The sequence below is a fragment of the Pelobates fuscus genome, chromosome 1, assembly GCF_036172605.1.
Source record: "Pelobates fuscus isolate aPelFus1 chromosome 1, aPelFus1.pri, whole genome shotgun sequence".
NCBI classification, from domain to species: Eukaryota; Metazoa; Chordata; class Amphibia; order Anura; family Pelobatidae; genus Pelobates; species Pelobates fuscus.
This window is the reverse complement of record NC_086317.1, coordinates 236,232,454-236,520,811: the sequence shown is the minus strand read 5'-3', so window position 1 is coordinate 236,520,811 and position 288,358 is coordinate 236,232,454. Positions and strand designations below refer to the sequence as shown.

The 288,358-nt window shown below is 42.8% G+C and overlaps 4 protein-coding genes across 7 annotated transcripts; 2 read left to right on the top strand and 2 right to left on the bottom strand.

The window, feature by feature from the left end:
- Positions 1–63,071: 63,071 nt before the first annotated feature.
- Positions 63,072–112,337, bottom strand: TUBD1 (tubulin delta 1). 3 transcript variants are annotated; one of them, XM_063444513.1, is made up of 9 exons: positions 112,249–112,337; positions 106,628–106,820; positions 106,389–106,536; positions 103,721–103,937; positions 98,657–98,888; positions 76,363–76,527; positions 71,630–71,764; positions 66,916–67,099; positions 63,072–63,357 (listed from the first exon to the last, which is right to left on the bottom strand). In XM_063444513.1, the coding sequence occupies exons 2-9, from the start codon at positions 106,800–106,802 to the stop codon at positions 63,255–63,257; spliced, it is 1,359 nt and encodes a 452-aa protein (XP_063300583.1). In that variant the 5' UTR covers positions 106,803–106,820; positions 112,249–112,337; the 3' UTR covers positions 63,072–63,254. The 3 variants fall into 3 exon arrangements, with proteins under 3 accessions (XP_063300583.1, XP_063300582.1, XP_063300584.1); XM_063444512.1 differs by lacking the exon at positions 112,249–112,337 and adding an exon at positions 112,142–112,219; XM_063444514.1 differs by lacking the exon at positions 112,249–112,337 and adding an exon at positions 112,148–112,175.
- Positions 112,338–112,540: 203 nt separating this feature from the next.
- RPS6KB1 (ribosomal protein S6 kinase B1) lies at positions 112,541–142,138 on the top strand. Its single transcript, XM_063455248.1, has 15 exons — positions 112,541–112,747; positions 122,515–122,561; positions 127,192–127,312; positions 127,724–127,792; positions 129,051–129,198; positions 132,323–132,380; positions 132,711–132,811; positions 133,066–133,156; positions 133,546–133,636; positions 134,372–134,479; positions 135,237–135,299; positions 136,330–136,407; positions 138,050–138,157; positions 139,277–139,389; positions 140,119–142,138. Exons 1-15 carry the CDS (start codon positions 112,616–112,618, stop codon positions 140,354–140,356), a joined length of 1,566 nt encoding a protein of 521 aa, XP_063311318.1. The 5' UTR covers positions 112,541–112,615; the 3' UTR covers positions 140,357–142,138.
- A 21,559-nt stretch (positions 142,139–163,697) lies between these two features.
- Positions 163,698–205,123, bottom strand: RNFT1 (ring finger protein, transmembrane 1). 2 transcript variants are annotated; one of them, XM_063455326.1, is made up of 9 exons: positions 204,901–205,123; positions 197,104–197,543; positions 189,274–189,350; positions 176,378–176,478; positions 176,085–176,238; positions 174,693–174,851; positions 174,251–174,316; positions 167,769–167,870; positions 163,698–164,204 (listed from the first exon to the last, which is right to left on the bottom strand). In XM_063455326.1, the coding sequence occupies exons 1-9, from the start codon at positions 204,924–204,926 to the stop codon at positions 164,070–164,072; spliced, it is 1,260 nt and encodes a 419-aa protein (XP_063311396.1). In that variant the 5' UTR covers positions 204,927–205,123; the 3' UTR covers positions 163,698–164,069. The 2 variants fall into 2 exon arrangements, with proteins under 2 accessions (XP_063311396.1, XP_063311405.1); XM_063455335.1 differs by having other exon boundaries at positions 204,952–205,123.
- Positions 205,124–205,251: 128 nt separating this feature from the next.
- LOC134612022 (uncharacterized) lies at positions 205,252–287,060 on the top strand. Its single transcript, XM_063456419.1, has 6 exons — positions 205,252–205,270; positions 221,307–221,410; positions 263,847–263,993; positions 265,695–265,806; positions 286,571–286,674; positions 286,911–287,060. The coding sequence occupies exons 2-6, from the start codon at positions 221,312–221,314 to the stop codon at positions 287,058–287,060; spliced, it is 612 nt and encodes a 203-aa protein (XP_063312489.1). The 5' UTR covers positions 205,252–205,270; positions 221,307–221,311.
- Positions 287,061–288,358: the final 1,298 nt, after the last annotated feature.

The following is a 288,358-nucleotide window of genomic DNA, read 5'->3' as shown; positions in this document are numbered from 1 at the left end:
ATGCTAACTTTTTGTTTTTTACTATTTTGGCTACATCTGTGGAGTACCACAGTGGTTTCTTGAATTTTTTGCTTTTACTGACAAGCCTAATGCAATTTTCTGTTGCCTTCAGTAGTGCAACTTTTAAATAATCCCATTTCTTTTGGACTCCATTTAAATTGCTCCAGTCTGATAATGACTCCTTTACACATATTCTAATTTTGGAAAAGTCTGTTTTTCTAAAGTCTAAAACTTTTGTTTTTGTGTGGTGTGACTCAGTCACTGTTCTTATATTAAACCACACTGACTGATGATCACTGGATCCTAAACTTTCACCTACAGTAATATCTGATACCAAATCTCCATTTGTTAACACTAAATCTAGTATGGCCTCTTTACGAGTTGGCTCCTCAACGACTTGTTTTAGAGACAATCCCAGTAGGGAGTTTAGAATATGTGTGCTCCTGGCACAAGTAGCTATTTTTGTTTTCCAATTTATATCAGGAAGATTAAAGTCACCCATGATGATAACTTCCCCCTTCATTGTCATTTTAGCTATTTCTTCAACTAGTAGATTATCTAACTCTTCAATTTGTCCTGGGGGCCTATAAATCACACCTACACGAGTTACTGTGTGATTACCAAATTCTAACGTAACCCAAACTGACTCTATGTTCGCCTCACTAACCTTTATTAGGCTAGATTTTATGCTATTCTTTACATACAGGGCCACCCCTCCCCCTTTCTTGCCTTCCCTGTCTTTTCTATATAAAGAGTACCCTGGTATTGCTATGTCCCAGTCATTTTTCTCATTATACCATGTCTCAGTAACAGCGACTAAATCTACACTATCAGTTGCCATTATTGCCACAAGTTCATGGATCTTATTCCCTAAACTGCGAGCATTTGTAGACATGACTCTAAGCTTATCATTTTTTAACACACTTGCTACAGGCACCTTCTGTCCTTGTTTTGGGGGACAATTGGATTGATGTTTTATCACCCTTTTGCCCCCCCCTCCTAGTTTAAATACATCCTAGCAAAACCTCTGAACTGCTCACTGAGAACATTTGTTCCCTTTTGAGAAAGATGCAAACCATCTTTTTTGTACAGTTTATTTCCATTCCAAACAGAGCTACCATGAGCAATAAAGCCAAATCCTTGCTCCCGACACCATTCACCAAGCCACAAGTTAAAGTCCCTAATACGCATCCGCCTGTCATTCTGAGTGTTATGCACAGGCAGAACTTCAGAGAATGACAATGTGGAAGCAACCTGCCGTATATCATTGGCAAAAACACTAAAAACTTCCTTAACCTCTGAAACCTCATTGCAAGCCAAGTCATTTGTCCCTAAATGGACAAGTACATCCAATTCCCCTTCCTGCTTTGCTTGCTTAACAATATTACCGATACGTCTCCTGTCTCTGTGAGCAGTAGCTCCGGGAAGACACCTCACAAGACCACCATTGTCCATCTCCACACCTCTTATGATGGAATCCCCCACCAACAACTGCTTTCTATTAGGCCTCACCAAGCCTCTCTGCACAACACCACTAGCCTCAGTGCCTCTCTGCACAACACCACTAGCCTCAGTGCCTCTCTGCACAACACCACTAGCCTCAATGCCTCTCTTCACAACACCACTAGCCTCAATGCCTCTCTTCACAACACCACTAGCCTCAGTGCCTCTCTTCACAACACCACTAGCCTCAGTGCCTCAACAAGAATAACTAAGTAGTCAGCCACAAACCTTTTATCTATACCCAATGTTTGTGTATAGGTATTTTGTAGAATAATTTAATAACAAAAATAAGTTTGTGAATAGTGAGATTATGAGGTTTATTAATGTTTGCCTTAAAATATATAATTTATACAGATAATTTTAATATCGGCTGCTTATTTTTAATTTTTAGCACGCGTGGTGGGGGGGGGGGGGGGGGCGGGCTCATATTTGATTTTCGCCTAAGGCCTCAAAAAGTCTAGAGCCGCCTCTGGAGAGCACTATTAATGTTTTTTATATCTTGGAGCACTGAATAAACCAGGCCGGACTGACGGACGCACCTCTCCAGTATATCCTTTAGCGGGGATTATACTGCTACACACACTCCATCCCAGAGCTGGTTAGAGCTCTCACAAATGTGAGTGGATTATCTCCCTTTTATTTATTTTACCATTGGGTAACTATATTACACTATCGGCTGCTTGTCGTGTTTTTATTTTGTCTTCACATATTTTAACAATCTGAACGGATCAACTCCTGAGGACTGTACACATACCCTACCCAGATATATCAGTGAGACTTTTATATGACTTTTTACCAACCTCCACATTCAATATATTATATTATCTGGATGGACTTTATTTTTATTCTGTTGTTTTTGGGGTTTTTTTTGTTTGTTTTTTTACATTCTTTATTTTGGGTGTGCACAGAATGAACAAATAGCCTGAGTGCGCCACAACAGCGACTTCAGGTAGAATAGGTAAACAATGGCATTACATGTCATGTTATTCGTTATACAGGCACATTTTTATATTAATAATATGATTTCTAGTACAATAGTTTAGATTCGCGCTTGGTTCCGTTATGTTAGCATAGAGCACGTGTCTGTAAGAAATAGATAGAGGAGAGACAAAAGAGGGGAACATGGCTTGTGCAGAGAAAATACGTTTAAGCTTATACTAGTGGGTTCCTGTTAGGCTGATTGACGAGGTGGTAATGCATCTCACTTGTCTGCCTAAGCGGTGATTAAATTATTGCTTGTTATGCTAGCTTTAAGATGTGGGTAGCTTAAAGACAAAGAGCAAGACATAAAAGCAGTGTTAACATTGAGAGTATGCTTTGCTGTGTAGAATGTCCACCCCATGTTGGGCCATGTTGAGTCTGCCCCGAGGGTGGCCTGTGCTGCTGCTTCACTGTGCTACAACAGCGTGTGTAGTCGGTTGTCCGTGGAGTCTCTCCACAGTCGCACCCATCGCTTGTCAGGAGGGGCTACATGGAGTTCTCGTATTCTCTGGAGGATGGTGGCTTGGTGATATTTTCGAACATCTGGCAGAGCCAGCCCTCACCAACTTCTCGGAAGGCAGAGCTTTTGGTAACTAATTCGTGCTCTGTCCCCTTTCCAGACATATTGTATGAGCGCCGTCTTTAGTGTCTTGAAGAACGCGGGAGGTGCCGTGTGGAAGAGGTATAGGATCCTGGGCAGGATGTTCATCTTAATTACCGCTATCCTCCCCAGCCACGATATGTGTGCATAATTCCATCTCTTCAGATCCCCAAGGATGGTGGTCAGTAGGGGTTGATGGTTGCATGCATAGAAGTCTTTTGCTTCATGTGTGATCCATAGTCCCAGGTATCTCATACGGTCCCAGCACCAGTGGAATTGGAATCTTCGTCTCAATTGTGTGCATTCGGTTTCGGGTACTGTGATGTTTAGGATATCGCACTTCGTTAAGTTGAGTTTTAGTCCCGAGATGCGTCCATACTCGTCAAATTCGTCAAGTAGCCATGGAATGGATTCCGTCGGGTTCCGGAGGAAAAACAGCATATCATCCGCGTATGCGGCGACTTTATGTTCGTGCGATTTGTAGTTGAGGCCCGCGATCCCTTGGTTTTTTCGAACGCGATCTAGAAGCGGCTCCAGGGTGAGGGCAAATATGAATGGGGAGAGCGGGCAACCTTGCCTTGTGCCGTTTCGAATGTCGAAGCTGTTCGTAAGGGCCACATTCAATCTGACTCTAGCGTTCGGTCCACTATACAATGCGGCGATCCACGTGAGCATACACTGTCCTATGCCCGTCTTGCGTAACGTCTCCGTCATAAAGTTCCAGTCTACCCTGTCAAAAGCCTTCTCGGCATCTGTGGAGAGTAGGAGTAGTTTCGTCTTCGTTAGTCTGGCCAAGTGTTGTACTGCGAAGAGACGGAGGGTGCAGTCCCTAGCCTCTCTACCCGGTATAAAGCCTGTCTGGTCAGGGTGTATGAGCCTCTGTAGGTACGTTTGAAGTCTCGTCGCTAGCACTTTGGAAAATAGTTTTATGTCAGTATTGAGAAGTGATATTGGGTGGTAGTTTCCCACTTGTTCCGGGCATTTGCCTGGTTTAGAGATGACTGTGACGGTGGCGGCCAGGGATTCCCTGCCGAATTTTGTTCCGTCCCGTAAGCTGTTGAGGGCCTTAGTTAGGTGGGGTATGAGGATGGATCCGAATTTCTTGAGGTATTCCATCGGGAAGCCATCTGGTCCTGAGCCTTTCCGGTTTTTGCCACTTTCAGCGCCAGTTTGATTTCTTCTTAGGGGATGGGCGCGTCTAGTGCTTCTGCTTCTTCCTGCGTAAGGGTGTCCGGTTGAAAGCCCCCTAGGTATTGTGTCGTATCCGCCTTCCTCTCGTTCCGGTCTGTGTCGTCCTCGTCTCCTCGTATGTTGTATAGCTGGGTGTAAAACACGTAGCATCCGTGCCAGTAGTTTACCACCCTTGTTGGCATGCCTGTAGAAAAATGCATGCGACCTTTGGGTGTTTCTGGCGTGTTTGCGCTCAAGGAGTTCGGAAAGTAGTCGCCTGTTTGCAATCAGATCCCTGTAGGTCTGGTCCTGCTGGTCCCGTTTGTGGGCCATTTCCAATTCAGAGATCTTCTGTGCTAGGACGGCAACCCGGTGTCCGACTTCCTGTTTCCTCCTGGTGGCCATGCGAATCAGGTGTCCTCTGATGACACTTTTGTGTGCCTCCTATATCGTCATATCGGAGATCCCCTCTGTTGCGTTGTCTGCGAAGTAGTGAGGTGTTCCGTGATTTGGGTCTTGAGAAGCGTGTCCATCAGGAGCTCGTCATTAAGCCTCCATGAGGTTCTGGCGGGTCGGTACAGGGGCGACATCATTGTTATCTGTGCCGCACCATGGTCTGACCATGGTGTGGTGTAGATGTCCGCTCTTTGCAGGTATGAGAGACCTTCTTGTTTTATGAAGATGTAATCTATTCAGGAGTACCTGTCGTGTATCGTGGAGTAATACGTGTAGTCCCTACCGTCTGGGTGTAGTGCTCTCCACGTGTCTACCAGTCTCAGGTCTCTGAGGGCTTTGTGGACAGTCCTAACAGCCGAGTGAGGTATGCTGCTGCGTCCCGTGGTGGTGTCAACGAGTTGGTCTAGTGGGATGTTGATGTCTCCGCCAAATATGAGTATCCCTTCCGTGAACCTTGATAGCTTCGACAGCGTTCGTCTAAGAAAGCTAGCTTGTCCTGTGTTGGGCGTATAGACCGTGGCTATTTTTTTAAAAAAATTTTTGTTAATCTTTTTATTTGGGTTTTGTCAAGATGATGGAGCACATTTTGGGCACGCAGGCCCTTCTCAGCATAGTTATATAAAACAGGTATAACAGAGAAACAGTGCAAATACATATGTTGGGCTTATTTATATACTTTGCTTAGTACCATGCAATGTCTGCTTACATCCGGTGATAATAAACATAAACCATAATTGTTTCCTTCAAGTTAAAGCTTTGTGTGAATATTGTAAGTATCCCTATGTATATATACATCTATTTAGTATACATGAAACTGCGGGCGTGGTAGGGTGTGTAAATCTTTGAAGAGTGTGAGTACAGATGTGATATTCTTTCACATTACTATTGTCTTGTGGTAGGTGCTTGAGGTGGTGAGTGGGGTTGTGTGGTGAGTCCTGCAGGGTAGTAGGTATGTATCATGGTGTGTTGTGACCCTAATGTTGTGTGGGGCTAGTGGGGGTGGGGGGGAGGGAGGGGAATTGGGTCTCTCATGGCCTGTGGAGGCCGTTATGAGTGGTTGATGCGGGTCATGGCCCTTCTTTGGCGGTAGTCTTAGTCCGGGTTCTATCATGTAGTGTAATGTCCGGGTCTAGTCCCCAGTGCAGAGTATTGTCAACATGGTCCCGTGTGTCTGGGTTAACGGGTATGAGATGCATTTATATGATCTGCCATGCTTGGTCAGGGAGGGGGTATTTTAGAGATAGATATGTTCGGGAGGGAAGTAGGAGGGTGTTGTATGCGTGTGTGGTAGAGGGGTGGGGGGGGGAGTCCACCTGCCACCGTACACGTTCTTATGTTAGACTTTGAGTTACCTAAGTTGGGTACGTCTTGTGACTTGTCGGTCCAGTGGTTAGCCCGATGTTCCTGATTGTTAAGTCGGGGTAAGTCCTGGATTGGGCATTAAATCATTCCCCGGGGCTTCCTCAGGTTGCTGCCTGTTGCGTAATAGCCGAGATCTGTTTGCCCGTCCACTGCAGATCCGCCGGGGTGGAGTGGTCTTGGGATCCCTTATGTAATGTGTAGATATACTGTACGTTGTCTACCTATTACGGGTGCGTAGGGCAGTGTCTCGGTCCCGGATTTTCCTATAGGTTTATCTATTTGTCCCGTCTAGGAGGTTTCCGTCCCCCCTCTATGTAACGAGTGTGGGGTGTGGGGCGTATTACCCGTGTCTGTTACCTCTAGAGGACTAGTCGTGGGTATGTCTCGTGCAGTAAGTATTCCGCGAGGTTAGTATTGTCGTTTAGCCCCGTCTCTCATCCGGCACCCCCCTATTGCCGCGCACGGAAAGTAATCCATGGGGCCCAAAGTTCCGCACATTTCATACCTCTGCCCGTCTGATCCGCCAGCAGGGCCTCAGCTGCCCTGATGTCTTCCACCCGATGGATCCATTCCTCCCGGGTTGGGATACCTGTTTTCTTCCAGTATACAGGCACAAGTGCTTTCGCTGCGTTTAGAAGATGACGTAGAATGGATTATTTTTTTTTATTTTTTTTTAATTCTTCATTTTTGTAGTGCGTGAGATTACAACAATTGCTCGTGAGGTACCCCAAAGGTGATCCTCGAGCACATTTCAAACATTATAACGTCAAGGTACAATACAATACTAGCACAATTTTTATATATATGTATACGGTTAAGTCTGGCAATAAACAGCCTGTGGAAAATTAGCTTAGCCTCTGCTGTGACATAGCGGTTACAGTGTATGATCTTATGATTAATTCGAGAGTTGGCAAACACCTACTGATGTGTATACTGTCCGTCTGGTGTACTGACGGGTAAGCCCTCGGTTCCTCCAAAGATTTTAAGCAGGTTGGGGCGCCATAGCATTCCCCATTGATTAGTAAAACAGTGCCTATCGATGTAGCCGTTACTCGGCAATAAATGACGAACTATATACATGTTAAACACAATTGGTAGACAGACAGGTCTAACTAGGCAGAAGAGTAAATACCGTAGTGTAGCGATTACATGACACCTCGTGGGGAGAGCCCCGTTGTAGTAATGGGCTTGCGGTGGGTGTATACAAACAAAACAAGCCTTTCGAGGATTACTGGCTACGTTGCCATGCTTGGCCTTCTGTTAATACAGCCGATACTACTTTTAGATTCTCAGGGGGGTCAACAAGGCTTAATAAAATAAAATAGTCAAACTGTGCTGGTACAATAAAGGAATATACAGTTGTGGGTGCAATCAAAACAAAGTGTAATTTTTACGAATCAGGTTAGGTATTATTAGCTCGATTGGAGCATACTAGAGAGTGGATTGGGCCCTGTGGCCCATGCCTGGTATACTATGGAGCCGACTAAAAAGAAACTAATTCCAAGCTAATGGGGTAGTGTAACTATAGAAAAATAAAATGGGAATGCAATACTTAGATATGAGTCCCCTTTTTTGTCGTGTGGTAATCGTCCGTAAGTATTCTGTGGCCAGGGTGCCGGTATCGGGTATAGGTGAGCTGAGTTGGCCGGTTCCGTACACCGTAAGTAAAAGTTCCCGTTAGTGGGGCAACAAGTGGTGGGAGAGCAGTTCCATGGTAAATGGTGGGTCAGAGCGTTGTCTCGGCTCCAGTGGCAGAGGCTTGAGTATTATACTTCCGTGTGCTCTGGGTATTGGGCGCACTGTCAGTTCGGGTCCAACATGAGGGACGGGGTCCAGGTGTGCTGGGGGCCAGGGGTTGTTAAGGTGCATCCCGGTTTTGCCGGGTTGGTCTTCTGTGTTCAGGACGCGGCTTCAGTCCGAGAGGTGTGGGCCTTGACCCTGGGTACAAAGTCCCGTGTGGCTTCGGGATTCCAGCCGTGTGGGTTCGTTGGACGTAACAAGTCCAGTGGCAGTCCCAACGCCTGCAGGTGATGTGCTGCTTCTGGCAGGTCATGAATGGTGAGGACCGTTTCCCCGTGCGGTATCATAAGTGCCCGGGCTTGGCTCCAGCGGTAGCTGATATTCTTCTCACGTAGTTGGGAGGTGAGGGGTCGGAGAGACCGCCTCCAAGCGAGGGTTCCCCCGGATAAATCCGCAAAGAAGGTTAGAGCCATTCCCTCGAAGTTGTATGGGGTATGTCCCCTGGTGGCCGCCAGCACGGCTGCTTTGTCCTTAATGCTTTGGAACTGGAGCACTATGTCGCCCGGTGCTGCAGGTGGTGCTTTGGCAGGTGTTGGGAGACGGAATATTCCCTCGATTTGTGTCGCTTTGGCTTGCTTCGGCACAAGTATGGCCGTCAGAAGTCGCCTGGCAAAATGTGGGAGTTCGTCTGGCGGTACCGACATCCCCACTCCCCTGATTTTTAGGTTTTTCTGCCGGCGTTTGTCTTCTAGCGTATCAAACTTTATCTCTTGGTTGCGGCTCTGTTGTGTGAGCTCTTCAACTTTCTGCCGCAGTTCTGAGATTGTGTTGTGTGGGTCTGAGTCGTAGTTTCCATCTCACCGAGACGGTCTGTCAGTCCCCGCAGGTCTTGTCGGAGCAAGGCCACATCCGCCGAGATTTTCGAGTGGAAGTCCGCCATGATCTCCCTGATGGCTGCCAGTGTCACTGGAGCGACATCGGGTGCCTTGAGTGGGGGCTCCGTCCTCGTTGTTGGCTGCCGCTTTGTTGCCTGTATGTGGTCTCCGTCCTCTTCATCCGAGACTCCGTCGGAGAAGTCGGAGCAGCCTCCATAATGGGACGCCATTGCGGCCTCCTGGGCGCCTCGTGCTTGCAGCCACAGGTCTCCGATACTTCGCCCCTGTTGGGGTCTGTCGGGTTTTAGTCTTTTCGTCTTCTTGCCCATTTAAGCTATATTAGGGTCTTTTGGGTGCCCTTAGTCTCGGTTTTTGGGGGTTTAATCTCGTCGTTTCGCCGGAGCTCTGAGGCCATGCGACTATCCGCTCCAGTGGTTAGGCCACGCCCCCACTCATATCTGTTTTAACCAGAATGGATTTTTTATATGCAGATAATGAGTGTGCTGAGATATGTAGTAGAATTAATTCTGGTGACCAGACTATGCCATCCCCCAGAATCTGTTGAATGTAGGATTTGATCTGGTCCCAATATGGGACGATATGCGAACACTCCCACCAGATGTGTATGAGGGTCCCTCTGTCCTCCTGGCATCTCCAGCACGTTGGTGAGGTATCGGGAAATATGCGGTGGAGCATTGCTGGGGTTCTATACCACATGGAAAGTAGCTTATAATTTACCTCTTGATAATGGGAGCTAGGTGAGCTTTTGTGTTGCCAGATCAAGGCTTTATCCCATTGCGTGGAGGTGAATGTCGTGCCCATAGCTCGTTCCCATCTATGTTTGAAGGCGTTGTTGTCCGAGGTCGGATCAGTTAGTAAGTACTGATAGAGGTGCGAGATGGTATTTACGAGTGATGCGCCATGAAGGCAGAGGGTCTCGAATCGTGTCAAGTCCCTGTGTAGCTTTTCCCGGTGAGGGAGTGAGTTATAGTAGTGTCGTAGTTGCATATATCTAAAGGTTGCCATCAAAGATCGTGGTCGCGTCTCCAGCAGTGCCTCCAGAGTCTTTAGATTGCCATCGTGTGTAACCTTGTATATCGGTATATAGTCTGCTTCGCCTAGGAATGCCCAAGTCTCCGTTGGCAATCCACCTCCGATTTTGGGGTTGTGCGGGATCGGGAGCAGGGGGCAGGGGGATGGAGAGACCTGTGGCAGTTCCCTGATGTTTTCCCAGAAGAGTAGCGTCTGTGCTACAGGTCCTTCCTCATGTCGTCTGCTGCCTCTAGTTGTTCGTCTCATCCAGACTGCCGCCTTGAGTTTCGCCGCGTCTCCCTCCTTGTCTAGTGTGACCCATTGTTTGGTGGTGTCCGATTCATGCCATTCCAGGATTCATTGTAACGTCGCAGCTTGGTGATATTTCCTAAAATCTGGTAGGACTAGACCTCCCCTGTGTCTAGGCATACAGAGTATATCGTGTCGCAGCCTGGATCGGTCCCCTCTCCAGACATATTTTATGACTGCCGATTTCAGAGTCGAAAAGAATACTGTCGGCAGGGCCGTTGGTATGGTTTGAAACAGGTAGAGAACTCTTGGGAGGATATTCATTTTCAGGACTGCGATGCGGCCATGCCAGGTGATGTGTGGGTAGGACCACCGTGTCAGGTCTGTCGCGATGTTACGTAGTAATGTCACAAAATTACGTTGGTAAATGTCCTGGGGGTTTGTGGTAATCCAGATGCCGAGGTATTTCATGGCTTCCATGCACCATCGGAACGGGAAGAGCGGACCGAGGGCTTCGTATTCCTTCGCTGGGATGGTGACGTTCAGTGTTTCACATTTCGCTAGATTTAGTTTAAACCCGGAGAGTCGACCAAATCTATCGATCTCGGACAGTAGGCATGGCAGAGTGGTCCGGGGCTGGGAAACAAAGAACAGGAGGTCGTCTGCATACGCAGCTACATTATGCTCAGTACCCTGCCACGTATAGCCTCGGATGTCACGGCTGTCCCGAATGGCCTGTAATAGCGGTTCTAGGGATAGCGGAAATAGGAGTGGTGACAGGGGGCAACCCTGTCTGGTGCCATTCGCAATTCTGAAGCTTGTGGTTAATGCTCCGTTAACGCGGACTGTTGTTTTCGGCGTGCTGTATAGAGCCGTAATCCAAGTCATAACTCTCTGCCCGAAGCCCATCCACCGGAGTGTTTGGAACATGTAATCCCAGTTGACCCGGTCGAATGCTTTCTCTGCATCCGTGGACAGCAGCATAAGGTATTTCTGGAATTTCCGCGCATGATGTTGTATGGAAAAAAGGCGTAGTGTGCTGTCTCGGGCTTCCCGGCCTGGGATTAATCCCGTTTGGTCAGCATGGACTAGGAACAGTAAAATCCGTTGGAGCCTGGTAGCTAGCACCTTAGTTAACAGCTTTGTGTCCACGTTCAGCAGAGAGATCGGGCGGTAGCTGCCGCATTGTTCTGGGTCCTTCCCAGGTTTGAGCAAAACCGTTATGGTTGCAGTCAGGTACTCCCCACCAAAGCGTCCTCCATCCGACACTGCGTTGATAGCCTTTGTCAGCCAAGGGAGCAGTATCAGGGCGAATTGTTTATAATATCCCGTGGAGAATCCGTCCGGTCCCGGAGCACGTCCCATTTTTGTGATTTTTAATGCCGCTGCAAGATCTTCTGTGGTTATCGGTTCGTCAAGTGCAGATGCCGTTGTCGGGTCTATATGTTTCCATGTATTGTCTTGAAGGTACATACGTATGGCGTGGGGTATATCTCCGTCCTGTATCGTGGCGTCCGGTTGAGGTAGATTATAGAGAGAGCGGTAGTAGGCCTGGAACTCTTCAGCTATGTCTTCTGGGTGAGATGATACTCTGCCAGACGATAGGCGTAATTTTCGCACTTGTGTGCGTGGCGTGTCGCCTTTTAAAAGGCGGGCTAGGAATTTTCCACCTTTGTTTGCATGTGTGTAAAATAAATTTTTTGATCTTTGAATGGAGCGGTGGTATCTCTTCGTGATGAGGGCCGTCAGATTACGGCGAGCCTCCATCAATGCGCCATATGTTTCAGTGAGTTGTGATCTTTTGTGTCGGAGTTCCAGGTTTTTAATAGTGGCATAAAGGTCTGCCATTGCGTGTGTTGTCTCCTTTCGTTTGCGTGTCGCGATATTAATGAGAACGCCGCGGAGGACACTCTTGTGTTCCTCCCATATTGTCATCGGTGCCATCCCTTCCGTTCCGTTTTCCAAGAAGTATGTTTCCAGTGCCTGGGTTATCTCCCCTTTCACCGTTGGGTCTTGGAGTAAGGACTCGTTCAGGCGCCACGACCATGTTGCCGGCTTGAATAGTGGGGATTCCTGTCAGGATCGGGACAGGGATCCAACACGCAGAGTACAAACAGTAGCCAGATACGTATACCGGACCTTAGAATGGCCGGACTAACGTAAGTAGTACCGTATAGAATGGTCAAAGACAAGCCGAGGTCGAGGGTAACGGAAGACAGGTAAGCGAGAGACAAGCCGAATCAAGGGTAACAGAGATAAGCAGAGTAAGGTAAACAAGCCGGGTCAAAACCAAAAGGGATAATAGAATACACAAGCACTGAGTGACTAGAACAAGCTAGAACCACGACAGGGCAATGAGCTAATGAAGGAAGCTCTGTTAAATACCCTGTTCAGAGCAGTAACCACACCTCCGAGACGTCCTGATTGGTCCTGCAGCAATTGACTGACAGGTCGATCCGGGGGAGTGTCCTGATGATGACTTCCTGCCTAGATGGTGTAAAAGGCAGTCACTCCCTCGCGGCCGGCCTTGCATGACCGGATAGACCGCGGGGAAGGGAGTCATCAGACCGTCTGGATGGTGGAACAGCTAAGTCTCTACCTCTTTTGGAGGTAGAGACCACAGGTACCCTGACAGTACCCCCCCTCTCAGATACGCCCACCGGGCGGAATGAACCGGGACGAGATGGGAAGCGAGAGTGATACGCCCTGCGGAGACGGGGAGCATGAACATCCTCCTGAGGTACCCAACTCCTCTCCTCAGGACCATATCCCTTCCAATCAACCAGATATTGTACTCTTCCCCGGGAGATTCGAGAATCAATAATAGAGTTGACCTCATACTCCTCCTGACCCTCCACCTGAACGGAGCGAGGAGGGGCTATTGTGGAGGAAAATCTGTTACATATGAGTGGTTTCAGCAATGAAACGTGAAACGAGTTCGGAATGCGTAAGGTATTAGGAAGAGCTAAACGATACGCAACCGGATTGATACGGGTCAGCACCCTGTAGGGTCCAATATACCGAGGAGCGAACTTCATGGAGGGCACTTTTAAACGGATGTTCCTCGTGCTCAGCCATACCCTATCACCTGGAACAAAGACCGGAGCCGCCCTTCTACGTTTATCAGCGTGTTTCTTGACCAACATAGAGTTGTGCACAAGGATTTGTCGAGTTTGATCCCACAACTTCCTCAAATTGGCAACATGAACATCAACCGACGGCACCCCCTGGGAAGGAGAATCCGAAGGAAGAATAGACGGATGAAAACCATAATTCATGAAGAAGGGGCTTGAATGAGTAGAATCGCAAACGAGATTGTTGTGTGCAAACTCCGCCCAAGGAATCAAACCGACCCAATCATCCTGGTGTTCAGAAACAAAGCATCGTAAATATTGTTCAATTTTCTGGTTGGTACGTTCAGCAGCTCCGTTAGACTGAGGATGATAGGCAGAAGAAAAGTTTAATTTAATACCAAGTTGAGAGCAGAAGGACCTCCAAAAGCGGGAAACAAATTGGGAGCCTCTGTCCGATACAATTTGAGAGGCTATCCCATGTAGGCGAAAAATCTCCTTGGCGAATATCTCTGCCAATTCGGGAGAAGACGGAAGTTTAGGCAGGGGAATGAAGTGTGCCATCCTAGTAAACCTGTCAACCACGGTGAGGATAACAGTCTGTCTTTTAGAGATAGGTAGATCGACAATAAAGTCCATGGCCAAACAGGACCATGGTTTCTCTGGAACCTCCAAGGGTTGCAGGAGTCCACATGCAAGCGTATGGGGTTGTTTGGTTTTAGTACAAACTTCACATGCAGCGATGAACTCCTCAACATCCCTCCGTAAAGTAGACCACCAGAAGTCCTTAGAGATCAAGGCGTAAGTTTTGCGAATACCAGGATGTCCCGCCATCTTGCTATTATGTAAACACTGTAAAAGTTCCAGTTGAAAAGCAGGAGGAACGAAATGACGACCCGCAGGGGTCTGTTTAGGTGCGAGATGTTGCAACTTAATGATCTCGGCCAGTAATGGAGAATGAATCCTGAGATTCGTATTAGCAATGATATTGCACTTCGGAACTATAGAAAAAAGAACTGGTTCAGGTACAGTAGAAGGTTCATATTGGCGAGATAATGCATCGGCTTTAGAGTTTTTAGAACCAGGTCTGTAAGTCAGTACATAATTGAAGTGAGTCAGGAATAAGGACCAACGAGCTTGTCTAGAGGATAAGCGCTTAGCCTCCCCAATATATGACAAGTTTTTGTGGTCTGTCAAAATCGTAATAGGGTGTAGGGTCCCCTCCAACAAATGTCTCCACTCCTTTAAGGCTTTAATGACTGCTAACAGTTCCCTGTCTCCGATGTCATATCTGCTCTCAGCCCCAGAAAGTTTCCTGGAAAAAAAACCACACGGGTGTAATGGTTTATCTACCGCTAATCTTTGTGACAGAACCGCACCTACTCCTGTCTCAGAGGCATCGACCTCGAGTAGAAACGGCAAAGTCGTATCAGGATGGACTAATATTGGAGCAGAAGCAAAAAGTTCTTTGAGCCTCTTGAAAGCAGCGAGAGCTTCAGGAGACCACGTCTTAGTTTCTGCCCCCTGTTTGGTCATATTGGTAATGGGCGCAATAATAGACGAGTAACCCTTAATGAAGCGCCTATAATAATTGGAGAAACCAATAAACCTCTGAATAGCCTTGAGTCCCTTAGGTAATGGCCAATCTAAATTAGACTGGAGTTTGTCAGGGTCCATCTTAAAACCTTCCCCAGAAATCACGTAACCAAGAAAATCTATCTGAGACTGATCAAAGCTGCATTTCTCCAATTTACAGTGTAGACCATGTTGCAGAAGTTTCTGTAATACCGCTCTGACCTGTCTATGGTGAGTTTCAATCTCCCTAGAGTGTATCAGTATGTCGTCTAGGTAGACAATGACACAATCATGTTGAAACTCCCTAAGTACCTCATTAATCAGATCCTGAAATACTGCAGGAGCATTGCAAAGTCCAAACGGCATAACTGTGTATTCATAGTGACCGTACCGAGTATTGAACGCCGTCATCCACTCGTGTCCCTGCTGGACTCTCACCAAATTATATGCCCCTCTGAGATCTAACTTGGTGAAGATTTTGGAGCCCTTAAGACGATCAAATAACTCGGTAATAAGTGGAATAGGATAGGCATTTCTGACAGTTATTTTATTCAAGCCTCGGTAATCGATACAAGGTCTCAGCGTGCCATCCTTTTTCTTAACGAAAAAGAACCCAGCCCCGGCAGGGGAAGAAGACCTCCTAATGAATCCCTTTTCTAAGTTCTCCCGAATATACTCCTCTAGAACCAAGTTTTCCTGAACAGACAAAGGATATACATGGCCCCTCGGAGGCATAGTCCCAGGTAGGAGCTTAATTTTACAATCAAATGGCCTGTGTGGCGGCAAAGAATCGGCATTCTTCTTGTCAAATACTGCCTTTAAGTCTAGGTAAAGGTCTGGTATCTGTCTTTCTGTGGACTGAATAGGAGTCTCAGGTATGTTAACATTAGCTAATGGAGAAACCTTGCATAAACACCTATCCTGGCAACCCTGGCCCCACGAGAGTATCTCCCCTAACTCCCAATCGATAATAGGGTTATGTTTCTTCAACCATGGGTACCCCAGAACTATGGGAACGGAAGGGGATGAAATGAGCAAAAGAGATAAATTCTCCACGTGTAGGATACCAACATTTAAACTAATGGGTATGGTTTCACGAAAGATAACAGGGTCTAGTAGTGGTCTACCATCTATGGCCTCAACGGCCAAGGGTGTCTCCCTTAGCTGGGATGGGAAATTGTTCTTAATAGCAAAGGCTTGGTCGATAAAATTCTCAGCAGCACCGGAATCTATCAATGCCATAGCCCTTACTACTTCCTTCTCCCAAGTTAAGGAAACTGGTAGCAGAAGCCTGTGATCTTTATAATTAGGAGTAGAGGACAAAATAGAAACACCCAAGGCTTGTCCTCTAGAGAGACTTAGGTGCGAGCGTTTCCCGGACGGTTAGGACAGTTCGAGAGTAAATGACCCTTGGCTCCACAATACATACACAAACCCTCTCTTCTCCTGTACTGTCTTTCCTCCTCAGAGAGGCGGGTATAACCTATCTGCATAGGTTCAGGAAGCAAAGATACCGTGGAGTCAGGACTTGGAAAAGCGGGGGCTAACCTAAAAGAAGGTCTCCGGTTCCTCTCTCGAGTGTTCTGTCTCTCTCTTAAACGTTCATCTATACGAGAGATGAACGAAATTACATCTTCTAAATTCTCAGGGAGTTCTCTGGTAGCAACCTCATCAAGGATTACTTCAGATAGGCCATTCAAAAATACATCCATATACGCCTGCTCATTCCACTTGACTTCTGACGCCAGAGACCTGAACTCTAGTGCATAATCCACCAGTGTTCGGTTCTCCTGTCTCAGGCGCAACAGTAATCTGGCTGCATTAACCTTTCTACCTGGAGGATTAAATGTTCTTCTAAAAGCAGCTACAAATGCGTTATAGTTATACACTAATGGGTTATCATTCTCCCATAGTGGGTTGGCCCATCTCAGAGCTTTCTCAATAAGTAGGGTGATAATAAATCCTACCTTTGCCCTATCTGTAGGATAAGAGCGGGGTTGCAATTCAAAGTGGATACTAATTTGGTTTAAAAAACCACGACACTTCTCAGGAGCCCCACCATAGCGTACTGGGGGGGTAATGCGAGAAGAAGCACCCACTGTGGCTACCTCTAGACCTAAACTGACAGGAGAAACAGGGGTATTACGTATCTCCTCTGGTGGGTTATTGGCATGAGATAATAGAGCCTGTAGCGCAAGCGACATCTGATCCATTCTGTGATCCATGGCTTCAAACCTAGGATCAGGAGAAGCCAGCTGACTGTTTGTACTTGCAGGATCCATTGGCCCTGTCGTAATGTCAGGATCGGGACAGGGATCCAACACGCAGAGTACAAACAGTAGCCAGATACGTATACCGGACCTTAGAATGGCCGGACTAACGTAAGTAGTACCGTATAGAATGGTCAAAGACAAGCCGAGGTCGAGGGTAACGGAAGACAGGTAAGCGAGAGACAAGCCGAATCAAGGGTAACAGAGATAAGCAGAGTAAGGTAAACAAGCCGGGTCAAAACCAAAAGGGATAATAGAATACACAAGCACTGAGTGACTAGAACAAGCTAGAACCACGACAGGGCAATGAGCTAATGAAGGAAGCTCTGTTAAATACCCTGTTCAGAGCAGTAACCACACCTCCGAGACGTCCTGATTGGTCCTGCAGCAATTGACTGACAGGTCGATCCGGGGGAGTGTCCTGATGATGACTTCCTGCCTAGATGGTGTAAAAGGCAGTCACTCCCTCGCGGCCGGCCTTGCATGACCGGATAGACCGCGGGGAAGGGAGTCATCAGACCGTCTGGATGGTGGAACAGCTAAGTCTCTACCTCTTTTGGAGGTAGAGACCACAGGTACCCTGACAATTCCAGGTCGATTCTAACCGGTCCGTGGTCTGACAAGGTGGCGGGTTCAATAATCGCCTTTCGCAATCGGGTCAGTCCATCTTGCTTAATGAATACATAATCTATTCAAGAGTAGCGGTCATGGAGTAATGAGTGAAGTCCTTGTCGGCTGGGTGCAGTGCCCTCCAGCAGTCCACCAGCGACAGGTCCCCTAGTGCTTTGCGGATAGATCTGATGTGATATTGGGGGATGCAACTGTGGACTGTGGAGGAGTCTAGGAGGGGGGCGTTGAAGTCTCCTCCAACGATCAGTGCACCCTCCGAAAATCCCCTCAGTTTGTTCAACATCCCCCGTAAGAATAGTGCCTGGTTGGAGTTGGGGGCGTATACGGACACTAGTGTGTATATCCTCTCCGCGATCATTCCCTTCAAGAAGAGAAAGCGACCCTGATCATCGGTCATTCGGTCTAGTTCCCGGAAACCCAGGTCCGCGGCGATCAAGATCGCTGTCCCCGCTCGACGTGCCGTCGGATGGTTGTTGCAGTAACTCAGCCGGAAGCGTGTATTCCGGAGTTTGGGGGCAGCACCTTCTTGAAAGTGGGTCTCCTGGAGCATTGCTATTTTTATGCGCCTGCTGTGAAGGTCCCTCAGTAGTTGTGAGCGGTGGACCGTGGCTATTGTGTACGTTTTCCGAGCTATTTCACCTTTGATGAAGAGATATCGTCCTCCTTCGTCAATCAGTGTATCCGTGAGAGCGAATTGTAGGTGCGTGGCTAGGAGTATCGCGGTTCCCCCTTTGCGTGACGTTGGGTGATTGCTATAGTAATTGATTGGGTATCTTTTGTCCTTGAGCAGGGTGTTTGAAGCCGCTCTGAGGTGCGTCTCTTGTAGGAGGGCAATGGAGACCTGCTGCCTCTTAAGGCTTTGTAGTTCTTTTTTCCGGGGTGTTTAGGCCCCTGCAGTTTTGAGTCCTAATCACCAGAGGTGCCGGGATATACGCCATATGTGGTCGGTCTTCGCCCGTCTGGGGGGCTGGTGATCCCAGCCCGACCCCAATCTAATGGTTTTGTCGTATTGTGCCTTAGCTGGGTGGGCCCGGGCGCGTCTCGGCAGGGAACCTCTTAGTTGAGCGAGGTGGGAGTTAGAGCGTGGGTGGGCTTGTTTGGGGGGGATGAGGGTAGTGATGTCGTGGTGTGGTAGTCTTCGATGAAGTATCTCCGCGGGAGGTACACTAGTGTGGTGTAGGTGTGGTGTTGTCTCCTCTATAGGTGTGGGTGATAAGGTTTTACCTCTAATCCCAGCCTTGGATGGTTCGCTTAGCGATAGGAAGTTGTGTAGTGTGTGGTACCCCGTTATGGGCGGTCAACCAGTGCCGTACCACCGGTCTACAGAGCCGGCTGGGCGTCGGCAGTGGCACCCCCAGTAGGTTTGTCTACACGGGTGTCGGTTCCGGTAGTGGCCTAGGGCCCAACGGTGTGTTCTGCCACTGCAGTGTTTGGGCGAGTGATATGTGGGTCAACCAAATCAGGAGTGCCATCTGTCCCACTGTTAAGGTCTCAACTGTAATGCACTGTGCTCTGGTATATGATGTGCTAGCGTAATTCCTTGGGAACGGGTCCGTAAGTTGGAGCACCCAGTATGTCCGGCGGGCCCCTGTACTTTACTGCCCGCTTTGGTCCCCGTATTGCCACTCATGGATGAAGCTACTTTCCCCCCCAATCCCCTGTCGGAAAGGCCATGTAAGCGATGTCCCGGTGGCCTGGTTATTGTAGAGTAAAGTGAGGTATGTGTCGTAGTCCGCAGTCAAGTTAAAGTTCAGGTGTTGCGTGTGTGTACTTCTCTGAATGTCCCGTGAATTCGATGCCCATCGTTGTACATCCGCAGGTCTTCTGTCGTCTCCTTGGGTTCTTTTGCCGTCTTGTCGGGGGTACCGCTACAGGGCGCGGTGGGTATTATTCTCCGGGTTGTGCTGGGTGTTGTGCTGGATTCGGGAGTCTGCGCGCCGGTCTTCCCTGCGTCTCCTTGGTGCTCTCTGGGCCAGTTGGTTAGGCCTCTGTTCCTGCTGGCCTAGGATCCAGTCGGGGACCTCCGTGCATGGCAGGCCCATGTGCTGGAGAAAAGCTGGGACCTCCTCAGGCCACTTAAGTGGTATCCACTCTTTGTTATATCTGGCGAGCAGGCAGAAGGGGAAGCCCCACTTATATGGTATGTTGTGAGTTCGCAACAGTTGCATCACTGGCCAGAGCGCCCTGCGGGCCTCAAGTGTAAGGGGGAGAGGTCTTGGAATAAAGCTACCTCCGCTCCCCGGAACCGCCATGTTGGTTGCGCTCTGGCCTTGTTCATGATCAGCTCCTTGACTCTGAAGTCGTGAAGGCAGCAGATAACATCTCTGTGTCCGTTGTCTGTGTTGCGAGGTCGCAGGGCTCTGTGTGCGCGGTCAAAGTCTATGCGCTGTGGCGAGTCTGGGCCCAATATGTCTCTGAATAGGGCTATCAGGGTGTCTGTAATATCTTCTCCCCCTGTTGATTCTGGCAGGTTGCGGATTCTGATATTCGCCCTGCGACCTCGATTGTCTGTCTCCTTAATTGTAGGAGCATGTTGCCCTGTCTGGCTACTGCCGCATCTGTTGCATTCAGTCTGCTTACCGAGGTGAGGTGCGTGGCTTCCAAGGCCTGTATTCGGCCATCTTGTGCCGTTATGTCTCTTTGGAGTGTGGCCACTTCTGACCTGATAGCCTCGTGTAGTGTGGCTGACAGCGCCTGCAGGTCGGCTTTCGTTACCATGGCTTCCGTGAGGGCCCTGATATCGGCTCGAATGTCCGCCAATGAGGGTTCCCGGGTGTCGGGTGGTGTCAGCGGGAGCTGGTCGTCGGCCATCTTGGGGCCGGATGTCTCACGCGGCTGCCTACCCAGAGTGCAGAGGTAGCCGTCTAGCGGCCCAGCCTGCAGTGTTCCTTGCGGTCCCTTCGGAGGTTGGTGGGAGTCAGACCTCTTGGTGCGACCCATTAGGTAGGATGTGGCGGCGAAAGTGCGCGGTTGTTTGCTCTGTGGGACGGAGCTCCTCAGTTATGCTGCCACCTCCGTCAGCAGTCTACCGAAAGTCCCCTTCACCACTTCTAGCTTGTGTTATTAAGGGTCTTTTTGGGTTGCTGCTTATTATTCTCCCCAGCCCCAGGCCTTGTGCTCTTGTAGACCTTGCACAAGGCCTGGGGCTGGGGAGAGGTGTCTCTTCACTCGCAAACCCATACACTCTCTGGCACCACTAAACACCTGCTACCCTGCGGCCCAGCATGGGAATTGGCTGACATCACGGCCCATGAACTTTGCTCAGAGCGGCAACTACAGAGAACTTTGCCAGTGGCGTAAAGCACCATCTCTCCTACACACGCTATCCTTATAGATTAACCCTTCTGTTTATTTGTTGGACAATAACTAGCAGTTTATGTTAATGCTCAGGCAGCTGTCCTACTCAAACACTCACTATGATTTGGCATTGAAACGTTAAATTATAAGGTTTATAAGGTTTAGGGAACTAAAGCGCTCACACTGTGCTTAGTATAATAATATGCAGGCCCTCAGTGAAACTTATAAACGAGGCACCATAACTCAATGTTATCACCATCTGCTGTGAGACTCCAACATTTACTAAGCGAGACATATTCTCTTATACATCTTTTCCATTATTTTTACTGTAAATATGTTCTTTTTGTCATTTTATTTTGTAGTCAACACAATCTCAGTTACCATGTATCCAAGGATGTGTGTGTCCTTTCAGGTGGATGTAAGCTAGCTGAACTAAGTAATCGATCCCCCATTATATATATTAAAAGGACACTATAGTCATCAACACAACTTTAGCTTAATGAAGCATTTTTTGTGTAAATGTTGCCTTTGAAGTTTCACTGCTCAATTCTCTGCCATTTAGTTCTGTTTATGCAGCCCTAGCAACACCTCCCCTGACTGTAAATGACACAACCAGCATGAAAACAAAAATGGTTTAAGATGTAACTTACTTTAAAAGTTTTTTATTAAAAAAAAAAATGTCTCCTCTGTAAATGTAACTTTAATCAGGCACAAGAGGCTCCTACAGGGTCTAGTAAGCTATTAACAGAGCGTGAGATAATACATTTTAAATTAAGCAGAATTTGCAATAAAAAAGTGTAAAATTTAGATGACTCTTTACAGGAAGTGTTTAGGAAGACTGAGTAAGTCACATACAGGGAGGTGTGACTAGAGCTGCATAAACAAATGATTTAACTTCTAAAAAGGATTGAGCAGTGAGACTGCAGGGGCATGATCTATACACCAAAACTGCTTCATGAAGCCAAAGTTGTTTTGGTGGCTATAGTGTCCCTTTAAGTTATATTTCAGCTATATCTATGTTTAGAAAATCTTACTCATAATTGCAATTAGTTGAACTTACTTTAGATATATGAGCCCAGCTTGAATATATTAAAACAAATATTACTGCTGTATTTACAAAATGCCACATGTATATCCTACTGTCATTGTTGTTGTGCCTGTCTTGACTGTTGGGGCATTGCATGCTTATTTGTAACTTTCATATGCACTGCAAAAAATAAAAAGTATATATATATAAAAAAAAAGAAATTACAACATGACTCTGAAAAACAAAAAAGGAAGAAAAATAGTGCATAATAGTGCAATAGTTTTGTTTTTAAAAAAAAAATTTTGTGTTCTGTTTTTTCCCCCTCTTTTGTGCTGCTGCTTGATTGATTGGGGGGAGTGTTCATTAATTGCACCTGTGTGGGATTTGTATCCCCATAAAGGCACACCCCTAACTCACTGAGCTTGCTCACATTACTTGGAAGCAGACTCTATTAAGTAGGAGTTAGAAAACCAGGAGTTAAAACTAACTAGGGGTTTAAACTATGAAGGTAATTTTTTGTATTTTATATATATATATATATATATATATATATATATATATATTTTTTAAATTCTTTATTTTTCATTTTCATAGCGCATATAAGGAATTCACACATTCCCGCATCGCCACAACAGCGATTGCGGGCGTAGTATTGTACATAGTTATATAATATTATGTTGCGCAGTTATGAGTGTTATTCAACTGAGTTGCATTCGTCTTGTCCGGAGACAGATCTATGCGTGCGATAACTTATAGCTATATATAGAAGCCATATATAGAAGTAGTTTTGGTAGAGTGGTGAGGGACCAATATTACTTTAAACAAGTGAACACAGGAAAAAATGAACAAACATTAAAAAACAAAAACAAAACAGTAAGTTATTCTCTAGGTGTGCTGTACCGGTATGCTCTGTATCTTGTTCAGTGGGCTGTTGGTCTGTGGTCATGGGGGTGCCACGGGCGGAGTAGTTACTTCGTCTGTCTCCCTCCTCTGCCATTGTGGACAGGGACGGTTGTAGAGTTACCATCGTGTTATTCGTGGTTGGTCGGCTGTCTGTCCGGTGTTGGCGGCTGGGGCAAATAACCTTATTTCGTCTTTCAATGAAGACCTGGATAATTAAATGTCGGGGCTGTAAGTTCTTGGGTGGATCTACGTGTGTGACTGGTGGGTGTGGTCTGCGTCGGTCCCTGTTCCCCCCCTTACTGTAAGTGTGTTGGTGAAACCCATCTGGTCCCCATGTTCTCTGCTTGTCCGTGAAGTTCAATCATGGTGGGGGTCTGAGTGGTAAAAAACATTCTGAGTCTAAGCATACGTAACGGTAGTTATGGCATTACATTCAAATAAACCAAAAGAAAGAAGGAGAAAAAAGGTAAAATAAACAACAATACGGAATAAAGTACATCAATGATCACATTGGGGCTTGCGCGAAGGCCCTCTATGGGGTTAGTGCGGGTAAGGGTTCGCCCTGTGGAAGTCCATCAAATCAGTCCCAGGTGTGCTATCATGGGTGGTAACTGTCCTCCCCTCCCTGCCATCATGGCTGGGTTACCTCTGGGTTTAAGAGTCCTATGGAGGGTCTTTCCGGTCTAGTGGTTGCACGTCCCTGGATGGCCTAGGCCAGTGTTTCTTTTTCCATGTAGGGTTCGCGGTCGACTGGGCTGCTACCGTTTGTTGTTCCGCAGGGAGCGGTGCTGGCAGATCAAGGGCTCTCAGAAATTCTGTCTGATCCTCGGAGGCCGATAGTACATGTACTGTGTCCCCGTGTGTCACCACCAGTGTTCCCGACAGTCCCCATCGGTATTTAATACCTTTGCCTCGAAGGATCCGGGTGGTGGGTGCGAACCTACGCCGTTCAAGCAAGACTGCAAAGGGTAGGTCGTCGTATACTGTGATTTTCGTGTTGGCTATTAAGAGTCTTGGTCTTTGTCTGGACCGCGCCATTATAGAGGACTTCACGTTGGTGTCTCTGGTGATGGCTATGATGTCCCGGGGAGCGTCCGCGGGTGCCGTGGGCGCCTTCCGGACCCTGAAGGTTGTCACGATTGGTGGTCGCTCTCCATCCGTCTGAACTCTGAGTTCTCTCAGGACCTCGTGGGTAAAACTCATCAGGGCATCTTGGCCTATTGACTCTGGTGCCCCACGGATCCTGATGTTTTTTCGACGGTGCCGTGTCTCTAGGGAGGTAACTGTGCGGGAGAGGCGCTGCACTTGTTGGGTGAATGTGTTTAGACGGGAGCTGGTATCGTCCAGCATCTGTCCCCTCTCCACTTCCCTGGACTCCACTTCTCCCATACGGCGGTTCAGGCCTCCGACCTCTGCCTGTACTCCAGCGAGGTCGGCCTTCCACACCTCTCTCAGGTCCCGCAGGAGGTTTTTAATATCTCCCTTGGTGGAGGGGGATTTGTCTGCGCCTGAGTCAGACCTATTGTAGATCCCACTGCTGGGTTGGGGTACTTGGGATGTCTCTTCCTCCAGTGATTGCTCCGAGTCGCTGGAGCTGCGTGTTTCCACGGGCGCCATATTTAGTCGGGCCTGTGGTGGTGGTCTGGTGAAGGACAGTCTGATATCTGTGTGACTGTTGCTCTCAGCTTGGTATTTTTATATTTTTTTATTTATATATTTTTATTTTATTTTTATTGTTCGGTATCTAGGGAAATGAGTGTTAGCAAGATTGCTGGTTTAACTCAATGCACATCTTGTTGCATTTATGGATGCCTGGATGTACCCGTCCAGGGTCCATACCTCTGTGATGGTTGTGTGCGAGTGGCTTCTCTGGAAGCTCAGATTGGAGATCTCGAGAAGCAAATCGCAACTTTGAGGGAGATCGACAATTTTGAGAGGAGTCTGCTGCTGACTGAGCAGAGTTTAGTGGGGACAGGTAGTGGAGAGGGAGGAGATAAGACAGATGGGGAACAGGCATGTAGCTGGGTGACTGTGGGGCGAGGAAGCAGGGGAGGAGGGAAGAGGAAAGGGCTAGCTAGTCCTGATTTGGTGCAACCTAGCAGATTTGCCCGTTTGAGGGAAGATGTTGGGAGCATCAGCTCAGGAGTAGCTGTATTAGAGGAAGCTGTTACTTCTAACAGCCAAGCTAACAGCCCCCCTAGTACGGGTGGGAATCAAAATGTAAAGAAGGCAAGACAGGTTGTGGTGGTAGGGGACTCTATCATTAGGAGAGCAGATAGGGCAATCTGCCGCTCTGATCGGCTCAACCGGACAGTTTGCTGTCTCCCGGGTGCTCGGGTCCGGCATGTTGCTGACAGAGTGGATGGATTATTAGGAGGGGCTGGGGATGACCCAGCGGTCATGGTCCATGTTGGTACCAATGACAAAGTAAGAGGAAGATGGAAGGTCCTAAAGAATGATTTCAGGGAATTAGGTATCAAACTTAAGAAAAGGACCTCCAAAGTGGTATTCTCTGAGATATTACCTGTGCCACGCACTACAGTGGAAAGGCAGCGGGAGATTAGAGAGGTTAATGCGTGGCTGAAGTCTTGGTGCAGGAAGGAGGGTTTGGGGTTTTTAGAGCACTGGGCCGACTTTGCGATTGGGTACAACCTTTATATTAGTGATGGATTGCACCTAAACTGGAGAGGGTCTGCAGTGCTGGGGGATAGGATGTCTAGAAGGGTGGAGGAGATTTTAAACTAGTAGTAGGGGGGGAAGGTCATAGCAACTTACAAAATGGAGGTAGGACAGAAAGGAGATGGGCTTTAGCACAGTATAAGGAGGGTGGAGACGGGGGAGGGGCAAGCTCAGAACAGAGAAGCTATGTAATGTTGATAATTCACAAAATATACAAGTGATGCATGATATTAAATGTATGCTTACTAATGCAAGGAGCCTAAATAACAAAATGGGGGAACTAGAGGCATTAGCATACACTAAACAATATGATATAATAGGCATAACTGAAACATGGGGGGATGAGACACATGACTGGGCAGTTAACTTAAATGGGTACATGTTATTTAGGAAGGATAGGAAAAACAAGAAGGGTGGTGGGGTATGTTTGTATGTCAACCATGATTTAAAGCCAAATCTTAAGCAAATAGAATGCGATGAGGAAAATGTGGAGGCTTTATGGGTAAATATCTGCTTGGGGGAAAATAAGGGAAACCAACTATTGGTTCGGATATGTTCTAAACCACCTAATGTTAATATTGACGAGGAACAACAGCTGTTTGAGCAAATTGAGAAAGCTGCAAATCTGGGTAACACTTTAATTATTGGAGATTTTAATTACCCGGACATAAATTGGGACAGAGGGACTAGTAACTCAGCAAAGGGAATTAGGTTTTTAAACTTGTTAAATGACACCTTCATGTCACAACTAGTACAAGCACCAACTAGAATGGACGCTTGTCTGGAAGTGGTTTTAACAAACAACGTTGATCTTTTGACCAACATTCAAATAGGTGAGCACTTGGGAAATAGTGATCACAATATAGTGTCCTTTTAAATAAACTCAAAAAAACAAAAGCACATGGGGTATACTAAAACATAATTTAAAAAAGGCCAATTTCAATAAGTTAAGGGAAGCTTTACAATATATTGACTGGCATAAACTCTTTAGTGAAAAGAACACTGAGGATAAATGGATCATCTTCCAACAAATATTAGAAAGGTACATTTCTCAGTATGTACCATTGGGAAATAAATATAAAAGAAACAAATTAAAACCAATGTGGCTTACTAGAAAAGTAAAACAAGAGATTAAAAATAAGAAAAGGGCATTTAAAGCATTTAAATCTGACAAATCAGATGCATCTTATAAAAGATATAAGGAAGCAAATAATGCGTGCAAAAAGGCAATTAGACTTGCTAAACTTCAAAATGAAAAAATGATAGCTAAAGAGAGCAAAACCAACCCCAAAGCATTTTTTAAGTACATAAATTCTAAAAAAAACAAAAATGAAAGTGTAGGTACACTAAAAACTGAAACGGGGGTGTTAGTCAATGAAGACCAGGAAAAGGCAGGAATTTTAAATAACTATTTCTCCTCTGTATATATTAAGGAATAACCCATGGCAATAGGTGTGCAAATGATTGCTACTAAAAACTTGCAGAATAATTGTAATTGGTTAACTCAAGACAAGGTGCTGCAGCAACTAAAGAAAGTTAATATAAACAAAGCTCCAGGGCCTGACGGTATCCATCCACGTGTACTTAAGGAACTAAGTGTAGAAATAAGTGAATCTCTGTTTTTAATCTTTCAAGATTATTTTCTTTCAGGAAGTGTTCCGGAGGATTGGAGGAAGGCAGATGTGGTTCCTATATTCAAAAAGGGTTCAAAATCCTTGCCTGGAAATTATAGACCTGTGAGCTTAACTTCTGTGGCTGGTAAAATATTTGAAAGGTTATTAAGGGATTATATTCAAGAATTCCTTGAGAAGATCATGGTTATCAGCAAAAATCAGCACGGTTTTATAAACCACAGGTCGTGTCAAACTAACTTGATTGCATTCTACGAAGAAGTAAGTAGAAGTATAGATCAGGGTGTTGCAGTGGATGTGATCTATTTGGACTTTGCCAAGGCATTTGATACAGTTCCACACAGAAGATTAGTGTTCAAACTCAAGGAAATCGGTCTAGATGAAAATGCTTGTTCTTGGGTAGAACATTGGCATAAAAACAGAGTACAAAGAGTTGTCGTTAATGGTAAATTTTCAAGCTGGACAGAGGTGGCAAGTGGTGTCCCTCAGGGGTCTGTTCTGGGACCCCTTCTATTTAACATGTTTATAAATGATCTTGAAGACAGCATTGAAAATCATGTTTCAGTGTTTGCAGATGACACAAAACTTTGTAAAATAATACAATGTGAGCAAGATATTACTTTGCTGCAGAGGGATTTAGATAGACTGCAGGACTGGGCACTCAAATGGCAGATGAAATTTAATGTTGAAAAATGCAAAGTTATGCACTTCGGCGTAAAGAATACACAAGCAACGTATACCCTTAATGGAAGCGAATTAGGGATAACAACACACGAAAAGGACTTGGGAATTGTTATAGACAACAAACTATGCAACAATGTGCAATGTCAATCAGCAGTGGCCAAGGCCAGTAGGGTATTGTCATGCATGAAAAAGGGCATTCATTCTCGGGACGAGAATATAATTTTGCCTCTTTATAAATCACTGGTAAGACCACACATTGAATATGCTGTGCAATTTTGGGCACCTGTTCTAAAGAAGGATATTATGGCACTAGAAAAAGTGCAGAGGCGTGCTACAAAATTAATAAAAGGAATGGAACATATCAGCTATGAAGAAAGGTTAACAAATTTAAACCTATTTAGTTTAGAAAAACGTCGCCTGAGAGGGGATATGATAACATTATACAAATATATTTGAGGCCAATACAAACCATTGTGTGGAAATCTATTCACAAACCGGACTTTACATAGGACACAAGGTCATGCGTTTAGACTAGAAGAAAGAAGATTTCGTCTAAGGCAAAGGAAAGGTTTTTTTACTGTAAGAACAATCAGGATGTGGAATTCTCTGCCTGAAGAAGTGGTTTTATCAGAGTCCATACAGATGTTCAAACAGCTACTAGATACATACTTGCAAAAACAGAATATTCAAGGATATAATCTTTCAATGTAGGGTAATAACTGCTTGATCCAAGGATAAATCTGACATTCTAGGGTCAAGAAGGAATTTTTTATCATAGCTTGTTGCAAAATTGGAAGTGCTTCAAACTGTTTTTTGTTTGCCTTCTTTTGGATCAACAGCAAAAAACATATGTGAGGAAGGCTGAACTTGATGGACGCAAGTCTCTTTTCAGCTATGTAACTATTTAACTATGTAACTATGTAACTCATCAACAGCATGCAAGGAATATAATGGGATCTTGTCCAAATGATCCTTTATTTAATTCAATAAAATAATAATTAAAAATATAAAAAAAACTGAATACCAGATAAACCAAGAGTATCCAAGAATGCCCAAAACATGTGTTGCCCCAAAACAAGGACATCCTCAGTTGGTAATGTCCCTGTTTCCGATCTTCCTCTCTTTAAAACGCCCGCTTGATGGCCTCTTCCAGTTTGTCCTTTCCCCCGTTGAGATGGAACCCATCTTGCATTCCAGTGCATGCTGGCAGGCCATGTGTGGCACTCTTGTAATTTTCTTTCTCTTGAAACGCATCTTACGTTAAAATGCTCACCATCGAACTACATGGAAATACAAGTTCAATATCAGTTGTAGCTAATTTACTTACAATCCATCAGTCAAAACAATCCTGCAGAAGGGAAAACTGCAGACATCAAGGGCCTAGAAAAACAAAATAGTGACATCCAGAGCAAGAAGCAAAAGATAAAAAAAACATAAATAAAGGCAAGTAGAAGGGGGGAGAGAGATTACAATCAAGATAAAAGGGCCATAAGGACAATAAAACTGGAAAAAATTAGTTACTTTTAAGGTAATAAAATACCTGGCCCAGATGCCAAACACATTGAGTCTTACAAACTTTATCTCAAGGCCACTGACTATACCTTTCATGTAACAATATGTGGTAGAAATGTGTGGCACTTTCCATCCCTCAACTTGTCCCTGTTTTTCATAACTATCCCCTAATTTTCCTTCTTGGCTCTTTCTTCCCCCTTTTATCTCTTTTCTCAAAATTAGGATATAATTCTTTCAAATGGTGTATTGACCGTAATACACATGAAAATGAATGTAGGTTGTTATCTAAAAAAATGGATATCTTTACACCAGTTTTTGCAACGTACCATCACTGCTTTTAATTTGTGCTTTTCTTTAACCCCTTAACCCCTTAAGGACACATGACATGTGTGACATGTCATGATTCCCTTTTATTCCAGAAGTTTGGTCCTTAAGGGGTTAAGGACCAAACTTCTGGAATAAAAGGGAATCATGCCATGTCACGCATGTCATGTGTCCTTAAGGGGTTAAAGCCTAATAAAAATTAAAAATTGTGGATCAGTAACCTCCATAGTTGAAAAAAATATTTCACAGGGTAATAATGGATAATATTCAAGAATATATTTAGAAAGCATTGTAATCTGCAAGACTGGTTTCACATATCATGTTACACACTGTGTCACATGAAATGATATACTTTCTATGGAAAAAATAAGTGGAAAGAAATTAAGATGAGGGTGTTGCCTTGAATGTGATCATTTTAGCTATTGATGCAGTGCCAAATATGTTGTTGTCTTGTTTCAAGTACATCTGTTGAGAAGAAACTTATTGTACTTGCATAGAAATCTGGCTATAAGAGTTGCTGAATTAAGCATTGTCCACATGGATATCATTTGTAAGCAGATCATTTTAAGGTTTAGTCCATTTAGTGCTGGTTTAACAATGACAAAGGATAGAAAAGGTATTCTAGAAAGATTTCCCGTAGTCACAAAGTCTGCCACGTTCAGCCAAATTGTGGAGATGTAAAACATATTTACCAATGTGTCTGTGGGTCCTGAGTGTCATGTTGTGGAGTTGCATGATAATATAACATTGGGACCACATCTTAGAATTAATTTTTTTTAAACTAACAAAAAACCTGCAAGCACAGATTTTATAAGATTCTGTTAGCTCTTTGAGCCCAGATACAGAACTTCACATGGTAGTGTGAGAATTCCTATATCCTTGCAGATACCAAAAGATTTAATAAGAACAATGAGAGGTAGTTTGTTTTTTGTTTTTTTAACCACATCAGAAATTTCTCTTTAATGCCTCTTTATCTCAAAAGTAGCTTCATCAAGTACCAAATCATCATTTGTTTTCTTTTTCTTTTCATTGCCTCACTTAAAAAATTTTAGATATAAAAAGAAGAAAACTCTATATGAATACTAAAGTGGAGAAAAAAATGAGCAGAATAAGATATAAAAACAAAAAAGAAGAAAGAAAGTAAAAAGAAAGGGGAAAGAAAAGGATAGGTGGGGGGGGGGGGGAATCTGCCTTTTGCCTATTAACAAATGTACAATAACCTCAATAAATGATAATCTATTTATTCGGATCCCATCCACTGGGTAAGCCAGGACTCCCATAACTTAACGTAATATTCTCTCTTCCCCTGAACTGCCCAGTTGATTTCCTCAATTTCCCTCATTTTTTGAACTCTCTGTATCTATTGCTCTTTGGTCGGAAGTTCATCACCGGTCACCATGGAAATACTTACCAGCCTCTTGACAGACCTCCGTCAAAACCTATCATCAGAGATCTCACAGGTCAGAGAATACCTCAAGGGGTTCAATGGGCACCTGGACACGGTCAGACAGACCACCATAATGCAAGCTGCACAAGTCCTGGAGCTGCAGAAACCGGTTGGCACCCTTACCAAAGCTCACATCACGCTGAGCCACTAGCTTGCAGCCCTGGAAGATAAAAGACAGTGGAAACAACTGAAAAGTAGGGGTCTAGCAGACAGCATCACCCAGGCACAACTGCCACACTTTTTGCGCAGGCTCTTTACAGCCCTTCTATCTCCCAAACAAGCAAAGGGCATCATGTTGGATGGGATGTTCCGTCTCCCCAAGCCTCCAATGGCCACGGCTTCAGCCACCAGCGACCTATTAATCAAATTCCAGAATGGCCAGGACAAGGCTGCCAGTATGAGTGCAGTTAGAGGAAAACCCCTATATCGGTTCGAAGAGACCCACACGACCCTACAGTGGAGGAAGACACTGCGTCCCCTCACGTCCATATTGTCATCTAAGGGTATCAAGTACTGCTGGGGTTCGCCACGCTTCCTCCTCATTCAACACCAAAACATGGAGCTCAGGGTGACAGAGGCATCAGAGATTGAAGCGGTCCTAACCAAACCACACTGCAACGCCTGCACCTACAACTTGGGACCCAGCTAACATCGTCCCATTCACCAAGGCAATCAAGAACTCAACCATGGTACCAGCCTTTTTCATATTCATATCTGACGGAGAATACGTTTAATGTTGAATTCTCTTTTGTTATGTACTAAGCTATGCACTACTCTGCAGGGAAGGGCTTTGCCCGCCCCTGTTACCCCTGAGGCCTAAGCAGGCCTTGACCCGCTTAAATTTGGACTATTACAATTCAGGCTAAACTGAATGCACAAGTCTAAATCTCAAAGGATATGGCAATACAAAGTGACTTAGCTGCAAGATGGGAGATTAGTGAACCACAAGAATCACCTTTCACATACGGCTGATTTTATCTGCATTGGAGGAACAATTTTACTAACACCTTGACCATAGCGACTCTGAATGATCATTGTAACACATCATTGTATAATGACCTTTAAATATGTGTGCTGAGCATCAGGTATAATGTACTGGATTCATTTGTAGATTTTATGTGGGACACATGATATATGGGCAATAAATGATCTGATACCTCTTAGTAGTGATGTCCCGAACGGTTAGCTTGCGAATAGTTCCTGGCGAACATAGCTTGTTCGCGTTCGCCACAGATGGCGAACATATGCGATGTTCGGTCCGCCCCCTATTCGTCATCATTGAGTAAACTTTGACCCTGTACCTCACATGTGTTGTCTTACTTTTCCAATGGGGAAAGTCCCTTATCTTAGGGGGTGTTTCTTCCGTCAATAAACTTATTATAGGTGGATCTGCATCTCCTATTATGCTTCTTTGTAAATTATTACCATGACCATTCTGAAACTCCAAGTTAAATGCTATAGGGAGGAATACAGATAATCCCGGGGCCAACCCCCAAATATCTTTAAGACGTCTCCATGTCTGCAAAGTGTGGTTTATAAATGGGTGTGAGGTAGGTAACAGTGCACTTAACTGGCAATTTTGCCAAGGTAGCGTCTGTAACCTAGCCTTTATAAAGCTCTGTTCCAAGGCACACCATGACTTTTTCTTATCTGTGGCCATCCACTCTCTTAATCATGTGAACAATACTGCCACGTAATATCTGTATATATGTGGGAGGCCCAGTCCCCCTCTATCGATAGGTAATGTAAGTATATTATAAGCTTTACGTGGGGTTTTATTACTCTAGATAAACAATATCAGCAGGGAGCACATCGTTCTAAAAAACTCTCTAGGCACTAATATAGGCAATGTCTGAAACAGATACAAAGCTGTGAGTATCATAATTTTTATGATGTTCACTATACCCATTAAGGAAAAGAAGGGCAAATCCCATTTTTAAAGATCTTTACTTATATTTTCTAGCAACCTTCCATAATTTAATGTAATTAGTTCTTTGTTGTACTGACAGCTGTGTCCCTAGATATGTTAAACCTGTATCTGTCAACTTATAGTTATATTTCCTCTGTATTTGCTCTTTCAGTCTTTTATCTATCCTGACCCCCAATATTTCGCACTTATCTATATTCACTTTAAAATTTGAAAAAGCACCAAATTTTTCCAATTCCATCTGAACATGAGATAGCATATGTAATGGTTCTGTAATCCTAAGTAACACATCGTCAGCAAAAGCAGCTACCTTTGCCTCTCGTCCAGTATATCTTTATCCTTTAATATTTGTATTCCTTCGTATAGCCTCAAGAAATGGTTCAAATGCCAAAACAAAAAGAAGCGGGGTCTATAATTGGCCATTAACTCGGATATTAGCTGTTGGGCCTCTAGATAGTGTCTGTATCCAATTGCATATTCTAGGCCCAAGCCCCCAAGCTTCCAGTATAGAAAGTAAATAGAACTGATTCACCCTGTCGAAGGCTTTTTCGACATCAATTGCCAATAAAACTGTGGGAATTTTATTTATTGTTGCTCCATGTATAACATTAAGGATCTTAGTGGTATTGTCTCTGGCCTCACAGCCAGGAACGAAACCTGCTTGATCAGGGTGGATCAGTCCAGACATAAGGGGCTTAAGCCTATTTGTAACTATTGTAACTATAATTTGGAAAATATTTTTAGATCAAGATTGATAAGTGAAATTGGTCTATAACTACTGCAAAGATCCGGATCTTTCCCCGTTTTATATATCACTGTAATCACTGCTCTAAGCATTGGGGGTGGGAGGGAAGTACTTGGGGTTAATCCGTTTAGTGCCCTAAGATGATATGGTCCAAGGATACTTTGAAATTGTTGGTAATAACGTGCAGTTAGACCATCTGGGCCTGGGCTTTTAGTAATAGGCAGCATTTTAATTACTGCAGATACTACTTCTAAAGTAAATTGAGCTTCTAACTGATCTTTTATCTCGGTAGGAATTTTCAAATAAAATATTCTTGGAGAGGTATTCTTCTAATTTAGGGGGTGTACTATCAAGGGCAGTTAAATTCTACAGGTCTTGATGATAATCTCTGGAAGAGGCCGCTAGGGTATCTGTGGTGTAACATTGACTCCCATCTTTATTTTTAATTTTAGATATATATGTTTTCTGTAATTTTTCTTTCAGTACCCTTGCCAGTAATTTCCCGCTTTTATTTCCATGTGTATAGAAAGAACTTTGCGTCATCTGGACTGCTCTCTGTGCTTCATCTGTCAGAAGCGATCAAAGTTTTAATCTATATGCCATTAAATGTTTAAAATTCTCTTCTAATGGTTTCTGTTTATGGCTGCTCTCTGCCTCATCTATTTTTCTTGTAATGTGGGGATATTTATGGGATAATAATAGTAAACAGTTGAGAATTGCCCACTATTTCAATTCTCAGATCCCAAAGATCGTTATCGTGTAAGTGAAATGTATTCCATATAAATAAAAATCGCAATTTGTTATAAAAATAGATACAATTTATTGTGACAATTTAAATAATAATAATAAGTAACATGCGTGACAATAATCAATGAATATTTAGTATAATGTAGTATGCAATACAATGGCAATACATTCCACTGGCTAACATAGCAATTGTCAAGACAATGATTAATGATGGGCTTCACAGAGAGAAAGTGAAAGTTTCACACAGAGAAAGCTTCCAGCGAATAGCCATAAAAACTTTAGCTAACAGTTAGAATAACCCTTTCAATGCTGGTTAGACCTCCTAGGTAATTAAGACCAATTCTCATGTAATTGGTCATGTAATTTTAAATAAAATAACATTTAAACCAGTTCATTAGTCATTTCCTGGAACCATCCAATAAGAGTAATCTACTATGTTCTATAAGCAGAATATTAACTTGCCTAAACAGATATTTTATCTTATTTTAGAGCAAATCAATACACCTGGATAAATATCACGATATGCTAACGTGATAAATCACATAAATACATAATTACAGAAAGTTTAATTATATATTCTTTAGTAACTAAGATTTCTAAATATTGAAATCTGATCGTGATTTATCCAGTCATATATCATGCTATTAGAAATTTTGAATTCATTTAAATTAATTAAATGAAATCAGTATAATTACCAGTTGAGTAGATATTTTCATCAGATTAGTAGGTAGCTAAGTGTCAAGAAATGTTTCATGGGTCTCTTTCTCTGCTTTTCTTTCTTAGCCTGCTTCCGACTGCCTTGCCCCCAACTGCTCACTCTCTTGCTTTCTCTGCGTACCTCTCTCTTCCCTTTGTCTTAACTTTTAAAGGGAAAATTCACAAGGTGATAGACCAATAGAAACACTGGAGGTGTGGTTACCTTCCAGATAGCAATTTAAGTATTTGGTCTATAGAGGGCAGTCTCGTCCCACTAAACATTCCTATCCAGGAAAGAGTTAACTTTTCCTGGTGGCTATTTTGACGTCATTTACGTTATCTTTATGGTTGTCTATAACTTAAGTTTTCTGTCAGTTCAAAGAGTTTTCTTTGGTTTTGTCCAGACTATGTGTCTGGCAAATTCTGCTATAATTTCTAATATGACAGTTATAACTAAATATGACCCCTAAACTTACAATGGGACGTTATACAATATCGAAAGTAAAATTAAATTATTTAATCTTCTCTGTCACAAATGTCTGGGTTTAGAATTGATTATATTCCATTAGCATTTTAAACAGTCTGTCCATCCCCCGTTCCCATTTCTTATCAACAGGTTTGTATATACTAAGCATTCCTAAGCTCCTGGCAAAGTGGTTAGTTTTACAGAAGGGATAGAAATCTTGTGTCTTGTGTTAGCTTGAAAATAACAACATGGAGTCTGTTCTGTTCAGAGTGACTCAGAATATAAACTTTTTTTAAAAATTCTTTATTTTTCTTGTGCAGAAGATTACAATATGCCTGCGGCGCCACAACGGCGTGTACAAGCTATTTCAGTGTCTCACAATGTCATGGCAGAGTAAACAGCACATTTACGTTTTGTGGGTAAAACTTTTATAACTAGGCTATACATGTGTGGTTATACGGTTATGTAGTTATTGAGTTACAGGCTATGCATATTAGCAGCAAGTACAGATTTATATACGCTTAGCAGAGTTTAGCCACCAAGGTACAGTAGAACGCCGGGTACACATGCAGGCTCAGGCATTTTAAATGCTTTCTGTGGGGAGCTGCAAGTGGAGAATCTGCTGTAGGAAGCACACAGTGGTATTATGAGTGGGGTGCTAAGTTAAGGGGTACACTCTCATCTATTATAACTTTAGGTTTACATGTTTAGCAGCTGTTTGATCATTCCTGCAGCTGTGCTAAGTCTGGAGTCCTTGCAGTATGAAAGTTCCTTGTGGTTTTTGCAGATTATGTCAGTGTTTGAGGCTTGTCATCCATGAGTGGAATGGAGCTTGTATGTTCACTGTTCCCCTATATGTTGGCAAGGTCATAGTCCTGATAGAGTCCCCACCTACCCACGGTGTGAGTGTTCTCATGGTGGTAAGCTGAGCTTGCGTGTGTAGTATGCCCTTGTTAAATTATCCGATGTGCGGAAGGAGCTCGCCGTTTGTCTCTTGGCTGCTGTCAGCTTACGGTGTTCTGGTGGTTCCTCCCCCCTTCTCCGTCTCTCAAGTAGCGCGGCAGCCATTTTAACTTTTGCCATGCGGTCCCCGGATGGTCTTTCTGCCACCTAGATGTCCCAAGTGACCACTGCATCCCCAGTGGGGTCCGGGATAACCCCCCCGGCCCACAGGAGGGGTAACGGGGGCCTCAGTTGGCTTGCGAGCGGTCCTGCCGGACTAAGCACGGGAGATCGGTCGCTTCTCCCGCTAGAGCCTCACGGCAGGCCGCAATCCCATCTGCCCTTCAGTCCGTGTCGCCGGTAGGACGGGGGCTGACTGTGGCACCGAGGGTTGTTGGTCAGGTCCCCTTGTCCCTCTCACAGTAGCTGAGGATTTTTGCAGGTGAGAAGGGGTAATTTTAAGCCCATTTTATGAAGGGTTCTTCAGGGAGCCGAGGTGCCCCACATCCATCCAGCTTGGCGGTCAGGCCCCACCCCCCAGAATATACACTTTTAATTTCTATCATAGCACAAAATGTCTGCCGATATAAATACCCTGACAGTAAGCAGATGTATTTCTTTTGTTCGTTCCTTTATACAACAAGATCCCCATTGAATTAGTATACCCTGGATCACTCCTTTATGAGCTTCCCATATCCATGGGTCTTTCGTATTACCTGTACAATTTTCTAAAAAATAATGAGTGTGTCCCTTTTAAATCCTCAAGCACCCTTGGATCGTCAAGGAGTGTCTCATTTAATCTCCAATTTATATGCTTCCTATAATCTCCTTTAACTTCAATATTTAAAAAAAATAGGGGCATGGTCCGACCATGTAATATTTCCAATTGAGGCTCCTTTAATCAAGTGCAAATATCTAAGATTTAGCGCCGAAACGCGCGTTGAGCAAGAATCCACCGTTAGGCATATTTGTTTTGATTTTATTTTATCAACAGGATCTCCTATGTAGCCAGTCAGTTATTACTTTAGAGCTGCCTTGAAGCAGCTAGTCAGTTATAGGGTAAGCAAGGTTATTTCATGCTTATTGTTACACTATTCTCTTGTTACGTTCGTGTTTTACGCATATGATTTTATGAACCCTACTGAGCTATGTTACTAGGATTATAACTCCAAGGTTTCTTATTTTCAACTTAAATTACACGTGTGCAGTGCTGTACACTTTGCATTACAACTTTTAGTCATGCTATGCCACCTACACAGGTAATGGATGAGATGAAGTAGGTTTGTAATATCGTATGCATATGCTCCTAGCTAATGTATATTCTCTTTTAACGCCTATGTCGGCCCTCTATTATTGTGTTATGTGATTCTACCAGATGTGGTCCTATACTGTTATGCATTACCTTCAACAATGTATGCCATATCGGACCTCTGCAACAATTACTTATCACTGTAATGCCCCATGTTGACTTATTGTGCCTCTGCTTAGGCGAACACAAGTCTTTTATCTCAGTCAGAAGCAATTATATATGTATGATCTCACTTTGCTCTTCAAAATAAAAACTATTTCAAACAATTTAGCAGAAGCTGAATATTTTCTTTTTATATAAAGTAACATTTCAAGCTAAGTTGTTAATTTATTACCTCTCCTACAGCCTGGCCCTGGGCTAAATACAATTTGGAGCCCATTAAGAACCATGTTGTTTTGTGTAAAAACAAAACCTTCCTCGGTCTCCAAAACATACATTTAATCTCACTTAAACATGAATAATGCTGCAAAAATCTCCCGTAATGGTTGCCTGAACAGATATTTCTTCATTAAATACATTATCAAAAACCTACCCCATGCCTCAACAGACTTGTACTGGGATAGAAAAACTGTTAGAGCTGTAGCTGGACACCTGAAGGGAAAAGTATTTTTCTCTACTCCAAGAGTTCCAATCATAGTGGCTCCCTCTAGTGGTGGTAACTCAGCAGTTCAACCTGGTACATTCCTTCATAGCAATAATATAATAATTGATGTTATAGGTGGCATGCTATCACAGGAATGTGTAAACCAAAAAGGGCGAAGTTCATTGAAATTTGAACCTGAAGAAAATTGGCAAAGTAAATCATATCTCAAACATGTAAACAATTAATAATGTTCAATGTTGTCTTCCAACTGCAAAAAAAAAAAAATATTCACATAGGGTTTAGGCGGTATATATTCTTTTTCTTTTCAATTTTTTTTTATTGTTTTAGATAATAATAATAAAAATAACAGTTGTACATTTTTGTCCACGTTTTAACAATCAATAATATTTAAAGGACCACTCTAGTGCCAGGAAAACACTCGTTTTCCTGGCACTAGAGTGCCCTGAGGGTGCCCCCACCCTCAGGGTCCCCCTCCCGCCCGGCTCTGGAAAGGGGAAAAGGGGTAAAACTTACCTTTTTCCAGCACTGGGCGGCGAGCTCTCCTCCTCCTCTCCGCCCCGTCGGCTGAATGCACACGCGCGGCAAGAGCTGCGCGCGCATTCAGCCGGTCGCATAGGAAAGCATTTACAATGCTTTCCTATGGACGCTTGCATGCTCTCACTGTGATTTTCACAGTGAGAATCACGCAAGCGCCTCTAGCGGCTGTCAATGAGACAGCCACTAGAGGATTAGGGGGAAGGCTTAACCAATTTATAAACATAGCAGTTTCTCTGAAACTGCTATGTTTATAAAAAAAAAATGGGTTAACCCTAGCTGGACCTGGCACCCAGACCACTTCATTAAGCTGAAGTGGTCTGGGTGCCTAGAGTGGTCCTTTAAACATAATAATAGGGATCTTTGTTATAGTTACCTTACCAATACAATGAGTAACAACACAAAGATCATAATGAAATAAAACATAAAAAATATATATTCTTTTTCTTGTGGTGGTGGAAGTCTTTGTAGAATCACAAATTGCAAATCTACAATGGTAATTTCAATACACAGTAGAAACTAGAGAATTATTACTCACTATAGAAAACGTGAACTTCCTCATTTTCTAACCTTATTATGTGCCACTTTCCATGTTTGATGCAGTGGACAGCATACTGCCTTTCTCTGGGGCAGTGGACGAATGCCTCTCCTTTTGTTATTGTCTTTGATGTTTGCCATGTGCCACAACACCCTACTTTACAATGGGGTGTCTCTATTCTGCTACCATTCCCAACTTGCAGTGTTAATTATTGGGAATTCAAAGTGAATTTCAAATTTAAGGTTATGATAACTGAATTGAAAAAAATTCTCCTAAGAGCTATGTTTTCTTTTTCGTCTACAATTTGAAATCTACTTTGATTTCACACTTTGGTTAATAACCCGGTTGCTGCTCAAGAACGTAGTGATTATGCTGGAGTAAACAAATGCCTACTGGACCATGAAATGGCATTACCGATTATTTCAGCATTCTCACAGATTGAAGAACACAAAAGGAGTCAAACAAGTGATTCAGAGCCTTTCAAGATGGATCAGTTTTGTTTATTATTAAAGGTAATCTCCAGTGCCAGGAAAACAATCCGTTTTCCTGGCACTGCAGGATTCCTCTCCCTCCCACCCCCCAATCCCCAGTTGCTGAAGGGGTGAAAACCCCTTCAGTGACTTACCTGAGGCAGCGACGATGTCCCTCGTCGCTGCTTCCTCCTCCGCTGCATTGCGTTGGCAGGTGGGCGAGACTGATCCCGCCCACCGGCCGAGGAGACCTAATGCGCATGCGCGGCAATGCCGCGCATGCGCATTAGCACACCCCATAGGAAAGCATTGAAAATGATTTTCAATGCTTTCCTATGGGAAATTGAGCGACGCTGGAGGTCCTCACACAGCGTGAGGACGTTCAGCGACGCTCTAGCACAGAAAACCTGTGCTATAGAGCAGGAAGTTCCCTCTAGTGGCTGTCTAATAGACAGCCACTAGGGGAGGACTTAACCCTGCAAGGTAATTATTGCAGTTTATAAAAAACTGCAATAATTACACTTGCAGGGTTAAGGGTAGTGGGAGTTGGCACCCAGACCACTCCAATGGGCAGAAGTGGTCTGGGTGCCTACAGTGTCCCTTTAAGTGTTCTTGCATAGCAAGACCACTTAATGTTATCTCACATATATATTATTATTCTTAATATAGCCAAATTTACCACCCTAACTCCTCCCACAGTTTTTACACTACATAGACAAAAATATACCAAAACGTGCGGATTGTTCCCGATTGGTGTGCTATTACTTTGTGGAACGTTTCGCCGAATGGTTCATGGAATATCGTCGTTCTCGAGGCAAAATTGGTCCCATAGGAATTAATGGCAAAATGTTCAAAGCTAGAGTGGGAGCTGGCAAAAACTGAAAAATCAGGACATGATTTCTAAACTGCCACCACTCCCTCATTTTCAAGCCCACCTACACAAATCTTATATCAAAATGTTCAGCTATTCCTACTGCCACTAGAATTGCCCACGGCTAAGCCATAGTCCTGATTGTTTTCACAATATGACCATTTGTTTGCAACTCACGCCGTCCATTGACATTCATTGAAACTCCACTCTAGCCAGCTCAAATTTGAAGGGCAATTTCTAAACTGCGACTGTGCCTTCATTGTTAATATTTCAGAGACATACTATGCATCAAAATGTAAGTCTTGGTCTTGTGATTCTCACAATATAAAGCTCTTCGCTGTAGGATTTATAGTTTTTAAAATACGACTGTTTGAAGATGGCAACCGCCAAAATACTCTGACCTGTGCCAGGCTGGAGCAGCAAGTGATGTCATAGACTGGGCCTTTTGTACACCTGCTAATGTTTTTATAAATGTATGTGTAACGGACCGTTTCAGCAGACAAGGGGTTAAAATCCGTTTAGGCGATATGCCCCTTTCTGAGAGACAGGCACAGCTACTGCAGAACACTAAATACCGAACTGGATACAAAATAGCACTCCAAACTGGAACCTCACGAATAGCTGCTAGCAGACGAACAGGAAAAGCATACATCAGCTTACACTCCTAGCAATCAGTCTCCAACAGCATACAGTGAATCCCCCCAAGAACGAGACAAGGCTCCGTGTTGAGGGTCAAGCAGTGGTCTCAGGTCTGGAACACCCAGCCTGCTTTTTATTACAGTTGTGCACATACAGGACACACCCAGGGGGAGGCATAAAACAACCAATCAAGTAACAGTACAACCCACACATCCCCTCCCCTCAGATAAGCAATTAACATAATTATTACATACAGTAAAAAGACAGTTTCCACACATACTTGGTAACTTTAAAACCATACATCACATTCACATAAAAATACATATCCACAATCAATCCATTCAGGGGAACAACATATTAAAATGGCATGAATCAGACCAGGGGTTCAAAAGTTAGTAAAGTATCTTTTAAAACCCCTGGCAGCATGGCAAAATCTGGCTCACACAGGTTTCACAGAGGCCTCTATCCTGGAGACAATGGGGGGAAGTAATCCAATTATCCAGGGATAGAGGCAGACTCCATTGAGCACATGGTTACGCAAAGACAGTAAAACACTTTAAAATACACAAAGTTACTTTTTATACATTAAACACAGACCAGTGGCGTACTAAGGGGGGGGCGGGGGTGGTCCGCCCCGGGTGCCATCCAGTAAGGGGGTGCCACACTCTGTACCTCCTGCTGGTCGTCCTCTCCCTCGCGGCTCAGGCGCTCAGTGAGTGAGTCAGAACACAGGGAGGGGATTCCCAGCCTGTGTTCTGAGTCATCACTGAGCACCAGGGACGCTGTTATGGAGTGTGCCAGCAGGGGGCGCAGAGCGTGTATTCTGCAAGGTTTCTCCCCTGCGGCCACTCTGCCTGAACCTGCTGCACTGCCTTAGCTGGGATGGAGAGAGACAGCCCCTGAATTAAGGTAAGATAATAATATTGTAAATTCACTCTCACCCCCTCCCTCAGTCACCCTGTCACCCCACTCAGTCACCCTGTCACCCCCACTCAGTCACCATGTCACCCCCACTCAGTCACCCTGTCACCCCCCCTCACCCTGTCACCCTGTCACCCCCTCCTTCAGTCACCCTGTCACCCCCTCCTTCAGTCACCCTGTCACCCCCTCCCTCAATCACCCTGTCACCCCCTCCCTCAGTCACCCTCTCACCCCCTCCCTCAGTCACCCTGTCACCCCCCCTCAGTCACCCTGTCACCCCCCCACCCTGTCACCCCCTCCTTCAGTCACCCTCTCACCCCCTCCCTCAGTCACCCTCTAACCCCTCCCTCAGTCACCCTGTCACCCCCCCTCAGTCACCCTGTCACCCCCCTCAGTCACCCTGTCACCCCCTTCCTCAGTCACTCTGTCACCCCCTCAGTCACCCTGTCACCCCCCTCACCCTGTCACCCCCCTCAGTCACCCTGTCACCAGTCACCCTGTCACCCCCTCAGTCGCCCTGTCACCAGTCACCCCCCCAGTCACTCTGTCACCAGTCACCCTGTCACCAGTCACCCTGTCACCCCCCTCAGTCACCCTGTCACCCCTCCCTCAGTCACTCTGTCACCCCCTCAGTCACCCTGTCACCCCCCCTCACCCTGTCACCCCCCTCAGTCACCCTGTCACCAGTCACCCCCCCAGTCACCCTGTCACCCCCCTCAGTCGTCCTGTCACCAGTCACCCCCCCAGTCACCCTGTCACCAGTCACCCTGTCACCCCCCTCAGTCACCCTGTAACCCCTGCTCAGTCACCCTGTCACCCCCTCCCTCAGTCACCAGTCAACCCCTCCCTCAGTCACCCTGTCACCCCCCTCACCCTGTCACCCCCTCACCTTGTCACCCTGTCACCCCCCTCAATCACCTTGTCACCCCCTCCCTCAGTCACCCTCTCACCCCCTCCCTCAGTCACCCTGTCACCCCCCTCAGTCACCCTGTCACCCCCTCCCTCAGTCACCCTCTCACCCCCTCCCTCAGTCACCCTGTCACCCCCCCTCTGTCACCCCCCCTCACCCTGTCACCCCCCTCAGTCACCCAGTCATCCCCCCCCGTCACCCTGTCACCCCCCTCAGTCACCCTGTCACCAGTCACCCCCCCAGTCACCCTGTCACCCCCCTCAGTCACCCTGTCACCCCCCCAGTCACCCTGTCACCCTCCTCAGTCACCCTGTCACCCCCCTCAGTCACCCTGTCACCAGTCACCCCCCCCCAGTCACCCTGTCACCAGTCACCCTGTCACCCCCCCTCAGTCACCCTGTCACCCCCCCTCAGTCACTCTGTCACCAGTCACCCTGTCACCCCCTCCCTCCGTCACCCTGTCATCCCCCCTCAGTCACTCTGTCACCAGTCACCCCCTCCCCAGTCACCCTGTCACCAGTCACCCCCTCCCTCAGTCACCCTGTCACCCCGTCACTCTGTCACCAGTCACCCCCCCAGTCACCCCCCCGTCACCAGTCACCCCCTCCCTCAGTCACCCCCCCTCAGTCACTGTCACCAGTCACCCCCTCCCTCAGTCACCCTGTCACCCCCTTCCTCAGTCACCCTGTCACCCCCTCCCTCAGTCACCAGTCAACCCCTCCCTCAGTCACCAGTCAACCCCTCCCTCAGTCACCCTGTCACCCCCTTCCTCAGTCACTCTGTCAACAGTCACCCCCTCCCTCAGTCACCCTGTCACCCCCCTCAGTCACCCTGTCACCCCCTCCCTCAGTCACCCTCTCACCCCCTCCCTCAGTCACCCTGTCACCCCCCCTCAGTCACCCTGTCACCCCCCCTCACCCTGTCACCCCCCTCAGTCACCCAGTCATCCCCCCTGTCACCCTGTCACCCCCCTCAGTCACCCTGTCACCAGTCACCCCCCCAGTCACCCTGTCACCCCCCCTCAGTCACCCTGTCACCCCCCCAGTCACCCTGTCACCCTCCTCAGTCACCCTGTCACCCCCCTCAGTCACCCTGTCACCAGTCACCCCCCCCCCCCAGTCACCCTGTCACCAGTCACCCTGTCACCCCCCCTCAGTCACCCTGTCACCCCCCCTCAGTCACTCTGTCACCAGTCACCCTGTCACCCCCTCCCTCCGTCACCCTGTCATCCCCCCTCAGTCACCCTGTCACCCCCCTCAGTCACTCTGTCACCAGTCACCCCCTCCCCAGTCACCCTGTCACCAGTCACCCCCTCCCTCAGTCACCCTGTCACCCCGTCACTCTGTCACCAGTCACCCCCCCAGTCACCCCCCCGTCACCAGTCACCCCCTCCCTCAGTCACCCCCCCTCAGTCACTGTCACCAGTCACCCCCTCCCTCAGTCACCCTGTCACCCCCTTCCTCAGTCACCCTGTCACCCCCTCCCTCAGTCACCAGTCAACCCCTCCCTCAGTCACCAGTCAACCCCTCCCTCAGTCACCCTGTCACCCCCTTCCTCAGTCACTCTGTCAACAGTCACCCCCTCCCTCAGTCACCCAGTCACCCCCTCCCTCAGTCACTCTGTTACCCCCTCACTCTGCCACCAGTCACCCCCTCACTCTGCCACCAGTCACCCCCTCCCTCAGTCACCAGTCACCCCCCCTCAGTCAATCTGTCCGTCACCCCCTCCCTCAGTCACCCTGTCACCCCCTCCCTCAGTCACTCTGCCACCTGTCATCCCCTCACTCTGCCACCCCCTCACTCTGCCACCTGTCACTCCCTCCTTCCCTCACTCTGCCACCTGTCACTCCCTCTTTCCCTCACTCTGCTACCTGTCACTCCCTCCCACGCTCTCAGCCCCTCCCTCCTACGCTCTGCCACCTGTCCCCTCCTCACTCTGCCAACCCTATCCCACAGCACACTATGTGCCTTACAATGCCCTACACACACTACATCCCACCCCCACACTATGTGTCTTACCCATACTACATCCCTATCACCCCTACACCAGGTCTGTCTCCTAAATTACTATCAATAAAGATTTGTATCAGGACAAGTAGATTGTCACGGCAGACAAGTAGATTGGGCAAACACTTTAGTCCCTGGACAAGTAGTTTTCTTTCTTTTTTAATTTCAACACCCCTGCCCTCTCTGCCATATACACCCCCGCCATATACACCCCTGCCTTGTCATAATATCCTCCCTGCTATAAACCCACTACCTGGTCATAATTCCCACCCTGGCATATACCCCTTTAACATGTCATAGAATACCCACACTGCCATAATCCCCTCCCTGCTATATACCTCCACCGTATCATAATACACACCCTGCCATACACCCTGGCCCTGCCTTGACATAATATCCTCTCTTCCATATAACACCCAACCCCATTGTTCCCACCTGTGACATAAAACACCATATACTCACCACCTCACCTGCAGTCGCCTCCTTCAATCCACTGTGTGCAATGGCACACACTGTCATAGTATCCACCACACTGTCCCACCCTGCCATATACCTTTCTCCTGATAGTAATACTCACCCACTTACATATACATCCACGTTGTCACATTCCCCAGACAGATAGGACAGATATATACTGGAAGGCAGTGAGATTAAACATTTTTATGGACCATATAGGAGTTTGTGTACGTCCTGCAGTAAGCCGGCAGCCGGGGTATGACGTCATCCTGGCATCGGCATCACTACTGGTCGTGCAGGTGAGCTGTGAAGGAAGAGCACAGAGATCCCAGCCCAGCAGCAACCGCTTGTCACTCCCAGAGTAAGGTAGGGAGGTTGGTTGGACCTCTTAATAACTAAATGCGTTTGTATATCTGTGGTTGTGTATATGTTTAGTAGATAGCTCCCTAATTTGGTGTCCTTAAATATGTAAATCCCACATAAGGATAACAAATAAGTGAGTTATCTACTAAACAACCTAAAGATTAAAATTAAGAAAAAGGCTTTTAAAATTTTGATCTTTTAGCTATTTAGTAGAGAATTCCCTAAATTGGTGCCCTTATGTGAGATTCCATATGTAAAGATACCAAATTAGGGTGCTGTTTAGCAGATAGCTCCCTTATTTGGTGTCCTTAAATATGGCAATCCCACATCTCAGCATCTTGCCAACACTACACACAAACACATCCCTGCATTCCAGTGCAAACACTACATACAAACACACCCATTCATTCACTCACACTTACTCCATACAAAAGCATGCTTACATTGAAACATGCAAGCACTGCTCAATGCTACATACATTAAAAAAAATGTGGGTGTTTTGTACATTTTAAAGTGGAGGGGGGGGGGGGTGCCAAAACTAGGACCCGCCCAGGGTGCCATATGCTCTAGGTACGCCCCTGACACAGACATGTAACATATCCCCAGATAGCTCAGGTCTGCGTGCACATTATTAGGTGAATGGCACGCAGACCACACAAATACAGTTTAATTGCCATGGAGCCAAAGTCTTTCCCATAGTCTTTCATTATATGAATAGGCTCCATGGCATAGCTATCTGGGGGTATCACTGCTCACACAGGGCAAGTACCGAATGGCCCCACTGTATTTTTAAAGGGCCAGAATGAGTGACATGCACTCTGTTAGGGCCGAATACTGTTTTTAAAGGGCCCAATCTCCCAGGGACCATAATCACATGGCAAGAGGCTGGCAAGCAGTCCTCTCCAGACCCAAGTGGCGAAGGGCACTTCGTCACAGTATGGTTTTATGTAACTGTGAAGCACTTTGGGCAACAACGCTGCAATTAAATGTGCTATATAAATAAATAAAAATTGAAATGCATTTCTCACTCTATCAAGCTTGCCATGTGCACTTTTTACATTTGATCAATCAATTGGTTAGTGTAATTTTTACTATCTTTACTCACTCCAAACACTCCACACAGTTACTCTGCCCACTCCATAAAGTTACTCTGCCCAGTCCAACCACACAACAGTTACTCAAGCCACTACACCCAGTTACTCCGCCCACTCCAGTTGTAGACTACTGGTGGAGGCAAGAACACTTCACACAATTTCCCTAGAAATTGTAGCTTTTCTAGTTTACATTGCAATCTTGAAGTATCAAACTTGTGTGATTAATGTTGTTGGCAAGAGTCATGCTCAGTTTTAAGATGATAAATGTTGTTAACGTCAGCAGTATTACCATCTGAACAATAACTGGACATTTCCTGATTGTAATGCTTTGAAAACACTCAGGCAATATTGACTAAAGTCAGAAATGTTAAAGATTGGATACTGACTCTGGATTGTAACTTACCCTTTAAAGCGGTTCTGTTACTTTTAGAGGTGTTTGCATATTTCACAATGACACCCGAAAGTGACAGATCCAGTGTGGGTCTGGTGACTGCTGGGATTTGACAAGTCCCATACTTGTCTTATGGTATCTTTGGATTGCTTTGGAATTAAAGTGAAATTACAATGCAGTCTTGATCAAAATTTTTGAAGAAAATTGCCCCAACCAGACAATTTGCTTTCTATGGGATGCTTGGGTCTGACATGTTGCTGACAGAGTAGATAGATCATTAGGAGGGGCTAGGAACGACCCGCCTGTCATAGTCAATTTTGGCAGCAATGACAAAGTTAGAGGAAGATGGAGGCCTCTATAGAATTAGTTGAGGTAAATAAGAAGAGGACCTCAAAGGTGGTATTTATTGAGATACTACCTGTGCCACGTGCTACAGTGCAAAGCCAGTGTGACTTTAGGGAGGTCAATGCGTGGCTGAAGTCTTGGTGTAGAAAGTAGGGTTTTGGGTTTCTAGAGCACTTGGCTCATTTTGGGTACAGTTTTTAGAGCCACGATGGATTGAACCAAAATGGAAGAGGGTTCAATCCATCGTGGCTCTAAAAACTGTCCCCAAAATGGACCAAGTGCTCTAGAAACCCAAAACCCTACTTTCTACACCAAGACTTCAGCCACGCATTGACCTCCCTAAAGTCACACTGGCTTTGCACTGTAGCACGTGGCACAAGTTGTGCTGGGGAAATGATGGCTAGAAGATTGGAGGAGACTAAACTAGGAGAATGGGGGAGGGACACAGAAGGATGTGTAGTACATAGTATAGAGAGTAGATGGAATTAAGCTAAAGTGCACAACGGTGGAGATGGAAAGAGTGGTAAGATTAGCATGCAGAGTAAGAAGGTATTAAATGCAGGTTGTTCAAATCAAGTTCAAGAAACAATTGGTAAATCTAAATGTCTGCTAATGCAAGAAGGTGTGGGAGCTTGAGATATTGACATACAAAGAACAGTATGACATAATTGGGATTACGGAGACTTGGTGGAATGAAACACTTGATTGGGCTATTCATTTAAATGGATATACATTGTTTAGGAAGGATAAAAAAGGGGGCAGGGTACATATTTGTATTAAACACAATTGGAAGTCAAGTGTTAAAGAAATTGTATGTAATGATACAGGTGAGGATGTCGAATCCTTAAGGGAAGAAACTGGGGAAATTCATTAAAAGGAACATGTTACAAGCCTCCATACATTAAATCTGATTAAGAAGAGCAACTGCTATGTCAAATTATTAAGGCCATTTGGATAGTTTGTTAATCATTGGAGATTTTAATTATACAGACATTGATTGGACCAGTGGGACTAGAAGTACAGTTAAGGGATGTTGGAACCTGATAAATTACACTTTTATGTCTCAATTAATAGAAGCACCAACTACAAAAGATTATTAACCCCTTCGTGACCAGACCACTTTTCAATTTTCTTACCGTTTGGGCTGTAATTTTCCTCTTACTCATTTACTGTACCCACACATATTATATACAGTTTTCTCACCATTAAATGGTCCTTCTAAAGATAAATTATATGATGAAAATAATGGTATTATAAAAAAATATATAAAATATGATGAAATTTTTTTTTTTTTTTAAAACACACTTTCTCTAATTTTAACCCCCAAAATCTGTTGCGCATCTACAACCGCCAAAAAACACACATGATAAATAGTTTCCTGAGTTTAGAAATACCCAATGTAGTGTATTAGATTTGGGGAGGCTGTGTATTAAATTAGAGAGGTGGGATTGGGGGCAGTGTTTTAAATTAAAGTGGACGGGGGACAGTGCATTAGATTGGGGGTAGGCACTGGAGGCTGCGTATTAGATTGGAGGGGGCATAGTAAGTAACTTGAAGTGAAGCTTTTAAGTTAATTATATATATATATATATATACACATACATATACATACCCATGATTATATATTGTTTGCATGAGAATGAGGAGAATGATACAAGTAATTTAGTTTGTGTTAGTCGAACTCTTTCTTTTTTTGTGGCCCACATAAACTTAAACCTTTTATTTGGCCCATATTAGCCTTTGAGTTTCACATGCTTACCCTAGATCAGTGATGGCGAACCTTTTTGAGCCCGAGTGCCCAAACCGCAATACATGCCAACTTTTTTCCCCTTAAAGTGCCAACATGGCAATTAAACCTGAATGCTGAGGTTTAAGTTTAGAAAAAACAACTCCTACAGTTGTCCGAACTAATCAACACCTTTTTTTTTTATAGAACAAGACGGGGCGGATCCTGACCTCGGAGCTGCAGAGACGTGCATGCCGCGAGCTCCTGCCGAGCGGGCGGAATTTGAGGCGAAATCAACGGCTACTGAACCCACAGCACAACCAGGGTGCTCTACCCACACTGAGGGAGCACCGCTGAACAAAATTATGCCTCACAGATGCCCATCGGAACCGGGTAGCCGGCACGCCACGTGCGGCCTAATGGCGATGGAGCTGGGGGGAGGCGGCCGCTCTCCCCAGGGCCAGACCCAACAATCGACGCTGATGGTCTCCTATCCCCCCCTTTGGACCGGTGGGGGTTATCCCGGTCCGCACTGGAAGCCCAGCTCCCACCCGACCGCCACCGCATCCCATGCATAGGGGACACATGGCAGAGCCCAGACCACACAAGATGGCGGAGGCCCCTATACAGACATCTCAAAACCCCAGCCAAACGCATGAGACAAACCTCGACTACTTTGACTCCAGGCTGGAGGCAATCTTCCAAGCCTTCTGGGACAAGCTGCAGGCAAGTACCACAATCACCCACCACACAGGAGGTATGAAGAGAGGCCCACTGGGGATGGCGGGAAAACTTCCCACGGGTGGGACACTCACCCAGGCGACACAATATGCTATCCACCGTACCCCCAGGCAGGGAACTCACCCGCCGCATAGACCGCAAAAGCAGAAGATTCCTCGGCGCAAGCGGCGCCAAACGCCCAGGAGACCCGGTCATACCACCTCTAGAAAGGATCCTGTCATAAGCCCTCAAGTCTGGAATTTCCTCAGGTGGGCCCAAAACGAGGCCTGGGGCTGGAAAGCGACCATACCAGGCGTACCAAGCCAAGTCTTGGCGTTGGCTAAGCAAGAGCTACTGGGACAAGGACTGACAACACGTTGCCTGCCATGGAGACACCCTATCGACAAGATCCTGACTTAATATTGAGACTCTCGTTTCCCATCCTCGGGCATAAGCTGAAGCAGGCTCACTACCTACGGCAGTGTCACCCTCATGGGACTAAACACGAACAGCAACTGTTAATGAGGGGACCTCTATACCTAACCCATACATATCAGCCTACTCGTACCTCCTATATGCATGCACACTGCGGCTGTTTGATCTTTATGTTTTATCGTTTTGTATTTTCTATGCTTTCTAGGTGCATCACTTATTCTAATGCTGTATAGATACAAAGCCAGTGGTCTTTACCTTCACAAAATTAATTCATGTCTAGAAAAAACCTTTAAATAACTATCCAAGGCTCAGGGTTTAGACATATATGCAATCTTGAGTAGATCTCTACATAATTCCATGCCCATCTCTATATATGCTTAGAACGTAAGCAGCTCATTAGTGTGAAGGATTTAATTCAAACACCATAACCGAGCTGAACGTTACTATGTACTGTACCTTAAAAGCGCCACTCTTGGGGGCGTGGTCTGACCGTCGATGAGACTAGACGTGTCTCACTAGAGCTCCCGACGAACGCGCCCAAATAGCATACAAAAGCGACCTTTTTTGATATAACCTACCCCAAGGAGGCTCCAAAATGGAGAAAAGAATTCCTAAGAAACAGTCCAAGAAGGGACCTGATTCAGGAGGCACTGTTCTGGACCTCATGTCGGCACAGAAACAGGGCCGTCCGGGGACCCAAGATGGCGCAGGTACTACCCCGCAGGCTTCTCCTCGTGCGGACAGGGAGGCATCCCCTGATAACCGGGACACGGTCCTGGCAAAGTTGGCGGAGGTGAGGACCTTCCTAGCTGGCGAAATTGCGAAATGTACAGCAGTCCTACAGGCTGAGATCGGAGCCCTGGGAGAACGGACCTCAAAACTCGAGGACCGCGCGGAGGCCTCAACACAGGCCCATAATGCCGTTGTGGAGCGAGTGAATGGCGTGTCTGCTCAGATGGTGGACATGGACCTCGCCCTTGAAGATATGGCTAACCAGTCCAGGAGAAACAATGTTCGCATGAGGGGCCTGCCAGAAAGCTCCGATGAAGACCTACAGGGGCTTCTACTTACCATCCTGAAGCCACTTCTCCCGCACTTACCGGAGGAACGCTGGCACATGGAAAGGGCCCATCGGGCGCTCAGGGGTCAACGGCACGACAACAATTCCCCACGAGATGTTATAATCCGCTTCTTATACTATAGCACTAAAGAAGCACTTATGAAAAAGAGCCGTGAGGGGCCCATACGATAAGCAGGGGAGATGGTTTCCCTGTACCACGACTTAGCCCCCTCCACGCTGCAACGGAGAAGGGACTGGCGACCCATCACGGAAGCCCTGCGAGGTGCCGGCGTTAAATATGCATGGGGATTCCCCTTCAAGTTGATGGTGTTTCGGGGAGACCGGGCGCACATCCTTACACCGGGAGGAGATCCCCACCGTCTACTAAGCGGCCTAGGCATTCAACCACCTTCTGATCTCCCTAGCGTGGCGATGTATCCTGCGGACCTTCCCCGGTTGCAACAGGAGTGGCGAGTAGCAGGACAGAGAGGTCACCGATAACTGCAGAGGGTATCGTACTATGCTGCCCCCTTTTTCACTTTTCTTTTTATGTTTTCCTCCCTTCTTTGTACTGATGGCACTGGGCCTGAGGGAGGCTGAGGTATCTGCCTTCCCTCTATTCTTGGGGTGGGGAACGGGTCGGGCCCCTAGTTACAGGTTTGGGACTTGGTTTTTCTGTATTCCCCTCCTGGACTCCCTGTTGGGCCTCTCGTTTACGGATCCAGGGGTTTACACATACAACGAGGGCGGCTGGGTGCCACTATTCCGCACATCCTATTGGGACCTGCCAGAGACATGAGGGCTTCGATTGGGCCATTTTTTCACTAGCTTGGGAGGGGACCGGGATTTTTTCTTCACTACACTCCCGATGTAAGGCACCTTGGCCTAGCACCCTGCATGATGCCCTTGGCGACGAACTTCCAACTCGGGTGGATCCGGGTGTGCCCCTTTGGGACTGGTTAATTTGTTTATGTTTTATTTTAGTTCTCTGTACTTGAAGCAGATGTTGCCCCGTGGGGGGTGCATCTCCCCTATGCCGCAGCAACGAGGGCCTTTAATGGTCCCTTCCACCCCTCGCCTAATAATGTGGCCGTGGATTTTGTCTTACAGTGCGGTGTGGTGGAGGTTGGCCTCCCCGGGAGGAATGGGGATAGTTGAAGGTATGAGGACGGAAGTACACACAAAAATAAGAAAAATAATTGAAAAATAAGAAAAAGAAAGAAAGAAAAAATACATAATTAATTGATAACTGAGTGAATATATTAAAAAAAAGGAAAAAATAGGGAAAAACTAATTAAATTCAAACATCCCCAAAAAGTAACGAAAACTGAAAGGAAAACAAAAATAACAGCAAATGTAACCCCGACAAACAAACTTAAGCTATAGAATTGAAAACGAAACTAAAATGTATATATTTTGTTGACCCTCCATACAGTTTACAGGGGGGGGGGGGAGAACTTGTTTCGTGTTCAATCTAAGGGGCGAGAGGGGGTTGGGTACCAGTAGTAGGGTAGAAGGATAAAATGGAAGGGTTACTTACCAGGCCGTGCTTCGCCGGTATTGAGGTGGGCGTCTTGTTGTCCCATGTGATTTTGCTACGTAACACCTCCACAACTACCCTAACGGCCCACCCCGCAGAGCCATCTTTACACGGGGGTTGGAAGGGGGAGACAAATGTTAACGGGCTACAAAAAAAAAAAAAAATACCATATATAAAATACAAAAAATAAAAAAAATATGATGAAAAACCATAAAATATAACAAGGGGGCCATGTCCAAAATAATAATATACGACGAAGAATGAACAATATATTAACATTACAATACCACCAGGTACACAGGCCAATTACTTGCTTGTAAAGTGCCCAATTGCTACTTGATTCCCTAACCAGGACGCAACATGTTAGGGTATTTCAGAACCAGACACCCCAAGTTGTATACCCAAACAGCTAAGGTCATAGTGGTATGTTTTCTAGTGCCCTTTGAGAGCTATGGGATCTCCTTAGCAGGAAGGGATAAGAGGTTAATGGTTGAGGAAATGTACTGCCTATCCTGGTTCTCGAGGTACTATGTATGGTTTGATTTGTTTTGTTTTTTATATTCTGTTTTTATGTATACAATTTGAGAGTAATGTTCCGACACAGCCTACGAAGGGCGGGGTGGCAACGGTGTACGCTAGGCAGCTCTGCTCGACTAAGGACCTTAAATTTTGCTTCTGTAGCCCCTGCCAGTACCGATAGGGGGAGAGCGGCGAAGCCCCAAGGTTTTGGAGGGGGGGATTAGTAGATGGCCTAAGGGGAGGTTGTACTGGGGCTTTTTACATAAATCCTTTGTACCTGACCCCCTCCTGTTACTACGACACTTGGATAGACTACCCTCACTTTTTTTACACCTGGGCCCAACTCCCTTTCGGGATTGGAGCAGGGATGACCACCGATTGACACAGAGGCACACCGCCCTTCTGAGCGCTGATAAGGAGGGAGGCGGGAGTGTTTTGATGGGTCCCCATTGATTTTGAGCTAGGTAGGGGTGTCGCCAGAGGCCCTTGGGGGGTGGGTAGGGCCTACACGGGGGACAGGATGTGAGTCTTCATTGATAGACGGGGGCGGGTAAAGGGAGGAGACTCTAAGTATGCATCCCTGGGACACGGTAGGGAGGATAATGGAGTGGTCTGCACCGGGACGAGGAACAGGGTTAGATATAGGGAAGTATCGCAATGGAATTGGAGGTCACTGTACGATTTGTAGGGCGCTTGGGAGGCGGGACTTTAGGGATCCTCAGTTCCCTCCACACGTTGATCGTGAGGGGGAAGTGGGCACACGCTACCCACAATTTTCTGGCGTTTTGTAAGACCAGTTTTTTGTTGTTATTTTCTCATCACATCAGACGGTGTCCGGATGACTTTTCTGTTTTTCTTTTCTCTTCTTTTTCTCTCTCCCTCTTCACCTCTACCTTCTGTATCCTCCTTCGATAGGGGTCAGGGGGGGGCGGGCGAGTTGCTAGTCCTGGGTAGTGATTCGGACGCTCGAATAGCGCATATTAGTACAGACAAGGGCGCAGCAGTTTTAGCGGAGTTCATTATGTTTCGGGATGAGATTAAGCTTACCACTCTGAATGTTAAGGGCCTTAACGCCCCTAAAAAGAGACGTCTCATGTTTCGGGCCTTGAAAAGGATGAACTCGGACATAGCGTACTTACAAGAGACCCACCTCCCCAAACAGGCTACTTTCCGCTTAAGAGATCATATATATACGGGTTCATTTGAAGCTAGATCACACCGTAAACGGAATGGGGTGGCCATAGTTATTCGACGTACATGTCCCTTCCAGGTGTTAGCCCAGGATGTGGACCTGGAGGGACGATACATTATCGTCTCAGGGACCTTACATTCTCACAACATCCATTTGATTAATATATATGCCCCGAATCAGCCAGATGCTGGATTTTGGACTATGCTGCGAGGTAAGATTGCCGCATTGCCACATGGTATGATCCTTATGGGGGGAGACTTTAATGCCGCCCAGTGTCCGGCGATTGATAGGATCTCAAGGGATGGAGGCCCGAGATCGCAGGGGAGGGGGGGGGGCAAGATCGCCTGCTGAAGGCATTTATGGCGGGCACAGGATTGATTGATGTTTGGAGGGCACAACATCCGCTGGAACAAGATTATACGTTTTACTCGGCCCCCCATAGAACCTACTCCAGGATCGACTTCTTCTTGGTTAACGCGACAGGCCTGCCCAGGATAGTGGGCTCAAAGGTTGGGAATATATCCTGGTCTGACCATGCGGATGTTTCTATCATACTGGGTAATTTATGCGTAACGAGCCCTTGGAACTGGAGGCTGAATGCGTCGTTGTTACGGGATACGATGATAATAGAAGACGTTCGAACGGCTATAACAAATTACTTTGAAGAGAACACTACCCCGGACGTAAGCATTAGCACAGTGTGGGCAGCACATAAGGCGGTCATACGGGGGAACTTGATCAAATTGGCCACGAGGAAGAAGAAACTGAAGCATCAACAACTGGAGACCTTGCTAAAACAACTGCAGAACCTTGAACAGAAACACCAATCTGCCCCGGACAATGAGATACTCGGCCGACTAGAGGCGGTTCGTAGGAACATACGTACCCTTCTGCTGGATGACACGGCTCGAGCCATGACGTGGTCCAGGCGTACATATTTTGATAAGGCCAACAAAATGGACACGCTCCTGGCTAGGACGTTGCGGCCCAGGCAAAGCAGACCCCACATTATGGCCATCAGGCATCCGGATGGCACAACGAAAACGAAGCCGGCTGATATTGCGCAGGTATTTGAGGATTTCTACAGGCAACTGTACAATCACACACCGGACGGGTCAGTTCAGGAGAGACAAGGGGAAGATGACATCTCGCGATACCTTGAAGGTCTAGGTATGAACAAACTGACGGGGGAGGCAGCGGACAGTCTAGCTGCAGAAATTAGCGTAGAAGAAGTTGACAAAGCAATATCGAGTCTAAAAGGTAACAAGGCACCAGGCCCAGCCGGATTCGATGGGATGTATTACAAAACTTTTCGGGAAGAGCTTACGCCCTGACTAGTGACACTATTCAACTACTTAAGGCAAGGGGGACGTTTGGATCCGGGGATGGCATTGGCTACGATAATACTGTTGCCCAAACCGGAGAAGGACGTACTCCAACCAGAAAACTACAGGCCTATCTCATTGATTAACCAGGACTTAAAGATATTGGCTAAAATACAGGCGGACAGACTGAACCCGCTCCTGACTTCACTCATCCATGCCGATCAAGTCGGGTTCATCCAAGGTCGGCAACTGTTCGAAAACACCAGAAGGACAGCCGATCTAATCTGGAAGCAAGTGGCGACTGGAACACCTTCCCTGGTGGTTTCTATTGATGCAGAGAAGGCCTTCGATATGGTTCGGTGGAACTTCTTGTTTTCGGTATTGAAACACCTAGGGATTCCGGAAGAGTTCATGCAAGTAACGAAGGCAATGTATCATGATGTCAGGGCACAGATACAAGTAACGGGTGCCCCCCTGACTCCTTTCAGACTGCGTAATGGAACCAGACAGCGGTGCCCTCTATCCCCCCTCCTCTTTGTCCTAGCTCTAGAACCCCTACTTCAGGCGATACTCAGACACCCAAACATTGGCGGAGTTAGGGTAGGGGGAGAAGAATTCACGGTCGCTGCTTATGCGGACGACGTCCTCCTCACCCTGACTAATCCAATCGAGTCACTGGCGGCATTACAGGGAGTCATACGAGAATACGGGGGCCTATCTGGTTACAAGGCGAATATACAGAAATCTAGTGCGATGCCCATAGGATTAACGGCGGCCGAGGAGGCTTTGATACGGGCAACACACCGTCTAAGGCTGGAACCGAACTCCTTCAAATATCTGGGAGTCCACCTGACAGCGGATCCGGGTCAACTATACTCTAGCAACTACGACCCCATGTTCAGGACCCTGATAGGAGACTTGGAAAAATGGTCGGACAAGCCGATCTCATGGCTGGGACGTATTCATTCGGTGAAAATGAATATTCTCCCACGCCTGCTGTTTTTATTCCAGGCTCTCCCTGTACGGGTCACGAGATCCCAATTGATACCGTTACAGAGGGCGATCTGCGACTTTGTATGGCACAATAAAAGGCATAGAATAGCCAGACAAGTCCTTTATAGGCGTAAGGATAGAGGAGGCTTGGGACTACCAAACCTCTATTATTACTATTTGGCAGCCCAACTGTCCCAGGTGGTCATGTGGCATTCCCCTGTTGGGGAACGGAGATGGGTTGAGATCGAATCATTACTGGTAGGTCTAGACGTCCCCCAATTTACGTTGTGGGTCCCAAAAGAACATAGGCCCATGATAAGGGCGACATGCCCGGCTATACTTAACTCTCTTCGGTTGTGGGATGCAAACTGCGATAAATTTAGACTCGCCTCCTCTCCCTCCCCTATGGTTCCGATACTCAGAAATAGAGAGTTTCCGCCTGGAATGGCCCATGGGAACTTCCGAAATATCGAAAAGGCTGGGCTACGACGCTTGTACCAGCTGTATAGAGACAGGGAAATCATACCATTTGAAGATCTCCAACGTAACAACCACCTGACCCCAGCTGACTTTTTCAGATATGTACAGATCAGGGACTTCGCTAGAAAACCCCGGATTAGAGCGGCAGCCCAGGGACCGTTTACTTTTTATGAGAAGCTCTGTAGAGATGGAACTACCCCTAAAGGAATGATTACACTTCTTTATGCTCACCTTAGCACGGAAACTAAGGAATGGGGTAGATTGAAGTACATTGATAGGTGGGAATTGGACCTGGGGGAGGAACTGGAGGGAATTGAGTGGCAGGAGATTTGGGAAGCAACCAAAAGTGCGTCCATCTGCGTCACGCAACAGGAGCAGGCATGGAAAACCATGCTCAGGTGGTATACCACTCCGGTAACTTTGCACAAAATGCGTAAAATAGATACAGATGATTGCTGGAGGGGATGCGGACTCCGAAGCACATACCTCCACATGTGGTGGGAATGCCCGAAAATACATGGATTTTGGAAGTCTGTTGAAGACCTAATCCAGCAGACGTTTGGCAAGCTACTAGTTATGGACCCATGGATTTATCTGTTAAACAGATCTATTGAGGGTTGGACGAGACGAGAACAGAAACTAATACGGGTAATAACTTTAAGCGCACGCAGAGTCGTCGCCGCGGCATGGCTTTCACCTGGAGGCCCAGAGATCCAGGGGGTGATTTCTAGGATAAGGGACAGCAGAATTATGGAAGACCTGACTGCTAGATTGAGAGGGACAACCGTCAATTTCCAGAGGACTTGGGAACCATGGGACTCTAGCATAATGGGCTCCAGTAGCGACTGAGGAGATAGACGTTTAGTGAGAGCCAGGATCTAGTACCGAGTGGTCCAGTATCGGTGGGGACCTCATTAGCTACGCTCGCCTCCCCATCCCTCGCCCTTCCACTCCTTGCTTTTCTCTCTTCTTCTCTTCTCCCTCGCTAACTCTCTTCTTCTTCTCTTCTTATACTCCTTCACTTTTCACATCTTGCTATTTTCCTTTTCTATATTTCTTATTGTCTAACTCTATGCGTTCGTTTTTTATTTTTTCTCACACAGGCACGAATGTACTGATGGAGATTTGAGGATGCCTAAAGTTAACTCTGGCTTTAATATGTGTAGGGCTCCTACTTAAGATATAGCGCCTGAATAAAATTACAAAATCCCCGGTAGGGAGCAAGAGAGGTAGAAATTATAGCGAGGCTTGGCAAGTGGGCTGAAGTCGAAATTTATGTTTCCGAACATGAGCTCTGGCATTTTGGCTTCTGCGTAAGCCTCACAGTTATATTGATTTGGCTATGCCTATTGAGTGTTAAGCGTAGAATTTTAAAGAAACATAGAATCCTCGATGGGGGATAAGTTTTCCAGAATTTATAAAGGGGCTTGTGCTATCTATCGTCTACTGTCAATGACTGTCTGTACGAGATTGAATTTTTGTCCATTGGCTTCTGCGCAAGCCTCCAAGTTGTACTATTCTTGCCTTACCTATCGTGTGCAAAAATAAAGAATTAAAAAAAAAAAAAAAAAAGCGCCACTCTTGATAAACGTGCGCAGTTAGGCTGATATGCCTACTATGTAAATCTTAGCTCGTTTTTAATCACCACTATGCACGTTGGAAGCATGGTATGATCCTAGTAAATTTTAAATAATGATATAAATAGATAAAATTAAGCTTATATTTATTAGTATCTCCAACAAATGCAATACATACACACACCGACTGCTAAATACACACACACACACACACACACCGCTAAATACACACACGCAGACTGCTGAGTGTACACACATGCAGACTGCTGAATACTTACACACACACACACAGACTGCTGAATACATACACACACACACACAGTCCACTGAATACACACACACAGTCCGCTGAATACACACACTGCTGAGTACACACACATACTGCATTGAGGGGTGCAATGTATGTGTTTGTGTGTAAGGGTGTGGAGTTCTGTGTGAGGGGTGCTGTGTGTGTGGGGGGGTAGGGGTGCTGTGTGTGTGTGTGGGGGGGGTAGGGGTGCTGTGCTGTGGGTGGTAGGGGCCCTGTGTGCTTGGAGGGGTAGGGGTGCTGTGTGTTTGGGGGGTAGGGGTGCTGTATGTGGAGGGTAGGGGTGCAGTATTTTGCTATTTTATTTTATTTTTTTTATCTATATGTAATCATTCATACAAAATCAGAAAACTGAATAAGGTTTTGTTTTTCTGTATAATTCTCGAGATTTCCAAATCTGAAATGGAGACCTGTGTGTCTCACTCCATAATTCATAATGTGGTTTTGAATGTTTTACGTTAACATGTTTACCTTCATTATGAGACCTGTGTCACAATTGATGCCATTTTCCACTGCTAAGTTCAATTGAAAGTCGAATAAAAAATAAAAAAAAAAAAAACAATTATAGCATACACACTAGGCAAAAGTATGCAATGCCGGCCTGCAATTTCAAAGGCTAGTTACGTGCTTTCATGTGTAAAAAGGGGTTTTGAATCATGTGAACAAGATATAATTTTACCTCTTTTGAAATCATTTGTAAAATCCCTCATGTGACTTTTGGACGTTTTGTTAGACAAAAGATAACTATACAGGGTTATTCAATAAAATCCAAATGGTCCAGTACCTAATGGGGCAAACCCATCCATTTCCATCAGGGAACCTAACAATATGCAGATTTCAGCCTGTCTAAATCCTAAATGTCCAAACTAAATAGTTAAGGCAGGCTGTGCATTGTGTGAATACATAGTTTAACCCCTTAAGGACTGGACTGTTTTTGCGATGTTGTACATTTGCGACCAGGCATCTTTTTACACTTTTGTGGTGTTTGTGTTTAGCTGTAATTTTCCGCTCTCTCATTTACTGTTCCCATACAAATTATATATTGTTTTTTTCAGGACAAAAGGGGCTTTCTTTACATACCATTATTTATATAATCTCATGTAATTTAATTTTTAAAAAATGAAAAAATATGATGAAAAATTGAAAAAAAATACATGTTTGACTTTTATGTGAAAAATCTTTTACTCATCTACAAAAGCGAATGAAAAAAACTGCTAAATAGATTCAAAATTTTGTCCTGAGTTTAAAAATACCCAGTGTTTACATGCTTTTTGCTATTTTTTTGCATGTTATAGGGCTATAAGTACAAGTAGGATATTGCGGTTTCAAAACATACATTTTTAAAATGTATCAATAGTGACATTGTAACACTATTATCTGTCATAAATCGCTGAATAACACCCCACATGTACATATTTTTTTTTAAAGTAGACAACCCAGGGTATTCAATATGGGGTATGTCCAGACTTTTTTAGTAGCCACTTAGTCGCAAACACTGGCCAAAGTTAGCGTTCATATTTGTTTGTGTGTGAAAAAAGTAAAAAACTAAATTGAACGCTAATTTTGGCCAGTGTTTGTGACTAAGTGGCTACTAAAAAAGACTGGACATACCCCACTTGCAATACCTTGGGTTGTCTTCTTTCGCAAATGGTATGCCATCATGGGGGTAATTCTCATTCCTGGGCTACCATACGCTCTCAAAGGCAACGTAACCAACGTGGCCATTTTCAATGTAAAAATATTTGACCCATATATTTGACCCTGTAACTTTCAAAAACACTATAAAACCTGTACATGGGGGGTACTGTTATACTCAGGAGACTTTGCTGAACACAAATATTAGGGTTTCAAAACTGGAAAATGTATCACAACAATTATATCATAAGTAAACGTGCTATTTGTGTGTGAAAAATGCAAAAAAAGTCACTTTCACTGACAATATCATCGCTGTGATATGTTTTACTGTTTTGAATCACTAATATTTGTGTTCAGCAAAGTCTCCCGAGTAAAACAGTACCCCCCATGTACAGGTTTTAGGGTGTCGTAGAACGTTACAGGGTAAAATACAGTGCTAGCAAATTAAATTCTCTGGACTTTCGGCCTGGGTTGGCAGGCAGGTCCCTTAAATTGCAATCAATAAAATAACTTAATTATGTAAAAATATTACATAAATACGCACGTAGAATTTAAATATATATGCATATTTATATATTTGAAGTCTACGTGTATATTTATATAATTATTTATGTAATTTTGTATATCGACATATGAATAGTTCGTATTCTTTTTATTTATTTATATATACATAGATATATATACAATTTCATTCTAAGTGTATTTTGATATAAATATATATATATTAATATCAAAATACAGTTGGAATAACATTTCGTATAGATATATAATTTTTTTAAAATTTTTATTATTATTTTTACATGTTTAATTTAATTTACTTATTATTTGTATTTTATAATAATATATATATACAATATATATAGTTATTATATATATTATATATATACGTGTGTAATTTAATTATAAGTGTATTTTTATATTAATATATGTACATATTAATATAAAAATACACTTAGCATGACATTATATATATGATATATAGACATATATTATATAGGTCATTTATTAACTATAACTTAATTTTTTTTTCTGATTTTACACTGATTTTACAGTTGCAGGGAGACTGCCTGTCAGCACAGACAGTCCCCCTGCAGGAAGACACATGGACACCTATTGTGACCATGTGGTCGCCCTGTTGGGCGATCACATGGCCACAGGGGTCCTAATCCGCCATGGGGAGACTGTCTGGGCTGCAGGCAGTCTCCCCACAACGGGAGCACCGCCGATCGCCGCCAGGGGAACGACGGCGATCGGGTAAGTACATTTTAAATTTAGGACGGTTCAGGACCGTCGTCGGTCGGCAACGCAAAAATGCCGATGACGGTCCTGAACCGTCTAGCGTCCTCAAGGGGCTAAAGTAAAAAACAAAAACATGAGGAGCAATAAATAAGCCCTACCAGGCTAATTTATTTGGAAGGAGGAGTAAAAAAAGGAGTCGAGTGAAGATTTCCCTTAAAGAAAGTAGCAATGGAATGCTTGCTTTATGTAATAACACAAAACAAATAGCTTATTGTAAAATATTTTTATTTGATGAAAATATTGAACTTACTATAAACAACATGTAGATATTAATTGATTATTTTAATTTGTCAAAGTGCTGCTGAATAGGCTCTTGCCTATGGTATTAGACAAATTCATAAAACATTATATTAAGATTCAAAGTATCAAATTTGAATAAATATTGAATAACCCTCAAAAAAAAAAAAAAAAAAGCAACAGGAAAAAACAAAACAATGTATAGCCGAAGAACACTCATAAATTTGAATAACTGGCAATAACCTGTTCAAGTGTTGTGAAACTTTCTAAGAATTCCTCTTCTTCTATGCCAAACTTTGTATATTGATGCACATACGCTCTGGAGAAGAAAAAAAACCAAACATTAACTGATACCTGAAAAACTGAGCATAGGCTCTGAAGAAGGTAAAATAAAATTAAATAAAGAACTAAGTATAATTGCCTGCATGTGTATTCTGCTGCTGATATTTAAATGATCAAGCATTCATTATCTGACCTGACAAAACTGAAATGTCTTCATATAAGAAAAACAATATAAATATGGTTTGATTATTCAAAATATAATGGATGACCTACTCGATAATTATTGGAGTGTTGTTTTCATTAAGAAATCTTTAACTCTCCTTAATTGAAACACTATAAAGTGATTAATAAATGGTACATGGTACCATCCGAATTAACAAGAATTTCAACTCGAAACGATGATACATGCTGGAGATGTGGAGAGAGTAAGTAAGTACATATATGGTGGAATTGCGGAACAGTGGCCCCTCTGTGGCATATGGCTAAATCCATAATAAGCAGAATGGGTAATATCAAAATAGTATTTAGACCGGAAGTCATGCTGCTTCACTTAGGTTGGCCCAATAAGAAAAAGTTGGAACAAGTGTTGATTATACATTGCCTTGTAGCTGTAAAAATTATAATAGCTAGAAACTGGAGAAAAAAACATGTATTTTCTATGTTACACCTTATTCAGCAGACCAAATACAGATTCAAATGGAAATGGGTGTCAAATCATAATCGAGAGATAGACATATGGTCTAATAAGCTAGAAATACTAGAATAAAAAGAAAAGGAATTATTGTTGGGAACACAACAAGTTGAAGTATGAAAAATAGGTAAAAATAAAGGTTTGATGATATATTTCCCCACAACTGAACGAACAAAATAAATCTGAAAAAAAAAAAAAAAAAAAGAGAGAAAACAAGAGTAAGAATAGAGGAAAGAGAGTAGGGGTGGAAAAGAAAAGGAAAAAAAATAAAGGAAAGAGAAGGGAAAAGGGAGGAAAAAAAATCTATATCTACTGTACTTAACTATTTAGTGTATGTTGGTATGAATGTGTATAGTTATGGAAGAGTTTCTGTATTTTTATTGGTTTTTCCCCTTTCTTTTTCTATTTAACCCCTTAAGGACACATGACGTGTGACATGTCATGATTCCCTTCTATTCCAGAAGTTTGGTCCTTAAGGGGTTAAACTGTTAATCAAACAAATAGTGATAGCTTCATAGATACTGTAATATTGACAAGTGGTTGAATTGTTACATCTTTCCAGTGTCTATGTATATGTTATATTGAACGAATAGAAACAACACAAGAGAGGAAAGGGAGAGAAAGGAAAGGAAAAGAACAGATATAATATTTATGATGACAAATATATCAGAGCCTTAAATAAAGAAGAACTCTAAACTTTTCTTAGGCTGGTATTGGTCTGAAATTAAGAAATAGAATAAATAAATAAATAAATCTTTAAAACAAACATATTCACAGTCCCTTTTAACCCCTTAAGGACACGACATGTGTGACATGTCATAATTCCCTTTTATTCCAGAAGTTTGGTCCTAAAGGGGTTAAAAGACGTATTCATGCTCTCCATGCAATACAAGCAGGGAATAAATAAATTAAATGTGGACTCCTGAAGGTGCATGGGATTTGCAGTACATATAATTAAAAAGCAAACTTCCTATTAAATCTGACATTTTGGGAAAAACAGCAGTTTAGAAAAAGCGCAAGAAAAAATGAAATAATGTATTTGTTTTGTGCAGAAGCATTAGCTGATTGCTCTATTACATACATTAGCATGTATTGGCAGGACATAACATATGACAGAAAGTGGGGAGGGGTGGAAATACTAGTGGTACAGATGTACAGTGAGCCCTTCAGGTGATAGGTCCAGGATGGGATGTCATATCTTGGCTGTGCTGAAAAGCATTAAACGGCAAGACAGGATTACTGAGGACAAGCGGGAGTAAAGAGAAATAGCAGGTTGGCACCCAAAGCAACATATGTATATTAATGGTGATATCTACAGCAATTTATGTGTGAATTTGTGTCTGTATGACTAGAAATCTGCATGACTGAATGTGTGTCTCTACATGTATGTTTGCAATTGTATTTCTAATTGTAGCTCTGTTTGTGTTCCTTTGTAAACGACTGAGTGCATCTCTATGTGACTGAGGGAAGTGTCTGTATAATTATGTGCCCTTATCGGTGAGTTTATTCTTTGTGATTGTGTTTCTGTATGTGTGTAGGGCAGAAGGAGGGGTTAGAATATTTACAGGAATGTATTACATGTAACATGCGTACTTGGGTTGGGTTAATTGCTTTCATTGTCAGAGAAATGTGAGGGTGTGAACTGGAGAGAAAGGGTAAATTAAAATGAATGTCAGGAGTTAATTGCGGGACAATGTAGAGATCTATATTGTGTTGGGAGTGGGATCATTTCCAAAGAACTATGGGGCTGTAAAGTGGTAAGGAAGGTCAGATTAACTGGCAACCAGCAGATTTATGTTGGAAGGGGGTGTGAGCATGTAAATTAGTGGTATATTTGTTTAGGATAGTCTAAGCACTATAACCACTGGTAGTGGTTATGGTGCTAGTAGTCCCTTAGTGCCATCTGAAAGTAAACTATTACAACATTTAAGAACAGTTTCACACTTACCATCTCAAAGCAGGTTGGAATTTCTTAACTGAGAGTTGTAAATGGTTTGAGAGTTTACAGTCAGACAGCACCAGGGGACTCCTAGCATCATAACTGCTAGTGGTTATGGTGCTTAGAGTATCCTTTAAAGTACACTTAATGGGAAACATTAAATAAATAGTTTGTTGCCCCCGGGAACTATTCATTAGTTCTGCCACTGGGCTAAGCCAAAATAAATAGTCCCCAGCAAAACAGTTTAAATAAGAGTCTTAAAGGGAAACTCCAGTGCCAGGTAAACACACAGTTTTCCTGGCACTGCAGGTTCCCTCTCCTTCCCACCCCCCAATCCCCGGTTGCTGAAGGGGTGAAAACCCCTTCAGTGACTTACCTGAGGCAGCGACGATGTTCCTCGTCGCTGCTTCCTCCTCCGCTGCCGCTCCTCCTCTGCATTGCGTCGGCCGGTGGGCGAGACTGATCCCGCCCACGGGCCGGGGAGACCTAATGCGCATGCGCGGCAATGCCGCGCATGCACATTAGCGCTCCCCATAGGAAAGCATTGAAAATGCATTGAAAATGCTTTCCTATGGGGAAATGAGCGACGCTGGAGGTCCTCCCATAGCGTGAGGACGTCCAGCGACGCTCTAGCGCTAGAAACTAGAAAGTGCCCTCTAGTGGCTGTCTAGTAGACAGCCACTAGAGGTGGAGTTAACCCTGCTAGGTAATTATTGCAGTTTATAAAAAACTGCAATAATTACACTTGCAGGGTTAAGAGTAGTGGGAGTTGGCACCCAGACCACTCCATTGGGCAGAAGTGGTCTGGGTGCCTGGAGTGTCCCTTTAAGGCTAGGGCTTATATTCAGCTTCCCAAGTGATTAAATATGTTTTCATACACATCAAATGATGACAACTCTTAGAATACATGTAAGCCTTTTCCACCTGTGCGGACACTTAAATAAAATTATCAGCAAACCACTTACTTTGAAGAAAACATGTTCCATGCCTTGCTAACAATTGTATCTAAGGGTTTCAGCAAACACTGACTATTGCTAACCAAAGCAGCAGACTTCTCATATTTGTTGAAAGATCTTGGTGTTTTCCATATATTGCAGGCATCATCTGAAGGTAACCAGGAGGTGTACAAAGATGGATCCTGGAATCCTTCTGAAAAGAATATGAAAAACATCACACTTAAAATATTGTCCGAAAGACAGATGGACAACATTATTATAGAGTTAGGCCAAATCCATTCACCATTACTTACCAACCATTCCATGGATTAAATAAAAAATGAAAAATAGCACTATAAATTGTACAAAAATGGTAAGTAATAGATTTGTCAAAAAGATTTATTTGAACCGGTTTATCTGAATCACATTCCTGGTAATTGTCAAACAAATCAAATCTGAATAGTTTACTTGAACACATCGAGTCTGAGATTCTTTCCGATAGATTAACATGACTTTTATTTGGATGAACAATGGATTTTTGCACAAGTCTACAAATAAAACCGGCTTTAGTATTTCAGATAGCATAGTTAAAATATATAGTAGCACAGTCAACATATATAAGTAGTTCTGAAGATTCTAATCCACATATTGTCCTTTACGTCGATCACAATTACATTTTAAATATTCATAACCATTTGGATAGAAAACTCTGATGATTGTGGGAATGTACAGTCATGGGGAAAAAAAGATTTTTTTTTAACAAATGCCTTTTAAATTTTGTTAAATAAATAATGACACAGTGTAATATGTCATGTGTTGTTCATCTGAGGTTGTATTTAACTAATTTTAAAGGGACACTACAGTGTCAGGAAAACCAATTGTTTTTTATGACACTATAGTACCCTGAGGGTACCCCCACCCTGAGGGTCCCCCTTCTGCGGCGCTGAAGGGGTTAAAACCCCTTCATCTACTCACCCTTTTGCCCCGCCGGCATCCCTTACCTCTGCTCCCCCGCTGACGTCAGCGGCGCTGAATGCACATGCGCAGCACTGCCGCACGCGCATACAAAGTGTCCATAGGAAAGCATTTTTCAATGCTTTCCTATAGACGCTCTGTGTGATTGAGGCATAATATGCCTCGATCACTGCCGATGCGCCTCTAGTGGCTGTCCGGAAGACAGCCACTAGAGGCTGGCTTAACCCCAAATGTAAACATAGCAGTTTCTCTGAAACTGCTAAGTTTACATCAGGCAGGGTTAACACTAGAGGGACCTAGCACCCAGACCACTTCATTGAGCTGAAGTGGTCTGGGTGACTATAGTGCCCCTTTAAGACCTGTTAAGGAACAGGTGATTGCATTTGTATCCTGATACATAAAACCACAGAAATCAAAAAAAGGTGTACTTTCTTCTTCCCATGACTGTATGTTTTATGCTAATCACCTAAACCACATGTACAATACATACAGAAACTGATCTCAGTTGGGATGTGTTAAAAATTGTCTCCTTTCTGTATCTCTTTATCTGTAACGATACCATTTGTTAAAACTCTTTTTAAATTGGGTAAACCCCTATGTATGATTTTGTTTTTTTTCTGGTAAAACCTCCAAAAGGATGGGATAATTAAAAAGTAAGTGCCAATATTGTCTAATGATCCTTCGTACCTGTTCATTCTGATTTCCTGATTATTGACATAAAAAAAAGGAATCAAAGGACTGGAGAGGAGGTAACTAACCAAAAAATGGGAAAGGCAGAGATGAAGAAAAAACATGAGTTCAACACACTAATTCCATATGGCATGAATAAAGATTTTGAACTGTGCCATTTTTTAAATTAGATTTGTAGATTATACCTTTTTTTTTTTTAAGTAAACGTCAGGTATTTAACAACATCTCTGCCTTTTCTGGTTATGCCATATATATGAATCTTATTTTAAGACCATATGAATATGCTTTTAATTGCCTTTTAAGTTATATATGTATATATGTACGTACGAACATATGTCTTATATACCTCTAGAAGGTTTCTTAAATAATGAGATTTTGACTTACAATGCATTGTTGAGTTAAGCATATACATGTATTTTTACTTATGTTTATTGATAAACTGTATTTATAATTTTATGTAATTTTATTCAAACATAATGATGATGATAACCAATTGTAAGCTTGCTCATCTAATTATAACTGCTTTGACTTGTAGTATAGGGTAGATGTGTGTGATCAAACTGATTTATATGCAAATGTTGGACTTGTACAATTGAGCCAATAGGAACTCTTATGGGCAGAAAGATTATTGCCCTTAAATTCTCCTTCGTTGAAAATGTCCGACACACTACTGAAGAAGCCAAAAGGCGAAACGCGTAAATGTAACCACGCACTGACGTCATTGAGGTGGGCGTCACCTGTAACCCCGTGAACTCCAAACCAACAGTGTGCTGGGACATTACTATGGTGAGCGGAAAATTGAAGGGCGGCCATCGGCAACACCACTACGGATCCCGGTTGGGGAGTAAAGGAGGAGACCGACAACACTGCTGCTGACTCCGCTAGATCCCATACCAACAAGCACTTGTAAGTAGCAGAGACTCTTTGCCCGCCTAAAGTTCACCTACTGCCATCTTGTAAGCAGTAAATATACCTTTTAGAGTTGTACATTCGCAATAAATACTCCTTTTTGAAATAATTTTCTATATACTGGATTGTTATATCAATATACTGCACGATTATTGTATATCTGTGCTTTTTTTTTTACATGTCATCAAGATCCATATCCATACATTAAGTATATTTTTATTTCTCTTCCTCACTAAGGGTTGTAATGGGAGGTTTTAGTTGTTTTTTGCGCTCCACTTATTTTTTTTGTTTATTTCTATTTCGTACTTTAAAGGACCACTATAGTGCCAGGAAAACAAACTCTTTTTCCTGGCCGGGCTGAAGTTGGAGGAAGGGGTTAAACACTTACCTTTCTCCAGTGCCGGGCTCCCTCGGCACTGGGGACTCTCCTCCTCCTTCCAACGTCATCGGCTGAATGCGCATGCGCACGCATTCAGTCCATAGGAAAGCATTCTCAATGCTTTCCTATGGACACTGGCGTGTTCTCACTGTGAAAATCACAATGAGAAGCGCGGAAGCGCCTCTAGCGGCTGTCAATGAGACAGCCACTAGAGGCTGGATTAACCCATATGTAAACATAGCAGTTTCTCTGAAACTGCTATGTTTACAGCAGGCAGGGTTAACCCTAGAAGGACCTGGCACCCAGACCACTTAATTGAGCTGAAGTGGTCTGGGTGCCTATAGTGGTCCTTTAAGTACGCTTGTACCTGGAATTACAGCACTTAAAGGATCATATAGGGTCAGTAAAACAAACATGTATTCCTGACCCTATAGTGTTAAAACCACCATCTAGCCCCCCTGGGCCCCTCATGCCTCCATAAAAAACGCAAAATCTTACTGTATTCAAGCCTGAAGCTGTACATCTGCATGCTGTTTGCCTCAGAAAAAAAGCTGTCTGCTGACATCATCAGAAGTGGTAGCCTGATCCAATCACAGTCCTTCTCCATAGGATTGGCTGAGACTGACAAAAAGGCAGATCAGGGGCAGAGCCAGCACAATTCAAACACGGCCCTGGCCAATCAGCATCTCCTCATAGAGATAAATTGAATCAATAAATCTCTATGAGGAAAGTTCAGTGTCTGCATGCAGAGGGATCAGATACTGAATGTTTGGATGCATTTTAGGTAGCCATGACCCAGGAAGGATCTCTAACAGCCATCTAAGGAGTGGCCAGTGAAGTTATATCTAGGCTGTAATGTAAACACTGCTTTTTCTCTGAAAAGACAGTGTTTACAGCAAAAAGCCTGAAGGTAATGATTCTACTCACCAGAAAAAAAATCAATAAGCTGTAGTTATTCTGGTGACTATAGTGTCCCTTTAAGTGTGTAGCAGCCTATTCATATATTGCACAGTGTTGCATTATTCTAACTGTTTGATTGCATGACCAGGGTAATTATCTGAGTGTTTTACCCATTTTTTTCTCTGTTCCCTGAATGCCCTTTTAGCACTTTTTATAATTCTCATTCTATAGAATAAGAAATAGGTTAGAATAAGAAAGTGGTAGCATAAAAAGTGTTAAGCATGTCTGAAATGCTGCACAAATTTTTAAATATATCATGTCAAGATGAAGTAATATTGCCTATTAAAACAGATTAACAGAAAACAAAGTATGGTGCTAATTGGCTACATACGCATAAAGCATATGCTAGAGGCATCAATATAGGCAAAGCGTAAATAAGTGTAGAGGCCCAACATGCTTGCCCAATTTTCCTATGCCCTCAGGATGTATAAAAAGTAGGGGGTGGGGGAGCTCAGCTGTTCAATTTGAGGGCGTAATTCGGCAATTATAGCTTTTAAAGAGGATTTCTTTGTGAAGCTCTCTGGTTGTGCAACTGGTTAGGCTCAGCCCCCTTTCACATTCATTTTAATTGCCAAGATCAATGCAGATCTTTGCTGTTTCAATCTCAAGTATCATAACTGCATATTGTGCTTGTTGTTGATTGGAATAAAGGTTGTACTTTTAAAAGCAGCGTTTTTTCCAAAACAGTTTCCAGATCAGTTTGTGCAGAACGTGGGTGGATGAGAGTTTTGTAGAATTGTTATAAAAGGGAGAAATCCGTAAAGTTGTACTGTTATCATGTTGTGTGCTCCGCTATCATATTGCCCTTTAATATCACTCAGTGGGACTTACCTAAAGAAGCACGCTGCACATCCTGTCCGCGGAGGATTATTAAGTTAGCGAGGGAAGTATTGAAAAGCAGTTCCCTTTTTGGTGACACGTTTTCTGCTGTAGGCTGAGACGGGGGTCGCACTTGCCAGTTAATCCCTAGTGAACAAAATATAATTGGATTTGTAAGTGATCATTCAAAAATGTGACTCCAGAATTCAAAACAACATAAAAATAGCAATTAATTTGTAGTATCAAGATCTATAGTAGTTGACAAAGTGACTCTACAGCTTTTTAAAAAACTATACAATGAATAATACTTGTTTATCAAGATGGTTGTAATTACTGATGGACTTCTAATATAAAGACCTTTAATGTTAAATGTCACCATTCCTAGCCTACTCTTTAGAAGACCTACAAATACATTTTAATGTAGAATTAATGCAAAGATTTTAACTCAAATACTTGCACTACTTTACAGTATTTACTATTTCTGTTAACAGGTTTCTTGTAAATATGCAGAATTTTAAATAATATGAAAATGCACTTTCCTGATGCAAGTCTTGTGTTCTTATCATTTACGCATAAGCAGGTGTAGATTTTTTCCATAGGAATACTCAAAACATAATATTTTTGTCAAATATCCTAGATTTTTGGTTTTCCATATAAGTATCTTTTGTAAATACAGTACTTAGTAATAAGCACACGGTAACCCACAAATCAAATGCCATTGCTGACTGGATGAAGGCCAAAATCTTTTTCATGCTTAAATTCCCTCAGTTCCATCTTTATTGAATAACCCTGCCTGTTTATTCTATAGTGTTTAATGTTTGGTGAAGACAGTGAAAAACCCTGTAATAGATTAGTGCCACTTTAAAGTTTAGTGCAAAAATAAATAAATAGTTTAAATCACTAAAGGATTAAAGTCGTTTTAACATATAACATTATTATTATTATGATATTTATAGAGCGCCGTCAAATTCCGCAGCGCTTTACAATGGGTGGACGAACAGACATGTAGTTGTAACCAGACAAGTTGGACACACAGGAACAGAGGGGTTGAGGGCCCTGCTCAATGAGCTTACATGCTAGAGGGGGTGGGGTAAAGTGACACAAAAAGGTAAGGATAGTATTAGACTAGTGACAGTTGCAGAAGAGGAATCAGTTGGGAGCTATTAACAGTTTAATTGATACGCTTTTATGAAGAAGTGGGTTTTTAACGATTTTTTGAAGGAGTGGAGACTGGGTGAGCATCTAACGGAGGAGGGAAGACAGTTCCACAGGAACGGTGCAGCCCTCGAGAAATCTTGAAGGCGAGCATCAGAGGTGGGAGTACGGACAGAAGATAGACGTAAGTCTTCAGCAGATCATAAGGGCCTAGACGGGACATACTTGTGTATAAGGGAGGATAGATAGGTGGGAGCAGCATTATGTAGAGATTTGAAAGCAAGAACCAGAATTTTAAATTGAGCTCTATATTTTATAGGAAGCCAATGTAGGGACTGACAGAAGGGTGAGGCATGGGAGGTGCGGGCGTACAGGAAGATGAGCCTCGCTGCCGCATTCATTATGTACTGTAACGGCGCAAGTTGGGAGCACGTAAGACCACTGAGAAGCGGATTACAGTAGTCAAGGCGAGAAAGGACAGTAGAATGGACCAACACCTTAGTCGCATCTGGCGTTAAGTATGGGCGGATGCGCGCAATGTTTTTGAGATGTAAAGGACAGGATTTGGCGATAGATTGAACATGAGGCTTGAAGGAGAGGTCGGAGTCAAAGAGAACACCTAGGCAGCGAGCCTGCATGGTGGAGCTGATGGTAGCACCATTGACTTGGAGGGAGACAGACACAGGAGTAACAACACTTGAGGGAGGAAAGACCAGAATTTCAGTTTTGGTCAAGTTTAGTTTAAGGAAGTGGGCAGCCATCCAGTTAGAAACAGCAGTTAGAGTTAGAGAGGCAGTCAGAGACACTAGTCAAGAGGGATGGAGAGAGATCAGGAGAGGACAGGTAGATTTGTGTGTCATCTGCATAGAAATTATATTGGAAGCCAAAGGAGCTAATGAGTTTACCGAGGGAGGCAGTATAGATGGAGAACAGTATGGGACCAAGGACTGAACCTTGGGGGACACCAACAGAGAGGAGTTGGGGAGAAGAAGCAGAGCCAGAGAAAGAAACACTGAAAGAGCGCTGGGAGAGGTAGGAGGAGCACCAGGAGAGAGCAATATCTTGTAGACCGATATTGCTGAGGATGAGAAGAAGCTGTTGATGATCAACAGTGTCAAAAGCCGCAGACAGGTCAAGGAGAATTAGGATAGAGTAGTGACCACGAGATTTTGCAGCGAGTAGATCATTGGATACTTTGGTCAGTGCCGTTTCCACAGAGTGCTTAGCGCGGAAACCAGACTGAAGCGGGTCTAGCAGAGAGTTGGACTCGAGGAAGTCTGTCAATCTCGCACACACAATTCTTTCAAGGATCTTGGATGCAAAAGGCAGTAGCGAGATAGGACGATAGTTGGATGGGGAGTTAGGGTCAAGATTGGGCTTCTTTAGCATTGGGGTTACAGTTGCATGTTTGAAGGGCGATGGAAATATACCAGAGGAGAGAGAGAGATTGAGAATTTTAGTGAGAGGTGGAGAAAGAGAAGAAGACAGAGTACGGATGAGATGCGAGGGAATTGGATCTAGGGAGGAGGTGGTGGGGCGGGAGGACTGGAGCAGAGCAGAAACCTCTTCCGATGTAGCAGGTGCGAATGAACATAGAACAGCAGAGGGAGTGAAGTTAGGGGAAGTATTGCAAGGGGGAGGAGAAAGATGAGAGATCTCTTCTCTGATTGTAGAGATCTTGTCAGTGAAGTGAGTTGCAAAGTCTGAGGCGGTCAAGTTAGTAGGTGGAGGAGGAACAGCAGGGCGAAGAAGAGGGTTAAATGTGTGAAATAGTCGTTTGGGTTTGCGGGAGAGTGTGGTTATGAGGGTATTGAAGTAATTAACTTTTGCAGAGGAAAGAGCCAAGCTGTATTAGCTCAGCATAAATTTATAGTGGAGAAAGTCAGATGCACAGTGAGACTTTCTCCAACAGCATTCAGCAGTTCTGGAGCATTTTTGGAGGTATCGAGTGAGCTTGGTGTGCCAGGGTTGTTGTTGGGGGGCCTACGGCGTGTAAATGTACAAGGTGCCATGATGTCTAGTTGAGAGGAGAGGGTGGAATTGTAGAAGGAGGTTGCAGAACTAGGACAGGTGAGGTTTGAGATAGGTAAAAGGAGAGTTTGGAGATTAGTGGAGAAATGCTCTAGGTTTTCTAAGACATTGGAGGTTTCTGTGAGAGTGATGTTCAGATGGTGGTGTCAATTGGGTCTTAGGTATGCCAATGTCAAAAGTCAGCAGATGGTGGTCAGATAGAGGAAAAGGAATATTGGATCTTCCAAGGCAGTAAATAAATCATTGTGATAAATTATAAATTGGCTTAGGAAGTGTTACTTACCTGATAAGCCATGCTCCAGCTCTGCTGTTCCGTGGATGTACACTGTTGCAATACCCACCCTCCACTGTTGCCTCCTTACTGCTGTGATTGGCTCTGCTTGTGAACATATCCCTAAAAAGGGCAATCTTCCTGATGATGCCAACATGCTGGCTTCAATGACAGCATATTGGTTTCAGAGCACAAAAAAACCTTTCTATAGGACTCACACAATGACAGGGTGCAAAGAACGGTCTTTAGGAGGGTTCACTTGCTTTCCCGGTCCCTCAATCCTATGCACCACCAGAATACAGGTCCAATATCGAGGACTGACTACCAGGTGGGATAGTGACCTAAACTTTAATGGTCATTAAATCTATATATTTGAAGGCATTACTGCTAGCCTAATGTTTAGATTAAATGTAATTTAATGTAATTTTTGTACAATTTTCTCTACTGTTCCGAAGTTTTATGTACCAGAACAATCAGGTAGCTTTAAGGAGACTAACTAAAAAGCCACAAGCATATTTAACCTTAAAAAGTACTGTTATTTATCAATGTAGAATAAGATATTCCAGTTTGAATGAATCCACACAAAAAAACTAAACATGGCAAGTCCTCATATTAACTACCATAACTATGGGTGAAAGTAGGACTTAACATTTCCACTCAATCACAAGCAATTGGCAAGTGAAGTGGGCTCTCAAAGCTTGCAGTGGCAATTAACTTTTAGGCCTTAATAGTAAGATAGAACTTGAAAATCTAAGTCCTGGTCAGAGGTTTCTATTCTATTTTTTTTTACCTCAAAGAAGCATTTACATTGAGAATTTCTTTATATGCATTTGACTATGTGTAATATAAAACTTGCATTTGTGTTACTTTTAAATAAATTATTTAAAGAACGACTATGTATTTAAAACATCTATGTACAATAGTTCTGCTTTACTATAAAATATGAACTGATGATTTTTAGGTCAGTCCAATTTTATTTATAAAGTGAGCTGTAAATGCATGCTTTGTTCAGCAGCATTGCCTATCTTTGTAAATATTGCTCAGACTTGGCTATAGCATGGGAGTTGGTTATGAGCAATTTGGTTAAGTGCAGCTATGGGAGCTCAAACTATTTATGCCAGGAAAGGCTCTTCTACAGCCTTTGTGAGAGGACATTTTTTGTTCCACTGGACTTTCCAAAATCATCAGTGGAATATCCAAGATAAATAAATTCTTTAAGTTTACAAGAATATTTATAGTGAAACGACATATACATTTAGTTTGTGTTCTACTACATTGCTCTGCTCACCTTCTTCCATTTTCGCATTAGCAATGAGCATTTGCCTCAAATGTTTGGTGAGCCCTTGCCAAGTGAATGTACTGTATGCCATAGAGTGTTCAGACATTTGAGGAATGTTACGGAGACCTAGCATCTTAAATTCAGGGTGTGGAACAAGGCACTCCATTAATTCTCCTGGAGAGAAAAGGAAAAACCATGAAATTAGTGTTTTTCAAGAAAAAGTAGATATTGTTTACGGTATTTATATTTATGATTTTAGAGGGTAATATGATGCTGTTTACTTCATTAACGTCCAATTCAGCTGATGGAAAAATTAGATAAAAATGATTTGGGTAAATCATGGATTCTTAAAGTAATATGTGCTTAGTCATTGAGTGCCTACTGTAAGCACATATTCAATAAGTTACAAAAAGAGCAATTCTTTCTAAGCATTAGAGGCAGTACTTTAAGGAACACATACAAAGCAAGACTATATTTATTGATCACTGCTCATTGTGCAGTATTATTTACAAATGGACCTCAGGAAAAAACACGCCAGTAAATTTGACTGCTTTGTTGCATGATTTCCATTAGGTAGATAAAAAGAAAAACTTTATGTTGCTTCTGACCACAAGTCTCCACTAGAAATAATATCCAAATAAATATAATAAAAACGAGGCTTAATTATTATTCTGTGGCTACGTATTAATGTTTCCTTTGGGTATGATACTTGAACACATGGCTAATGATCATTAACATATCAAGGAAATTAACTCATTAATTAAGAGGCAGAGGCCATTTGGCTGGTCAGCTAGTTTACATCGGGACTAGACATTCAGGCATCTCAAGTGTAGAATATCATACCCTGCAGAGCCTTTGATTAATCAAAGGATCCATCATAATGGTAAATCATCCGACCCCTTTTACATTCCTATGCAATTTACATCTGACCTTGCAACCAAGTGGTCAATTCATATTTGCACTACACAAATTACAGTAAATGGCAATATTCTATTGTGCAACCTTGAATTATGCACTCTTGGGTGACACAGAGTGTCTTGACAAAAAAAATGGAAATGTTCGAAAATGCAAACAGAAAGAAAAATCTCACAAAGTATGGCATTACTGCCTCCCAAGCAATCTAAAGCTCTTAGCTTTGATGGGATGCTCAAAGTCTCTATATCCCCGAAGGATCCTGTAGCTACTCCCAGTGGTGTATCCTGGTTTTGTGCTGCCCTAGGCAGGACAAAACTCAGGTGCCCCCCGCGCGCCACCCAACCCTTCCCTCCTGCCCCGCCTTCTAAAAACACACACACACATTCACTGACAAATACGCATGCACTAGCTGACACACACACAAACAGACACTCACATTAACACACTCACTTTTTTTTTTATTTAACCCCCCCAGCCTCCTTACCTTTGGGAATGCTCCCTCTCCCTGGGGGTCCAGTGGCTGCTGGGCGGTCAGGCTGTTGGTCAGGCGGTGCTGGCGAGGGAGCACTTTCCCCTGAGCTGTCAGGGGAAAGTGCTCCCTCGCCAGCGCCGCCTGCCGCCTTGTAAGTTAGCCGCGAGGCTAACAAGGCATTTGCCCTGGGCATTTGGGGGTGGCTTTTTTTGCCGCCCCCTGGAAAATGCTGCCCAAGGCAAATACCTTGTTTGCCTCGCGGCTAAAACGTCCCTGGCTACTCCCCATGATGTCTTGCTCCTGTTCCAGTCCTATGGTGATAAAGTGATATTGTTGGCACTGGCAGCTATGCGGGGTAAGTCTCTTTTGAAGATCCACATTACAAAGGAGACATTCCCTCCAAGCAGTCATAAAGACTTACAGCACTCTGTTATACCTTACCATGGGATCCGGCCAGAGCGCTAGTAGCAATCAAAGATTGGGTCAAATTCACTTGACACAGCCATGTTTCTCCAAAATGTAGGCCTTTCCTTACCACAGTGCCAAAGTAATGAAACTCCTACCTCCCCAACCTATAAAGTAGACAACATTGTTCCCATGGAGTGCCAGTTGAGAGTAGTAGCAGTTCATGTCTTATGGACATCTTCAACAGGTGCATTCAGTTGATTATTGATATTTTTAAATTTTCTGTTCACTTTATAACTGTTAATATAATAGTAATCTGATTCCTCTCCCGCCAAATCCCCTCCCCATGTGGTCACTGAGCTCAGGCCAGCACTTTAATGTTGGGGTCTATAAAACTCTATCCTACTGTTGGATAATTCTGATGCTATTGGCATTCTAAATATCTAGTATCTCAAGCTTTTTTTTTTTATATATGTTTGGGTATAGAGCACGGTTACCACTTTGTTGCTGGTATTGCCAGGTCTTCCTTATGCAGTCCATGTTTTTGGCCCAGATAATTTTTCTAATCTTTGACAGATGGTTTCTTAGTACCCTGTGGTTCCTTGTGTACTCTTACGCTCTCAGCCAGTGAATGGTACCTGGATTGGCAGCTCAGATACAGAAATTGCATCACCAACGCTAAGAAGAGACCAGGAGCCTGGTGGGGACCCAGGTAAGGAGGAAAACTATTAATAAGTGGTTTGCACTTGTGAAGGAATGTCCCATCACTTGGTTCGGTAATACTTGTTTTTTCCCTGTTCGTTAGCTCGTTCTAACTCACCTAGTTCAGTTCCCGAACGAGGACCACCCCAACATCTCACCAGAATGAGGAATACAAAGTATACAGTGCAGATCCACAACGGAAACTTAATAAAATGCTCCCTTGGGTGGCCGCCATTTCATGCAACTGAACACACGTGGTAAACAGAATGGATGGCGGCCATTTTGTCTCTCGAACTAAGGCAGCAGTACCTGGTCGTCGAGTGCCTGGAGCTTACTTCAGCAAGGCACTCCCGCGAACACCGGTGAAGATGGAACTGCTGCCCGTTCAAGTTTCCGACCATCTATACGAACGGCGCTCAAGAGATATGAACTGCCGATTGGGGGAAGCATTCGACACTTGAAAGCATTCGGATATTTTGTGTGGTTTTTGTATAGAATTCCTTAAATGGAGACCGGTTATTGCCATGATTTCTCTGGAACTATTTTGTGCTTCTACCGCGTGGCCGGGCGGTCAAAACTTTACCTCAATGGCAATTCCAAAACGATCTGAGTGTGTTTTGGACATGTTAGGTACTCAGATAAGGGCTCTTGAGGGGGCTTGTAAAAAATTTCATTTTTCTGTACCTGGGAGATAATTGAATTGTTAGTTTCCTGACTCAGTTATCTCTCAGGCACAAGGAGGAGTTTACTGTATGTATAAATTAGGAGTGCTTGCCTGAAATAAACAGATCTACTCCCAGCATTCAGTCTCGACTAATGTATGGTGTGGGAAAAGCTATACCAACGATATTTACTTTCATGGTTGATCAAACTACTTTACTTTGGGAAAGAGAGTCCGTAGCGGTGATATACTGGTGGTCCGACACAGCCCTATTATCGGGGAACTGGGCTAAGGAACTCATAACGATTACAGTGAGTTGCAGTGGTTATAATGCTTGGAGTAACCCTTTAAGAAGTCATAATAGTTGAATTGTGGTTCATGAAGGCTATTGGCTATTTTCGTAAAAAAGGTTATTTATAGTTAGCCTTATTAATTTTTAGGGGATACGTTGTAATTTAAAATTTTTGCCTCTTAACATTAAGTTAACCTGAGTTGAGGTTTGCTTGTGAACAGCTGGAGGCACGACCTAACTTTAGGATCTTTTAATATAACTAATTTGTTATGAAAGCATTTTGAACCCCAAAATATACAGAAAATCTACTTAAAATCATCAAATGCATGCACAGACTATGCATAAAAACAATCCAAAAAGCATCTAAAAAGATTCATGCCTAAAATCTTTATATAAGGTTTTTGCTGCTGTAGCACATGCGCCAAATACAGAATGCGATGAGAGAGCCTGCCAGAAGCAGCTGGCATTTGTATTGCATACATGATATTTGTGGTTTTTGCAGTCACAAGCAAGAGATTGAAGGGTGACAGGACATGGAAGTTTACTGCACCATAACTTATACAAGGAGACTAAGTGTGTTCTTTATTTTGCTTACAAGTTCCAGATGACCCATCACTGAGCATCAAATGCCCCGCTATCTTAAAATCAATTACTTTATGAGACAGGTAAGCTTCCAAGTGTAAATTTACCATTACCGTGTCTCCCTTAATGAGAAACAGGGATTCCCTCCATGGTATGAGCCCCTCTGGCTTTTTCTGTTTGGAGGATGCTGGCTTCCAGAGACTTTCTGACAAAGGATCCTTTATCTCCTTTGACATTAAGTCATAGGGTCTCTCACGGTCCTTCTGACTTTTCCAGTATGTCCAGCTATGCAATTATGCCCAACAAGATCCAGTGGTCTCTGCCATGCCCCACAACCTTAAATCCTTTGTTATGGGTTTGATCTACGTGCTTTATTCCACACTAACTTACTGACTGCAAGGATTTTCCATATATGGAAAAGTGGGAGTACGAACTTGAGGGATGACTAGTGACGATTGGTTGGAGATGTAAGAACATACTGCAAAATTACCCTTCAAGAACAAGGGATTAAAACTATGCTACTGTTTCTCTCCATCATATGAGGTGTCGCCCTTCAGATTTGTGTTGAAGACTGCATGTGCAGAAGGGTATGTACGTCCCTATATGTGACGGACCGACTTGTCCTTGTCTCACTTAATTTTGGGCTTGTGTTTGTCGTTCGTATGAAAGAGTTCTTTCCAGCATCCTTCTGTTAATCCCTGAAACTACCTGCTCTCCAGCCCTATTGATTCCCTTAAATCTTCTAGGAATGAACTATTAGTTAAAATCACTTGTTTCCTGTAGAGCACTTGAGGTGTGTTGACTACACATAACTCCCCCTAATCTAGCCAAAGATTAATGATAAGATCATGGATAAACTCACCACACCTCTATTTGCATTTACAAAGTGTGGATTCCCTGATTTAAATATGCAATTAAAAACGTACTTCTTTGTATGGTTTTCAGCCCCCAGCGTCTCCAGACTGGCAGCACCCCTTCTATCGATTTGTTCTCTCCCTTACTTGTTTGCTCATTTCCTAAATCTCAATCTCCCATTTCTTATCGAGTCTTTTTTTTGGTTACATATTTTTTTTTTTGTCAATAAATTTTTTTCTTTATTTCAAATGACATTACATGACAAATTCTGATAAAAAAACCTTGCAATTACTGTAATACATATACATCATTAACATCTTGAATATACAGACAAATTACACCTAGGTGTCCCTGAGAGATAAAGGTTGAAGCACTATCTTTCCATTGAAAAATCCTGTTTCTTACACAGAAATATAGAATGTGACGACAGACAAGAACCATTCGGCCCATCTAGTCTGCCCAATTTTCTTAATACTTTCATTAGTCCCTGGTCTTAGCTTATATTTAGGATAGTCTTATGGCTATCCCATGCATGCGTAAACTTCTTTACTGTGTTTATCCTCTACCACTTCAGCTGGTCGACTACCCTCTCAGTAAAGTTATACTTCCTGATATTATTTTGAAACCTTTGCCCCTCTAATTTAAGACTATGTCCTCTTGTTGTGGTAGTTTTTCTTCTTTTAAATATAGTCTCCTCCTTTACTGTGATGGTTCCCTTTATGTATTTAAATGTTTCTATCATATCTCCCCGTCTCGTCTTTTCCTCCAAGCTATACATGTTAAGATCCTTTAACCTTTCCTGGTAAGTTTTATCCTGCAATCCATGAACCAGTTGTGTAGCCCTTCTCTGTTTCATATATGCAAGTACATATTTGTATTTTATATTACTCTATGGTTTACTGTGGCACGACCTATCTTTATTTTTTTATTGTTAACTATTATTTTTGATGGTCTTTGAGGGAACCTCATACCCATAGGTTGCGACCCTACACTTATTTCAGCTTCTAGTCGATCACTTAGCGCTGATCCAGCATCTATCCTTTTGAGAGTGACCTTATTAAAATAAATAAAAATAATATTAAAAAAAATAAGAAAAGTTATATGGTAATATTCCTTGAATAATACACATAAAAATATATTGCAAACAGGCTGTTTTTAATATATTGTTATGTGTATTATTAAAGGAATATTGGCCTCTTAAACTTGTATATGCCATATACCTTTTCTTATTTTTTTAAATATTATTTTATTTTAATTTTATTTATTTTAACCTGGTCATTCACAACTTTGGAGTATTCATCCATCCAAGTATCCTAGGTGGGGATTGTACCACCCATGTTACTACACTGAGCAGTACATCCTGCTCACTCAAATGTGAGTACTTTACCTTCCAACTCTAACCTGTGTGGCAGGATGGCCAGGCTCTTCACAATAAACTTCAAGTGCAACAGTCAGGATAAAATAGTACTGCAGTTTATTGTCACTTTCCACAATTTATACAAGGTTGTGCTCTCCCACAAAATAAAACAAAAAGAAAATAAATCCTACTCCAACTTGGAGACTTACTAAACAACAGTTTTACTAACTATCCAACTGGCCAGCTAATCTAGTTCCCAGTTTTAAACAAAATGAAATACAGCACTTTTAGCAGGTTTCACACAGTACCTTTTTCTCAGAGTCTCAGGCTTAACTGCCTCCTCTCTCCCAGCTGTTAGACTCTCTGATGTCTTCAGAGGCTAACCTTTTAAAACCCTAGGGCTGGTTAATTACATTCACCTGGTTGATAACATTCAAGGGGTGACTCCCCCCAATTAACCCAATCATGCTGGGAATAGAGATCGCTCCAATCTATTACTCACATAGAAAGCCTCTCTGACCTTGCCACATATCCTCCCCCCCAGCTTAACACTGGTGTGTGAAGCGGCCTTAGCCGAAAAGTCATGCACTCTAGATAATGCATCCGCGTTAGCATGCAGTAGACCAGCCCTGTGCTTTACAAAGAATTTAAATGGTTGCAGAGAGAGGAACCAACGGGTGACCTTAGTATTCTTGTCTTTATTGTTCTGCATCCACCGTAGTGGAGCATGGTCCGTAATAAGGGTGAAAGATCTGCCCAACAGATAATATTTCAATGTTTCTGTTGCCCATTTAATGGCTAGACACTCTTTTTCTACTGTCGCATAGTTTTGCTCTCTTGGCAGTAACTTGCGACTTAGAAATAGCACTGGGTGTTCTTCATCACCAATCATCTGAGATAGTACCGCCCCCAGACCTACATCGGAAGCATCGGTTTACAAAAATAAATGCTTCTTAAAATCTGGGGCTACCAAAACGGGTTGCATGCATAGAGCTGTACGCAAATCTGTAAAAGACGTTTCTGCATTATCATTCCATTTTACTGTATCTGGTGCCTTTGCTTTAATCAAATCAGTGAGAGGGGCAGCTCGGGTTGCAAAGTGGGGAATGAAGCGTCTATAATAGCCAACTAATCCTAAGAAAGCTTTAACCTGTTTCTTTCTTAGAGGGCGTGGCCAATTTTCAATTGCCTCAACTTTAGTCATTTGCGGCTTTACCAGTCCTCTCCCTACAGTATAGCCAAGATATTTGGCTTCCATACAACCAATGGAACATTTGGAGGGATTAGCAGTAAGACCAGCTTTCCTTATGCTGTTTAATACTGCTTCTACCTTTTCCAAATGGGAGACCCAGTCTTGGCTATAGATGACTACATCATCTAAGTATGCTGAAGCATACCTGGAGTGAGGTCTTAGCAGTTTGTTCATTAACCTCTGAAAGGTTGCTGGGGCTCCATGAAGCCCGAATGGTAAGACCGTATACTGGTATAGACCCTCAGGGGTCACAAACGCAGTCTTCTCTTTAGCTGATTTTGTCAGCGGGATCTGCCAATATCCTTTTGTTAGGTCTAGAACACTTAGAAACCTGGCCTGTGCCAGTTTCTCAATAAGCTCGTCCACTCGGGGCATAGGATAGGCATCAAATTTAGAGTGTTCATTAAGTTTTCTAAAATCATTACAAAAACGCACTGACCCATCTGGTTTAGGTACTAAAACTATGGGGCTAGACCACTGGCTATGTGACTCCTCAATAACTCCTAGTTCAAGCATTTTTGCTACTTCCGTTTGTATCGCCCCCCTTGTGGCCTCAGGAATTCTATAGGGCTTTAATTTTACTGTAAATCCTGGTTCTGTGATAATGTCATGGCAGATTTCGCTAGTTCTGCCAGGAATGCTAGAAAATACATCTTTATTTCTGGATATCATTTCTTTGGCTTCCATCTGCTGTTCAGGGGTGAGATCAGCGCATATACTAACGTCAACAATTGGGGATTTGTCTACAGCAATCATACAGCTTTCCCTATCCTTCCAGGGCTTTAATAAGTTTATATGGTAAACTTGTTCAACTTTCCTACGATTAGGCTGTCTAATTTTATAGTTTACTGGCCCTACTTGTTCAATAACCTCGTACGGGCCTTGCCAATGAGACAGGAGTTTGCTCTCAGCTGTGGGGACAAGTACCATCACTCGGTCCCCAGGTTGGAAGGACCTTACTACTGCCTGACGGTTGTAGATAACCTGTTGGCTCCTTTGAGCTTCTTCCAGGTATTGCCTGACTATTGGAGAAATTTGTGTAATGCGCTCTTTGAGTTGATCTACATAGTGAATCACATTCTTTCTAGGTACTGTTTGTTCTTCCCATTCTTCCTTTGCTATATCCAATAGACCTCTTGGGTGTCTACCATAAAGGAGCTCAAAAGGGGAAAACCCTACAGAAGATTGGGGAACCTCCCGAATAGCAAAAAGCAAGTATGGTAAGAGAGTGTCCCAATTTTTCCCATCTCGACCTACAACCTTGCGCAACATGTGTTTTAGGGTTCTATTGAATCTTTCTACTAAGCCATCGGTTTGAGGATGGTACACTGATGTCCTCAAGGCTTTTATTTGCAATAATTGGCATAGCTCTTTCATTAGTCGGGACATAAAAGGGGTACCTTGGTCAGTTAAAATCTCTTTTGGTAACCCTACCCGAGAAAATACCTGGAGCAATTCCTTTGCTATGGTTTTGGAAGCAGTATTGCGAAGCGGAATAGCGTGTGGCATAATCCAATACAACCAGAATGTACTGATTACCCTTAGCTGACTTTTTCAATGGTCCCACCAAATCCATAGCAATTCGCTCAAAAGGGGTTTCAATTATAGGCAATGGGATTAGGGGTGCTCTTAAGTTAGGTTTTGGGGCTGCTAGTTGGCAGTCTGGGCATGAGGCACAGTACCTCTTGACCTCTTCATATACCCCAGGCCAGAAAAATCTCCTTAGAATCCTTTCCTGAGTTTTTTCAATCCCCAGGTGCCCCCCAAATAAGTGAGAATGAGCCAGATCTAACACCTTCCTTCTGAAAGATCTGGGTACCAAAAGCTGTTCAATCTCTAGCCCCTCATCTTTGATAACTCTATAAAGCAAGTCATTTCTAAGAATGAAACGGGGATACATCTCTCTGGATTTCCCATCAACCATAGTACCATTAATTTCTATAACTTGGTTACGGGCATTTTGCAATGTTAAGTCATTAACTTGTTCCCTTCCAAATTGACCTGAACCAATGCCCAAGTCCTCAATATCAACCTGTTGTAGGGTTTGGACATGGGGTTCAATCAATATTTCAGTTGAAGGTGTGGAATTAGTACTTGGACTAGGTAAGACCACACCTTCATTACTCTTCGCTTCATTAATCAAAGCCATTTGTAAATTCATAGTTCCCCTATGCTTATCTTCCCTTCGTTCACGCCTTGACTTGCGCCTTTTACATTGATCATAAAACAAGTCAGGGTGTGTAAATGGAAAAATACATAGAGGGCTCTCACTTATGGATTCACCCTGGGTCTGAATAAGGCTTTCAAAGCCTGGGAAATTGCGCCCGAGAATAAGAGCATGTGGCAATTTAGGCACAACTGCTGCCAATACTGGGTATGTTTGGCCAAGACAGCCTATTTTTATAGAGGTAGTAGGGTATGATACAGTACAGCCATGCACACAAAGTACCTTAACCTTCTTTTCTGGGATCAATTGAGAAGGCTGAATCAAACTGCTTGTCACTAGGGTAATGTCACTACCTGAATCCACAAGAGCCATGGTTGCCTTCCCATTTAACAAAACAGTTTTATCATATATGCATGTTTCAGTATGTTTCCCCACCAAACAGATCAGTCCACAAAAGTCCTCATTTACAGAATTATACCCACATTCCATAGGTTCTTGCAAATGTGGACACACAGCCTTTATGTGTCCTAGCTCCCCACACTCAAAGCAGGTAACTGGGGTTCTCCTGGTCTGTATCAAAGGCTTTTGAATTGTGCCATAGTTCAAGGTCTTTGAGCCTGGAATCAGTCCTTGGTTATGTTGTACTGCAGGTGGTGCTGTAGATTTTAACTCTCTCACTGCTGTATATCTTTCAACCAGGGCCACCATTGAATCATAAGTGGTAGGGCTACCCTGTCCTGCCCACTGTCGCAGACCATGGGGTAATCCTCGCAAGAACCGATCCAAAACTAATGTCTCAATTATTTGTGCAGGTGTTGAACTCTCTGGTTTTAACCATCTCCTTGCCAGATGAATCAAGTCAAACATTTGTGACCTGGGTGCCTTCTGTTCCTGGAATTTCCAATTGTAGAACCTTTGGGCCCGGATCACTGGAGTCACGCCAGTCCTTGCAAGAATCTCTGCTTTAAGAACCTCATAGCTTGCAGCCGCCTCTTCCTCTAGGTCAAAGTAAGCTTTTTGAGCATCACCAAGCAGAAAAGGTTCAACTATGCCAGCCCATTGAGCATGAGGCCATTGCTCTCTGATAGCAGTTCGCTCAAAAGCAATGAGATATGCTTCCACATCATCTTGCGGCGTCATCTTTTGCAGATACTGATTTGCACGTATTGGCTTTGAACCGCTGCTTTGCTCCTCTCTGGTAGTTTTTGAGAGTTGCTGCACAATCTCCTTCAGGACAGTCCTGTCCTCTTGCTGTGCCTGCAACACAGCCCCCATTTGAGCAGTTATCAGCCGGTTAGCTTCCTGTTGCACTGTGGTAGCATGCAGCAAGGCCTTTAACACATCCTCCATGTTAATACAGGGTTCAAACAGCTAACCCCACTTCTGTCACCACTTGTGGCAGGATGGCCAGGCTCTTCACAATAAACTTCAAGTGCAACAGTCAGGATAAAATAGTACTGCAGTTTATTGTCACTTTCCACAATTTATACAAGGTTGTGCTCTCCCACAAAATAAAACAAAAAGAAAATAAATCCTACTCCAACTTGGAGACTTACTAAACAACAGTTTTACTAACTATCCAACTGGCCAGCTAATCTAGTTCCCAGTTTTAAACAAAATGAAATACTGCACTTTTAGCAGGTTTCACACAGTACCTTTTTCTCAGAGTCTCAGGCTTAACTGCCTCCTCTCTCCCAGCTGTTAGACTCTCTAATGTCTTCAGAGGCTAACCTTTTAAAACCCATGGGCTGGTTAATTACATTCACCTGGTTGATAACATTCAAGGGGTGACTCCCCCCAATTAACCCAATCATGCTGGGAATAGAGATCGCTCCAATCTATTACTCACATAGAAAGCCTCTCTGACCTTGCCACACCTGCTAAATAATATATCCAGTGAGCACTATATTTGGTTTTATTTTTTTCTCCATACCGAGGACCTCGTCCGCCTACCAACACCTATATCCTACCAGTGGGGGATTGACGCCACTGAATGCCAGTTACACCCGAGCTAGTTCTAGCTCTATAATAGGTGAGTGAGAATACCACCCTGCTGTGAAGTTTTCCTTTCCGTTTTTGTTGCAGTCTCTTTATTTTTTATTCACATATTTTAACCTGAACCAAGAGCACTCGACTATATCAAGATCGGCAATACATATAGACCTACATCTAACTAAAGCTCCTGCAAGCCTACCTGGTTTTCTTCCTGCCCATTTTAACACCAAGGACTATTGTATATTTTGCTCTGTTTGATATATGTAAGTACATATTTGTATTTTATATTGCTCTACAGTTTACTGTGGCGCGACCTATCTTTATTTTTTATTGTTAACTTCTCTGAACTCTCTCTAAAGTATCAATGTCCTTCTGGAGATATGGTCTCCAGTACTGCATACAATGCCCCAAGTGAGGTTTCACGAGTGTTCTGTACAATGGCATGAGCACTTCCCTCTTTCTACTGCTAATACCTCTCCCTATATAACCAAGCATTCTGCTAGCATTTCCTGCTGCTCTATTACATTGTCTGGCTACCTTTAAGTCATCAGAAATAATAACCCCTAAATCCCTTTCCTCAGATGTTGAGGTTAGGACTCTATCAAATATTCTGTAATCTGCCCTTGGGTTTTTACATCCGAGATGCATTATCTTGCACTTATCCACATTAAATGTCAGTTGCCACAACGCTGACCATTTTTCTACTCCTGCCTGCTCTTTGTTTCATTCCTATTCGCTAGTTTCATTTCGTCAAATTTCTACCGAACTCCAGTCTATCTCAGTTACATGCTTCCATCTAGCGGCCACCACAATCATAGTACCAATTCGTTAGTTTTACACTGTCCCCTGATACATGAATGTCCAGGTTCTCTTTTTTTTTTTTAACCCCTTAAGGACCAAGCTTCTGGAATAAAATGGAATCATGACATGTCATGTGTCCTTAAGGGGTTAAGTATTTAGCCTGCTATTAGTTATCCTTACATGCCCCCTGTAGTTCGGTTATGTTTGCTATGTTTCTTATTATTTATGATTGTGCACGGATATTGTCAGTTTCCCATTACTAATTCAGCTCTCGTAAGTGTTTAATATTCACTACGTATATTGCATTACCATCATATATCGCATATGTCTTATTTTATCACTCATGGACTTGGTACTGTTCTGAGGCAGTCATCACGTTCATATTTGTTACCATGTGTTATGGCCAATCTATATACTGGCTCCCATGATCGGTATATTACTTATTTGGCGGACGACCACCTATTCGCTAATCCTTTTTGTAACACGCCACACTCCTATGTTCAGTATATGTATCGTCATGTTCCCTGGGACAAACCCTAGTGTACCAGGCTTTACCATACCATCATATGTTCCCCCTGACTCTACATCAAAATAATCACGTATTATGCAAAAGGTTATTTACTCATCGCTGCTATATTCTACTCAAGCAAGTTCATCATCCTAACCGACCCTTGCTATTCAGGCATAGTATCACCAAACCTACAGCAACTCCACTCTAACTGTTCTATGTTACATCAGCCAACGCTTGCATGCAATTCCTCTGCGTGGGCCGTACACAGGCCCACGCCCGGGGATCCTTAATTCCCCACACATACATCCCCCTTCCCATGCTGGCACAACCATAATTAAATATTCTAAGTCCTACCGGGATAGCTCAAAACTGCCCTCATAGCCTGGTATTCCATATCCCCCTATATGTATTTTAGCTACAGAAGTCACAGGACCAGATAGCGGTCACTCATGACTCTGCCTATGCCCCATTATTGGTTAAATACTCCCCATGGTCTCTGGTAGTGGCCTAGGATCCTCACCCTACTCACTTATAGGGATATTTGATTTTTGTCCTGTGAATCTTGTACCCACCATCGTAGGGTCAGGATTCTGACAACTATGTCCTCAGGTTACCTATTCATAGACCAACCTCAAGAACAACCACCCTGATTATACAGGCATATTTCGTTCACAGTAAGTCAAGCCCAGTTCCAACTTGCCTCCCACCATCATTTCCCTTTAGATTCTCCAATATATCATTCCAAGGTTATTTACTCATCGCTGCTATATTCTACTCAAGCAAGTTCATCATCCTAACCGACCCTTGCTATTCAGGCATAGTATCACCAAACCTACAGCAACTCCACTCTAACTGTTCTATGTTACATCAGCCAACGCTGGCATGCAATTCCTCTGCGTGGGCCGTACACAGGCCCACGCCCGGGGATCCTTAATTCCCCACACATACACCCCCCTTCCCATGCTGGCACAACCATAATTAAATATTCTAAGTCCTACCGGGATAGCTCAAAACTGCCCTCATAGCCTGGTATTCCATATCCCCCTATATGTATTTTAGCTACAGAAGTCACAGGACCAGATAGCGGTCACTCATGACTCTGCCTATGCCCCATTATTGGTTAAATACTCCCCATGGTCTCTGGTAGTGGCCTAGGATCCTCACCCTACTCACTTATAGGGATATTTGATTTTTGTCCTGTGAATCTTGTACCCACCATCGTAGGGTCAGGATTCTGACAACTATGTCCTCAGGTTACCTATTCATAGACCAACCTCAAGAACAACCACCCTGATTATACAGGCATATTTCGTTCACAGTAAGTCAAGCCCAGTTCCAACTTGCCTCCCACCATCATTTCCCTTTAGGTTCTCCAATAGATCATTCCAAGGTTATTTACTCATCGCTGCTATATTCTACTCAAGCAAGTTCATCATCCTAACCGACCCTTGCTATTCAGGCATAGTATCACCAAACCTACAGCAACTCCACTCTAACTGTTCTATGTTACATCAGCCAACGCTGGCATGCAATTCCTCTGCCAGGCCGTACACAGGCCCACGCCCGGGGATCCTTAATTCCCCACACATACACCCTCCTTCCCATGCTGGCACAACCATAATTAAATATTCTAAGTCCTACCGGGATAGCTCAAAACTGCCCTCATAGCCTGGTATTCCATATCCCCCTATATGTATTTTAGCTACAGAAGTCACAGGACCAGATAGCGGTCACTCATGACTCTGCCTATGCCCCATTATTGGTTAAATACTCCCCATGGTCTCTGGTAGTGGCCTAGGATCCTCACCCTACTCACTTATAGGGATATTTGATTTTTGTCCTATGAATCTTGTACCCACCATCGTAGGGTCAGGATTCTGACAACTATGTCCTCAGGTTACCTATTCATAGACCAACCACCCTGATTATACAGGCATATTTCGTTCACAGTAAGTCAAGCCCAGTTCCAACTTGCCTCCCACCATCATTTCCCTTTAGGGTCTCCAATATATCATTCCTCTGGCAAGGAAACCACATTCTACCCCAAGCAAGGTATGTTTACCCACCTCACTACTACCCATCACTCGTCCCATTCACGGATCCGTTATGTCAACTGGCGGCCTGGTTCCAAGCTATGCTAGTAACTAGCCTCATCATTATCAATTCCGTGAGGCCAACACCCATTTTCATCCGCATATGGAGGTATACCCCCCTCGGCCCAACACATAGCTAACGCCTCACATCAACCTCTCCAGGTTACGAGTTAGGGCCTCACCCAGAATGGCCTCTTATATTGACTCTTTTTACAGTCCCCGAGAGGCCAACGTTATTGCCACACCTTTCAATGGTCCCTGCCCACAAGACCAAATCACGTGAAGTCAAACAGTTGATATCCACTCTACTTGCCTCCATACATAACATCAACGATGGACTACAGAGACTGGAATCTCCACAGGTACTGACGCACATCCCAGCCACAGGACTCCCAAATCCCTCTCATGGTTATGTTATCCTTTCAAATCCCGCCCCTAGCACATCGGTTTACATTATTTCTCCCTCGTACTTTGTGTCCCTGACCATACGCAAAGACATCTGGAAAGGTTAATTTTAGTCTCCTTACTGATTGCCTCCCACAATGTCTTAGAGTACAAGTCTTACTACTACGATGATCTATACGTCTTTCTATACACCAGAATCCCAGACTCAATCAGAAACTCACTATCCCAGAATTAATACTAGCCTTCAGACTTTCGTGACGTAAGCGGCTGTACTTCTCCTCACCATAGAGAAGGTTTGCATCGACAACCTGGAGTTTTACCTCTAAGCACACCCTTTCCGTCACTCAATCGACTTCTACATCAAGGTTTCCACACACCAGTTACACACAGGTCTGGTCACACTCCTGTCCGGTATTCACGAGTGTCAGAACCTTCAGTCCGCATTAATAGACCCCGCAACACAATCATGTTGCTTAAGAAGGTATTTGACAACCATATTAATTACCCACCCCTAGCCTCAACTCATTGATTTCCTCTAAGGAATTCTCCCAGCACTATGCCAAAGGGGTTGACCGGAGCTTGGTGGGCAAGACAGACATTTCCCATGCCTCCAAGATTCTACCTATTCAGCCATCCCGAGGGCATGTTCATGGCATTTTATGGAGGGATTGTCATGACTTTCCCACACGTGTAACTTTTTAGAGCAAAGAGTAACCCCAAGCTGTTTGTCTTATTTGCTAACACACTATGTTGACTAACACTCAATATTAGCGAATGTCCTGCAGTCCCCCGTTATCTTAGATAACTTCCTCGCAATAGAACGCCCTCACTCCGCGCTGGTTAGTATTCACAAGACGATGGCACTTTTCCTCACTATGGGTTCCACTTTCACAAACTGACCTTCTTAGGCATTCATCTTGACACTAATACGCTACAGAACATGATACCTACAGAGAAGGTACAGCGCATCGGAGTCCTGGGAACCTTTCCTTCTGAAGAACACGTGGGGGAGGAGGGGGAGTATGGATCTACAGTCCTACTGGGCACATTGAAGTTCGCCATGAAAATTATTCTGCACATTTATTTCCCGACCGCTGAGTCTTCTTCCCACCGACAGTTGCATTCTGGCACTAGATATAAGAAGACCTACACATATGGCTCAGGTTCATACCACACTGGAATAGGAGGCCAGGTTATTCCCGCCATTTCTCATCATTTCCCAGTTACATGGACCAATGCGTCCGCACACTGATTTCACAGCCAATTTGGTGACTTTTGGTTCTCTTGGGAAAAAAAAAACAAAAAAACTTTCCATTCCTCATCAACATTTCTTTGGAATCTACCCCATAGTGGCTGCCTACAAGGCCTGGGGAGGTATGAGTGGATAGGGGAACCTGTCAAGTGCTTCTCTGACAATAAAGTAGCTGGCTATACCCACATTCCATGGTTTAACCCCTTAAGGACCAAACTTCTAGAATAAAAGGGAATCATGACATGTCACACATGTCATGTGTCCTTAAGGAGTTAATCATGCACTAACTCGCCTCATGGCATTTGGCAGATTTCTGGATTGAGCTGCCCTCTCTGATTATACATCACGAGCATACAATAGAGATTTCACCTTTACAACAAGTTTACCACCGATTACCATAATACAGATATTCGTTCACTAGTCGCCATTGCGACACTCCTAACCTTTTTGCCCACACAATTTAAAAAAAAAAAAAATCTCTCTTAACAATACAAAACGTACCTGGCTGGAATACAACACCATATCTTAAGTGCTTATCCTAGTTCCAAACAGTTCACATCCTCTTACCATATGTAATACCTAGGGACATAAGGACTATCCTACGGACAATAAGTTGCCGGTCAAAATGTCAGACCTTTACAGGTTATCACTCACTGGACCAAATCTCAATATGCCCCTTTGTAACTGCAGGGCAAACCACTCACTACAGCTAAAATCATAATGTACCTCAGAACCGCCTTAACTAGGCGGGGACTCAACCCCAATGCCTTTTCGGGACATTCCTCCAGAATCAGACAGCATCAGCTGCTTCCAGACAAATGTCCCTGCTCACACCATAAACATTAGGACGCTGGAAATCCACAGTATATTACTAGATACTTACCACAACCAGAGCTAGAGTTGAGTAGGACAAGCCTTTACGAATCTTGCAACGTAAAGATGTGTAATAAGGTATCTTATTCAACTTTTTGCCCTCTTTTATTACAGGCCTGCCCGATACGTCGGTTTCGGCACACCACAACCGACTTGCTCATATATCTAACTTATCATGTATACGGCTTTTGTCCCCGACTACAAATATATATATGGTGTATATGTATGTATATTCATTCAGACCCTCGAGTATTAGTCACTTAGCACTTTATTTATCAAATGTTTGCACTTTTGACATTGGCACATAACACTTTTTTGTCTTTGATATATTTGCACTTTATAAGTAACTATCTTGAGCAGGCACTTTGTCACTTTATTTGATTGTTTTTAAAACAAAGCAATGGTGGTTACCTTAACAGATTCAACACATTGAACTATATATTTCAATATGCACTTTATCCTCAAATAAGCACTTCATCCTCTTTCATTCACTCCCCCTATTCCTTAGAACGAGTCACATATTGCACTGTATTACTGCAACCGCAACCCTATTCCCATGGTGACAATGTTTGCACCACGTCACCATGGAAATGGACGCAATGACGTCACGGGGGCAGAGCTTCTTTGCACATGCGCACAGGGCAAAACAGAATGCCGATCGGGAATGCACTTCACCTGGGGGTAAGCCAATTTGTTTAATGTATTTTGCTATATATGTCTGTCATTTTGATTGTGTTATTGTAGTGATCCTGAGGAAAGTCCCGTTTGGTGGACTGAAACGTTGATCGTGATTATTTTTTTTTTTTATATGAACTAATAAAGACTAGAACTTTTAAAGTCCATGAGTGCTGCTACCTCTTTGGATACATATATATATATACTTGGATCATATATATTATATATGATCTAAGTATATATTTTATTTTAAACTGTATCTTAACTTTTATTTTATCTTTCTCAGGCAGCAGGGGGAGTACCTGTCATTACAGGCACTCCCCCTGCTGGCACTGACATTGCTATGCCGTCCATGAGATCACAAGGTCCTCGCAAGGACCTCGCGATCACATGGCCCAGGTGGAGGGGGATTCCCTGGGCTCCCAAGTGAGTCCCGACACCGCGATCGCAGGCGACCGGGTAAGTACATAGGACGGCTTGGGCGTTCTATGCCGCCCAGCGGCGTTTAGAGCCGGGTCACCAAGGACGGCATGGAACGCCCACTGTCCTTAAGGGGTTAAACCACACTGACTGATCATCACTGGATCCTAAACATTCACCTACAATAGTATCTGATACCAAATCTCCATTTGTTAACAAAAAATCTAGTATGGCCTCTTTACAAGTTGGCTCCTCAACGACTTGTTTTAGAGACAATCCCAGTAGGGAGTTTAGAATATGTGTGCTCCTGGCACAAGCAGCTATTTTGGTTTTCCAATTCACATCAGAAAGATTTAAGTCACCCATGATGATAATGTCCCCCTTCATTGTCATTTTAGCTATTTCCTCAACTAGTAGATTATCTAACTCTTCTATTTGTCCTGAGGGCCCTATAAATCACACCTACACAAGTTACTGTTACATAGTTACATAGCTAAAAAGAGACTTGCGTCCATCAAGTTCAGCCTTCCTCACATATTGCTGTTGATCCAAAAGAAGGCAAAAAAACTAGTCTGTAGTGCTACTGTGTGATTACCAAATTCTAACGTAATCCAAACGGACTCTACGTTCGCATTACTAACTTTTCTTAGGCTAGATTTTATGCTATCCTTCACATACAGGGCCACCCCTCCCCCTTTCTTGCATCCCCTGTCTTTTCTATATAAAGAGTATCCTGGAATTGCTATGTCCCAGTCAAGTTTCTCATTATACCATGTCTCAGTAACAGCGACTAAATATACATTATCAGCTGCCATTATTGCCACAAGTTCATGGATCTTATTCCCTAAACTGCGAGCATTTGTAGGCATGAATAGGAAACACAACTGCTAACTGTAATAGAAAACAGAAAAGAGGGAGTCAGCCTGTTGGGCAAAAGCTCTGAAACTGGAAAGGTATAGGGATTCACCAAAAAACCTAGAAGAAAATATAGACAGATGGTGGCTACTATACAAGATAGTAACCGTTTATCCAGGAGCTTACTTAGTAGTATGAATAAAAAATTAAATAAATAAGAATGAATAGAAAATTAGTCAAATTGGACTAAAGAATGAAAAAATAATAATCTAAAGTGCAGGTTACGTGACGTCCTTTGATATGCTTAGTATGGATTAACCCTTAATCGTCTGATTTAATCGTATGATTAGACCCAGTTATGTGGGACCTAAGTGAGTAGAGAAGGCAAAAAAAAAAGGAAATAAGATAGAATGTAACCTAAATACTCAGTTACAGAAAAAATAGGAATAAGTATCTATTTAGAGGATACAATAACCAAATGGTTAAAACGTGTTCACAAAGTATCCACTATTTTCTATTCAAACAAATGGTTTCTTAGATTCCCGGTGGGCCGCGGCACCTGGGGCTGGGAAGACAGCTGGTGCGGCTGCAATTAGGCTGCTGACGGCCGGAGGAAGACATGTGCTGTCTCTGCTCTGCTCCCCACCCTCACGCGCTACTTAATGAGACCGGGGCCGGAATATGGTGTCATATTCCGGCCCTGGTCTCATTAAGCTGCGCGCTGAGGAGCAGAGACAGCACAGCTCCCTATTCGCGCCTACTATTTGTGCAGCCAGCCGCCAGCCCTGCACGACCACCCAGCATGCCACCCGCATCCATAATCTTCCAACTTGCCGCCCGCCTGCACAATCCCCTGCCTGGTCGCCCACTGGACCCCACATGATTAGACCCAGTTATGTGGGACCTAAGTGAGTAGAGAAGGCAAAAAAAAAGGAAATAAGATAGAATGTAACCTAAATACTCAGTTACAGAAAAAATAGGAATAAGTATCTATTTAGAGGATACAATAACCAAATGGTTAAAATGTGTTCACAAAGTATCCACTATTTTCTATTCAAACAAATGGTTTCTTAGAGTGAATAGGCTTAGTGCAATAAAACTAGTTTATATTAGGCAATATAAATATATATCGCTAAAAACAACTGTAGGTATAAATGTATTATTTATTAAAAATATAATTAAAAAACAAATATTCAAAAAATAAAGTTCATAACACATCCACAATATTGGTGCCAGTCTGTTATGGGTAAAAAATGCAAGACCACCTTATTAAAAAGTGGATGGATCCGGATGCTGTGTGTGATCCTCTTGCCCAGATCCTAGTTGCCGGTGAGGACGGCGTGCGTTCCACAGTGCGTTCCACCTCGAGCCTCACTTCGGGGGAACAGCACTGCTCTCGCGGCGGTGTCAGTAATGCGCCTGGGATCCGGGATAGGTAGGTTCTTCTGCAGAGGTACCCTGGCTGGATAAAACTTGTGGATGTTTCTACAAAGACAGCTAGAACAGCAAGAAGAAACATCCACAAGTTTTATCCAGCCAGGGTACCTCTGCAGAAGAACCTACCTATCCCGGATCCCAGGCGCCTTACTGACACCGCCGCGAGAGCAGTGCTGTTCCCCCGAAGTGAGGCTTGAGGTGGAACGCACTGTGGAACGCACGCCGTCCTCACCGGCAACTAGGATCACACACAGCATCCGGATCCATCGATACTTTTTAATAAGGTGGTCTTGCATTTTTTACCCATAATAGACTGGCACCAATATTGTGGATGTGTTATGAACTTTATTTTTTGAATATTTGTTTTTTAATTATATTTTTAATAAATAATACATTTATACCTACAGTTGTTTTTAGCGATATATATTTATATTGCCTAATATAAACTAGTTTTATTGCACTAAGCCTATTCACTCTAAGAAACCATTTGTTTGAATAGAAAATAGTGGATACTTTGTGAACACATTTTAACCATTTGGTTATTGTATCCTCTAAATAGATACTTATTCCTATTTTTTCTGTAACTGAGTATTTAGGTTACATTCTATCTTATTTCCTTTTTTTTTGCCTTCTCTACTCACTTAGGTCCCACATAACTGGGTCTAATCATGTGGGGTCCAGTGGGCGACCAGGCAGGGGATTGTGCAGGCGGGCGGCAAGTTGGAAGATTATGGATGCGGGTGGCATGCTGGGTGGTCGTGCAGGGCTGGCGGCTGGCTGCACAAATAGTAGGCGCGAATAGGGAGCTGTGCTGTCTCTGCTCCTCAGCGCGCAGCTTAATGAGACCAGGGCCGGAATATGACACCATATTCCGGCCCCGGTCTCATTAAGTAGCGCGTGAGGGTGGGGAGCAGAGCAGAGACAGCACATGTCTTCCTCCGGCCGTCAGCAGCCTAATTGCAGCCGCACCAGCTGTCTTCCCAGCCCCAGGTGCCGCGGCCCACCGGGAATTTTCCCAGTATCCCAGTGGGCCAGTCCGGCCCTGTATACAACTGCTGATAATTGTTCTTAAGTCCATCATGTTTTTAAGCTTAATTCACGATTATTTTACTACAATAATATCTGGAATCTGAGGTTTGTATGTTTTCCACTTGTTCATGTGCTATATCAAATGTTTAGGCAATGTTTGATTCACATTACTGTTTGTCTGCTATGCTTTCTTATCTATTTGCCTTTTTCCCCTGAAAATAACAAATAAGAAATAAATATAATTAACACAAAATAGTCAATTTAAAATAAGCATAAAAGTGAACGGTGAAACCATACCTAAAGGATTCCTGCTGTAATGTGAGGCTCCTTCTGAAGTGTATGCTGGTTGAAATACACTGCCCAGCTGGTGAGCAATGATTTTATTTACATCTCTAAAGGATATCTGTTTTATATTCATCAGCTGAGAGCAAATTTTGTGGATTACATCATTCTCATGTACTAGTAATGCGTCAGAGGACTGGTAGAGGCGAGAGAGAGTCAGTATAGAATTGTAGTTTTGAACAATAACCTAAGAGAAATATTTAGAAATGTATCAATACTTTTTTTCATATAAAGATGATACATATAATACATACATACATACATGAAATAGTCGTTGTTCTTCCATAATTTTTAAATAATAATATGGAGGTAATATATAAATGCAGAGTTTGGTAAACAATCAGTTGCAATCATAGGACAATATGCAGAATGATGCTGAGAGTAATCAGTGCTATATGTACTCACTTCACACTGTGCAACACTGCCGTTCAGCATCTCCTCCCTCTGCATGCAGATGCTGAACTTTCCTCATAGAGATGCATTGATTTAATGCATCTCTATGAAGTGATGCGAATTGGCCAGGGTGGTGTTTATCCCTGCTCCCTACTTGGCGATTTCAGCCAATCCAAGGTATTGGCTTGGCTGAGATCATCAATTCTGATGATGTTAGCCAAAGAGGCGGATCGGGGGCGGGCCAGTACCTGCAGACCTGTGGAGAGCAGAATATAAGTTAACGTTAAACACTTTCTAAGTGGAGAAGGGGGCAGGGCAAGCCTCCTAAATGGTGATTTTAACACTATAGGGTCAGGAATACATGTTTCTGTTCCTGACCCTACAGTGTTCCTTTAAGAAAATGCCCTATATTTGCTTTATACATAATCCCAATGTTACACTACTGAAAATATCAGACTGGTACAATGACAGCAGAAGGCATTAAAGTGGCGCTTCATGCAGGATATGGACAAGGCAAAATGCACCTGCATGAAATAGCATTCTATCAACTTGAGAGTGAAAGAGAAACTCTCCCTGGAAGTGACAGTTCCTCATTCTAACCAGTTAATGTGAACATACTTCTGTTGCCCTTTCGTGTTCGTGGCGACTTCACTGCCCCCTGCTGCCAGGTATGCCAAGTAAATAGAAATTAAAAAAATAAAACAAAAGACCACCACTGAGAGTTTTAGTACAATAGAAACACAAACCAGAGCTAAATTTTTAGTTAGCTATTGAGGTGCACTAACATATCAGTACAGACAATTCTCATTCAAACATAGCCAGGGTAATGTTAACTAGCATACAGCTCTATTATCCTTTCTCATCCCTGTTTTTTTTTTATGTACAGCTTTACTTAAAAAATACTGTGAAGGGGAGCTTGCCAGCACACGGGAGCAGACACCATCTCTCTCAGCTCCTGGCAGCTTCAGGACAATCTCATACAAATCTCCCGATACGGGGCCATCCGACCAGGGCAGATATAATACCTGGCGCAGTGAGTGCTGCTGCATTCACCAATGTCCTTCTTTCAGCCTCTGAAAGCCGCAAGATCGAAGCTGCTGACAAACACAGCAGACACAGCAGCTACAACACCTGCAGACATCCCCTACCATGGGGTGCAAAATCCAAAAGCCGACACCGGGAGCGGTGCCAGAGTCTCAGGACATCGCGGACATGCCGGACTCCTTGAACTTGCCAGAATGCAGTGGGACACTTACTCCCCAAGAATTGGGCCAGGCAGTTGCTACTCACTTGGATGCCCTCACTGGGAACCTAGCTACCAAACAGGACATTCAAACTCTCCTGCTTGACATACAGATGTTATTAGCTACAGACATGTCAGTGATTAAAACAGGTCCAACATGTCACAGAGAGGGTCAAGGCTATAGAAGATGATATAATGGACATTTGCACAGAGGTATCCAACATAAAGGACTCCCTCCATACTCTCCAGTCCAACCACCAGTTATTTGCCTCATAGCTGGCATCGCTTGAAGACTGCCAAAGGCGCAACCACGTTGAGATCTGTGGCGTGACGGATACAATCATGGCTGAGGAGCTACCTCATTACTTACAGCGTCTTGTGGCCTCTGTATTACCCTCTCAGGTGGCTAGGAAATCCACGAGATGTCGTCCTACGCTGCACAACCTCCCAGGACAAGGGACACCTCATGGCAGCCCTGAGGGGAAAACACCATATACGTTTGAAGACTCCCAGCTGTCTTTCTACCAAGACCTCACCTGAGCTACCCTGCAATGGCGCAGGTCCCTCCGTCACATCATGCACCAGCTGCACTCCGCAGGCATCACTTATCGATGGGTATACCTAGAGCTCTACTGGTAACACACAACAAAACTATGCATAGACTAAGCTCTGTTCCCGAAGCCCCTGCACTACTAACAGCACTCTCTGCAACAACCTCTTCCACGTCACCCCCAGCAACTTCTGACACGTGAGACCCTGCCAACTTAATGCCTTTTGTGCCATGGGCTAGAGAAGCCACAGCATCTACCACCTGACTACGCTGGCTGTCTTTGTTTTTTCTGTCTGTACAGGAATGTACTTCAGGTTTTGTTTTGGCTTCAGTTGATACGCCTGATATAGTCATTGAGCTATGTGTTACCCAAGTTTATTAAGCTGTTCCGATTCATTCCGTTATAGGCTAAAGCCTCCACCTACTCCCTCTCCCCCGCCACCCCTTTGGTTAGGGGAAACCTAAAACAATAGAGGCTCCCACTTAGTGTTGTCATGACAAAAGCTAACCGTCGACATAGCTGCTTCAAATGACTCACTAGCTTAGCATGAGCTCAAATACCACTTGTAAGTCATATGCCCAGAATTCTTACTAATGTTTAGACCAGCCAGGCCAGTTACCAATCCATGTACAGAGCACTCAATGGTTACCATAGGGACATGTCTATTTTGTAAGCAGTAAGTTATTTGGTTAGATATGCCAGCATGTTATCCCTGTATGCCATTGCATAACCTTCGATCTAACAAGTTAGACAGTATCAATGACCGAACATAAACTAGAGTATGTCATCCTCTCCTGATATACTGCCCAGTGTCTAACGCACATCAACCACAGTTATTCTGTGTTCTTACTAACACTACTCCATATCTTAAACATCTCAGCAGGCATAATGACTAACATGAGCTTATTGTTAATTTTCTTGTCTCTCTCTTTTTTATTTTAATATCACCCACGTATAAACATGCAATGTTTCATGTGAATGTTTATTATAAAATTGTGCAGAATTATCCCAGGCCACACTATTGTCTACTCGGTATCGCCAGTATCTGTTGTTGTGGCACTTCTAGCAGGTCTGTACTATCTCTGCACACCAAAATAGAGAATAAAAAAAATGAATTAAAATAAACACACTGTGAAAGGTTTGCTTCATATACTGAAAAAGAGAACGGCTTGTCTACATTACCTTTTAACGCTAATGAAGTGTTGTAGTTTATGTACTACAGACTAATAAAAGTTTTATCAAGGCATAATAATAAGCAACATTTTTTATTTTACGATCTCAATATGCCAGACTATTTATTTCTATGAAATTTCTCCCCCTCTATTTTAGAGATCTATGTATTAGGTGTTCTTAAAATGGGACTGTTATTGGACATAAATATGACTTACTTATGTGTTGACTGTTTTAAATATGTTTAGCATTTCTGTTTTAGGTGAACAGACCATTCATTGGCAGAGCAGGCACTCACAGTGGAAAGCAGGGAGCAGCTCAGTAAATAGCAGTTTCTAGATGCTGTCTGCTGATATCATATGCTTTTGCCAAGCTCTAAATGGGTAATTAGAGCTACACTGGTGAAAAGAGTGGCAAATTAGATATTGCCAAGCTAAAAATTACAGCTAATTTATATATAGGATAATTTTTCAAAGTAGCTATATAGCACTTGTGGTATGCAATTTTAACTACATTCTGTGATACTTATTTATATTTTTGTATGTGCCCCGATTACTGTTAAATAAAGAAAATACAATTTGCAATTAAAATGTAATTTGCTAAATTTGGAATTTAGTAAATAACTATTGCCTCGATTTAATTTGCTTGAATTAGCATCAGAAATTATAATGCCATAAATGTTATAGGCTCTGTGCTTTACACCTGGCACTAAGTATTTGGAAAGCATACAGAGAAGTATTAAAAAACATGGTTATGTATAAAAAGTGTTGTGTCTACTTTTTATGACAGCTTTTGGAGCGTTGCCCTACTATTATTACTTATTTGTCTTTTTAATCTATGAACTTTATCAATGGTAAAATCATCAGGGAAAAATAAACAAAAATCTAAGAGGCATACATGTATTCCAAATGTATTAAGGGTGGAGTAATGGTTTTATATGTACAAAAATGGCACATACGCACAAAACCCGTGTTTCTCCTCCTCATTTGGGAAACATCTCCTGTTTGTGCCTAGATTGAACTGGGATGTGTGGTTATTTGCTAAATCTTTAATGCAAATTTAAAATAAATTAAACAGCATCACATGAAAAGTTAAAACAAGTTGCAGGTGATTTGCAACGGTTATATTTTAAATGCTTTGATAATGTAATTCCAGATACATTATTGTCAATGTAAATCATTTCAGTGACTTGCAACTTAATTAAGAGATTACTAGCAGGAAAAAAAAATGTCAGGTGTGGGGCTGCAATAAATTTAAAGTGCTTTTACTCTACTGTGGTGCTCTGGACCTTTCTTTTAAACTACAGCTGGGTAATTGAATGGTGGACAAACGTGTCAATGTGCACTCGTAAAATCATGAGTGCAACAATAGTGAACGCGATGGCTGCTTACCTCCTCCCTATAGGTTATACAACAGATGCGGTAGAAGTGTGATGGATTTCTGGATTTAGAGTTTAAAACTATATGCCAATTTCCAAAAATAGTTTATTATTTACAACTAAACATTTGTATAGTAACAGAGACTGGCTTTTGATCTTATGAGTAAGGATCTGTATCTAAAATATTTTGTAGCATGAAGAGAAAAAATGAAAACACAGAATTAACAATATCAGCATTACACAACAAACAAATGTGTGCTAGTGCCAAATGGTCAGATATTTACCTCTCCAGTGCCATAAGGCCAAATTACTTGATTGAGTAGAAATGAGTTAGGATATGTATCACGTAAACACCGGGTGACATATGTTCCCATGCCAGATCCTGTCCCTCCAGCCATACTCATTATCGTGAAGAAACCAGCCAAACGATCACATTTTTCCACCTGCTTTCGAACTAGGTCCATAACGAGGTCTTTGTGTTTTGGACCATGTATACAGTAACTGTATAAACAGAATAAACCAGACACTTCAAATAAACAATGATTAGAAAGGAGACAAAATACAGAACAAGCAGCATATCTGAAGTAAAAACACAATTCAGTCATCATGTGTATTATATGCACAACCTATTAGACTTTAAAGGGACACTATAGTCACCAGCTTATTGAATTTGTTCTGGTGAGTAGAATCATTACCTTCAGGCTTTTTGCTGTAAGCACTGTCTTTTCAGAAAAAATGCAGTGTTTTCATTACAGCCTAGTGATAACTTCACTGGCCACTCCTGAGATGACTGTTAGAGATCCTTCCTGGGTCATGGCTGCCTAAAATGCATCCAAACATTCAGTATCTCCTCCCTCTGCATGCAGACACAGAACTTTCCTCATAGAGATTCATTGATTCAATTCATCTCTATGAGGAGATGCTGATTGGCCAGGGCTGTGTTTGACAAAGAGGCAGAGCCAGCATTATTGAGTCTCAGTCAATCCTATGGGGAAGCACTGTGATTGGATCAGGCTACCACTTCTGATGATGTCAGCAGACTGCTTGTTTTTCTGAGGCAAACAGCATGCAGATGTACAGCTTCAGGCTTGAATACAGTAAGATTTTGCTATATTTATGGAGGCATGAGGGGCCCAGGGGGGCTAGATGGTGGTGTTAACACTATAGGGTCAGGAATACATGTTTGTGTTCCTGACCCTATAGTGATCCTTTAACAGTGACTTCTTGAAATAAATAATTTGAAAAAAAAATAGTTATTTGAAAATCTTATCCAAAAATATTTAATCAAGGCCTATGTTTGAATTTTAATTAAATTCCAACGCAATTACTATATATCATAAAACAAAGTATGTTGTAGTAACTTGGTTCCATAGTTCACTTCACTTTAACAAAGGTGAGAGGAGATGAAGTGCCATGAGCTGGAAAAACAAGATGACAGTGCTCAGTATCGAGCCAAGGTGTTGCACACAGGGTCCCAAAGATGACAGGAGTGATTTCAAAACCATAGTAAATATAAAGTGTGAACTTTAGTTGTAAGCAATGAAATTAATTTAGATATCATTACTTCTCTAGTATATATTTATCCAACTGGTGGTTAAAATAATATTACAAATAATGCTTGGACAACAGATTTTTCATTTTTTTCTATCAATTAGAACACCTTGCTATCTTTCCATTTAAACAACGCTTCTTGTTCCATTTAGTTTGCAACATTTGCAAGATGTCATTCCAGTACTTAGCAGAGATTTATTTTATGCAGTTTTACTATTTATGTTTGCATAAGCTTGGAATGTATGTTCAAAATGTATTAAACTAGTTGTAGCTCCCTTTCACAGATAAATGTGTATTTATATTATTTTTGCTTTAATAAATATGTAAGCAAGCACAGGAGTTAATGGTGTATTTTTCGGTTAATGAGCATTTTACAGGTTAGCTTGTATTCGTTCACTCAGAGCATTCCTCCACAATATAGATGCTTGCAAGGTGATATGAGAAGTCGATAAACATTTGCAGAATTTTGGATATAGACAAATATATTTCAGGAGCTATTCAAAATGTACATAAACACAATTTTATACAATAAGATACCAACAGCAAACTTTTATGAATCAATATTTTCTGGGTTCTGGGATTTCTTAAGTCATGTGTGAACTAACACTTGCAATTATGAACTCAGATTAACTTGGGCATATGACTTTTGTGTACACAGCTAATGGCATTTACAGATAATGAAGACCCACTCCCTTTTTGCCCTGCACTTACTTTCGTATTAGCGATGGCCACTGTCTAATCAAAGTTTCTAACAGAGAAGCACTGAAGAAAATATTCTGTTCCCAGGCTCCTCAATAAATAAAACAAATATTACATTTATATATCAATCTCACTCTCTAATGCTGTATCCGATGGTGTACAAATCCATTTTGAAAGAACATTCTTATCAGGTTCAGCCAACAACTGGATGAGGCTGACTAGAGTTTTATTCCACATAAGCCAAATGGCTGCCTCAACATGCTATTACAGTAGATGGATATTTTAAATCTAACTAGCCTCAGTCAGAAACTCACTGAGCATGATTTGGCTGTCAATGAGCTACTCAAATAAAATACAACCTCCCCCCCAAAATCAATAGAACACTTGAAGCACCATAACCATTGCAGCAGATAGTGGTGATTACGGTGTTATGGTGTCAGAGATGCCCAGGAGCTGTCCAATAGTATGCTGTTAAACCGATTTAGTACTGGTTTGACAACCTACCCTGATTCCAAGGTGCCCGCTCTGTACACGGTCCACTCCTGCAGGAGAAGTGAAATGTCTCTGTAGCGCTAAGCATGGCTGATACACGACAAACAACAACATAGTGTGACAAATACTTCCTTGAAAAGTACAGCTGTCAAATAAGTCATAAAATGCAGTGCAGGGGTTAAAGAAATCATTAAATATTTAATGCCATACCCATTTGCCCAGTTGTTTCCTGATCCCTGTTTTTGAGAAAATTGTGACTTGTGATCATATTTCCATTTTCCAGATCGAGCTGCCATTGATAGAGTTTGAGAAATTACTTTAGGCTCCATGTCAACTAGAACAGAACGAGTTACATAATCTGAAATTAGAGAAAACAAGAGCACAAATAGTGATATAATTAAATATCAAATGAAAAAAAGAAAGAAAAAAATAAGAAAAAAATGTAGCACCTCCAGATTCCTCCTCCTCACTGAAAAACCTTTCCTTGCAAACTGCCTGGTAGTTATCATTTTCTCTCTTAGAGCAGATCCCGGTCTTATTGTGAAGATCGCTGTGGATAACGTCAAATAACTCATAGCCAATTTGGTTTCCGCACTGTCCAAGTTGCACTGTAACTATTGACATGTTTTATAACAATTTGATCTGAAAAATATTAGAATCATTTAAGATTAATACATTTTATCCCATGTCCATGATAAAGTGGTAGTATGAGGTCAAATAAACTCAAAAAATGCTGAAGCAATTAATTCAGATTCCAAAAAGCAAACACTAGATCAGTGATGGCGAACATTTTTGAGCCCGAGGGCCCAAACCGCAATACAAACCAACACGGCAATTATATACACTAACACTCTCCCTTCCCCTCCTGTCCTTAGTGCTCTCCCATCCCCTACTGTCCCTAAGTTCTCTCCCCTGCCCAACGGTCCCTTAGTGTTTTCCCATACCCCTCTGTCCCTTAGTGCTCTCCCTCCTCCCATCCCTTAGAGCTGTCCCCTCCATCCTTAGAGCTCTACCCTGCCCCTTTAGTGGTTCTCTCCCCCACCTCCCCTTAGTGGTTCTCTTCTCTCCCCCCTTTAGTGGTCACTCCTCACTCCCCCTTTAGTGAGCACTCCACTCCCACACCCCCTTAGTGGTCACTCCTCTCCCCCGACCCTCTTAGTAGTCACTCCTCTCCCCCGCTCCCTTTAGTGGTCACTATTCTCCCCCCACTGCTTAGTGGTCTCTTCCCTCCCCTTGGTGCTAACCCCCCTCACTATTGTGCCTCCTACCTCCCTATGTAGCGAGCAGTGAGCACTTCCCTTCAGTCCGGCCGGGTACAGGAAACTGAAGCTGTGCACTTCCCTCCTACCGGGTCACTCAAATCTGGCGCCCCCCAGGCCGGTGTGCCTTAGGCGACTGCCTAAGTAGCATATCGGAAGCGCCGGCCCTGGTCCCAGGTGATCCGGGACATGTAGGCACCCTACCGGCGACCTATAGCTGTGTGCCCACAGAAAGGGCTCTGCGTGCCATAGGTTCGCCATCGCTGCACTAGATGGACAAGTTAAATTTAATCTCAACATACACACTACATGTTTAAAAGTAGAAATATACCCCCGCTTTCTAGGTTCTGCTTCTGTATATTATCAACCATATTAGTGCAATGTCTCCATACTATCAGTAGTTGACTGTACTATAGAGAGCCCAGTGACTTCCAATTGTCATAAGCACAGGCATAGTTAGAAATCACCAGGCCCAGGTGCAGAAATTGCCCTGGGGCCCCCCATGTGTCTCATTCCCCCCACCCCCCAACAGTCAGTGGTGTATTTTGGATTTGTGCTGCCCTAGGCACAACCAAATACGGGCACCCCCAAAATCTAAATTTGCCCCCCTAATTAGTGTCAAGGCCATTTTTTTGACTGACAGACACATGCCCTCATTGATACATGCACTGATATACACTCACTGACAGATACACAGTCATTGACACACACATACAGTCATTGACACGCACTGTTTAACCAACACACACTTTCACTGACACACACACTCACTGACAGGCACACACTCTCAGATACACATAAAATGACATACACACACTCACAGGCACACCCATTCTAAATCACAGACACACACTGACAGCTACACTCACTCACAGTAAAGTGGACAGCCCCAGAACACAGGCAAATAAGGCATTTGTTTGGGAGCTTGGGGTGGCATTTTTTTGCTCCGCCCTAGGCAAATGCCTTGTGAAAAATACATCCCTGCCAACAGTACCATTTGCCTCAACTCCCCCCTCCCCCCCAACCTCTCCATGCAGCTCTCACCTCCCCCCCCCCAACCTCTCCATGCAGCTCTCACCTCCCCCCCTCTCAGTCCCTCCATGTCTCTCTCCCCTATCCCCCCTTTACTTGCTCACCTCATTGTAGTGTGGCCGAGCAAACCTAAGTACCTGGTCTGACAGAAAGTGCTCTCTCAGTAAGTACTTCCTGTCAGACCAGGCCACGCTACATAATGTGACTGGCAGGAAGGGAGCACTGTGCTGCAGGGACCGACTATCCTACATCCACGCTCTGCATTAAGGTGCTGAATGTTCAACATTTGATTCACTGCATAACTATGATGAGATGCTGATTGGCGCTGCGTTTTGCAGCGCATGCTGATTGAATTGGCTGATATCATGAAGACTGATTATGTCAGCCATGGAGATGAGGCCAGCAGTTGGGTGAGTAAAAACACCTTTCCAATGCGATTGGAAGAGGACCGTTCACGTAAACAGACACACACTACTCACTGATTTGACACACACACACACACGCACACACACTGACACATATTTCAGCAGCCACACAGGCCCACTGTGAAAGGATCCACTCCAGCTCTCCCAAAGGTTTGGATGGATTTAAATTAAAATATATACGAGTGTGACAGAATGTATGTGTGTGAATCTGTCATTGAGTGAGTGTGTTTGTCAGTGTGCATCAAATCAGTGAGTGTGTCTGTTTAGTTGACCGTCTCCCTCAGATCTGTTTTTACTCACCTTTTTTTTTCCCCACGCAATGCTGGTTTCGCATCCTGGCCCCGCCTCCATGACTGAGATAATTAATCTACCCATAGGAAAACACTGGAAGGATATTGAGCATGCACAGCAAACGACAGCACTGTACACTCCCTATAAAGATGCACTGAATCAATGCATCTCTATGGGGAACATTTACACTGTGCAGTACTAGACTAGGAAGGTCGGCCACTAGAGGTGTTACCAGGCAGCAATGTAAACACTGCATTTTCAATTAAAAGGCGGTGTCTACATTGAAAAGCCTGCAAGGACAGGTTATAGACACTAGAACCGCTATATTATGTTGTAGTGGTTCTGGTGACTATAGTGCGACTTTATGAATTGTATTTTTGTTGCTGAAAATAAACGTGCTAAAAATAAAAAAAAAACTGGCTCCTACTTTTTTATAGCTGGCTCCTAGATTTCAAGCAAATGTGTCAAGCCCTGCATTACTGTTGGTTTTATGGCTGTGGGGTTATGTTATAAACATTGCCCATGACTGTGCCACAGTTTCTATATCCACTCTGCTGCCAGGGCACCTGCAGAGATTATGCCAATAAGGCAACGGGGCAATTTCCCCCCTCCCGAGATCCGATGCTCTCTCCAGCAGGGCTGGTGCTATCCAAGCGCCGGCCCTGCTAAGTGCCTTCACGGACCGGAGGGGAGATCAAAGATCAAAGATGAGTTCCGCCGGGTCTCCTCTCGCGAGCATGGAGCGTTGCCGCGGTTACCCAGGCAACGCTCCGTTCTCGCGAGAGTGAACTCTAGCCTGAGCTGCAGGTTAGAGTTCACTCCCACTAGAACCGCAAGGGATTCACCACGAGGACCACCAGGGATTTGAAATGATATCCCCCCTCCCTGGGCAAAGGTAAGAAGGGAGGGGGGATATAAAAAATATAAAATAATGTAATTTTAATTTAAAAAAAAAATACATTTGTTTTGCTCTGCCCTCTTCAACTACACACACACACTTCCCCACAGCCCCCCATACACACAGACTTATCCTCCACAAACACTGCACCCGCCCACACACACACTGCACCCCCATACACACAGTGCACCCCCATACACACAGTGCACCCCACACACACACACACACTTGTCCTCCATACACACTGCCCCCCACACAACACTGCTCCCCATACACACACTGCACCCCCCATACAGTGCTCCCCATACAAACACTTCACCCCCACACACACACTGCACCCCACACACACAGTGTATGGGGAGCACTGTGTGTATGGGGGAGCAGCGTGTCTATGGGTGCAGTGTGTGGGGGGGTGCAAACACTGCACCAACACACACACAGTGCTCCCCACACACACTGCTCCCCAAACAAACACTGCACCTCCCCACACTTATCCCCCTCACACAAACGCTGCACCCCCCCCACACACACACACACTGCAACCCCATACACACAGTGCTCCCCCACACAAACACTGCACCCCCATAAACACACTTCCCCAACTGCACTCCCATACACACACTGCCCCCACTACACCCTCATACAAACACTGGGCCCACACACACACAGTCCTCCCACAGCACCCCACATATACACACTGCACTCCCATGCACACACTGCCTCCTACACACAGTGCTCCCACTGCACTCCCATCCACACACACACACTCTGCACCCCTCACACACTGCCTCCCATACCCACCCTGCAACCCTCACACACTCACTGCCTCCCATACAGACACAAACACACACACACACATTACTAGAGGCCCTATCCCCTACTACAGACCCTATCCTAGCAGACCCCAGGTAAATTGTCAAACTGTTCTTAAACAGTTTGACTATTTACTCTGGGAGGGCACCACGGCACTCCTGGCACCAAAACCACTACAGAGAGCTGTAGTGGTTATTGTGCCTGGATTGTTTCTTTAAATAATCTATGAGTGCCCCTCCCGAGATAAGACTCTGGATCCGCCAGTGAAGTGACATGTGCTAGGAAAACAGAGTGGATTTGGCAACCCTAAGCAGATGTGTGCAAAAACATTTGTAAGAGTCATGTACCTTACTGCACAAAGTTACTTATAAAGTAACTTATTCATTAAACTATAAATGTGCAGAAAATGACAAAAATGTAGTTTTATGGCCAATATAGCTGATATCAATTTCTTCAACTACCTTGGCTGAAAGGTTGACATTCTAGCAGGGTTATTTATTAAAGTGAGACTTCAAAATCTATTTAAAGGACCACTATAGGCACCCAGACCACTTCAGCTTAATGAAGTGGTCTGGGTGCCAGATCCATCTAGGGTTAACTCTACTGCTGTAAACATAGCAATTTCAGAGAAACTGCTATGTTTACTTTAGGGTTAATCCAGCCTCTAGTGGCTGTCTCATTGACAGCCGCTAGAGGCACTTCGCACTGGACGCTGGACGTCCATAGGAAAGCATTGAGAAATGCTTTCCTATGGGCGGTTTGAATACACGCGCGGCTCTTGCCAAACATGCGAATTCGGTGCTGACGTCGGCAGAGGGAGGAGAGTCCCCAGGGCCGAGGGAGCGCGGCGCTGGATAAAGGTAAGGGATTAACCCCTTCCTCCCCCTTCAGCCTGGCGGGAGGGGGGCCCTGAGGGTGGGGGGGGGGGGCCCAAAGACCCTATAGAGCCAGGGAAACAAACAGTTTGTTTTCCTGGCACGATAGTGGTCCTTTAACGTTAAATTTAAAAATAACAGAACTTGAAACAGTTTCTAAGACAACCAATGCTTCCAGTTTCGCTTTTTGGCCTTTGAAAGTTTCTCTGCAGGGACTTGCCCTGTTAGTTCACCAATTATAATAGATAGATATATATATATATATATATATATATAAACCTCCCCCCCTCTACATACAAGGAGCAGTGTTTCTATCCGCAGTCGGTCCGTTGCATTGTACATGTGACAGTTTAACAACTGCAACCCTCACCTCTACCTGTTGGGCTTCCACCAGCTCTGCCTGGGCTAGTGACGTCACACGCATGCGCCATACACTCAGTAGCCGACACATTCTTCCTTCTTATCTAATGCACTCACACTGGAAACCGAGAGAAACACACAATGCGGACTGCCTTCAATAACACAATAACTGCAGTGTCTTGCAGAAAGTGAGCGCGGTGCCCGGAGTTGGGCGGAGTCATTGTAGTTACACAAGCTCAGTGCCCGCAGTTGGGCGGAGCCTTAAACGTGCAGAGCGCGTGCGCAGTGCCCACAGTTGGGCGGGGCCCGGCACGTGCAGAGCGTGCGCAGTGTGTTTAGAGCGTGCGCAGTGCTCTGCGGCTGCCCTCGGTTGTTCGCTCTGCGCATGCGTGCGATGCGTCGCAGGGTGGAGGGTGCAGTGGTGACGTCCAGCGGGCGCCGTCGCGTTCCAGCGTCTTGTGATGGCGGCCGTGTATTCGAGCCCATGAGGCGGGGGAACGGGGTGCCGAGCCGCGCTGCGGTGAAGCAGAGAACGTCCGAGGCCATGGCGGGGGTGTTTGACATCGACCTGGACCAGCCCGAGGACGCCGTTTCGGATGATGAGCTGGAGGATGCGGTGAGAGCAGCCGGACACTCACTAGGGAGGCCGCCCTGGGTAGAGCAAGGCCTCCGTGCCCATAGCCGGCCGGTCAGAGCACACTGCGTGCGGTGAGAGAGAGAGAGAGAGAGAGAGCTCCCATATACAGGAGCGGCCGGCTGGGAGCTCCGATACTAATTATTATTATTATAGAGCAATGTGGGGAGCCGTGCTGGGCTGCCGGCTGTGCGGTGTGTGGGTCTCTCCAGCAGCCCTTTATAGAGAGAGACTATATGAGCAAATGTGGGTTTAGAATGTCCCTGTCTATATAGGGTTCGCTCTATACCAGGCTGCATTTAAAGTCAAATTGCAGATGTATTTATTTTTATTACAAAAATAGCAGGGCTGTGTGGTAAGTATGGAAAATATTTTCAATTGGTCTTTTTTTTTTTTTTTTTTTTTTAAACCTGAAAGGTGACCAAATAAGATCACTGATCACCTAGTTTTTTGAGCAGGTGGTATCTTTCAGTAAGTGTTTTGACGCCGTATTTGTTGTGAGGATGTGAAATAGTTCTGTATTCTCGTAAGACATATGTCAGCCCTCTGTTGTTGTTGTTCTCTGATATAAGGGATTTAATTGTTTGTGTTGTGTGTCAGTATGTCTGATTTACAGGTCAGACATATGTATGCATGTCTCGGTAGACCTACCCATGTAATGGCTGAAAAAAATATATATCCATATAGTTCTTTTAACGGAACAATTAACACATTATGACCACTACACCACACTGTTTAGTGGGGGTATGCTACCAAGAGGTTCTGACTGTGTCCTAAGTTTTGGAGACAGGGAGCAGAGCCTGGCAGACCCCTGGCTAAGTCGTAGTTCTCAAACAGTTTGGTTCCACAGGGGATTTGCAAGGGTGTTCTGGAGTGGTTATGGTGCTTGGCCTGATGCTTTAGTTGTGAAGAGGAGCTGAACCACTGATTCCTTGGAGGAATGCTGCCATGGGTGAAACTGTAAACCATTTTTTGCATGAGTTCTAGCTATGGTATTCAAAGAGGCACTTTAAATTCACGCCACGTTAGTAAAGTTTGTTACAGTTTTTTGTAAAGTTTGATTGTCTGTGTTGAAGGCCATGTCAGTCGTATGTGTTTTTAATATAAAGTTGGCACAAGTAACAGATGCCAGTTTTACAGATCACTCTAGTACTCAACACAATACTGCCCTGTAAAGAGTTTGAAATGTGATTCATTGTGGTAAACAGAATCCCCCCAAAATTACACATTGCCATAAAGCTAAATTATGTGGCGTAAAGTGGCTGTCACTGCAATAAAACAAATATCTTTATGAAATACCCATCCAGTTTTGTTGTGGAATTTAATAAAAAAAAACGATAAAGTAGTCAAAAGATATGACAATGGGGGCACATAATGATTACCCATGAGTTATTGTGATATGATTTAACATTTATCCCATTGTCTGCACCAAAATTCTTACATAGCTGAAAAGAGACTTGCGTCCATCAAGTTCAGCCTTCCTCACATATGTTGTTGCTTCTTACATAGTTCATGGTTATATTGTGTATTTAACTTTTCTAATAGTTAATGCAATTGTCATCTAGATGTTTTCCAAGGGCCAGAATTTCTTGATTTAGTTAATTAGTTGAGATCAGTTCATCAATGGTGAGATCCTCAAATCATGGCCCATGGTGATCATTTTGTACTTTCTTTACAGAGCTATTTGCCTTTTCATATAACACTAATTTTCAGATACCAATTCTAATATGATCACCAATGATGGAGGTGTCTGAAGTAGAACAGGCGCGCTAAGGGCTGTCTACTGTAAACACATTAAAAGAAAAAGGTTTGGCAAGGGAGAGATGGATTTCGAATGTTTCTTCCTTTATCTTTTTTCTTGGGAGAGAGCTGTTAATGGCTTATGAAATGGACATGGCAAACACTTATATTGTCAGACGTATTGATGCACAATTGTATTTGAGCTTCCAGTGACTAACAAATTGGTATTGTTTTCCAACATGTTCCCCTAGTTTCCACCTAGCTGTGACACATGTTTGTTTGGTACAAATAACTTGCTGAGCATGAAGGCAAGAGAGAAGTGTTTTGTTGGTTTTGTTTTTTGCTGTTCTTTGTAATTCAACAGGAGTAGGTCATACACATTAAAGATAGCAGTAAGTACGTGAGTATATTCAATAGACAGGCAATCATTCTAAGAGAAGTATGGGGAATGAGGTTTTATAAAAAAGTAACATTAACTCAAATAAAATAAAGGTTAACATGCTTATCCCTTGTGGGCATGAGGTTGCAGCAGGAAGTAACGATATTCAACTAATGGTACAATATCCTTACAATACAATTGCATATATATCCCTGGAGCTTCATATGTTATCTAATGGTTCATCAGGCAGCCTGGCATGTGGGGTTGGATCGGGGGGTGGGGGTTGCTGGGTCCCATTGGAGGGAGAAGGCAAGAGACGTATTTGTGAAGAAGTTATTCTGGGTTGCCATAAGCATTTCTAAAAAGATGGGTTTTGAAGGACTTCATAAGATTGAAGAATAGGTGCGAGTCTGGTGGGCGTAGGCAGGCAATTCCAAATGAAAGGAGCCTTTTGCGAGACGTCCTGCAAGTGGGTTTTGGAAATCATGGCTTGTCGGGCCTTTTTATTTTTCATTCCCATATCCTCTTCCACAACAAGTGAGAGCTTTTTTTGATCGGGTGGGGCCCCGTTTTCCACTTTAAAACCTATTTTTGTGTGGTAAGGTACAAAGCCCAAGAGAATGCGTCTTCTGTTAAACAGCTAGCTCTGCTGTTATATCATGTTTTTAAAGCTGGATTTTACTTGTTCTTAATTATAAATTAGGTTAGCACGTTCCCTGTCAAACCCTTGATTGAAGTCTACTATTCAGTTGTGTTTTTTTAATTCTCAATCTTCTATTTGAGTGAATAAATCCCAGTCTACATTCTAAAATACACACAATTTCCTGTTGCTCTGAAACCCACGTACACCTTGTCATAAGTTCACCTAGGATGAAGCATAACTGCTATATAAACAGGTAGTAGCCAAATGCCATGAGTTTGCACATAGACTTGTTCTCAGTTTGTGTAGGTGGGTCTTTGGAATTTAGCTGGGAACTTCCTACTGCTACATGCAGAGATTGAACAAGTTGACGCAGTAAAGCAAATTAAAACTTTTAGATCCTGTTCATTTACAGATAACTTATTGATTTTGAATTCTGTGAATTTTCAAATGTTTATTGAAAAAGAGACAGCCTTAAGTAAACAGACATGCAAATGTTCAAGGAACTCTGCAAGGTTTGCAACATGTAGAAGGAAGAATGAGTAGGGAGTGAAAATGTGTTTTAGTTACACTTGGCATGATTGCCAGAGCACCAAATGATTTTTAACCCCTTAAGGACCAAACTTCTGGAATAAAAGGGAATCATGACATGTCACACATGTCATGTGTCCTTAAGGAGTTAAAGGACCACTATAGGCACCCAGACCACTTCAGCTTAATGAAGTGGTATGGGTGCCAGGTCCATCTAGGGTTAACTGCCTGCTGTAAACATAGCAGTTTCAAAAAAGAATATGTTTACATTTGGGTTAAACCAGCCTCTAGTGGCTCTCAATGACAGCCGCTAGAGGCGCTTCCGCGCTTTTCACTGTGATTTTTCACAGTGAGAAGACGCCAGCGTCCATAGGAAAGCATTGTGTAATGCTTTCCTATGGACTGAATGCGCGCACATTGTTGTTGGCTAATAAGTGGGCTAACTAGCTCAGCCTTACTTTTGTACATTGATATAAGGAAAGTAAAAGAAAAGCATAAAAAAAGGATAAAAAGGAAGAAAAATAGAAAAGGGGGATAAAATAAAGGAGTACTTGTAAAAAAAAAAAGGGAGCCGAGTACTTGTAGAATAGGAGAGAGAAGGAGCCGAGTACTTGTAGAATAGGAGAGAGAAGGAGCCGAGTACTTGTAGAATAGGAGAGAGAAGGAGCCGAGTACTTGTAGAATAGGAGAGAGAAGGAGCCGAGTACTTGTAGAATAGGAGAGAGAAGGAGCCGAGTACTTGTAGAATAGGAGAGAGAAGGAGCCGAGTACTTGTAGAATAGGAGAGAGAAGGAGCCGAGTACTTGTAGAATAGGAGAGAGAAGGAGCCGAGTACTTGTAGAATAGGAGAGAGAAGGAGCCGAGTACTTGTAGAATAGGAGAGAGAAGGAGCCGAGTACTTGTAGAATAGGAGAGAGAAGGAGCCGAGTACTTGTAGAATAGGAGAGAGAAGGAGCCGAGTACTTGTAGAATAGGAGAGAGAAGGAGCCGAGTACTTGTAGAATAGGAGAGAGAAGGAGCCGAGTACTTGTAGAATAGGAGAGAGAAGGAGCCGAGTACTTGTAGAATAGGAGAGAGAAGGAGCCGAGTACTTGTAGAATAGGAGAGAGAAGGAGCCGAGTACTTGTAGAATAGGAGAGAGAAGGAGCCGAGTACTTGTAGAATAGGAGAGAGAAGGAGCCGAGTACTTGTAGAATAGGAGAGAGAAGGAGCCGAGTACTTGTAGAATAGGAGAGAGAAGGAGCCGAGTACTTGTAGAATAGGAGAGAGAAGGAGCCGAGTACTTGTAGAATAGGAGAGAGAAGGAGCCGAGTACTTGTAGAATAGGAGAGAGAAGGAGCCGAGTACTTGTAGAATAGGAGAGAGAAGGAGCCGAGTACTTGTAGAATAGGAGAGAGAAGGAGCCGAGTACTTGTAGAATAGGAGAGAGAAGGAGCCGAGTACTTGTAGAATAGGAGAGAGAAGGAGCCGAGTACTTATATAAACTTATAAATATAAAAAGGAGAAAATTGTTGTGGGCTACCTAGCTCAGCCTTCCTGCTGGGCATTGCTATAGGGAAGGTTAAAAAATAGAAAAGGGGGGAGGAGGGATTGAGGAAGGAGAGGACGGGAGCTGATGCACAGATGAGAAATCATATTATCAGCAAACGGAGAAGTTGTCTGAATATCACCGAAAGAGGAGACCTTAATTTGTTCCTTACGAAAATCGAACCAGATCTCAAATATTTAGTCTCTCAGCATCAGCCTCAAGGATCTCATTAATCACTAGTAAAGGTAATTTCAATTTACTTTATTGTTTTCTCATTAAACAACATTATAAACATGCATTAAGTAGAAATAAAAAGATAAATGTACCTACATTTTTGTAAAACACCCTCCTTTCTAAAAAATATTCCGCACTTGCACAAAAACTGGTGGGCGGTATGGACATTTTTCCATCAAGAAAGAGGCATTAGTGGGAGGTAGGTAGAAAAAGTTTGACTACCCCTGCTCTAGTCCATTTTAACCCCTTAAGGACACATGACGTGTGTGACACGTCATGATTCCCTTTTATTCCAGAAGTTTGGTCCTTAAGGGGTTAAAGAACATTGACTTTGTCATTTTAATATGTTGAAATTGAAGCTCTCATTGCAATAAGTTGATTTGCAGAAGTGTAAGGAACTGTCCACTTAAGAGCGTGATTTGTCAGGTTTGTAAGATTATTGCAGACGTAGTTAAATGATCAAGCTCTCTGTTTATTATAGGAGTATCAGGGTGGCTGAAACTTGCAGCAATTATGAATCATTCTATTTGTAATGCGTGTGGCAACCCTCACGTGACCTATGAATTAAAGGAACACTCACAGATTAATGGAGTAATTGTACTCCATGGGTGCAGTTTCCTCTGTTTTTGTTAAATTATTTTTAAGCTGTTTAACCAAAAGAATTTGGCAGCACCCATCATTATCACATGTTGTATTTATCCTAAAACCATCCCCACCCCTGTCTCAAGGCTGTGTTTGGGTTGTTTTATTCAACTCTTCACATAACAGTAGTTTGCCAGGGCTTGACAAACTTGCTTAAATCTTGGAGCCAACTAAAAAAAGTTAGGGTTTGTTTGTTTGTTTTTTGTTTTTTTTAACAAAGCATTGTTAGTTTAGAAAAATCATTGGAATCGACTGAGATCATAAAGATTGAAAAACTTTCACATGCGTTCAGGGGCAGTCACCTAAATAGTTGGATACTATATTGTCAGAAATACAGGTTTGTATTCCTGACACTAGTGTTTATTTACATTCACACATAAAGAAGATTAGAACCATACATCATGGACAATTAACATTTGCTGATAATGAATATATTGTGATGTGATATACATATATATGCATCAGTTTTTTTCACTTGGCTTTTTGTGGCCATAAATATGCCTCTTATTTTTAGAATTAAAGGAACACTATAGGGTCAGGAATACAAACACGTATGCCTGACCCTGTAGTGTTAAAACCACGATCTTTCCCCCCTAATTATAGTAAATCTTTTATTGCAGTCTGCTGCTGCTGGCTCTGCCTCCTTAGCTGACAGAAATGTTGAACAAAAGCCAATCACAATGCTTTCCAATAGGATTGGCTGAGACTGCCAAGGAGGCAGATCAGGGGCAGAGCCAACACAAGACAAACACAGCAATGGCCAATCAGCATCTCCTCATAGAGCTACATTGAAATTAAGTTTGTCAGCTGGCCAGCTCTTGAGGTCCCCCATGACAGGCAGAAGGCCCAGTCACACTTGTGACTTTAGCAACGCCTGTAGTTCTGCACTTTGGTGCAGTGTGACATTACATTCTGTATAGTTTGGGTGCATAAAGTAAAAATGTCTCCCTATTGTACTAGTAACTCATTGAAATTTTCTAATTCCTTGTCGTTCATCCTCCTTTGTTGTACTTCTGTCTCTACCAGCTGCAAAATTTCTCAGTGTAAGTCATACAAAGTAGACTCTTCCATACCTTCTAGCGTATTAAGTTCAGGGAGTTCATCAGGTCTAGAGTCATTATTGCTGAGGCTCTCTTCTACTTTCTTCAGATGTACCTGTATCAGCCATATTTCATTAGTACATTTTCAGCATAGTGTTCTACAGACGTTTAAAATAAATGAGTTCCAGCATGTAAAAGGGTTTTGGGCAAATGATTGGAATCCCTAAAGGCATAGTGTGAATATTTGCTATATATTTAAATACATAGTTTTACAGCTATTGCTATACTTGAAGCAGGCACACACTAATGTTGATGAATCTGGTAGATATAATTGAATGGAAGCTGGTGTCTTTAATGGAATTTAAGAAGAAAGTCAGGTAGAAGTCCTTGCTCCTTTTCTTTTAAATCTTCATCCTTCACCACTAGGGATGCACCGAAATTTCAGCAGGCAAATATTTTGGCCGAAAATGGGTTATATCTGCTGAAAATTACACCTCCCCCTGGCCCCGTCCACCCCCTTCACCTGCGTACGGTACTGCGATAGCCCCCTATAGCTATCTCTCTATATAAACACGTTGTTACTATGGATATTATAAAACCCACCTTACTGGGTGTGCCAGCCCTTTATCTACTCCCTTTCCTTGCTTCGGTGTCCTCAGTGAAGCCACTTCGGGTATGTCTCTGGAGCACAATGCTGGCACTCACTGCAAATGCGAACTCCTTCACTATTACAGAACACGGATATGATGTTACCGGGCAGCCATTTTTGATGAGTGCAGGAATAATGTTAAACTCTACAGAGTATGGCAGAGTGTGAGATCTGTTTGGCAGTGTTATTGGTTAAATAAAGCTGCAGAGTCAATGTGTAACATGAAGACCTGCTTTGTAACACATGGACTGAGTGGTAAGTGAGACTGGATAGGTTCATTATCGACAGGAGACTGAATTCTACACCCACTTCTACATTATAAACTGGCTGCAATACACAGATTTTTTTTTTATTTTATTCTGTTGCATAAAACTAAATGAATGTATATTGATATTAAATTAATATCAACAATATATTATTCTTAAGTCCTATATAGCAAACAGATTTTTATTTATATATTTTTTTTAAAGTTATTTTCTGTCCAATTTTGATGTTACTTTCAATGAAAGTGTGGTTATTTTATTTGCTTGTAGTTTTTTCATATTAGATTCATTAAATTCATTAAGTCTAATATTAATAAAATCAAAGAAAATACCATTTTAAAATAATTGGGGGGGGGGGGGGCAGTCCGTTTCGGTTTTCGGCCAAGGGCATCATGAATTTTCTGTTTCGGCCCAGAATTTTCATTTCGGTGCATCCCTATTCACCATTGACTTCAGCATTTCTCGACCGATTTTCAGTCTGTTAGTAAGAACCATGTAAAGGTGTAGTTAAAGGGACACTATAGTCACCAGAACTACAGCTTATTGCATTTGTTTTGGTGAGTAGAATAATTTCCTTCAGGCTTTTTGCTGTAAACACTGTCTTTTCAGAGAAAATGCAGTGTTTACATTGCAGCCTAGTGATAACTTCACTGGCCACTCTTCAGATGGCTGTTAGAGATTCTTCCTGGGTCATGGCTGCCTAAAATGCATCCAAACATTCAGTATCTCCACCCTCTGCATGCAGACACTGAACTTTCCTCATCGAGATTCATTGATTCAATTCATCTCTATGAGGAGATGCTGATTGGCCAGGGCTGTTTGAATCATGCTGGCTCTGCCCCTGATCTGCCTCTTTGTCAGTCTCAGCCAATCCTATGGGGAAGCACTGTGATTGGATCAGGCTACCACTTCTGATGATGTGATCTGATGTGTCAGCAGACTGCTTGTTTTTCTGAGTCAAACAGCATGCAGCTACAGCTTCAGGCTTGAATACAGTAAGATTTTACTATATTTATGGAGGCATGAGGGGCCCAATGGGGCTAGATGGTGGTTTTAACCCTATAGGGTCAGGAATACATGTTTGTGTTCCTGACCCTATAGTGATCATTTAAAGCCTACACTAAAGGAATACTCCAGGCACTAATGCATTTGTTAGCTTTTGACCTCATTAATATGCTGTTTTTTGCACGCTCGCCTCTTTACAGATTTTGCACACACAAATGTTTTGCAGAATGCTGCACTATAAGCCTGCCTCCTTAGCCATGCCCCTCATGCTTGAAACACTTCCTCAGTACAAGCACATAGCACAGCCCCTAACCGTACTGAATGAGCTGATTTTCTCTTAGACAGTCAGAGAAGCTACAAAACAGGTAGTGATATCTTGACGGGTGTCCTCTACTTTGGATGTAGTTTGCTTTAAAGTGCAGGTCATGCAATGTGGTCCCTGTCCCTTTTAAGAACCACTAAAGTCACCCAAATCACATCTCAATGAAGTGATCTGTGTGCTGTGGTCCTGTCACTTTAACACTTCAGTGTAAAACATTGCCCCTTTATTTCATCAGTAATGTTTACATTGGTTAAAATACACCTCCAGTAGCTATCTTCCTGACAGTCACAGGGTGCTTTCTCGTCCAGAACAGAGTCAAACTCTGTGTTGCAATCAAAATTCTAAGTATGGCATTTGCCAGTCTACAGGTGGTCTGCACTTTAGTACCCACCTGTTTTACGACGACTCGCACTTACAACCAGCTCTCTAGCGTGGGAATTCTAGGGATTCCCCACATTAGAGAGTTGGTCTATGTTCGGGGAATTTGTCTACGTTCGGGTAAATTTCCTCGAACATAGAAAAACACACCAGAGCAGGTAATCCATCCTTGAGCACTGTTTTTTGTCGGACATACCTAATACGTCAATGTTCCTTAAGGGGTTAAACTCTTCTCAAGGTATCTCCATTGCAATACAGTGGGGATTGAAAATTGGGTCCTTATCCAGGAATTTAAAACTACTGTATGGATATGGAACTAGGGACATAAATGTATGTTTTGTTCTGATAACCAGTGTCTTGCTAAATGTATCTTAAATATTTTTTAATTGTATTTTCAGAGTGCAATCAGTGAATTCATGGATCATGGAGGCATTTCATATGACCTGTAAGTAAAGTCTGTGTTTATTCAATTCACATTACAGATAATGCATAAACTACCGTATATACTCGAGTATAAGCCGACCCGAATATAAGCCGAGGCCCCTAATTTTATCCCAAAAAACTGGGAAAACTTATTGACTCGAGTATAAGACTAGGGTGGGAAATGCAGCAGCTACTGGTAAATTTCTAAATAAAATTAGATCCTAAAAAAATTATATTAATTGAATATTTATTTACAGTGTGTGTATAATGAATGCAGTGTGTGCGTGTGTGTGTGTGTATGAGTGCAGCGTGTGTGTATGAGTGCAGCGTGTGTGTGTGTATGAGGGCAGCGTGTGTGTGTATGAGGGCAGCGTGTGTGTGTATGAGGGCAGCGTGTGTGTGTATGAGGGCAGCGTGTGTGTGTATGAGGGCAGCGTGTGTGTATGAGGGCAGCGTGTGTGTATGAGGGCAGCGTGTGTGTATGAGGGCAGCGTGTGTGTATGAGGGCAGCGTGTGTGTATGAGGGCAGCGTGTGTGTATGAGGGCAGCGTGTGTGTGCATGAGGGCAGCGTGTGTGTGCATGAGGGCAGCGTGTGTGTGCATGAGGGCAGCGTGTGTGTGCATGAGGGCAGCGTGTGTGTGCATGAGGGCAGCGTGTGTGTGCATGAGGGCAGCGTGTGTGTGCATGAGGGCAGCGTGTGTGTGCATGAGGGCAGCGTGTGTGTGCATGAGGGCAGCGTGTGTGTGCATGAGGGCAGCGTGTGTGTGCATGAGGGCAGCGTGTGTGTGCATGAGGGCAGCGTGTGTGTGCATGAGGGCAGCGTGTGTGTGCATGAGGGCAGCGTGTGTGTGCATGAGGGCAGCGTGTGTGTGCATGAGGGCAGCGTGTGTGTGCATGAGGGCAGCGTGTGTGTGCATGAGGGCAGCGTGTGTGTGCATGAGGGCAGCGTGTGTGTGCATGAGGGCAGCGTGTGTGTGCATGAGGGCAGCGTGTGTGTGCATGAGGGCAGCGTGTGTGTGCATGAGGGCAGCGTGTGTGTGCATGAGGGCAGCGTGTGTGTGCATGAATGCAGTGTGTGAGTGCATGAATGCAGTGTGTGAATGCAGTGTGTGCAGGGCCGGTGCAAGGATATTTGCCGCCGTAGGCAAAAAACATTTTGCCGCCCCCTCCCCCCCCCCCATATGTCCTGACTTCCCCTCCTCCTCCCTCAGTGGTCCTTACCTCCCCACCCCAGTGTTCCTTCACCCCCCTCCCCTAGTGGTCCTGACTCACCCCTCCCCTAGTGGTCCTGACTCACCCCTCCCCTAGTGGTCCTGACTCACCCCTCCCCTAGTGGTCCTGACTCACCCCTCCCCTAGTGGTCCTGACTCACCCCTCCCCTAGTGGTCCTGACTCACCCCTCCCCTAGTGGTCCTGACTCACCCCTCCCCTAGTGGTCCTGACTCACCCCTCCCCTAGTGGTCCTGACTCACCCCTCCCCTAGTGGTCCTGACTCACCCCTCCCCTAGTGGTCCTGACTCACCCCTCCCCTAGTGGTCCTGACTCACCCCTCCCCTAGTGGTCCTGACTCACCCCTCCCCTAGTGGTCCTGACTCACCCCTCCCCTAGTGGTCCTGACTCACCCCTCCCCTAGTGGTCCTGACTCACCCCTCCCCTAGTGGTCCTGACTCACCCCTCCCCTAGTGGTCCTTATCCCACCCCCTCCCTCTCATAGTGGTCCTTATCCCCCTTCTCCCACCCATAGTGTTCCTTATCCCCCCCCCCTCCCTCCCATAGTGGTCCATATACCCCCCCCTCCCTCCCATAGTGGTCCATATACCCCCCCCTCCCTCCCATAGTGGTCCTTATACCCCCCTCCCTCTCATAGTGGTCCTTATCCCACCCCCTCTCATAGTGGTCCTTATCCCACCCCCTCTCATAGTGGTCCTTATCCCCCCCCTCCCTCCCATAGTGGTCCATATACCCCCCCCTCCCTCCCATAGTGGTCCTTATACCCCCCCTCCCTCTCATAGTGGTCCTTATCCCACCCCCTCTCATAGTGGTCCTTATCCCACCCCCTCTCATAGTGGTCCTTATACCCCCCTCCCTCCAATAGTGGTCCTTATCCCCCCCCCCTCCCTCCCATAGTGGTCCTTATCCCCCCCCCTCCCTCCCATAGTGGTCCTTATACCCCCTCCCTCCCATAGTGGTCCTTATACCCCCTCCCTCCCATAGTGGTCCTTATACCCCCTCCCTCCCATAGTGGTCCTTATACCCCCTCCCTCCCATAGTGGTCCTTATACCCCCTCCCTCCCATAGTGGTCCTTATACCCCCTCCCTCCCATAGTGGTCCTTATACCCCCTCCCTCCCATAGTGGTCCTTATACCCCCTCCCTCCCATAGTGGTCCTTATACCCCCTCCCTCCCATAGTGGTCCTTATACCCCCTCCCTCCCATAGTGGTCCTTATACCCCCTCCCTCCCATAGTGGTCCTTATACCCCCTCCCTCCCATAGTGGTCCTTATCCCCCTCCCTCCCATAGCGGTCCTTATCCCCCCCCCCTCCCTCCCATAGTGGTCCTTATACCCCCCCCCCCCCCTCTCCCATAGTGGTCCTTATACCCCTTTTTTTTGTTATTATTAATTTTTTTTTTATTATTATTATTTTTTTATTATTATTTGTTATTTTATTTATATATTTTTTTTTCGTCCCCCCTCCCTGCTTGATATATGGCAGGGAGGGGGGGCTCTCCTTCCCTGGTGGTCCAGTGGTAGTTCAGTGGGGGGGAGAGGGGGGCTGGCAGAGCTGTAACTTACCTGTTCTGCAGCTCCTGTCAGCTCTTTCCTCCTCTGCGCCGTCCGTTCTGCTCTTCTGTCAGCTTACACTGTAAGTCTCGCGAGAGCCGCGGCTCTCGCGAGATTTACACTGGGAGCTGACCGAGGTGCTGACCGGACGGCGCAGAGGAGGAGAGAGCTGACAGGAGCTGCAGAACAGGTAAGTACAGCTCTACCAGCCCCCCTCTCCCCCCAGTCTGTATTATGGCAATGCAAATTGCCATAATACAGACCTTGACTCGAGTATAAGCCGAGTTGGGGTTTTTCAGCCCAAAAAATGGGCTGAAAAACTCTGCTTATACTCGAGTATATACGGTATCTATAAATTATATGAATTTGCAGTATTCTCTGTCAAGACTAGTTTCCTTTTGTGACATCTATTGGTGAGGGGCATATTTATAACTGCAATATTTCTTGCAAATTGATCCACTTATAAACCTCTACATGGGTTATTTAGTAAAGTTCCCTTAAATTTGAATTAACTTAAAATTCTTAAACACATATCTAGAAGCATTCCTGAATTAGAGAATGCTTCCAGTTCAACTATTTTGACCTTAAAGGACCACTATAGGCACCCAGACCACTTAAGCTCAATGGGTGCCATGTCCCTCTAGGATTAACCCTGCCTTCTGTAAACATAGCAGTTTCAGAGAAACTGCTGTTTACAAATGGGTCAATCCAGCCTCTAGTGGCTGTCTCATTCTAAGTGTATTTTAATATTTATATAATGATTGGGCAGTCAGTTTGCCTGAGCTCCCAGGCCAACTACAGAATTGTGATCGGCGGGGACCCGGTAAGTATGAAGGACAGCGCGGACGTTCTATGCTGCCCTTCGGCATTTAGGAGCACCCCAAAAAGGCTGGCATAGAACGCCCACCGTCCTTAAGGGGTTAAGATTAGAGATGTCCCGAACAGTTCGCCAGGAACCGTGCGCCGGCGAACATAGCGCGTTCGTGGTTGCGAACGCGCGTGATGTTCGGTCCGCCCCTATTCGTCATTATTGAGTAAACTTTGACCCTGTACCTCAGTCAGCAGACACATTCCAGCCAATCAGCAGCAGACCCTCCCACCTCCATGATGAATAGGGTGAACTGTTCGGGACATCAACTAGTTAAGATATGTTGTGCTTTGTATAGGTTTTTCTTGAGTTATGTTCTGTAATTCAGTGTTGCTTCTGATGTGAATAGAGGGAACTGTTGAACATTAGCAAATACAAAAATGCATTGTATGCTCTAACATACTGTACATTTTTCTCAATATATGGGTTGTGTAAAAAAACAGACTTTTTTTCGTTTTTCTTTTTTTAAGAACACTTTAACATGTTTTACCCTGGAGTAAATATCTGGGCTTACCCACTAAAATACATCAGTTTGGTAAATTGTACACAATTGCAAAATTTAGGTCTTGATAATGAAGTTGTAAAAACTCTCTACTGTACCTTTTTCCAACTTGGATAATTAAAGCCTATTGTTAGATTACCAAATGGTTTAGTGAGTCTCCTATTAAAACTAAAGGGACTAAAAGTTTGGTCTCACACATATGCAGTACTTCAAAGAATGAATTGGAAGGCAGCTGAATGGAATCTTCAACACTTTACTGTGAAAACAGGTTTGTTGCACTGTAGTGACTGGTTCTCCCCTTCTGACAAAACTAAACTAATATCTTGGTGGGAGGAAGAGTGAAGGTAGGTAGCCCCCACCCCACAGTTGGTTACAATTTAAAGAATATAAAAAATCTTGTATACTGTGTTTTGTATGCTGCTAAATATAATGCACAGAATTACATATTCATAAGTATATATTTTGCTTTAGTAGCTTTTGTTATCTGTGTCCCTGTAGTGGTATGGAGCATTGTGAAAAGTTTGAAATCTCAGAGACAAGTGTAAATAAAGGTCCAGAAAAGATCAGACCAGAGTGCTTTGAACTTCTCCGTGTCCTTGGAAAAGGTGGCTATGGCAAGGTAAGAGTTTGTAGTTGCTAATTTGTTTTTAGGTTAAGGATTTTGTCTTGGTGTAAATATTTGCATTACAAGTGTGATTAATTTTTTTGGGGGGAAACTGTTGCACATGATTTCTTTCATCAAAAAGACACTATAATCACCTGAATAACATATTGTGTAGGCAAGGTACAGGAATGTCTCCTCTAACAGTTGACTGTAACTGCAATGATTTCAGCTGTGATGCTGCACCTTCTCCTTTGAATGTCTTTTCATGACAGAAAGGTCAGATCCCGGAGGCTGGAATGAGACTTCTGGTGGATATTCTTACCCAATTTGGGAGCTAGCAAATGCAGGGTTTTTGGTTTTTTTTCTTGTAAAGAATTGATTCAAGAACAAAGACTAAATGGTTAACGTCTGTTTTATGGTCTTCAGGTTTTTCAAGTACGCAAAGTGATTGGAGCCCATACAGGAAACATATTTGCAATGAAAGTGCTTAAAAAGGTAAGCTGTTAGAATTGTCTTGAAACTGTTTTTGGTAATGCATCATCAACTTGGGATTACATAGAACATCAGTTGTGGAATTAGGAACAGCTTTATGTAGTGGTTCTATGGCAAAAAGACTGCTTCTACATTTGTCATTTGTAAAAAATGTATTTTCTGAGAAAAGGCAGTGTTTGCATTGCTGCCTTATGCCATCTCTAGTGGTTGTCAGTCGGACAGCCTCTAGAGCGTTTGTGGTCTTGCAGTCTTTGCATAGTACTTGTTTGACAGAGATACCAAATGCTCCCCATAGAGATGTATTGAGTTGTGATTGTTGCACATGCACACTGGGCACCCAATGCTTCCTTATGGGGAAGCATTGGAATGGCTGAGATCATCAGTATTGATTATCTCCTCAGCCAGCAGAGGAATAGCTGCATCGCACTGGGGGACAAAAGGATTTAAAAATGTATTTATTTTTTTAATATTTCTAAATGGGCACTTAATCTAAATCACCCTAATAATTCTAATGGAATGTTCCTTCAATAGGCATAGTCATGCTTCCTTTTGTATGTTGAAGATGGGTTTTATGTAGCATGCCAAGTTTTTACATGCAAAGCTGAGTGCAGTTTCATTCATGAACCTGCCCAGCAAGCTAATTGCAGTTGCTCTGCAACTGCTGTTAGATATTTTTAGTAGTTTGTTTGTGGTTTTGGGACACACAGGGCTTTCAAAAGCAAATGAGGCAACAAAATTGAGAAAACCCATCAATTCCGTAATTTCCTTGTTGTTGAAGCTGTAGACTTGCAATACAGAGGGAAGAAAATGAGTGTCACCTGACTTTTTCCTTAAGTTATAAAGTATCCTCAATTATCTGTTTAAAAATTAAAAGTGCACCCCTTCCCCTTTGAAAGTCAGCATAATGCATTTATTTATGATTTTAAAATTAAATGAACACTTCAAGCACCTTAGCTACTACAGCATGTCCCCTCCCCTCAATGTTATTGTAAGCGTGCAATCGGCTAATACTCTCGGGCAGTGATCTGGCCGTGCTCTGGCAAACGTTTTGACGACTTTCATTGTGCAGAGCCAGAAAAAAAGGATACCATAATCACTACATCACGCTATTTTGGTGCTTGGAATGTTCCTTTAAAAGGTAGTGTGAGCTTGTTTCTCTTGCACAGTGATGGACTGCAAATTACTACTTCCCATATGTAGAGGGATTTATTTATTTTTTATCTGCCAATGAACATCTTCATAAATATCCTTGTTTTTTTAGGCCATGATTGTTCGGAATGCAAAAGACACAGCTCACACAAAAGCGGAGCGAAATATCTTGGAGGAAGTGAAGCACCCTTTCATCGTAGATTTAATTTACGCCTTTCAGACTGGTGGAAAACTCTACCTCATTTTAGAGTATCTCAGTGGTCAGTTTGTATGGTGTCTTGCTAGATAGATGGTTTAATTTGTATTTCCAAGTGTGTATCATTATGACTGCATACATTTTCACTTGGTAACTTCAAATAGTTTAAACTTGTGAGAGAGCATAAATTCTGTATTTCAGATTTTATCATCCAGTATATAATTTTTATATATATATATATATATATGTATATATGTGTATGTATATATGTGTATGTATGTGTGTATATGTGTGTATATGTATGTATGTGTATATATATGTATATATGTATGTATATATATGTATGTATATGTATGTATATATATATGTAGAAGAGATGCACTCTCAGGTCTTGTAGAAAAAGTCACTATTATTTAATATCAAATAACATAAATCCGATCGACGTTTCGACTTCTTCAGGTCTTCCTCAAGATGTGATCTTGAAGACCTGAAGAGGTCGAAACGTCGATCTGATTTGTTATTTGATATTAAATAATAGTGACTTTTTCTACAAGACCTGAGAGTGCATCTCTTTTCTATACTGTCATTGAAAGGGTGAGTGCCACTACATTTGTGTGTGTGTGTATGTATGTGTATGTATGTATGTGTGTGTGTGTGTGTATGTATGTATGTATGTATGTATGTATATGTATATGTATATATATATATATATATATATATATATATATATATATATATATATATATATATATATATATATATATATATATATATATATATATATATATATATATATATATATTTTTCTGTTGGAGCAATAAACTGCTAGCACACTTGGCAGCACGTTAACATGAAAGGCATATGTTATGTGCATAGCAATATAGAAGGCATGCCTTGTGTGCATTTTAGATGAGGAATTGTCACTAAAGTTAAGTGGAAATAAAAGATAGGAAAAGAGGTGATTGGAAGAATGGCAGTTTGGCAAGCGGATAGCGGGTTAAGAAATATCAAGTCAGATAGTATGTGGAAAGAGTGGAGCCACAGAGGGGTTGTGTATAAAAGATAATTCTGGGGTAAGGTTTGAAAAGTAAAGTAATTGCCATGTGGATCTCATAGAAGAACAAAATGTGCAGTGTTTTAGTTAAACTCCACTCTTTTCATTACACATCTCAATGTACAAATCATTTAGGAAGTATTCAAACCCCTTAAATTTTTTTTAATGTTGCAGGCTCATGCTACAGTTGTTTCCTTTTTTTATCTTTCCCCTCAACAATCTCAAGATTGTAAGCTTGTTGAAGCAGGATCATTATCAACCCATTGTTCCGGTCAACATTTGTAATAGTTTCTTTGCTAAATTCCCCAATAATAATAATAAAGTACAGCACTGTGGAACAAGTTGCCGCTATACAATTGTCAATAAGTACCCCATATTGACAAAGAAAACATATTTTTGAAACTTTACAAACATGTTAAACAGGAAGAAAAAAAACTAATATCACACTGTCCTAAATAATCAAACCCTTAATACTTGGGTGAAGCGCATTTTGGCAGCAATTACTGCTTCAAGACTTTGGGTATGATGCAACAAGCTTTGCACCCCTAGATTTGGTAATTTTTTGCCATTCAGGTCTTCTCAGACTTGGACAGGTTGGATGGAGATTGTCAAGTTACTCCAGACCTATTCGATTGGTTTGAAGTCCAGGCTCATACTAGAACACTCAAGGACATTCAGAGTTGTACATAAGCCACGTCTACATTGTCTTTGCTGTGTTCTTAGGGTCATGGCCCTGACTGCTCTGGATCAGGTTTTTCATCGTTGTAATATGTTGCATTCAGCTTTCCTTCAACCTTGACCAGTTTCCTAGTCACTTCTCTTGCCATGACTCTTCTCCCCCAATTGCTAATTTTAGCTGGATGGCAACTCTAGGAAGAGTCCCAATTGTGCCAGACTTCTCCATTTTTAGCATTATGGACCTTCAGGGCAGCGGATATATTTGTAGCCTTCCCCAGATCTGTGCCTCAACACATTCCTGACTTTGAGCTCTGCAGGCAGTTCCTTTGACCTCATGGCTTGGTTGCTATCCTGAGATATATTTATAGCTCTGAGACTTTGTATAGCCAGGTGTGTGCCTATCTAAATCATACCCATCAAATTTGCCACAGGTGAATTCATGTAATTTAGCATTAACCTTTAAAAATCGTTTAAAACTGGATGGAAGGGCGGGAATTCCTGGCACTAACCATCTCAATGAAGGGGAAACGATCACCGTGCCTACAGTGTCTTTTAATTATTTGGTAGAAAATTGGATCAAACCTCACAAAATAACAACTAAACATAACAGATTATTCTGTCTCAAGGTTAATCTTGAGGCTAATCTCCGAATATTCTGTGTGTATAAACATAGTGTAAAGATGAATACAAATTTAAATATGAGAATTTGTTTCCAAATGACTGCAAATTCCTCATCCGTTATGTTCGATTAAAATGCGCCAAATTCCTTGGTGGCAATTTGAAAAGCATATACATGGAAATTATCTTAACATTGAAATCTCTCAAGACACTGTTTTTAGCAGTTGTGCAGGAAATGATGCATTGCTGTGTCTGGTATATAAACCCACCTATTCTGTCACTTAACCTTGTTTTCCATACATCTTTTTATTTTGCTGGTATATCTGCTAAAAGCTTCCATACATAGAAGGCTGATACAACTAACTCCTGCTCAAAATGAAATTTAGGCTGTAAAGCTTTAAATTACTTACCCGGTGTCATGTTCATAGTATTTTCTCACCACTTGTTCTGTAGTTACTAAATGCAAGTATAGGAAAGGTTGATGAGAAATTGCCTACACTGCGATCCCTACAGTATGGCCTATGACATGACTTTCCACTAGCCTACTTACTAAAGACAAGCAAATAAAACGTTCTTATCTCCATAACTTTAGATAGGTTGGCAACTCTTTATAGCTGAAAAACTAAGTGAGGATTGAGAATGTAATCTTCATATGTACTGGAATGAACCATCCGACTAGTTTTTTGTTGGCATTCATGCAGCACTGGTATATTCTGTGGTGCTTTATATTTTTTGTGAGAACCAAACTTGATTCTGTATGCTTGTAATGTAAAAGTAGGAGAAGCCGTTTTGTCAGGGTATAAAATCGTTTTGGTTTTTTTGTATGTATTAAACACAGGAGGAGAACTCTTCATGCAGTTGGAAAGAGAGGGGATTTTTATGGAGGATACGGCTTGGTAAGTGAAATCCTAGTTACTTAGAGTCCCCTTATTTTAGGGGCACCTGATTTACATACATTAGAAGGATGAGTTTAGAGGAGCTACCAAAATACAGAATAGACACTTTGTTAATGTAATCTCATCCGATTATTTAATGTAATTCCTTATTACCCCTGATGCTCTTTAAATCGCTGAAGTGCCTTGCGTGAAGCGTGTCCCCCTTTTTTTTTTTTTTTTTTTTTTTTTTACAAAGTTCATATTTCACTCCAAATTGTCACTTTTATACAAATAATCTCGTCACACCACCCTGGCTGTCAAACAAGGTCCTGTTTTTTTCTTTTTTTTCAGTTTTTACTTGGCAGAAATCTCAATGGCATTGGGGCATTTGCATCAAAAAGGAATAATTTATCGTGACTTGAAACCAGAGAACATCATGCTCAATCACCAAGGTAGAAATAATTTTGTACTGCGAATTGTGTAAATTAAATTTTGCTTGATTTTACCTGTTTCGATTAATCTGTTGTCCTATTCTAATTAATATATTCAGTATCAAATACCACATTGTACATTACACTATCTTCTGTTGGAGTTTGTAATACCTTTTTTTTTTTTTAAATCCACATTTTTTTAGGTTTGACGTCGTGTTAATATACTTTCTGTATTTCAGTTGTAGTTTATGCAATGTTTCTTCCTCCGTTTGCAGGACACGTGAAACTGACTGATTTTGGCCTTTGCAAAGAATCTATTCATGATGGCACAGTAACACACACCTTCTGTGGAACAATAGAATACATGTAAGCAATTTTAGCAGTGTGTTTTCTGCAACACCCGTATTTTTTTTTTTGCTTTGGACTAACCCGTATCATTGCAAATTTTACATTGCTGAACTTGGCACACACGATCTTACCTTAATTGAGATTTGTTTATATTTTGCCGATGCATGTACTGTATTAATACATGCATGATATTGTAACATGCCACTTACTTGCATTATGTAACAGCAGTTACTCAAATGGTATTTTAGTTTATATTAACCATGTTAGTACATCAGAATGAGGATGTGTGTAGTTCTTCCTGCCAGGGCATGTCAAGTCCTTGCATTTCAGTGTTCCAAGATAAACAATGAATAATGTTGATTTCGTGGCATACCATGGGGCTATTGATTTATTGTTTTTTCTTTTAGGGCCCCTGAAATTTTAATGCGGAGTGGTCATAACCGTGCTGTAGACTGGTGGAGTCTTGGGGCGTTAATGTATGACATGCTGACTGGAGCAGTAGGTGCACTGTTTTTTACATGCATGCCTTCATCTCAACCATCTCACTTGCAAATATTACATTGTCAAGATTTATATGCATCACAGAACTATGTCATCCGGATATATATATATTTTTAACTGCGAATGACACCGTAATAAAAAAATTTAGTCTGGGTTAATATATGCTGTAATAACAGTGGAGTTATTTAATAAGGCTTTAGTGGGTCTAACAGTTAATGGCTTGGGTAAGAAAATCACCTGTATTTCAAATATATTTTGTTTGCAGCAGTTTTAGATTTGGTGACTACTCTTAAAATTCTAGTCGCAGTATACAAACAGTGGTTCCCTCCTTTTACAAAGCATGTAACTCCTTAAAATGGTTTAGGAATCCTATGAGACAGACATATGATATCATCCTCAAATATGGGAGAATTGAGTCTTCTTATCAACGATTTTATTTTTCTTTTGCTGATCATTTCTACAGTACTTGCGAAGCTTAAGTCTGAAATTAAATTTCTTCAGTTTTCCCCATTTATTTAATATATTATTCATACTTGTCCTTTATACTAATATGTATGTCCAGTAGACACACTGTATGTCCCTTAAAACAATATTAATGTATATATGGCTGCATTTCAAAATATCAGGGAACAAATTATAAATATCTTAAGAATAATTAATTTTAAAAACTTGTCACAATTACACAGAAATCTCATTTATAACAGGGTTAATAGATTTGCGTTTATGTTTCAGCCGCCATTTACTGGTGAAAATCGAAAAAAGACCATTGATAAAATTCTTAAATGTAAACTAAACCTGCCTCCCTACCTCACACAAGAAGCCAGGGATCTCCTCAAAAAGGTATGATTTATCTTATTTGATGATATCAGTCATTCCATGTTCACTAATTTGTGTTATGTGCACAAGAAAAACTTTGAAGAAAAGTGATGGGGGGTGTAAGGTCATTGAGCAGGGCCCTCAACCCCTCTGTTCCTGTGCGTCAATTTGTCTAGTTGCAAATTACGTTTGTTACTCCACCCATTGTACAGCGCTACGGAACCTGCTGGCGCTATATAAATAATATAATAGAGGTGGGCTAGATAAATAATTGTATATTGGTGTTAATTACAGGATACACAACATCGAACATTCAAGACATGGCTGATAAAATATAAAGTTCTCTCCTTGTAATCTTTCCTGGGAATAGACAAATTTTAAGACCTTTTGTGTATCTGTATTCATTTTGACTGTCTTGTATGCAGGATCTTGCACATAACTTGGGTTCAACTCTCTCCTCCCTGAAAAGATCATACATGAGTATGGGAACAGTGCTATGTGTAAACTGATAGCAGCCGCAGTACAGCTACTATTGGATTACAGAGCAGTTCAACCCTTCCCACTTCTTATACTATGCGGTGATTAAGGAGGTTAAGTGAATTCATCATGTTGGGAGCGTTTTGCTTCTAGCTTCAGCAGACTTCGTAAACAATGCATTTCGTGACTTTTTAAACTCTTATCATTTTATATTTTTCAATGCACTTTATCCCATAGATTCCCTTTTAATTGAATGTTATTTAAACAAACAGTTTTCAACATGTGACTTTATCTTTTATTAAAGCTGCTAAAGAGAAACGCTGCATCACGTCTTGGAGCAGGAGTTGGTGATGCTGGAGATGTTCAGGTAAAGTGGCACCCCTTTTTTAATCCTCTCCTTTTCAACCCCTTAAAGAAAGAGGTAATTGTCAAAGTTTGTGTTTGTGTTCCACAATAATGTAGGGTTTCTCTTTAAAAAAGAAAAACTTAGATGAAATAAAAAAATATTCTTCAGTATATAGGAAGTACTCTCAGGACTTCTCCAGCAGATTAGTTAAAACTTAGATTGTATTTGCTCCAAAATAAATATATATATATATAATATTTTTAAAAGACAGGGCTTTCTTTTAATCTTTTTTTTCCCCCTTCACACTTTTGCTTATAATTTTTACACATCCAGTGCAATTAAAAAAATCAGTTCTAATATGTCTGAGCTAAAGTCTTGGCAGATAATGCTAACCCTATACCAACTCTCTCCTCCTCCCCGTACGCTATACCAACTATTCCCTTTATCCTATGCTTTCACTAACCATATACCTACCCTAAAACCGCATTAACAGTACAATACAACTAACCCTAAGAAAACAAAATGCTATTATTAGTAGGGATATCAACAGATGGATTTCCTTGTTAAAAACAGAGCAGTATGTTGCCATCTACTTGGCCTAGATGTCAATTGGTGACTCCCAAAGCTGCAGAACATTAAATGCCATCCTGACTGCTTTAAAATCCACTCTGAAGGATGGCATGGAACATCCTAATGTCTGGAAGAGGTTAATTGCCTGGCCTTGGTTAAAATCCTGTGTTTTTACTGAACACGTTCTACAGTCACTTTTTTTGATAACCTTTGGGGGTCTGGATGCAATTTTCATTGTAATGTGGACAGACTTCTAAAGCAGACTTTATCGTGAATGTGGCAAACCTTTTCAGCCTATGTTACTGTTGTAGCACAAGACAAATATGACTAATTGGGCAGTAAAATTCTTAAAACTATGCCTTACTTGAAAGTTAACAATTTTTCTTCAACTGTTAGTCTAAAATAAAATTTGCCTGGGATAACAATTGACTCTTGTATGCAAGTATTGTTTTATTTGATTTTCATGTTATCACATTTTTAGGCTCACCCATTTTTCAGACACATCAACTGGGAAGACCTCCTGGCTCGTAAAGTGGAGCCTCCCTTTAAACCTCTTTTGGTATGTGTGTGTGTATATATTGAAAAAAAACATACTCTTTGCAGTCACACGTCATGTAGTTTGGTAATGTTTGCAAGCTTCTATTATAGTGCGTCAGAGCATTAATTCAGGATTATTACTGAGTGTGAGAATTGTGATGAATTCAAGGTGAATTTCAAATTTAAGCCCAAACAGGGAAGCACTGCACTGCTTCCAGTTTGACTGATTTGGCCTTAAATTTTACATTTACCTAGATTTTCCAGCGATTCTCCCTTTTTTGAATAACCCTGCATATTCAAGTTGTGATTTAACACCTACAGGGTTAATTACTAAAGTGAAAAGTAAAAGTGAATTTAAAATTTAAGAAGCTGAATTTGGAGCAAAATCTTAAGCTATGTTTTCACGTTTGCTACTTTGATTTTAAATTTTGAAATTCACTTTTTCTGTAATTTCTTAATTTAGTAAATAACTCTTTTAGTGTTCTAACCAATATCTGTAGTTCTATCTATAGATACATCACATATATCCAGGGCATTTTATCGTTTATCCTTTGCTAGGTGTCTCATAGTGTTTTGAATAAATATATAAGGGTACTATCAAAGGTGCTGATGGAAAAACAAAATGTCTTTTGAAAGTCAGGATCTGATTTAATATTCCTTAAGCTGGTTGATAGTTGAAAACCTGAATCTGTTTTTCCATCCATGATGAAATCTCTGATTACAATTTAATAGCTGGAATAAAAAGGATTTGCAAAAGCAATTACTGTTTTGGCAGTTGCCGTTTTCTTCCCACAATTCCTTGCCATGAATTGCCCATCAATGTAATTTTGCTAGTGAGAATGCAGAATAGACATTTCTAGAATTCTTGAATGTGCATCTGTATTTGTACAAATCAAGAAATAACTCCACTAGTTATCGGAAATCCCAAGCACAGACAATCTTATCACTAATAAGATGAATGTCAAGGGGAGATGTGTCAAACCATATGTCATGTAGCTTTGTTAGATTACATTTGTATACCTTAATAAAACTTTACGGCAATACGATCATTCACAAATTAGATCAACACTTTTTGACTGTGGCCTTTATCTTGTATGCCCAGATGGTGGGTCTAAATTTTAGTCAAAATTTTAGCCATTGCCTAACACTGATAAATGTTGATTGGATAATTGCTCTCTGCAGTCCCCAACATGGACAATATCTTGTTTATTAACTTAAAAGTGGTGAGTTGAATACAGAATTGCAAAATTTATTAAAATAACAAACTTGGAAAAAAATATCTCAACCTAGCTATAGTTACTACTTACCGTAACTTAATTTCCAGGGTGCTACCGTTGGCAAATATAGCAAAGGGGCCATAGTGGAAGTATTCCTTGAGAGCCCTGATTTTTTGTTTTTTTTTTGTTAAACCACTCAAATAATTAAAAATTAACCAGGTCGATGGCTTCCACTTGCTTTTTAAGCACGCTCATTGTAGTGGTTAGAGTAGAGTGTCCATTTTAGCTAGCGGTGCAAAGTTTACAGTTGCTATCTCTAAATGTGGTTGGCTTTACGTACCTCTTATTCTTGCCAGTGAAATTTTTGCTCTCTTAGGACAAAAGTCTGACTCATTGCTTGGTCGTATGTAAAATATATGTGTTATCTGCCTCTATTGTCTTTTTAAGCAATCTGAAGAGGATGTGAGCCAGTTTGACTCAAAGTTTACACGTCAAACACCTGTGGACAGTCCGGATGATGCCACACTCAGTGAAAGTGCCAACCAAGTGTTTGTGGTAAGTAAAACATTTAAATTGTGCCAAGGTTTTTTTTACAAATCCAGTTAAACATTAGTGTCATACATTTGTTCGGTAACAAATCACGTGAGTAAGAAAATATGATAATGTAAACCAGTTGGAATGATGAGTATGCAACTGCAGACACTGCACATTTTTGTCCCCGCATAAGTTATAAAAGTATTACAGTAATATACAATATACAATATTAAAATTTCTATTCAAGGCTCTCATCCTTTGTGAATGCAGTATTTACCTTATTGGTGATATCCTAAGGTGTTGCCCATGTGTTTTCCTTTATGACTGGCTGTATCTCCATTTGTTTACTTCGGTGTCCCTTTAATGTTAGAAGTGACTTAGAATTTTGTGAATTGCGTTTCCTGTGATACTTCGCCAGTTTGGGTATTTTGCAAACAGCTTGTGAACTTGTGTGGCAGTTTTAACCATCATTTGTGTAAGTTTGTGTTACTGCAGACGCCCAAACCTTTCCAAGCGTTTCTACTGCGATACATACTTTAAACACATAGTATATGCAAAAATCTGGTGACTCACCCACTTTCTGTAGTAGCATGATATATAAAGAGCCTTACAATACTGAACATACAGCGGTGCATGTGTGGGATTACGTGGGTTTATGAAGATCTGAATAGGGTTAATGAGCATTGGTATACAGCAAAATAGCACATATGAAAATGTAGTAACTTGTTTGCATCCCTCTATTCCACCTTTACATTTTAAGTACTGTGACCCACAGCTTTTTAACACATTAACACCAATGCCATCATATTATATCTGTTCAGAGAGTAAGCAACTGGAGATCTGTGGACTGATGCACAATGTGTATTTTTCTCATGGTCTCTAAGAACCTCGGTTCATCTCAGAGCTGAGAATTCTAAACAGAGGGGGTGGTCGGTGGCTAACATAACTGAAATGTCATGTACATTTTTACAGTTTTGAATTTACATATGAAACTTGCCCAGGGTTTTTTTTTTTAATCCATAAATGTGTCAAAAAATAAATAAAAAGAAATTAAAAACACCATGAAAAAACATGAGCCTAAAGGTGGTAAAAAGAAATAGGGTCTCTGGTTTTAAAACTCACAAACATTTTCTCTTTCAGGGCTTTACTTATGTGGCTCCCTCTGTACTTGAAAGCGTGAAAGAAAAGTTTTCATTTGAACCAAAAATTCGCTCACCTCGCAGATTCATCGGTAGCCCTCGGACACCTGTGAGGTAATGGCACATATTCACCAAGTATAATACTTGGCAAATACAGCTGAATGTTCACGAATTTACACAAGTCTAGTGTAGCCGCACAGTGGGGTTTCTTTACCAAATTCAACATTATAACGAATATCTGAATAGCAAAATTTATGGAAACCTAGTTGATCTGCAGAACCAGTTTTTCTATCTTTGGCCTATACTTGCCATTTAGATTTCTTTTTTTATTTGCTACAATTATTAACAAATATTATCTATCCACTACATAAAGTGTGTGTATTTTCTAAAGAAAGTTGTTTTGTGATTTAAAATAGACAACCTCCTCTAATCTGCAGCAAAGCTGTCACATTGCTGCAGCACCACTTCACCACCTGGGAGATCCTCCCAAAGGGGATCGCATGTCACTGGCCAATCCAGTACTTCTCATAGAGATACTTTGAAACATTGCTTTCTACTTTGAGCAAATGCTTAAGGAAGTGTACCCTGCTGGCTGTATGACAGCCTAGGAATTTTATAAAAGCAGTGCTTTTGTAAAGTAAGACATATAGGACAATGTTGGCCCATAAAGCAAGTCAGCAAATTGAAGTATTTTAGCGGTTTGGAGTGTTCCTTTATAATTTGACTGGACATGAAGTTGCTGTATGATCTCAATCTCAACGTTCCATAAATGCCAATCTCTGGTTTTTATTGGACATCATTAAGAGGAAAAGTAAACTAATATTGTAAAATTTACTTTTATAGCCCTGTAAAGTTTTCTGCTGGTGATTTTTGGGGAAGAGGAACTGCGGTTGGGACCACAAATTCACAAGCGTCAACTGAATATCGAGTGGAAGCAGGCGGAATAGAACAAATGGATGTGACTGTAAGCGGAGAAGCATCAGCACCACTTCCAATCAGACAATCCAATGCTGGACCCTATAAAAAACAAGCTTACCCAATGATGTCTAAGAGACCAGAGCATCTACGCATGAATCTATGACAGTGCAGTGTTTCCACATGTATTCTGACTTGTACAGGTGGTAAAGCAAATGGAACAATAATCCAGCTTATGACAGAGCAAAAAATTAATTGGTTGGGACAGTCATGAGTCCCTGTAAGTGAAAGCGAAAAAAAATGTGGAACCAGTTGCTGCACAGGACAGTATGGAAAGACTAACCATTTTTTAAAAAAAATATAAATAATATATATGTATACACAAATATATGTATATATTAATCAATGGTGCAACAAAACAAACACGAGTTAGGATAAACACATTATTGAGGTGGAGATGTGTTCCTTCCCTATCAAATTTGGAAATCAACAGTATTAGTTCATTGGTAAATTGAGTCAGATAAATTCCTGAACGATTTGGAGTGGGGAAAACCCCCCCAGATCCTTACCCACCCAAAAATGAAAAACAGAACTGGAATTCATTATATAATGGCACAATATATATACTCAATAAAGATTCTGGCATGACATGGGTTTAAATCTAAACTATTGCCAAAACAAAATACTTGTTCTGCTTTGAGGTTTGATTACACTTAATTACATGTGTGTAATCTAAAGTTTTCTGTCCATGAATGTGAATGAAAACTGTCCTTTTCTTAAAGTTGGGCTATTTAAACCCAGAAACTAGTCTTCCAGTGTTTTGGCAGACTTGCATGCATCTGGGTAACTCCTAAATCATTGTGATTGATTTTTGAAAATGCCCATCAATTTCTAGCATACAAATGTGCTATAAGACTGTTCAAGTGCTTTAGGCGGAAACTAAATTTGAGCATCTAAAGCCAATTTAGACTTGAAATGTAATCAGGGCACTCGTAGTACCTTGAATGTTTTGGAAGGTCGGAAGCTGCCTGGAATGTGTCCTCTACTCTTGCCTTTATTTTCTTCATATCCAACAAAACCTTGATCTTGTCCTCCAAATAGGGACTTTAAATACTGGGACTTCTCATCATTCTGATTTGTTAAAGTATTACATGGCCTTTATACTCATGTCTTCCATTGTGAGGAAAAAAGTCTGAGGCTGAACGCTAGGGTTGTAATCACAGTGCTGGTGTGGTCATGGACTCTGTATCAGTGGCTTAAAGGTACAAAGAAAGGAAGAAATAAAGGTATCTTTACCTTGCCTTAAAAGCATTTTCATCAACATAATTTGGTGTATTAAATCCTCATCACTGTAAGTTGTGTGCATTACAAACACAAGTCGGTCCCCTCAAGTTTTTAAATATCCTATGGTGCATTTCACACTTGTTTCTATGATCTGTGCCAATGTTTTAAAGTGTAAGAAGGGATAGCAAAAAAGGATATTTAAAAACCTGTCTGTTAAGTCTGAAATAGTTGAGAAGTAGGATCCAAGCCATAGAAAAAAAAATCCCTTAAATCAGGGAAACCAATTAACGAACTGTCACATCATTGGGTTTTAATGAGGGACTGATTATGGCGAATTGATTGTGCATTTTCTTAGCAGCAGATCTTAAGGACTTGTTTTGCATTCTATAATGTGAGTCAGACATTTTCATTTGTGACTTGAAATTTTAATAATCTCTAATATCACAGCATAACTAACTGTGGTCTTTGCCACCTGCTTACATAAAAGTCAGAATTCTGTAAATTGCATCTTTATCCAAGATGGATGTCAGCGTTACAGCATCATTTCTAGCGGTTCCTATGACGATTCATTACCAATATGTTGGGGATTTGAAAAGCAAAGCCTTAAAAGAAGTTTCAGTAATAACAAATATTTCATTTGATTAAATATATATGAAAACATTAATGTTTGTTCATTTTCTTTTTCTGTGTGAAATGCTAAGCAGCCTGCTTTTCAATTTATGGCTGCAACTTGGTAACTGAATAGTGCAACAAATCTTCCAGTAACATCTATACCAGGGCTAGATACTTCAGATTTCAGGTATTGTGGAAGACATCTCCCATAATGCTGGCAAGCACACAGGGGGGATGTAGTCCACAACACAAGTGCTAAAGGTTCCCTACCTCTGTTCTCTAAAGTGAACCAATTTATTGTAATTGGACTGGGATCCGTGGTGCAAGCCAAAAAGTTAGATGTTTACTCATACACAGGGTATGCCGCAGGGGCCGAATGGAGGGTTTGCAGTGATAGTTCTGTTTAACTGGCAATGGTAAGCTTTACAGTGATATTCTCTATTTAAACATGGGGGGGTTCTGGTGGGCATCAGTATCCCAATATTTGCATTAGATATTAATTTTTGTAATCTGCAATATACACTGTTCTCTGCACTAAGTTTATTTGGATTTGTATTTGGGTCATTTTGAGTCTTGAGAAACCTCTCCAATACAAATTTAATGGCAATCTGTAGTGCCTAGAAGAAATATCTAGGTAGTTGGATCAGGATTGTCGGAAACAAATACAAGAGAATTGTGTAGGACCCGAGGACTTTAGTTAAGCAAGTCAGTATTGCCAGGACATTTTGTCTACAGATCAGTCACATCTCAAGTCAGCCACACCCACAGATAGCTAATTTGGAATATGCACCAGCGAAATGGGAATCTGTCTCTTATAGTCCGTGATTGAGAAACTGGCAGAGATCTATCCCGGGTCTCTAATTTGTGTATATTCTGTTTCAAGTTTGAATTGCATCCTCCATATCATTGTAGAAAAGTCATCAACACTGGGAGTGTCACAGCCAGGCTTGAAAGGAAGAACTGCATGTTATCAGCCTAAGCTAGTGATGGCTAACCTTGACACCATAAATTGTTTCTGGACTAAATTTCCTATGATGCTCGGCAAGCTTTTAGAGTCTAAAAGCCAGCTGAGCATCATGGGAAATGTAACCCAGAAACCATCTATGGTGACGTTAGCCATCACTGGCCTAAGCCGAGATCTTATGCTTCCCACAATCCTGTATTTACTTTATGCAGGATGTCAGAAGCGGCTCTAAGGGCAGAACAAATAGAGTTGACAACAGGCAGCCCTGTCTTGTTACAGTTAAAATTCGGATCTCTTCTGTCAGGGCACCGTTTATGCAAACCCTAGCAGTGAACTAAAATCTGCTCTGAAAGAAGATCCCCTTCACCTTTCCCCCTTTGCTTACCAAAGATTCCCTGCATTCCCTTAGATGTACCTGCCCCTTTCTTCCTCTGTGCAGGCATTAGATGCACCCTATTGGTACTCTGCCATACCCTTACCTGCTCCCATTACCTCCATCACCCTGCCCCTTCCAGCTGTGGCTGGGCCAAGGGGCAATTAAGTAGAACCCCTCTCCTAATCTTTCTAGTGTGTCACACTGTAGAAAGCTGGGCCTTTCCATGCCATAGAAACTGCAGATAATTTCAGTTGTGTGGCATCCATGTTCTAAATACAACTTTTCTGAATACAAATTACCCATAAAAATGCTAACCACATTTGAAAACTTTGAGCATATATCATGGTATAGATCAGGGGTTCCCAATGAATTTTTCCCATGAAACCCTTTGACATAGTGTATCAACATCGTGGAACGGTGTGTGTGTATATGTATCTGACACACACACGCAAACAGATACATCTTGACTCACAAATATACACACTCACTCGGATCCACACAGTGACATACACACACACTTGCACCTACAGATACACACTGACACACTCAGATACACACAGGCATATACAAACCTACTGATACATACTGGCGCATACACACACAGTGACACATACACAAACCTACTCTTTGACACACACACACACACTCTCTCTCACTGTCACTGACAAACACATACAATTTTTTAAAAACATTTTACTCCACCCAACCCCCTTACCTTTAGGAGTACTGGCATGGAGTCCCTGGGGTCCAGTGGGGCTGCTGAGCGGCTGGCGTGCGGGTGGCGAGGGAGCAGTGATCTTCCTGCTCAGCTCCCTCGTGCGTCTTAGTAATGCCGGAGCCGAAGTGACGTCCTATTCCAGGATCCAGCATCACAGCGTCCCATTTTATTTTCACATTTTTTGGTGAAACCCCAATTAGTGTTCCGCGGAACACCAATTGGGAAACGCTGGTATAGATAAACCTGTACATTAAAATGAATCTGTGATGATAGGTTAATTTTAAATCAAATTGCCCTCATAGGCATTGAAAGTATCATTTATCAAAAGGATAATTGATGGCAATGGCATATGCACTGTGGTAGTTATGCATGCAGAGCAGGAGGACCAGTTGTATGAGGATTCTGCTCAGTCTGTTGGCTTTTGTGTTGGTTTTGTTTTTGGGTACAGCGGACAAGCGATTCTGGTGAAGTCTATACACTTCCAAGAGCACTAGCACGAACTTGTATATACCATAATAGGTTTAATTTAATAAGTTGAAATTTAAATACACAATAAGACTTGAAATATACAGATGACAATGTAAATGTAATTTGGTTGCCACACCGTCTGTGGATTACCAAATATCAGAAAGGAAATGTGTAATATATAATTGTTAAATGCCCTGCAGTTATTGGAATATGTTATTTGGTCGAGCCTGAGTGGTGTCTGGGATACACTTTTGCTGCAAAAGTTCTATTGCTGTACATCCAATATGATTACTGCCCCGCTCCTATAGACTGTAAGCTCGTTTGAGCAGGGTCCTCTTCAACCTTTTGTTCCTGTAAGTTTTCTTGCAATTGTCCTATTTATAGTTAAATCCCCCCTCTTGTAACCGCTGGCGGTTCCCTTATTTACCACTATAATGTCTTAAAGCATAGAACTTAGTAGGGCTAACCATACAGATATCTTAGCCATAATTTTATATAGTTAGTAAGAGATCCTCTATTTACATATATAAATAATTGAGAATACAATATAAAATAAGGATTGTCTTGGAAGCAATAGATTTTGTCTTTTAGATATTTATTATATAAAAATATAAATATAGACATATCAAATCCATTATAGCAGAGTTTATAATATGAAATTAAATGCTTGCAAATATCATTAATAGGTTAACATACCCTCCTGAACGTGTCATCATGTCAGCCTCTCAGTCATTTTAAGATGGAGCAGCGTCTGTCTCCAAGTCTCTCCTCTGTTTCTTAAGTTTTAAAAGTACACTTATTTATACCTTAAGTGTCGTCATTTTAGAGTCACCATAGTTCATATATGAAAAAGTAACTTGTTTACTTTAAATCAATTTAGGACCTCCCTTAATTTGGCAAAGATACAAGGCAATAACTAAAGGGTGCATACGACATGGAAATTTTCCTGACTTAGTTCAAGATGGCATCTTAAAGTCTGAATAGCTTATCTGTTGTTTATACTAAATCGTAAGTGCACAGTCGTGGGAGATTCCCGGATTTGGGGAAGTTCCATTAACTTGGGGTTACCACAGTATATTGTGTACTGAAAGAGTCGTAGTATAGCCTTGAAGCTTGTTTATGCATTATTGTTATTGTAATTCGTCTGGGACAAAATGGCGCAAACATATTATGCACTGAGGTTATTGTTTAAAGAAACATCTATGAAAAACAATATGTTCCATTTCTAACACCTTGTCAACTTGCAATATCTCTTAAAGACAAAGTACACAGTTTAAGTTTCATTCTAAAACTTGTAATATTTGCATTTGCCCATAACACCCTCTCCATTAAACTGTGGGCATTGTAGACAATTTCTTCCTTAAATTAGTGAACCAAAGTTCTCCAACAGTCTAGGTTTTTTTTTTTTGTGCTCCCAGCATCTTTGATCATTGTTGTAACAGTAAAACATTCGTAGTGTGATCTTTGCCTGTAAAGGTGGTTGATTAAAATGAGCAAAGCTTTTGTCTAGGAAAGAATTGAAAAGAACACCAAGTTCCAGAGTAAGATATTCTTGGATGGATCCAGATACGAATTGCAATCCAAAGTTAAAAGTAGTAATTGTATTTGTAATCCAAAGTCTGTAAAGGCCTGTAGAAGTTTACATTCCTTACATACATTGCTGGAGGTTGTGTTTGTAGAATACCCGGGTATTTGTTGTAGAGTATAGATTGTAGAGTCCAGCTTTCCAAATATTTGGCTAGAATTGGTTGCAGATATTGAATCAGCATCATCTGTTATCACCGTGGTGATGGTGTTGGTATTTTTATTTTGTTTTTTTTCATGAAACATTTTTACACCGTTTATGATGTGTATAGATTGGATACTCTCCGATATTCTTTTACGGAATAAATTAATTGACCGCATTTCCAAGACATTGTCTTAAGTGACATGGATCCCATTATAGTAAATGTTATGTTGATACAGCAATCAAAGTGGATTCTCAAGAATGCCTCTTTTTGCTGTATTGGAATCTTTGTAACATCTCAGTGATAGACATCTCAATGACATCAGGTGATGTTGTGCTAAAAATGTTAACAGGTAAAATCTGTGGGAAAATCTTTACATTTGTTATACTTTGTATAATAATGATAGATGAAATAGTAACATAGTTAATCTTCCTAGTGTTTTGTTTTAAAGATAAAAACCATTGTAAATGATTTAGAGATATAAGGATAATTTGAAGCAGCAAAGTATTTACCACCTTTGTTCACAATGATATGTAAAATTACATTCTCTTTAAATGTTAAAAATACTCCTTTATTCAAAATATCTCAATATATTTAGAATAGTTGCTAATTGGAAATATGACATTATTCATCTTTCTTTGTCCTGTTAGGGAGAAGACAACTTATTCCCTAAGTTACAATTAGATAATATAATTTATTAGTGGCTTAAAATACCAGAAACACCCAAAAATTGAATTAAAAAACTTTTTTTTACCAAGATCTGACAGCCATTGTGGAAAGTTACATTCGTGAGATTGGATGCTTAACAATGAGAATCTTAATTGTTTAAGTATATTTTTCAGTGGCTGTACACGTATTACAATGCCAGGCTTTCAATTTGTTACCACAAAGCAAAATGCAGTTGTGGATATAAACACACGCCGTATCGTAAGAAAAACTGTTTGAACACCAGACTGAGATTCGAGATCAGTGAACAGTGGACCAAAATAGATAAATTAAATCTTATCAATTAATATACTTTCTTTAAATTACTTTATCCTCTGTATTAACTATGAAATATTAAAGTTAAAACAATTAAATTTAAAAGCCAACTTTTAGTGTGGATAGGAATTACAAGGCCGTTCGTAGTGTGAGATAAAGAACAGCTTTTTAAAAATCCGAATAGTCTGTGAACACAAAATGACCTTGCGCTGAAATTCACTTGCAGGGAAAAAAACAACTTTTTTTTTCCTTTAGTAAATTAATTAATTAAATGTAGTTAGAACCTCCCTTAAAGTCCCGATGACTTTGCAAGAAACATGTCGTCCCTAAATACTGGGTAAGTCTATTAAACAGTGAAATAGCATTTTTACCCTGTATATTATTTTGTCACAGCTATACTGTGCAGTATAACAAACTATTTTATGAGTATTGTGCAAACTGTTCATTAAAAGCCAGTGGTCTAGCAAGCTATAGAACATTTATTTATTTATTCTTTAACCCCTTAAGGACCAAACTTCTGGAATAAAAGGGAATCATGACGTGTCAGACATGTCATGTGTCCTTAAGGGGTTAAAGCTCTGACCTCAATCGGCAAAGCAATATTGTATTGGTGTCCATTGCAATCTGCTATCTGTACTTGCTGCTATCAAAAATTCTGAATATGTTCAGAGATTTCTCGGGCAATAATAAATCCCCCACTTTTCATTTATGCTAAACCTGCCTGTTGTAAACTGATTCGGTATATTTCTTAACATAAGTACTTATACTTAAATCTGTTTAACAAAGCTGTTTATATTGTGGTAAAAAAAAAAAATATATATATATTTTATTATGATTTATTTATCTATTTTAACATTGCTTAATTTTTAAAGATACCTGAATATTTAATTAAATATCCTTTATATGTCTTTAAGGTATAAAATATCTGCAAATTAGAAGCCACAAAGCGGAGAGGTCGCATGCAGCTGAAGCTCCTGCGAAAAAAGCGAATATTTGGCGTTTTCAGCCCTTTATATTACCCCCAAAATATCAAAAGACACGGGAAAAGAGGGCGCAACCGATATGGGGCGCAAAACAAAGAAAGTGAAGCCTGACCAACCGAGACAGGGCCAAGACATTGGGGCCCTATGGAGACAGGCTCGGGAGGCAGCAAGGCCCAAAATGGCCGACAACGCGGACACATACTCCGACTATTCTGACGACTTCTACCTAGAAGAAGACATGCCGACTACTGCACGCTTACCTAATCCGGTGACCAAGCCTCTGGACCCGGACAACGCTCCGGTGACCACCTCCGTGCTTAAATCTCTGCTAGCAGGCCTCCAGACCACCTTACAGGCGGATATGGCCGCCCTACGCACCGAGCTACAGGGCATAACTGGGAGGCTGGGAACCCTGGAGGACGCCTCTGCGGCACGAGACGCGCACATCACGGCTATGCAGGCAGAGATCACCGCCTTACAGCGCAAAACCGAAGAACAAGACAGGCGATCCATCGCTGCCGAAGAAGAGCGCAGAGCCACGAATATAAAGGTACGAGGGCTGCCGGAAGATGTACCGGAGGAGGAGCTGCCGCACTATGTCCGCAGACTCCTGACGGCGCTACTCACGCCAAAACAGGCCAAGGCTATCCCCATCGAGTCTGTGTTCAGGGTCCCAAAACCGGCTAAGGCCCCGACCACCGCCACTCGTGACCTTATAGTCCGCTTCACCCACCGCAAAGATAAGGCCGCACTCCAAGCAGCACTCAAAAACAGACCCCAGGTCGATTTCGAAGGCCACTCTCTAACCTTCTTTGCTGACCTCACAGGCGGCACGCTAGCATGGCGGGGATCGCTGAAACCCTTCACTGCCCTCCTCAGGCAAAAGGACATTAAATATAGATGGCGCCTTGACAGATCGCTCATTGTCCTGAAGGGCGAAGACAAGTTTGTGGTCCACTCGCTCCAGAACGCAAAAGACTTACAGCACGTCCTAGGAATACCCCGAGAGACCATACTTGGACCGACACCCCGGGAGCATCCGACCCAGCCACTCAGATGGGACCCCGAGCGCACCAAGACATTTGTGCCACGAAGACCTAGGCAGGCTCCCTCTGAGGATACCGGAGCTTGAGAGGGCTCGAGAGACCCATCCCACACAACCCACATTAACCGGGACTGTATGACACTCAGCTACGGCAGAGGGGCAAAATGATCAGCTGAGAATCACCCCTGCCTCCTGGAAGAACTTTCTCAAGAACTTTCTCAAGATTTTTCCCTTTCTTTTCCTTTCTTTTGATGTGACTGCTCTCTAAATGTCAATATTATTGTTCTTAAGGTTACAACGTACTAAGATGTGTTACAAGCGACCTATACGCCAAATTATTGCAAGCAACGTTCGCTTCACCGACAGGCTCGCTAGCACTTAGACGACGGCCCATAGGCCTGCTAACCCCCATTTCTGGGAAAAGCCCACAGGCTGCCTGATTAATCTCCTGAATATATATCCTCTATATGTGGCCTTTACACAGCCTATCTCTGAACCTACCCTAGGGAACTGGGGGTAGCTATTAGACATTAGAACCTCACAGGCCCGCTCGCGAGCACCTTAGCATACCAACTAGACCACAAACAGACAGCCCCCCCTCCCCCTTCCTTTCCTCCCTTTACCTAAAATCTAAGAACATAACTGCCTAGATAAGACTCACCATTAACTGGGTAACACAGCATCTCCCTCTAAACTGAAGAGCACCTATATTGAACATACCACGGCAACACAGACTACTCTACCCCGACCCATAGCCTTTAAGTATCGCTAGCACTTTCAGCGTGTCGTACAGAGGGGATGTGTTATAATAGCTAGATCAACACCAGTTAAAATCGTATGTTTTAGCTAAGAAAGAAATGTATGTCCCATTAGTTTAACAGCTTAAAGACTGAGCTATGTAACTTCGCATGCGCAAACTAAATTTTAGTGCTTGTAACTCGTATGTCTTGACTCTCAAAATTTAAAAATGTGCACTGTCTTTGATGCCATACTAATGTTTTATGATGTTTATGTATCTGCTTGCACCAGCTGTTGTGGCAGTGCAAACGGGTGTTACCACTATGCACAAAGAAAATAAAGAATTTAAAAAAAAAAAAAAAAATATCTGCAAATTAAGATTATATACAAAAATGCATGTTCTGGATGTTCCCACAATACCTCTTCTATTATCATAATTTTTTTTATTTTATTTTTTTTTAAGTGTGAAATCTGATTCCTTTTAGGATGAGCACCCCAGTTTCAGAGGCTTCTTTGGAGGTGACCACAGAAAAGTATAGATTCTATAAAATATATGTGAGGGGGCTTTGGACAGTAAAGTTGCCTTAATTATACTTTTCATATAGCAGATATGTGATATGCAATGTGATTTACTATATCAGATCATTATCACTTTAATTGACACTGCATTTTTTTTATGCATTATTCTTTATGCATTATTCTTTTTCTTTTTTTCTTAATTGTTAATGTCTGTTTAGAATATTGCAGGCTTTGCAATATCAAATTAATTTTGCAGTATATATATTCACAATGCTCTTACAACATATTAAAATTAGCCTCTTTCAGACTTGTAGAATATGTGGTGGAACTGAATCCCCATATATGAGATTTGAAACTGTATTTTTATTTCTACACTGTGCCCTAATCTGTATTTATATACATAATTGCGGCAGCATATAGCTTTTAAAGAAGCAATTATTTCACCCATCATGTGTGGTTGACTGTGGACTTTTTAAAATGTTATAAATCCGTTTCTGGCTCTGAGAGAGCAGGTTGCTGAATGCATGTAAATGCTCTTATTGCCTAGTCTATATACATTTATTTATAAACAACATTGATATTTAATCTTATTTTATGTTTTATGAAAACCTAGTTTATGAAATTCACTGAGATTACATGTGTCTGATCTGATTACAGTCAGTAGTACAATATCATTGTTCTAATTTCCTTACTGCTAGCACTACAGGTACAGTGGGATAGTACCACTTATTTAAGTAAGCTTTCCCTTTTAAAATTGGTGGATTTTAATCCTGCCATTGCAATAGACTAAAGACTGTACCTGAGTAAGCAAAGTCATTATGTGCAGGAATTGTGCACTTTAAATAGTAGAATACTTATGCTATTCTAGTGAATTGGGCTGGCTGCTTAACACATCATTTAGTATCTTTTGGTCACATTTAAAGCTGTAAATGTATTTAACATTTTATTTAAATAATCCTTTAATAATTTCAGTTTAAAAGCTATCAGAGATCCTGTATAGTTACAATTTTATTTTGCCCTGATTTATTTTACATATATATTATTTTATTTTTTTTAATTCTTTATTTTTCTTGTGCAAAGATTGACAACAAGCGTGCAGAGCCACAACAGCATCCGCATGCGTCTTTCATAACATTTCAAAGTGTGGCAGACTAGACAGCACATTTTTTATATAACATAACATGAGGAGAACATGCAGTTTGACATCAGTATTTTATATTTTTCAGCTTGTTAGTCTAAACATGCATGTAGCAGGGTCAGTTGCGTTTAGGCTTAGAGGTATATAGAGTTGCATAGTTATAGATGTAGATGGACGCTTTTATGTTTAAAGTGTGGTGTACGCGTTGTTAACTACAAAGATATAACAGCAGCGTTAGCGTTAATTTTTGGACACGCTTAAGTAGTCCCATTAAATAGGACTAGTTAGTAGTTTGAGAGTAAGTTGAGATTTAAACCGGTTTAAACTTAAACTTGCGTTGCTTTAGGTTCCCCATAGTAAACAGTATAAAAAACATTAATCCGCGCCAATGCATATATTGTCGCTTAACAAGAAAAACCTTAGGGCAGCCTAAGACAGTCTGTATGCTTTGATCTTTAGTCGATTATGGAGGTACAAAATAATTTAAAGCAACACACTGAACTGTGAGCAATATTTCGGCAGAGCAGCCACTGTGTCCTGAGATCGGTGTGGGCGCAAGAGGGGCTAACAGGGCATTAACTAGTGGTTGAACTATTATGCCCATCATTGCTGGGTGCATCTACTGCAGTAGAGAGGGTGTCGTTTAAATAGGCAGGTATGTCCTCAGAAGTATGCCTATATCATTGTGCATGCTGGAGTACCACTACTGTTGTATAGAGGGTGTCTGTTAAATAGGCAGGTAGGTGTGCCCTCTGAAGTATGCCTATGCTATAGTATATGCTGGACAGAGTGTGAGTGTAACATTCCTAACTATGTGCAATCTTAGCTAGTATATCATTATAGAGCAGTTTAGGCACTGTAGTAGTGGTTAAGTAGCATGGGAGTTCGTTTGAGGGCATAAAGGGCTGAGTGCCAGTGGCTACCATGCCTCACAGTAAGTCCAAGTCCCCATCTCGTCAGCCGATGCCTCTTTGTGGCTGAGCGTGTGCCCTTCGTGATGGTCGTTGCAGCTGTTCAAAGGGTCCTGGCGAGGTGTAGTGAGGTAGGCTCTGCTCTATGTACTTTTGGGACGAGGTACTCCTCCATGTGGGTCGCTGTGGGGCTTTCCGCCCGTTTCTCTTTCTGGCATTCAACTTCCCTGTCTCTCGATCTGCTGCGCGGCCGGAACTGTGAGTGTTCAAGCGTGGGGTTGTTCCTTGCTGGGTAATGGCCATTAGGGCCGCCGGTGCACTGGCGGGTCTCACATGTTGGTGAGGTCCCCTCCGGGGTGTGTGGGCTCTAGTGCTGGTGCCCAGGGTACCTGGTTTGGTTTCCCTCTGTGTTGGTCTCCTGCTCCGCTGGGGGGCCTCACTGGAAAGCTGAGGGGGGTACCCGCCTAATTGGATCCACGCCGCCACCTCTGTGATCGCCATCTTGTAGGACCGTCTCTGGGCCTGAAGCCTCTTCCACAGGCTGGCGCAGATCTGATCGTAGAAGTCTTGTGTGTGCATGGGAGGCTTGATTATAGTACGTTTAGTGGTAGGCTGTGTTAGTGCCACCATCCTGTGTGGGCCTGTGCATGCCCATGTTGCTTTGGGTGTTGTCGTTTGGTCAGACGGTGGCTTGGGGGTGATCGTCCCCAGCGAGGACCGGGATATCCCCCGCCGGTCCAGAGGGGGGGGGCAGCAGGGTCGTGTCCAGTTCACGCTTGTGAGCGGCTCCCGTGCCGGGGGATCGGCCGTCTCCCCCAGGCCTCAGGCTCCGCTCCATTATAGGCCGCATGGTCGGAGTGAGTCGTTCCGCCTCGCTTCGGTGCCGGATCGGTATCATTCTGCTCCGCGTGTCGTCGTGAGTAGATCTCTGGTCACCATGAATTGCTAGCGTTAAGGGATCGATCTGTGGTAGCATGTTTGTATTCTTTACTGCAGGAGCTCTTAAAGTGTGCGACCGGCCATCTTGGCTGTCAGGCCCCGCCCCCCCATATATATTATTTTTAATCATTTTATAAATATTTATTTTTGCAGAGCATTTAGAGAAGCAAAGGGTGTATAACCACCTGTTGCCCTTTTTTCTAGGAGGGTAGTATAATTTCAACTCTGTTATGAGCCAGTTATCAAATATTATATAAAATATATGCTGCAGTGTACTGCATTGTACTGCACTGAATGTATTTAAAAGCCATGTCTTACTCTTTATGGCTGTATGTAATAATGTTGTTCATAATTTGAAATATAAAACAACGACTTCTCAATTCCTTGGAATGTTTACATGTCTCCTATCTCCGCAACCTTGGCTGGAAACTCCAGACTCCAATAATAGTTATACTCTTATAATTCCTGATTTTTTAATGAACAGCTAGCGTAACTGACAATATGGAAATTTTCACTGTTTTATAAAACCTTTCTTATATAGTGGACTGTCTGTCTGTCGCTTCTGTGTCATGAATGTTTTCATTAAGCCATAATGCAATTTTCTTTGCATTCTTGGAATTAGACTTCAAATTTCATCGCTCTGTCTTATCACTTTTCTTTTGACATTTTGCATTAATCTTTATTCTGTGCATGCATACTAAGCAGCTACAAAGAGAACATATCCCTCTGTCTGCAATGCACTGTCCTGGAACTAATGGAACATGCTGTTGTATTAGGAATATCAGGGAGTTTACCAAATATGTATATTTGCTCTCTTATGATATTAAGATCCACAATTTCAGCATTGTATGCTAATTACAATGTACCTGTCACCTGAACTTAAAGTGCCTTGTACAAGTTCACATTAAAATCATCTCTCCATGATGAAGATCTCTCTCTGAGTCTGGGCTACAAATAGCTCATTAGATTCTTGATATTTCAAGACTTGTGCCATGACAAAGTATTGTCTTCTCTTACGTGTAAGAGGTTACCTAGGTATTTATTATTTTTTATTTAAAGCTTCCAAGTACAAGTCCCTTCGTGGTCGCCAATTGTAACCGCTGGCGGTTCCCTTATTTACCACTATAATGTCTTAAAGCATAGAACTTAGTAGGGCTAACCATACAGATATCTTAGCCATAATTTTATATAGTTAGTAAGAGATCCTCTATTTACATATATAAATAATTGAGAATACAATATAAAATAAGGATTGTCTTGGAAGCAATAGATTTTGTCTTTTAGATATTTATTATATAAAAATATAAATATAGACATATCAAATCCATTATAGCAGAGTTTATAAGATGAAATTAAATGCTTGCAAATATCATTAATAGGTTAACATACCCTCCTGAACGTGTCATCATGTCAGCCTCTCAGTCATTTTAAGATGGAGCAGCGTCTGTCTCCAAGTCTCTCCTCTGTTTCTTAACTTTTAAAAGTACACTTATTTATACCTTAAGTGTCGTCATTTTAGAGTCACCATAGTTCATATATGAAAAAGTAACTTGTCTACTTTAAATCAATTTAGGACCTCCCTTAATTTGGCAAAGATACAAGGCAATAACTAAAGGGTGCATACAACATGGAAATTTTCCTGACTTAGTTCAAGATGGCATCTTAAAGTCTGAATAGCTTATCTGTTGTTTATACTAAGTCGTAAGTGCACAGTCGTTTGGGGAAGTTCCATTAACTTGGGGTTACCACAGTATATTGTGTACTGAAAGAGTCGTAGTATAGCCTTGAAGCTTGTTTATGCATTATTGTTATTGTAATTTGTCTGGGACAAAATGGCGCAAACATATTATGCACTGAGGTTATTGCTTAAAGAAACATCTATGAAAAACAATATGTTCCATTTCTAACACCTTGTCAACTTGCAATATCTCTTAAAGACAAAGTACACAGTTTAAGTTTCATTCTAAAACTTGTAATATTTGCATTTGCCCATAACACTCTCATAATATTGTAAAGCGCTATGGAATTGGTTGGCGCTATGTAAATGGAGATAATACACACAAAGCACAAATGATTTGCCAATGTTTCTCTCATGTGACCTTTTGCATAAACAAATTTAACGTCAAGTGTAGAAACCCCAATAAAGAGCGTAAAGAAACCACTAAAACAAGTTTAATTTGTATACACACTGACCATAAATGAGTTAAAGGGACACTATAGCCACCCAGGGCACTTTAGCTAATTGTAGTGGTCAGGGTGCAATGTAAATATTGCAGTTTCTCTGGAACTGCAATGTTTTACATTTCAACACTGTCTGCCTCCAGTGGCTGTCTACTAGACAGCTACTGGAGGCCCTTCCTGGATTGAAACGCACATTTGGTCCTGTAAATGACGCTGAACGTCTTCATGCTCTGCGTTGCAAGTGTGTTCTTACCTGCCTTTAATGCACTTTGAGGCCATTAAGGTAAGACTTTTTGCTTTAATCTTATGGTTTCTAGCCTGATTTTGACCTAGATTAGTAATACATTTTTTTTATTCTTTTTTCAGTATGTCAAATCTGGAGTCCACGGAGAGATCTACAGAAAAAGGAAAATGCACTTCCAAATCTAAACATTTAATCTGTGCTTCATGCGTGCAACCTATGCCAGATGGATATAAAAGGAAAAACTGTACCCTTTGTTCAAAAGAAGCTTTGGATGAAGCAAATAAGTTGGAAATGTCCTCATTTTTAAGCTGGTTCAAGCAGAACTTACACCAGCCCTTTTTGGATATTAGATCAGCAGGTGTTTAGTCTGCACAGGCGTCTATTAGTTCTCACTTGCCTATCAGAACTTATTCAAAGGCTTATAATGTGGGAATACTCTGATTCCAGTTCTGATTTCTGCTATTTTAAATCTTTTGAGGAAGACTCCAGTGGTTCCTTTGAGAAAGGGTGTTTTCCAGAAGAAAGCACAAGCTTATTAAAGAAGTTCAGGCTCTAATGGAAAATAAAGAATAACTTAAGAGTAAAGGGAAAAAATCCAGATCCTTCCCTTTTCATCTTCAATTAAAATAATAAATTTTGAGTGAATGTAACTATCTAGCGAAAAAGCCTTTCATATCTAAACACTTCAAAATGGTCTTTTCTATTAAAAAGGAACCAAAGTGTAAATTGGAGGATTTACCGGTAGTAGACAACCCATTTCCCAACTAGGCAAGAAAACTACTTTGCCTATCGGAAATTCCAGAAGCCTGATAGATGCCATAGAAAAACATATTGACTCTTCCTTAAAATAATTTTTGTCTCCTCAAAGCAAAGCCCTTTTAGTAGTAAATATACAACACAGAATGGTGCAGGTTATGCAAAACGTGAAATTTAAACATTCGAGTAGCTATAGATAAGATAAACTAACAATTATCACCAGGCACAAGTTAAAACCCCTTCAGCCACTTTCCTTAATCCAGCGCCGGGTTTCCTCGGCGCTGGTGACCTCTCCTTCCCCTGCCGACGTCAGCTCCAAATGCCAGATCTGCACGCGCATTTAAACCGCCCATAGGAAAGCATTACACAATGCTTTCGTATGGATGTCAGCGTCATCTCAGTGTGATTTTTTTACACTGAGAATCGCGGAAGTGGCCTCTAGTGGCTGTCAGGTAGACAGCCACTAGAGGCTGGATTAACCCTCAATGTAAACATAGCAGTTTCTCTGAAACTGCTATGTTATCAGCTGCAGGGTTAACCCTAGATGGACCTGGCACCCAGACCACTTCGTTGAGCTGAGGTGGTCTGGGTGCCTATAGTGGTCCTTTAAGATAATTACGTATATAAGATATTAAAATAACGTGTCACGTTGGATAACACTAGATAGAAAGGGAGAGGAGGAAAGAAAGGAAATAAAGATAAAGAATGGTCAAGCAATTAAAAGTTATAGATAATGATAGATCAATAATGTTTACTATGTGTATGAACTTCCACTAATTATGTGGGTAATAACTTTTACGGAAACTTGGTAAAAATATATATATAATATATATATTTTCATTATCACCCACATTTCCCTCTACCCCTCTTTATGTGGAACTTCCACATTGATTCCTTAACTGCCCTATGAGACATTTAGGAAACCATGGACTTATGTTCCATGAAAATGTAATAATGTTTAATGTGAGTGGAGTTATGTGTATCTCCACTTTTGTTTATTGTTGTTTTTAAGTGTGTATTATGTTATGTTATGATCAGTCAATGACTAATTTCTCGCTGTTAATAATGAAAGAGAGAAACAAAACAGGAAAGGAAAGGGAAACAATAATTCTATCTACTGATGCTTAAATTAATATCAATGAATGCACAAGGCTTAAACACCCAGAGTAATATGATTACTTTATTAGAGAAAAAAATCCAGATAGGTTCAAAATTCAAAAACATTGTAAACGATTGGTACGAGGAAAAAAGTTCAAACCTATTTATCAGGCATCCCTAGAAAATAAAAAAGGGGGTGGTCTTGTTTCATGATTCTGACCAGTCAGGTAGATTTTTAATATTGGTCTGTAAGATAGAGGAGAAAATTTACACTCTTGTAAATGTCTACTTACCTAACATAAATCCAATGTCAACATTTTCAAAAATTATGAGCAGAGTGAATAATAAATCAAAAGGTGTATACTAATTATTGCAGGTGATTTCAGTTGTGTTTTTGATTTAACAATAGATAAAAAAAATCCAATTCCCAGCTTAAGTCTGATAAATCAGTCTTGCAACAATCCAAGAGATTAAATAGCATTTGCAATACGCATGGTTTATATGATGCCTGGAGAACTATTCATCCGGAAGGTAGAGACAACACACACCTGTCTAAAGTACACAATTCTTATTCTAGAATCGATATCTGTTTAGTCAAAGCCGGCACAATTGAAAATGTTAATAAAATACAACTTAAAGAAAATACTTGGTCTAACCATAGTTTTGTAATATTAGAACTAGGTAAACCCACGACCCAGTGATTAAATACTTGGAGGTTAGATGATTCCATTTTGAAATCAAAAGAATTTGATGGAGTTATCAGGCTTCTTTTGGAATGAAAATGCCTCTCCAGATATTTTAAAATCTACATTATGGACTACGTACAAAGTAGCAATGAGCGGATACATTATTAAAATTGCTAAACATCAGAAAAAATTAAAGGGCAAAGAACTTCCTGCTTTATACATTGCATTTTTCAAACTTTCTAATCTAAATAAAATTCAACCCCAACAGAATATGATAGGGCTAACTGAACTAAAAATAGAAGATCAAAATAACCTTAAATAAGTTACGATCAAATAAGTATTATCAAGGCAATAGGTCAGGCTTCCCCAAACTCTGGCCCTCTAGATGTTGCTGAACTACAACTCCCATGATTCTCAGCCCATTTCATTCATAGAATCATGGGAGTTGTAGTTCAGCAACATCTGGAGGGCTGTAGTTTGGGGAAGCCTGCAATAGAGCAAACAAGAATTTAACTAAAAAAAAAACTTAAGAAGCGAATTGCGAAAAATAGGATAAATAAACTGACCATGACCATAATATATATATATATATACTTCTCCTGAGGAAATTGATCAAAAATTTTACGAATATTACAACAACTTATAAAATATTGGATTAAATCATGACAGGGATAAAATAAAGGGATATTTAGCAAATACGAATATTCCTAAATTATCAAACTTTGAGTTAACCGCTCTTAACACTATGTTTAATGTAGAAGAAGTAAAAGAGAAATAGATGGATTGGAAGCATTTTAAACCCCTGACCCTGATGGGTACAGTAACCTTTATTATAAAACTATGAAGAAAGAATTATATTTTCCATTAACCGCTTTGTTTAATGAGATGGAAGGCAGTTCCAAGGTTCCCAAAGAGCTATTGCAAGCCAATCTCTTACATATACTGAAACCTAATAAGAATTAAACTGATGTGAGTAATTATAGACCCATCTACAGGAAACACTGTGAATGTTTACCTGGTGTGTTCAATAAAAACATGGCAACATTTCATTCTTTGTGTGTTATTAGTTTAAGCAGACTGTGATTGTCTATTGTTGTGACTTAGATGATGATCAGATCACATTTTATGACCAATTTGTGCAGAAATCCATATCATTCCAAAGGGTTCACATACTTTTTCTTGCAACTGTAGTCTTAAATTAGAGGGGCAAAGGTTTAAAAATAATATCAGGAAGTATTAGTTTACCGAGAGGGTAGTGGATGCATGGAATAGTCTTCCAACTGAAGTGGTAGAGGTTAACACAGTAAAGGAGTTTAACCCCTTAAGGACCAAACTTCTGGAATAAAAGGGAATCATGACATGTCACACACGTCATGTGTCCTTAAGGGGTTAAGCATGCATGGGATAGGCATAATGCTATCCTAACTATAAGATAAGGCCAGGTACTAATTAAAGTATCTAGAAAATTGGGCAGATGAGATGGGCCGAATGGTTCTTATCTGCCGTCACATTCTATGTTTCTATGCAGGCTTCTCTACTCCAGTGTGGATTCCCATTCACAAGTGCTGCAATGCATACATTGAGGATTGTCCTTTATCACCTTTTCGTATAGGGGAAGCTTCAGGGAGTCCTGATAGGACAGAACCTGTTTGGCTCTAGCAGCCTTGAGTGCCGTGCACGGCACACATGCCATATGTTGCCTGCCCTAAGAACATGCACGGTGAGCGCGTTGGCCCAGCCCATAGGAAAGCATTGCAGAGCATGAGGACGTCCAGCGTCACTTTGGTGACCAAAAGTCAGTTAGCCACCAGGAAGTGGTGACCCCAGATGCGGTCTTAGTTCTGCAATGTAATTATAGAAGTTAAAAAAATAAAATAAAATTGCAATGATTTATAGTGCAGGACCAAGTGGGACAGGGACACTTCAGCCAGACCACTTCAATGAGGTTTTGTGTCCCTTTAACCCCTTAAGGACCAAACTTCTAGAATAAAATGGAATCATGACATGTCACACATGTCATGTGTCCTTAAGGGGTTAAGGCTGATTTTGAATGTGCATTCATAGCAAGAATAGGTTTGACCAGTTTTTATAGATCTTGTACTATTAATCATGTGTACATATAAATAAAAAATCAACACCATTTATTTGCAAAAATATTACCTTTTATTTCAATATTTTTTTATACTGCATGATTATGAAAAAATGTAAAGTACATAGAATAAGGAAACATCTGTATCTCTGACTAGAAACATGAACATATTCAGTATATGAAAAAGTAGTTAAGATTTTATAAACTCCATCATTCTCCATGTTGTTGCATAATGGATAAACACAAAGTTTTTTTTCACTGAACAGCTGTCCATCTTAAAAATTATTCAATTAAGTCAGTACTTGCGTTACCACAATTCACCATTTACTGAATAGACCGCCTTAATTCTAATATGCATAAAATCTGCGGTATGAATCCCTAAACCACTGCATGTCAATGTGGTAATTATGGTGCTATGATGCTGCAGCCACCATTTGATTCATAAAATCGGGGATCCCTGATGGAATAGCTAAGGCAGAAATTCCACTTTATTAGTTAGAAATATTATTTTCATCCTTATTTGGACACCTTATCTGCTCAGCTAGTCAATGCCAAATATGGATAAACCTGATATTGCAACCAGGCTACCTGCCTGTAGACCACACTAAAACATGGGGAACCCCAGGTTTTTCTCAAACAGTATGACCTAGAACTGGGGGTGGGGGGGGTGAAGCCCAAAGTATAACAGCACCTTAACCACTACATCAGCACATACTGGTTATGGAGCCAAGACTGTCCATTTGATTTGTCAGCTACTGAATGAGAAGAATATATATATATATATATATATATATATATATATATATAAAGTAATCTGCTTGACAAGTCATCTTTTGATTATTACCCATTTTCTCTTAAAATTCATATATTACTTTAAAATGTAGGGTGTTCTATGTATGCAGTGTCTGTGAATGCAGGGTACTATTTGTGCATAGATCACCAGTTCAAATTAAGTATATTACATCAGTGTGTGAGTGTGAATGCAGGAGTATTATATACATGGAGTGTTGGCATGTGAACGCGGTGTGTTTTTCTAGAGGATTACAAAAAATTAGTTTTGCATACTTGCAATGTACAAATACATTTAAATTTTTTTTTTATTGATTTCATAGTCTTCCTTCGAATTCCCTAGTCATCCTTGGGTGTGTAAAAACAACCCTGACCCTTGTTCTGCTGCAGAATGGCTTAAGTAGGATGGTGACAGCAATGCTGGCACTACTGATCAATCTTTGGGGTTGAGGAGCAGTCATCCATATGTTAATTTGAAATATGGACAAAGCATGTGCCCACTTAAAAAAAAAAAATACATGTATACAGCAGGAGGATCTGAGGAACAGAGAATTTACTCTCCCTTTTCCTAGGTCAGGGCAGACATGACTGACCAGTAATAGAGCCACCACTGTGAACAGTATGCTATAACCAGTGCAAATACAAAATGGAACCCCTAAACAGGTTTGTTTTACCAACATCAAAAAACTCTGATGGTAAATACTAGCAGATAATCTAACCCTACATTTACGCTGACATGACAATTTGAAAATAAACGGTTTTAAATTCTTCAGGATACCCTTTTGAAGTAACACTGTTTGCACCATAAACACAGCAGTTCGCTGTAATTATGGTGCCAAGAGTGCCCAAGGTTCCTTCCAAGGGTCAATAGTAAAATTCCTTTGTGAATGTATTGGTTATGGCTTGTTTCTTTAGGAGTTTGTTTACAATTACCAATTGGAACCATTTTAAATAAAATCAATCCCTTTTATGTAGGCTTTTAAAATCATGGCCAAAGTCTCTGTAGAATCTTCAATTTGCAATGTAAAATATTGAAAACTTGCTACATGCTATAATAATATATCTTTTTGTTTTAGAAAAATTTCACTTTTCCATCTGGCTAAGCAACAATGTTAGGTCAAATTCTACTGTTACCTGACCAACTGTAGCTTACCCCAATTTGCTTGCTGATGTAATTTCGTAAAATTCTTTCCTATGGGGTTTTGGGTGACGCTGGACGTCCCCATGCAAAGTGTGAGGACATCCAGCGTCCATTGACCCCGGAAGTCTCTCTAGTAGTGGCTGCCTGGTAGACAGCCACTAGAGATGGAGTTAACCCTAGCAGAGTTAAAAACTGCAATAATTACCTTTCCAGTGTTAGGTGGCTTGGGACACTGCACCAAGAACTCTTCAATGAGCTGAAGTAGTCTGGGTGCCTATAATGTCCTTTTAAGAAAATACTAGCAGAGTTATTCATGTACATTGTTAACACCTGAATGTGAATAAAGCCCAGATGCATACAAGAATCCAGTATCTAGTGAGGTCTATGGCCCAGAAATCTAACGTTCCCTTTGCAAGCAAAATACAAAATGATTATTTTAATTTGTCAAATGACATTCCCTGAAATCTCAAGCAAACTATCAAAATATCTTGTTTAAATAGAAATACATTTCACAACTAGCACTGTTTGAATCCCATCCATGCAAATTAACTCTTACTGCTTAAATCAGAGCTGTAGCAATTAACTAAATTGTTTAAGTGCCTTGGTTTCGGAAAAACAGAAAAACCCCTCCCACCCGCACCAAAACTACAAATAGTTGCAGGTATGAAGAGATAGTCATTGGGCTTTAAAACCATACACAATAACCATGATTTACCAACCAACACAGTGAGAAAATAACTAATTACTGTAAAAGCAACCCTGGCATAGAGGGATACATATTGATTTGTGACAAAATACACAAATGCTCCTTATATAAAACTTTAGTTCCATATTTAGGAAACCCACATCACAGCTATATGAATATGGACCCTCTCTCTAGGGGTCATTAGATGCGGGTTAATAAATACATAGTTTTCTTGTGGACATATGAGCAAGGATGCTTAAATTACAATGTATGCAATTTAAAACGATACAGACTTTATTAACGAATAAGTTTAAGTTTTCAAGATGTGTCAGATAGGAATTGTGTTCAATGAATAATATTTGATATTTATCAACCGACCCATTTTGTTTTATTCTTATAGTGTACATGTATTTATATGCACTTTAATTGTATGCAAATACTATTCTTAACATACTGACTTGTTTTTGTAAGAATATAATTTTAAACTGTGGTTTCTCTTTTCAAAATTGATGTGCAAAGAAAAATATTCACAGACCATGAATAATTTTTAAAAAGTAATAAATATACACGTTCATATGTTGCACTACATGAAACATTTTCTAAATATTCATATATTTTTTCCCTCCAGGGATGCCAAGAAACACCCTGTACACAAGCATTAAACCTTTGTTAGATCACCAAAACATGTATTTCCTGAAAGTTTATAAAAATTCTGAAATAGATAAATATATATAAAATCTATCTTGGTAAAATAAGATTTTCTTTGTGCTTTTTGCGTGGTTATATTGCAAGACAGCTCGGGGGAGCCTAAAAGAGCTGAAGCTGAAGAGAAGAAGCTCCATCTTTCCACTTGTGATGGTGGTTGGAAATCACAGTCCGGCAGAGAGGGCATGTTTTCTCTCTATTGAGCCATGAGGAAATGCATTCTTCACAAAACACATGCTACAAGAAATGAAACATATATCATTACTTATGGTGTAAGGCAAAAGTTAATAAACAGAAGCAAGCTTTTACATACATCACACAATAACAAATAAATCCTTGCAAAAGATTCTGCAAAGTCCATGGGAAAGCAAAATGAGTGGAAAAAAAAATAAGGCACACTGTTAAAACTGGTCACATAGAACTGTACGTGATTGTGTATAGTTCTGTTTAAGAGGAAAAAAAGTGTCATATTTAGAGAGCCTATTGAGCACTACAGATATACCGTATATACTCGAGTATAAGCAGAGTTTTTTCAGCCCATTTTTTGGGCTGAAAAACCCCAACTCGGCTTATACTCGAGTCAAGGTCTGTATTATGGCAATTTACATTGCCATAATACAGACTGGGGGAGAGGGGGGCTGGCAGAGCTGTACTTACCTGTTCTGCAGCTCCTGTCAGCTCTCTCCTCCTCCGCGCCGTCTGTTCAGCACCTCGGTCAGCTCCCAGTGTAAATCTCGCGAGAGCCGCGGCTCTCGACTTACAGTGTGAGCTGATAGAAGGAGCTGCACGGACGGCGCAGAGGAGGAGAGAGCTGACAGGAGCTGCAGAACAGGTAAGTTACAGCTCTGCCAGCCCCCCTCTCCCCCCCACTGAACTGCCACTGGACCACCAGGGAAGGAGAGCCCCCCTCCCTGCCATGTATCAAGCAGGGAGGGGGGACGAAAAATAAATAAAAATATAAATAAAATAAGAAATAATAATAAAAAAAAATAATAATAATAAAAAAAATAATAAAAAAAAAGGGGGTATAAGGACCACTGTGGGGGGGGGGGGGGGTATAAGGACCACTGTGGGGGGGGGGGGGTATAAGGACCACTATGGGAGGGAGGGGGTGGGATAAGGACCACTATGGGAGGGAGGGGGGTATAAGGACCGCTATGGGAGGGAGGGGGGGTATAAGGACCGCTATGGGAGGGAGGGGGGGGATAAGGACCACTATGGGAGGGAGGGGGGAGGGATAAGGACCACTATGGGAGGGAGGGGGGAGAAAAGGACCACTATGGGAGGGAGGGGGGAGAAAAGGACCACTATGGGAGGGAGGGGGGAGAAAAGGACCACTATGGGAGGGAGGGGGGAGAAAAGGACCACTATGGGAGGGAGGGGGGAGAAAAGGACCACTATGGGAGGGAGGGGGGAGAAAAGGACCACTATGGGAGGGAGGGGGGAGAAAAGGACCACTATGGGAGGGAGGGGGGAGAAAAGGACCACTATGGGAGGGAGGGGGGAGAAAAGGACCACTATGGGAGGGAGGGGGGAGAAAAGGACCACTATGGGAGGGAGGGGGGAGAAAAGGACCACTATGGGAGGGAGGGGGGAGAAAAGGACCACTATGGGAGGGAGGGGGGAGAAAAGGACCACTATGGGAGGGAGGGGGGGAGAAAAGGACCACTATGGGAGGGAGGGGGGAGAAAAGGACCACTATGGGAGGGAGGGGGGAGAAAAGGACCACTATGGGAGGGAGGGGGGAGAAAAGGACCACTATGGGAGGGAGGGGGGAGAAAAGGACCACTATGGGAGGGAGGGGGGAGAAAAGGACCACTATGGGAGGGAGGGGGGAGAAAAGGACCACTATGGGAGGGAGGGAGGGGGGGGGGATAAGGACCACTATGGGAGGGAGGGGGATAAGGACCACTATGGGAGGGAGGGGGATAAGGACCACTATGGGAGGGAGGGGGGGATAAGGACCACTATGGGACGGAGGGGGAAGTAAGGACCACTAGGGGAGGGGAGGGGGAAGTAAGGACCACTAGGGGAGGGGAGGGGTGAGTCAGGACCACTAGGGGAGGGGTGAGTCAGGACCACTAGGGGAGGGGTGAGTCAGGACCACTAGGGGAGGGGTGAGTCAGGACCACTAGGGGAGGGGTGAGTCAGGACCACTAGGGGAGGGGTGAGTCAGGACCACTAGGGGAGGGGTGAGTCAGGACCACTAGGGGAGGGGTGAGTCAGGACCACTAGGGGAGGGGTGAGTCAGGACCACTAGGGGAGGGGTGAGTCAGGACCACTAGGGGAGGGGTGAGTCAGGACCACTAGGGGAGGGGTGAGTCAGGACCACTAGGGGAGGGGTGAGTCAGGACCACTGGGGGAGGGGTGAGTCAGGACCACTGGGGGAGGGGTGAGTCAGGACCACTGGGGGAGGGGGGTGAAGGAACACGGGGGTGGGGAGGTAAGGACCACTGAGGGAGGAGGAGGGGAGGTCAGGACATATGGGGAGCAAATATCCTTGCACCGGCCCTGCACACACTGCATTCATACACACACACACACACACACACTGCATTCATACACACACACACACACACACACACACTGCATTCATACACACACTGCATTCATACACACACACACACACGCTGCACTCATACGCACACACGCTGCACTCATACGCACACACGCTGCACTCATACGCACACACGCTGCACTCATACGCACACACTGCATTCATTATACACACACTGTAAATAAATATTCAATTAATATATTTTTTTTAGGATCTAATTTTATTTAGAAATTTACCAGTAGCTGCTGCATTTCCCACCCTAGTCTTATACTCGAGTCAATACGTTTTCCCAGTTTTTTGGGGAAAAATTAGGGGCCTCGGCTTATATTCGGGTCGGCTTATACTCTAGTATATACGGTAAATAAATAAAAATCCAGTTTTCAATAAAACAAATTAGGAAAAGCCAGAAAACATATTTCCCCCCCTGGCTTGATGTGGACGTACCATCAATGAAATGAAGATGTTAAAAAGCAAAACAACTAGGGCTCCTCAAATAGCTTGCCTAAATTGAGATAGCTCCTTCTTTAACCCCTTAAGGACCAAACTTCTGGAATAAAAGGGAATCATGACATGTCACACATGTCATGTGTCCTTAAGGGGTTAATATACAAAAAAAAAAAACTCAACTCACTGGCAATAATGTCTGTTTGATAGCAGATACAATCATACAATGTATATTTAATTTTGTGTCACCTTCTGTTCTACTTGAATTCAGCCTCTCACACCAGTAGCTGGATACAAAAAAAAAAAATGGCGTTTGGGATTCTTCTACACTTACATATAGGAATTAAATGGATATAAAACTGGATTGTGAAAATCAAACCTTATTTTGTATAGCGGGGTAGGCAACATTCGGCAAAACTGATATTATAGACTACATCTCCCATAATACTTTTACAGCCATAATGTTGGCAAAACATCAGGAGAGGTGTAGTCCACAACCTCTAGAGGGCTGAATGTTGACGCCTACCCCCTGTTTAGCATCCATCAACAGGCTAACTAGTTGTTGAACACTTAAATCCCACAGCCCTCAGAAAAGACCACTGGGAGCCAGATGGATGAGCACCATGGAAGTTGTAGTTTAAAAAAAAAATAGCTCTACCACAAAATTCTGGCAATCTCTGCAAGTAAAAGAAAAAAGAGCTTGGTAAAATCTTACACTTTTCTTATAGCAATTTCATAATATTGATATGCATCTAAGCATTTAATAATAAATCTCTATCACACAACTGATCTGGCCATACCTGGCATACAAGTACAGTGGGTTTTGTGAATTCTGCCTGACAGATTGCACAGATATCATCAGCTTCTGAACACTGCCTCTTGGTTGCAGGCGTTCCGTACGTCTGGAAGAGACAGGAAAAAAAAAAAAAAAAAAGGCTTGTAAATTGTCGAGATGATTTGGACTTTTAAACAATAGGCTTCTTATGCAGGCTGCAGAGATCCTGCATGCTGCTTTGATTTACATTCAGGCATATTGTGTGAGTAAAATGCCAGTGACAGCAGGCAAACCTTCCCGATTCAAGAGAAATGTTTAACTTCTAAAGCACTAACATTGCATTCATCATTGCATAATAAAAGAGGCTTACCAGTAAAATTATGTACATTTCCTGACAACATTGTATGTAGTAGTATAACATACGATAATATACAAATAAGTGCAACATAAACAATTACTTGGTTCCAGCCATAAAATTCTGTATATTATGCTACCAGAAATAGAATGTATTTTTTTAACCTTCTGTTCTGCATCTGTATGTACCATCATATGGATGTAATTTCTCCAGATATCATTTGAATTACTGTTATGCAGATCACAGTCTCTGCATTAAAGGGTGCCTTTATTTTTTACTTAAAATACCCTTCACATGCATTGAAGAAGCATTCCTGGTACCAATGTGTTTAGTGCATGCAATGTGTTGGAGTTATTCTGGGATTTGTTATTTCTATTTATTTATTTTTTTAAATCGAAGCCTATTTAAATAATTAGTTTTGCTGCATAAGGCCACCCTTTCTGCTCCTTCCTCTGAACCTACAACATTTCACTTTTTGTTTTCTATAGCTGAATGTTAAAATGTACTGTCTAGATAATCTTTAACTCGCTATATAAGGCATTAATGAAAAGTAAAAAAAAAAAATAAATATATAGTAATTTTATTTTGGAGTATGGTAAAAAAATTTACCCCCGTAAGTCCCTGACAAGCAGGATGTTATAAGTAGTTTATCCTCAAAGACTGCATTATTTCAAACACCCAGAAACCACTGTGGTGCACATAAGCACTTCTAATGAGATCCATACAGCAGAGCTATAGATTGTTTATGGAATATCATGACTGACTGAGCTCATTACAGATGATATACAGCATGAGAATTTGCAGCTGATGAAGAAAAATTGAATCAGGTATCTCAGGTATTGGCTTAATTCTTCCAATTAAACATATTAAATGTTTTAAGAGAAATATGGTCTCAAAAGTGGTAGATGCCAAATAGAAATTAGAAAAGCTACAATTTCTGGGGAAATTGTGTGAAGTGTTCTTGCCTCCACCAGTAGTCTACAACTGGAGTGTGCGGAGTAACTGGGTGGAGTGGCTTGAGTAACTGTTGTGTGGTTGGAGTGGCTGGAGTAACTGTGGAAAGGTTGGACTGGGCAGAGTAACTTTATCAAAAGTTGATTAGCTGTATTGTTGTAACATTGTAGGTTACTGTTACAGGTATAACGAATTGATTAACACGGAAATCTATTTATTAAATGTGATAGTGCTCATTTTTGTGTTATCAAAACTAGAGGAATGACAGCAGTTTAGAGAATGTGTTTCATCTAGCAGCCTCTGTGTTCTGGAACACTCTGCTGGCTGCTCACACACTCGGGTTCCTTCCTATGGCAACTCACTCTACAGCAAGGGCAGAGAAGAGCGGTTAAAAACCAACTGCTCCGGGGGGTCGGGGCCCGACTGCCATGCTGTCCGGTTGCAGGCTGGAGAGGCTCCTGAAGGAATTGGCCTACTATGCGGGAAAATACCAAGCTTAAAGCTTGTCTCAGAGCCAAGAGGCCACCTCTCATGTCCGGGTGGTTGCCGGTTCCACTGCGGTCCCCGAGATCGGGAGTTTTGCAGCCCCAGGGGGAAATGCGAGGCTTTGGGGCCTGCGGCCTAAGTGGGTGAAGAGTGGGGCGGACGGCCGCCGTCCCGCGTCAGAATCTGGCTGCCGAGCAATAGCCCAGTGATGTGTCTCACGGGTCCCTGCTCCCCCCCCCCCATGGACTAGAGTGACCTCATATTCCAGCTCCCGACACCATTAGACAGCGCGAGGGAGCAGAAAGGAGCTACAGGCAGAGTGCTGCTCCCTCGCACGTTGCCTACAATGCTCCCATGGGCAGCCGGCTCCATACTGCCTCACCTGCCTGCCTCCATGCTTCTCAGGGCGGCCAGCCGCCTCCAAATTCCACACGACAGCCACCTTCAAAGCTCCGGCAGCCACATTAACTAAATAGCTGGCAAATCCCAGACGCCAGGGCGAAATTTCTAGTGTCCATGGCGACCTGGGATTTGGCCTTCATGCATGCAACCTACCTGTTTATTATTCTACTATCTCAATACTAGCACTAGTTTTATTAGATCAAAAATGTGAGATATATATATATATATATATCTCACATTTTTATATATATACACACACACACACACACACACACACACATTTTACTACAACCGTGCATGTAATAAAATTACGATGGATGGAAATATGCAAGAATCAGTAATAGATTACATTCTCATAGCATTCTAACTATGTAGGGAGTTGGGGGGGGGGGGGGGGAACAGGGGGACAATAGAAACACTATTTTGGCAATGCCAAGCAATTCATTTCTAACATCCTTTGTCTTTGTAGGGAGAGTGGAGCATGTGCTGCGATCCAATTTCTGAATATGCATTCCAGTGCGAGATTAGCATCTGTAAAGGCAGTGCTTGATATCCTGCTTAATGGAACCACTGCTTACAATGCAGAATCCACACAGAGACAAAGGCAACACTTCAGAGATAATTAGCATCAAACTAGCAGTCAGACTCTCAGCAACAATAGACTGGCAGAGAATTCCACTAAACCCTTCTGTCACTGCATCATAACCGCTCTTATGTTGTACTATTTTAGTTCATTTGGTATATTTTTTACAATTCTCTGTTACAAACTGCATTGGAGTATCTCAGTATCTGTTCTAGATTAAAGGGTTACTCCAACCACAACGACCACTTCGGTGATCTAAAGTGGTCATGGTGGTAGGAGTCAGTACGTGGCACATCCAGAGATATTCATAATTGTGTGTCGGGGGGGCTAGTTGCACCCTCAGAAATGTCTAATTGGAATCCCAGAACTCTGTTCCAAGCTGCAAATGTCAGTGTATATTTTGCGTCTGTCGTTGGCAAGCATAGCGTGCTGGTGGCAGACCTGATCATCTTCTACCTTGCAGGCATAGTGCCCCCAAGGAAAATATCACAATCCCTTTCCACCCACATTGTGCGCCACTCATATCATACACATGTATGATATGCACTTCACCTCTGTCACAGATTCCTATGAAGTAGCATGCACGGTGGCTTTAGCACCATTCATGAAAAGGGAAAAAAGAAAAATAAGAATATTTTAACCCCTCATCTGCCTTGTCCAATCAAATGTTTCTTATAGAGAAACATTGTGGACTTACACTGATCAGCCACAACATTAAAACCACCTGCCCAACATCGTGCAAGTCCCCCTTGTGCTGCCAAAACAGGGGTGAAGATTCAAGGCATGGACTCCACAAGACTTCTGAATGTGTCCTGTGGTATCTGGAACAAATACGTTAGCACCAGATTTTTTAGGTCCTGCAATTTGCTGGATTAGGGCCTCCATGGATCAGATTTGTTGTTCCAGCATATCCCAGAGATACTCAAATGGACTGAAATCTGGGAAACTTGGAGAGCAAGGCAACACCTTGAACTCTTTTTCATACTCCTCAAACCATTCCTGAACAATTTTTGCAGTGTGGCAGGGTGCTATATTCTGCTAAAAGAGGACAATGCCGAGAGGACAACATTCCAAGAGGACAACATTCCGATAAAGGGTTGTACATGGTTTGCAATAATCTCTAGGTAGGTGGTACATGTCAAAGTAACATCCACATGAATACCAGAACACAAGGTTACCCAGCAGAACACTGCCCAGAGCACAACACTGCATCCGCTGGGCTGCCCTTTTCCCCAAAGTGCTTCCAACTTCAAGAACAGAGTCTGACGTGGTTCTCATTATAGAAGCACAATCTAGTGGCTGTCATATTGACAGCCACTGGAGATGTGTTTAGGCCTGCAATAAACATGAACATATCTCAGAACCACTGGTGTACATATCGCGGTCGCAGCTGCGCCGTGGCCGGGTATGTTTGCCAGCCTCTTCTTTTGGGGGGCCCGGGAGCTGGCCTCCTCAGGGCCCCCCGAGGCTGGCAGTGCAGTCACCGAGTGGGCGAGAGCAGGAGCATTCTCCCCTCAGCACTCTCTGCCCAGCTCCCTCGCACGCATCGCACTGATGCCGGAATATGAGGTCATTCTGTCTCCATCAGTAAGTGGCGCGCGAGGAACAGAAGTATCAGTGCTCCCTCGCCGCCTGCAGGACCGGCTGCCGGGCAGCCCCACTGGACCACAGGGACTCCCCTCAGCACTCCTAAATGTAGGGAGGCTGGGGCATTAAATGTAAAAAAAATAAAATAAAAAAAAATTGTGTGCGTGTGTGTCTCTTATTGAGTGTGTGTCTGCTTGTGTGTTCGTTTGGGTGTGTGTGTTATTCAGTGTGTGTCAGTGAGTGTGTTACTGTGTGTGTCTGTTACTAAGTGTGTTAGTTTGTCTGTGTGTCAGTGAGAGTGTAAATGTCTGTCTGTCAGTGAGTGTGTATGTGTGTCTGTGTGGTTAAAACCCCTTTAGCACCTTTCTCCAGCGCCGGGCCCCCTTGGCAAGAGCCGCGCGCGCACATTCAAACTGCCCAAAGGAAAGCATTACTCAATGCTTTCCGATGGACGTCCAGTGTCTTCTCACTGTGATTTTCACAGTGAGAATCGCGGAAGTGCCTCTAGCGGCTGTCAGTGAGACAGCTACTAGAAGCTGGATTAACCCTCACTGAAACATAGCAGTTTCTCTGAACCTGCTATGTTTTCAGCTGCAGGGTTAAAACTAGAGGGACCTGACACCCAGACCACTTCATTGAGCTGAAGTGATCTGAGTGCCTATAGTGGTCCTTTAAGTGTATGTATCTGCATGCAGTGGCGTACATACCGCGGTCGCAGGGGTCAATTTTCGCACCTGGGCCCCAAGGATCGTGTGTACGCCACTGCTCAGAACCTTAATGTTTTACATTGCAGGAGCAAACACGCCAGGGGCACTGGACACGGACAACATCATTGAGGTGAAGTGATCTAGGTCAGGGTTGTCCAAACTTTTTTCAAAGAGAGCCAGATTTGATTAAGTGAACACGCATGAGGGCAGACCATTTTGCCTGACATTCTTTGAACCATTAAAATGAAATGCAAATTAACTATTTTATGCAAAGTTTATTGCAAACGGCATACTTTTCATTTCGTCACATGGATGACAAATCTAAACAGGTGTTAAGTCACTCTGCCTTTCATATCTGAAGGCCAGATGAAAAGAAAAATTCAGGAAGGTGAAATATATGTCAGGAACATTGTAAAGTGCATTACATATTATTGCTAATAAAGTATACATGTTGTGTCCGAATATATTTATAACTGATTTAGACAAACTGACATTTTACGATGTAGTCATCTCAATTGGGGGGAAAAAACAAAAACTTGCCTGCACTAATGTGAAGGGTGAAACTGAGATCTGGACTGCAGCATATAGGCTAGGTCTGGTTCAAAGGCAGTGGTTTTGATGCGCAAAATGTCACGCAGGTGAGAGTCACTTAGTCTTGTCCTCATGTGGTTCTTGTTAAAGTTCATAGCAGAGAATGTCTTCTAACACAAACATGTTGAGCCAAAGAAGCTCAACATTTTCTTAGCCAATGTTCGAATCTCTTGAAACGGGCTCTCATCCAGTTGGCGGTAAAAGTTCACAAGAGAGAGCTGTTCGCCCAAGCCCTAATTATACTAAGTGTGTTCACCCGAGCACTAATACACTGCTAAACAAGAATTCGCCAGAGATCTCTTCCAAACGAAGTTACGCTGTAATGTACAGTGCTAAATGCTGGCGGGTCACAAGTGAGGGGTAGTGTCTGGAGACGGTGTCTTGTAGCCTCATGTAATAAACTTTGATTTTTTTACTTTTAGCCCTTTTGGACTATTGTCTATTGTCCCCTGTCCTGAATAAAAATGGCAAGTTCTCTTCAGTTGCAGCAAAGATGAATTGCCTGCACTTGTGGCTGTGTGTGGTGAAGATACAGCGCAGGAAGAAGGAACACATCAAATACCGCGACGTTCGAGAGATCGCAAGAATGCAGATTGAGGACGTGCAGTCCCGCAGCGGTGAAAGACCCAGAGATCCCAGGGGTTCTGAGCGGCGCTCAGTGATTCACTGGCGGCCACAACAGAGATTTTGACAAATTACCTGTGGGGCCATATGAAACTGGAACACGAGCCGGACTTTGGACGTGACTGGTCTAGGTCCCCACCACCACCCTCCCCCCCATTAAAAAATAAATAAAAAAAACATTCTAGATGGGAAAAACAAAAATTTTAAACATTCCTTACCGGCTGAGTGAAAAACAGTAGTAAGTTATTTGCAGATTTTTTCCACTGTCCAAAAAGGATGAAAAGCTGTAAAAGAAAATAAATGTTTAATTTGACAATTTAAGCTGTCCACTAAGTTAATTTTAAATAGTTCTGGTTTGATAATTGTGGGTGGTCAGGAGGATCAAAAATCATAACCGTTTGAACTTCAACCAGACTATTGAAGGCTTAAAGTATTAGAACAATTCTACATCTTTGTAAAGGATATGGTAAAGGTTACCTAACACTCGCTCTTCCTGCTGAGAGTGGTCTTTAACTGTTCTCTTAATTTAAATTGCTTAGACTAACATAGCAAATTATTAGTCTATCAGTAACTTGAACTTCATGGCCTGGACAAGTTGTGTCAGGAGTCAATTACAACCCATGCAAGTCGTATGTAAAATATCATGCGTCCTGTACTTACTTTTAAGATGAGGTAGAGCAAAGCCAACAAAACCCCAACATGCCACTCAGCTCCACTGGTTTCAGCACCATAATCAGTTAAGTAACGGAACCAAACTGGTGTAGAAACAAACATGCAGAAATACTGAGCTATTTCCTCTAAAGCCATGTACCAGTAGCCCTGAAAGAAAGTAATATATTTAAATTTTAAAAAAGTTTACAGTATAATTGGAAAAGGAAAAATATATATATATTAAGAAAAAATATATATATTAAGAAAAATAAAAAATTAAATTAAAAAGTAAAATCAGCACAAACCACAATTAATATTACTGGGAATTCTTAACAGGAAGTAGTGTAAGAATACTATTTCTTAGCAGTTATGCCAAAAATGCAAACTTCTTTCTATGAATGTATGATATGCTCAATCAAGGAATGTCTCAAGAGTCAGATAATAATTGTTGAAATAACTATGCTTTATGCTTTCCAGTTTTACCTGATTTTCATGTGTACTGTACTTGGTTAGCTAGTGCGACAATAGTTTGTACCCAAGACCATTTATTACGTGGACTATTATCATCAATTAGGGTAAGAAATATTGGCAATTCTGCAATTTTAGTAGATATATAGGTCTTTGCACAATGTTTAGAGCTCGCTCTTCCATACAGATTTTTGTTTTTATTTTGGATTCTATTGCAATGTTAATAACCCTTAGAGGGTTGACCCATTTGTAATACTTGGTCTGGCTTCATTTTATTATAAAACTGAAAGAAACCTTTCATGATTGGATTCACACCACACTACTGATACCAACATGTTTTTTTTTGTAATTCTTTATTTTTCAAGTGGCAGAATTGACAAGCACATGAGTGTTGTGGATACCAAAATGTTTTATTGCCAAATTAGTACTAGTTTAATTACAAATCACCAAAATATTAAAGTCTGTGTGAAAAAATAAAATAAAAAATATAATACTCCTGGTACACGTGGCTTTAAAATAGACATATGTAGTCTGCAGGTTTCAGGATGGTTAATTTTTAACATTCACTTATTAATAGTAATTAAATATAACATGCATAACATTATCCTGTAACAAAATTACTATACGAATTGCAAGATAAAATAATAGCTTGAAATCATCTCTGGAAAGATTTGATAGCTTTTCGCATAGCTAGAGAAGTTTGTGGTGTGGATTCCTCAAGTTATTGACCATAAGTTCAGCAAGACTAACATTTTATATTTTGTAAATAAAGTTAAGGGCTTACAGATGACCAAAAGCTGGACCACAAACATCTTTAGATCATTCCACTTTGCAGATCTTTAGGATATAAATAGTGTAAAGGAAGATTTTTCCATCCGTTTATGTATGAGAATAGAATGGTGTTTTTTGAAGTAAGTTTGATTGTCCTCTTACCTTGCTTTTATAGGATAGCACAAAAGAAGGCACCAGTAGAACCAAACACTTAAGGCCCATGAAGAAAAACTTTACAATGAAATCTGTGATCCCCACAACCCACAAAGCATCCCAGAACTGTAGAGGTCCAAGAGAAGGGTTCATGAAGATCAAGCTGTTGACAATAGAACAAGAGGAAATATAACTCAGAGGACAAGGTTGTGTTTTAAAATGTACATGAGGAAACCAACCGAGTCTCGAAATCCCCTTTACAACATGTAGAATTAAAGACATTTTTTTTTACAGTCACATACCTGTAATAAAGAGCCTGAGTGTAGAAAGTGTAATACAAAAGGACCGAGGAGCAGGTTAAAAATGCAATGACCCAAATACACTGCAATCTTGAACATTTTTCCTGTAAAAAAATAAATACATCAGTCCCATTCACAGGATACACAACTACTTTATACTTCAATTTCTGTGCATTACTACATTCAAATAATCCTCTTCCCTTAACCAAAACATATTTGTAATCAATATTTAAATATGCTTGTTCCATGCTTTCTAAGGACTGCCCCCTAGCACTGACATTTCCACTTGTTTCTTTACCTTCTTACCAGCAGACAGAAGCTCATGGTATGCAGTCTGGGACAGAGAAAATGTGGATGTAGTGAGTGTAGAAGAAAGGGAACATGCCACAAACACAGAGAGACCAAGGCCACAGAGAGACCAAAGTCAGCATTACCTTAACTAATTTAATTTCAGCAAGTCCACACAAGTTTTGTTTTCATATATTCCTCTTAAGTTTCCATATTTAAGCAAGAGTATGTGAAGAGTATGTGAAGAGTAGTTAGGGTTGCTACCTTTCTTGGGGAAAAAAAAAACAAAAAATACAGGACTTACTAATTTGCATAACTAATTATGCATGTATGACATGATGTAAATCACAAGGAGTGACACAAGAGAAAATTCTGTAAAATCATCAGAAAACTACTTACAGTATGATTCTGCTGTAAAGATGGATCGCTCCCAATGTCTGTGTCCCCATGTCACTAGGGGACGCAGACTATGTATCACAGTGTCTCAGTGCCTCATGTCTCCCAGTGTCCCCATGTTACTAGGGGACACAGAGACAAGGAGACACAGACACATGGGGACACAGACGTCCCCAGCGTCTCCTAGTGTGTCTGTGCTCCCAAGTTTCTGTGTCCCCATGTCATCCAGCGCCCCCTAGTGTCTCAGTGCCCTCAAGTCTCAGTGCCCTCAAGTGTGTGTGTCCCAGTGTATTCAAGTGTCCCAGCATCCCCAGAGGTTTCCCTGTGTCCACATATCTTACAGAGTTCCCTAGTGTCTCAGTGTCCCCATGTCTCCCTGCAGCCTTTACCCCATCCCTCACTTCCCTGAGCTGTAGGCCGTCCCTGCAGGCTGGGAGCTGCTGTCTGGACTCTGTGCTGTGTAGCTGTACCCCCGCGGATCAGCGAGTCAAGAGATGCAGGTATATGCTGTAACTTCCTATCCCTGCCTCTCTCCACACACATAGCGACCCCTACTGGTCGGTGCCGGTAATGCAGAGTAATCTGTTTAAACAGACAAGAATACCGGCATTTGTATTGCCGGTATTACTGCAATATCAGCACCGGCTAGGCAGCCACAAATAAATACCGACCAGGTGGCAACCCTAAGATTAGTGTGTAAATTTTTTTACATTATTTTTAAAGTAATTTATTTTATGAGCATGGGCCTGGAGCTGCAGCTCCATCAGCCCCTATGTTAATCCGGCCTTGATTAGGGATACATGAACACTACTGACCTGTAGTGGGGGTATGATGGGGTATGAGTGGAAAACAAATTTACACTTATGGACTAGAAAGAAGAGAATGTTGTATGGACAATGATCAACTTCAAAAGGCTAACATGAGAGGGGGGGGGGGGGGGGCGGGGCCTTACTACCATGCAGACGTGTCTCGTAAGAGCTCCTGAACATTAAGCACTAAACTGAGGATTTCTGCCCAAATCCCGACAGGACAACTAGTCAAGAAGGCAGCTCACCCTCTTAAGCAGTACCAGAGCTCAAACAAATCGGACAAACCGAACCAGAAGCGGTAAAAAACCCCGTAGAGCAGGATGATTGACCTGCGGCCTAGTGAGCCCTGGGGAAGAGGCCGACCTCAAATTGAGGATCTCCCAGACAGCAGCGGGTAAACACCGCACCGAGCCCTGTAATCCCCCCCCACCCCATGGACCGCTGGGAGATATCCGGTCCAAGAGACAAACCAGCAGAGATCAGCATAAACGCAAAATGGCCTCCATAAGCGGGAAACACGACGACAGCACCAATATGGCGGACGCCATGTGTGCAGCACCTACCAGCACCCATACTTTGCAAGCAACCTCACTTGATAGAATTTTTGAGGACTTCTCGCAAAACTCAGCCAAGTGATGCAGGCACCCTCCTCGTACAAGCCGAGTGGTAGCTTCACACACAAGCTGCCCCCAAGCCCTCGGCTCCCGCCAGCAACCGGGGCTTCAAGCCAACGGCACCCTAACAAACACACTCCTGCTGCAAAAAACAAGAAAGCCCCAGCGGGAATACCGACACACAAGCGCAAAGGAGGACGGAAAAAAGCACCAAGATATCGACCACAGACAGCCCGAGCATGCACCAACATACCTGCACGAAGAGTAGCCACCAGACGGCAAGCAACGGTGCGCACCACTACTGTGACATCCCCTCGCTACTTCTCCACCAGCACAGGGACACTGCGACAGCACGGAAAGCGCCTGAAGGATCACCCAGCGAGCTACGGTCCAAACACCACTGTGGCCCAGACCAGGTCAGCTGTACAGCAGTAACGGCAGCGAGATCACACTGGGAGGCACACTCTCATCGAGGTACCGAGAGGAACTGACTAAACCGAGAGGCCTACCTCACCGATCCGTTGTACAACGGGACAGCCAGCAGCGCTTGACACGGGACTCTGTCTGCCCCCTAGAGGGCATAGGCTAAGCAGGGGTCCACTAGTCATACCCTGACCCTCGGAGGAGATAACATGCAAGTTTTTACACATGAGGGACGCTATCCTGCCATTTCTACATTGTTAGATTTTTCTTATTTAGTTCTCTCACCTTAACTTTTTAAGGGTAGCAGATACAAGTCTATTTTATTCATGTCACACACCATGTTCTCTAATGCATACGCTCTCTCACCTAGCATCTACACACACGAGCTGATGGATAGGATGTTATACCAACAGTAAAGTTGTAAACCATGTTATATGAGCAGCACTTTTTCCATATGTCTAGGTCTATCTGCCAAATCAATAACCAAGGCAGTGTCTCACACTGATCTTGTGAAATAAAATAAAGCCTTAGCACTACTCACAAGACGCTCAGCCAGTCTATAGCATGCTACTCAACATGTCTAGCATACCAAGTTTATTATTCTCTTTATCCTTTTACTGCTGAAACCTTCTCGCAGACGTGTGCAAATAGCCTGTTTAACTCTACTTGTTCTTTAAAAAAAAAAAAAAAAAAGTGCTTTCACTTTAATGCCATATATGTGAAACTTTGTGCTTTCAATGTACTTGCATACGCCGTTGTGGCTTTGTAAGAATTTTTGTTACCTCATGCACAACAAAAATAAAGAATTAAAAAAATAAAAATAAAAAGGCTAACATGAGATAGTTTAACAGATTTTAATTTGTGATAGTATGAAATACAGTGCCCCATGACCAAAATGTTTTGACAGAAAAAAGACCAAACATGGCACCATAACTGCTACAATGAGTTGTATTGTTTGTAGTGCTTAGAGCTCATTTAAAGTTCCAGGTCTACTTTACATTTAAGCAGATTTGCTCACATTAAAACATCACACAAGAACATGCAAATTCCAGAATACAAATAACAATTATCAAAATATCAATCTTTTTCCACCCACACATGGTCTTTAAAGGCAAGAAAAGCATTTAGCTTAATTCAGAGAACATTAGTGCAGTGTCATTATTTCTTATATCTATAAGTGACAGGGTGTATATGTTATATTCTGAATATCTATGCACACACATTTCATAAAATCTAAAAATAAACCCCGGAATAGCAAAAAATAGCAGGGAGAGATGAGAAGTTTATGACAGAGGGAGAAGCCTAATATGGGGGTAGTTTGTGCAATATTCTTGCATGTGAAGGACTCAAGTCAATGTGTATCAGAAAGTGTGCATAGTCCGTGAATGTCTGGGTTAGTGGTGTGTGCGTGTTTTGTTTTTTTTTGTTTGTTTTTTTTAATGGGCAGATGCAGAGGCTCAATGCAAACGTCTGCTTTTACAGAAGAACTACATATTGCAAGTCCAATGGGTTTTGAACAAGAACTTGCATATGCACCTACATTGCCCTACTTTGGAAAGTGTGCCAAAGCAGGGTAAATCAATCATAGATCTGCAGTTATTGCAAACAGAGATTTCACATATCCACAAAGAAAACATGCACAAAGAATTGCATGCTTATTTTTTCTTTGGGGGTACATCTGCTAAATTGTTAGAAACAATAAATGGCTAGTTCCTTTAAAGGGACACTATAGTCACAGAACAACTACAACTACAGCTTTGGTGAGTATAATAATTTCCTTCAGACATTTTCATGCAAACACTGCCGTTTACCTTGGCCCCTAGGGACACCTCCAAGTGGCCACAAGTGGGTGCTTCCTGAGGCAGTGCTGCACAGTAGGCAGCACTGCCATTTTCTCCACGCTCTGCATGAAGACGTAGAAATTTTCTAGTGGAGATGCATTGATTCAATGTATGTCTATGAGGAGGTGCCAATTGGCCAAAACTGTGTTTGGCCTCACCTCTTTGCCAACTTTAACCAATCCAATGCTTTCTTTGGGAAAGTTGCAAATTTGCACTATTCATAAAACTATATGACCAGGGAGGGGCGTGGTGAAGATTTTTCACACAGGGCGCCTAGAGGCCCAAGGCAGGCACTGCCTGGACCATTATTTATTTTACACATCTAGAAGGGGGGCTTGGCCATCCCTGGTTCCAGAGCACCTGGGCTGCTAGAGGAGTGCGGTATCTGTGGTGGAACCATAGGCGTGCGCACGGGGTGTGCCGGGTGTGCCTGGGCACACCCTAATCCCCGCGGCACGCCTATATATTGAGACCGGCAGGGGAGATCTCAGGATCCCCCCTGTCGGCTCATGCAGAGCCGGCGCTATCCAAACGACGGCTCTGCTCTCAGCCTCCCTCCCCACCGACAGTGAGGGAGGCAGGAGAGGACCGGCGGAGCTCTTGCCAGCAGCTCCGCCAGGTTCCTCACGCGAGATCTGAGCGTTGCCGTGGCAACGCTCAGATCTCGCGAGAGTGAACTCTAGCCCTGCAGGCTAGAGTTCACTCACCACTGGACCACCAGGGAAGGATGACAGAACAAGGATCCCCCTCCTAGGCATAAGGTAACAAGGGAGGGGGGATATTAACTGATCTGCCCCCACCTCCACTGGACCACCAGGGAATGTAGCAAGGAACAGGAATCCCCCCTCCCCACATAAAGTAAGAAGGGAGGGGGGATATTGAGTAATGTACCCCCACCTCCCACAATCACCCACAAACACATACAGCATCCACAAACACATACAGCATCCACAAACACATACAGCAAACACAGACACACAGCACCCACACACACATACAGGACCTCCACACACATACAGGACCTCCACACACATACAGGACCTCCACACACATACAGGACCTCCACACACATACAGGACCTCCACACACATACAGGACCTCCACACACATACAGGACCTCCACACACATACAGGACCTCCACACACATACAGGACCTCCACACACATACAGGACCTCCACACACATACAGGACCTCCACACACACACACACACAGCACCCACAGCACACAAACAGGACCCTAACAAACACAAACAGTACACTACCAGTACCCTCACACACAGTACATTAACAGCACCCTCTCAAGTGCACACACACAAACAGCACCCTCACACACAGTACATTAACAGCACCCTCACAAGCGCGCACACACAAACACCCTCACGGTACACTACCAGCACCCTTACACACACACACACACACACACACACACACACACACACTAACAGCACACACACAGCAGTGTGTGTGTATATACACACACACATATATATTATATATTTATATATATATATATATATATATATATATATATACACACACACACACACACACACACACACACACACACATACATATATATACGCGGCGTGTGCTTGTGCTTTAGGGTGCACACCCCAATGCAATAGGCTGCGCACGCCTATGGGTGGAACAATCCGCTAATTTCATGTAATTTACTTTTTATCTGTTTGGGAGTTATGGGATCTGAACACTATGCATTCGACTCCCGAACGAGGACCACCCCGGTACCCCATTAAGATGTTCTCACCTTGCAACTTAAGTGCGAAACCGCAAAGGAAGTAAATAATATATGCTTCCCATGGGTTGCCACCATTTTGTGTAACCGAATACACGTGGTCAGCAAAAAAGTGGCTGACATTTTCCACCCGAACGTGGGCAGCGGTACTTGGTCGTTGAGTGCCTGAAAAACTATTTTCGGCTAGGCACTTGCACGAACCCCAGTAAAGGTTAAACTGCTGCTGTCCTACTTCCCGACCAACTATGCAAACAATGTTCAGGAGATGGGAACTACCAACTGGGGAGAGGGGGGGGGGGGGGGGGGGGGGGGCAGAAACCAGCAGGGGCATTTAATTCCCTGAAATTGTTTTGGGCCATCACCTTGTGTACGGCCGGTCAAAACTTTACCCCGGTGGCAATTCAATTCTGCTGAACGTATCTGAGTGATACTTGGCCAAATTGTACACTACAATCAGAGCTATCCGGGGATGTAACTTCTGTGGGGTTCCTGGTTATGATGGAGTATTTTTGGAGACCTCGCTGATGAGGCCCAAAGAAGGCCAAAATAATAGTTGGGGTTGCTGTATCTCGTACAGAGAGAACTTGTTGCATTTCTGTTCTGAACTGCCCTTATAGGTGGGATCAGTCTGATATGCAAATAGTAGGGATGAACCTAAATGAAAATTCTGGGCCAAAAGTGAAAATTCAGGATGCCCTTGCCTGAAAACCGAAACATAAAATGACTTATCCAAATGATTTTAAAATAGTAAGTATTTATGTCACATCAAGCTGTGACTTTAAACAAGCTTGATTGACAGCTCAGTGAGTCCTGCTGGGTTGATTAACATCAACCCAGCAGGACCATCCACCCAGCCAATCCATCCACCCAGCCAGAGAGATGTGACCCCCATTGGACTGTGCTCCACAACCAGCCAGAGAGCTGTGCCCAGGCTGTCAGTGGCTCTCAGTCAATACATGCCAGTTTAGCCCTGTCTTGCCAGGCGCAGCCGTGCTCTGGAGGCGGATCTTACTTTTTTGGGGGTTTGCAGACTGTGCGGCCGAGCACACTGTCCGGTTGCAGAGTTTGTGGCTGCGGATCCTGCCCAGATCGGTGTGGCCGCCGTCCCTCCTGCAGCTGCCGCCATGGCCCCGTTCTCCAGCTCGTCTCCGCTGCTGTTCGCCCTCTTGTTCTTACTCCCCTTGCTGTTCTTTACTTTCAGCATGGCGGGCGGGATCCTCACTGGGTGCGATCACTCCGGCGGCCTCCATGGTGGCGAGCTCAGCACATACAGGGCGGTCCACGGGCCAGTCACCATGTTATGTGGCCCCTGCAGCCGCAGAGTCATGCTAGCGGGGTCCCAGCCAGGGTAGAAGGCGGACGTGCTCACAGGTAACATCAGCCTCCACATGCATCAAGACACATTGCAGGACAGCACGTCTAATTTTCGGCGGATTTGACCCATTTTCGTCCGAAATGGGATAGGTCCATTTTCATCCGGAATCTCGGTGCATCCCTAGCAAATCGTATAGAATCTCTTTTTTTTTTTTTTATTCTTTATTTTTATTGTGCAGGTGATTACACAGCAGTTTCAAAACGCCACAACAGCGTACATATTTATAAACAATCAGTACATTGGCAAGAAAAAAGTATGCACATTTTAAAGTTATGAACAAGTCCAGTTTTTCTAACGTGTGTCAAAGTTAAAGTGGTTGGATGTCGTGTTTAAAGAGTTGTACAATCATTGAGCCATAAGTAGTTACGCGTACTGTATACTTAGAGAACTCTATAATAGCTGCGTAGTGTATGTTAAGATTTGCGTAGCTTGTACATCGTGGGCAACCAAGGTGTGTTGCCTAGTTACGTGTGCTTGGGGCTCGAGATTCGCATAATGATACTACGGCGTATAAGGTATAAGTCGTGGGTTACCCGTCTCGGTTAGCCTGGGTGCCGCTCGTTAGTAGTGTAATATGGAGCTCATGGTGCATTATGGTAAGATTTGGTTTACATCGGAGGGTATGGAGGCAGAAAACAGTGAATGATAAACTATATACACTAGAGATCCTGCCGAAAAGTCGTTAGCCCTGGAATGGGGTTGATGGGCAGGATTATGTTATATAAAGGCTTGAACGTTGCCTATGCGTTTCGTTATGTTAGTCTGGTTACGTCAGGGAGGTCGAGTTATATGTAACAGCTTACAAGCTTATGCTAATGCTTTAGTCGCTAGGAGGCGATACAGAGTGGTATCCCGGACTTGGGGTTCTATACTATTGGTGCACCGTATCTGTAAAGGTATGGTGTGTCGCCCTATGATCTAAGGGGAGTGCCGTGGGCGTAACGTCAGTTCCTGGTTGAGGGTGACCTAGTGGTGGTAAGACCTATAACCTAAAGTAGAATAAAAAGTAAAGTAATGTGAGTTCGTATTATTGCAGCAGGAGGTAGGTATGGGGTTCCCCACAAAGTCCAGCAGCTGGAGATCAGGTAGTGGCTGCCCTGTAGGCATCTGCCGAAGGTCCTCGCGGTACAAATGGGACTGTGCCGGCCGGGTCCCAGACATGTGTCGCGGTCACTGTCCTTTGCTCTCTGCCGGTTAGGGAGTCTCGCGGGAGACCCAGAGTCTCTAAGATGGCCGCTGCCTCATCAAAGTTCTGGACAAGGTGGGTGGTGGTACCGTGGAGGACAGCTAAGGTACGCAATCCTTTCCACCTGTAGGTTATGCCTCGTTCCCTAAGGAGCAGTGTAAATGGCTGAAGTGTTTTGCGCCATGCCAAAGTGCTCCCTGATAAGTCCATGAAAAAAAAAATTGTGCTAGGCTCTCAAAGTTGTAGGGGGTTTTTCCCCTGAGAGCTCCCAGAACCGCAGCTTTGTCTTGTCCTGATTGAAATCGGACGATCAGATCCCGCGGGGCTGTGGCAGGTGCCTTTGTTGGTTTCGGGATCTGGTATAGATCCACTGGTGTTACCACTTTCGCCTGTTTAGAGGGCAGAATTGCAGCAATTAGCCGTCTTATGAGGTGCGGCAGCTCCGCGTCGGGGACCGATTCCGCTACACCCCTGATCTTCAGGTTATTGTTACGCCTGGAATCCTCCAGTGCTGCAAACCGGTGCTCTGTCGCGGTTTGTTGTCTCTGCAGCTTGTGAACCTCTTGTTGCAGTTGGATAATGTGTGCCTTCGCATTGTGTGAGTCACTTTCCACTGTGCTTATTCGGCCAGTCAGCCCCTGTAAATCTTTACGGAACGTTGCCATATCCGATTGGATATCTTTCCGCAGGCCCGCCAGCAGTTCCTGCATGTCGGCCTTGGTGACCGGTGTTGAGTCCTGTTTCGGGGTTGCAGGTGTCAGGTTCCGGTTCGGTTCATGAGGAGCAGGTGGGTGGAGGTCCACGGGTTCCAAACTTTGGTCGTCCGAGAAGTCGGAACTTTCTCCCATATAGGCGGCCATCTTAGGCATCGATGCGCCATGTGCCTGCCGCCATAGGTCACCGATGCTGGTACCTGGTTTCAGCTTGTCTGGCCTCTGTTTTTTAATTTTTCGCCCCATGCCTGTGTGTGTCGTCGGGGGGTCCGGTTAGGGTCGATTTGGTTGGGGCTGGGGTCGGTAAAAGTTCGATTAATAGACCTCTGGCTACGGAGCACATCCAGCTTGCAACCGTTCAGTTCCGTAGCGTAGCTCCGCCCCATAGATTCTCTTTTTAATTGCACAAGTGAGCAAAAACATTGAGACCGCAGTGGGTACTGAGAGTTGGCAAAAGCTTAAGGAAACTTAGTAGCTTGACTTTGGTTACAGTTCTCATATTCTCTGGTTTTGTTGCAACTTAAAGCATTAGCCCTTTATTTAAAAGGTGAAAAACTGTGTAAACAAAACTATAGAACCATTTAAAAATGGACTGCAGTATCCATAACTACCACAGCTTTTCTAAAAGTAGTTATGGTGCAAGGAAACTAGGAGTATAGTGCTTTTTTTGCCAAGCTATTTTCAAGCAGTATAAAAACAAAAGTGGTTTCCTTATTACTCTAAAACTAGCTCTTCTACAACCATAATAGGATATCCCCCAATTATCATGACCTGTTTTAGCATGGCATGCATTAAACAACAGCAGTTTGCTATTGCAGAAACGGCTGCAGTAATTCAGCAAAGCCAAATCCTGCTGTGCCCCAGCCCTTCATTACACTGGGTAAGCATTAAAAGTGTACTTACATCATTCAAATATTTGTACAGATAATAAGGTGGCATTCCTTGTCATTGCAGCCAAAACATGGTTATGGTGACTGGAAATTCCCTGTTTTATGGCATACAGCTCAAATTTTTTTGATAAACTGACTGCACCCATAGCCTCCTTATTCAATAACCACTATAATAAACTGTATTTAGTCAGCATCAGCTTACTTAATTTATGACTGATTTCTACAACACTACCACTTGTAGCCCAGATAAACAGACCAGAGGAAATATACGGACACCAGCCAATTACAGGTGTGAGAAACTGTTGAAAGGCTGCCAAGTACTAAATAGAATGTTTCGCCAACTGAGTATCTGCAAGGACAAGTGTTGTACTGCCTAGTTTCTCAACCCATGGTATGGGATGATCTCAGCCAATCCAATGCTTTCCTATTGGCATGCACGGCAAAACATGGTGTGTCAATCAGAATCTCCTCATGTAGAGCATGGAGATGCTGAACATCAGTGCTGCACATTGCAAATTGTTCAGCACTGCCCGAGGAAGCACCTCTAGTGGCCATCTGAGTGACTGCCACTAGAGGTGTTCCTAGCCAGTAATGTAAACACTGCCTTTTCTATGAAAAAAGGCAGAGTCTACATGAAAAAGCCTGCAAGGACAGACAATAGACACCAGAACAGCTAAATTAGCCTGTACCTGTTCAAGTAACTATAGTGTCCCTTTAACATTAAATGGTAGAAACAATATGCTGTAAAGCAAACTATATATTTAAAAATATGACCTAGTTGTACATAAAGTGCAAAAAAGGAGATTAATGCTTTTTTCTAATGAATGTAAATAAAGGTTAATTTTAACTCATTTTTTACTTGAAATTCATGGTGAATAAATGTAAACATTACATGGAAAATGCTACTTGTGTAAAAATATAACATCACAATAATAAAATTAATCCGTGCCAAAACAAATAAAATTGATCGGTAGGAAATAGGAATGAATTATTTAAAAAGGTCAAAAAACAAAAATACAAAAAACAAAACCATGAACACAACTTTGCAAACATATCCTCAGTAGTATTGGCATCTTCTATATAAACAAAATAAAAAATTTCAAACATGATGCATGTATAGTGAAACCACTTAAATTTTCAAAAGCTAGTAATAACTGATTAATTCTGGTTTTGGCTACATCTGGGAGTCCACAACGTGCTGATCTACCTACCAAGAAAATTATAGATTTTTTTTTCTCTTTGTGAGTTTACAGATAAATTAAAATTCTAAATTTCTTATGCAGGATTAATTAATTCTGGGTGTTCTGGTAGTTCTTTTGGTTCTAACAGTTTTAAAGGATCACTATATTCCTAACCCTATACTGTTAAAACCACCACCTAGCCCCCCTGGGTCCCTCATGCCTTCATAAATATAGCAAAATCTTACTGTATTCAAGCCTGAAGCTGTAACTCTGCATGATGTTAGACTCAGAAAAACAAGCAGTCTGTTGACATCAGAAGTGGTAGCCTGATCCAAACACAGTGCTTCCCCATAGGATTGGCTGAGACTGACAAAGAGGCAGATCAGGGGCAGAGCCAGCATGATTCAAACACAGCCCTGCCAATCAGCATCTCCTCATAGAGATGAATTGAATCAATGAATCTCTATGAGGAAATGAAGGATCTTGAACAGCTGAGGAGTGGCCAGTAAAGTTATCATTAGGCTGTAATGTAAACACTGCATTTTCTCTGAAAAAAAACAACGTGTTTACAGCAAAAAGCCTGAAGGTAATGATTCTATTCACCAGAACAAATTCAATAAGCTGTAGTTGTTCTGGTGAATATAGGGTCCCTTTAAATCTGCAAATAACTCCAGCTGTATCCAGGCAGCTAATTAGCAAACATCACAGCTCGGAAGACATAAAAAGTCACATCCAGTTTCAGGATGGATGCATTAAGTTAGTAAATAAAAGGCAATGGGTGCCTCCACTCTCTGAGCTAAAAAAAATCATCCAACATAGCAGAACAACTAGTTATGTGTAATTTAAACCTTACCATTTAAATTATACATCAGAAAAAGTAAGGATTTGTTTTTCTTACCTGGGGCATAATCTTTGGCAATGGGCAGAGGTAGTAAGTGAAAGTAACTTGTGAGCAATCATTTTATTTTACGTGGGGTGTTTAAAACAAAGGGAGAAGACAGATTTTTTTTATTTTTGTGGTTTCTACCCAACTTCTCTATACAAGTAGAGATTTATTTATTTATGTTTTTTGTGTACGTTTATTTAACTTATTTCATTTTGGAGTAGGTTTTATACTGTATGCAAGCATCTGCTTTGACCTTGTTTATTTTGAAGGTATACCAAAACTATGTCCTATGAGGTGTAATCATTTCTCCTGTGCTGATGGTATGTACTAATGGATATATGTCATGTATAGATATGACCCAATGGAGAAACGTATGGATAAGTAGGATCATACACACAAGAAAACTACTAAAATCATTTGACAATGGCAATTAAACAATTCATTTGCTCTAAATAAAAGGTACACTAATCTGCTGTAAATACGAATGTGTGTGTGACTTGTCTACAATTGGTAGAATGATTTTCAAACATAAGCTTACTTACTCTTAGAAAAACCTGATTTACAATGCATTTGTTTGCATACAGAAAAGTTGTTAGCAGACCAATTCCAACAGAAATGCCTATTAGAAAACAAAATAATTAAGTGTTAAAATAGCAAAATAAGTATCAAAAGCAACAAAGGCAAGAAAAAAAAAGAAAAACTAAATTATATTTTTTATAATGAACAAAAAAAAAACAAAAAACTTTTTAAATAAAAATAAATAATTAAATATAAAACAATACAGAAAATAAACAAAAGGCAATAATGTTAACATATTGGGCCATATTGTTTTAGAGAGAATTTTTTTCTCAATTCATTTAGTATAATTATATTAAAAAAAAGTGGCTGTGGTAATTGAAGATGTTCATGTTTTGGTATGGTCTGCAGGACAAGTCTGTCCAAGTAGGTCCCACTGACTATGTCCTTCACAATCACTAAATGAATAATGCCAGTCTATGCCTATAAAGGATTAACTAATGCTGCAGCTCTATTTGCCTAAAGAACACACATTTGCCATTTGTTTTGACGGTCCTAGCCATGAACAGCTGTACATATGTAATGATTTCCTCTGCAACTGCAAAAAAAAAAAAAAACTATAGAAGATCAAGAAAATGAAGAGCAGCTTTGGGTTCTGTGAATATGTTATTTAGAACTTAAACATTTTTTTATGCTAATCTCTTTTGACCATTACGTGCTACTTTCTAGTTCAACCTCAGTCAACCAAATGTTTGTTTGATAATCCATGAATTTATGACACACCATTGGATGGCAGAATAGAATGTGCAACAAACATGCAAAATGTCCTGTAAAGTGAAGGATTATTAACACGATCTACATAAACTGAATAAACACTAAGCTGTTACTGATGAACTACTTGATGTTACTGTTTGTGTGTTATCGTTGACCAATCTAGTCATTGCTGAAAAATTATGTGGGTCACATTGATAAAGCATACCTGAAGAGGAGAAATAATGATTTTGCACTCTAAATTTACTTTGTTAGACAATAAAATGTGTATTTTTTTTTGCTCAGAGCAAGAAACATCCAGTACCGATGGAAAGGATCCCATGCCCTAACAGTCCTACAGGGGGCCAATACATACCCGATCTGGGACCTCGAGGGAGTGACGGCTATTCTAGAGACCCTGGGCCTCCCAAAGGACGCTCTCACCACCAGAGGTACGGGGACAGCAGCCAAGATGCACACTTGGGACCCAGCGGGCTCTGCCACATTCGTGCCGTGGAGAACCCACGAAGATACCTACAAAGCGGCCACCACCTTATGACCGGTTATGTACTCCTTCGGGGTGCCTTACGCCAACTTCTTAACCCTGCCCTTACAGGACCTGGTTAGCCGTGTTTAATTGTTTACTGCTATCAATGTTTAAAAAGAAATGCAAGACAGTACTGTACTGTCCAAGGACATGACTAGATTTAATAACGGTTTACCCCTTGAATTAACCGTTACAGTAGTTGTAAGCTCATAAGAAATAGCCAAGCCTTAGCTCAGCCTATGACTTTCCATCCACATGCCGTCAGTAGGTGCATAGCCCCTCATTAACTCTACCCGACACACGACGGTAAGATCTTAAACTTAACGTCCCACTCTGCAGCACATGTCCACACACAGACCGAATGCCACAGACATGGGGCGGGAGGACCCACACTAGACACACTGCGATTCAGTACCTAACATCCTCACTCGGTGGAGCTCCCACACCCAGCCAAGCACCAGTGGCGACAGAGAACGAGACGCACTCGGGCACTTAACCGGGACTGTGATATACCGCTGGCGGGAGTTGGCTGACCGGGACACTGTGGTATAACCTCCCTGCACCTCATACTGCCCCTATCAGAGACTGGTACTGGTCTATTGTTTCTGTATGATTTTCAACTAATTTTACACCAACGTGTTTGCGCTAGCTATAGTGGTTTATACATCTTCGTAGCTCATACATCAGGCTCTACAGCATGACAACAATACCACTAAGTTTCCCTTCCAGCCTCACACACACCTGATGGCTAACGAGGAGAAGCACCCACACACTAAAGGGCTAGATGATGCAGCATATGTTAACCTTTGTTATGTTTAGTATTTTGCCGGTTAACACATAGCAACGCAAAGACCTAACATACTTTTTAAGCCTGTCAACGACACACCTGTTTAAGTCTATAAATCTGCCACACTCATTAAAATGCTCTTACACTATAAAATTGTTCCGGACCACATCTCTGACGAGAGTATAGTCTAGACTAAGCGAATATATATCTAACTCACATCGCATTGCTAAGCTACTGTTATTTTAATATTATAGAGAAACTCCGGTTTTACGCATTATTATCTCACCATATAAAAAAGTGCAATGTCTATGTAGCCACATGTACATCTGTGATGAAAAATGTTGGCACCAGCTATTGTGGCCGTGCTACTATTCTGTTTAATGAATGCACAAATAATATATATATATATATATATATATATATATATATATATATATATATATATATATAACAATAAAGGGAGCACACTAGGTCTTAGTTATAGTGCAAAATTATTTACTGCATTCCAAAGAATACATAGCTGTGGTATACAAAAAAAAAAAAAAATCAACGTTTCGACCCTGCTGGGTCTTTATCAAGATCTTGCTTACTTTACACAAAAATAAATTACCCTTCCAGTGCTGATCACAGCTTTCTATACTGCAATAAATCATCATCATGGCTCGTTCATATTTAGTTAAAGAGGCTTACATCATTCTAAAATGATCAAAGAGTGACACATTTAACATTGTGGACAGAGACACTTATATCCTCCGCTATGCAAGGCTTCATCTGATTGTGCTTCCAGCAAACCACCATCTACAAGGAGGTGATCAGAATGCCCCTCCGTGGCAGATGAAAATTGGGTACCCTCCAAAATTTCACCACCTCTTCAATTTATGGCAACTCCTTGCATCACAAACAGCATTGAAGTTTGTGAGTCATTAAATTATTTGAAAGGGACACTATAGTCACCAGAAAAACTACAGCTTAAAGGATCACTATAGGTTCAGGAAAACAAACTAGTTTTCGTGACACTATATCATCCTTAGGTGTCCTCCCGCCCCCCTTCAGCCACTTACCTTTATCCAGCTTCCGGGCTCCGTCGGCGCTGGTGACCTCTCCTCCCCAGTCAACGTCAGCTCCCGGGTGGAACGGAATGCGCGGCAAGAGAATCCGTGCGCGCATTCAAACAGTCCATAGGAAAACATTTCTCAATGCTTTCTCTGAAACTGCTATGTTTACATCTGAAGGGTAAAACCTGAGGGACCTGGCACCCAGACCACTTAGTTGACCTTTAATGTAGTTGTTCTGGTGAGCATAGTAACCCCCTGCAGGCTTTTTAATTGCTTGCAGACCCAGGGAGAACTGGAAATAATTAAGTTTTAACCCTTTTAAGTGGGGCAAGCCACCTAAATGGTGGTTTTAACACCAGTGTCAGGAATACGTTTGTTTTTAAAGGATCACTATAGTGTCAGGAAAACATAGCGGTTTTCCTAACACTATAGTGCCCTGAGGGGGCCCCCACCCTCAGGGTCCCCCTCCCGTGGTGCTGAAGGGGTTAAAACCCCTTCAGCAGCTTACCTTATTCCAGCGCTGGGCCCCCTTGGTGCTGATGACCTCTCCTCCCCCGCCGACGTCAGCAGAGCCGAATGCGCATGCTCGGCAAGTGCCGCGCGCACATTCAAGCTGTCAATAGGAAAGCATTTTTCAATGCTTTCCTATGGACGCTCTGCGCGACGGAGGCATAATATGCCTCCAGCGTCGCAGATGTGCCTTTAGTGGCTGTCCAGAAGACCGCCACTAGAGGCTGGCTTAACCCCAAATGTAAACATAGCAGTTTCTCTGAAACTGCTATGTTTGCATCTGAAGGTTTAAAACCTGAGGGACACTGCACCCAGACCACTTCATTGAGCTGAACTGGTCTGGGTGACTATGGTGTCCCTTTAAGTGTTTTTAAGTCAGCTGATATATTTCTGCATATTCCTGAGCAAACCACTTTGTTTTCCAGACAATATCTCTTTGCAAATCACGAGACACCAAAACAAAAAACACCCACGTGGCATTCAATTAAAGAAATAACAAATATTGAAAGGCACTGACCCTAGTAATTGGTAGAGGAAAAATTATAACGGAATCCCACTAACCCCCCCCCAAAAAAACCTCCAGCGTAATGTCCCACTGGCACAAGTATCCCATCTTGGTTTCTTTTATCTTAAGTTATGAAGAGGGATTCATTTGACAAAAATGCAGCAATTCTCCTACACTGTAACAATTACAGCGCTCCCTAGAGATGACACATTGTATGACAGGCTACACAAGATACAGTCCTTTACGCAACACTGGTCTCATAAGTTTTCCGAAAATTACACACCTCAACAAAAACATATGTATAATGAATCCCTGATGACAAGGAAGATTTTTAAGCAATATATTCCATTAAAGCTAAAAAAAATAAAATCCTATAAGTCAATACATGAGATTAAAAAGAAACTGTAACAGACCAGAAGATGTATAAAGTGAATGGAAGATTCTTACATGTAGATTTTTAGAGAACTATTATGATCCACAGTCATTAAATAATACACTAATAGAAGTAAGAAATATGGAGTAGAGAATCTCTTTTGCAGAAGGATTCAGGGATGCCAAAAAATGATACAATTTTGAGAAGGAACCATTTTTTGCACTACGTATAAGTCAAGAGCAAGCCACATCAAGAAAATCACAGAGAAGCATTGGAGTGTCCTACAACAGGATACCTTTCTGAAATGAGTGATCGAATGCCAAGAGTGGTACATAGACAAAACACCACAATTAAAAATGCTTTGGCCCCAGTAAATTAAGAATTTTAATAGAATAAATAAACAAAGAATTTTTATTATGTAAAAGGCATGTATCCATGTGGGAGGAAAGGATGTAAAATGCGCGAGCATGTATCTCAAACAAACATGGGATTATGGTTTATATTTTTTAACAAGTCAAAATAGTGATAAAGTATAAGGTTTATAGTATATAGTTTGAAGTTAGTATAGTATAAGGTTGAAAAAAAAATCCCACCTATAGACAGAGGAGGAGACAGGTTGCTTATACTCAGGCAGAGAGAAACATAGAATGTGATGGCAGATAAGAACCATTCGGCCCATCTAGTCTGCCCAGTTTTCTAAATACTTTCATTAGTCCCTGGCCCTATCTTATAGTTAGGATAGCCTTATGCCTATCCCACGCATTTCTTATTTTAAATATAGTCTCTTTTAAATATAGTCTCCTATCTCATATGTTTTTATCATATCCCCCCTGTCTCGTCTTTCCTCCAAGCTATACATGTTAAGATCCTTTAACCTTTCCTGGTAAGTTTTATCCTGCAATCCATGAACCAGTTTACTAGCCCTTCTCTGAACTCTCTCTAAAGTATCAATATCCTTCTGAAGATACGGTCTCCAGTACTGCGTACAGTACTCCAAGTGAGGTCTCACCAGTGTTCTGTACAATGGCATGAGCACTTCCCTCTTTCTACTGCTAATACCTCTCCCTATATAACCAAGCGTTCTTCTAGCATTTCTTGCTGCTCTATTACATTGTCTGCCTACCTTTAAGTCATCAGAAATAATCACCCCTAAATCCCTTTCCTCAGATGTTGAGGTTAAGACTATCAAATATTCTGTACTCTGCCCCTGGGTTTTTACGTCCAAGATGCATTATCTTGCACTTATCCACATTAAATGTCAGTTGCCACAACTCTGACCATTTTTCTAGTTTACCTAAATCATTTGCCATTTGGCTTATCCCTCCTGGAACATCAACCCTGTTACATATCTTAGTATCATCCGCAAAAAGACACACCTTACCATCAAGACCTTCTGCAATATCACTAATAAAAATATTAAAGAGAATGGGTCCAAGTACAGATCCCTGAGGTACCCCACTGGTGACAAGCCCAAGCTTCAAATATACTCCATTGACTACAACCCTCTGTTGCCTGTCACTCAGCCACTGCCTTACCAATTCAACAATATTGGAATCCAAACTCAAAGATTGCAGTTTATTGATAAGCCTTCTATGTGCAACAGTGTCAAAAGCCTTACTGAAATCTAGGTAAGCAATGTCTACTGCACCACCCTGATCTATAATTTTAGTTACCCAATCAAAAAAAATCAATAAGATTAGTTTGGCATGATCTCCTTGAAGTAAACCCATGTTGTCTCTGATCTTGAAATCCATGTGTTTTTAGATGTTCAACAATCCTATTCTTTAACATTGTTTCCATCACTTTCCCCATTACTGAAGTAAGGCTTACTGGCCTATAGTTGCCCGACTCCTCCCTATTACCTTTCTTGTGAATGGGCACAACATTCGCCAACTTCCAATCTTCTGGGACTACTCCTGTTATCAATGATTGGTTAAATAAATCTGTTAATGGTTTTGTTAGTACACCACTAAGCTCTTTTAATAGCTTTGCGTGTATTCCATCAGGTCCCATTGACTTATTTGTCTTTACTTTTGACAGTTGAAATAGAACCTCTTCCTCTGTAAACTCACGTGTAATAAATGACTCATTTATCTTTTTTTTTTTTAACGGAGGTCCCTTTCCTTCATTTTCATCTGTAAATACCGAACAAAAATATTCATTGAGGCAGTCAGCTGGACCTTTATCTTCATCTACATACCTTCCTTCTTTTGTTTTTAATCTAACTAATCCTTGGATCTACCAATTAGACACTTAAAAAGTAGAGTGGTCTAAAAAAAACATTTGGATTTAGCAGTATGTACCACTTGAATTATAATTAAATGTATTTTATGGTCAAATTATTCTATAAAAATATTTATAGAATTTCATATTTTGTTGCTCAGTATTACATTTCGTATGTACTTTATTATATTATTTTTTTCAGTGATTGGTTTTCAGTTATCCATCACTGCATATATGGATTAATATTATGGGTTTACTTTTCGAAATCTAAATATAATAAGATCAAAATAAATATATAAAAATGGTCTACATATGTCTAAAAATTCAAACATACATATACATACACACACTTTTATTATATCTTGTATGTATGTTCAGATGTTCAGACATTCAGACATATGTAGACCATTTTTAATTTCCACATATATTCATCACTAGTTACATGAATTATAGTGTTGATATGTTGTTCATACACATAAGCACATATATGGTTTATCATATTTATCAGTCTGTCTTGCTATGTGAGGCATAGCTATTTCCCAAATAGCACTTACAGTGGCTAATTTTGCAGCTACACTGTATTCTGTTGGATAATAGATATTATAATAATCTCCTTAATGTTGTTTGAAGATACTGTAGGTACAATATGTGGCAAGTGCATATAAAGAGGAGGATTTGAGTCCCCCCTTGCTTTTGCTTGCCTTTTAGATATTGCATTTTAAGGGTATACACATAGCCTAATTCCAGAGCCAGGACAGACTCCTCTTCAAAATTTCTAATACAGAAGCAATGAGGATGCATGGCATGTGAGCAGCAATTGTTGCAATCTGAAAATCCAATGCTTCTCTAAGTAGAAACACAGAATCCAATGCTTCTCATAGGAAGCATTTGACACAGGCATGATCCAGTGTCAGCATACTTTGCATGGTGATGACATCAAACACATTCAATAACGGAATCTATTGCAGCCTGGATTTCCTAGCGGTTGTTGATCAAATTAGGAATTGTGGAATTTGCGAAATATAAACAATGCCATTTATTAGAAACAGCACTGTTTTCATTTGCAAGGCTCCGCGTCGGTGCTTTACACAGAGATAAAGAAGTACCTGTTATGTGCTGTACAATAAGTTTGGCACCGAAGATTAAGATATATGGAAAGCTTTTTTCCAACCACGGATAGAAGTGCAGGGCCTCTGAGATACTGCTGCTGTTTTCTCTTGAGTCTGTATTATTCTGAGCCTCTGTCCCACCTGTTTCATGAGAATGAGTATGCACATGGCTGTGTCTATTCTGAAAACGTCCATGAGGGTTTGCTCTAGCTTGTCTGGAACCAGATCTTGGTCCACTGTCAGAATCTGTGGAGTTCATCTCTACAGCCACATCTCCTGTTATACTTGACCCTTCAGCAGGGTGTCTGATAGGAGGAAGGGTCAGGCAGACTGAAGAACTTTCGCCATTGCCATTTTGATGAAGGGGATGCCCAGAGTGTGTTTGCATGGTGAGTGAATTTTTCTCTTTGAAGTTGCTGGCCTCACTGCTACATTTCCTAAACAATAAAAGAGAATGAATCAATAAATGCAACAAAGGACAATAGGGAAATGTTAAAACAGACACTATAGGCATCAAAAAAAACTTTAGCTTAATTAAGCAGTTTGTGTGTGTAGATTAAGCCCCTGCAGTCTCACTGCTCAATTATTTGTCATTTAGGGGTTACATTACTTTTGTTTCCGTTTATTTTAATTTTCATTAAGATGTTAAAAGGGACACTATAGGGGGGCGGGGCCTGACCGCCGAGCTGGCTGGACGTGGGGCACCTCTGCTCCTCAAAGAATCCCCAATATCCAGCGCAAAACACCCTAATCTCTCCTGAATACCCGAACAGCTGCTACAAGAAGGCGAGGGGGGACCCGAGCACAACTTAAGGGGTGAATACTGACCCCCGTCCTGCCGGCAAGGATGATCGCTGGATGGCTGGGATTGTGGCCTGTCGTGAGGCTCTGGCGGGAGATGCGGCCGGTCTCCCGTGCTTAGTCCGGCGGGACCTCCCATGCACTTAACGAGGGCCCCGTTCACCCCCCCCTGTGGGCCGGGGGGGTTATCCCGGACCCCACCGGGGAAGCAGCAATCTCCTATGTAGCCTCAGTGACAAACGGCGCAAATAGGGACCGCATGGCGAAAAACAAAATGGCCGCCGCATCAATCACCAGCGGCAGAACAGGAGACCCACAGGCACAGACACACTCTTGCTGCACACCAAATAACTCTAAGGAGGAAACGCTCAGAAAGTAAGGAAGGCTCACACCTGCATAACATGAGGCAATCTCTCACCATGGTCACCGGAGGATCAGAGGGAACTCAATCGGGACTCTAACCCTGCTGTGTCACAAGCTCCCTCTCTCAAACACCAGAAGCTGCAGCTAGCACAACAAGAGATTAACCCCTCCCTGGCAAGAGACCTGACTACATCAAGGACACTGACCGATCCAGCACAGAGGCAGGGAGGATCAAGCGGAGGCTAATTATATATTATATGTGCCATGTGTATATGTATGTATAAGGTTGTGGACTATGGCAAACCCTGTGTTTCAGCACCTTACCTTTACAAAAATCCCGAGTGTAAACTGCAGCTGAATCTCCTTCTGTAATTCCCCATAGAGAGCAAATATGAAGCGAGACCATGTGGAAAACCTAGCGCTCTGCTGCCCCCTGGTGGTTAAATTTATTTAAGCATACAGAAATACACTCTTGATGTTTACTTTTATAGCCTGTACTAACAATCTAATGTTCACACTACTTAAAAAAAAACCAAAATGTGCATTGTTACACATGCCTCACTAACACTGATCTATGTTAAACGATCTCTCGGCAACAGCTGTTGGGGCATTGCCAGATTATTTGTACTGTTTATCCTATGCACCAAAAATAAAGAATTTAAAAAAAAAAAAAAAAGGGACACTATATTCACCAGAACAACTACAGCTTATGGTATTTGTTCTGGTGAGTAGACTCATTCCCTTCAGGCTTTTTGCAGTAAACACTGTATTTTCAGCAAAAACGCAGTGTTTACATAAAAACCTAGGGATAACTCCACTGGCCACTCCTCAGATGGCTACTAGAGGTGCTTCCTAAGGCAGTGCTGCACACTGTGCAGTACTGCCATTCAGTGTCTCCACCCTCTGCATGCAGACACTGAACTTTCCTAATAGAGATGCGTTGATTCAATTAATCTATATGAGGAGATGCTGATTCGCTAGGGCTGTGTTTGACTTGGGCTTGCTCTGTCCACAATCTGCCTCCTTGACAGTCTCAGCCATTCCTTTGGGTGGCTCACATAATCACTTCTGATGAGGTCAGGCATGCAGGCGGGTAAAGGGCAGAGGCAGCAGCTGCAGACTGGAATACAAGTAAAATGTTACTATATTTAGGGAGGCAAGGGGGAGGGGTGTGGCGCTAGATGGTGGTTTTAGAACTACAGGGTCAGGAATACAGGTTTGTGTTCCTGACCCTATAGTGCTCCTTTAACTTGGTCTAGAAGTTATCTCCTGCTATGTAAACTGAACATTACTCACACACAGGGGGCTCCTGCAGCAGGTTATTAACAGAGCAGCAGATCAGAAATTATAAACTAAACCGAATTTGCAATAAAGGACATATAAGCAGTAGGTGACTCTTTACATGAAGTTTTTAGGAAGGCTGTTTAAGTCACATGCAGAAAGTGTGACTAGGGCTTTATAAACAAAGTGATTCAACTCCTAAATGGCAGAAAATAGGGCAGGATCTGTAAATCAAAACTGCTAAAGTTGTTTTTGTGACTAAAAAGTGTCCCTTTAAAGTTTGCTAGGGCACACTCATTGGCTAAGAGCATCAACTAGGATCCATCAGCTATAAGTATGGTCCAGCATTTTGCCTTCTTAGCTCACTTAAGCCATCCAGCTAGAGAAAAAGGATATAGCACCCAAGGTAAGTTGTCAAACTGTTAAAAAAAAAAAAAAAAAAAAAAAAAAGGGTTAAACAAATTACCCTGTGAGGGCTCCAGGGCACTCCTGGCATTATAACCACTACAGCAATCTGTAGTGGCTATGGTGCTTGGAGTGTTACCTTGATAATAGCATCTTTTTATGTAACTTGCATAAAAAATAAAAATAAACATGTCCACAAGAAATAGAGTCATGTTAATAAAACTTCTGTATACTGATCAGCCACAACACTAAATCTACACACCTATTTGGGAAGCAGCTTCCAAAATATCCACATGTATATTCTCACAGTCGCAGGAGTTTAAAATATTGTTCTAGTGGCCTGTAACCCCCTGTCCTGTTGAGTAGAATAGGAAAGAATCGGACTGACCTCTGCTGCCAGCTATGCGGCCATAGAGGCACATATTAAAGGGACACTCCAGGCACCCAGACCACTTCTGCTCATTGGAGTGGTCTGGGTGCCAACTCCCACTACCCTTAACCCTGCAAGTGTAATTATTGCAGTTTTTTTATAAACTGCAATAATTACCTTGCAGGGTTAAGCCCTCCCCTAGTGGCTGTCTACTAGACAGCCACTAGAGGGAACTTCCTGGTCCCTAGCACAGATTATCTGTGCTAGAGCGTCGCTGGACGTCCTCACGCTGTGTGAGGACCTCCAGCGTCGCTCTATTCCCCATAGGGAAGCATTGAAATTCATTTTCAATGCTTTCCTATGGTGTGCGCCAATGCGCATGCGCGGCATTGCCGCGCATGCGCATTGGGACTCCTCGACCGGTGGGCGGGATCAGTCTCGCCCACCGGCCGACGGAATCAGAAGGTGGAGCGGCGGGGGAGGAGCAGGCAGCGACGTGGGACATGTCAATGCCTGAGGTAAGTGACTGAAGGGGTTTTCACCCCTTCAGTAACCGGGGATTGGGAGGGAGAGGGACCCTCCAGTGCCAGGAAAACGGATTGTTTTCCTGGCACTGGAGTTTCCCTTTAACATATGTTAATAATGTGGGTTCTGAAAGAGTTAAAAAGGCAAAGTGGTGGGGGGCGGAGCCTGGGACTGTTCCCGACAAGACGCACACTCAGCTAGCTCCCGCTGAAAACTATCTTTAACCGACAAAAAGGCGAAATTGCACTAAAAATACCAAATTAAAAAGAGCACCGATCGAACTAGGGCGCCAGGAGGAACAAGCTGATGCCCTTCTTCCAGCCCACGAGGACCGGTAAGGCCAAACGTAAAATTCAGGCCTACCGCCAGCCCACACTTCACACCCTGGAGACTTACCTCGACGGCTTCTGGGGACATAACGAGCCAAGAGAGGAAGGGAGGAATCCTGCGACACCCGCGGACACCCAAACAACAATGTCACGCCGCTCCCAGAAAGGCCGGCAGAGGTCCCCAGCAGAACAACCCGGCATCGGGGAATTGCTGCAACGCAAGGCTCCACCTAAGATGGCGGCGGAGGAGTCCTCCACGGCACTAATGCGGCCCACGCTGTCAGCCTCACTTCAGGCAACCCCTGTACCAACGACGCAGCCTCAACCCACTGACCAGCCAGCACAAACACATAAGATGCAGCCTGCACCTTCACCCCAACCACAGGCGGCCCCAACAGAAGGGACACAACGGGTTAAACTCCCAACCCTTCAAGAATCCGCCGCGGACACTGGGGAACACACCCTGGCCACGAAACAGGATCTTCAACTATGGATGCAGGCACTCCAGGATTTCATAACCGCGGACATAAGCACCATAAAGACAGAGGTACGGCAAAACACAACCAGGATAAACACATTGGAGGAGAACGTAGCTCAAGTTACAGGTGACATGTCACACCTCCAAAAAACCTTGCATGATCTCCAAACGACCCAACAGGCGCTGGCAGCGCAGATATCCGCCCAGGGGGACCACCTGCGCCGCACCCATATCAAACTCAGGGGGGTACCCGCTACAATCTCCCAAGCCGAAATTCCTCACTACATTAGGAGGCTCCTGAACACGATCCTATCACCCCAAGCTGCCCGAAAAATCACCCTACAGGGCACTTACCGCCTACCACCTGGGCCCAACTCGCCTTCCGCAGGAGTAAGAGACGTCATCATCTGCTGCACCACGACACAAGATAAAATAACCATACTAACGGCAGTAAAAGGCAAGACACCCTTGAGCTTTGAAAATGCCCAATTACTTTTTTTCCAGGACCTGACAAGGGCAACCCTGCAATGGAGGAAAACGATGGCCATGTCGGAGGCGGACATACCTGCTATACTGGCTACGCTAGGACTCACGGAGACACATGGGAGTGTGGGCGGCTCGTCTCGGATGGGGGACCCAGCCGCGGCGTCCTCTTTTGTGCCTCGACCCTCGGGGAGCTCACACACAACTCCCTGACGCAAACCTGTACCCCATAGCCGGATCAATGAGAACTCAGCCGCCTACACCAAGGACATGGTCCAATAGGTCCTAACGGACTCTTGATTTGCAACTGTTTTTTGCAACTGTATCGTGTGCAATTTTTCCTTTGTATTTGATTTGTTTTCCCGTACACTCACTTGTTTATGTCGGTTTATACCTTTTAGAATGTAGCCGGGCCCACCAGCCCACATATAGCCTCAGAGGGGACATGCAGAATACAACACAACTCACCCTTCCCCCCCCGCCACCCCCTTGGTTAGGGGTACCTACCAACGCGCAACACAACGCCATAACGAACATCACATAGCAACCCGTGGGAACCAGACATGCTGAACTATGGCGCCTACCCCGCTCGTCACAAACCTGCAATATGCCAGAATAACCAAGAGATGAGCTAGGGCACATAACAGAACTGAACTTAAACGCAGCTAGGCAAACGACATGGGTGCACAGTTCTACACTAGGGACCACACCAGTAACGTAACCTGTTTGAAAAAATTGAAAATGTGTGCAGACTCATATGATGAACCACTAACCCGTTTTTTCTTTCTGTATGTAACACCATCTTCATCACTGTAATGCAAGTAATATTACCATGCACCTTTAAAATAAAGAATTAAAAAAAAAAAAAAAAAAAGGGAAAGTGGTGGTGGTTCTTCAGAGGCCAATTGACTTCTCTGCTTTCATGGCCTATTGAAGGGTTGCTCGGACATACTCTGAAATTAATCTAATAACGCTTGTACTGCTCTTGCAGCCGGATGGCTTAAAATTGACCAACCTCCATTGCAAGAGGTTATTTCATATATTCAAGAAAATGTAGTTATGGACGTATGGACCTCGAAAGTTAGACACTCCTACATCTTTTCCAAAGTCTGAGATCCTTGGTAGGAATATATAAGTAATGGGAATTAGGTATGTAGAGTACTTCTAGGACAGGGACCACACACACTGCGGACCTCCCTGTAAATTTTCCCTCTAAGTTTTCTTTGTTAAAAACCAAAAACACTTTCTGCTTAATATCATGTTGGTACCCCCCGTGCTGCAAAAACAGGTCTGATGTGTCAAGGCATGGACTCCACAAGACCTCTGAATGTGTCCTGTGGTATCTGGAACTAAGATATGAACACCATATGCTTTAGGTTCTGCAAGTAGCAAGGTGAAGCCTCCATGGATCAGATTTGTTGTTTCAGATGATCAACACCTTGAACTTTTTGTCATGTCCCTCAAACCATTCCTGAACATTTTTTGCAGTGTGATAATGTACATTATACCTATCAAAGAGGCTGCCAACATCAGGGAAAACTATTGCCATGAAGGAGAGTATATGGTCCGCAACAATCTCTACGTAGGTGGTACATGTCAAAGTAACATCCACATGAATGCCAGGATCCAAGGTTTCCCAGAGCATAACACTGCCTTTGCCAGCCTGCTTTCTTCCCAGGTTATCAATGCACATGCACCCAGTCATCCACCTAATCTAAAAGAAAACCTGATTCACCAGCATAGGCAAGCTTCTTCCATCGATCCATGGTCCTGTTCTGACACACATGTCCCAACTGAAGGCTCTTTCAGTAGTGGATGGGGGGAGGGGGGTCATCATTGGCTCTCTGTGCAGCCCCAAACGCAGCAAACTCTGATGCGCGAAGGTTTACAACATTATGAGCTACAGTAGCTTCTGTGTAATCGGACCTGAGGGGCTAGCTTTTGCTACCCATCCCTTGGGCGCCTGTGACTGACTCAGTCATCACTATTTGGTCCTAGTCAAAGTCATTCCGATCTTTTCGCTTGCCATTGTCTTCTGCTTCCAAAACGCATGAATTCAAGAACTCACTGTTCACTTGTTGCCTAACATATCTTACCCCTTGACAGGTGCCATTGTAACGATATATAATCAATGTTAACCATTTCAGAGGTTTTAATGTTATGGCTGAGCAGTGTATAAAAAGTCACTACCTCCCGACAGGCCTGCCAACCTAGATGCTAGTGATATGCTGTACCATAACTGTGCACTACCTAGCTGTACCTGTACATTACCCAATGTGAAACTTGTTAAACCCCCATACCTGTGATAACTTGCTGTCATCCAATGCATGTTATACCTATTACTTGTCTTATCCTCTGCAAATGTAACTTGATATACATGAACCGATAAAGAATAAAAAATGGTTGGCGGTGGAGGCACACTTCGGGGTACTGTGTAGAGTGTACCCCGGGGCCTCCTGGCACCATAACTTAATTTAGATGAATTTGTCATGGTGCCTACACTGTCCCTTTAAGCCGTAGTGTTTCTGATGACTATTGTCCCATTATAGCACAATCACACATTCTATCTTAAGGTTATTGAATATAACTGAACACAGAGGATTTTCTCCAAATAAAACAATCTCTCTGCACGCCGTGCCCAGCTCCTGGTAACACACAGCCCATGAATGTACTACTGCTGCAGCCAGGACAGGTCTGTGTGAATGTGAGAGAGCCGCAGAGTGTATAGACACTGATAGGTAAACACAGAGACCCCTCACCTCTCATAGCTTGGCCGGAGCTGCATGGTGCCCCCTGCCCATCCCGCTCACCTGGGCTCAGCACACTAAGCGGTAAACGGCTGGGCCAGGCCAGGTAGCCCCAGGTCATAGGTCACGGGATCCACGGAGCGCACTCAGCTTGTTCCGGGTGAACACGTCCTGTCTGAGCGGACGGCGGTGACGTCAGTGCACAAGAATGCGGGGGGGGGGGAGGACTAGGTGCATTCAAATTCCTGATCGGGACTAGCACGAAGGCAGCGCTGGGACACGTCACCGGGTGGGCGGGGCGCCGGCACGCCGTGCGTGGTTGCTAACGGGAAGCTAGATGGCGTCTGTCGGCCATAGCAACGTAGGAGCTGGAAGCAAGCAGGTGAATGGAAGCACTAAGTGTATGGGAGGGCTTTATAATGACATACCGGGGAGTGGGGGGCAATCAGCGGGGGGCATTGCATTGTACCCATAGTGACTGCTTCACTTTGAGAGATATGCCCCAGGATTACACTTCATGCATAGCGTTTATAATCACTCCTTAGTGACAGCTCGTCACCGAGCACCAGCTGCCATATTCTGGCAAACTTTAGGCTGAGACCCAATGATATCGAATATAATCAGAGCAGGATTAGCCATATGGTGACCCCAGGCTCTGGGAATCAGACAGAGGCTCAGCCCCAGAACCATGAGCTCGAAATACTCATACTGACTGTGTTGGAATTTCACTGAAATATCAACCCAGCAAAGAGATATACTGAGACAAACCAGCCACTATTTGTATTTCTCCTCCAACTGGCTTTCTTAGACTCAGGGCGGAGTCTAAGTGTCCATCCCCACTGCAGGGAATTGGCTGTGTCAATGGAGGGCCCCAGAAGAGTAAAGCAGTGACATTGGCTCCTGGCGCTGAAGCGCTTGGAGTTTAACCCCTTAAGGACACGTCATGTGTGACATGTCATGATTCCCCTTTTATTCCAGAAGTTTGGTCCTTAAGGGGTTAAGAAGAGCAGGTCAAGAAAGATGGCGGCGCCCGTGAGGGGCCGGTTCATGTATATAAAATTCACGTGACCGGCCCCTGGCCACCAGAACCCTTTGCAAATCCAGATGCTGACAGTGCCACTTTAACCATTCCTATGTGAAGAATGAAAATCTGGTAACCGTTCTAGGGTCCTGTGGGATCCTAATCCTTTTTCTGAATATATTGCATAATGTATTATTTTTTTTATTTTCAGTTTTACAGAGAGTTTCACCATGCTTTACAGTTTCCATTCCATTTTTATATACATTTTTCATTCAGGATTTCTTATTATTTTGCATATTATGTTATGCAATGTTATTTTTTTAAAAATAAATGTCTATGTCAAGTCTTTGTCTCATCTTATTTTACACAGAACTAAGTATATCAGAAAACTAACAGGGCTATTTATTAAAATGTGAATCAACACAAATTGACCAGGGATTTCAAATTTTAAGCTTAAATAGCTGAATTGGTAAAATTCTCCAATCACCTATGTTTCCACTTGGCAATTTTGGAATAAGAATCACAGCTCCCTGTTAAATTCCCAACAGTTAATGGATTAGTGAATAGCCATGCAAACTAAACTTCCACTTAACCAGCAAGAATATACTAAGCAGGGGCATAATCTTTATAGCACCCAATAAATTTTTTGTTACTAGTCTGTTCAAGTGCAGCAGTGCTAGAAGGAATGCCATTTTCAATTCCACAGCCAACAAATTAAAAATCTATCACAGTTACATTTCTGAATAGAATGCTGTAAAGTGTAAAGGAATACAATACTAAAATGATTGTCTATGCATTTTTGTTTTACCTACACTAAGCCATGGTAATTTTGAGTCAAAAGTCAAAACAAAATTTTTATGTGTGTACTAAAAATTATCATGTTTCTGGGTCGCAGGATTGGTGGACAATTATTTGTCCTGTTATTGTGATGTAATTCCAGTAAAATACAAGTTTAGCAGGCTAAGATTGCCACAAGGCATATGTATGTATATGTGTTTGTAGTATCAGTTAGTTAATTACACGTAGCTAAGATACTGTTATCACTGTACTGACCAGGTGCAGGAATGTAAGAACTGGAATTACGCGTCCCTCTCCTTTGTATCAGATGAGCCACGTGGTTAGACCGGATGGAGGAGTTTAGACTCTATTTATTAAATAGGTTAAGGGTATGTGTGGGTGTAGTTAATTGTGGGAGGAGCTACAGTGCTATATAAGGAATGTACTCTATGTATTCAGTACTCAGACTTTGCTGTATTTTGGTGACGCTAGTCCCTCTGAGTCCCGATCGGTGATCCAATAAAGAATCTCTTCCTTCCTGAAGAAACCTGTGTCCATCTCTCTGTGCTTGGCTTCCGTCAGTTTCTCCGGTATCATTTGGTGCGTTGGCCGGGAAGCTCATCGTTCAACGGTAGCTGAGAGGCAGAGGCGTGAGACGGTCTATCTTTGCCCACGTTCTCTACGGCTGCACCCCTGAACTTCTGCGTGGACCTCCCTTCGTCTCGGCGCCACTGGTCTGTTGTCCAGGAGATCATCGGCCTCTACGTGAGAAGTGCTGGGGTGTCCCCGTCGATGAGTGTGAACTCAGGTTCAGGAACGAGGAGGTAAGACAACTGCTGTTTTAGACGGCAGGACCCACTAGGGGTATACCGATTGTGCGGTAGGCCCAAAGGGGTTTTGAATCTGTGTATCTGCCCCCTCTGTCGGAGGGAAGGAGCGAAGGCGCACCGCTCGATCGAACGCTCTTTAGTCAGACCGTTTGATTTGGTTAGTCAGGCGGGGTCCTGGTGTAAATAGCCCTAGCCGGACACCGGTGTCTTGTCTAGACTAGCGTTCTAGGGTGTATATTACGTTCGCTAGGTCGGAGGGACCGGGAGACTAAGCGGCGCCTGTGTAAATTCGGTTCGCTAGTTCTCATCCTATCTGGGCTAAGTGGGAAGGCGTGTAAATTTGGAACCCACTAGACTTTTGATAGTGCGACTAAGAGGCGCCTGTGTAAATTCGGTTCTCTAGCTCGCTATATATGTGGTGATTGGGCAGTGTGGCTAACCAAAACGGGTGTATATAGTTTTAGGTAGTCCATTCAAGGTACTGGCCAATAGTTTAGTTGGGAATTGTAAATGTGTTAACGATTGTTTTAGTAAAGTGTATATCTTGTTAGATAGCGCGAGCTCAGCCGTCTAGCGAGAGTGTTAATAGTGTGTTGCTGTATTATAGTGCACGGTACCATAACCCTGTATATTTACTGACATTATATAATAAGTACTAATCATTGTCGTCCATTGCATGTTTAACACCATAACCACTAATAATTGTATTGTGACCTTAACTTGTGCTTTGACCTATGCTAACCGTACTGTAACCGCTATTTGTAAAAGACGATGTTACTGGGGTGTGTTATAGACGGGTAATTCGTATATAGAGAATTATAGCGTGGGTGACTGTATAGTTACGCCAAAGGGCATAATATTGATTATATAGTGACTGGTGTAACAGCTGTGTGTGTACGGGAATTCCCTGAGTGTTTATTGTTATTGTGTACGTTTCACTTGGTAACCGTACCACGTGGTGCTGTTGCCAGAGGAAACGGGTGTGACTGTTGAATAGTACGCGTGTATAGTATTCGTTGTCGACGACGTTCCATTGTTAAGTATGGGTGCGTCGCAGTCAACGATTCCGGATCCCTTAGGATGTATGGTTAAGAATTTTAAAAAGGGATTCAAAGTTTGTGATTTTGGGGTAAAGATGTCTCCTGTACGTTTGGTCACTTTGTGTACTAGGGAGTGGCCTACTTTGGTTGCGGCATGGCCGCCACGTGGCAGTTTGGATCCAACTCTGGTACAGCGCTTACACGTGGCTGTATCGGGTAGGCCTGAACTTTACGGCCAGTTTCCTTATATTGACTGTTGGAGACAGGCCGTAAATGACTCGCCAAAATGGCTCCAGACATGCCACGAGGAGCAGTGTCGCCTCATGGTAGCTAGGACTTGCTCGTCCACTAGGACTGGTGTTAGGCCCATTTTGGACACGCCCCCTGAGTCCGAGATCCCTTTGCCGCCCCCTTACTTTCCGTTAAGAAGAAGTGACGCAAACGCAGGAAGTCCTGCACCCCTCCCCTCATTACCCTCATCCACTTCCGCTTCCTCCTCCAGTACAGGATCCACCCCCCCTCGTACTAAATCTCCCCTTCCGGAACCAGAATCCACCCCCATTAGAAACGAATATCCTGATTTGGCGCCACTTCAGACTTCCGGTCAAGCTTCATCTAGCTCGGCTCGAAGTGTTTTATTTACGACCTTTTCCCAAAACCGACCTCCCACATCCCCATACCCTATCTCTCCCCGACCGGAACCCATGACTGACGCCTCTCTACGTAGCCCCATCCAAACCCGACAGTTGACTGGTGCCCAACAATTAAAGCACTATCAGATGCCTCTTCGTCTGAATCCCGGGTCAGCTTATATCGATGCCGCAGGTCAAATGGCACACGCTGACCCAGTCTTCGTATATGTCCCATTTACCACAACCGATCTTTTAAACTGGAAGACCCATAATTCCTCGTATACTGAGAAACCACAAGCTATGACTGATCTGTTCACCTCAATAGTACAGACGCATAATCCGACATGGGCTGATTGCCAGCAGTTACTAATGACTTTATTTAACAATGAGGAAAGGACAAGAATAAATCAAGCAGCCATTAAAGCATTAGAGGATAGAGCCCGTGCTTTGAACCAAGCCAATCCAGCAGCATGGGCCGCGACACACTATCCCAACACCGATCCCGATTGGAACGTAAATGGTGCTGATATGGTTCAACTCAGAGCCTATAGAGACGCTATAATTGCTGGCATGAAAGCCGGAGGAAAGAAAGCCATTAACATGTCGAAGACAGTTGAGGTGATCCAGAAAAGCGATGAAGCGCCCAGTGTCTTTTATGACCGATTATTGGAGGCATACCGCTTGTATACCCCCTTTAATCCGGAAGACGCAGACAATTCCCGAATGGTTAACTCCGCCTTTGTCAGCCAAGCATACGGAGATATTAAGCGCAAGCTACAAAAGTTAGAAGGGTTTGCAGGTATGTCCATCACCCAACTAATGGAGGTAGCAAATAAGGTCTATATGAACAGGGATACAGAAAGTAAGAAAGAGGAAGAGCGCAAGATGCGTAAAAAGGCTGATATGCTAGCGGTAGCGATCGCAGGCGTAGATAAACGGGGCCCAGATAGAGGCAATAATAGATGGAGTAGGGAGCCTTTGAGTAGGGATCAATGCGCGTATTGCAAGGAAGAAGGGCATTGGAGGAACGAATGTCCGCAAAGAGAGCAGTACGAGAGAGACCAACCCAGGGCAGGCTACGGAAACTTTAGAGGTAGAGCGAGAGGTAGAGGAGGCCCCGGAGGGAGTAATGGTTATAGAGGGAGTAATGGGAACAGAGGAAGTGTTAGGGAAGACAGGTATATTCCAGCAGCGCAAAGGTCCCGCGATAGAGAAGGTAGGGACTTTGTAGGATTGGCTGACACTGTCATGGAGGACTATTGATACCGACCGGGCTCCATCCCCCTTGGTCGAGCGGAGCCTATGGTCGATGTATCAATAGGGGGGAAAAGGAGTGCGTTCATGATCGACACTGGTGCTGAACATTCAGTGGTGACTAATCTAGTTGCTCCTCCATCTGGAAGGACTATTACTGTGATAGGAGCAACTGGAAGAAGTGCTGAAAAACCGGTTCTTAAAAGTCGACTCTGTACATTGGGAGGCCACGTAGTAAAACACCAATTCCTTTATATGCCTGAATGTCCAGTCCAATTGCTGGGACGTGATATGCTATCAAAATTACAAGCGCAGATTACGTTCCTACCAAATGGAACAACATCCTTAAAGTTTAATGGACCTTCAGGTATTATGACTTTATCCGTACCAAAGGAAGAAGAGTGGCGACTTTATACAGTGTTGACTAGCCAAAACCCTAGGAGTGATGAGACATTGTTTAACATACCAGGAGTTTGGGCAGAGAACAACCCACCAGGACTGGCCCGCAATATTCCACCAATAAAAATTGAACTGAAACATGGGGTTTATCCAGTGAGCCTAAGACAATATCACATTCCGCAGAAGGCTAAGAAGAACATCCAATCCTATCTGGATAAGTTCATACGGTATGGTATCCTAAAATTCTGTACTTCCCCCTGGAACACCCCATTGCTGCCTGTTCAAAAGCCCGGTACAGATGAGTATCGACCTGTACAGGACTTAAGAGCAGTCAATGATGCGGTTGTTAGCATACATCCAGTTGTACCCAATCCATATAACCTGCTTGCTTTAATTCCGGGCGGGGCTACTTACTTCACAGTCTTAGATCTCAAAGATGCCTTCTTTTGCCTCCGAATTGCCGCAGAAAGCCAATGTATTTTCGCTTTCCAATGGGAGAACGCTGTAACGGGCTCAAAACGCCAAATGACTTGGACAAGACTGCCCCAAGGGTTTAAAAATTCACCTACCCTATTTGGTTCAGCTCTAAGTCAAGATCTACTGGATTTCGAGTCTATCCCAGGAGAATGTGTATTGTTACAATATGTAGATGACTTGTTGATAGCAGCAGTTACAAAAGAAAAATGTCAGCAAGCAACGCACGATCTACTACATATTCTCTGGAAGGCAGGATACAAGGTGTCCAGGAAGAAGGCTCAGTTGTGTTTGCCAACTGTCAAGTATCTGGGATTCCATATCTCTGAAGGTCAAAGGATTATGGGGCCAGAGAGAAAAGAAGCTGTCTGCCAAATACCAATACCCAAGAATAGAAGACAAGTGCGAGAATTCTTGGGGGCAGCAGGCTTCTGTAGGATATGGATTCCCAGCTATGCGATACTGGCAAAACCTCTGTACGCAGCCATCAAAGGTACAGAGCACGACCCCTTCTTATGGACCCAAGAACAGCAAACGGCATTTGAAGATGTGAAGAAGGCTTTGATGAGTGCCCCAGCATTAGGTCTACCTGATCACACACGACCATTCTACTTATATGTACACGAGCAAAGAAGAATGGCTGTGGGAGTATTGACACAGTACTTGGGATCATGGCAAAGACCTGTTGCCTACATGTCTAAGCAACTGGATGCAGTGGCCAGCGGACTTCCACCTTGTCTAAGAGCCGTAGCTGCAGCCGCCCTGCTAGTAGCTGAAGCCGATAAACTCACTCTGGGTCAAGAACTTTATGTACGAGTCCCACATGCAGTACAGACGTTGTTGGATTACAAAGGAAATCATTGGTTTAGTAACAGCCGTATGACCAAGTATCAAGCAATGTTGTGTGAAAACCCAAGAGTGCATTTAGAGACTGTAAACACCTTAAATCCAGCTACCCTTTTGCCGCAACCTACTGAAAGTCAACATGATTGTTTGGAAGTAATGGATGAAGTATTTTCAAGTAGACCAGATCTTCGTGATTTTCCCATCCAGAACCCCGATGTTCAATATTACACCGACGGCAGTAGTTATGTGAAAGAAGGGATCCGCTATGCAGGATATGCAGTGACAACAATAGACAAGGTGATAGAAGCTCGGCCACTGGCGAAAGGAACATCAGCACAAAAGGCAGAATTAATAGCACTAACACGAGCGTTACAATTGGCTGAAGGTTTAAGAGTAAATATCTATACGGACTCTAAGTATGCGTTTTTAACCACTCATGCCCACGGAGCTTTGTATAAAGAAAGAGGACTACTGAATTCAGAAGGCAAAGAAATCAAGTACGCAGCTGAAATCCTACAACTATTGGAAGCAGTGTGGGAGCCGAAAGAAGTCGGTATCATACATTGTCGAGCGCATCTGAGAGGAGATGGTGATGTAACTAAGGGAAATCGGATGGCAGATAGTGCAGCTAAGCGTGCTGCTGAATCAGGAAGACAGGAGTATGTGGGGCATATAGCTGCTCTTATACCAACTCCACTGTCCCAATGGACTCCAGTTTATACAGCTCAAGAAGAGGAGTGGTTAAAGACTGAACCGGGAAAGTATTTGGAGAACAAGTGGTATCAGCTAGAAGATGGAAGAATAGTCATACCAGCATCACTAGCGGTAGAAATTGTCCAAAATTATCACAACGGGACACATTCTGGGAGAGACAGTACTGAAGAATCTCTCAGGAAACATTTCTACATACCAAGATTGTCCAACTTGACTCAGGCCATTGTACGCAGATGTGTAACGTGTGCTAAGAATAATGCAAGACAAGGACCAGTAAAGCCACCAGGAGTCCAGTTTATGGGGGGACTCCCCATGTCCGATCTACAAATAGACTTTACAGTAATGCCTAAATCGGGTGGACATCGTTACCTGTTGGTAATTGTGTGCACCTATTCAGGCTGGGTAGAAGCATGTCCTACTCGTACAGAGAAAGCAGGAGAAGTTGTAAGATTCCTGCTACGAGAAATAATACCCCGATATGGACTACCCTGTTCTATAGGATCGGACAATGGTCCAGCTTTTGTTCATCAGTGCCTACAACAACTGACTCATATGCTTGGTATAAAGTGGAGGCTTCATACTGCATATAGACCCCAGAGTTCTGGTAAGGTAGAGAGAATGAATAGAACTATAAAGAACCAGTTGGCTAAAATGTGTCAGGAAACCCAACTTAAGTGGAACGTTCTCTTACCCATAGCTTTATTGCGAATCCGCAGTACCCCTACCAGAAGGATGGGCCTCTCTCCTTTTGAAATCATGTATGGGCGACCACCTCCCGTACTTGGTAACTTAAGGGGGGACTTGAGTCAGTTGGGAGAAGGAATTACCCGGCAGCAGGTTGTAGAGTTGGGTAAGACTATGGAGGAGGTACAGAAATGGGTACAAGATAGATTACCTGTGAATATTTATCCCCCTGTTCATAGTTATCATCCAGGAGACCAAGTGTGGATTAAAGAGTGGAATAATGTACCGTTAGGGCCCAAGTGGAGAGGTCCTTATGTTGTTCTTTTGTCTACCCCTACAGCGATAAAAGTAGCCGAAGTAACTCCGTGGATACATCACTCCAGGGTTAAACCAGCAGCAGTCGATTCTTGGCAAATTACAGCAGATCCAGAGAATCCCTGCAAGATCCGGTTGAAACGCACTACTCAGTCGGAGTAACGAGGAATTATTGTGGATTACAAATTTTATTGTTACAGGTGTGAGTGAGAAGGCCATAATAAAGCCTGTCCGCTTACCAACACATAGTGTATAAGCCAGGAAAGTCTCGAAGGGACACCTGTGAAGACGAGCAGAACTCCATTCCCTGCAGCCCTCACATCCTGGAAGCTGAGGTTCCATCGCACGGACGAAGACTGAGGATGACGGCGAAAGATGTGCTTTTGATTGTGTTTATTTATATGTGTTTTTATATTCAGGAAGGTAGAGGTACCGACACTCCTAGCTGTGAGGTATGCATTAAGACTACGAGAACAGGTAACCATATTTCCCAAACCCTAATTTGGCATTCACAATACGAATGTAAAGGAGAGGTATCAAGATGTAGATACCTAAATATAGACTATAGTGTGTGCCATTTAGGAGTAGGAGAACCTAAGTGCTTCAGTCCAGAGTATCAACCTCGTACAATTTGGTTGACTCTCAGGAATGGAGATCCTCAGGGGACCCTAATTAATAAGACGGTGTTAGAATCCGTACATTCTTCGGGTGTTCTGCTATTTGATGCATGTAAGGCGATATCAAGTGGTAGAAAACCGTGGAATGTATGTGGGGATCTTAGATGGGAGAGGACGTATGGGTCTAATGATAAATATATTTGTCCCAGTAGTAAAAATAAATATGTGAGTCCTAGATGCCCAAATAAAGACTATAACTTTTGTCCATATTGGTCTTGTGTGGGGTGGGCGACTTGGGGACAGACAGTAGATAAAGACATGATAGTGACTAAGTTGCCGACTAGCCCTTATTGTAAGTCTATGGAATGCAACCCAGTCCATATACTTATTAATAACCCCGACAAGTTCCTAGATAAGTATGGAAATTTATTTGGGTTTCAGATATACGGGACGGGTTTAGATCCTGGGACATTATTGTTTATAGGAATAGAGACTGATACGGTATCCTCCCAGACTCATCAAGTATACCATTCCTTTTATGAAGAGATGAGTATAGATAATAAGATCCCCCATAACGCTAAAAACCTGTTCATTGACCTAGCTGAAAGTATTGCCGGTAGTCTTAATGTTACCAACTGCTATGTGTGTGGAGGTACTAACATGGGAGACCAATGGCCTTGGGAAGCAAAGGAGGTAATGTCCGGTTCTGAGGCAGTTGACCAACTAATATCTACACAAGCCGATTATCATTTGAGTGTTAGAGGTAAATCTGAGTGGAGATTAAAGACCTCCATCATAGGTTATGTTTGCATAGCAAGGAAAGGAATAATGTATAATACTTCTGTAGGAGAATTAACTTGTCTAGGGCAAAAAGCTTATGATGATGATACTAAAAATACAACTTGGTGGTCGGCTTCAAATGTCTCAGAACCATCTAACCCGTTTGCTAGATATGCCAGTTTAAAGGATGTGTGGTTTGATTTATCCATCACATCTACCTGGAGAGCCCCAGCAAATTTGTACTGGATCTGTGGTAAGAAAGCCTATTCGGAGTTGCCACAGGACTGGGAAGGGGCATGTGTGTTGGGTATGCTCAAACCATCCTTCTTCTTGTTACCAATTGAAACAGGTGAGACTTTAGGTGTTAAAGTGTATGATGTGAATCATAGGAAGAAAAGGGGACCCTTAGAGATAGGCACCTGGGAAGATAATGAATGGCCTCCCCAGCGTATCATAGATTATTATGGGCCAGCCACGTGGGCAGAAGATGGTACCTTTGGTTATAGAACCCCAATTTATATGCTCAACCGTATTATAAGATTACAGGCGGTGGTTGAGATTATTACTAATGAGACCTCACAAGCACTCAATCTTCTAGCGAAGCATAATACCAGGATGAGGACAGCAGTGTACCAAAATAGATTAGCCTTGGATTACCTTTTGGCAGTAGAGGGAGGTGTATGTGGGAAGTTTAACCTGAGCAATTGCTGTCTTCAAATAGATGACGAAGGGCAAGCAATAGCTGAGCTTACTAGCCATATGGTTAAACTAGTGCATGTGCCTATTCAGGTATGGAAAGGGTACAATCCAAGTAGTTGGTTTGGTAGCTGGTATGAGTGGTTTGGAGGGCTTAAGGCAGTGGTAGGTGGAGTCCTACTGATTTTACTGTTGTGTCTACTCCTACCGTGTCTTATACCCTTAGTAGTTAGGTCTGTGCAAAGCCTGATAGGAAGTATAGCAGAGAGGAAGGCTGCTGCACAGATAATGGCGATATATAAGTATAAGGCTCTAGATCAAGGAGAACCAATGCAGGAAGATGAGTGTTAAAAGATTCACATCATAAGATAAGTCTGGTCTGGTTCATGGTAACCTGAGGTATATGCAAACCAAGGTTAAGTGATGCCTCAAGTAATTGTGAAATATCAGAGGCATCAAAGGGGGGAATGTGATGTAATTCCAGTAAAATACAAGTTTAGCAGGCTAAGATTGCCACAAGGCATATGTATGTATATGTGTTTGTAGTATCAGTTAGTTAATTACACGTAGCTAAGATACTGTTATCACTGTACTGACCAGGTGCAGGAATGTAAGAACTGGAATTACGCGTCCCTCTCCTTTGTATCAGATGAGCCACGTGGTTAGACCGGATGGATGAGTTTAGACTCTATTTATTAAATAGGTTAAGGGTATGTGTGGGTGTAGTTAATTGTGGGAGGAGCTACAGTGCTATATAAGGAATGTACTCTATGTATTCAGTACTCAGACTTTGCTGTATTTTGGTGACGCTAGTCCCTCTGAGTCCCGATCGGTGATCCAATAAAGAATCTCTTCCTTCCTGAAGAAACCTGTGTCCATCTCTCTGTGCTTGGCTTCCGTCAGTTTCTCCGGTATCATTATCTATTTATGTATTTATTTGTTAAAGGCATATTTTGTAAAACACAGCAGACCAGCATTAAAGCTATAACAAGTTGAAGTGCTTATTGGCTGCCGATATCAGTGGACTATTGGCAGTCTGCAGACCAAGCATATAGAGTACCCACTTTTTGCCACAGTTATTCTTGGTTATTGATAAGGAACTCAGTTGCAGCAGAACAGCACTCCCTTACAATTACAACTTTCAGGGGAACCTGAAGGTGAGAACAGGGGCTTTTAATAAGAAAAAGCATACCAGGCAGTGGAATCGCAGAGGGAGAAGATATGAGCTTAAGTCAGCTGATCCAAGGATCAAGGCAGGCAGCAGGAGAAAGTGGTCAGGAGGGAAGCTGGAGTTGGGAACCAGGAAATCATTTAGAGGAGAAGCATGTCAGGAAACAGGAAAATCACAAGGCATTATGAATAGGGAGGATGCTTAGGACCATAGATATAGAATACCTAGATGCCGCATTCTCTGCTGAGCGGCGAGAAATGCGGCAGCCATCTTGGACCGGTCGCCGCTCTAATGAAGCTATTGACGAACACTTGGAAAGCCCATCTCACTAAAGGTAAGTGAAGGACTTGGGGGCACTTATAGCCCTTAATGCCCATACCCCTTAGTACCCTTACCCCATGTAATTAATGACCCTACCCCTAATCCTTAATACCCCTACACACACAGTGTTAATACCCCTATCCCAGCACACATAGTCCTTAATACCCCTATCCCAGCACAGGGGTATTAATAATACTGTAGGGGTAGGGGTATTAACACCATAGGGGTAGGGGTATTAAGGACTAGGGATAGGGGTATTAACACTGTGTAGGGGTATTAAGGATTAGGGGTAGGGGCATTAATGACATGGGTAGGGGTACAAAGGGGTAGGGGCATTAAGGGCTATAAGTGCCCCAAGTCCTTCACTTACCTTTATTGAGATGGGCTTTCCAAGGGTTCTTCAATGGCTTCATTAGAGCGGCGACCGGTCCAAGATGGCTGCCGCATTTCTCGCCGCTCAGCAGAGAATTCCATAGACGTGCGGCATCTAGAAATTTTATATCTATGCTTAGGACAACCAAGCACCAATTTGAGGTGCTCTTGGATTAAATAGGCTAACAGTCACATGATCAGCCACCTCCCACCTGTAGGTGAAGCACTCTGGGGCAGCATTGTCCCTGGACTGTTTCTAGGACACCGCAGGTGCACAGGAGCGTGTGTTTTTAAAAAAATAGTGTTTTTACTCACCTTTTTTCCCCCCCACGTTGTGCTGGTCTTCCCTCAACTGGCCCTGCCTCTATGGCTAAGATCATCAAGCTTGATGATCTCAGCCAATCCGCAACTGACACAGGAAGCACCTCTGGTGACCATCTGAGTGTGTGTCACTACGAAGAAATGTAAACACTGCCTTTTCACTGCAGGGACAGGCTATAGACACCAGAACCACTACATTAAGCTGTGTGTGTGTGTGCGTGTGCCTGCTAGTAAGTGAGCTTGCTTGCGTGTGTGTGCATGTATGTGCCTGCTAGTGAGTGAGCTTGTGTTTTTATGTCAATGAGCTTATGTATATCAGTGAGACTGTTTGTCTATGAGGCTGTGTATCAATGTGTCAGGGTGGCGGTCCGGTGCCCGGGACCCAGACAGTGTCCGGGCGGCGGTGCAGGATCGGGACCCAGTATGCCTGATGTTCAGAGTAGGAGTCACAGTGTGGAGGTGGATTAGCAGGGTCTGGTGCAGGGTAACCGCACGCCCCCTGGTGTTGAGCACCAGCGTTTGAGCAGCCACATACCAGAACCCTGAATCAGCTTCAGCGGATACCAGGAACTAGGAGCTTGGAAAGTAAGCAGACCTCCCAGGAGCTGAATAGGGAGGCTCTGTAGCAAGATTGTATCCAGTACTAGAAACAAGGCTAGACTAGAGGTAGGCACCAAACATGAAGACAAGACAGAACTAGTAGAACCCAGAACCAGAGAAGGATAGTAAGCTAAACCCAGAACATACACACAAGACATGAGGAAAAACATGAACATAACATGGGCATGACTGGACAGGACTGTACATGGACTGGGTATACAAACTAAAACAAGACAAGATAACATAGGCAAAACAAGAGTAGAACTAACTAAGTACTACAACTGGAAATCATGGGGATTTAGTCACACTATATGATAATACATTGCATAAGCCTGCCAACAACGCCAATGTACCCCATATCTGGCAGGTCCTACACTGCCTAATGTATACTAAAACATCCTAAGTAGACATATGTGGCGGAAACCGCCTCGCCACGGGACATTGGAGGGGCCTGGCTGCCTGCCTCCTACCTGCTGACTATGGCCCCTGGAAAATTGGTACGTTTGAACTATATTTGGGCATGTTTTAGTTTATATTGCTGCTGCTGGCCCTTTTAGAATCATCCGTGGACATATTGGGACGTTTGGGAATAATGTCCCTTTAAGACTTTGTAACATATCACAGTAATACTGTCTTAAATATTATGTAGGTATTTATGTGTTCGGTTAAACTGGGGATATGTAGAAATATGTGTTTTATGTGTTAAATGTATCAGTATGTAATTTTGTCTTTTACTGTCTTTTTGTCTGCCATGTGGGTAATGGAGTTTTGCCTCAGTCCTTGGAGATAATTAGATTCCTTCCCCAATTATCTCCAGGCCAGAGGGGAGGGATTGTGAGGCATTGTGGGAGGTAACCGGTCTGAGCTGGAAAGTCATGCTGACAGGGGTTTTAAAAGATACTATTACTAACTTTTGAACCCCTGGTCTGATTCATGCCATTTTTTAATATGTTGTTCCCCTGAATGGATTGATTGTGGATATGTATTTTTATGTGAATGTGATGTATGGTTTTGAAGTTATAACTATTGGGTAAAAAGTATATTTTAAACTGTATGAATAATGGGATTATGTGTCACACTAAGGGGAGGGGATGTGTGGGTTGCACCCGTGATGCTATTGGTTATTTTAGGCCTCCCCCTGGGTGTGGCCTGTATGTGTACAGTTGTAATAAAAGCCAGGCTGGATGTGCCAGTCCAGAGTTCCTGTTTAACCCTCAAAGTGAAGTGTCGTCTCATTATTGGGGGAGGATTTATTGCATGCTGTTCCAGTTTGACTGCTAGGAGTGCAAACCTATTCGTATGGTTCCCATTCAACTGTCTACAGCATTCAGAGGCTTGAGAGGATTTATATGCTTCTCAGATTCGGTGATTGTGGTGTCTGCCAGAGTGCTTGGAGTCCTCAGGAAACGCTAGGAGCATCCTTTAACGGAGGTACCCAGTCGGGGTGCCAGGCGATCCGTTACAATATATATAGCACTTACCTGCAAGAAAGGGCAGAAGCTTTGAGCAGCTGCCTGCAGGACTCTGAAACAGAGTGAATGGTGGAAAACAAACGGGTGTGGCAACATAAAACAAACATTTAAAGGAAACCTGGAGACTGGGAATCCCAGGGATGGATTACAGGAATGAACCCAGAAATCCCAGCATAAAGAAAACCAGACATAGAATAGAAGACCAAAAACCAAGAAAAACTAAGCAAGAATTGTAACAAGAGTACTGGACACCAGAAGCCATTGCCAGACATCTCCACAGAACAGAGCAGGACGTGACACAATGAGCTTGTGTGTGTCAGTGAGATTGTCTGTGTCTGCATGTGAGTATGCTTACTGTATAATTAAACGTTTTACTCTGAAAGGACCAATATTTTATATTAGAAAAAGCTATATATATATATATATATATATATTACTCAATCATATGGGGTGCCAAGACATAGCCTTACATATTACATGCAACAATATATGGCGCAATGACTTATGGGGCTGGCATAGATTTTTTTTCCAAGGCTGCTTTGTATCCCCAGTCCGGCCCTGCTCTAAACTACAATAAATGTGGAAAAATATACAAAAAATTGAAAATGCAGAACATAATATTGGAATATAACAAAATACACATACAAAATGCCATTAATAACTGCTCAAAAAGTGCACAATAGAACAAATAAACCAAAATGTTTCGAAATCAGTCTGTGTAAATAAGTTCTTGTTCTAAATTACATTTAAGTTGCAGAAATTGTTTTTAGTAAGTCACCTAAATTTATTATAAGTAGTTCACCTGCTCCTGGCCACACCCCGCTCACACCCCTTATATTAAAGTGTTCCCCATTGTCCATTTGTAATATTGGGAGGTACAGTGCATACCTTATCCAGGCAAGACATCACTACAATTGTCATTTTTAATTAGTAATTGTCATTAGTAATCCAGAATGTGCTAGAATGTACAAACACAACATTGTATTTGTATTTCAAATAGCTCAAAATAAGAAAAAGTAATATGCAAATAATTGTTTATCAGAAGAATTCTAAGCCATGTGCTAATACGATCTATATATTAGTAGGTATGGAGACAGTTCAGAATCATAGTCAAAGTCGTTTTAACGAACCGTGGCTGGACTCTTGCTTTAATGCAACCTTGTTTCCTGGAAGTCCATGGCAAAAGGTAAGGAACATCATTCATAATTTCAGATTTTTAGGTAGTTTGCTATATTTTATTATATTGGTGTAGTCTATTACAATACTACTGCTTATATTTAATGGAGGATGGCTATAAATTATGCATATCCTTTTGGAATACAATATGTCATGGGATATACTTTGGTCTGTGCCACAACATATGTACATTTGAAATTACATTCAATGGACTGGTAAATTTAAAATATATATATATATATATATTTATATTTCTTATTGTAATTTATGGAGTTCTGTGCTCTAATATTATTATTATTATTGCAATTTATATAGCGCCAACAGATTCCGTAGCGCTTTACAATATTAAGAAGGGGATTTAACTATAAATAGGACAATTACAAATAAACTTACAGGAACAATAGGTTGAAGAGGAACCTGCTCGATCGAGCTTACATTCTATAGGAGGTGGGGTGTAAAACACATTAGGACAGGAATTTGCAATCAAATAAGGTGGACTGCCCTTTAGGAGAGGGCAAGAGACAGGTATGTGAGGTATTGGTTAGTCTTGGAGGCCATAAGCTTTCCTAAAGAGATGGGTTTTAAGGCACTTCTTAAAAGATGCAAGACTAGGGGAGAGTCTGATGGCGGTAGGCAGGCTATTCCATAGGAAGGGAGCCGCCCGCGAGAAGTACTGCAAGCCGAGTTGGCCGTACGAGTGCGGACAACGGACAGGAGGTGGATTGATTACACAATGCCTATTGCCTATATTTGCTAAACTCAACATATAAACATAATGGATCCTTTATTTGTAGCTATTGTATCTTATAGATTTAATATGAAAGTCGTGTATTTCAAATAGATTTTTTTCCCCAGGCCAATTTCACTTAATTGTGTTAATGCATGTTACTATTTTTTTTTTTTTTCAATCTTTGGTTTTATTGAGGCATAGTTTTAACACGTCGTGACAATTGCAGATCAAGCTATAATGTAACTTCATGTGAGCAATAACTTGCGCAATAAGGTAATGTTAAGTAACAGTGAATACATGTTCACTAAAAGATTGGACGAGCATCTTATTTGGTAAAATGAAACAAACAAGAATTAAGAAGAGCATGGTGCTGAGTAAGTAAGTCATGCAAATAGATAAAGAGACAAGCTATGAGCACTAATGATGATCTTCATAGAGTAAGGAATATTAAAACAGAAATAGCATGAGATATAGGCTCAGGCATATAGAATGATATGCCACACTATACCACAGTAATATTAAGTAGTTTGATGTTAAACATCAAGAAATACAGAAAACGAGTTTATTGACTTATGTTGTAAATAAAGTAACATCCTCTGTTGTTGAGTGTCAAAATGGCTTAGGTGGCAGCCCTACAATCGAAATCAGCCAACTCCCATTTGTATAAAAGTTGCTTCACAGCCAATTGAGATTTGTACCTGGAATCGGGAGCACCTTCAGCCCCAGGCATGAGTGAGGGCCAGCATCAATGGTGAGCTCCTTCAGCCCCAGGCATGAGTGAGGGCCAGCATCAATGGGGAGCACCTTCAGCCCCAGGCATGAGTGAGGGCCAGCATCAATGGGGAGCACCTTCAGCCCCAGGCATGAGTGAGGGCCAGCATCAATGGGGAGCACCTTCATCCCCAGTTATGAGGGAGGGCCAGCATCAGTGTACCACAGACTTGGTTACTACTAGGATCACGTCTATCTCCTTCTGAGGGCAGTTGATGACAGTTGCCGACAGCATGTTGCCTTGGGTAGGCCCCTTCATCTCTGGCTGCTCCCGTCTTTTCACCCTACTTTTTATGTAAACATAAAAAAGTACATATTAACCCTTTATGAGCCACTGACAGAATTACTCCATCATTGCTGTCCATGCCTAGAGGACCACTGATGGAATAATTCCATCATGTACTAAGCTTAATGCCAGATTGTTGCTGTTGTGGCAACTTGCTGGGTGCTCTTGCTGGGTGCTTCAATGTCCAAGACATATCCGATCACAGTTCTGCTGGGAAATCTGATCTACCTCTCTCCACCTCTGTGTGACTAGTGAAGTGGAGAGAGAGGGATTGGAGTGATACTTTGTATGATACTATATATAAAATTGTGTCAGTTAAATAAAGACTAATTTCAGCCCTGTATAACCAATTTTAACACTTTCCCTGTCCTTTGAACACTGCTTGCAGTGATGAGAATTCAGATGACAGATCACTATTTTTTTAACCCTCAGGCGTTACATTTTTTTTTTTCAAATTTTATAAATTTTAATTTGGAGGGTAAGATAGTTGGGATGAGTCGAAGTTAGTGGGAAATTGGGAATTTTAGTGTTAGGTTAGTTAGTATTTAAAAGAAAAAAGTTTTTTTTTTTTTTTTTTTTTAAAAGCAAAAATTGTTTAAAAAAAGCAAAAACAAAATACAAAAAAAAGGTAGTTGTAGTTAGAGTTCAGTATGAAAATGCTTAGAAAGTTTACTGCCGAGGAGGCTTATACAGTTTTAACTGCTGATTCAGAGGTGACTGATAGAGTGTTACGCAGGTGACAGCAATTATGTGCCTGAGCTGATTCCCCTTATGCTGCTCAAGATGCAGATAAATGGGTAACCCTCAATGGTTTTACCCATGACATTCCTATCTTTACTGCAACCCCTGGAATACAGGATGACATGTCCAGCTATGGCCCAGTGGAGTTTATGCAGCTGTACCTGGGGGTGATATTTTAGAGAAATTGCAACGCAAACTAAAGTCTATGCTCTGCCAAAAACTCTGCATCATTTATTGCCAGGAAATCAGCATGGTACTCCACCACTCCTACAGTAATCCATCTGCCATTCCTAGTATGTCTCTGCGGTAGTGGCTTTGCAGCAGTTCCAGCCTGAGTTTGTTTACCAGATAATTTACAAATCTCAGACTTCAAAAATACAATCTCCTGCCGCAATATAGAGAACTGTCTACAGATTAAACAGCATCCAAATCTCCAAAAAGTTGAACGTGAAACAAATGCATAACTATTACAATGAACTAAGTCTGCCATTTTAATGAGGTGAATTATTTAAATCAAACAAATCTTATTTTTTTTATTTTTTTTCCTCCTGAATACCTCAGATTACCTAAGATTACCTATAGAATATCTCCAGATTATCTCCAATCACAAACTTAGAAGCAGCACTTAGATGTAGAAGCCAAGCTAATGACCACAACCCTTATATAACTCTTAAAATCACCACCCACTAGGAATGTTTAACACCTGGGTAGGCCTATGCTTATTTGCAAACAATAGGTAATTAACCAACAATCAATAGCAAGTACCTAGCTAATCAAATCAAATGCCTTACCAATTACCAACAAGCTCTATCCAAGGGAAAAGATCCCGGTGAGGCCTCAAAGTGGTACTCAATTTGATTCAGAAATCCCTGGCATTCTTGATTATTACCATCAAAATGTGGGGGAGGAGATAGGGAGATAGTAGGTGCCTTATGTACTATAGGTGGAGGTACTTTAGGCAGAGGTGACATAGTTGGAGAAACCTCAGGCTGACTATGCGCTGTTCGAGTAAGAAGCGTACTGAAAGCCTGGGCAAATTGATCCATACGGTGACCATTCTCCTTTAGCTTTCTTTCACAAGCTATATTGACACAGTTCTGCAGGATCTATGGCCATATCGTAATGTCAGGGTACTAGTTGATCCAGCCCGCAGACCTGTATAACACCTAGGACTAAAGGTAACGTCTTACCGGGCCTTAGAATGGCAGGACTTAACGTACCAGAGAATAGTCAGAATACTTGCCGAGGTCGGGGACACAGAATGAGACACAACGATGAGGGAAAGCCAAAAGCCAAGGGTACCAGAATACAGGGAAGTCAAACAAAGCCAAAGTCAATAACCAGACAAACTCTTAGGAACACACTCTCAGACAACCAATAAGGAAAACCTCGACAGGGCAATGAGTCATGGCAAGAAAGGAGTTTAAATAAGTCTCCTTTAAATCCGATTGGCCGTACCCAGCCTCTGACCCCAGAACTTGCGTGCGCATCCTTTGCGTGATGTCATACGCGCATTGACGTTATTAACACAGTGGGTGGACATGGGGCTACAAATTGGCATGGGTCCACAGCGGCCGGCGTCTTTCAATATGCCGCAGGATTCAGGTACCACGGTACAGGGCTGCCGACCAGCATTTTCACCAATGCCCGGAAGGTAGTTATCCCCAGAGACACCAGAAGGTGAGGATGAACATGTGACACAGGCCTGTCGGAAAGGTCCACCTATATCTCTTTTTCTGTGCAACCACAGCGCGTAAGGGGTAAGGGGTTTAAGTGCTCTGCGGTAGCCCAGCGTGGCCTGGCATAGGTCCGGGAATAGTTGTATGTGTTGTATAATTCCCAAGCACATCAATGATTTTAGTACGAAGATAATTTTATTTCTTTAGATGTATATTTAATAAAGAAATGCAACTGTGCAAAACAGATGTACACATAATACTATCAAATGTATAGTACTGCATTCAGATTTAATCAAGTGCCTAAGACATAAAGTGCTTTTGCCAAAAACCCATAAAATACAAACAATGTTTACTGACCTAGAGCTCGGAGACACCTGAGAATCCAGCAAAATTTGCCCTCAGCCTATCACCCCCAGTCGAATGGTAAAACTGAAAGAACTAACTAATCCCTCACAAAGATGACTAAGGTTATCCCCATATGTTTAGCATATATTGCTTTTTACCACAAGTAAAAGTGAAATAAAAGTGAAAATACAATCAATAAGTGAAGTAAAGTAACCTAACTTGCACTGTGTACTTCAGCCTCCCAAGGTTACCTCCCAGGTGGGAACCTTTAACACTCCAATATATACATGTAAAAGAAAAAATTGGAAAAGGAAAAACAAGGGGGATATTACCTAAACAGTCACATTTAGTCATGCGATACAATTATGCATGTAATGTCCATATTACAATCCCCAATGCTTTTATCATGTCTAAATGGATTGCCTGGGATGACTAAATTCTAAACACCAGCGTATATCATCTAAATGAGCTGACACCAGGACAGTTAACGTTCTCTTTTCTCTTCATTGTACTGATCAATAGGGTTACCCCCTTGTTTCTGTACTGGATCTTTTATATGTATATTCACCTTCCAATGTTCTCTCTTATAAGTTTACACCAGTCTATATGTATTATAATTATTTTTAGATCATTTGATTTTTGTGTATTATATGATTTTATGATAGCTTATATATTCGTAAATTAATCCAAAATTCTTCCAAATTAATTTTTGGTTATTTGTAATTGCAAATGTATGTTATTTAATATATGAAGTACCATCTTAAATATATATGTTCCTATATAATTATGTAAATTCATTATGTAAAGTGACAATACAATTAAAGTGCTATAATAATAACATGGTTTAATTCCCTGTAATATCTCATTATTTAAATCCTTATTTTATAGTTGCCAAAAAGAAAGTACATATCCCTATCTCTATTTTATTGAGATCTCATATGGCTCCATTCAGTTTATGTCTCCTGTCACAGAAAACAAACTAGATCTAAATCCACGTTTAGACCATTTGGTTCCAATGTGTTTAGTTTATATATCCAAAAAGTTTCACTTTGGGCCTCCTAGTTCTATCGCCTCCTCGCCAGTGGGCTAGAATTCTTTCTATGCCTGTACATGTGAACTTTCTGAAACTAAAAAAAGGGCATGCATTACAATGTAAAGGGATTGAATCGGTCTGTAGACCCTTTTTGATATTTATTTATATGTTCCAATATTTTGACACTGCATGCTTCCTCCAGAGTTGGTCCACAGCCCAGTTATTCCCCCCCCCTTTTGGACCGGTCCCCAATGGGATACAGCAACTCTTCAACAAAGCCCTGCAAGCATAGTACCTCAAAGAAGGATTGAGATAGTACCTTGAAGAACCTGTGGCGTGTCCAAGATGGCCGATGCATTGGACATTGGCACTGCAGAGAGAGCAAGGAGGTTCAGAGTTGGAGAGACCGTTTCAATGTCAAATTGAGGCTGCCGGGAATTCTGGTGGGATGTTAATAGCCGTTCTGCTGCCTCGAGCCGTGGAATCATTAACCCGCTCCTCATCTGGGCCAGGGGCCTGTCCGGAGTCACTTCCAGGCTGTTGACGATACTCCCAAGGGACCATTCGTGATACAGAAAAACTACAGGCTCAAGATCCTGCCAAGTGGAATTGGAGGATCTATGGTCTAAAGGAACTGGCTCCCTTTAAGGCCTGGGGCCAAAGGTGCAGGGATAAGTGGTGCTGCAATTTAATATATGCCAAATCACACATAATCCTAGCAATATCAGCATAATCTAGCAATGGAGATAGGGGACAATGAGCCTGGTGTAGAGCTGGACATCTTGATGTGGCCTACCTGTGACATAGGGTGATATCTACATATCCTGAGGACACCATTTAATTTACCATAACAGAGATCTATGCTTTTAATTTGCTTTGTGCTCTATGCATTTTTATATCTTATATCTACTACCCAGTGGTATTCTTGTTTCTATCCTTGTTTCTCACCTTGTCAATTAACATAGCCTGATTTACTAAGCATCATAACTAACTTTATGGATTCTTACATTACTTCATCATCAATCTGTTTGAACATGTATGTCTAATTTACAAAAACAAATTGTGCTCATTTATCGAGTGCCATAAGATTGTTTATTTTGAGTTGTGTTCATAAGCTTGTACCTGCTGTTGAGGCAATACAAGCCTGTTTGTTATTCTAGCACTGACAAAAAGTAGGATTGTCAAAAAGTTAATTTGATATTTATTCCAGACTGATGTGAACTTTAAATTCTAGTTATTCAAGTGCAAGTGCTTAACAAAATCAATAAACCAAACCAAACCTTTTCCACATAATAATAATGTTATCAATATACCTCTGCCAGAGCACCAGGCTCTGCCTCCAGTCAAGACAAGACTACACAAAAATATCTTCAAATCTCCTCATGTAGATATTGTCATAACTGGGGGCGAACTTAGCGCCCATGGCGTTACCCGTGACTTGTAAGTAAAAAGTGCCCTTAAAATAAAAATAATTGTGTTCAATATAATATTTACTGATGTCAAAATCAAAGTGTGTAGACCTTCTGAAATATTATTATCAAGACTCATATAGTATTCAATAGCTTCCAAACCCAAATTGTAATTATCGTATACGATGTTACATCTAATGTGGCCCAACTGTATTCCTCTGACCATTCTATATTTTCCATCTCTTGCAAGAAAGTCTAGTATCTTTCGTATACAATCGAGCCCCATGCGCATATTTTTGTAAATCGCAATCTATAAATGTAAAGAAGTTAGCCGTCACAAAATCTATACTGCTAAGAAGAAAACCACATGACTGAAGTACAAACAGAATGGAGCCTGGAAGATCGGGTTAAGCAATCATTTGAAACAAGTGATTGGTTTTCTGTTGGAACCAATTGACGATCAGGACACCTTCCACATTCACTGGACCACCAATTAACTTTCGTGACTAGTCCTGCCTAAGGCACATGTGGGAGAAGGTTGGTTTTCTTGCAGCATTGATTGATGTTTCCCTATTCTTAATATCTTTGGACCCTTCTTTTTTATAGAACGAAACACGTAGGACCTGGGACTTTTTATATATACACCCATAATATTTTTCAATTTGTGTCTGTAATTACGCTGCTATAATAAAATATTATTTTAATTACACATGGATTCTTGAGTCTGATCCAGACTAGCCCTATATAACGAACATGTGAGGGAAGGGGATTTTAGGGTTATTGTTTTTGCAGCATTGATTTATGCAATTTTATCCTCAATATCTTTGGTCCCTGAAAACATTTTAGTTTATCGAACAAAACGCATAGGACCAGAGACTTTTCATGTATACCCATTGTGACGGAGCTCCAGTACTCTGACTGAGTACCTCCACCAAGTCTGCTACCTCTTAGTTATCAGGGACCATGGGGCACTTCATATTCAGTCACCGAGTCTTGTCTGGGATCACTGAGGGCCTTTTCCACCCTGGACCAGGCTAATGTGCTTACATCCCTGGACACCCTTTTCATCAGCAGATTATATCCCTTTCCCCAAACACCAGCCGACACATGGTAAAGGTTAAAACAGCAACTAACTTTATTAGATATAGCACACATATTTTAAGACCCCACAGCCTCATTTACATACAATGGTGCATAGAGTACTATAGTATATGGAACGGTGGGGTCAGACAATAGCAAGGGCTGATGGGCGATTGAGGAGGGACAAAGCAGCTAGTTTAAACTGGCCTGTCAGTGTCCCTGAAACAACACCCTGCTGGGGAAACAATAGGACAAGAGAAAGGGGAAGAGGGACAGACAAGGAATACATTCAACATACCCTGCACCAATAATGGGCACAGGGTGACCAAAACACAAAAGGAATCTTGGGACCCACGCATAGTTGGTTTGGTAAATGAACGGGGAGTGTACGAACAGCCAAACAAAAGGGAATAAAAGTGTAGCTAGAGCATCTATTCCGCTACACCCATAATATTTTTCAATTTAAATTGCCTTGCCTAACCCCCCTTGTCCCACGACTATCCCTGAAGTAGCTCACCGATTGAACAATTTAAAACAACACAGACAATTGCTACAACACATTTTAAGCAAAGCACAACAACGCTAAGGAAGACATGCCGACATCAAAAGGTCCCTGGAGCCACTCGATGTGCAAGGTCTGGTTGTCCACACATAACTTACATTTGTCCTGTTCTTCCAAGAAGACCATGCTACATTGATCCGTTCAAGGTACCAGTGGCAATTAGCCCTGTGGCAGTACTAACTCCAATGTACAAATACACTCTGTTTTCCATGTCTCATTCTTAAAGTCATGGAAGTCTAACAGGTTTCATCAGCGCAATAACACCCCACCTCTGTAATTGTTGATGGTTCTTAAAAATACAAAATCCAAGAGATCTTGGATTCCAGACAATGCTATGGCCATGTAGAATACTACATACACTGGAAAAGTTATAGCTAGAGGAACATTCCAGAGAGCTGGCTAGTAATGTTCAAACACCTGCCAAGGTGAGGGCTTTCCATTGGAAGCATCCTGGTCAGCAGCCCCTGGCTCGCTTCCTGAGGTTGCGCCTGTGAAGGGGGCTCTGTCACATTTGCTGACAGAACTCACCCTTCCCAAGGTGCCGCGATGCCCTGCAGGTCGATCCGCAACAGTGATACTTCCTGTGGCTGCTGCACCTAAGTTGGCATCCTCTGATGAAATCGTGGCAATCATTCCTGCATTCCAAGATGGTAGATTTGCGATTGGTCTGCAGTTCAGAGGTCGGAGGAGGTGTGGCTGGGGCAGAGCCGGGATGATGATGCTGTATCCAAGATGGTGCTGAGTCCCGTAGTCAGTCATAATGACCTTAGGTAATCCCTCCTCCATGTGAGACCAGGTTCTGTTATTGAGCAACTCCTTTGTAAGCAGAGCACACCTTTCAGTCAGTGCTTGGTTGTTTTATCGCCTACTTCAAAACTCCTAGCCTTCCTGTTTTTTTCATTTCCTTGCCAGTTTCCTGACTTTGCTTGCTCTCCGATTTTTCTGATTGCTGCCTGCCCTGACTTCTGGATCATCTGATTCTGACCCTTCTTTGGCTACCGTTGCCTTTGATCTTCTTTTACTTTTTCAAAAATCCCAGGCCATCATCAACCCAACAGAATCCTCTTCTCACCCGCAGGATATCTGTGGATCATGCTTGTAAGGCCTGTAACAGCACCTGAGTTACAGGGCTGAACACGACTCCAACAGGTTGTTACACATGGAAGTACAGGGCCTAGTCAAACTCCTTAAAAACAGCCCCATACTATTATCCCTCTTCCACCAAACTTTACAGTTGGCACATTACGTAATCCTTGGCTTTGTACTTGGTGATGTGAGGCTTACACGCAATTGCTTAGCCATGGAAACCCATTCCATGAAGCTCCCGCCACACAGTTTTTGTGCTGATATTAATGCCAGTGGAAATTTGGAACTCTTCAGTTACGGAATCAGAGTGTTGGTGACTTTTACGCACCATGCGCCTCAGGATTCAGTGACGCCGTTCTGTTACTTTACGTGGTCTTTCACTTCGTGGCTACGTTGCTGCTGTTCCTAAATGCTTCCACCTTCCAGTGATACAACTTACAGTTGACCATTGCAGGGATGAAAATGGTGGCATCCCACCTCCGAACGCCGTGCTCGGCTTGACAAGACATATAACTTGACCAACACACCGGCAACAACACAGAAGCCGCTGAAACCACTACAAGTGGCTGCCTCTTATTTTTTTTTTTGAATTCTTTATTTTTGCAGTGCATATGGTGGTAACAGTCAGGCACGTGGTACCCCAAAGGCAATCCGCATGCATATTTCAAGACAAAGGGTGATAACATGGAAAGCATTAGGGTATGATAGTACAATGCACTATTTTTATATTTATGAACAGGCTTAGATCACGTTATTTTGGTATGTTATAGATTGTTTTGTGAACATGCTAAACTAGGCAATTTTATGCATACGTTAGTAATCTATTAAACAGACGATTATATTTTTGTTGAACATGCTAAACTAGGCAATTTTATGCATACGTTAGTAATCTATTAAACAGACGATTATATCAGCGTTAAACTCTTTGTAGATAACATTAGCTTGTCACAGTCGTTTAGAACATTTGCTCATACAAGTTGCCTAGAACAATAGTAATACAGCATAGTGGGGTATGCAGCTTGAGAGTGGGGTCGCGTGTGAAGACATACTGTTCTGCTGAGAGGGTGAGAAAGGGGCATCTGGCACCAACCGTGTAAGCCCTAGGTAAGTCCCGTTTTGTCCCTTAGGATGGGGGCTGACAGTGAAGAGTATAGACTGCTAGCCATCCCCAGCGATGGGACTCAGCTCCAGCAGTGCTTGCAGTGTGTGTAGCTTTACGGCTCCCCGATTTGCGGCTGTGGCTTGAAAGGGTGGTGACGAGCTGTGCCCTCTACTGATTCCCTGGTCGGGTGAGTGGCTGTTGTGGCGCATTGGGCTGGTGAGTTCGCTCTCCTGGGTGTGGGAGTAATCATGTGGGTTGCCATTGTAGATCTGCCCAGGTGCAAACTCCAAGCTCACTTGTGGGCTGTGTGTTGCTCCCACCCAAGTGCCATGCTGAGAGGCTGCAGCTTTCCCTTTGTCCTGGGTCCGGTGCGGTCGCCGTATCTGCATTCAGACGGCTGTTCCATATCGCAGGAGCAGTAGTGTAGGTGCTCTGAACCGCCGCCTTTGTGGGTTTGGGCCTTGTGTGCCTGGCGCCTTGTAGTCATCTTGCAGGTCAGTTTGAGTGCGCCCCAGTGTGGACCGGGATGACCCCCCCGGCCCAGAGGGGGGGGGGAACAGGACCGGCAGGCATTAAGCACTCCAGCGTGGGGCAGTATAGTAGGGAGACAGGGCAGCGGCCGTCCACCCCGCTCCCCCTAAAGTAGGCCGCGGCCTCCGAAGTCCCGTGCTGCCCGTGTGGGATCCGGAACTCCCGATCTCGGGGTCCGCTACCCTTCCCACCGCTGTGTGAGTTGTTTCTCGCTGGTTGCGGGTTTGGGTGACCGCCTATGTTGCCTCCGATGTCGGATTTCTCAGGAGCCCATCCGCCATGCGACCGGTCAGCATGGCGAACCGGCCCCGCCCCCGTGGCTGCCTCTTATAAACTACCCCACCATGCAGGTTACCTGCACTAAGGAAATGCACTATGTCACTGAAAATACCTACTGTACGACCTACAATGCATACTATGTACATCCGTAACAAGCAACAAAAACTGTATACTTTACTGGCTTGCCCAGCGATGAGATATTACCTGCTATGTATACAATTGTATCGATGTTTAATGCTTATTATATGTCACCAATAAAAACCTTGAATAAAAAAAAAAAAATAGAAAATGGTGGCATCCTATACCACACTTGAAAATACTGAGCTCTTCAGAATGACTCATATTTATCACAAATGTTTGTAAATGCAGACTGCATGGCTAGGTGTTTCATTTTATACACATGTGGCAGTGTGTCTGATCAGGGCCGTTTGAAGGAATTTGGGGGCCCCAAGCAAAATGGACATGGAGGCCCACTCAACACCCCACCCCCACGCACGCAAAGCCTACAGGATCCACAGCATAGCCATACAGTTTAAGTTTACCCACACTTTATATAAATAGAAAAGGTTTACAGTGCAAATACTGCTGTTGCATAAACTGTGCATAAATAAAAAAATGTTTACAGTGCAAATACTGCTGTTGCATATAATGTGCATAACATTTTTACATTTTCAACAATTTAACATTTGCAAAAAACACCACTGTACCATAAAATCAAATATACATTAAAAAAGTGCACAATAACTAAATCCAAGGGGGCAGGGCCTGACAGCCAAAATGGCCGGACGTGCTCTCTAAGAGCTCCTGCACCGGTGGGCACAAAAACGACAATCCTGGCAAGCCCAATCAAGCCAACAGCCCACGGTGCCCGGAAAACGATATAGAACTACACGAGGAACAAAACGGTACCGGTCATGCACCACAGCGATACACAAACACATGAACCGGCCATGCGGCCTATACTGCAGCGGAGCCTGAAGCCTGGGGGAGGCGGCTGCCCAGCTACCCCCCCCCCCTCTGGACCGGCGGGGGATATCCCGGTCCTCCCTGGGGACGATTACCCCCACAACAAGACACGATCAAGCAACAACCCTTGCTGGTAAACGGGACTGTCAAGGCCCAAACAAGATGGCGCCACAGGCGCAACATGCGACAAAAGGCTCACCTACCAAACCACCCGATCACACGCTGGACTTCTTCGAACGGCTCTGCACCAGCCTATGGTCTGGGCTCCGCAACAGGCGTTGGCTCTTTAAGCAAGCGAGGAGAGAGGCGGCGGCCTGGATTCGCCCTGCCACCCGGCGCCTCCTGAGTGGATGCCTGACCCGAGCCTCCAGAGCGGCCCTCAGACAGAGACGAGGTGGGAGATCGGAATGGGGGAGAGCGGAGAATGGCCTCCCAGGCTCCAACACTAGCATCCACACATGGCAGCACAAGATAGCCACACATACCCGACCCACTCACCGCTCAGCGGCATCTGAAGCCTCCGACCATCGCAGCAAGTCCCCACACTTATGGACACACGCTGAAAACTCGTACTTAGCACCTACCATCCCGAGGGCGACCCGACACCAGCAGCAAGGTACAGCCAAAAGACCCCACCAACCCCTGCACACGCACCGATCCCAAACGGAGACCCAGGGACACAGACAACAGGGAACCGTAAGGCCCAAACGAGGCATTGGATGAACCTCCAGAGAAACACAGTGAACAGGGGACCAAGATGGGAAGACCTACCACAACACACTGTGCTACACCGCAAACTCGGGGAATCGTTCCCCCTTCAACCGTCCTACACACAGAGGGTCTGGGAGGTCTGAGAGATCCCAGGGGACTTTGCCAGTGCGGGATTTTTCTTCTATTTTTTATTTTTTTATTTATTTATTTTTTCATATTTCTATTAGCCCACAGTTAATGGACTCTGAGTTGCATGACTGCGCAGCTTTATTAATATTATTATTTGTATAGTCCCTGCCTCACCTAAACGCCTAGTGATGGAGAATCACGTGTACCTAACCACATATCACACACAACATGCCGATTGGCTGACACATTCACACTGAATAGGCCTGCAATCAACCTACATCGGGCCTCTTGCTATTTAGCCATTCAACTCCATTGATAATCTCACAGAACAACTGGCATTAATGACAACACAATGCTTATACACCTACTCAGCCCTAGAGAGTTCACCATTCACGTAGGCGTTTAATCTTAAATTGTCTTTGAGATCACTCAAACTGTCAATTTTACCCCTCGTAGCTAAACTAATGCTATTAACCCTTACAATGGTCTTGAATTGTCTGAGCCTACCTAACCAAGTTGTTTAGTCAGAGTGTCAAACCTTTGCATAGCCGATCATCAGCAACTAGTCATACTGCATATATTATATAAGTTTCAATGCTTGATCTACACACATGTCTACACAATGTTTTGTTAAACTACATGTCACATACTACTAAAAAGCACTACTAGATTATCTCTTGATTTAAAAACTTGCAGTAGCTCAAACTGTATAAGCATGATAAACATTCGACTTGTTACACAATTTGACTCTTAAAAACAAAAAATGTGCTATGTTATCGATGCCATACCAATGTTATAATACGTTTACAAATCTGTATGCACCAGCTGTCGTGGCAGTGCAAACGTATGTTCTTCTTACTATGCACAAATAAAATAAAGAATAAAAAAAAAAAAAAAATTAAATCCAACATACTTAAAAAACATACACACACACACACACACATACATTTTTCAGTTCTCACAAACATGTGCATTTTATCTAAAACTGTGTGCGTAGTGTGAAAGAGCTCCATGTCCTGCCCCCTGTCCTATAGAGCTCTCTCTTCCGTCCCTTAGAGCTCTGCCCTACCCCTTAGTGGTCTTTCCTCTCCCCCCACCCTCCGCTACCAGTCTCTTCTCACCCCCCTGTATTCTCCTCACCCCCCCTCCCTGTGTTCTCCTAACCCCCTTTCCCTGTGTTCTCCTCATCTCAGCTTCTCCTCACCCCCTCCATGTGTTCTCCTCATCTCTGCTTCTCCTCACCCCCTCCCTGTGTTCTCCTCACCCCCTCCCTGTGTTCTCTTCACCCCCCTACCTGTGTTCTCCTCATCTCTGCTTCTCCTCACCCCCTCCCTGTGTTCTCCTCACCTCCCCCCTCCGTGTTCTCCTCATCTCCGCTTCTCCTCACCTCCCCCCTCCGTGTTCTCCTCATCTCCTCACCCCCCTCTCCCTGTGTTCTTCTTACTCATCACCCCTCCCTGTATTCTTCTTACTCCTCCCCCCTATGTTCTTCTTACAACTCCCCCCTCCCCCTCCATATGTTCTTCTTACTCCCCTCCCACCCTCACTGTGTCCTTCTTACTCCCCTCCCCCATGTTCCTCTTACTCCCCTCCCCCTCCTGTCCTTCTTACTCCTCTCCCCCCTCCCTGTGTCCTTCTTACTCCCCTCCCTGTGTCCTTCTTACTCCCCCCTCCCCCTGTTCTTACTCCCCCTCCCTGTGTCCTACTTACTCCTCTCCCCCTATGTTCTTTTTACTCCCCCCCATGTTTTTTTACTCCCCCTCCCCCTCCCTATGTTTTTTTACTCCCCCATGTTTTTTTACTCCCCCTCCCTATATTTTTTTTACTTCCCCCTATGTTTTATTTTACTCCCCCTCCCTATGTTTTACTTTTGCTCCCCCCTCCCCATGTTTTTTTACTCCCCCTCTCCCCACCATATTTTTTTACTCACTCCTCCCTCCCTATGTTCTTTTTACTACCCCTTCCCCCCCTCCCCTCCCTATGTTCTTCTCAGTTACCTCCCCTACCCTGTAGCGTGGCTGAGCTCCTCTTCTCTTCCTCCTGGCTGTCAGTGTGCACTTCCTGTCAGTCCGGCCGGGAACAGGAAACTGAATCTCCTGTACCGCGTGGTACCCGGCCGGACTGACAGCCAGGAGGAAGAGAAGAGGAGCTCGGCCACGCTACAGAGAAGGGGAGGTGACGAGAGAGGAGTGCTGCAGCCGCCTGAGGCTCTCTATAGAGCGCTCAGACGGCTGCAGCCTTATAGGAAACACCGGGTCTGCTTGGGGCCCGGGCCAGCTCAGGGCCCCAAGCAATTGCTTGGTTTGCCTGCCCGGTAGCAACGGGCCTGGGTCTGATTGAAACACCTGAATTCAGTCATTAAGAAGTGTGTCGTAATTCTTTCAGATATATCAATATTTCAATCTCAACGGGAATCTCTTCTCAAGTAAACGAGACTGAAAGTTGATACATTGTGCTTGTCTGCTTTTGGAGTTAATAAAAAGTGAAATTTTGATTTAGAAATTCTCAAGAATGTGCTTCTCCTTGTTTAATATAACTACGGCTGGTTGCGGCGCCAGGGTAAGCACAGATTATTAAACTGTGTGCTTGGTCTTTGGGACTATATTTTTGTGTGTATACTGTTGCTGGTGTTCTTAAATTCTTCCATTTTCTAATAATACCACTTACAGTTAACCATGCAATATTTATCAGCGATAAAATTTCACAAACTGACATTGCAGAATTACCTTTTTTGTTCACAAATGTTTGTAAATGCAGACTGCATGGCTAGGTGCTTGATTATATACACATGTGGCAATGGGTCTGATTAACCCCTTAAGGACCGGACTGTTTTTGCGATGTTGTACATTTGCGACCAGGCATCTTTTTACACTTTTGTGGTGTTTGTGTTTAGCTGTAATTTTCCGCTCTCTCATTTACTGTTCCCATACAAATTATATATTGTTTTTTTCAGGACAAAAGGGGCTTTCTTTACATACCATTATTTATATAATCTCATGTAATTTAATTTAAAAAAAATGAAAAAATATGATAAAAAACGCGTATTTTTTTTAATTTTTCAACTTTTATGTGAAAAATCTTTTACTCATCTACAAAACCGAATGAAAAAAAACTGCTAAATAGATTCAAAATTTTGTCCTGAGTTTAAAAATACCCAGTGTTTTACATGCTTTTTGCTATTTTTTTGCATGTTATAGGGCTATAAGTACAAGTAGGATATTGCGGTTTCAAAACATACATTTTTAAAATGTATCAATAGTGACATTATAACACTATTATCGGTCATAAATCGCTAAATAACACCCCACATGTACATATTTTTTTTTTTTTTTTTGAATTCTTTATTTTTCTTGTGCATAGATTGACAACAAGCGTGTAGAGCCACAACAGCTTCTACAAGCATTTCCATAACATTTCACAGTGTGGCATTGTAGACGGCACATTTTTATATTATATGAAGATAGCAAGCTCTTAAACATCGTTTTTGTGATAAAACACGCTAGGCTAGACATGCATAAAACAGATCTAGTTATAGGATGTATATAGTCGATTAACTGCGCGTTTTTAAGTATAATTGTCGCTTAGCAATTATGAAGTATAAAAAAAAGAAAATGAAAATAATAATAAATTAAAAAAAATTCAAGCCATTTACGCTCGTGATAAACTGAAGTTTGAGACAATAGTAGTGTGAACGCATTAGCTTAATGAGTATGCATATTACTATTTATCATATATAAGCTCACTGTTGCTTATTGTGAGATATGCAAGTCTCGTGCTGAACTTATTAAGAAACAAAACAAAAAAAAAGAGAAAAAAATAAAAATAACCCATAAAATACGCTAGATGTACGCATGGTATAGACTGAAGCTTAAAACCTATTAATAATATTAACAGCGTGGATAATGAAGGCCTGAGACTCAATTATGTCAAATGGACATTGCATGGCTTACATGTCTGGCATTGATCCTTAAAGATTTGGCTAGCCACTTATACTCATACTGCCCTGCCAAGGCTTTTTTTTTTTTTTTGTAAATCTTTCTTTTATTGAGGCACTTGTGAGGGGTACAGAATAGAAAAAAGGGGGAAATGCATGGGTAATCATCAAAGTGGATTAGTACAGCAAAAACAGTGTGCATTACATTTCCAGAGTGGTATTGCCTAATTTTTTATGTTTTTATGAGTCGGTAAACGGGAACACAATTTAAACAGGTTAACAGTAGATGCTATAAGACAGGTGTGACCTTATCAACATGAGCAGTTATACAGCATAGGCGTGCGCACGGGGTGTGCCGGGTGTGCCTGGGCACACCCTAATCCCCGCGGCACGCCTATGTATTGAGACCGGCAGGGGAGATCTCAGGTTCTCCCCTGCCGGCTCATGCAGAGCCGGCGCTATCCGAGCGCCGGCTCTGCTCTCAGCCTCCCCTCACCGGCTCACAGGCAGTGAGGGAGGCAGGAGAGGACCCGGGGAGCTATTGCCAGCAGCTCCGCCGGGCTCCTCTCGCGAGATCTGAGCGTTGCCGCGGCAACGCTCAGATCTCGCGTGAGTGAACTCTAGCCCTGCGGGGCTAGAGTTCACTCTCCACTGGACCACCAGGGATGGATGGCGGCAGCAGCAGGATCCCCCCTCCCAGGCATAAGGTAAGAAGGGAGGGGGGATAACTGATCTGTCCCCACCTCCACTGGACCACCAGGGAAGGCAGCAGGGAAGGATCCCCCTCCCTACATAAAGTAAGAAGGGAGGGGGGATATTAAGTAATGTACCCCCACCTCCACCCCCCACAATCACCCACACACATACACAGCACCCACAGACATACACAGCACCAACACACATACAGCACCTACACACATACACAGCACCCACACACATACAGCACCCACACACATACAGCACCCACACACATACAGCACCTACACACATACAGCACCTACACACCTACACAGCACCAACACACATTCAGCACCCACAGACATACACAGCACCTACACACATACAGCACCTACACACATACAGCACCCACACACATACAGCACCCACAGACATACACAGCACATACACACATACAGCACCCACAGACATACAGCACATACACACATACAGCACCCACAAACATACACAGCACCCACACACATACACATCACCCACACACATACACAGCACCCACACACATACACAGCACCTACACACATACACAGCACCAACACACATTCAGCACCCACAGACATACACAGCACCTACACACATACAGCACCTACACACATACAGCACCCACACACATACAGCACCTACACACATACAGCACCCACACACATACAGCACCCACACACATACAGCACACACACACATACAGCACCCACAGACATACACACATACAGCACCCACAGACATACAGCACATACACACATACAGCACCCACAAACATACACAGCACCCACACACATACACAGCACCCACACACATACACAGCACCAACACACATACACAGCACCAACACACATACAGCACCCACACACACATACAGCACCCACACACAGCACCCTCACACACATTACACAAACAGCACCCTCACACTCACACAGCACACTAACAGTACCCTCACAAACACACACACACACAAACAGCACCCTCACACACAGTACATTTACAGCACCCTCACAAGTGCACACACACACAAACAGCACCCTGACACACAGTACATTCACAGAACCCTCACAAGCACGCACACACAAACACCCTCACCCACATAGTACACTACCAGCACCCTCACACACACATCACACTAACAGCACCCTCACACAGCACACACACAGCTTTGTGTGTGTGTGTGTATATATGTGTATATATATATACATACATACATATATACATATATATATATACACGCCGCGTGTGCTTGTGCTTTAGGGTGCACACCCTAATGCAATAGGCTGCGCACGCCTATGTTATACAGGAACGTACAGGCTGAATGACATGAGCTAGGGCTGATCCGTTAGAGCTACATAAAAACCCATCGGCACGAGGCCTAGTGCTGGTGCTGGTTGCTTGGCATGCAGATTAGGTTACCTTGCTGGTCTGCCTGGGCCCAACTATCTAAACATTTCAATGGTGCTTAATGTGTGACTGATAGGGTGGTGCGTTTTACAAAATATAGTTTAGTGCCTCCTGGTGCCAATCAAGTGTATTTCGAGTAATATCAGCATTTAATGAAAGGCAGATGTGTTAAGCAGGACATAGCATAGCAAAGCTCTACCAGAGAGGGTATATGCAAAATGTGAGTTAAGTTATCTGTGATTGAGTAAGGAGCTTGGTGTGTTACAATAGGCAAGCTTATCTCGCACCAGTGGAATGGTTTATGTTAGTACAGTAGTAGGTGTTACGGCAAACGCTTAACTACAGGCATATAGAGGTTTCCATTAGTACTGTTATGACAGGCTAGACAAGCTAATCAAGCTAAACATTAGAGGCATGTTGGACTAAGTTGGATATAACCCTGCCGGGATATCAATCCTGCCATCTCTAGTGGGATCGGTGCCAGCAGTTTTACATCTACATATTAACATATTAAGAAAGCTAATTTGTGCTCTAACAGGTACAATTAGAATTGCTAAGGCAGGCTGGTGGCATAGCTTATAACTATCTGTTAGGTTGCAGTCATAAAGTGTTAACTGTGAAAAGAAAAAGTTAAACATCACGGAGTATGTAAACAGAGTCCTCATGGGTAGAACCCTCAGGGTAATACAAGGTGTCTCTTTCGGTTGCTTGGATCAGTCCAAGGCCTCAAGTGTCCATGCTGTTGTTCAGCCCACCCCACTTGGAGGAGTTGTGTTGTATTTTGCGCAGTCTAGTCCATTCGGTTGTGGGGGGCTGCCTTCTTGATCCGTCGCTCCATTGAGGCCGGGATCAGCTTCTCCATAGTGGGCATTTTGACCTGCTTGGTGCTTGGCCCCCTGAGTTATGGTGCCCCCGGTGTTTCTCCTAGTGCGTTGCCGCTTAAGTGTCCCGTGTCTTCGGCCCGAGGCCTTAGCGGGGGCCCTTGCCACAGGTCCATTGACCCCATCTCCAGGGTCGTGGGCCCAAGGTTTTGCCGGAGTCCGGTTGTTCCCCCGGGGTGTATGGGTGGCGAAGAGGAGTAATCCTCAGGTGGGCTCCCTGCTCGGAAGAAGAGTGGGGAGAACTCTTGGGTGCACGGGGGGTCCCATGCGTTCTGCTGTCGCGCTCTGATGTTTGTTTTCTCTTTATGAGTATGCCTGCGGGCAGAGGATCACTCCTCCTGCGGCGCCATCTTGGGGCTCCACGCCGTTTAGGAGTGAGGCGTCGGCAGATATGTTGCTGGAATTGCACTTGGCTCTGGTGAGTGCTCTGTTTGTGCAGCCACGCCCGGCGCTCCAACTGTGCCCAAAATGCATCGAAGAGAGCGGTGAGTCTGGCTTCGTAGTTTGGTATTACTGTATGGCGTTCATGTATCTCACTCGGTGCTTGATCTGTCGCCATTTTAGTTGCGCCTCGTGTTTGCCTATCCTGTTGTTGTTTTGCCCCATATTGTGGGCTCTGTTTGTTGCCGCTTTTCCTGTCGCTTGTTGTGGACCGAGATGACCCCCATCGGTCCAGAGGGGGGGGGGGGTAGGAGGTGGCGCCCCCGAGGTATGTCCGACCAGGTCAGTCAGCGCGGGAAGCGGCCGTCTCCCCAGCGCTCGATCTCCGGTAGGCCTCAGGACTCTTTTATGGGTTCCCGGGGTGGTAGAGTCTTGCATTTGGTGTCTGTCAATTCCCCCGGGTGTCCCCAACATGTTTTCTCACCTCAGGTGGGCGACTGTGCCGTGTTTTTTGGGATTTACCCCCTCGAAGTACAGTAGTTAGCAGGAGCTGAAGTGAAACACAGCCGTTCAGCCTGAGTGCCAGGCTCCGCCCCCGCCCTGCCAAGGCTTAGGTAAGTAAAACTAGCATGGCTAAGTTTAAAAAAAAAAAAAAAAAAAAATCAAAAGTATAAACGAAGAGAGATAAAGGTGATATGCACATCATAAATTATGCTGTGGTAAGTATGCTGTTTCACCGTATTGGTTAAGTCCCATAAGTGTTGCAGACAGTATGCCTAGTACAACCATGGGTGTCGCAGCCAAGCAGCAGGCATGGGGTGTGGGCCCAGAAGCCTGTTCAAGTCGTGTAGGACGCGTTCCTGCCCTCCTCGGCATCCCCGCCAGGGTGCCACTCCCCGGACCAGGTACTCACACAGGTAAGTAGGCGCTGCCACACACGGAGAGGCTGTCCCTTAACAGAGTCTTGAGTGCACCTGTCTTGAGTCTCGTGCCCGCAGTGGAAAGGGTAACAGGCCACCGGAGCAGATGGGTTGCGTTGTGGCATAGTGTGTTCGGATGGCCGATTTTGGAGCAGTCCGCTACACATGAGAGGGCCATTGTGGTGAGGTGTAGACTTATTGTGCCTGTTCCACCGTGGCGGTTGTCCCGCGTTTCTTGGTGTGTATCTGGGTAGACGGTGCTGATGACCGGCCCGGTGCTCTCGTGGTACTGCACCGTGAATTGCGTGCATGTAGATAGGCCTCTGTGCTCCAGATTTCTTTCTCGGGTTGCGGTGAGGAGTGCGGGTGTTGGCAGGCTGAGCTTGTTTTGGTGGATGAGGCCAGGTCAGGTCCCGAGTGGCCATCTGCCTGTTGCGTTGCCTCCGCTTTCCCTCCAGCCTCCCTGTGGCTTGCTTGAGGTCCGCTTGGCCTAGATTCTTGTCTGTCCGTATTTTGCCTTGGGTTAGTGCTGCAGTGGCACACTGTACCTCGCTCTGTAAGGTAATTTCTCGGTATTTGGCCCAGAATGCATCAAAGGCCTTGGCAATACCATCCTCCCGGGTGGCCCACAGCTTGGGGGTTTGGAGTGAGATGAGCCTCGGTTCGGTGGCCATCTTGGCTCCCTCCATGTCGGAGTCCGGCTCTCCTGGGCCCCTCTGGCTAGTATGGGGTGAGTACGTCTGCGCCTTATGGGGGACCGGGATGACCCCCGCCGGTCCATAGGGGGGAGGATGGGAGTGATTGTGGCCTCCATGGTCGGCCTGAGTGCAAGGAGAGCGTCCGTCTCCCCCCGCCTTGGCCTCCCATAGGCCGCATGTTTGCACCATCGTGGAGTTGCTGACCGCTGGCGGACTTACTTCATGCACCGCGTCCCCGGGCTATGTACGAGTGCCCAGTAGATGAGTGGAGCCGTGTGCAGTTAGTTTTGGGTGGTTAATCAACGATTTGCTGGTTTTGGGCCTGGAGCTCGGGCAGCATGCGACCGTCCGCTCCAGCTGTCAGGCTCCGCCCCCCGTACATATTTTTTTAAAAGTAGACAACCCAGTATTCAATATGGGGTATGTCCAGACTTTTTTAGTAGCCACTTAGTCGCAAACACTGGCCAAAGTTAGCGTTCATATTTGTTTGTGTGTGAAAAAAGTAAAAAACTAAATTGAACGCTAATTTTGGCCAGTGTTTGTGACTAAGTGGTTACTAAAAAAGACTGGACATACCCCATTTGCAATACCTTGGGTTGTCTTCTTTTGCAAATGGTATGCCATCATGGGGGTAATTCTCATTCCTGGGCTACCATACGCTCTCAAAGGCAACGTAACCAACCTGGCCGTTTTCAATGTAAAAATATTTGACTCATATATTTGACCCTGTAACTTTCAAAAACGCTATAAAACCTGTACATGGGGGGTCCTGTTCTACTCAGGAGACTTTGCTGAACACAAATATTAGTGTTTCAAAACTGGAAAATGTATCACAACAATTATATCATCAGTAAAAGTGCTGTTTGTGTGTGAAAAATGCAAAAAAGTCACTTTCACTGACAATATCATCGCTGTGATATGTTTTACTGTTTTGAATCACTAATATTTGTGCTCATCGAAGTCTCCCGAGTAAAACAGTACCCCCCATGTACAGGTTTTAGGGTGTCGTAGAACGTTACAGGGTAAAATACAGTGCTAGCAAATTAAATTCTCTGGACTTTCGACCTGGGTTTGCAGGCAGGTCCCTCAAATTGCAATCAATAAAATGACTTAATTATGTAAAAATATTACATAAATACGCACGTAGAATTTAAATATATATGCATATTTATATATTTGAAGTCTACGTGTATATTTATATAATTATTTATGTAATTTTGTATATGGACATATGAATAGATCGCATTCTTTTTATTTATTTATATATACATAGATATATATACAATTTCATTCTAAGTGTATTTTGATATAAATATATATATATTAATATCAAAATACAGTTAGAATAAAATTTCGTATAGATATATAATTTTTTTTATTTTTATTATTATTTTTAATTTTTTTAATTTAAATTACTTATTATTCTTATTTTATAATAATATATATATACAATATATATAGTTATTATATAGTTATTATATATATACGTGTGTAATTTAATTATAAGTGTATTTTTATATTAATATATGTACATATTAATATAAAAATACACTTAGCATGACATTATATATATGATATATAGACATATATTATATAGGTATAATATATGTCTATATATCATATATATACACATATATAATAATATTTTTTTTTATTAACTTTCACTTTAATTTTTTTTTCAGATTTTACACTAGCAGGGAGACTGCCTGTCAGCAGAGACAGTCCCCCTGCAGGCAGACACTAGGACACCTATTGTGACCATTGTGGTCGCCCTGTTGAGCGATCACATGGCCACAGGGGTCCTAAACCGCCATGGGGAGACTGTCTGGGCTGCAGGCAGTCTCCCCACACCGGGAGCACCGCCGATCGCCGCCGGGGGAACGACGGCGATCGGGTAAGTACATTGGACGGTTAGGACGGTTCAGGACCGTCACCTGTCGGCAACGCAAAAATGCCGATGACGGTCCTGAACCGTCCTCCGTCCTTAAGGGGGTTAAAACACCTGAATGTGTATATCAACAAAGCCCAGTGATCCTCACAAATAACATACCCCTTTAACCCCTTAAGACCGCAGGGCATTCTATGCCGTCCTTAAGGAAGCGGCTCTAAACGCCACAGGGCGGCATAGAACGTGTACTTACCCGGTCGCCGGCGATCCCATGCTGGCGATCGCGGTATGGGGACTCACCTGGGAGCCCAGGGAGTACCCCTCCTTCCTCTTTGGCCCCAGCAGGGGGAGTGCCTGTAATGACAGATACTCACCCTGCTGTCTGGAAAAATAAAATAAAATGTTAAAACAGTGTAAAATGAAATAATATATACTTAGATTATATATATATTTATATATATGATCTAAGACAGTATACATATATATATATACACACATACACATAAATACACATACACTGTATAAGTGTATTTAAATATTAATATATATAATTATATATATATATATATATATATATATTCATATCAAAGTACATGTACAATGATATTGACTAAATATATATAATTACCATTATATATACATTTACATATAATATAAAACAAATATGTAAATATGTTAAAAAATAAAATTTAAAAATAATAAAAACTAAATAAATAAAAATATATATACATGAGTAATTTCGTTCTAACTCTATTTTAAAATTAATATATGTATTGATATCAAAATACATGTAGAATGAAATAATATATATATCTATATACATAAGTATATACATATATATCACTATATATATACCTATATATATGAATACAAATTATTTTAAAAAAAATATATACATGTATATATACACATGTATATATATATATAATAATTCTACATATATATTTATGTAATAATTTTACATACTTAGGTCATTTTATCGATTACAATTTGCAGGACCTGCCTGACAACCTAGGCCGAAAGTTCAGGGAATTTAATTTGCTAGCACTATATTTAACTCTGTAACTTTCCAAGACACCATAAAACCTGTACATGGGGAGTACTGTTTTACTCGGAGGATTCGCTGAACACAAATATTAGTGTTTCAAAACAGTAAAATGTATTACAACGACAATATCGTCAGTGAAAGTGAATTTTTTTGCATTTTTCACACACAAATGGCACTTACACTGACGATATAATTGTTGTGGTATGTTTTACTGTTTTGAAACACTAATATTTGTGTTCAGCGAAGTCTCCCCAGTATAACAGTACACCTCATGTACAGGTTTTATGGTGTTTTCAAAAGTTACAGAGTAAAATATAAGGCTTGGGTTTCAGTTTTTTCACATTGAAATTCGCCAGGTTGGTTATGTTGCCTTTGAGACCGTACGGTAGCCCAGGAATGAAAATTACCCCCATGATGGCATACCATTTGCAATAGTAGACAACCCAAGGTATTGCAAATGGGGTATGTTCAGTCTTTTTTAGTAACCACTTAGTCACAAACACTGGCCAAATTGCATTTTCAAATATTAACACTAACTTTGGCCAGTGTTTGTGACCAAGTGGCTACTAAAAAAGACTGGACATACCCCATTTGCAATACCTTGGGTTGTCTACTTTTGCAAATGGTATGCCATCATAAGTTATTAAATAACTTATTAATATTTTTCTATTTTGAAGCCTCTTAATTATATAGGGAATGAGAAGCAATTACAAGTGTATTCATGTGGGGCCATTACGTATTCATGGTCTGTTTTTTTCAGGGAATGTAACCCAAAAGTGGAGAGATTTACTCCCCCAAGATATTCAGGGAAATTAATATGTTTATTAAAAATAAGCTCATGTTACAATCCACATTAAACTGAATTCACAATCAGTTTAAAGGTTTATGTTTATAAACTGTAGTACAAAGTTTGTCCATTTAGTGGCACTCATCTATCATGAAAAAGTGTAAACTAAAATTGCTGAATACATGATGTAACTTTAAAAAGGCAAAACTTGTTGATTTATATTTCTTTGTGCTTTAGAATTTTCTCTGGCAGTGTATATCATTTAAAACATTAAGTGCATAGTCTGCACAGCTCAACATTTCTAAAGGACAGTTGGATCCATTATATAACCTGCATATACAATATAAGGAAAACCTATTTCATATGTAAAAACTATTGTTAGAAATATACCGGTATATGGAAGAAAACTGTATTTCATGTCAAATGAGCTAACTGTTATGTTACCTGGTCTATCTCTACATCCTCATCTGGTCCATTGTGATGCCAGGTGTCATTCTAATAACAATTCTGACACCAGATCTACCATATTGTGAAATTGTGTGCGTTTATTTGGGTTGTCAGCGGTATTTGTGTGTTTGTGGGTGGGCTATTTGTCCTATTTGCATGTCGTGCAGGGTTCTTCTGCAGCTGTATGTATATCTGGCTGTGTGGGTGGCTTCCCTGTGGTCCAGTGGGGACTGGGCAGGCCAGGTTTAGGACAAGGGCTAGGACTGCGGTGGCTGCTCTCTTCCAGTGTGTTTCCCCTTCACAAATGCTGTGAGTACTGCCCCTCACCACCTGCTTCAATCACTGCAATCACTGATAGTGCAAGTTTGCTCTAGCACATGTATGAAGCATTCCCACTCAGGTACCCTGATTGGCAGTCTTCAGCAAAGATCCACAGACCTCAACAGCATGTTTGGGTCTGGCAACCTTATGTGCAGTAGAAACACACCTCACATGCCGTAGGTTGCTGACCCCTACATTATACTATGTTCAGTTTAAGATTATCATTACTTTATCGTGTACAAATATAATTTCTTTACCCTTTTTTTTTTTTTATAATACATAAGAAAACATGAGCACAGTAGATAAAGCCTTGGTTAAATTATAGTTAAATAGGGAAATATGTTTTTCTCTATGCATTTCTCTCCAGTTATAGAATATGTACTGTGATAGTTATGTATTTAAAATAAATATCACAGTTATCCCCAATCATAGATTTAACTTCACATGTCAGAACAAGTCCCTGTGTGTAACAGAGTTCCCCAATATTGTAGATGGCATGCCAGACGGGCTCAACCAATAATCCTTCCCTCTTATTTCATTCCTATGTGCTTTGGCTTATATTGTAATAAAAACTGAGCAGTGACTCCCTCACCTTACTTTCTTCTCACAGGATAGAAGATGATGTAAGGGTAGGGGCTTTCACCCCCTTCTTACTTTCTTTTTTCTACCCCCTCTCTTCTCTGTCCCTCTCTTGTTTGTTCCATCAGCCTTCCCTTTAATCCCCCTTCTCTCTTCCCCCTCCACCCTCTCTCCCCTTCCCTCCCTTTCTCCCCCTTCCACCTCCCCTTCCTTCACCCCTCTCCACCCACTCCCCTTCTCACCCCCATCCCTCCCTTCCTTGCTGAATACATTCAAGAAGAACTTGGAGGAGTGGACACTGCCTCATATATCCTGGTTAGGGCATATCGCTGTGTCTAAAATTAATCTCGTACTTAGCATCTTTTATTTCAAACACTTTCCATTCAGATTCCAACTGCATAATTTACGGTCTCTCCAGTCACTATTGATTAGGTATATCTGGGTCTCAAGCTAACTTAGGTTACGGTATAAAATACAGACAAGGCTGAAGGAGGGCAAGCTGTCCCCGATTTTTATTTATATTATTGTTCTTCCCATTTACAGAGAGTGTTAGAGTTGGTAAGTAAGGAGGAATTATTGAAGGACATTGAACGGACTCAGACAGGCTGGTCTTTGAAGGACTTAACGTGAATGAACCCAGTAGAGAGTATGAAACTTTCACATCACCAACCTTTTGTTAGAGCCACCTTAGATATCTGACATAGAATTGCACCAAGGATGGGCTTCTCTTCCTTTCCTTCCTCCCATTACCCTTTAATGAATGTTCCTGAATTTGTCCCGGGTATGGAGGGGAGGGCATATGCATATATACTCCCGCAGACACATGTCCGGGCTCGACATCTGATGGTAGAAGACCATAGAGCTCTTACTCTGTTTGATCTTTTGTGTGATGACCTGAACCCACAACTACATGCCATTTCCTATTTATACTCCCTGCTCCAACAAAATAGGAATATCCCATCTCCCCATATATGGGCAAATGAGAAACTGCAATTGGGGAGACTTTTACGGAACATCAGTGTGGTAATATTTGGTACACCATTGCGAATTGTCCAGTAAAACCCAAGAAACAGCCTATAAAGTTTTGACACTGTGGTAGAGCACACAACAACTTCTCTGGAGTGTAACTCCATTCTAAGATGGAGACTATTGTTGTTGTCATGTTGCTAGAGGTAAGTTTTTACACATTTGGTGAAACACCCTAAGATTACACGTTTTTGGAAAGCATTTTATGCCATCTTGAAGAAGTTCTCTGACAACCTTCCTCCCTTTCTGAAATCCCTTATCAGACACTGCAAAACAAGTTGTAACCCTAGACTGGAAAAAAGATGTTCCTCAAACCCTCACTATGTGGTTTGACAAAATAGATGAATTACGACGACTGGAGGAAATTAAATTTTCAGCTCAGGGCCATACCCAATCATATGTAGATACATGGACACATTGGTGTATGGTTACCTACCAGGCAGAGGATCTCATCTCGGTACCTAATGGCAGTCAGGCTACCTCTGGCGAGCACATGGAGGGCTGTGCGGCCCCACAAAGAAATGCCACCCCACACCATTACTGACCCACTGCCAAACCGGTCATGCTAGAGGATGTTGCAGGCAGCAGAACGTTCTCCACGGCATCTCCAGACTCTGTCACGTCTGTCACATGTGCTCAGTGTGAACCTGCTTTCATCTGTGAAGAGCATAGGGCGCCAGTGGCGCATTTGCCAATCTTGGTGTTCTCTGGCAAATGCCAAACATCCTGCACGGTGTTGGGCTGTAAGCACAACCCACACCTGTGGACGTCGGTCCCTCATACCACCCTCATGGAGTCTGTTTCTGACCGTTTGAGCAGACACATGCACATTTGTGGCCTTCTGGACGTCATTTTGCAGGGCTCTGGCAGTGCTCCTCCTGTTCCTCCTTGCACAAAGGCGGAGGTAGCGGTCCTGCTGCTGAGTTGTTGCCCCCCTATGGCCTCCTCCACGCCTCCTGATGTACTGGCCTGTCTCCTGGTAGCGCCTCCATGCTCTGGACACTACGCTGACAGACACAGCAAACCTTGCCACAGCTCGCATTGATGTGCCATCCTGGATGAGCTGCACTACCTGAGCCACTTGTGTGGGTTGTAGACTCCGTCTCATGCTACCACTAGAGTGAAAGCACCGCTAGCATTCAAAAGTGACCAAAACATCAGCCAGGAAGCATAGGAACTGAGAAGTGGTCTGTGGTCACCACCTGCAGAACCACTCCTTTATTGGGGGTGTCTTGCTAATTGCCTATAATTTCCACCTGTTGTCTATCCTATTGCACAACAGCATGTGAAATTGATTGTCACTCAGTGTTGCTTCCTAAGTGGACAGTTTGATTTCACAGAAGTGTGATTGACTTGGAGTTAGATTGTGTTGTTTAATAGTGATGCTCTGAACTGTTCGCTGGCGAATAGTTCCTGGCGAACATAGCGTGTTCGCGTTCGCCACGGCGGGCGAACACATGCGCGGTTCGATCCGCCCCCTATTCGTCATCATTGACTAAACTTTGACCCTGTGCCTCACAGTCAGCAGACACATTACAGCCAATCGGCAGCAGTCCCTCCCTTCCAGACCCTCCCACCTCCTGTACAGCATCCATTTTAGATTCATTCTGAAGCTGCATTCTTAGATAGAGGAGGGAAAGGGTAGCTGCTGCTCATTTGATAGGGAAATGTATAGCTTGGCTAGTGTATTCAGTGTCCACTACAGTCCTGAAGGACTCATCTGATCTCTGCTGTAAGGACAGCACCCCAAAAAGCCCTTTTTAGGGCTAGAACATCAGTCTGCTTTTATTTTATTTATTTTTTGTGTAACCTAATTGCAGTTGCCTGCCTGCCTGCCAGCTTCTGTGTCAGGCTCACAGTGGATACTGTGCCCACTTGCCAAGTGCCACCACTCATATCTGGTGTCACAATAGCTTGCATTTTTTTTTTTTTTTTAATTCTTTATTTTTGTTGTGCAGGTAGGTACATGACATTGTAAGCGCCACAACAGCGTACATAGTTATTCACATAGATTGAGCAGTGGCATGAGTGCGTGCACATTTTTTTTTTTGAATACAAACAATATATAACAGGCTTAACATTGATAAATATTTACTGCCATGTGATATGGCATGCGAGAAATTTAAGGTTGCTTAGCTGTATACTAGTGCAGCAAAAATGAATGCTGGGACATACAAGTCTGCATGAATCAGAGTACACTGTGTTTGACTAACGGTTGGTTTCCAATTCTGCTGTTGCAATGCTATCATAGACATGTCGTTTAAGCCCGGTTCATTTTACAGCAGTTGCTAGATTAAAGAATACTTGTAGAGGTTAGGCTAAGCGTATATATCTAGGGAGCGTTATACAGCGATTAACCAATCGCGCATAGGAAGAAATACAGCAGGTTTTCACTGCCACACCAGTTAGGGACGGCCTTAACTACTTTAGCTATAGCATAAAGAGCATATTATTAAGTTTTGCCTCAGCAACAATTGCAAGCATAGGTTAACGTTTTATGGCATTAGTACAGTTCTACTTGGTTAGGTAAGCAAGTTGGGCCCAGCATCTATCCCTTCTGAGTAGAATTAAGACTGGGTAGGAAGCAGTTAACATTACTAGATTTGCTAGGGAGTACTGGCACATTTAGGTCTGGTAAGCTGAGTTTGCTAGAAAATTGCTAGTTTGCATTTTGGGGAAGACATTAGGACATTTTGCAGGTGAGAGTCTCAGTGTGTGGGTATGCAGGGCTTGTGTGCCGGTCATCCAATCTGCACCTTGGAGAATATGGCTGGTGCATCCATGGTGGGGCCAATTCAGCCGATGCCCCGCTTGTGCAGGAGTGTTGGAGCTGGAGAGGTTGTTTGGCCGGGAGCCATGTTGTGCCTTCGTATGCAAGGCAGGTCAGTCTCTGGGGAAGGGGTTCTCAGAGGTGTTGAGGGTGTGCGGAAGGGTGTCGCTGAGGGTCTCCGTGGCCTGTCGTGCTGGTTCCCCGTGTGGTGGGTGCTGAGGCTGTGAAGGGGTAGTCCCTGCTGGGGGGTAGAGGGACTCACCGCTGTTCTTGGTCTGCGTTTTCGGGGTTTGTGTCGGGGTGTCCCCCTCCTCCCTCTTGCCATCTTAGCTTTGGCGTTACCCCGGGCGGGAGTTGTGGGTCTCACCCCAGCCTCTCCTTGGGTTGTTGCTGGTGGAGTCTCCACTTCCGTGTCCCCTTGGCGGTAGATTTTAGCCCAAAAGGCTTCAAACAGGCGGTCCAATCTTTCCTCCAGAGATAACCGCTGGGCGCTGTTTCGGGGTTGACACGTGGTGTCCGCCATAATTGCCAGTGATGCTGCGTGGGACTCTCCCCTTTGTGGTTGTGCTGCTGCGTTCCAAGCTTTAGGTACCGGGATATCCCTCACCGGTGGGGGGGGGGAGGGAGTACGCCAGAGAGACCTCCAAATGAACGGCTGCAGGCAGCGCAGGGATCGGCCGCCTCCCCGCCCCGTCTGAGTAGGCCTCAGATAGGCCTCAGGTCAATCTCCGGTTAGGAGCCGCCGGTCGCAATCAGGATACTAGGGTTTGTATTCTGTAGTTTGGGGCTCCATACTCAATGTCGTTGAGACGTCGTTTTGCAGGGTTTTGCCCCAATTCTGGCTGGGTATGAGCGGTTTTGCACGGAGCTCTTCTCCCGTGCGACCGCTCAGCTCGGCTGCTTGGCTCCGCCCCAATAACTTGCATTTAAAAACAAAAAAAATGTTTTCACTGTAATAGATTAATTAGCAGTTAGTTGTCTGCAAGCGTCTGTGTGTCAGGCCAACAGCGTGTACTCTGCCAGTGTGCACAGTGCCACTCATATCTGGTGGCACAATAGCGTGCATTTAAAAACCCACAAACTTTTTTTCACTGTAATAGATTGAATAGCAGTTAGTTGTCTGCAAGCGTCTGTGTGTCAGGCTCACTGTGGATACTGTGCCCACTTGCCCAGTGCCACCACTCATATCTGGTGTCACAATAGCTTGCATTTAAAAACAAAAAAATGTTTTCACTGTAATAGATTAATTAGCAGTTAGTTGTCTGCAAGCGTCTGTGTGTCAGGCCAACAGCGTGTACTCTGCCAGTGTGCACAGTGCCACTCATATCTGGTGGCACAATAGCGTGCATTTAAAAACCCACAACATTTTTTTTCACTGTAATAGATTGAATAGCAGTTAGTTGTCTGCAAGCGTCTGTGTGTCAGGTGTTAAGACCTGCAGTGGTGATGGTGCTGCGGTCTCCTGTTCCTTTCCCAGCTGCTGAGTATAAGTGATTATAGCTCCAGCAGGGTGGTAGAGATGAATACAGCTTCCCAGACAATCCTTCCCAGTGGATAGAATATTCCTTCCCCAAACATCAGCCAAGACTTCATGAAGGGTGTAACAGAACTAAAGCTTTATTGAAACAGGCTGGCTTTTATGGGGGATCCTCATGCAAGAGGACGTCCCAGAACAAACAAATACATTCGCCAATCACTGTACTGTATTTTACTAATACACGCCCTCCCTCTGCCTGGGAGATATTGAGATAAGTTAAGGAGTAAATCAATTAGCTCCAGGCAAAGGGCACACATTTTCCCTAAAAGTTAGAACACCCCTTTCCCCACAAGGTATCCCCACAAAATACATACCCCCTGATAGCCCCGATCTGGGAGGCAAACATATCCAAATTTCACCCAGATCGGTTCAGGGGTTCTTGAAAAGTGTGGAAGTCCTGTTTTACCGACCACACACGAGGCTCCTGCCCAAAACAGTTCCACGAATTCAGCGTGTGCGGTCGGTCAATACAAATATAAAGGAACTGACAGTGAGAATGGGGGTGATAAATGAATACAATAAATCACTAAAGGCAGGGCTGAATCACATACAGGAGAGCGACTTATATGAGCAAACTTGAAAAGTATATCTGGTATGTGAGCGCTCCAATTAATAATAAACAACTAATGATAAAATAGTGACCACTATAGCATAAACACCACAATAACCGCCAAGTTGGGAATCAGCATAGGAACTGGCATATACACTGGGTTAATCTGTCTAAATAAATGTACTATAAACATGTACAAAGTATATAAAAAAAACATCATTTATTATATATAAAAAGAATCCATAATAGTTACAATAAAATAAATCATATCATAAAACACATCAAATGTCCAGATCAAATATCTGTAAAGTAGATAGTATGGGGCCCCTTTTTTCACAAATAAGCTGATGTTTGGAACTGGAGATGTGCACATGAAAAATATAAAAAAAATGTGTAGATTCAAATGTAAAAAATATTTATTCCAGAGAAAAAATAATGTTAAGAATAATACCTAAATGTATGCACCGTCTCAGGTGAAGGGAGCTCGTAAACCAACCAAAATACCGGGTCGGGACTAAGGGGGTTGCGATCAGAATATCCCCAAGTGTAAAGCAATATACACAAGATATTAAACATTCTGGGGGTTTACCATGGCAACTTACCCTGTTCGTCCAACCTTCGGATAAGGTAATGGGAGCACGCCAACTCCAAACGATGGGAGGTGCAAACGATGCCGTTCCCGCCAGGCCAGTCGCCGAAAATCAATACCGGATCGTAAGTGAAGGACCGGGTGAAAAAACGGGTCGGCGGTGTAGTGGAGAAGCTGACAGCACGTCTACGCGTTTCGTCCTTACTAGAGGACTTTCTCAAGACAAAGTATGCTGTCTAAGAGCAGAGTATACATACCCCCTCTCTCACTTTTGAAAGTGGTCATGATTGTTAATTAATCAATTAGTTCTAAGTGGTATTCCACTCATAATAGAAAAGTTATTAAATACTATATATTACTGGAATAGCATAAAATGCAATAAAATGAAATGGAATCTTTGCTATTATTGAGAAATGTGCGGTCGGTCAATTGGGAAAAGGGTGAAAAGCGGTCAAAATACCGAATATATCCTCCTGGCTCATAGTAGCGATTGTTCCCCTGGTCTGTACGAACATAACTACCGAATGCCGCTCTTCTGGCTGTTCGGTAGATAGGAGAAGCGGGAATTCGGTAGTTCTCAGTGGTACTTCGTGCGGTCGAGTGTCCGATTTTAGTTCCAGACACTCGACGACCAAGTCCCGCTGACTCTCCTCGTGCGAACAAGATGGCCGCCGTTTTCTTTTCCACGTGGCGTTCGGCTATACGAACAGCGGCCACCCAGGGAACACTTTATTGTCGGGGTTTTTGAACATAACAAGCCAGGAGGAGGTCGGGGTTCGGTAGTTTCCAACTGCCGAACTAATAATCCATTTTAGGCAGAAAACAAAGGTAATAACACATAAAAATTGAAGAAAAAGGGTGGAGAAAGTCCATTTTCTTCACATGAGGCTCACAGTGGATACTGTGCCCACTTGCCCAGTGCCACCACTCATATCTGGTGTCACAATAGCTTGCATTTAAAAATAACATTTTTTTTTTCACTGTAATAGATTAATTAGCAGTTAGTTGTCTGCAAGCGTCTGTGTGTCAGGCCAACAGCGTGTACTCTGCCAGTGTGCACAGTGCCACTCATATCTGGTGGCACAATAGCGTGCATTTAAAAACCCACACACTTCTTTTTCACTGTAATAGATTGAATAGCAGTTAGTTGTCTGCAAGTGTCTGTGTGTCAAGCCAACAGCGTGTACTCTGCCAGTGTGCACAGTGCCACTCATATCTGGTGGCACAATAGCGTGCATTTAAAAACCCACAAACTTTTTTTCACTGTAATAGATTGAATAGCAGTTAGTTGTCTGCAAGCGTCTGTGTGTCAGGCTCACAGTGGATACTGTGCCCACTTGCCCAGTGCCACCACTCATAACTGGTGGCACAATAGCGTGCATTTAAAAACAAAAAACTTTTTTCACTGTTATAGATTGAATAGCAGTTAGTTGTCTGCAAGCGGGTGTGTCAGGCCAACAGCGTGTACTCTGCCAACCTCTGCCAGTGCACATTGCCACTAATATCTGGTGTCACAATAGCGTGCATTTAAAACCAAAAAACTTTTTACACTGTTATAGATTGAATAGCAGTTAGTTGTCTTCAAGCGGGTGTGTCAGGCCTACAGCGTGTACTCTGCCAACCTCTGCCACTGCACAGTGCTACTTATATCTGGTCTCACAGTAGCTTGCATGCATAGTACCACTAATCCAAAAAAAAAATGACAGGCAGAGGCAGCCCACCCCGCAGGGGCCATCGTGGTCGTGGTGCTGTGATTCCCTTTTGCCCTAGAATAATGCCCAGTTTTCAGAGGCCACGTACCCTGAACTTGAAAAGTTCTGAGGACATAGTTGACTGGCTAACACAGGACACCCAATTTTCTACAGCTTCCGCTTAGAACCTTGACGCACCATCCTCCTCCAGCTTAGCTTCGGGCACCTCTCAAGATACCACTCGCCTGCCTGCCGCCACCACCAACACTAGCACCACAGCCGCTTCACTTGGTATGTCAGAGGAGTTATTTACACATCCGTTTGAAGAAATGAGTGATGCGCAACCATTATTGCCAGAGGATGTAGATAACAGGGATATGTCTCAGGCAGGCAGCATTACACACATGGACGTACGGTGTGATGATGATGATGTTGTACCCGCTGCTGCTTCCTTTGCTGAGTTGTCAGATACAAGTGAAGCGGTTGATGGTGACGATGCGTCCATGGATGTCACGTGGGTGCCCGCTCGGCAAGAAGAAGAACAGGGCGAAAGTTCAGATGGGGAGACAGAGGAGGAGGAGGAGACGAGTTGGAAGCAGGGGGAGGTCGTCGCAAGGAGCTAGTGGCACAGTCAGACAGCATACATCGGCACCCGGGGTCAGCCCGACAGCACGCCAATCAACGCATGCTGTGTCCACCACCAGAATGCCGTCATTGCAGAGCTCAGCAGTGTGGCATTTTTTTTGTGTGTCTGCCCCTGACAACAACGATGCCATTTGCAACCTGTGCCAAAAGAAACTGAGTCGTGGGAAGTCCAACACCCATCTAGGTACAACTGCTTTGCGTAGGCACATGATCGCACATCACAAACGCCTATGGGATCAACACATGAGTACAAGCAGCACACAAACTCAAAGCTGACATCCTTCTCCTGGTCCAGCATCTTCAGCCACGTCAACCACTGCTGTCCTCCTTGCCCCCTCTCAACCATCCGCCACTCCGTCTCTCGCCTTGAGCAGTTCCCGCTCATCTGCCCACAGTCAGGTGTCTGTTAAGGACATATTTGAGCGTAAGAAGCCAATGTCAGAAAGTCACCCCCTTGCCCAGCGTCTGACAGCTAGCTTGTCTGAACTATTAGCCCGCCATCTTTTACCATACAAGCTGGTGGAGTCTGAGGCGTTCAAAAAATTTGTGGCTATTGGGATACCGCAGTGGAAGGTACCCGGACGAAATTTCTTTGCACAAAAGGCAATCCCCAACCTGTACTCGATTGTGCAAAAGGAAGTAATGGCATGTCTGGCACACAGTGTTGGGGCAAGGGTCCATCTTACCACTGATACCTGGTCTGCAAAGCATGGTCAGGGCAGGTATATCACCTACACTGCGCATTGGGTAAACCTGCTGACGGCTGTCAAGCAAGGAATGCGTGGCATTGCAGAGGAGTTGGTGACACCGCCACGACTTGCAGGCAGGCCTGCTGCCACCTCCTCTACTCCTCCTACTCCATCCTCTTCCATAACCTCCTCGGCTGAGTCCTCTTCTGCTGCTGCGTCTTGCTTCACATCAACGGCACCCCTCCAGCTCCCCAGGTACTATTCCACATCCCGGATACGGCAGTGTCACAACATCTTGGGTTTGACTTGCTTGAAAGCAGAGAGTCACACCGGACAAGCACTCCTGTCCGCCCTGAACGCACAGGTGGAAAAGTGGCTGACTGCGCAGCAACTGGATATTGGCAAAGTGGTTTGTGACAACGGAACAAATTTGTTGGCGGCATTGAAGTTGGGCAAGTTGACACATGTGCCGTGCATGGCACATGTGGGTAATCTGATCGTACAACGCTTTGTGCATAAGTACACAGGCTTACAGGACGTCCTGAAGCAGGCCAGGAAGGTGTGTGGCCATTTTAGGCGTTCCTACACGGCTATGGCGCACTTTGCAGATATCCAGCGGCGAAACAGCATGTCAGTGAAGCGCTTGATTTGCGACAGCCCGACACGTTGGAATTCAACACTCCTAATGTTCGACCGCCTGCTCCAACAAGATAAAGCCGTTAATGAATATTTGTATGACCGGGGTGCTAGGACAGCCTCTGGGGAGCTGGGAATTTTTTTGCCACGTTACTGGACGCTCATGCGCAATGCCTGTAGGCTCATGCGTCCTTTTGAGGAGGTGACAAACTTAGTCAGTCGCACCGAAGGCACCATCAGCGACATCATACCATTTGTTTTCTTCCTGGAGCATGCCCTGCAAAGAGTGCTGGATCAGGCCGTAGATGAGCGTGAAGAGGAAGAGGAAGAGTTGTGGTCACCATCACCACCTGAAACAGCCTTATCAGCATCGCTTGCTGGACCTGCGGCAACGCTGGAAGAGGATTGTGAGGAAGAGGAGTCAGAGGAGGAATGTGGCTTTGAGGAGGAGGAGGAAGACCAACCACAACAGGCATCCCAGGGTGCTCGTTGTCACCTATCTGGTACCCGTGGTGTTGTACGTGGCTGGGGGGAAGAACATACCTTCATTGAGATCACTGAGGAGGAGGAACGGGAAATGAGTAGCTCGGCATCTAACCTTGTGCAAATGGGGTCTTTTATGCTGCCGTGCCTGTTGAGGGACCCTCGTATAAAAAGGCTGAAGGAGAACGACCTGTACTGGGTGTCCACGCTACTAGACCCCCGGTATAAGCAGAAAGTGGCTGAAATGTTACCAAATTACAACAAGTCAGAAAAGATGCAGCATTTGCAAAATAAATTAAAAAGTATGCTTTACACAGCGTATAAGGGTGATGTCAAAGCACAACGGGAATCTAACAGGGGAAGAGGTGAAAGTAATCCTCCTCCTCCCACGACCACGCCGGCAAGGACAGGACACTTTAAAGACGTGTTGTTGATGGAGGACATGCGGAGCTTTTTAAGTCCTACGCATCGCCACAGCCCTTCGGGATCCACCCTCAGAGAACGACTCGACCGACAGGTAGCAGACTACCTTGCCTTAACTGCAGATATCGACACTCTGAGGAGCGATGAACCCCTTGACTAATGGGTGTGCAGGCTTGACCTGTGGCCTGAGCTATCCCAATTTGCGATAGAACTTCTGGCCTGCCCCGCTTCAAGTGTCCTGTCAGAAAGGACCTTCAGTGCAGCAGGAGGTATTGTCACTAAGAAGAGAGGTTGCCTAGGTCAAAAAAGTCTAGATTACATCACCTTTATTAAGATGAATGAGGGATGGATCCTGAAGGGACTGACAGTGGGCGATACATTCGACTAAAAAAGGCCTGATGATATGAGCTGCCTTGGGCTAAAAATGGTGACCCTATGTAGGAGGAACAGTCCCTATTCTGCTCTGTGTCTGTGTGTATCAGGGTCCCTGAGGACAGGTGTCAATCCATATCTGCCAAGTGACCCTATGCAGGAGGAACAGTCCCTATTCTGCTCTGTGTCAGTGTGTATCAGGGTCCCTGAGGACAGGTGTCAATCCATATCTGCCAAGTGACCCTATGTAGGGGGAACAGTCCCTATTCTGCTCTGTGTCAGTGTGTATCAGGGTCTCTGAGGACAGGTGTCAATTCATATCTGCCAAGTGACCCTATGTAGGGGGAACAGTCTCTATTCTGCTCTGTGTCAGTGTGTATCAGGGTCCCTGAGGACAGGTGTCAATTCATATCTGCCAAGTGACCCTATGTAGGGGGAACAGTCTCTATTCTGCTCTGTGTCAGTGTGTATCAGGGTCCCTGAGGACAGGTGTCAATACATATCTGCCAAGTGACCCTATGTAGGGGGAACAGTTCCTATTCTGCTCTGTGTCAGTGTGTATCAGGGTCCCTGAGCACAGGTGTCAATACATATCTGTCAAGTGACCCTATGTAGGGGGAACAGTTCCTATTCTGCTCTGTGTCAGTGTGTATCAGGGTCCCTGAGGACAGGTGTCAATCCATATCTGCCAAGTGACCCTATGTAGGGGGAACAGTCCCTGTTCTGCTCTGTGTCAGTGTGTATCAGGGTCTCTGAGGACAGGTGTCAATCCATATGTCAAGGTGTCAATATGTCATATGTCAGGTGTCAATCCATATCCATTGTGATTTAGGAATGTTAGGTGATTTCTGCCCTTTATGGATTAAAACCAGACTCTGCATCAACTGTGTAATTTTCCATGGGAGTTTTGCCATGGATCCCCCTCCGGCATGCCACAGTCCAGGTGTTAGTCCCCTTGAAACAACTTTTCCATCACTATTGTGGCCAGAAAGAGTCCCTGTGGGTTTTAAAATTCGCCTGCCCATTGAAGTCAATGGCGGTTCGCCTGGTTCGCCGGTTCGCGAACGTTTGAGGAAGTTTGCGTTCACCGTTCGCGAACCGAAAATTTTATGTTCGCGACATCACTATTGTTTAAGTGTTACCTTTATTTTTTTGAGCAGTGTATATATATATATATATATATATATATATATATTTATATATATATATATTAAAACTACAAAGTACACATAATATTGAATACTTGATTTCCAGCCCTCTTACCGACCGTTAATTTGTTTGGCATGCTAATCTATCAACAATGAGAAAAATAATTATGCTTTGCATCAATATCTATGTGTTATAAGAATATCCTTTGATTTATTGGAGCATTAGGCTGAGTGGGTCACCTGGCTACTAGTTCTCAATAAATAAAAATAATTATATTTTATTTTGAATTGCATCTTCTAAAATTTCAGTAAAATGAAATTCAGTAATTACAGTAAAACGTGCCTTTTCTCAAGTTGTAAAAAGCTCAATTGCTGCAAAGAACATCATTTTTCTTCATTAAAATGTTTAGGACAGACACTAAGCAATATAGAAAACTAAAATATCAACTAAATGACACACTAGATTAAAAAAGGGTGTCAGGATGGGAAACTGTAATGGGGGTTAACTCCTAATGAGATGCCAAATAGTCAAAAGAAAAACACCCATTTGATACTTATAAAACCATTTATATGTCAATTTAATATATGAAATTATATGATTCCACATAAATAAAACCAAAGTAACAGCTTTCAAAGGAGCAAAGGACACATCAAATTAAAAAGGGCAAACTAAGAAGTGTGACAAATGAGGAAACTGCCTTCAAACTTAGTATTCAAATCGGTCTATATAAACATATTTAAAATAAAAATCCAAAAAAAGGACAGATGAGGCAGTACTAAACTACTAGTATATGAACACAAAGTAACAAACGGCCCTATAAATCGAGCTCCCTAGCAAAAATAGCAAATAGTAACAAAAAACTATTCGATATCGTTGCTGTTGCATATGGCTGAACTACTATAGGCATAGATTTACATATCTGTTACGGACCGTTTCAGCAGAAAAGGGTAAAACTCCGTTTAGGCGATAATCCCCTTTTCACAAAAAGGCACAGCTCCTGTAAAAGCACCAAAACTCACGAATTCGGATATAGGTGAATACATCAAACTCCCGAACTGCATACAAGGGAATAAGGTAGCACTCCAAACTCCCGAACTGGAACCTCACGAATTGCTGCTAGCAGACGAACAGGAAAAGCTCCCAAGCGGCTTACACTCCTGGCAGTCAGTCCCTATCAGCATACAGTGAATCCCCCCAAGAACGAGACAAGGCTCCGTGTTGAGGGTCAAGCAGTGGTCTGTTTATTCAGGGCTACCTGCCCCTGTATTTATGCAGGTCTCCCACTTGGTGGACACTCCCCTAGGGGACCAGATGGAAGACTGAAACAGCAGACAGACATGTATCATTTTCGTACACACAGCCACAATACTTTCCCACCATGCATCTTGGTTTCCTCCTCTCTGCCCTGGAGATAATTAATGAAGTAATTCAACTATCTCCTAGGACAAAGGCCAGACTCCATTATGCACATGGTGACACAGAAACAGACTATCACTTTAAAATACATACAGACACATTTTATACACAAAACACAGACATGTAACATATCCCCAGATAGCTCAGGTCTGGGTGCACATTATTAGGAGAATGGCACCCAGACCACACAAATACATTTTAATTGCCATGGAGCCAAAGTCTTTAATTATACGAACAGGCTCCATGGCAGGCTATCTGGGTTACTACAGTTCACATAAAACAAACTACCGAATTTCCCTGCATTCACCAAATCCATACGAATGAGAACCAGGGGCTGGAGGTTCAGCGGTGCCTGCACGTAAAAGTGTCCGATTTGGGTGCATGAAAGCCGGGCAGAAAAGCGCTGGCTGCCCGGGGAGCTCCAGAACACCGCCACCTAGCGGCCACAAAGTGTAACAGCGGCCACACAGTTAACAAGCAATTAAGCTGCGGTTAACCGCAGCTTCAGGGAGGTAAATTGGCAGCACACTCCAGCTTCTGGGTGGCCAATTAACAACGCCGGCCGGCTTCCCACGGCTCTGGGGATGTTGGTGAACGGCTGTTTGTTCGGTAGATGGAATCTACCGAACTGCTGTGCAGAAAGGGAGAAATAAATCCTTCTGCACAGTAAAATTAACCCTTTAGCTGCCGGTCCATAGTCCAGAGGCAGCAGGCGGGCAACCAGGCTCCTCCAATACAATGTGGCGAGATTGGTTTCGTCACAATATCTATAGGCAGTTTCCCTATTTATCCTACTTCTTAGTTTGTCCTTTCTAATTTGGTGTGTATTTGGCTCCCTTAGAACAATTATATTTCTATATTTTCATTGACATAATAAATGTTCTGTTTTATTAGTATCTATTGGATTGGGTAATCTGGGTGTTTTTTCTTTTGACTTAATTCAGATATTAATTATATTTAAAATGTAAGCAAAGTTAAATAAATGTTTATAGAAATGTATGAATTCTATTTGATTTTTTTTCTAGGTCTCGCAAAAAATTGGAGATGTGTTAGCTGAAAAATTGAAACCAGCACTTCAAGACACAAAGAGAAGACAAATGATATTCAAACTTCTGGGGCATGATTTTGTGGAGACATATTTCAGCGAATATCCTAATTTTCCCAGTCTGCTGGTAAGGGGCATACGGCAGCTACAATATGAGTCAGGGGAATGAATAGTATTTCACAGTACTCATTTATTTTCATTTAGAAGTGGAAGGACAGCTGGTCAGAGCGAAGACAATTTAAAAAAAAAAAAAAATAGCTAGTGAAAATCTGAAAGTGGCATTATCCTTCCATTCATTTATTATATCTTCTACATATTACAGTGAAGACGGCTGGGGCACTGTTTTGGCTATAATGTTAATTACATTTTTTCATTTTAGAGCCTGTACATTTTGTTTTCTTTTACCTGTCTCCGGATGTTAAAATAGAAACATTACAAATGACAAGGCTCATATATATATATGATGAATAATTCATGCATTTCAGCAGAAAGGAGACTGACAGCTACTGGGTTTGTTTATTCTATTAAAATGTTCCATTAAAATACATGATGATGAGTACATTATGGTCAGTTTTTCCACAGTGGTGAACTACGAGTTGTGACTATTTACCTTATTATTATTATTACATTGATGGTAGTCTAACATATAGTGAAGCTCCCCCTTGAATATACCCCTACTTTTGTTTAACATGTCTTATAGTAAAAGCGTTTTAACAAACCAGCAAAAGTATAAAAAGAACAAAAGTTAAAAAAAAAGATAAAGAGTGAGGAACCCTCAATAGCATAGGGTCCTAAATAGGAGGACTATTAAAGTAATAGGGGAGGGAACCCTACCTTTATTGATTCTAGGGACTAAGGCTACTTAAAGATAAAAGACTAATACAGACGTAGAGGGGAGAGGCTTAATAAATGCTCAGGGGTAAAAAAAAATAGCAACTGCGTCCCATTCAGTGTCAGGAGACTGAATAGATGCAGAAACCTCAAAGTTGCACTCCAAAACTGCGTAGATCCTAGAGCAAGTGAAAAAATGAAAACAAGCAAAAAACACATTGGAGAGTGTCTACATTAAAATGCAAATAAATAAATACAAAAACGATTTATACCTCTGGTGCACTGTTTAGGCAGATCCCTTCCACACCAGTAAGTAACTCTTATCCATAAACTTCTGCACTGCAGGGGTTTATGGACTGTATAATTATCTCCTAGAGCAGACTGATAAGCAGAAAGACGACTGCTGCTATCAATTTACATATAGCCCAGTTCACTGTAGAAGAAGCGAGAGCAGAAGAGGAGGAGAGAGACAGCACAGACACATCATGGACAAACTGATCTAGCCAGCCCAGAAAGTTTGTTTATAGTTTATAGCTTAAAAGAAGCAAGAGGTGGAACACCACTCTGACAAAAAAAAAAAAAGGTAAAATAGCTCAGATCTCGCATTTCTTTCCAAAATGTAGCACAGACATTGTAATTTTATCATGTTCTCTTCCGCAACCTGTTGTAGCCCTAAAAAGCCTGTTAAATGTATTGTATGCATATACCATACAAGTACTTGAAGGAGCATACATTTCTCATTTACCCTTTTAGTTTCATGGAGTTTCGCAAATCTTGCTGTTTCAAGCATCAACATACAGTGGCAAGAATGCAACTTGTGCAATAAACTGCGCAAAGAGAAGTTAATATTCCACTCCCATTCAAGATAAATAAGTAGCTGGTTTATGCTCTGCTTCTTCTACTCCCTAAGAGCCCTGTGAATGTTGTATTTGTATTATCAGTCAATCTCCCTGTTATATATCATATGTACACGACCTTTTGTTTGTTTACAATGTAGCTTTATCCAAATATGAGTGAACTAGAATATACACCTTTGGAGAAAAAAACTCAGGCTTGGCTTTTGAAACAATGTACAAAGGCAGCAGAAGAAACAGGATGCAATTTTTCAGGTGAGCATTGGGAGAATTTTCCACAATTGGGAGCAATTTAAAAATGTAATGAAAGTGCTGTTTATTTTTATTCTCTTCCAGAGGAGAACTTACATTAAAGGACCACTATAGGCACCCAGACCACTTCAGCTCAATGAAGTGGTCTGGGTGCCAGGTCCTGCCTCCTGTAAACATAGCAGTTTCAGAGAAACTGCTATGTTTACTTTAGGGTTAATCCATTCTCTAGTGGCTGTCTCATTGACAGCCGCTAGAGGCGCTTCTCACTGTGATTTTCACCGTGAGAAGACGCCAGCGTCCATAGGAAAGCATTCTCAAGCATTCTCTTGCCGCGCATGCGCATTCAGCCAATAACGTCGGAAGGAGGAGGAGAGTCCCCAGCGCCGAGGGAGCCCGGTGCTGGAGAAAGGTAAGAATTTAACCCCTTCCTCCAACTTCAGCCCGGTGGGAGGGGGTCCATGAGGGTGGGGGCACCCTCAGGGCACTATAGTGCCAGGAAAACGAGTTTGTTTTCCTGGCACTATAGTGGTCCTTTAATATAAATGTGCTAATTTTACTTCTTACCTCGGTTTAAGATTTGTTTGATGTTAGTGTATGATACAAAACAAAACAAAAAGCAAAATTAAAAAAATATATAACATGTTTATATTTCATCATGAAAAGCAGAACTACTGTTTGTTATAAGAACTCATAAGAATGCAGCCTACTTTATTTAAATAATTAACAGCAAAAAAATATTATATATTGCTTATCCTGTCATGATTTTTATTTTTTATCTTTCATTTATTGTATTAATATACAAGTCTGGAATGTTAATTTAACAAATAAAATAGTAAGTAGTAGGTATCTTGGTTGTGCCCTAGTGCTGAATGTGGTAAGTTATTTACTTTAGCTAGTAATATAGCTACATTTCCATTCTGACTAGTCTGGCATTCTTATTATATTCCAATTCTCTGTAGTTGTCAGGATTATAGTTGATCTAGCACGCAGAATAGTATCACACCTAGGACTAAGGATAACGTCTAACCGGACCTTAGAATGGCCGGACTTAATGTACCTGATAATAGTTAAAATACTTGCCGAGGTCAGGGACACAGAAAGGGACACAGCAATTAGAAAAGCCAGAAGTCAAGGAAAGCAGAAATTAGGGAAGTCAAAACGAGCCAAATACCAGAAAAACGCAATCTCGGATAACCAGCAAGTGGAAACCACGACAGAGCACTGACAGAAAGGTAATTTGGGTTTAAAAAACCCTCCTTAGTGTCAGGATACTGGTTGATCCATTACGCAGAACTGTATCACACCTAGGACTAAAAGTAACGTCTTACCGGGCCTTAGAATGGCAGGACTTAACGTACCAGAGAATAGTCAGAATACTTGCCGAGGTCGGGGACACAGAATCAGACACAACGATGAGGGAAAGCCAAAAGTCAAGGATACCAGAATACAGGGAAGTCAAACGAAGCCAAAGTCAATAACCAGAAATAAACGCTCAGAAACACACTCTCAGATAAACTACTAAGGGAAACCACGACAGGGCAATGAGGAAAAAAGGAGTTTAAATAAGTCTCCTTCAGATACGATCGGCCATACCCAGCCTTTGATCCCAGGATGTGCACGTCCTTTGCGTGACGTCATACTGTGGGCGGACGTGGGGTTACAAATTGGAATGGATCCACAGCGGCCGGCGGCCTTCAACATCAGATACAACGGCACGGGGCTGCTGAGTAGCACCTCCGTTAATGCCAGAAAGGCATTTACCATTACGGACACCACAAGGTAAGGATGAACATGTGACATTTAGGCGGTAATTGGCTGCCTCTGACCACTGACCACAAAACGTGTGTGCAGGTCTTTTATGTGACGTTGCACGCATGTTGGCGGAATCTTTGATGTGGGCGGAGTTTCCTATTAAAACTGGAACCTCCGCGGCCTGCGTCTCTAGGAACGCCGTACTCGCTGGGGACCGGAATAGAAGGAGGTCGGGCAGCGGTTTGCCGCGACCAAGGTAAGTATTACATTATTCTGTTGGCGTGGCCGCTATGTTTCAGTGCGGCCACGCTGGGAGCTGTGAAAGTAGTGCATTAATCCATACCTATTTGATATCTTGCCCGACAAATTGACGCATATTAGGTCACTTTTAACGACTTATGTGTAACTGATTAGATTGCATATTATATCTGGCGTTTTATTGAAATGTACTTTATTAGACTTTTGCTTATTTCACTTTGTCAATACTTTGTCAGTGTGTAGAAAATGTTTATCTTTTCCCTTGGTTTTAGTGCATTGATTTCTTTATACTTGAAAAATTGTTTAAAAACAAGAAATAAATCTACATTCCCTTTACTTTAGTCGTGACTCATGTCTTGTGCGGGCAAAGAATTCTGGCAGGGGGTATACACAAGACATGGGTCTGGTTGTATTTGTTTTGGTGCACAATGTGATACAAATAAATCAGAGGGCGCGAGGGTCTATATTAAGCCATTACTACCTCTCATTATTGCCCTGTCGTGGTTATTGCTAGCCATTCCTATTGTTTTGTTATTTCTGATAACTGACTTGGCTTGGCTGACAGCGGGATCCTCAATAGATACAGCCAATATCATTGCAGCCATCACTAGTAACAGCTGAGAGATTGACACTTGTAGATGGCATTAGCTCCACCCAGTGTCAGGCATAGGAGAAATACTGAGACAAAGTAGACCCTACAATGCTGCCACCCAGCCCAGGTGTTCCCTATTAAAGGTTAATAAGTATATAGGGGCAGGGGCGTATTAGCCGTGAGGCAAACAAGGCATTTGCCTTGGTCGGCATTTTCCAGGGGGCGGCAAAAAAAGCCGCCCCCAAATGCCCAAGGCAAATGTCTTGTTAGCCTTGTGGCTAACAGACATGCTGGCGGGCTGCTAGGCTGGGCGGGCGGCTGGCGAGGGAGCACTTCCCCTGAGCTGTCTGCTCAGCTCCCTCGCGCACCGCAGAGTGAGGCTGGGAGCCGGAAGATGACGTCATATTCCGGTTCCCAGCCTCACTCTGAGGCGCGCGAGGGAGCTGAGCAGACAGCTCAGGGGAAGTGCTCCCTCGCCAATGCCGCCAGCCCAGCAGCCACTGGATCACCAGGGGGGAAGAGAACCCACACCCCCAGCATTTCCAAAGGTAAGGAGGCTGGAGGGGGTTACATTTAAAAAACAAATATGTGAGTGTGTGTGTGTGTCTGTTAGTGTGTGTGTATGTCTGTTAGTGTGTGTGTATGTCTGTTAGTGTGTGTGTATGTCTGTTAGTGTGTGTGTATGTCTGTTAGTGTGTGTGTGTCTGTTAGTGTGTGTGTATGTCTGTTAGTGTGTGTGTATGTCTGTTAGTGTGTGTGTATGTCTGTTAGTGTGTGTGTGTGTCTGCTAGTGTGTATGTATGTCTGTTAGTGTGTGTGTGTGTCTGTATGTCTGTTAGTGTGTGTGTGTGTCTGTTAGTGTGTGTGTGTGTCTGTTAGTGTGTGTATGTATGTCTGTTAGTGTGTGTGTCTGTTAGTGTGTGTGTGTCTGTTAGTGTGTGTGTGTGTCTGTTAGTGTGTATGAATGTCTGTTAGTGTGTGTGTGTCTGTTAGTGTGTGTGTGTGTCTGTTAGTGTGTGTGTGTGTGTCTGTTGGGTTGGGTGGGGGTGGCGGGGGAAGGGTTGGGTGGGTGTGGCGGGGGAAGGGTTGGGTGGGGGTGGCGCGGGCGGGAGGGGGCGCCTGAGTTTTGTCCTGCCTAGGGCAGCACAAAACCAGGATACACCACTGTATAGGGGTTTAGAATAATACCCCTCTCTGTCTCATTAGAGATTTTTTTTTTTGCCTGAAGCTGAAGGAAGCAAGGTGAATTGTTAGTGTAGGACTCACCTAAGAGGCCATTGGAGTGAAACAAAAAACCTTAATTTGTTTAAATTTGCATAGGGATTTGGGGTAGTGTGCAGATAACTCTTTTCTTTGGTTTTTAAAGTAGACCCTACTTTTTTATATTACTAGATTTTATCTTTACATTTTGACAGTGACTCTTTAAGTAAGCTTAAGCTTATGGCCTCCAAGACTAACCCTTACCTCACATACCTGTCTCTTGCCCTCTCCTAAAGGGCAGCCCACCTTATTTGATTGTAAATTCCTGTCCTAATGTGTTTTACACCCCACCTCCTATAGAATGTAAGCTCGATCGAGCAGGGTCCTCTTCAACCTATTGTTCCTGTAAGTTTATTTGTAATTGTCCTATTTATAGTTAAATCCCCCTCTCATAATATTGTAAAGCGCTACGGAATCTGTTGGCGCTATATAAATGGCAATAATGAATAAAAGTAACCAAGGTGAACTGGCTGCACAAAGCCAAATGTGCAGACAAACAAGTAAAGCCATGAGAAGAACCTGTGAATCTGTGACTCATTTCAATGTGTTGTTTAAAAATAGGAACAATTGCAAGAAGGGTGGAGAGTGAATCTGCATTAATATGTGTCTGGTTGTTGAAAAAAAGTTTGTACATGCTGTGGCAAGGTCAGAGAGGCTTTCTATGTGAGTAATAGATTGGAGCGATCTCTATTCCCAGCATGATTGTTAATTGTTATCAACCAGGTGAATGTAATTAACCAGCCCTAGGGTTTTAAAAGGTTAGTCTCTGAAGACATCAGAGTCTAACAGCTGGGAGAGAGGAGGCAGTTAAGCCTGAGACTCTGAGAAAAAGGTAGTGTGTGAAACCTGCTAAAAGTGCTGTATTTCATTTTGTTTAAAACTGGGAACTAGATTAGCTGGCCAGTTGGCTAGTTAGTAATACTGTTGTTTAGTAAGTCTCCAAGTTGGAGTAGGATTTATTTTCTTTTTGTTTTATTTTGTGGGAGAGCACAACCTTGTATAAATTGTGGAAAGTGACAATAAACTGCAGTACTATTTTATCCTGACTGTTGCACTTGAAGTTTATTGTGAAGAGCCTGGTCATCCTGCCACAATGCATAATATTACTTATTTATGCTATATGTGGAAAAACATGTTTGTAATATAAACAGAACAAATATATAGAAAAAGGTGAACAACGCTAGCAGTATACAAAATATATATATTACATACGTAATTGGAGATACTTCTCGGTGGTATAGCTTAAAAGAAAAAACAAAATACAATAATAGTGCAATATATTTTGATGGTATAGTGGATGATGGAGGAATATATAATTCTCACTCACACTTTGGAGAGCTTTATTTTATCCTATTTATATGGGAAGGCCCTATGTCCTCAGCACAATTATTCATAGATCACCTTAACCATAATGATGAGGGGATCATCTTAACCTCTCATCTAAGCAAACAGACAGTTACCTTCCTAGATTTGGAGATTTACATTAAAGAAAATATAATATATACAAAAACCCACTTCAAGGAAGTACATGCAACACCTTTATCAGCTATGATAGCTGTCATAATGCAACATGGTTGGATGGAATACCTAAAAGCCAAATGCTTAGACTAAAGAGAAATTGCTCAGAACCTTCGGTATTCCAAACACAGGCTGTAGATATGAAGCAAAAGTTTGTACAAAGAGGCTATAATATTGAAAAAATTGACAAAACAATAACGTTAATTGATAAAACACAAAGAGAAATATTACTAAGTCAAAAACCCCTTCAGGATCCTCAGACTAATAAGTTCACTCTCCCCTTCATTTTCGATTATAATAATAAAAATAAACATATTAAAAAAATTATCAATAAAAATTGGCATCTACTCAAAGAAGACCCAATTTTAATAAAATCCCTACCAGAGAAACCCACCATAATATTCAGAGGTGCACCCAATTTAACTACAGCTTACAAAAAAACTTTACAAAAAATCAAAACACATGTAACAACAATTTTCTAACTATCAACAAAGGTTTCTATAGGTGCAATACATGCATAGCCTGTAAAAAAAACACACAAAATGGACAAGTGCACTTTAAATTTTAAATCCCACAGAAATGGAAAAAGTTTTAATATAAATGAAATTATTACGTGCAATAGCAATAATGTGGTTTACCTATTAGAGTGCCCTTGTGGACTACAATACATTGGAAGAACCATACGTCCACTAAAGATACGTATCAGCGAACATTGCCGCAATATTGAAAAGGGCTATAAAAATCACTCAGTATCTGCAAATTTTTTACAACATAATAAATAATAATAACAAATAATATTTAACAGTAATCACCTGCATGGAATATTCCAATGCCTCTCTCTAAATTGTCATGCCTCAACTACCGGTAATTCCTTGTCTCTTCCGGGTTGATGGAGTTTAGCCACACCCCTTCTCTGACGCGGTATCCCCACGCTACATAATGCGACCGCGCCAGATACAAGACGCTGGATTATTGAACAGCGTTACCGCGATATCAACCCGGCTAAAAGTTTCTCTGCAACCTCTACTTGTGTACCGAACCGGACTGGAATTCTACTTTACCCTCCTTCTCCTCTCCTTGACCACGGCTAGTATCTGGAATTTCCTCATCCTGCCTGAGAAACAACCCTCCCCGGAGGAGAACTCCGGGAACCTGATTTTTCACCCTTTGGAAGCTAAGTCAATTGTTATATCTGTGATAAGAGCTTACCTTCTCTCAAAACCGCTAAGCATTTCTGCTACAGCCTGCTCTCAAGTCCGTTAAGCATTCAGGCTACAGCTGCTCCCAGGCCTGCTATCTCTAACTCCAAAACGAATCACTCCTGTTACAACTTCATTTCTAACTTCCTCCATTTCCTTAAAACTTGCAAACACCAATGTGCTAGATTGCATGTATATCGGAAGCTGCTTACTCCAATTAAACCAACAGCGAAGTAATTAAAGATACAGTACCTATATTTTACATTATTGAATACACAGTTCCTATTCTATTCTCTAAGTATCCTAATCAACAATCTAAGTCCTAAGAAATCTGCAGTTGTGCTCCATATCAACCTATGTAAACGTTACATAAATACTTTGTTTAAACACCTATGCTGGCATAATATCCATCATTTTCTATGTGAAAATACCTATTTAACATATTACTTTCATTTGTATACTACTGTGCCGTCTTTTGGGCACTCACGGACTCTTTGCCCATATCCAAAATGGCGCCTGAAGGTCTTCCGTCCGCGTCATCGCGACGAAACTGGAAGTGACACACTATACACACCGGAATCCATTTCCACAATTACAGAAGATTTATAACCGAGAGGACCCCCTGCAGCAAGCATTCACTTTTGAAAAAGCCACGGCGAAACGCGTTAAGTGAGGAAGAACCACAGACTTTTTTTATTCTGACTGGTATTTTATATATTTGTTATTCCACTTTTAAATATTTGTTACAATAAAGTATATACATTTTTATATATACCCAGTCTATCTTAGTCCTACTTCCTACTCCATCTTGCTGCTGCTACATTTGGGTCCATTACATCCAAAGGTGGGGATTGTTCCACCTGAAGCTGTTGAAACTAGAGCAGGTCCATTGCTCTAGTATATGTAAGTAGGATCTTTTCTATTTGCGTTGTACATATACCTACTATCTATACCATTGGTTTCTTTTTATTTTTTCGTTCTATATACCACGAAAATCCATACCTATAAGTTCACCTAGAAGACTGCACACCAAGAAATCCACAGACGGGGATTATTCCATCCAGGCCCTTGAAATTGAGCTTATAAAGCTCTCCAAAGTGTGAGTGAGAATTATATATTACTCCATCATCCATTATACCAGCAAAATATATTGCACTATTATTGTATTTTGTTTTTTCTTTTAAGCTATACCACCGAGAAGTATCTCCAATTACGTATGTAATATATATATTTTGTATACTGCTAGCGCTGTTCACCCTTTTCTATATATTTGTCTTGTTTTTCACAAGGTTGAGGGAACACCTTGTTGATGAACTGCAGCTTATTCACAGATAGAGAGCACTTATTTTTGTAATTTTTATCTAATATAAACAGAAGATGGAAACTAAGATCAGCAAAATATAAAGGTAAAGATGCTATTAGTAAGTCTGAAACGAAAATCATATTAAAATGTAATATTTAAGAAAACTATAGCACTGGAAGACAGTAGCAGCTGGTTAAGTTTTCGGATTATGGGGCACTAGGCTTCACCCCTGCAATTTAATCCTGCCCCTTGCTGTAAACTTTGCCCTTAACCAGTTGGACTTTGCCCACTTAAAGCTATACTATAGGCACCAAAACAACTTTAGCTTAGCCCCTTAAGGACCGAGGACGGGTCAGGACCGTCATCGGCATTTTTGCATTGCCGACCGGTGACGGTCCAGAACCGTCCTAACGGTCTTAGTTACTTACCCGATCGCCGTCGTTCCCCCGGCGGCGATCGGCGGTGCTCCCAGTGTGGGGAGACTGTCTGCAGCCCAGACAGTCTCCCCATGGCGGATTTGGACCCCTGGGGCCATGTGATCGCTCAACAGAGCGACCACATGGTCACAATAGGTGTCCATGTGTCTGCCTGCACGGTGACTGTCTGTGCTGACAGGCAGTCTCCCTGCTAGTGTAAAATCATAAAAAAAAAAAAAAATTAAGTTAATGTTAATAAAAAAAAAAAAAAAAATTATATATGTTGTGACAAAAGTACTCCTTTCCCTTGGTACCTTGTCCTGGGATTGGGGTGTTACACACAGTCTTTTCAGGCTTTAGAGACACTTCACACGCTGGATGAGGTAAAAGGAATTGCTCTTTTATTGTGGCTCCAAAATAAATGCACAGTAAGGTATAAAGGTAACAAAATATACAAAACAAAAGCCTTGCTCTTCTGAGCACTAACTAAACAAAATAATCAGCTAACTGGGTTGGATGGCTTGTCCATTTCCCAACATAAACAACCTTACTGTTTCAGGTTTTCAGCTCTCTGTTTCCACTCACAGAAACCAAACACAATCTCCCCCCTTCCTTGGCAGGGGAGTACTTAATAGCACTGGTAATTGACAATCCTTTTCAGGTGAGTTAGATTAGGATTCAAACTCTGGAACTGGACTTTCTCACCTGTAGGTTACAAGCAACTTCCAAAATGTGGAGTGGAGCACTGGCCCACCCTACTCTCCAAGTACTCCACCCCAGGGCCCAAATATACACATATTTAAAGTGCAACATTCATTATAACATAACACATTTCCCTGGGGCTAATTACACCAAGTAGGATCCTTGCAAAATCTGGGGAGGTATATAGATTCCCTCCAGCACAATTCCTTGCTTTCGGTCACAATGTGTATATATATATATATATATATATATATGATATATAGACATATATTATACCTATATAATATATGTCTATATATCATATATATATATATATATATATATATAATGTCATGCTAAGTGTATTTTTATATTAATATGTACATATATTAATATAAAAATACACTTAGAATTAAATTACAAACGTATATATATCATATATATATAATAACTATATATATTGTATATATATATTATTATAAAATACAAATAATAAGTAATTTAAATTAAATAAAAAAATGTAAAAATAATAATTAAAAAAAAAAATTATATATCTATATGAAATTTTATTCTAACTGTATTTTGATATTAATATATATATATATATTTATATCAAAATACACTTAGAATGAAATTGTATATATATCTATGTATATATAAATAAATAAAAAGAATATGAAATATATATATGTCCATATACAAAATTACATAAATAATTATATAAATATACATGTAGACTTCAAATATCTAAATATGCATATATATTTAAATTCTACGTGTGTATTTATGTAATATTTTTACATAATTAAGTAATTTTATTGATTGCAATTTGAGGGACCTGCCTGCAAACCCAGGTCGAAAGTCCAGATAATTTAATTTGCTAGCACTGTATTTTACCCTGTAACGTTCTACGACACCCTAAAACCTGTTCATGGGGGGTACTGTTTTACTCGGGAGACTTTGCTGAATACAAATATTAGTGATTCAAAACAGTAAAACATATCACAGCGATGATATTGTCAGTGAAAGTGACTTTTTTTTTTGCATTTTTCACACACAAACAGCACTTTTACTGATGATATAATTGTTGTGATACATTTTCCAGTTTTGAAACACTAATATTTGTGTTCAGCAAAGTCTCCTGAGTATAACAGTACCCCCCCATGTACAGGTTTTATAGCGTTTTTGAAAGTTAAAGGGTCAAAAATATGGGTCAAATATTTTTACATTGAAAATGGCCAGGTTGGTTACGTTGCCTTTGAGAGCGTATGGTAGCCCAGAAATGAGAATTACCCCCATGATGGCATACCATTTGCAAAAGAAGACAACCCAAGGTATTGCAAATGGGGTATGTCCAGTCTTTTTTAGTAACCACTTAGTCACAAACACTGGCCAAAATTAGCGTTCAATTTAGTTTTTTACTTTTTTCACACACAAACAAATATGAACGCTAACTTTGGCCAGTGTTTGCGACTAAGTGGCTACTAAAAAAGTCTGGGCATACCCCATATTAAATACCCTGGGTTGTCTACTTTAAAAAAAATATGTACATGTGGGGTGTTAGTCAGAGATTTATGACAGATAATAGTGTTACAATGTCACTATTGATACATTTTAAAAATGTATGTTTTGAAACCGCAATATCCTACTTGTACTTATAGCCCTATAACATGCAAAAAACATGTAAACACTGGGTATTTTTAAACTCAGGGCAACATTTTTAATCTATTTAGCAGTTTTGTTTTATTCACTTTTGTAGATGAGTAAAAGATTTTTCACTTAAAAGTCAAAAAACATGTATTTCTTTCAATTTTTCATCATATTATTTCATTTTTTTTTAAATTAAATTAGATGAGATTATATAAATAATGGTATGTAAAGAAAGCCCCTTTTGTCCTGAAAAAAACAATATATAATTTGTATGAGAACAGTAAATGAGAGAGTGGAAAATTACAGCTAAACACAACAAAAGTGTAAAAAGATGCCTGGTCGCAAATGTACAACATCGCAAAAACAGTCCGGTCCTTAAGGGGTTAATGAAGCAGTTTTGGTGTATAGATCATGTTTATGCCCAACATGCCTCTGCAGTCTGCTACTTAGGAGTTAAATCACTTTTGTTTGTCATGAAAAAAATGGTTTCTTATGTTACTTTCTAAGTTTTTTTTTTTTTTAATAAATCTGTTTTATTAGTATGATACGAGGTCAGAGGTTCAAGTGTACAGACATATTCGTGAGCGAGGACTCGCAGGTCCTAATTGCTCGAAACCTGAAAAAGTATTATACAAAATAAGTGAACTGTTAACATACAGAATTATACATGACATATACATATTCGGCAAGGAAGACGTAGTGTTATAAACAGCGTTCAACATATAATGATACCATCCTAATGTGCCGCATAACAGAGCGGACAGCTAGAGGTCACCTTTGTGTAGTGCGCTACGTGTCTGAAGTGTACCCTACTAGTTGTGGTGGGGTACGTGAGGCATTGTGATTAGCGTCGCTATAGCGAGGTGCAGTCCAGGTCGGGTATAGCTAGATATCATGGGTCTTCGTGTGGCTATGAGGCACTGCGTCACCCGCTTGTAGGAGTATGTGCGTGCGTTAGCGGTCATGCGGACCGCCGCTATTCTACTAAACACCACATCTCCACTCAAGTCAATTGTGTATGAGACCCTAAACCCTCAACCAATTCCGTGAGAGGCAGTGTGAGGCAAACCCAATGTCCACCTGGCCGAATCGCCCGGCCCCTACATTAATAGAAATGTGTCACCACATCTAGCGTGTATTATAGTCATGCGTTTGTAACAGTTAGGGATCCTAGAGAAGAATCAAGAATATATAGATGGAGAGAGAAAAAGAATTGAGAGAGAGAGTAGAATAGGATAGGAGAGTTGCTCCCAAGTTCAGTTATAGATGGTTTAGGGAGGATATGGAGGGTAGGGGTGGTCAAACCCCGCCGGGCCAGGTGCCCTTTCTTCCAACTCTCAGTGGCCATTAGATATGAATGCAAACCATGGTTGCCACTGCTCCGCATGTCTGTCCCCCCTACCAAGCAACGAGGCCCGAGTAGCTTCCGCTCCCTGAATCTCCTCCACCCTACGAATCCATTCTTCCTTCTTGGGAATCTCTGTCTTCTTCCAGTATAGGGGGATCAATGCTTTGGCCGCATTAAGGAGATGGCGCAGGATCGATTTTTTGTATCCAGCAATTGACAGCGTCGAAATATGTAGGAGGGCTAGCGCCGCCGTCCATTCCGTCGTCGCTCCCAAGATTTCGACGATCGCATCCCTGACCATGTCCCAGAATGGGACTATAAGGCGACAGTCCCACCAAATGTGTACGATCGTGCCCCTTTCCTCAAGACACCTCCAGCATGTCGGGGGCGTCGTTGGAAAAATCCTATGGAGTAATATGGGTGTCCGGTACCATAGGGCCAGTAGTTTATAGTTCGTTTCCTGGTATTGAGTGCAGACGGAGCTTTTGTGCTGCCAGAGCAGCGCAGTTTCCCATTGCTGGGACGTAAAGGCAGTACTTAACAAAGTCTCCCATTGCCTGCGGAAGACATTATTCTCTGTCAAGTGTCCCACCACCAAGTGTTGGTAGAGGGTGGATATAGGTTTTCCCAGCGATGAGCCCCTTTCGCAGCGCCGTTCAAACCAGGTGAGGTCTCTGTGTAGTTTCTCCTTGTTGCGTACATTATTGTAGTAGTGCTGTACCTGCATATAACGTAGTGTGAGCAGAGGCGTCCGTGGCGATTGTCCCAGTAGGGAATCCAGGGATTTCAGGGCGCCATTACGCAGGACTGTGGATATGGGAACATGGGTGCGGCTCTCTGCAAAGGGCCATGCGCTTGGTGGGATGCCCCCGCCTATCGCCGGGTTATGGATGATGGGGAGTAAGGGACTAGGTGTGGGCGAGACATGCGGTTGTTCTCTCGCGTGTTTCCAGCTGATGAGCGTTTGTGTTATGATGTCTACCGAGTTCCCCTTGTCAACTGCCATAGGTCTTCCCGCCCAGATGGCGTATTTTAGTTGTGCCTCCTGCCCATCCTTAGTCAGTGTCACCCACTGTTTCTGGTGCGTGGTTGCATGCCATTCCAGGATGCGCTGGAGGGTCGTGGCCTGGTGGTATTTTTTAAAATCTGGCAATGCCAGTCCCCCACGGCATCGTGGTAAGCAAAGTAGATCGTGGCGGAGCCGCGGTCTCTCGCCTTTCCAGACATAGCGGAGAATTGCCGATCTCAGTGTGGAGAAGAAATGTGGAGGAATGGCCCAGGGTAGAGTTTGAAATGCATACAGGAGCCTGGGTAGAACATTCATTTTAAGGACAGCGATTCGTCCAAACCATGAAACGTGTGGGTATGCCCATCTTTCCAGGTCCGCCAGGATCGTCTTCAAGAGTGGAGGGAAGTTTAGAGGGTATAGGTCGCTCGGGTCCGACGTGAGCCATATCCCAAGATATTTCATTTTACTGGGACACCAGCGGAAGGGGAACAGGGTATCCAAAGCCCAATATTCAGCTTCCGGAATGGTAATATTAAGTACCTCGCATTTGGACAGGTTAAGTTTGAAACCTGATATTGTGCCGAATTGCTCAAGCGCGGCCATCAAGCAGGGCATGGTGACGCGAGGTGAGGAAATGAAGAACAAAAGGTCATCCGCATATGCGGCCACTTTATGTTCCACCCCTCGCCACGAGTATCCCCTAACGTCTGGATGTTGTCGAATAGTTTGAAGTAGGGGTTCTAAGGACATGGCAAAGAGCAGGGGCGACAGTGGGCATCCCTGCCTTGTGCCGTTGGAGATTGCAAAATCCGCCGTTAGCGCCCCATTCACACGAACCGCGGCCCGCGGATTGTGGTACAGCGCCCGTATCCATGTGAGGAACCTCTGTCCCAACCCCATAGCGCCAAGGGTGGTAAGCATGTATGGCCATTTTACCCTGTCAAACGCCTTCTCAGCGTCGGTGGAGAGGAGGAGGAGAGGTTGTCCCTGCGTGCGCGCTCTATGTTGAATTGCGAATACCCTCAGGGTGCTATCTCTTGCCTCTCGGCCGGGGATGAATCCTGTCTGATCCATATGTATGAGTGCCGGTAGAACAAATCTGAGTCTTGTTGCAAGTGCCTTAGTAAATAGCTTAGCATCCACATTTAGAAGGGAAATTGGGCGATAATTGCTACATATCGTGGGGTCTTTTCCCGGTTTCGGCAGGACAGTGATAATAGCAGCCTGGGATTCCGTTCCGAAGGTCTCCCCTGTAGCTATCGCATTCAGAGCCTTCGTGAACCAAGGTAACAGTATGGTCGAGAATGCTTTATAGTACCCCACGGAAAATCCGTCTGGGCCCGGTGCCTTGCCCGTCTTGGTCGATTTCAAGGCCGTTTTTAATTCCTCCTCAGTGATCAGCCCGTCCAGCGTCTCTGCTGTATCGGGGCCGATCGTCCTCTCCACCGACTCTCGCAAGTAGTTCCGCGTCAGGATGCCTTCGTCAAGTGCAGCAACATCGTCGTCTGTCGCGTGTATATTGTAAAGTGAGTGATAGTATTTCTTAAATTCCTCAGCTATCTCAGCCGGGAAGATCGTGGAGGTGCCCGAAGAGAGGCGTAGGCTGCGAACCTGTGAACGGGGGGCATTCCCCTTCAGGAGATGAGCTAGGTATTTCCCCCCCTTGTTGGCATGAGTATAGAAGAACCCCCGATTGCGTTGTAGGGAATTGAGATAACGTTTTGTGAGAAGATCCTTCAGTTGTCGTCTGGCCTGCATGAGTTTCCCATATGTCTCCATTAGGTGAGAGTGTTTGTGTTGCTGTTCTAGAGCTGATATTGATTTGTATAGATCCGCCATTTCGAGTGCAGCTGCTTTCTTTTTGTGGGACGCTATTCGGATGAGTGTGCCTCTAATAACGCTTTTATGTGCCTCCCAAATCGACACTGGAGAGGTTTCCGGCACGTCGTTTTCTTGGAAATACTGTTCTAAAGCTTGGGCAACTTGGGTCCGTGTCCCAGGATCGAGTAGAAGGGCTTCATTCAGCCTCCACGACCACGACGAGGGCCGATAGAGAGGAGATTCAAGGTCCACTGTGACCGTGTTGTGATCTGACCACGTGGCTGGATCTATGGTAGCGGAGATGAGCCTCTGTAGGCCCAGTTGGCGAATAAAAACATAATCGATGCGGGAGTACCGATCATGCAACGCCGAATAATAGGTGTAGTCTTTGGTGGAGGGGTGAAGGGCCCTCCAGCAGTCTACCAGACCCATATCTCCCAGCGACCGTTTCATAGAACGCAAGTGTAGATGGGAGATACTGCTATGTCCCGTGGAGGTGTCCATGATGGGGTCCAGGGATGCGTTGAGATCCCCCCCCAGGATGAGTGCACCTTCCGAGAAGTTGTTTAGTTTATTCAGCATTCCTCTGAGGAACTGAGCTTGTCGGGCATTAGGTACGTAGGCCGTGGCAAACGTGTACATCATGCCCGAGATCGTCCCCTTCAGAAAAAGATAGCGTCCCTGTGAATCAAGCTGACTGTCCAGCTTCTGGAAGTCCAGGTGCGCTGCTATTAGGATGGCCACCCCTGCTTTCCGCGATGTTGGATGATCGCAGAAATAATTGATCGGGAAATGTTTGTTATGTAATCTGGGAGCTGCCCCAGTTCGGAAGTGCGTTTCCTGTAGCAACGCCACCGAGATATGATTCTTTTTTAATTCTCGAAGTAGATGGGTCCGTCGCTCAGGTATGTTCAGGCCCCTGCAGTTAATAGTGCGGACAGACAAGGGAGCAGGGCGATAAGCACCAGGCTCCGCACTCCCCTTTCCGGGATCCATTGTAATGAAGTATACCCTCCCGTCACCTTAGGTGGGCAAATCCAGGGGGGGTCACAACCGCCCTAGCGCGGGTCAAGGAGAGGCCCAGAGGGACAGACCACCCCGGGTGCAGGGCAGGAGGGGGTAGGTCAGAGGAGGGAGAGACTCAAGAACGAGGAGAGAAGATTAGAGAAGAGAAGTAAACGCCCGTGGCAACGGGTGTTACAGCTGAGACAGAAGGCGTCCCAGAAGATCCACCCCCTTATGGGGGGTGACTCGTGCTACGGTCGGAGGCAAAGGGAGTCCGTACCGGCAGCTAGGCCAGGTATCAGGAGGCCCCAGGTTCCGCCGTGTAGGGTAAGCACGAGTGCGTGTTGGGATGTGCGGTTCGGCACCAGACAAGAGTGTTAGAGTATGTATGGGATTGGGAGGGTCCCTACACCCCAACCCCTGACAATGTGTTACGTGAAGTACAAATTAGCGCGATCTGTAAAAAATTTTTTGTATGCGTGAATAATAGAACAGCCATAAGGGCATAACCGTAGCCCATGGATGATAATAATACAATAATTCAATAATTCAAAAGCCAGTAACTATGTAATTTAAGCGGTGTTAATAACAAAGCGCCACAACTTCTGTCCTGTATCCCTACCAGGTGAGGCCCCAAATAGCCATAGAGGTCTAGCCTGCCCCGTGTCATATGCATAGTCGTCGTCGGGGGACCTGGTGTCTAAGGGGGGGGGGGGGGGGAGATTCAATACTGTGACATAATACCGTGAGCATTACTGGAACCCCATTACTATGAGTGTTACCAAAGATACTATACCGTGAGTGTGACTAGAGACACAGTACTGTGAACTTTACTGGAGACACAATGCTGGGATTAGTACTGTAGACACATTACTGTGTGCATTACTGGAGGCACAATACTGTGATTATTACTGGAGACACATTACTGTGAACATCACTGGAGACACAATACTGTGAGTGTTACAGAAGGCACAATACTATGAGCATTGCTGGAGACACATTACTGTGAGCATTACTGGAGACACAATACTGTGAGCATTACTGGAGACATAATACTGTGAGCATTACAGGAGACACAATACTGTGAGTATTACTGGAGACACATTACTGTGAGCATTACTATAGACACAATACTGTGAGTGCTACAGACAATACAGTGACACAGTACCGTGTGCATTACTGGCTATACGCTGCTGTGTTACTGAAGACACATTACCGTGAGTGTTACTTGAGACATAGTACTGTGAGCATTACTGGAGACACAATACTGTGAGTATTACTGGAGACACATTACTGTGAACATTACTGGAGACACAATACTGTGAGTGTTACATAAGGTACAATGCTTTGAGCAATATTGGAGACACATTACTATGAGCATTATTGGAGATACAATCCTGTGAGCATTACTGGAGACTCAATACTGTGAGTATTAGTGAAGGTACATTACTGTGAGCATTACTGGAGACACAATACTGTGAACGTTACAGAGAATACAGTGACACAATACCGTGAGCATTACTGGCTATACACTGCTGTATTACTGAAGACACATTACCGTGAGTATTACTGGAGACACAGTACTGTGGGCATTACTGGAGACGTATTACTGTGAGCATTGCTGGAGATACAATACTGCGAGTATTACTGGAGACACGGTACTGAGTATGCTACTGGAGACTCAACATTGTGAACACTACTGGAGACAGAGCACTGTGAGTGTCATTGGAGATACAATACCGTGAGTACCATTGGAGACAGTATTCAGAGTGTCGCTGGATATACAACACTGTGAGTACCGCTAGAGACATGGTACTGTGAGCATAATAAGAAACAATAACAATATAAAAGGGTGGGTGGAAAGTAGTGAGACCCACGTGCAAGTAAGCCTGTGTAAGGGGCACTCCAGCCCTAGTTACAAAATGTAAAAATAGAAAGTACAGTGCGCGATAGACAGTAAGCTTATAATGCGGTAGCTGGGGGGGGGGGGGGGGGATATACAGGGAATATACTTTTTTTTTTTGCATATTATTATTTTTTTTGTTTGTTTTGTTTTTTTTTTTTTGTTTTTTTTTTTTGTTTGCTTTATTTATTTATAGGGGGGGGGGGGGGAGACATGCATATTCTGGCGTATCCTTTATTGCTCTGACTAATATATCCTAAGTCTTGCTTACAGTGTGAATTTTTATAGAGGAGTCGTTTATTTATTATTATGTTTCTTCCCTTTCTCTTTCTTTTCTCTTTATTCCTCTTTTTATTTATTTATTTTTATACATATTGTATGTGGCTTGTATTTTTTATTCCTGACTTTTGATACCTTTGTCTAGTCGGGGGAAAGGAAAAAGAGGGGGGGGGGGAGGGGGGGGACGGGGCAATCAAGAGCATATGGGGAGTGGTGAGACCCAATCACAGAGTAAAACACATCGTAGGCATAAGTCCCCACACCATCCATGCCTGCAATTATAGTCCAATGCATGCCACCCCAAGACCCCCTCCCAAAACCCCCAGCGTCCAGAAGTGCAGTCCTGCGATTACAGGATCCAATTGCCCCCACGTTGACACTGTCCTGGCAAGGGGCAAGGGGTACAATACAGGCATAAAGATTACTGCATAGGGACGGTGCCCCGGAACCCCCAGTACCCACACCCCCCCAAACAAATAGAGTGTAACCACATCAGCCCTGTGATGATACCTTTGGCCCAGGAGGCTCCAATGTCACACGGGGGGGGATGCGGACCCAGCTCGGTGGGCGCAAGGGGTGACCCAGGTAGGGGAGGACAGTACTTACTCAGCTTGGTCCCCGGAACCCTGTCGACGACGCTGGTATGGTCGACCCATTGGAGATCCGCCTCCGCGTCTGCGGGGAGCACCCCTCTGCCTAGGTTCCTGCCCTTGAGGGCCTAGGATCCAATTCATGACCGGAGTAGGTGGTAGATTAAGCTCTTGTAGGAACCGTGGAACGTCTTCAGGCCATCTAGCCGATATCCAGGTATTGTGGTGGCGTGCCATCAGTGCAAAAGGAAATCCCCACTTGTAGGTGATGTTGTTTTCACGGAGCATTGTTGTCACCGGCCGGAGCGCCCTCCTTGCTTCCAGAGTGAGTGGAGAAAGATCATTATATAGGGATATGGGAGTACCGTGGAAGAGCCATGTGGGCTGTGTCCTGGCCTTTTTCATGATCATGTCCTTAACAGGGAAGGATTGGAGGCAACAGATCATATCTCTTGGGCCATCATCCGCCGCCCGTGGTCGTAATGCTCTATGTGCACGTTCAAAAGCAAATGTTTGAGGAGCTTCGGCGCCCAGTATGCTCGTGAAGAGCTCCGTGAGTAGGTCTTGGGGATTCTCCCTCCCTTCAGTCTCCGGGATCCCCCGGATCCTGACATTGTGCCTCCGGCCCCTATTATCCAGATCCTCCAAGTGCCGTCGCATGTGGAGGATTAAGTCTCCCTGTCTGGAGACAGCAAGGTCGGTAGCCGCGTGCTGTGCAGCCTGTGAGGCAGTAGAGTGTTCCAAGGCCTGTATACGGCCTGCCTGCTCTCCCACTTCCGACCGCAGCCCAGCCATCTCAGCTCTCATGGCGTCTTGGATCGTGGTGGTGAGGGTGAGGAGATCAGCCTTAGTAGCCATGGCAGCCATGGCAGCTGCCATGGTCCTCAGTTCGGTGCTGATCCGGTCCAAGGCTGGGGAGTCGCCACTTGCCATCGAGGTAGGTAACCGCGTGGTCGGGCTTGGGCCCGGGTTCTCAGTCTCGCCGGGTGTTTCACGAGGCGGCTGCAGAAAACCATCCATCGGCCCCTGCTGTGGGTTTGAGTGTGGGTTCTTAGGGGTCTGTGGGTTATCTGTGCGGCGGCTACGGCCCATTTGTGTTCTATTGCGTATGGGAGATCGCTTCATAGGGGTGAGGTGTAGCGGAGCTCAGACTCTAAGCAGCCATCTTAGTCGGTGTCGAAGCCACGCCCCGTTACTTTCTAAGTTTGTCTAAGTTTTTTTTATCTTCTGCTCTGTTAATTGAACTTTAATCACACACGCGAGTCTCCTGCAGGCTTTACCTGGACATTAACAAGAGCAGGATATAGGAATTTCCAAAATATGGGAAGTTTATACATTAGATATCTCTTCATAGAAAGTGTTTAGGAAGGATGTTCAGGTCACAGGTAAGGGCTGCATAAACAAAGTGATTTAAAGGGAAATTATAGCACTAGGAATACAAAGTTGTATTCCTAGCACTATAGTAGCCTCTGCTCCCCCCGCCCCCTCGTGCCCCCTCTCCTGCACAGTCAATAAAAGGATAAAAATCTGTCACTTACCTGATTCCAGCGCCAATGTCCCTCAGCGCTGGGTCAGGATCCGCCTCTGCCCCTACTCCCTTGACATAAGCCGATGGGGGTACCTAATGCGCATGCGTGGAAAGCACCAAGATCGCATCAGATGTTCCCCTTATCAAGGCATTGAATCATGCTTTTCTGTGGGGTTTTAGCTGACACTGGATGTTTTAATGCAAAGCATGAGGACATCCAGTTTCATTTAGCAGAGCAAAAGTCTGCTAAGGACCCAGAAGCGACTTTATTGGCTGTCTAGTAAGCAGCCACTACAGGTGGAGTAAAACCCTGCAAGGTAATTATTGCAGTATCTGAATAACAGCAATAATTTCAAATGCAGGGTTAAGGGGACAGGGACACTGCACCCAGACCACTTCAATGTGTTGAAGTGGTCTCGGTGTCTATAGTGTCCCTTTAAGAACTAAATGGCAGGAAATTGAGCTGTGAGACTGCAGGGACATGATCTACTGTATATACTGAAACTGCATCATTAAACTAAACTTGTTTTGGTAGCAATGTCTTTTGTATTTGTATGGACAGTCTTGAATGACACAACTGCTGAACACTTTGCAATTGCAGCTGGCTCCAATATAGACTATGAATCTATGTCCATTGTTCTTTTCTTTTTTATAGATGGTGAACTTTCAATGGAAATGACCAGTTTTGTGAACCATACTTATAGTCTTGTTGAAAAAGAGATGGAACTACATCTTGCCAAGCATGAAATTAAGGAAAAGGTGAATCTGTAAACATATATTTTTTGTTTAATTTGTTTTGTCACAGTGTTACGTTAATTACAAGTAATGGCAAATAAACCTAATACACATATGGCATATAAAACATAGGCCTATTGGTTGTAGAGAAAGAAAGACATTACAAAAAAAAAAGGAAATGCAGATTGCAGTTGGATATAAGAATTAATTGTTTTTTTATACTAGTTACTTCAAACTTAATAATATCCTTTGACTTTTAGGAAAGCAATTCAAATGTGAATCGGTTTATGCTGAGATCATTTTTAAAGCAACGACGAAATTCAGTTCAAAGTGCAGACATTCATTTTACAGTAGCAAGTCCATCAACAATAAAGCTCAAGCATGTTAAAGGTAACACAATTATTCTGTAAACCAAATTGCCAACTTGTGTGGGATGGGCTGTAACCATAATAAAAGTAACTTGATGCAGCTGCCCATACCATTTATCTATTCATGCCGCAAGCCTGTGTGGAAGGGGCTGTGAAACTTACTTAACACTAGTTTGCAGCTAAGCATCTTTACACTAAGGACACTTACATGTGTTGGAGATTCCGTAATCCCTTCTTAAACAAACAAGGTCCAGCTGCATCCCATTCATACCAAATGCCAGCAAGCGTGAGAAGCTTTGTAAGCGTTATTTAAATCTACTGTCCAAGCATTTAATTGTTTTAATCATCTAACTACCTCTCACTTTACTTAGCATATTCTTTTAATAGTGCCCTTCTTAATCAGCCTGTAAAAGCACTATGCCCGTTTAACAAATATTTTTTCATCTTTGTATAAGAATAGTTAAAATATCCATTGGACCCAATGGTTAAAATGATTAAGAATAATATCTGACATGAAACATTTCAGGCACTTACTCATTTTTGCAGTGGTTTACAAACGTTTTGATTTTCAATATTTGTGGATGAATTGGCTTTTAGCAAATTCAGCAAATCACCCATTTTACATTATATAGATTATATGTATATACTGTATATGCTATATAAAAAAGATAAAACCTTGTAGAGGAGATAAATGTGTATTCAACTTATGTCATATCGACTAACTTTTATTCAAAGCACCTAAAAGGCTATAATTGAAATTGCCTAAGTTGCTTAAGCACCCCTAACCACGAAGGCATCAGGAGGCGTAATGATATAAACACATGGTGACTAGTTGTGTGTTATTACCAACGCTGAAATTTTTTTTAGAGGACAGCTGTAACAGCACACTTAGAGTGGGTTAAGGTCATAACCTCTACTTGGAGGTTCAAAACTAGAGATAATAAAAAGAAAGAAAACATATTTTTAAGACAACACATAACTAATTATATACACTTAAAGGAATACTATAGGCATCAAATCAACTTTGTCTTATTGAAGCCATTTGGGTGAATACCGTATATACTCAAGTATAAGACGAGTTTTTCAGCACATTTTTTTTGTGCTGAAAAACCCCAACTCGTCTTATACTCGAGTCAGTGTCTGTATTATGGCAATTTACATTTCCATAATACAGACTGGGGGCTGGCAGCGAGCGCTTACCTCTCCTGCAGCTCCTGTCAGCTCCCTTCTCCTCTGCGCCGGTCCGTTCAGCACCTCTGTCGGCTCCCAGTGTAAGTCTCGCGAGAGCAGCGGGGTCATAGTGCGGCTCTCGCGAGACTTACAGTGTGAGCTGGCAGAGG

Excerpts from the sequence above, each read along its gene's own strand:
- LOC134612022 (XM_063456419.1), top strand. The coding sequence starts at position 221,312 with ATGGAGACAGTTCAGAATCATAGTCAAAGTCGTTTTAACGAACCGTGG. Across the intron at positions 221,411-263,846 it reads CTGGAAGTCCATGGCAAAAG|GTCTCGCAAAAAATTGGAGA; the intron begins GTAAGGAACATC and ends TTTTTTTTCTAG. Across the intron at positions 263,994-265,694 it reads CTAATTTTCCCAGTCTGCTG|CTTTATCCAAATATGAGTGA; the intron begins GTAAGGGGCATA and ends TTTACAATGTAG.
- RNFT1 (XM_063455326.1), bottom strand. The coding sequence starts at position 204,926 with ATGCAGCTCCGGCCAAGCTATGAGAG. Across the intron at positions 176,239-176,377 it reads ACTCAGGCTCTTTATTACAG|CTTGATCTTCATGAACCCTT; the intron begins GTATGTGACTGT and ends TATTGTCAACAG. Across the intron at positions 164,205-167,768 it reads CCACTGTACTTGTATGCCAG|CATGTGTTTTGTGAAGAATG; the intron begins GTATGGCCAGAT and ends CATTTCTTGTAG.
- TUBD1 (XM_063444513.1), bottom strand. The coding sequence starts at position 106,802 with ATGTCAATAGTTACAGTGCAACTTGGACAGTGCGGAAACCAAATTGGC. Across the intron at positions 106,537-106,627 it reads TGAGGAGGAGGAATCTGGAG|ATTATGTAACTCGTTCTGTT; the intron begins GTGCTACATTTT and ends CTCTAATTTCAG. Across the intron at positions 63,358-66,915 it reads TGGAACATGTTTTCTTCAAA|AGCGTATGTGCATCAATATA; the intron begins GTAAGTGGTTTG and ends TTTCTTCTCCAG.
- RPS6KB1 (XM_063455248.1), top strand. The coding sequence starts at position 112,616 with ATGAGGCGGGGGAACGGGGTGCCGAGCCGCGCTGCGGTGAAGCAGAGA. Across the intron at positions 127,793-129,050 it reads CAATGAAAGTGCTTAAAAAG|GCCATGATTGTTCGGAATGC; the intron begins GTAAGCTGTTAG and ends TTGTTTTTTTAG. Across the intron at positions 133,157-133,545 it reads TGTGGAACAATAGAATACAT|GGCCCCTGAAATTTTAATGC; the intron begins GTAAGCAATTTT and ends TTTTTCTTTTAG.